Genomic DNA, 244391 nt, shown 5'->3' with positions numbered 1-244391 from the left:
ATGTCCTCCAAGTCCTCCCAAGGAGTGAGAAGTTCCAAGACACTGCAACCCAGATTTTGGTGTCTTCTTGAGAAATGAGCACTCAAGATTGATGGATTTTTTTGGTAACATCTGCAATATTTTCAAAAACATCAGCACTTAAAACAGATAGAATTGCTACGTCTTCCGATTATTAACCAGCCACCTACATAGCAGAAGGAAATGTCTTTCCTTTAGCCATAAGAATATAATTGCCCCAGTTGCCTTCTCAGCTTATGGGAGAAAGAGCTTTTTTTTTGGCGGCGGCACTCTGGTTGTGGAACGCCCTCTCCAAAAAATACTTGCATGGTACCTATCTTGTTATTATTTGGAGCATTTTGTATACACTTTTTGGATTTTTATAAAATAAGAAATAAAGAAGTTGGAAATAGTAGAGAAAAGGATAACCAAAACAATAAAAGGGATGGAGCAACACACACACCCCATGAGAAAAGCCTAAAATATACGGGGCTTTTTAGTTTAGAGAAGAGGCGAATGAGAGGTGATATGATACAGATACAGTAGAGTTATTTGCATGAAGGATTCATGGAGTGGAGAAAGTGGATAGAGGAAAGTTTTTCTCCCTCTCTTAAAATAGTAGAAATTGGGACCATCCAATGAAGTTGAATGCTGGAACACTAAGGGCAGATGAATCTTCTTCCCTTCTTCTCGCAGGGCACAGTTAAACTGTACAACTCGCTCTCACGAGAGGTAGCGATGGCCACCTTGGGATAGCCTTAAAAAGAGGATTACACAAATTCACGAAGAATAAGGCTGTCAACGACTACTGGCCGCGATGGCTATGTTTTACCTCCACTGGAGGCAGTATGTCCTTGAATGCCAGTTGCACGCAGGTCAAGGGGACTTCAAGACTTCTGGACTGGGCTGGACAGGATTCCGAGGTCGCAAGTTAAGCAGACTAAAACCTGAGCAGTGTTTACGGGCTGGAAATCGCAAGCTACCCTCTAGCTTCGCCTCCAGCCTATAATACAAGCACTGGACCACATGCCTAGTTTGTTCTTTGCTTCTTTCTCTCAGCCTCTGCCTGACCCCGAGCAACACTGGATTACATAATAAAGGTGCAACACTGGATGAAAAAATGAAGGTGCAGCAGTAGATTACGCAGGGACTGTGACACTAGTCCCACCACCAACATCCGTGCAATCCTCCAACCTGCAATATGGACACATCACACACCAATTCGAATTTGCACTGGCAGCGCTACAGAAACTCAAGAGCGCTTCACACGAAATAAACTTGATTTGGGAAGTGCGGGGACTTCCCTTTTGTTTCAGGTTGGATTCCCCGTTATTTTCGTTTTGTTTTCTTTCTCCTTCCTGCTCCTCTTCCCCCGCTTCCCGCTCTGGTTTATTCTATGAGAACGCGGCAACTTCCCATTCAGACAACGGAAGACGCACGGCTCTGCCTCCTAGCGTCGCGGGCCACGGTGCGGGGGAAACGTTGCGCTTCCGAGGGAATTGTGACTTGCGCAGGGACCCGTAGGGCAGTGGGCGGGCATGAGAGTGACTCGGTTGCCGGTGGCGCGTTGCTAGGAGACCAAGGGACTCGGAAGAGCGGCGGGCTTGAAGTTGCTCCTGGGGTTCCAGAGGGGCAATAGCATGTTAGCAGGCGGGGGGCGAGGCAGGAGGGGACCAGGTTGGTAGTGAAACCGGGGGGAAAGAATCGTCCATATATATATATTGCAGTGTTTGTGTGTGTGTGTGTGTGTGTGTGTGTGTGTGTGTGTGTAGCAATAACACACACACACACACACACACACACACACACACACATATGCTGTATACACATATATATATATTGCAGTGTGTGTGTGTGTGTGTGTGTGTAGCAATAATACACACACACACACACACACACATATACACACACACACACACACACACATATGCTGTATACACACATATATATACATCCATATATGCAGTGTGTGTGTGTGTGTGTGTTTGTGTACATATATAAATATATAATTTTAGTGTGTGTGTGTCTGCACATACACCTGCTTGGTGTTCAGAACTATGTAAAAAAAAGTCGTGGGGAAAAAAAGTCGTGGAAAAACAGACAGACAAGACAGGGTGTAAAAATGTTTGAATACATATGCTGGGTTGGCAGGTATAACGAATACGATAAGAGAAAAGGAGGATAAAGAATATAAGGAGGGTTGGAAAGTGTCTACTGAGTGTTTTTAAGAACCAGTATAAACAAATAAATAACCTAGCAGGTCTTTGAGTCAATCCAGCAGAACAGAAGTGAATAGAGTGGGTGAAAGAGTGAATGTGGAAAAGTTATGAAACAGGCAACCAAAATGTAAAACTTTTGAGAAGTTTGTGTTCATTGCTGTCAACATTTTAAAAACTTGTTTATATTTAATATTGTTTTGTTTAATTACTTTCCTGCTAGCAGATTTAGGGCAAAGTTACAACTAAGAAGATATGGAGATAGCAATCAGGCAGCACCTGTCAGATGCTGAGAGACATCAAGGTAAATGTTACTAACCATCTTTCTCTTTTTTAAAGATGTATAATGTTGACTCTTTCTTTTCCACATACTCAAATAGACTAGGTACTCTCCCCATAGATACAGATACTCCTAGATACAGATTGGGGCATTCCTAGGTAAATGTGCACAGGATTGCTGCTATCATTGTGTAATAAAACTCCATGTATAATACAATTCTTTCTGTTTACATAAAAAGCCACAGAGAGTGGGGGACGGAGGGAGAGAGAGAGATGTTAACCAGAAAGTTGATGGCTTGAGCCCACCTAGGGACAGCTGTGGGCAGGATTCCTGCATTCCAGGGGTTGGACTAGATGACCCTCGGTTCCCTTCCAACTCTATGATTCTATGATTCTGTTATTCTAACTCTGCTTTGCCCTATATAGCTTTATGTCTATTTATCTTACATATAGAATGCATACATATTTCAGAATATCCTGATATCATAGTATGCTGAAACCAATTTCAGGCATGCTTAGCTATGGTATACCCCCACTGGCCGCATAGAAATAGCAAGTCTTAAGAGTGGTATGTTATGGTTGCTCCTCATAGGGAACTGACACCAGTTTCCACAATCAAAAATATTTCTCTTTTGTTTTGGCTCATGTTTTGTGGTGGCTTGCATGTGGTGCGGTCTGAATGATTTGCCACACCTTAGACTATTGGTGACACCACAATAGATGGTGCATTGAAAGTCACGCCTGATCTGTGCAGCTGCATCTTATGCTGCAACTGGCAATTGATCCTTCTAGCCAGCATTGTCTACTCTGACTGGCAGCAACTGTCTCAGGCAAGCATCTTTCACAGACCTGCTTTCGGAAATATTTTAATAGGAGATGTGAGGAGTTGAAACTGGGACTTATTGCATGCAAATCATATGGGCTTTTTTTCAGCCAGAACTCAGTTCCAGCACATCTCAGGTGGGCGCCATTGCCATTATAAGAGAACAAGGGTTCATGATGAGTTCCAGCGCCTAATTTTCTAGGAAAATAGCACTGGTTCAAGTCAAGGCTTGTGGAAAACTGCTCAGAGAACTGCTTTATCACATTTATATTTTGCTGGAACTGACACGACAGAAAACATCAGATCAAAACAAATCCTAGTTAATGATCATGCAGATTTGCCCTGATACATATTGATAGTCCAAAACAGTTTACTGTGTTAGGATGCAATCCTATACATACTTACTTGGGAGTAAGTCCCACTGAACTTAATGAGACTGAGGAGTATAGGATTGTGTTTTGCTTGGCTATGTCTGATTGTTCACATTATGAAAATAAAACAGGTATTTGTTCGAAATGGTTATGTTATTTTCTGCCTAATTAAAATTTTATTTTCAAGATGTCGAAGCACTGAAGAGTGCTTACAAATTGATCAAATCAGCTAATGATGGCAAATCAGCCCTTGATGCCTTGGAGAGTTTCTCTTTTGACTTGTATGTCATGTGTGCAGAACAGGCTTATAAGGTAACAATATGCCCCTTTTGTAACAATACACCCTTTTTTACTTTATGAGGTGTTTGTTCATCTTAATTTAAAACTGAAATCTGTTTAATTTTAGATGGGTTTTCTGGACATGAGCGATGACTGTCTACGAATGTATTTTAAAGGAAAACCTCCAGTTAACCAGTTTTTGGGTAGAGCATATTTGTGCAAGAGCCAATTATATACCCCTGTGTCTACTGATAATTTGGTGAGCATGTACTGTGAGTTTGGGTGTTGATTTTAAGGCTGTTCTTTTGTTGTGATCAGGTGAAGGCAAAATTCCATGTTATACAGTAAACAGTATGACTTGCCTTCTAAGAAAAGATAAATCTTTGGAACCAGTTATTTTCCATCCCCCCTGCCCATGCACCCCATGAAAAGCCTTTCTGAAGGATACAGAAAATTATGTTGTTGGATAGGATGGGGTTTTTTAAATTAAAAAAAAACAGAGTTCATAGACATTACAAGTCATGCTAAGTCAGTAATAAAGGCTTTGAGTCATTCCCAGTTTTTTAATATATATATATATATATATTGTTTTGTTTTAGGAACAATTTGACAAATTCATTGTACATTTGCTGAAAGTAGTAGACTTTGCATTAGGTAACGCAAGGTAAGTCCTTTATATTTGGTTTCCATTTGGGGCATTCTTTCTGGGTTTCTCTGTTTCCATCATGCAATATTTCTGAACTATGGTTCTTGACTAGAACAATGATATCACAGTGCGGAAGATTGCATTGAATCATGGTAACACAGTTTTCAAAAATGCACCCCAAACAGTGATTAATATATTTGCTATTTTAGTTCAGAGCTGACGTGTTGCAGCAAAACAATGAAGATCATGTCTGTATTCAATCAAATGGGATCCATCCTCCCAAATTAAGATACCTTTACTAGTCCTTACTTTTATATTAAACATAATAGTCCATGACTGTAGGATACAAATGAGTAGCAAGGAGGATTTCAGTCACTTGAAAATTGCAGAAATTAGAAGCTTATGTGAAAATAAAGCTGCATAACGGCCACCGGCAACATTAAAACCTAGAGAGTAAACATTGGAAACTACAACTAATCCAGAATGCTGCAGCTAGACTGGTGGCTGGGAATGGCCGCCAAGACTATATAACACCGGTCCTGAAAGACCTACATTGGCTCCGAGTACGTTTCTGAGCACAATTCAAAGCGTTGGTGCTGACCTTTAAAGCCCTAAACAGCCTCGGCCCAGTATACCTGAAAGAGCGTCTCCACCCCCATTGTTCAGTCCAGATGCTGAGGTCCAGCTTTGAGGGCCTTCCAGCGGTTCCCTCACTGCGAGATGTGAAGTTACAGGGAACCAGGCAGAGCGGCCTTCTCAGTAGTGGTGCCTGCCCTGTGGAACGCCCTCCCACCAGATGTCAAAGAAATAAACAACTATCCAACTTTTAGAAGACATCTGAAGGCAGCCCTGTTCAGGGAAGCTTTTAATATTTGATGAATTACTGTATTTTAATAATTTGCTGGAAGCCGCCCAGCTTTATGTACATTTCAGGTCTGTCACACAGACCACCTTGCATGGGCCACTTGCCTCAGGTTGGCCACCCATTAAATAGACGATGCAGTGAAGTTGACAGCAAAAACTTGGTGGAGTAAAGAAGCCCCGAGTCCATTTCATCCCTGCACAATATTATAATGTGTACTCTATTTTATTCCAGGTACTATTTTTTGATACATAATGCTTCGGTTATATACTGGAGGATTGTAAGGCCGTTTCTTAAGCCTGGGTTCCGCCACTATCTTATTCCAAGCCTCTATCAGATTGTGCCTGCACTGAAACATCCCATTGAGCAAGACAAGGACTGGACTGCAGAACTGATGATGTAAGTTGAAGTTCGTTATTTCTTTCTTTCTGTATAAAATGCTTCTAAACCTCTCATTTGTATATAATACCAAGCTGGTATATATCAACATATGCAGATACAGTAAGAACATAAAATACCATTAAAACAATTCAAAACAATCGTAGAAATGAGGAAATTTAAACAACTGAATAGGCCCACTAGCATCAAAAGGTCCTCAAGTGACTCTTGAAAATTAGTAGCAAGGATTCTGGCTGAATTTATGCTGGAAGGGTATCCCACAGCATAGGAATTTAAAAACATTCATTTTTACCCAGGTGATTGATGGCTGAAAGATATCGTTCTTGGAAACTCTGGGATTCTTAGCTGCGAGAGTATCTGGTTGGTTTTGGAAGTTTGTTTTTCATTGCTCACATGCCAAGACGTCATAACCCACTGCGGCCCCCCCCCCATTAAATGACCACTCATGATAACATTCTTTGGTTTAAATTAGGCCACAACTTTATTGATTAAAGATATACATGGCTTAGGCTTAGGCTTTGGGTATAACCATTTCAACCAGCCCGCCTGCTGGTTGATTCTTCCAGGGGTCGAATCTGTGGCGAGGGAGTCCTATGGCATACATCAAATTGGGACTCCCCACAAAAATCGGCTTTGAGGAGAGCTATGGCCCTAGCCCCCACCTAGGTGTCCAGACAGCAGCACCTCCACCAGGATCCCTTTAATGGGATACCCCATTCCCTTGGAGGGGCAGGCAAAGCCTTAAAACCTCCCCTCCAACCATAACTTTTACCAATGCCTTACCCACTAATGTTGTAACTATAAGGTAGGCAAAAACTCCAGGTCAGCCAATTGGTCCAAAGAACAAATTCCTCCTGAGCACCAAATGCAGCAAAAAATTGTAATCCATTGTAAAGTCAGAAAACGAACACTACCTCCATGATGGGCTGGAGCCAGCCTTACTATAGCGAGGGTGGGAGAGAGATTCAAAGTGCCAGGTATGAGGCCCGGCACTCTTTAGATACTGTGGGAGTGGACCTGAGTGAAGTCCTCAAGGGAGTCAGTCAGGCCCACTCCCAGGAGTGCCTGCCCCTTGACCTAGCCGCTATTGGCCAATTTGCAGCCAGGCCCAATTCAAACACTCCAGCAATGTCTCTCATCAGTCGGGATCCCAGCTGGAGAGGGTGGGGGACTGGCAGAATGCCACCGTTCCTCAACGGCACCCACCATTAACATAATGCAGTATTTTAGACGTTTTAATTGTATGGTTGTAGCATGGTATGAGGCCCGGCACTCTTTAGATACTGTGGGAGTGGACCTGAGTGAAGTCCTCAAGGGAGTCAGTCAGGCCCGCTCCCAGGAGTGCCTGCCCCTTGACCTAGCCGCTATTGGCCAATTTGCAGCCAGGCCCAATTTGCAGCCATACAATTTTAATTGTATGGTTGTAGCATGGTATGAGGCCCGGCACTCTTTAGATACTGTGGGAGTGGACCTGAGTGAAGTCCTCAAGGGAGTCAGTCAGGCCCGCTCCCAGGAGTGCCTGCCCCTTGACCTAGCCGCTATTGGCCAATTTGCAGCCAGGCCCAATTCAAACACTCCAGCAATGTCTCTCATCAGTCGGGATCCCAGCTGGAGAGGGTGGGGGACCGGCAGAATGCCACCGTTCCTCAACGGCACCCACCATTAACATAATGCAGTATTTTAGACGTTTTAATTGTATGGTTGTAGCATTGGGGTGTTTGTGAAATAGAAATGTAATAAAGAACAAAATAAAGAACAAATAAGTATATTGATCATACTTTAATGCATGTTCATTTTGTGCGCCGAAGGACTACAAGCAGCTGAAGCTCCCCCCTCCTGCTTTTTGCTGATCCAGAAGTAGCCAGTCTTTGGCAAAATTACAGAATGGTCTTTCCTACTTTAATTTAGGGAAATCCTAGCAGTCCATCATATTGCAGGAGATCATGGTTCATTGTGTATTTGCAAACTTCAGATTGATTTCTGGCTTCTTTTCCTTCCTTCCATATGCCTAGATTGTAGCATAGCTTCCTTTTTCTCTTGACACACATATGCTTTGCCTTGGCAGAGATGCCAACTGCACACTGGAGCCTTTGTCCTTGTCAGTTTTCATTGAACTAAATGGATGAGACTTGTTGGTCTTTTATTGCCAATCAGATTACTGTCTCTTTCAAATGAAACTACTGGAGGACATGGTGTTGACTGATGGAAGGGAAAGAAAACTGATGGTATTTCTGAGATGATTGTAATGGCTCTTCATAGGCTCAAAACATTTCCTCTGGAGGAAAATAAAAGAAAAGAGAAATGGAACTGGCTAAAAAGTTCCAGCCAATCAATGCTGGCTCAGGTTTCTAAACTTAAGTCTGTCTGCATTCATCGGACTTTCACCCTTACTGTCAACATTGATTAAACAAAGGGTTTAATTTAAAATAGGCTGTTAATATAGTATTCTGCTGGAATAACTTTAGAATCAGCAAACAAATTGAAGTATTGAGGGAATTTGAGATGACAGGAGGAGTGCATCAAGACTGCTTCTTAGCTTCCTTGCTCAGTCCTTCTTCTCTCCCCCCCCCCTTTTTTTTGGGAGAATCATGTTAAGCACTTATTATTTGAGTGTAAGTTCATTTATCTAACCTATCAAAAGTGTCAGTTACCTAAAGGAAACTTAAGTTAGCAATTTGACCGATGCAGTGCTGGCAAAAAACAAACTGACAAAAAAAGTATTTTAAAGCTTCTTAGAACATACAAGGAAGGATAAAAAGTAAAATACATTTTACTGAAAAAAGAAAAAATATATCTTACAGAAAAGAGAAAAATACATTTTATAGGGCTGGAACTTTTGAACAACTGGTTGGTTGGATTAATCTATTTTAAAACATTTCGATTGAGTAAAAGCTGCCCCTGATTAACTGGGTAACATTTTTTTTTTAAAGTTCATCATTTTAAATAAGGAGCCCCGTCAAAACTGCTGATGGCAGGTGCTGTCTTACAAGAGGCTTTCATCCTACCCTATGCCTTTTCTAAGATGGTGATTGTATCATTTTGTAAGCTTGTATGCAGATGAAATCAACAAAAACTCATATGATTATCAATGCAAGAGTGCCTCAGATGGCTAGCAATTTGAAAAGGAGCCTGGAATGGAAGCTAAAGGTTACACTTGCAGCAGGTAAATCAGAATAGGCTGCTATGTCTGTGCATTCCTTTGGATGTAAGCACCTTAATAAACCAATGGTCTTTTGCAGCTTTCAAATGAGATATAGTGATTTTGTAACATTGCTCATTTATAAACACCTTGCACAATTGTGTTAACAATAAACATTATTTTGTTTCTGTTTCAGAGAGTTGCTTGAGTGTTTCCTGGATGCTTCCAGAATGCAAGAAGCTATAGATTTTTCGTCAACTGCAGCAGCGTTTATTAAAGAATATGTTCCAGGGAGATATAAACAAATATTTTCAATAATGGTAACTTCTGTTAATCAACATAGGAATCATATGGTTTCCTATTGTAGCGGTGGAGGGCATTTTTTCAGCCCAAGGGCTTCATTCTCTTTGGGGAAACCTCTGGGGACCACTTGCTGTAGCAGACCCACCACTTAATACCACCAATTAATAAGGCGGTGGATCCACTCCCACTAACTGCTCCCTATTAAATATAGTGCACCCACCTCAGAGTACACCCATTGCACAAATTTCTACAATTTACCACAGATTATCTAGTGGGGGACTTGTGTGAGGGGAAACGTAATGATTTAGAGTCTCAGGCAGGAGTCGAACAAACAAACAAGAAAAGTTTATTGGACGAAAGAGGTTTATGAAACAAAGTGGGTCAGGAAATTATTTCTTTCAGGTAGAAGATAAACCTGATTAGTTTAAGACAATGTGTTGAATGCTGTCACCTCCCCCCTCCATTTTTTTTAAACCGAAGGCCATTTCAGGTTACCCAACTTTCTAGAAAACTTTGTTCAATTCTACAACTAAAAGTAAACCAGCCTGGTAGAATTCTGTTGCAGTTTGTTCTGCGCTGTTGTACACCCCCTAGGAAAAATGACTAGCTAAATCTGATCACTGAGCATTATCAAATATGTATGCATTTGATGCCTAATGCGATTGGTGATTCCCCCCCGCCCCTTCTGTTCCATTTCTTTTCATCTTTTTGTTTCTTTCCACATGATCAATCTTGGGGTAATGGGGAATGGATCTTGCATAACATTTCATGAAATGAAAAATGTACTGGATTTCCCATGGATGTAATATTAATAAAGCCATAAGATAAAAGTAAATCAGGTCGTGCATTATACACTGCTCAAAGGTACCTTTGAGAAAAGCAACCTAGCAGTGGTATTAAACTACAAAAGCAATTGAAAAATGGCTAGTGAGCTACATCTCTCAGAAGTGCCACCAATCATTTCTGTAATAACCACATAATAAGTGAGCATTCCAGTACATCTGCAGTCCATGAGAAAGGGAAGTTGAAAATGATCTAATTAAGCAAAATGGATTGTTTAAGTTTGTTGCCATAAAGCTTCATTTTGGAATAGGCAAAATAAGCAGAAGAAAGATTGAATTAAAACTCTGTAGCATAGCAGATTATTCAGTAAGTTCACATTTGCACCTGTTGCTTAATGTTTAGTTGCTAGTGTCACAATCCAGAATTGAGGTCATTCGCCTTGCTCACTTTAGTGGAGAGAAGCATCCTACACTTTGGAAGCCCATCTGGAAGGGAGCTTTGTGTGCTAAGTGAAGCCTTTATAAATGTATAGGACTCAATGTTCAAACATAAGAAGTTTCTTCTGGATCAGTCCCACAGCCCATGGCCAACATGCCCCAACATGCATCACTTTACACTTTCTTACACTGCATTTGCCATTTTACTGCCCATTCTCCCAGTTTGGAGAAATCCTTTCAAAGCTCTTCACATGCCTTTTCATTTTAAGCACCCTGAACAGTTTGGTATCTTTAGCAAACTTGATTATCTCACAGTTAACCCTTAACTCTAAGTCATTTGTGAGGAAGTGAAAATGCACAGGTCCCAATGCTGATCCTTGGGGAATCCACTTTCTACATCCCTCTACTGAGACTTGTCCATTTATCCTACGGTCTGCTACCTGTTTCTCTCCTTTTCTTCCATGACTGCTAAGGTTGCTCAGCTCTTTGGTGAGACTAAGGATCCTGCTGCGGTGATGTCAGACATTAGCATTGTTTGCAAACTTAAACATGCAGGAAAATGTTGTGAAGGATTTTAATCTTTCTTGACTTGCTCCTTGCTTTAAATGCTGATATAACTTTTATAATTGCTTCTAGGTGCGTTACAAACTAATGGAAGCTTTAGATATAGAAGATGAAGTGGAAAGTTCTGCCAATCTGAACATTATTTATAAAATCCAAACAATCAAGTTGTAAGTATTAGTTAACGTAGATGAGAATCTCAATTGTTTAAACCAGAGCTTTCCAAACTTTTTATGCTGGTGGCACACTTTTGAGACATGCATCATTTCGTGACACAGTAATTCAGTTTTACTAGTAAACTGGAAGTTAAGCTAGCCCTTTTCCAGACCCAGGAGTAGCATGGGGAGTTTTCACATGACACACCTACACACTGATGTGTTGTGACACACAGTTTGGAAAGCTCTGGTTTAAACCATATGGGCAATATTCAGTGCACTCATTCCATCAGCACAGGAAATTTTGGATACACAGTGGAATTTTGCCTCCCTCTCTTTTTCCTGCTTTCTCCCTAAATCTCTTCTGGATTTCATCTCAACCTTCTAGAAAAGATCTGGGGAGAGGAGGTGGGGAGTTCAGCTTCTCAAATGGAAATCTTTATGCTAATGGAGCAAGTGCATTGGATACCACCCAAATTCTAGAGTTGGGCTGCAATCCAGAAAGCCATGAGTGGAAGAAAAACTGCTAGTGCAGTTCAACATAGAAGTATGGAACAGTTGCCTTGCAGGATTAACCCCATCCCTTTTTCTCTCTGTGAAATAGTTGCAGGCACATCCAGCAGCAGTGTCCTGGGTAGCTTGTTATTCAGGTGTTGGCCTGAATTGTTACTCCACTTAGATGAGCAGATGAATGACATGCTGCAGATCTGTCTTATAGAGGGTCAGTCATAAATGTTTGCTGAGATAGCTACTGTGATGATCCTCCATATAAGAATAAAGCACTCAGAGCCTTCCCTCCACACTCAGCTCTTCTGGTTTCCTGAATGGAATGGAATTTGGCATGCTCTTATGAAAAATGAGATTGCTTGGAGTGTAACTTTTGTTTGCCAAGGCCTATTGTCTTAGAAGACAGGTCAAATTGACTTTTGATTTATTTTAGGTAATTTTTTTAAAAAACAATACTGTACTGTATTCACAAATCCTGCTTGTGTTAGAGGGGGAAAGGTTGATTGTTTAATAGGTTTTGAGATGTTCTTCTGTTAGTAATCATTGCATTATAAAATAATTGCAGGCAGTTAGATAAAAATGAGATTCCTCAAGACGTTGATACTGAGTTGAAAACAATATACGGAATTTTGAAAGGATCTAGAAAGAAATTAAACCGTAAAGATAGGTAAGTTGCATGTGTTAGCAAAACTCTAGAAGCTCTTTTTAAAAACATAAGAATTTGCTATTTATCTTACATCCATGCCAAGAAGATAAGAGTTGACAAGAGTGTCTCCCATGCTGTATTAAAGCTCTCTTGGTCCAAAGATCTTTCGTAATTTGTCCTTGGGGCACAATCCCTCCCAGCACCAATGGTGATGAGGGTTTCATGCATCTCTCTCCCTCCTTGCCATATGCTAGCCATTACCCAGAGTGGAAGGCCTGTGTGCTTGTGTTTTCCTCCCTCCAGCCTTCCCTGTCCAACTCAAGTCCAACATTGGAGTTTACTTCAAGCTCAAACAAAGTCACAGCTGCAGTCCTCGGTTGGGAGGGAGAATTGAATATGGAAATAACAAGTACAGAGCTTCCCATGCGCATAACCATATGTGCATGGAGGGATCACAGTAGAACCCAATTGGGGACTCTGCTCCCATTATTTCGGAAAATGTTCAGTCTTCTTAAGTAATTCATTACATTTCCCTTTATGTTCATTCCACTGTATTTGGGGTGGGGGTTTGCTGTTTTATCCATGGCTCTCTTCTTAACCTCTTGTTTCATATTGCAGCATCCATTCACTCCTTTTTGAACAGCTGACTCTGGTAACTGGCTTGCTGGGCTACATGCCCCTTTTCTTCCTTTCTCAGTTAATTTGTTTGGAGGTGGGATTGTGCTTTTTAGAAATTTAAGAGATTTCCCTGGGCTGGGGATTTGATGCCAGATTTTAACGTACTGTCATTTTAGGTTTATAGTAATAAATAAGCAATAAGTGATTTCTTTGCCAACACTACTTCTATCCCAATTGGTTTTATTTTCTACTTTTCCAGAATTTCCTTGCTGCTGGAATTGGCTCGACTTTGCTTGAAACTAAATTGTATACCTATTGCATCTTTATGTTTAAGCGACCTGTTCAAATATAAGATTACCGTGAGTGTCAGGAAATTCTTTTTTGAATTACTTTGTTTTATCATTATTTTTTATTCTTGTATGAGTGTCAAGCTGAACAAAGAGGAAAAGATTCCAGTCCTAGAGCTATTATCAGAGACAATTAAAGTCATTGCTCCCTAAAGAACAATTAATTGCAAAAAGTAAGGAGAGAATATATTATTGGAAATAAATTAGTATTTTGCTGTATATCTACATATTTAAAATTGAGAAAGTTTTGCAAGGACTGGCTATCCTGTTTGACCCAGTGGGCCATTATCCTCAGCGGTGTTTGTGATGGAAGTCATGGGTTGTTTCCATCTAAGTTATGCTCTGAGTAGACCAAATTAATGGACTTGTTAATTTCAATGAGTCTACTCTGAACACGAGATGGTTGGACAGTGTTCTCAAAGCTACTAACATGAGTTTGACCAAACTGTGGGAGGCAGTGGAAGACAGGAGTGCCTGGCGTGCTCTGGTCCATGGGGTCACAAAGAGTCAGACATGACTAAATGACTAAACAACAACTCTGAACATAACTTAGCTGGATACATTCCAATGTGGTTAATTCTCACAACTCCTATTATACAAGATAATTCTATTTAGCCACAACAAATAGTATGTTCTTACCTCCCCGCAAAGCCCATGGTGCTGATATTATAGAGGGTGGAAAGGGGGACATCCACTTGCTCTTGTAGATTCTTAACCTATCCCCTTTGCCCTGTTTATATTAAATGTTAAGTATTGATACACCGATAATACATATCGGCACAGGGAGATGCCCACATCCTTGTTATCATACAACATCATCACAGATCAAAGGCTCTTTAAGATTGCAGGGATGTAGCAGCAGGTTAGATGGCAGTCTGAACTTATCTATCTGCACAATAGTCCAACCCAAGTGTCGTCTGCCACTCAACCCTCACCTTCCCTTGCCCTGCCCAGGTAAACAGCAACAATACCAGTGTCAGAAGGATGGCTTCGCCACAATGCATGTACTATAATTGTGTGTATAAGGCAGAAACAATTCCAACCGAAGATAACGCTTTGTGCATCTGATAAAGTAGATTCTAGTCCATGAAAAGATCATTTTGTTTTTAAGGTGCAACAAGCCTCTTTGTGGCATTTACTGCAGCAGACAAAGACAGCTGTGCTTCTAGAAGTCGCATGACACTGACGAGTGCTTGTAGCACCCTAAGTCTACAAGCACAAATGCGCAACACTGTATTGAAACATCTGACTGCATCAGAGATTAATCACAGGCATGTGCATTTCTGGGTGAAAAATATGCTTATATTAATAGGATCCAGCAAGAGAAATTGAATTGGACTGCTTGGAATGCGATTGTGAAGTCCAGAAACTTGGGCCTAGAATTGCAACTTATGCTAAAAGTGTTGTTGAGGTATGTTTGTTCCTTAATTGACACTGCTTTGTAGAGAAATCTCCCCCTTTCACATAGGATTTGAGTTTTTCCCCCTTTCCTTCTGTGTCATTTCCCCCAAATCATTAAACATAGTTACAGAGGAAAGATAGGGAAGTGTGCCCCGAGCTGGAGGGAAGAGAGTGGTCTGTTGGTCAATAACTGTTGTCATAGAAAATTGCAAGACAGATTTCTGTAACTCATGTGCTATGCCTCATAATCAATATATGACTACTGCAGGACAGTGCTGCCGGCTTTTATAACTCACCGGCTGTGAGGAGATTCATGCAGCCAATGCACTCTCAGCCTGTGAGGCACCCCTCCCCCAGGAGAGGCCACTGATTGGCCCATTTGAGATGCAGCAGCCGGCAGGAATTTAAGCCAGACGTCCTGGCGGCCAGGGGGGAAATCCCCTAATGGCCGCCTGACCCTGTGCACTCTGTTCTTACTGCCCGGGGATGGCGGCCGAGCGCGAGGGACCTAGACAGGCACCCACCCAGAAAGGGGTAAGCATCCACTACCAATAAGATGGTGCAAATTATGAATGGGAAAACAGTTTTTGTTCTTGGGAGATGCTATCAACATGCTGTCCAGACTTTCCTCTAGTCTGCAGGTTAAGTTCAGGAAACATTGTTTCTATAATCAATGCAAAGTGTATTTTTATACTTGTAGGCTCAGCTAAAAACAATACAGAAACTTGACCTAATTTTGAATCGTGCCATTCGACTGAAGGACCCTAACGTTATTCAGGCAGTATGTGCTACCCTGTGGAATACCTGCTTGCCATTACTGCAGCACAACTTGCAACAGCATGTCCGAAGACCATTGCTAGCTATTGCTGAAATCCTAGAGAAAATTGACAGGTAAATGGGTTTTGATATGTGTTGTTTGTTGTTTTATGGCAGGCTTCCTCAAACTCGGCCCTCCAGATGTTTTGAGACTACACTTCCCATCATCCCTGACCATTGGTCCTGTTAGCTGGGGATCATGGGAGTTGTAAGCCAAAAACATCTGGAGGGCCGAGTTTGAGGAAGCCTGTTTTATGGGATCTGATACCCTTTGTATGAACTTCTGGTGTATCAAGGAGCTGCTTTTTACTGAGTCAGACTATTGGCTTATCACAATTAGCTCTCCAGGCAGCAGTTTTTCCCAGTCTTTCTATAGAGATCCTTTTAACCAGATATCTGGCGCATATACAAACAACCCATGGCTTTACCACTGAGCTAAAGCTTCTCAGTGTTCTAGCCTTCCTATGTGACTATAATAACTCCACAGGTATTTCACTGTAAGATAATATTTTATGCTGTAGATTAAGTCATATACATGAATCCTTTGAAAATTGTTCTGTCGTTGCCCTTCAAGAGCCACTTATGATCATTATACATATTTATATGACTCTCTCTTTGCCAGACTTACTGCAAGTGGAAAAGGGAAAGGTTATTTCATCCAAATAAATCATTATTGCAATACAGATGCATCGCATAAGGAGAAAACACCTCTTCATAGTTTTATTGAATATGGTTATGTTTTCTAGCATGTTGATTTTGTTACGTTGCCAAGTTCATATGGAAATTGCCCGCATTGAAGAAAATGGAGACAGAATAGAGGCTGCCATGGAACATTTGCAGAAGGCAATTTATCTTGATAACAAGGGGCTGTATCATGAATACCTTAAAATGGCATTCAATCGGCTTAGCTTAAATACAATGTTATACCAGCCCCTGGAGCGTCTAGAAGACCAAGCAAGCTTGATGATTGAACAGGTAACTGCTGGTGAAGTTATTCAAGTATATCAGTAATAATATAATCTATCTATAAACTAGATACTCATGTCCCTCTCTGTGTGTATAAAACAAATAAAAAGCAGATGCAGATTTGACTGAGATAAGTAGCTGATCGTTCTTCATCACAAAGCAACCTATTGAAGATATTAAAATAAAGGGTTATGCCCAATGTATATTTTGGGAGATATATGCTAAATGAATAAATTTTGTTTGTATTTCCTCACTCTCATCAATTATTATAATTTTAACACTTTTTAGGATTTTCCAGAAATCCTAATTAACAGTAAAGAGCCATGATTACTTTATTTTATCCATTTGTATGATTTCACATAACATTAATGTACTCTGGGTGGCTTACAATAAATGAGAAAAATGCAATTGAAATGCAAAATAATATAGAAAATCATAATATCTGAAGCTACATAAGACACTAATGTAGTCTCTCTGGCATGAATCCCGGAGTGAGAATGGGTGTGAAGAGAGATAGTGTTTAAAAGAGACCCCAGAAAAAGCATACATAATAAATGTAGCAGTTGCATTTATAAAATAGGGGTTTGTGAGCCTCTGTCGAATTGCTAACTGAGGTGGTGAATGCCAAGAGGGGAGGTATCAGTATGCTGAGGAGAGTGCTAAAGTTTGCAGACACACACAAAAAAATTGTTTTAAAGTAACCCTAAGAGGAAATCCGCTCTCCTACCCACAAACAATTCTCTGAGGAGTGAGCATATCTGGTAGCCACAAAAATTTCAGTGTCAGCCGGAAAAGAAAACTGAGGGAAGGGACAATGGAACAATGTATTTTGGAGGAGCGGGTGGCTGACATCTCTCAGGGGGCAGGGATACACCGCCACATTTTATTGTTGCTCCTACCTGTGTAATAACAAATGATTTCCTTTGTTTAGGCTAAAAAAGGGACTCAGAAGGCTAGCGTGAGGAAAAAACGGTCTCTGTTGGTGAATGCTGGCCATGCACTCGCTCCCGAGGCATTTCAGATTGTCCTTGATAGTGAAAATGAAGTTAAAGGTATTATAATCTATCTGATGAAGCTTGTGTTGATGATATTTTGCCTAACCTAAGAATTGGATTTCAGCTGTCAAATATAGAGCCGGGAGGAGTAGAGTTTAATGAAATGTGTAAACTTTGTGGATTCTGCGTCTATAAGCGCTCCATTCATTGTAGTGGCTGTTTCCTACCCTTCCTACCCTTTATTCATGGCAGGTCCTCGCCTCTGGCAAGCAGAGTGTGTAACTAGCACAAGTTTCATTTTACGTGTTGCAGCTCAACTCACATTGAGAGGGTTTCTAGTGAACTTCAAAATGGAAATTCAGTAGCTCCTTCACTTTAGCAGTAAGAACAAAGTAGCTATATTTACCAGTTGACTACATTTCACACTGCTGGCCATGCTTCACCCCTATATAGAAAAAGACCTTTTTTGGCTTGCTATCCACAAATCCTACTTGGCTTCACCTTCTGCTGGGCTGGGGTGTGCATTCAATGTGATTATTATTTAATGTGAATGCTAGGGGGAGATACAAGGTAAAATTGCAGTGGATAATATGATGATACTCATACCATCTTAACAGGTGTGTTGTGTTGCATGAGGTAGTAGTTTCCCAAACCTGGGTCTCTGCTTTTGGGCTACAATTCCCATCATCCCTAAGCACTGGCCCTGCTAGCTCAGGATGATGAGAGTTATAGTCCGAAAACTGCTGGAAACCCAAGTAGTAGATAGATTGTCAGGACCAAAGAAACTTGAGTTCAAACTCTACTCAAACATGACCCTGGGCCAGTCACGCTCTTAGCCTAAATTATGTTCTTGTAAGTATAACAAGGGCAAAGGCCTAACCTTGAGCTGCTGGAAAAATGTGACTTTAATAGTCTTCACATCTCCATCTTCAGGGGAAATGTGCTTTACAACAATGTGAGGCAGTCCATTTGGGGTGACAAATCCCAGAGTGGTTGCCATTCTCCTGCCTCTAACCTCTCATTGATTGAACACATCAGCTCTAGTCCAGACTAAGGAAACTACATTTTAATTTTTCTACTCAGATATGAAAATATCTTAAGACTGACACCAGCCAAATTTGAATGTTGGATCAAGGCTGTTTTTTGAAATAATCCATATAAGCTGTTTTTAGTAATTCAGTCCTGAAGCGAAAACTGTGATCCCTCAGACAAAGTCTTGAGTGATCAAAAGCTTTCCAGTTAACATTTAATAGGCTTTTGACATAAATTATTAAAGATGAGCTTTAATTGAGGTAAACACCAGTTCCCAGTGAAATGTAGGTTCCCAAGACTTTCGGCATCACATAGCAGAACACTTACTGCCTTTCTAAACAACCAGCTTCCTTTAAAACATATAAGTTTAAGTGTTGTATATCTTATGGTGACCTGCCTGACTTCTTGCTCTTTCATAGATTCATAGAATTGTAGAGTTGGAAGGGACCCCAGGGGTCATCTTGTTGGACCCCCTTGCAATGCAGGATTCACAGCTGAAGAATCTCTGACAGATGGCCATCCATCCTCTCTTTCAAAATATCCAATGAAGAAAAGTCCATAGCCTTCTGAGGTAGTCTGTTCCACTGTCAAACAGCTCTTACCATCAGAAGGTTCTTCCTGATGTTTAGTTGGAATCTCCTTTCTTGTAATTTGGATCCACTGGTTTTGCTCCTACCATCTGGAACAGCAGAAAACAAGTGTGTTCCATCTTCCGTGTTATATAGCCCTTCAGATATTCAAAGATGGCTGTTGTATCCCCTCTCAATCTGCTCTTCTCCAGGCTAAACATATCCATATCTCTCAACCAGTCCTTATAAGGCTTGGTTTCCAGACCCTTGATCATCTTGGTCACTGTCCTCTGCACACATTCCAACTTATCAATATCCTTCTTAAATTGTGGTGCCCAGAACTGGAACAGTACTCCAGGTGTGGCCTGACCAAGGCAAAATAGAACCTCTTCATATTCAGTGCCAGACAGCCACTGTTAAGTAGATTTAAATCAAAAGTACATCAGTGTGAGATAATTTATTTGAATGAATCTTATTGAAAGCAGTGGGTCTTTTCCCTGTAAGGATGTTTGTTTTGTTTGGGTACATCCTGGTGCCATAAACAGGCCAGACTTTTGACTTGCTAGGATTTCTCTGTGCTCCCATTGAGTTGTTCACAATAATCAGCAAATACAGAGATACCTCGGGTTACATATGCTTCAGGTTACATACGCTTCAGGTTACAGACTCCGCTAACCCAGAAATAGTGCTTCAGGTTAAGAACTTTGCTTCAGGATAAGAACAGAAATTGGGCTCCGGCGGTGCGGCAGCAGCAGGAGGCCCCATTAGCTAAAGTGGTGCTTCAGGTTAAGAACAGTTTCAGCTTAAGAACAGACCTCCGGAACGAGTTAAGTACTTAACCCGAGGTACCACTGTAGAGATTATGGCTGTCTGAGAAGAAGTCAGTTTATAGTTAAAATTAGTTCCTGCCTCCTTAAGTTCCTTGCGCTACTTACTCAAGAAAAAAAAATCTGGAAATTTTCTGCCCCTAGTCGTCTCACAACCAAGGCCTTCTCTGTGAACATTCATATTTATGCTGGTGCAGGAGGAAAAACTTGGGATCTTTTGTAGAGCACCTGCGCCACCCCAAATATCCAGAGGGCTGTATATTTTACATTGGGAGAGGAATTCTGTGTTTCTGTGTGCAATGCAACATGCAGTTTCCCATGGCCACTGTAGGACTAGACACACTCTTGGTCTGATCCTGCAAGGTTTTTTTCACTCAGCATATGTATGCTAAGTAAAGTGTTCACATAGCATTATTTTCACTACTCCTCAAATAGCGGGAATTAGGCTTTAACTTTAATAAACAAACAAACAAATGCTTAGGCACTTTGCATAAAATATCAATTGAAAGGAGATGATAGGTATGTTTTGAAATTACAACTTCTGCAGTAAGAATGTGTACTTCTTAATATATGATATGATATGATATGATATAAGATAACGTGTGTCCATTGATGCAAAACATATTAAAATTTTCAAAGATTATCAGTAAGGGATACAATTCTATGTTCACTTGTCTGAGAATGAAGCTCAGTGACTGAAGTGGAATTTCTTCTCAGAAGGTGAGTGTAGGATTGTGTTAAAAGAGTTCTAGTAAATACTATCAGTTCCATGATGCCTCCTGGTCCATAAATATTTTAAAAATAAAAATTCTATGTTCATGTATTATTATTTAGAGTTATTGCTTGAGGGCCGTATTAAAGCTTTTTCTGTCATGATTATGTCAAGGACGATAATGGGATGTTATTTATTGCCAACCTTGTTATATTTGTAGGAAAGCCTTATGTAGTATGCTTATAAAACCATGACTACTTTGTCATTACGCTACTAAAATAATCCTTGTTTGACATATTGGTATTGCTGGAGTCATTTTATACCTGAGGGCTCAGTTCATTTTCCTGTTGTCTCTGTCAGTATAACTTCCTTTCTTTGTCAATTTTGGGGGGGATTATAACCACTTCCCCTCCTCTTTTCCTATTTGTCTGTCTTTTGTTAGTTTAAAACCCAGGGTTTCTTTGATTTAACACACTGCAGTGTCAGCTTCTATGGAAAAACAGTGTTAATGTTACATTAGCATTCATTATGTGGCTAGGATGTGTTATAAAATGTTTTCCCTCCAGGTTTATATTTCCTCAAGTCAACAGTAGCATATCGAAGACTTGAAGATGCTTTAATATCTTTCATAGGAATCTTTATCTTTCGGCCATTGGGGTCATGTCTGAACTGGTTTGCTGTTGTTGAATTAGTCAGATAGCATTTATAGTATGTTTATCCTGCAGTTGTTCATTCAGTGGCTAAATCATCCTAGTATTCAGATTTTGAAATTACTGTGGTAGTAATATCATGAGTATAGTTCCAACCTGTCTGCATTTTTCTCCTTTTCTATTAGTTGCTTCAAGTAAAAGTAAGGGTCCAATTGGCTATCTCTGTGCAAAAGCAGAGCATCACTCCAGAAATGTGGAGAAAGCAGATGGGCATTTGAAGAGAATAGGACGCGAAAATGATAAAGAGAGGTAACAATGAGAAATCTTTTTCTTTGATTTTTTTTATTGTAAAGTCTTTGAATTGGGGACTGGGTCTCTGCTTGCTACAGCCACCAGTCAATAATCAAATCAGGAAATGCTGTCTGTATCTGAATACACAGAACTCCTTCATTCTAATAAGGACAGACTATCCTGATTTGATTATTCTCATGCTTAATTCTCCCTTTGAAAACAGTAGTGCTTAGTTTGGGATGGATTGTGTTCAAATGTCATTGTGGCTAGGGGAACACTCTTCATCTTTTTTAGGACTAAGTTTCCGCATCCTATAAATGAGTATGTATTCCTGCATTTGTTTGTGCAGTCTTTTTTCCTAGGGCTTTTGTTGCTGTTGTTGAAAATTTATTTGGATCTTTTAATTCATGGGTAGGCAAACTCTGGCCCAATCGCCTTCTCAATCTGGCCCGCGGACAGTCCGGGAATCAGAGTGTTTTTACATGAGTAAAATGCGTCCTTTTATTTAAAATGCATCTCTGGGTTATTTGTGGGGCCTGCCTGGTGTTTTTACATTAGTAGAATTTGTGCTTTTATTTAAAATGCATCTCTGGGTTATTTGTGGGGCATAGGAATTTGTTCATTTCCCCCCCAAAAAAATATAGTCTGGCCCCCCACAAGGTCTGAGCTCCCTGCTGAAAAAGTTTGCTGACCTCTGTTTTCATTGGTGCAGAATCAGACTTTGGTCAGAAATCGCAAAAACAGCGCGGAAACAATGTGTGTGGGATGTGTGTCGGGCTGCGTGTAGATTCTGCCTCTTGTATGATGACAATCAAGCGAAGGTGTCAAAACGCAAGAAGTGTAAGTCAGTGTATTATGCATAATATTTTATCAGGTGGCATCAATAAAATGCAAATGTGTTTTTTTTCTTTTTTAAGCAGAAACCTGTTTCTGACCTGTTCAAGTCCTCAAAGGGGCATTTGGGCAACCTAGAGGGGCATTTGGTTTGGGCAAATCAGTTCCCACATTTGATATAACAGTGAGCCAGAATGAGCAGAATGGCTCACCTTTTTTTGGCTCAAGGTCCGAATGTAGATAATCTGGAAAGGGAATTATCACCTTCTCTCTGCTTATCAAATGGGCTTCTTCTACCCCAGAGCTGTGTCATTTTTAATTTAGTAATTAATTTTGCTGATGCTGTCAACATTAGTGGGGTCTTGGGTGTCGGGGGGGGGGTGTTTGAGGGCCAGATCAGCCCCTGGAATTGGGATGTGTGTGTTAGTGGCATCGGCAACAGAAATTTAGATATGGATAACATTATCTAGTGGTAAATAGATTTTGTGCTAGACTCTACCTGTAGACCTGCTGAAACCCACAGGGTCAGCCCTAGATCTACCAAATGTTCCTTGTCTCTCCCTCCCAACCAAAATAACCTCTTGGAAGTTCAGCTGCTCCCTTCACCTGCATGCTTTCTTTGGACCCTGCACCCTGAGCCGGAAGTATTTGCTCCTATGCCTCAGATACCAGAATTTGTCATTTCAGGTCATAGCAACCATATTGTAATCTGTATCTGTACTTAAATTGTACCCCAACAGCTACACAATGTAATGTAAGGATAGTGTATGTCTGCATGGTATTTCTAACGACCAAGAACTCAAAGGAAATTTAGATTGCATGGTTAATGGGGGGAAAACAAATTTAAAACTGGAAAGGAGGGCCTTATCATTTTAAAAGTTTACGTAAACACATGCCTGCATACAAAAGTTGTTAAAATAATGCACATTATTTCTTTTTCCTAGTATTCAAGAAAAAAGCAAGTATTATTATGGCAGACGAGGAACAGGAAGCAAGTGTGCAAAGAGAATTACCTTCACCCACCAAATGCTTCTCTTTAGAAAGAGATTTATTAAGAACTTTAGCAGAAGTAAGATTCATTAATGCAGAGGTTAGTAAATTGTACAGCGATCAAAATAATTATCTCTTTCTTTCTGCCCTTGGTTTCATATATGCAATGCTAATAAGGCAGTGATATCCACTTATGCAAGCTAGCTACTGATGGCTGCTTATTTACGAGAGAAAGGGCCATAAAAATGTTGTCTAATGCAAGTGCTTATGCTGTTTATCTCTTATATGAGTAGCGCTCTGAAATCCACACACTATTTAATTGGGTTTCTTGCACTTAAACTGTCACAGGGTTTCTTCTCATCATTACTCCCGCCTTCTCTGGAAACATGGAATGTCAGAATATGTATGTTGGTATGCTTAATGCAGGCTCAGCGATATTAATAATTTTTAGTGGGAATATTGGCTCCTCCACTAGTCTTCTGATGAGTATTGGTATATTGAAAGATTCTTTTTCAACTTTATGTAAGCAGTACCAATAGTATTATCATTGATTTGACCGTGAAAAAGAAATGCCTTTATTTATATCTTCTGTTTCATTTGTTTCAAAAGATTTATATTCCACTTAATTGTAATAAAACATCAAAGTGGTTTACAAAAAGAATAGCACAAAACGATTATCAGTAAAAAAAACAACAACGCATACCACACTGTTAAAAGCAGCTATTTAAAACATTTTAAAATAATTAAATTTATGATAAGGTAAAAACTAGATTAAAACTTATGTCAACAGTCTACATGTCTGGATAGGCTTGCCAACACAAAAATGCTTTTAGCAGACACCTTAAAGAGTACAAGGAAGGCACCTGCGTGATGTCAATCGGCAAGGGTTTCCAAAGTGTAGGTGCTACCACACTAAAAGATCCAGAGGATGGAATTTCTCTAAAAGTACAGGGTTAAAAGGATGCTACAACTACTAAATATTGTTCTTCAGAGTTTGATAATTTACCTTGTGGGATGCCGGGCCAATGGTGTGGGTTTATTCTCATCACATGATTGCAGGCAGGGGCGAAGAATTGTGGGAGGAAGGCACGCTCCCCTCAGTTTTTTCCTCCTGCATGACACAGCAGTACATTTCTCCCAGCTCTCCTCCTCAGTTAAGCTTTGTCTTTTTCCCCAGTGTGATGGATTATTGAAAGACGGATTGCTTGAGCTCACAAAACATGTAGAGAAACCTGCATATTAGTGTTCGGCTGGCATGCTCCCTTTCTTCCCTCTCCTGTAAGGAGAACAGCTGTAACTCAGGGGTAAAGCATCTACTTTGCCCAGGTTCAATCCCCTGAAAACGTGGAGCATAGGTGGCAACTCCCTGGGTGCCTGAGCACTCACAAAATTCCCCATGAAGGGGCCTGGCACCCACATATTTCGGTGCCAGGGCCATGCACACTGCATGGCACCCACAGCCCTGAGCACCCATGGTCACAGGGCCAAGCTGGCACTCCCACCCTGGAGAGCTTCTACTGGTCAGTGAAGACAATACTGAGCTAGATGGACCAGACACCTTTGCCCTCCAAGCCACAGCTACTTACGTTTTAGGTAAAGGTACCCCTGACCATTAGATCCAGTCGTGACCGACTCTGGGGTTGTAGCGCTCATCTCGCTTTACTGGCCGAGGGAGCCGGCATACAGCTTCCGGGTCATGTGGCCAGCATGACTAAGCCACTTCTGGCGAACCAGAGCAGCGCACGGAAATGCCGTTTACCTCCCTGCCAGAGTGGTACCTATTTATCTACTTGCACTTTGACGTGCTTTCGAACTGCTAGATTGGCAGGAGCAGGGACCGAGCGATGGGAGCTCACCCCATCGTGGGGATTCGAACCGCCAACCTTCTGATCGGCAAGTCCTAGGCTCTGTGGTTTAACCCACAGCGCCACCCATGTCCCCACTTATGTTTTAGAAGATGTATAATTTTGATGCTGCATATGCCATCAATGCCTTTTTTTCTGTTTTTCCTCTTGTGCCTCCTCTTTTAGGCTACTATTCAGTTATTAAGAACGGAAGGTGTCCAGCTGAATGATCCCGCCGTTGTCCCTGTAGATACGAGTTTGCACTCTGCAGGACATGCTATGCACAAAACACAAACTGGGCATGAATCAGAATGGAAGACATACAGGTGGTTTGATCTGAAGAACCTGCTTTTCTCATGCTCTCACTGCAATTAACCCTTAGAGCAGTTACATATGTATACTAATTTTTGAATTGTGAATGGGATCTTTAAGTGAATCTTAAGTGCTCATCTTTTTTGTGTGGTTGTCTAAACTCTGAAATGCAAAATTTGAATATTGGCCTCTAATGACATGTCTGTGTAGTCATTTTTCCACACCTGCATTTTTCACAGTAATTAATATTGGCAAGAATATACTTTGAGGGTAGCACATCTCTTAGCTTATTGGTGACACCCAAATCTGTCCAGTAAAAGTTGACTCTCCAGTAGATTTATCACAATTATATTAATAAGTACATCTATTAATCCCTGGGTTGTGGCTTTGAGCCCCATGTTGGGCAAAAAAACTCCACATTGCAGGGCTTTGGACTTGATGACCCTCCTGGTCCCTTCCAGCTCTACAATTCTATGATTCTATGAAACATAGCCATACTTGGAAACTTGCACTTCTCCAATTTTTGCGATGGATTTGTCCAGCCAAGTAATGTGTACAAAAATGCATATTGCATGCCCAGCCCCAGAGTCCCCCTCCCCACAGAGCTAACTACTAACTACTAGGGTATATGAATAAATGGACATCACAACTGTCTGGGATTAAAAAATATTAGGCGATCAGGGTCAGCTGGTTTTATATGCAGTGCCAAATAAATACTTGAAACAGAGACCCTTGAAACGGATCTCTCATGTTTAATTAAAAAAAGAGGCAAAGGCTTCAGTCCAACTTGGAAGCAAGAAGACATAAATTTGTTAAATAAGCATGACATACGATGCATGGGGCATGACAATATGAACTGCTGCTACTGGAAATGCTGCTTGAAGCTACATGGCTGCATATTTCAGCTTTCCAGAAAAGCAAGGCAGAGTGGTTCACTGATCTTTCATGTCCTGGAGGGACCCTGTCACTGTAGATAAGTTAGAGAGAATCCTGCAGCTGAAAAGCAGCAGGCCCACATTAAAATAATTAGAAATCTGTACGCGGTTTAAGAAAGCATTGCACCAAAGAAGTATCTAGTGGGAAATTATTCATCCTTAATTATTTTCATCTGCATTCCCTTTGACGATGGTTGTTCCGTCATTTTATTTCTCCTGCCAGCATACATACCTTGCTGCCTCACGGTTGTACTATCAAACTGTAAAAGCTGATACTTCATTAAGCTTGGGGCTCCAAAATTTTCAGACCAAATGCACAACTCCTCCTGGTCAGAATGGTTGGTAGAAACAAATGCAAAGGGACTATGGTCAAATATCTATTTTACTGCACATTAACTTGGGCCAGTTTAGACCAGACTTTCCTAGAATATGTAACGTTTAGGATGGGGGAATATGGTTTGATCAAGTTCTCATCTCTTCCCATTTTTGTAAAAGGCCAATGGGACTGGGCTTTGATAATCGCATCCTTGCCCCAATCTTGTTTCCTATTGAAAATCCACCAAGACTACTCTTTGCTCATTAGAGAAAACCTTTCTCATGTGGGGCAGAAGATAACTTCAGTTGTGGGTTGTGTGGATGGAGTGGACTTTTAGAAAGTTAAGGCAGCAGCTGGCAATATGGAGATCAGGATCTGGGAAAACCATAAGTTTCCACAACTCTGCCTTTTCAGTCCTTGGGAAGTCAGAATACTCTTTGTATTTCTATATGAAGGTTGTGTTGGTGATTGTGCAGGTATATATGAATATGTACATTTAAGAGGCATGAGTGTATTCATGACCCTGGGTTACTTTGCTCTTAGTAAAACAGAAAAGCAAAAAGAAGGTCTGAGGATTGAACTATAGATATTTTAATGGTAGCATTTGGAAATAATAGTGTTTGAGAGACTTGAGGGCTGGTACTCCTTAGTGTATGCATTTTGCTGTTTTATTCTGAGCAGGGGGAGCAATATAAAAATCCTTGCTTACTCTTAATTTCATAGCTCCTGGATTGACCGCTTGTCTCAGTATGCTATGGAAAACTTTCTACGGGCTGCCAAAATTGGAGAAGAGTTAAATGAAGCATGGATTGTACATAACACTGTAGTGTATGTCTTAAATCACAATAAACACCTTATTGCTGCAAAAAGACAAAGAGAACTTGTGGAATCCCTGCATACTCTTTTCAGTGCAGTTAGGAATATTGGACATTTTGGGTAAGTTCTAAAAGTTTGATGGGCTGTTTTATGCAGAATTATTTTACTAACGCCATAACTTTTATTTTTACCATGCTGTGCCTCAGCATCACTAAAATACATTGGTTTGGAAGGATTTTATTGTGGTAATTAGTAGCATGTTTCAGCTGATTTTCATACTTTATATGCTTTATCTATCCAAATCTCATCCATCTGAAATAGTGACTAAACACAGTTTTTATAAGTGACAGCAGAGTGGCCAATAGCAATGAAACTGTGCTGTGCATAGTCAAAAGGAAAATGTGTGCATGGATCATTTCCTTAATTCTGAATAGCTTGGCATTTAGACAGATTCTTTTAGGTGCATTCAGATTTAATGCATAGGGTTTATTGTAAATAGTTAACAATTAAAAGCAACCTGGTTTGAGTTTTTAAAAGTTTTTGTTGTTTTATTTTTTTAAATGAAGACAGGCTATGTGACATGGCTTGCAGGCCAGCTGAATTACAAATATAACTAGTATGTAAGCTATTATGAACAATTTACTGGTTTATAATTGTATTTCATTTTTTTCCTGTTGAAAAAAACTGGATGATGTTTTGTAACCAGTTCAGACTATTGGCATCCCTACTACATGTTAGTCAAGAGGGGGCTATGCAGTTCTGCCAGCAGGGATCACGCAAAGGTGTTGAATGTATGCTCTAGGCGTTCTACCCTGGCAGCCACCACGGTTTGCGAAATCCATTTTCCAGGCCACTGTCATCTTACAGCTTGTGGCAGCCATAGATATAGACCCCATGTAGAGGCAATGATTCTTACAACTGACACTTCCACATGGTCCCTGCTGAGTTGTGAAAGTGGTACACTCTCCCTCACATGGAGCTGCTGACAATACAAAAAAGGGCATTTCTTAGGAGGCAGTGCAGTCCTACATTCCAGGACTTGCACATATTTCACCCACAATATGTAGAGGGAAACAGTCTATTCCCCTTTTATTATGTCAGGACAGGAATATAGTGTCAGTGCTATTATCATACTGTACATAATCCTTCATTTTTCAAGCATTATTTGGAAAGGAGACTGGATGAGAGAGGTCCTCAGTCATACAACAACTAGCTAAAAGGAGATTGTTACAAACACTCTGTTATCACTCAGACATGGCAAGAAGTTGAATGGAGGACTTGTGAGTTTTAATTCTGATCCCAGGAAGATTGGGATGTATGAGAATTTTCCCCCATTTTGGTCACTGAGCTTATATTTCTTACTTAAATGTTAGCATATTTGTATATTCTTACCATAAATTTCAGGTATGTTATATAGAGCATATTCATTTTAATCTTCGCGTGTATTTTTATTTATTTACGTAGGTGGCGAAAAGTGCTTCCATATTCTGTTTGTAACAATATCTTTGTGGATGGTTTTCCGTCCTTCGTTTTGTTTCTTGTTCAGGAATACTACTATTTTGGTGACATTATGTAACGCTCTGGCTCGGGGGCTAATTCTTCCTTGGATCCCAAAGCCTATTTCCAAACCCGATGAAAAGAAAGTTCCAGAAGAAGGGCCCACCAAACGTAGAAAGACTGCTCCAAAAGTACCAACGTTATCTTCCGCGCCAGTGTTATCTGTGGATTCAGCTGGGATCCATGATATTAAAGCAGCCATAGAGGTGCACTTTTTTTCATCCCATTTGTCTTCTGTATGGAGGACAGGCTGTGTAGAGCTGGGCTGGCCAGCTTGTTAAGCCTGGTCGAGAAGGTGCTGTTTGTTTTGCTCTCAGATGTCCAGGGCCTTGGGTGTAAAATACTGTTAGAGAATATTTATTCATATTAGGAGCATGGAAAGCTGCATAAGAAAGTTAGATCATTAGTCCATCTAGTTGAGTATGACCTAAACCATGGGTGGGTAACCTCAGGCCTGGGATCTGAATGTGGCCCCCCAAGCCTCTCTGTCCATCCCTTGGGACACTCTGCACTCCTCACTGGCTCTGCTCTGTGCCCCCCCCCCCAATTCCTTTTTCCCCCTTTCTGAAATGTATCCTTGAACTGGCATAATGCTTCTTGTTTAACTGCATGGAGGATTAGTGCTTGAAACAGCAATGGGTTGATGTGGGTCAACAAATTGAAACTGAATCCCAAAGAGACAATGGCATTATGTGCTCCAAGTTCTTGAGTCCAGGAGGTGGGAAGACAGCTTGTTTTGGGTAGAGTTGCATTCTGCTTGAAAGAGCAGGTTTGCAGCTTCAGGATCCAACACGGTCACTTGAAGCTCAGCGATCCTTGGTGGCTAAGAGTGCCTATTTGTTTGGAGCTGCACAGAGGGGCTGGGTATAAATAATAAATTTTATTATTATTATTATTATTATTATTATTATTATTATTATTATTATTTATTACAGTGGAACCTCGTTTTTTGAGCATCTCGGAACCCAAACACCAAAAACCCAGAAGTGAATGCTTCCGTTTTCGAACGCGCCTCGGAAGTTGAACGGCTTCCGAGGTGCGTTTCTCCCTTTTCTCCATTGAAATGGCCGACTGCCCATTGCGCCTCGGTTGTCAAACATTTTGGAAGTCGAACGGTCTTCCGGAATGGATTACATTTGACAACCAAGGTTCCACTGTATTTCCAGCTCCAAATGGTTTGTCCCTTTGGGCCATAGCTCTGTGCTCTGGTAACTTCCAGATTAGAATACTGCAATGTGCTCTGTGTGGGCTGCTCTTGAAGATGACTTGGAAATTTCAGCTTGTCCAAGATTGCTTGCTGGCGTTGCCTCTAGAACTCACATGAATGCGTATTCTACAACAGCTTTTTGTTGGCTGCCAGTTTGTTTCTGGGTACAATTCAAGGTGCTCACACTAGGGTTTAAAGAATAATGGTGAGCTAGACAATGTCAGGAGCCCTTGAAACAAGTACAGCTACAGTACTACTGTCTACTCTGTCCCTTCATAGCAACAAGGCAGAGGGGAAGGAGGAGAGGGAAAGAGGCACAATTTTTAGCTGTCTTGCTTGCTGCTACTGCTGCTACCATTCCACCACCAAGGGGAGGGAGGGAAATGGAGGATGTGTTCTGGGGGTTGGTAGATTTGGAGAATGAGTAAAGTGTTGGAGATTTGTGGTGGGAACACCTGAGATTGGTCTGGGAATTTTGGGGAGGTTTCCTTATTTATCTAAAGGAGCGTCTCCACCCCCATCGTTCTGCCCGGACGCTGAGGTCCAGCGCCAAGGGCCTTCTGGCGGTTCCCTCATTGCAAGAAGTGAAGTTACAGGGAACCAGACAGAGGGCCTTCTTGGTAGTGGCGCCCGCCCTGTGGAACGCCCTCCTACCAGATGTCAAAGCGATAAACAACTACCTGACATTCAGAAGACATCTTAAGGCAGCCCTGTTCAGGGAAGTTTTTAATGTGTGATATTTTAGTGTTTTTTGGTTTCTATGGAAGCCGCCCAGAGTGGCTGGGGAAACCCAGCCAGATGGGCGGGGTACAAATAAATTATTATTATTATTATTATTATTATTATTATTATTATTATTATTACTATTATTATTATTATCCTTCCCACTTCCCTCCCCCAAGAAAACCCCTTGAAAGCTCTGCCATCTCTAATAAGCAAATATTATTTTAGCATTAACAGCAGGCATATTTAACTCAACAGTGGTGTGTTCAGTTCATAATTATGCATTGACTTTGATTTTTTATGTGCCTTGTCTCAAAGATCAAGGAACAATATTATGCTCTTTTTGTTTATGCGGTTCTATTGTGTGTGTTTTATGTATGCTGCCTTGACAACTTATAAAAGAAGGAATAGAAATATTATAAATAAATAAATAAGCAAGCAAGCAAGCAAGCAAGCCAAGATTATGAATCTCACCATTGATTTTTTGGGCGAAAATATACCAATTGTAGTAATCTCAGTTCAACAACTGGATAAAACAGAATATTTGTTAATTGTGTGCGTGCATTAACTTTTTCTTCTTTCACATTTGCAAAATATTCTTCTTCAGGTTTGTGAATTTGCTATGCATTTGCCAAATGGGAGTGTACCTGATGAGCCGGTGCCAGCTGCTATGCGTCAGCAGGTCATTGCTACTTGGGTGAAAGCCAAACAGCTAGTTCAGCATCAGATTGGGAAGTGGCTTGGAGTCGATGATGAGGTAGCAAGCCTAATTGTTTGAAAAAATAAAGGCCACTGTTGGGCACTTCTTTATAAATACTTTGTTTCAGAGACGGAATACGTAAAACGTTTTAAATGTGTTTTAAGCGCAATATACAGTGTCACACTAGATGGCCCCATTAGCTAAAGTGGTGCTTCAGGTTAAGAACAGTTTCAGGTTAAGAACGGACCTGGAGAACGAATTAAGTTCTTAACCTGAGGTACCACTGTAGAGTCATTACTGCAAAGAGAGCTCATTTCCTCTTTTCCCATTCTCATACAGGAAAGCAGGCAGTTAACCGGAAACACTTCTGCTCGTGGAAGTCAGGGCACCCTGTTTTTGCAGGTCTGCCCCCTTCTGCTGCAATCCTCTAAACTGCATCCCATTCTGTCCCAGCAAATCTTCGACTTTCAGCACCAGCTTGTCAGGAGGGGCAGGCAACTTAAGTAGATTGAGGGAACAAATCAGGTGCCCTCACTCGCCCAAGCAGCCATTCTTTACATTAAAGAAAAACCACCATTAGATACAACCCAAAGTCATTATAGAGTTATCCATATGGATTAGTAAGTAGCGTAAAGTATCGGTCCTTAACTATTCAATAATATGCCTTGTTTTCTGCAAACACCCTGAATATTGATGTCTCTTTCTATTCAGGGTAATGAAGAGGGGTTCAATCCCATGGCAAAAGTTTTTATTGGTTTGGAAATGTACTCATGCAATGGTTTGGGTCTCATGGAGTTTTCGCTTCCAAACCTCTCTCATGTACGTATGTTGTTCTTTTGACTGTATGTGTGCAATTACAGCTAGAAGCTTGCTTTAAGTGAGGCAAACGATGGCAAGCCGAGCCAAACCAAACCAAACCATGGTTTAGCTCACTCACATGAGCACAGCTGCAAACGCCATTTCTTCTCTGGGAACTCACGTAATTGTTCTTTTGACGGTATGTGTGTTCCTGCCAAGTCACCTTTTGGCTTACATGCAAGCCAACTCAACCTATAAATGTCCTGGACTAGCTCTGGCCAGGGCTGCTACCCCTTTGCTAGTGTTAAGAGGAGATTCAATTATTCTCTTTCTTCTGCCCAAGTGATCTAAAGTGTATGATTCTATCTACATTCTGATCCTCTTGAGAAACACTATGAAGGCTTTGTGCGCTAAAAAAACAGGCACTGAGAACATGGTTGCCTTTAGGATTTCAATTCCAATGCAAAGGAGATAGGTTTCTTTGAATTCTTCAAAGAGTTTTCCTTAATTTTATTTGCTCATGTATTATATCCCACTTCTACATGGCACTCTCAGTAGTTTGCCATCTCTGTTTCCAAATAAATCCATACTTGCGCAGCACTGCAACATCAGGTGCTCTCAGACCGTTCTGTACAACATCATGTAACATCTCATTCTGTGAAATATCTTAGACTGAAAATATTAGATGTTAGCATTGTGGACACAGGAAAATATTATCTGACTATCATTTGCAGTTGGTGAAAATGGCATTGGAGTGCAGTTGGTCAGACTCACTCGTGGAACTTCAGACAATGACAAGACTTGCACATTTTGCACATACCATCCATGATCATGAAATGGTTATGACTTGCTCTCAGAAGGCTTTGGAATTAGATGATAAAGCAGCATACAACACGGATGCAAAGAAAAAGGCAATGTAAGTAGATGCATGACTTACAAATCTCAACTTCTAAGAAACATTGGGTGGTATTCAGCTAAGTTTTATCCAGAGTAGACCTGTTAAAATTAATGGACCTAATTTCATCATGTTCATTAATTTCAGTGGATCCATTCTGAGTAAAACTTAATTGAATACCACCCCATTAATTATACTTAAACATGGGGTGGAATTCAACATTGTATTGTTACAATTTTTCCACCTGTGCATGTTTATTAGCTTACCAGGCAGAGTGATCTCCCCATCTCTCCCCCTATGCCCTGTTCTGGGGGTTCTCCCAGTCCTAAGCCCCATTGTGCAGGGTTTTCACTGGTGCAGAACCTGGTGCAGATGTAACAGAGCTGATCTCTTAACAGCAGTGAAAATATTTGGAACAGCACAGACCCTTCCAAGAGGAATTTCCCCATTCCATCTTTGCTTCGGTTAAGTAATATTTTGACACCATTAACTGTTAGTTAAAGCTACAAGGTTCCAAGTTCTCTTAACTAGGCTTTGAAGTTGGTATAAGATGCTTGTTATATTTAACCACATTGTTTGTGGTGGGATGATTGAAATTACTCTGGGGAAGAGGCCATGCAATCCTGCGTCCCATTACCTCTGTTAAGATATTTCCCGTTACATCTGTATGGGCCCTTCGGTGGTCATTCTCTTGCTCTTCAGTCTCTGCAGTATTGACTGTTGAATAGTGGTTTTGTGGATGAATTTATTTTATCTGCATCTTTCTCTTGAACTATATAGCTGTATATGAAATATTTTGTTCTCAAGCATTCCTTAGTTTGTGAAATACTCTGTAGGGTTTTCCATTCCATTCCCATATCTAATGAATGGAAATAGCATCCCATCTTTTATCAGTGTCTTTTAGCCAACTTTAACCCGAGAGTTTTCATGCTGTTGATAAATACAGTTCATTATGAATATTAGAACTGAAAGATAAATACGGCATAGCAGGGGTTGGGAAAATGCTTTTACATTTTCCTTCTGAATGTGTACAATAGAACTCTGCTGACCTCTAATGGATATAATAATTATTGCATTATACTATTTGCCCTAGGTTGTATCTGTCTATGTTCAGGATAGTCATAAGGGTAAAAGTAAATAGGGCCAAACTAAACATGGTATACAGTTGCATGTAACATTGACCCTTTTTTAAATAAATAAATAAAAAGAGAGAATCAACCACAGGAGGATGGAGTCTTAAGCAGAAAACCAGGAGGTAGAGAAGAAGTGCTTCTTTCTCCTTGGCCCATTTTTATGCTGAATCCTCCCAGTTTCCAATATTGGCAATTTGTACATGAATAATTTGTATATCTCAGCTGTCCAGATTATTTCTTGTAAATGATTTTTAGCATTTCAGCTTGATATGAGAAGCCTTCCCAAACTCCTATTCATTTTCATTCAGGTTTAACAGCATAGGTTGTTTTGAACTGCATATTATCCAAATGCCTTTTGCATGTCCTCTAGACTGTTTCAGTTTATCAGATTTGTTGTGGTATTTCTTTCTCTCAAAAATGGTACCCAAGGTGGTTTTCAACATTGAGATAATATCATGTAACATTATATTGTAACATTATATAGTAATGATACTATAAAAATACTGAAGAAGAGCTAAAACGGCCTCAGAACTGTGTGGAGGCATAACATTTTGTGTGGAGACTTTGATGTTAAAGGTGCAATCCCCCTCTTCGCAATGGATTTCCTTTAAATAAACCTTGCTCCAAACGCCATTGCTGTAGCAAGAGCCAGTCTCTCAAGTTGTAGAGTACATCCTGGAAACGAAAACATTCATACCAGGACAAAGAGCCTGCCGAGCCTAAATCGGCTGGCACTCAAGCTGGTACTATGGGCTTTTGCAGATGGTGCACAGAATGGCCATGTGCTGTTTCTGCCAAGGAAACGACCACGGACATTTATGCAAATGGACAGGAAATTTCCCTGTGAACTCAGATGCTTCAGATTTTGCCACAAGCAGAATACGATTGGCCAGATCACTGGTCATCCTGGATAAAATGAATACATTGGATTTGTATCAGGTTTCAGAACAATTTGTGAATGAAAGGATAAGCTTTGTTATCAAAATCTCTTGAGCTATTCAGGAATAACATCAGAACAAGGATCATGCAGATATTACTTAACTAACAAGTGGAACCTGGCCAGAACATAAGGAGTTACTGACACTGTGCAGCAGGCATGGCATGCCTCTCTCCTCTCTCTCCTACACAGAATGCCCCCCCAACCTACTACCCGGGGCACGTCCCCCCTCTCACCCACCTTAATCCATGCCTCAGAACCGAACTCCCGATCATCACTTTTCAACTGTAGTCTTTTATCTCTCTTTTCACAAAAAGAAGCAGATAAGGCAGACAAGGTAGAATGAATAATAATAATAATAATAATAATAATAATAATAATAATAATAAATTGTCCAGTAGCACTAAGTTTGTTCTGGGTATAAGCTTTCGTGTGCATGCAAACATCTTCAGACACAAAAGCTTATACCCAGAACAAACTTAGTTGGTCTCTAAGGTGCTACTGAACAAAAAAACAATTTTTTTTATTTATTTCGATTACGTCAGACCAACACAGCTATCTACCTGAAGGTAGAATGAGTTCCAGGTTTTTATTTATTTAGGTGGTATATGAGGTGGCTGTTGGTTTTTTTCTTCTTCCAATTTTAGCTTTCTGTTTAGCTTTTCTGTGTTGGAACAATATCTAGTGTTTATACAATTGAAGTGTGAACTTGTATGAAGTTCAGACAATCTGATTTTCAGAGCGTTCCACAGGTAGATGCTGCCCACCAAGGACACGAACATCCTTGTGCTGGCAGATGGTTTTAAAGCCTAGTTTTTGACCTATATTGTACGGTAATGTTAACTCCAGTTGGCAATGGCTTGTTTTTTACAGGAGCGATTATGCGGAGAGACAGGGAATGCTAAGCATTGCTGCTTGTACACAAGGGAAGAGTATGATGGAAAATTTGGCTGGGAAAAAACATATGCGTTTGGCGGCATCAAAACTCTTTGTTGAAAGTGCAAGGTATGTTGCACGTTTTGGACCATATTAAGTTTCCTTTCCTTTAAAATAACAAATGTATATACCCTATACATATGCAAAGCCCATGCAATGAAGAGTATTGACAAAATCAGAATTTTTACCCACGCAGAACATTCATATTCTCCTTATAGCACAGAGTTATAGAATTGTAGATTTGGAAGAGACCATGAAGGTTATCTAGTGCAGGAATCTTTTGCCCAACATGGGGCTCGAAACCCTGAAATTAAGAATCTCATGCTCTGCTGACTGAGCTATCTTAGCATGCTATTGATTTCTTCAAACATCATGGTACCCAGCTATGGCTTACTGGGTCTAGAGTGACCGACAGGAAATACACATCTATAAGGCCCCAAGACCCTTCACTTTCATTTGTTCAAAAAAGTAAAACAGTGAAATATGGAGCCACTGTTCTAAGGCTGCAGATGCCGAGGCGCTAAGGATGCTGCATCACTGTTGCTAAGCAACCAAGGACAGGAATGTTGACCAACATCACCTGGGACTTGGAAAGGGGCCAGGTCTCCCTAGATCTAGATCAAGGGAAGTAATAGTGCCACTGTATTCTGCTCTGGTCAGACCTCACCTGGAGTACTGTGTCCAGTTCTGGGCACCACAGTTCAAGAAGGACACTGACAAACTGGAACGTGTCCAGAGGAGGGCAACCAAAATGGTCAAAGGCCTGGAAACGATGCCTTATGAGGAACGGCTAAGGGAGCTGGGCATGTTTAGCCTGGAGAAGAGGAGGTTAAGGGGTGATATGATAGCCATGTTCAAATATATAAAAGGATGTCACATAGAGGAGGGAGAAAGGTTGTTTTCTGCTGCTCCAGAGAAGCGGACACGGAGCAATGGTTCCAAACTACAAGAAAAAAGATTCCACCTAAACATTAGGAAGAACTTCCTGACAGTAAGAGCTGTTCGACAGTGGAATTTGCTGCCAAGGAGTGTGGTGGAGTCTCCTTCTTTGGAGGTCTTTAAGCAGAGGCTTGACAACCATATGTCAGGAGTGCTCTGATGGTGTTTCCTGCTTGGCAGGGGGTTGGACTCGATGGCCCTTGTGGTCTCTTCCAACTCTATGATTCTATGATTCTCCCAGAGATCTAGCAGACATTTTTTTAAAGTTCTCAGCAGTATGGCTTACGCATTATAGAAACATTTTAGCGGAGGCTTGAAGTTACTAATTATTGTGCCACATGTTTTTTCAGTTCTTTTGACGAGTTGCTGCATGGGCAATAGATATATTTGCACTTTCCATTTTTGTGGGGGAGGGAAAGCAGCCATGGCTTCTCCCACTTGTTTGCTCTCCGGGCATGGCATCAAAGCATCTCACATTGCAACTTCCACACCCTGTGAAATTATTATATACTCTGATGTATTTAAATTGGCATCTCATAATGGGAAATGTGTTCAGGAGAGATATGAAAGTAGCTTGAAACTGGTTAAGGGTTAAATAGCTCCATTATTTGGATTTCAGTCTTAATGGAGCATTAGAAAAAATGTCATTTATGGAAATAACATCACCTTTATAGATAAATGGCTCTAATCTGTACCTCTGAGGTTAAAAATACTATGGACAGATGGTCTGAATATCTGCAGATAAAATTTATGTAAGGAAGTATCAGTGCAACATTTCCATTTTGATCAACAGACTGCATTTGGAAAAACAAAATACCAATTGGGGATAAGAAACATCTATAAAGTACTGTTAGGTTCTGTTAAGCAACACACCTCTGTTTAAAATTTAATGATAAACTGGATGCAATATTTAGGTCATCTAGTAAGTTCTGACATTTGGGAAAACATCTGGATATGTCGCATTATTTTTTCACCTTGTGCTAACCTGAGGGAAAACTGCTATGAAATGATGACCAGATGGTATATAATTCCTCAAAAATTATAATCATGGAGGATCCTCTCTATTGCAAATGTAACTGTGGTTATTTTTTTTAAAGTGTGGCAGTGGGAAATTATTTTCAACAAAACCACAGGAATCTGTTAAATAACTTGGAGTTCCATTCACAATTACACCATTTTTTTCTTTACAATGTGCAAAGATATGCTATCCATATATTTTTGAGTGGGAACAGATGCACATTTTCCATAGACTTTTTTTCATTTACAGAAAACATTTACAGAAAACTCTTGTTATGGAGTGAATCCCTTAATACTTTTAGGAAATGTGGTATCTTATCCTTACAAAAGGATACTGGGCTTGCTGTACTGTAATTGAATCAAATTTTTACTACATTTTGCAGCAGCCACCTGACTGTATTGTGTTTTCCACCTTCCTAGGTATGCAGGAGAAGCTGGGGATCTTGCTCTTGCTATGATAGCAGCTAGACACTTCTGGAATGGCTGCTTACCCTTCATTGGTTCCTCAGCAGATAGACAGCAGCTCAAGAAGCCCACTGAAATCATTATCAAGAGCATCAATAAAGCATCAGAAGCCAAAAATAAGCAGGTAATAAATAGCAGTACCTTCTATATCTAATACCTCTTATGGGAATGTTTTGCCTTCAGACAATTCAAAACGGAACGAGCGACTTAAAACTAAATCAGGGCTAGTTCACTCATATTGTTATGTGACATTTGCCAAGAGGGCCTGAATTTGCTGGTCGGGTCTTTAAAATAACTAACTAATCAACAGCCCTTCGCTTCCCCATTCTCTTGGCTTCTTAGCCCACGAACCGCCAAATCTCTCTTACATGTCCACAATCTACTGCCATTGAACACACACCTTATTCGAGCTGTTTTGCCAGCGCAGCCAAATAGACCTTCCTTCAAATAAGTTTGCTTTGTGAAAACTGTATTAAGATGTTCATGAACACTCCCCCCACCCCTACTTCATTATTTAGGAAATGGAGCATATGTTACACTTGCATCAGTGGCCTACAACAGACTTTCAAAGCAGTAGCTTCTCAGATGGGCATTCAGGTAAGTTCTCATCCTTTGATCATGAAGTTTGCTTGGTTTTTGTGAGGTGGCTGTATTGGCTTTGCAATCTCTAAAACATTGCTTTTAATCTGTTTCAAAGGTGCTGATGAGGATTTGACCTTAAGGACGTTCTTATATATATTACTGTTCCAAGTACATGCTGATAAACATGACTGGGAGGCAGGCCTCAAAGTCTTAGATGAAGCTACTCAGATGCTCCCTCGAACTAAGCACAGACTGTAAGCTGTTTGGATTGTTCTTAGGATGTGTTGGGGGTTGCTGGTGCTTGCTGTTGTTTCACAATCTAGAAATAGAGCTGATCCAAAAGATGGAGAGGGAGTGTGGAACTCTAGGAGGAAGTGTGGAAGAGGGGTAGAACCTTAATGGGAGAAGGAGAGTAGGTTGAAAGTGAAGCACACCCAAAATAGTTCTGCAGAGGTTCTGCTGGTGTGTATTGCACCTTGCTAACCACTGAACCACCCCACCGCCCTTCCTCTGGCAAGCAACAGTAGCACGCATTCCAGGAGGCTAATGTTGTGCTCTGCCCTACTCAGTGAATCGCCTCTGGTAGTATTTGCATAGTACAGGATGGTCTCAGGGCCCCCTCCCTTTCAAATTTTAAAGGTGAAGCTGCACTGTTTGGCTGAGCACCCACTGGCAGTGCAGCTGCCCCACATTTTGTGCTTTGTCTCTCGTGTTTTAAGATGACAACAGGCGGGAGTTGAACTTCCCTAGCAGTTGAAGGCAAAAATCACTGTTCAGATTTGAAGAAGCTACTGGGGTTCTGTTGTATACTGAGAAACCTCTTTTGACATTAAGCAGTGTGTAAACTAATTAATAATGGTGATGATTAGAATTAAGTGTTCATTATCAAGTCTCAAGAAGTAAACGCTGTGGGAGGAATTAAACGTGCTATATTGAACATTCATCAGCTCAAGCATTTCAGCTTGCTGGACGGAACGATTCCCACCCCCCATGCACCATTTTCACGGTTCCCCCAACACTCCCCTTCTGAGCCAGTTTAGAGAGGAGAGGAGAAGAAAGAAGCCCCATTGCATGAGTGGAAGTCCTTGTGCAAATCTTCCACTGCTGAGCATTAGATTGATCCCTCCCTTGTTAGAATACTGTCTCTTAAGTCTCATACATATTTATCCAGTATGCATTTTTCAGGCTGAACTCTGGGCTAAGATTAATTGCTGTAGATTGGTGGAGACAGAAGTACTTGTCACACATATATGTTGACTTCTGATTCCAAAATGCATCATAAAAGCCTTATGATATCACTTAAAAACAACTTATATAAAATCAGTGATGAGCATTGATTTTGTCAAATTCTTTTTCCTAGCCCAATATTTAAACAGATGGTAATGGTGAAGTCAAGACTTGGGCGTAACTATATAATGGAAATTCAGAAATTCAGAGATGAAAGTGAAGAGTACATGTCAGATATGTGGCATCGTCTGGCATCTGTGTCGTCCGATCTTGTGGGACAGTTGTCTTGCTACCAAAATGCAATTGAAGTTTTACAGGTCTGTATCTGCTTTCTTTTAAAATGTACTTTTAAAATATTACTGGTATGTGTTTCTAAATTGTGAAGATTGTAACAGCAGTATGGCAGGCAAAAATCAAACAGGTTAAGCCATTTCTAGTATGGAAATACAATTACAGGAAAAGTTTCTGCTGTTCACATTCCGTCAGCCATTTTATGTGTGTGGCCAATTTATTTTGGGGCTATCCACTCCAACTGCAAAAGAGGACATAAATTTGTATATAACACCAGTTTATGCAAATCTGTGTCCTCTTTTGTGAGTAGGTCATGGGCCCAATCTTTTATATATATACATATATATAATAATATATATATGTGTGTGTGTGTGTGTGTATATATATATATATATATATATATATATATATATATATATATATATTATATATACATATATATAATAATATATATACCTGTGGTGTGTTGCTTGAGACACTATGCATAAAAGTTTATTGTAGTATTCTTGTTGTCCTTATGCATTCTTTTCATAATGCAATTTCTGTTGTTCTGATTTGTTTTCTGCACCACTTTTTTTCACTGATTATGAGTTATCAGTAGATGTTTAAAATATTGCTTTGCTAGTATGTTTGCAAATGATGCTGTTGGTTAACTTGAGATGTTTGGATTCCTAACAGCTGGGGACATACAAGTTCCCTAGTTTGTCTGAGATCAGTGCATTCCTGGTTGCATATTTAAACTTATTCTTTTGGTCTGAAAGGAAATGAAACATATTTTTCAAGAACAACTGCTCTCTTTCCAACCGAACTCCCCTTGAGCAAATCTCTATTTTGCTGACTGGCAATAATGTATTTATTACTGCACTGGTTGCAAAATATGTCTGGGCGGCAAATAAGTTGTGAGCTAGGCACCAAGACAAGTATCAGAAGGAGGAGTGTGAGATGTGGAGCGCTTAGCCTAGGCAAGAGTGATTTTTACATTTTTGTATGTTTGCTTTGCTGTTATTGTTCAGTTTTAAATCAATTATTTGTATTCTCACATTGTGACCAATTGTGATGGCTTAATAGCTTTTAGAAATAAAGATTCATTCATTCATTATCAAGAACAACTAGGTTAAGAATGTATTCCCTGTTTTTATACAGAAAAAAGAATATTCATTAAAGAAAGTTGATAATCTAATAGCATTTGCAGAATGGCTGTACTCCAATCAATTTCCTCTTAGTGAAGCTATTAAACACCTGGACTGGGCAGTATATATATTACTGTATCTGAAACCTCTCCGAAAAAGCCCTGAAGAAGAAGGTATGTCTTTAAATAAATCTAAAATAATAAGTTATTTCAGAGTTTGCCTTTCCAGTGTATTCTGATATTTTAGTAACCTGTAGAACTTTCTCTTTGACCCTGAGGACATATTTTAGTTTAGGCTTCTGAACAGTACTTTTTATATTAAATTTATAGGTTTTAGCTTGCATGACTTCTCCTTTTAAAATGAAGATAAATACAAACTCTCTACCATGAATATCCTGTGTAGATCTGCAGACAGATCTAGAGAACTGCTACATTTTTTATTTTAAAATAATGGCAAATGAGATGTGTTTCTTCATCCTAGCGTCACTAGATTTAAAAAAACCCTACCTAGGTGAACATAATCCATGTTAAAATTGTGGCTAAATACAAACTTAACACTTCCACCCCAAGCCAGCTCTTCCCCATGCCCCCATTTGGCTTAATATCCTGATCATGATTTCTGAAGCTTGTTCACAAGTTTGTGACACTGGTCGCCTGGTAAAGGTATTGACCTAGTGTGGATTTTGGTCGTATGAAAGAACATGGTGACGTTTGCTTTATTGTTATTTCTGACCACAGATTCTAATGACCGAATTGCCATTGAGGATTTAAGAAGTATAAGGCAGATAGAAGCTTTGTTTAGAGCTCACACGGTAATGGCAGTCATTTCCGGACATAGTTCGCCTTTTCACGAGCAGCACTGTTTGATGGCATATGCTTTTGTGATGCGCATTTGGCAGGTAAGAAAATAATAAAAAGTATGGTGTGTTGGTGTACTGTGTCAATATGCCAGCTTTCCTATAAACTGTTGGCTGGCATTCCCCTCGATCACATAGATTGTATGAAAAGTAAGATTATTACAACAACTTTTGACTTTATTTTTCTATCCTTATTCTGTATAATTCTCAAAGAATGTTCATCCATATACAGTGATACCTTGGTTCTCAAACACCTTGGTACTCAAATGCCTTTGTTCTCAGACGCCGAAAACTCAGAAGTAAGTGTTCTGGTTTTCGAACACTTTTCAGAAGCGGAATGTCCAATGCAGCTGCCAGCTATTGTTTCCAGGGCACCTGCACCAATCAGAAGCTGCGCCTTGGTTTTTGAACATTTCGGAAGTCAAAATGACTTCTTGAATGGATTAAGTTAGAGAACCAAGGTGCCACTGTATGTGTAAATCATGGTGTTTTGATGTTGTATTTTTCCTTCAAGAATGTAATGAAAAGAAGTAAGATTATTACAATATAGGTTTTGATGAAAGTATATTGTATGTTTCCCATGCTCTCCTCTCTGCAGTATATTCCCCTCGTTCTCCATCCCTCATGGTTCAGTAGGTTGCTGCAGATATAGGGTGAGGGTTGAGTAAGACAAGAAACTCTTCTATGAATTTCTGTAAGTCAACCAGTTTTAGGATCAAGGCTATTAACTTGCATCTGTATAGGTTTGCTCTTTATAAAAGAAAAGGAGATTACTACCATCTGTAAACCTCTAAAACCTACCCAGTTGTCTTAATTCTTTCATTTTCTACATTTGGCTGTAAATAACTCCACCTTTTGTAGGTTTCCTTCCCTGACTAAAAACAAATGCAATTATTTTTGCTCAGGTGTCACTGGCAGCAGCGGGAACCTTTTTAAAGACAATGGGCAAAGTTTCGCCAACTCAGCAAACGAGTCCCAAATCGAAAGGCAAAAAAGATGCAAAACAAAACAAAGATGCAAAACAAGTAAGGCACTCTTCTATATAAAAACCATACTTTCCCTCCCAAAGAAAATGGTTTACTTCTTAACAGTAATTAATTATTAAGTAAGAATTCTGTAAATCTCTTTTTCTTTAACTCCCTATGCATCCTAATCCGATGAAACAGATTGCATGCCCAGGCGTTGTGACCCGCCTCCCCACCCCCTGTTAAATGACCACTCGTGACAACATACGTTTTTGGTTTAAATTAGGCCATGACTTCATTGATTACAGATGTAAATGGCATTGGCTCAGATGAAAGAGATAACCTATATCAACCAACCCGCCTGTTGGCTGAGTCTTCCCAGGAGTCAAACTGTTGGTGAGGGGGTCCTATGACATACATTAAATAGCTACTGCCCCACTGAGAATGCCTTTGAGGAGTGCTATGGTCCTAGCCGCCAACTGGGCATCTAGAAGGAGCACCTGCTACAGGAACCCTTTAATGGGATACCTCATTCCCTTAGAAGGGCAGGCAGAAGCTCACAACTTCCCCTCTAACCAATGACTAAATCTTAACGCCACATCCACAATAGTTGTGGCAATTGCTACGAGGTAGGCGAAACCCCCAGTTGACCTAAAGGACAAATTCCTCCCCGCTCCCAAATACGGTGACCAATCATAATCCATAGCCAGGTCATAAATACGCACTGCTCCATGATGGGTAGATAACAGCTTAATTATAGGGAGGGTAGGGGATCCAAAAGACAAAAATGCCAAGTTTGGGGTTGGCTTTCCTTAAATATTCTGGGAGTAGACCTGAGTGAAGTCCTATGATGGACTCAGTCAGACCCACCCCTAATGAGTACCCACCCCTTGGTCTGGCTGCTATTGGCCAATCTGCATCTGAACCCAATTCAACTTTTCCCCTGGCCTACTGAAGAGGATCTAACATCTCCCACTGCCCGGGGGACCCAGCTAAAAGTGGTTGGAGGTGCTGTGGGACATGACAATGCCATGCTACTAATGGCGGTTGACCTGTAGGATTCACAAGTGCCCATGTGAGCCCATGATCCAGATCTTTGTGAAATCCAGTGGGGTGAGACATGGCTTCAGATGCAGAACTGTATGTATGTATATAAGCTGTGTAAAACAATGAATATTGTATTAATATTATTATTCTATGGTGTAATAAAAATTTCCTTTCCCCCCTCTTTTTTCCAAAGCCTTCTGCTAATCAGACTTCACCAACAAGCCCTCCTAAAAAAGACAAATCTTCAAAAGATGCTAAACAGGTACATTTTCTTTTAATATATTTTAATGTTCAGTGGGGGGAGGGGGAATAGACTTCCTTAATGCAGAGTCTTGTTTTTCAGCCACAGTCGGCCAAAGACAAAGCAAAGAAGAAAGGGCCAAGTGAAGCCTTGCCCGCAAATGTGGAGGAGTGGGCTAGCTATGAATGTCCTGATGAAATTAGAGATGCCTTTAAACAGGACTCAAGTGGCTGTGCTATGAACAGGGAAACCATTTTGGCACCTGTGAGTAGCATTTCCAGATTTTGGTTTGTAGGGGCTACTATCTTATCTTCTTAGATCTGTATGAATTTGAAAGACTTGTTGGAGTCGGAGGGAACAGATTTGCTATGGCAACATATATTGGGTAGAGATGAGTGACCTAACTGAACACCACGGTGGATTCTGTTGGAGACATAACATCTGCCAAATGTTCAGTGCTGCATGTGACCAGCTTCTATTTCAAAGAAGGCAAAACCAGTTTTTCCTGAGCTTGATTCTAGAGAGGGGTTGTTTGCATGAGCAAACCACTTCCACAGGAATTGTATCACTCAGTTCCACATGCCCATAAAAAAAGAGATAGTATTTTCTGTGTATCCTGAGTTTTACCTGTGTATAAATGTCCTACGTATTTGGCTTTGTGATAAAACCATTTTTAATTGAATGTTGAAAGTTTCTTTTCATGCTGATTTTCAGGTTGCCACAGAGATGGCATATTTAGTGGTTCAAAAGGTAGGACAATGTGTCCGAAGTATACATTTGTGTGTAGCAACTCCCTGATATATATAATATGAGAACATTGTTTCATTGCCCTATTTTCAGAGTTAAAAATGCAGAATTGAGACAGAAGTATTGACAACTTTTCCATCATCCATTCTTTTAATTTTCAGACACGTACCTTATACTACCTAGACCTTTTAGTTAAGGAGCTACAGGCAATTTTATGTACTCACTTGACTGTTCCGGTTCTTCAACTGGCTGAGATCATTTCTCGTGATGTCGTAGAAAGCAAAAGTCTGTCAGATCTCTACCATCTTCGGTTTGTATCCATTATTCTGCAGTCACTGTAAAATATTTCACTTCCCTGCCATTCATAAATTCAAATCTGTTTTTGGTTGTGGTGTGTAAGTTAATCCCTTTCTGTACTTTATGATGTGCCACAAATTATGGATTTATGGTTCCAGAAGTTATTCCCACAAAGTTCCCTGCATGAGCTGAATCTCAGGGAGGTTGAATCTCACCCATTACTAGCAGAGCACAGTCATGACTACAACTCCCATCAGTCTTAGCCAATATAGTCTGTTGTCAAGGTTGATGAGAGCTGTCTTCTGTATGACCACTAGTTTCCCATGCCTGGTTGATCAGCAGAACAAGTGTGCTGGACCAGGATAATGTGTGTTCATATTGATGTAGGTAATCATACCTGGTCTGAAACACAGGGAGAGGCAAGTGCCCCCTTGCACCTTCTAAATGGCACCCCTAGTAAGCCTAAAAATTGCTTGTATGCATAATTGCTTGAGCATTAAAAATCTTAGACGTTAAACAAAAAATATAAGTCTAGGCAGTTTGAACTTTCATTGGCTGTGCTTTGTCATGTTTGTGACTGAAAATGAAAGTTTTAGCATTTATATTTTTATGTGGCCTACATTTCAGTGTTTCAGATTCCAAGCTTTTTACTATCAAAAACATAAAAGTAGGAGGGTGTGGGTGGGTTTGTGTGTATGTATATATATATATGCACACGCAAGTCTCCTTGAATTTGGGTTTTTTGTCTGATAGCACTGTTAGGACTCAGCTATACAGTTGCAAATAAAACGTTTGAAGTGTGTTTTAAGCGCAATATATAATGTGACACTAGATGGTGATAGTGAACCTTATGTAAAATTCAGTGTATTCAATGTATTTTTTAAAATGCTTAAAAAAAAACATTTTCAGAACTTGTGTATAGATTCCACCCCAGTCTAATTAACTTGCTATTTCAGAAGAAGTGATATCTGAGACTGTTAATGACAAGTATTTTCTCTTCATTAATACTCACAGCATGACTAGGAATCCTAGCCCTTCTTGCTCTTAGGCAAAGTGATCTTGTGGGGATTTATTTATAGGTGAGGAAGTGGGGAGTATTGCTTAACTCTCCACCACCACCCCCACTTTACTGACTTTCACCACTTGATGTAGCAAAGGGATCTGGGAACTCCAGCATGGAGCAAAATACTTCTCTTCCACCCATCATTTCTCCCCTTGGAATTCCACTCACTGCAGCCACTGTTTGTCTTGGAGACATGACAGCTGGGTTTTCCAGGCCTGCAGCGGCCTCTGAATATACAGTTTTTGCCTTTTTCTTGTCAACAGGTAATTTGTATTTTGTATGGATTGTGTCCTTTGTTTTCACAGACTCTCCAGGATATGTTTAGATTTAAAGTTGTGCCAAGCAGCATTTAATCATGAGAAGGCAGTGGGTGAAATGTACATTAATGAAATGGAACAAGGAAGGTATGATCTTCTGAAGCAAAGTGTGTAATCTGAAAAGTTCATCATGGATTCTATACGTACCTAACACCCCATTTCCAGTTGAGCAACTGGGACTATTTGCATGCAGCCTTTCAAAAAGCTTGAGATTCCACCAGTCAGCTATTTAATAGGGATGGGGAGCAGGGGTGCATGGGGATTGCATCCAGCTCCCCAGTCACCCTCCTTAGTGGCTGACTTTAACCTTTTTGAGAGGGTTCAATAGGTGGGTCCATCGTTCCCTGGATTTGGATGTATTACAGTGTAAACATAACAGTTGTTTCCTCTAAGAGCAGCAGCTTTTTGCACTGTGCTAGTATAACTGAACCTAAGTTACCGGTATTCTATGCCCATTAAAAAAATGATTAATGTGGCCCCGTGGACATCTCAGTAACGACTTTCCTCGTTGTTTTGCTTGTTATTGTTTGCAAAATCGTTCTCCCTTCTCCTTTCTCTGATTCAGGTTTAGACAAGAGATAGCATTTAAAAAGGAGAATGCCATACAGAACAAGCTGAAGGAAACCAGATTTGCGAGTTTAAAGCCAACTGATATTAGTAAAAAATTGTTTACTGCAAAAGATAAGGTAATTTACTTTCACTTTGCAAATAGATCAAAGTGAGAATGCATTTTGCTGCCTTTAAACTCTTTATGGCTTTTAGAAACAAGGTCAATTGAGTGAATGCCATGCAGTAAACTATGGCTTCCATTGTTAGCAGTATATCCCTTAATTGCTGCTGGGCCCAGTGGGCAAAAACGGGCGGCTCTTGTAGAGATGGAAGTTTAAGGCTTTTCTGAGTTTTTCCTTTTATTATTGACTCTTAAGAAAAAGTACATCTTCACGAAGGCATTTCCTAATGTAGCTGATTTGGTTAAAGGGGAGTAATTGGTGATGCACCACACATCTTTAACTAGAATCCTGTTGCTTTGTCCTCCACTGGACCAAAGATTCTATATCATTTTTATGCAGGAATTTTCCTTGATTCAGGTCTCTTGCTTAAGATCTGCCTCTCCAGCAGGTTGCTACAGGTGGCCTTCTCTCCATCAGTTATTTTTATTGAGTCAAAATGCCCAGCATCTTCACTATCCCCACCCGCCTCTGGGCCTATTGTCCTGTCTTGTGTTGGCTTCTTCCTCAGCTGTTCACTCACCTACCCCATAATTTGTTTCATTATTTTAGAACTGCATTTCCTATCACCATTCACCTCTTATTTCTGCCTCCTGTATTGCAGATTTTTGATCTTATGCACAGGCTTATAGCGGCTAACAGATTTAGGTTGAATCCTGACAAGACAGAAGTACAGTTTGGGGAGGCGGGGGCCGGGGATGGGGGACTCCCTGGTCCTGAATAGGGTAACTGTGCCCCTGAAGGACCAGGTGAGCAGCCTGGGAGTCATTTGGACTCGCAGCTGTCCATGGAGGCGCAGGTCAATTCTGTGTCCAGGACAGCTGTCTACCAGTGCCATCTGATACACAGGCTGAGACCCTACCTGCCCACCGACTGTCTCGCCAGAGTGGTGCATGCTCTAGTTATCTCCCAGTTGGACTACTGCAATACGCTCTACATGGGGCTACCTTTGAAGGTGACCTGGAAACTACAACTAATCCAGAATGCGGCAGCTAGACTGGTGGAGCAGCCACCAAGACCACATAACACCGGTTGAAAGACCTACATTGGCTCCCAGTATGTTTCCGAGCACAATTCAAAGTGTTGGTGCTGACCTTTAAAGCCCTAAATGGCCTCAGCCCAGTATACCTGAAGGAGCGTCTCCACCCCCATCATTCAGCCCGGACACTGAGGTCCAGCGCTGAGGGCCTTCTGGTGGTTCCCTCACTTCAAGAGGTGAGGTTACAGGTAACCAGACAGAGGGCCTTCTCGGTGGTGGCACCCGCCCTGTGGAATGCCCTCCCATCAGATGTCAAGGAAATAAACAACTATCTGACTTTTAGAAGACATCTGAAGGCAACCCTGTTTAGGGAAGTTTTAAGTGTTTGATGTTTTATCATGTTTTTAATAATCTGTTGGGAGCCGCCCAGAGTGGCTGGGGAAACCCAACCAGAAGGGCAGGGTATAAATAATAAAACAATAATAATAATAATAATTCTCATCAGGCTTTACAACAGATTTCAGATTTTTTTTTAAAGGAATTGGAATGCTAAGCAAAATCCCTTTCACCAATTTTAGAATTAAATGCTGACTAAAATGGAATTGCAAATCTAGGATCACTCTTTCTTTCTTTTTAAAAACAGATTTTGGAACTGAACCCTGTGACTGAAAAAGGATTAAGTGGGCTTTCTTTCCCCTACTTGTGGATAGACAAAGCTGAAGTCCTCATGCAATTAGGTTTATATCAGCCAGCAAGGCTTCTACTTGCAGAAGCACACCATGCAACTCAGGTAAGTTTGAAAATTGATCCCAAACTGGAATGTGATCCAGTCCACTATGCACTGGCATAGACATAAGATTCCCTCAGTGCTCCCTCCCAGCTTTCAAGTTGTCTTCTTTTGAACTATTTATTCAAATTTAATCTTAGAGAAGTCCTAGGGCTTCCTTCCAGGTAGCAATGGAAGGTTCTCTCAGTTTCTCATTTTTCAATTCTCCATATTTTGCAGCAATTTGCAAAAAAAAATAAAAGAAATTAGCATGAAAATTAAAGTCATTTTAATCTGAGTTTCTCCTAATAAACTCCTGTAGAAGATTAGGAGATGCGTTTTACACGTTCTCGATTTTGTTTGTTTTTAATTGTTCTAAATACGTAACACTGGGATGCCCTTGGGTCTTTGGTAAGACTGAACTTACAGTTTCATTTACTTGAAATAACATTTTTTCTAGGAAATGAATGACCTCTCTACTGTATCGCGGTGCCTTTATCTTCTAGCTGTGCTAGCTAACTTGGAACAAAAACATGGACAAGCTAAAGAACTGCTCGAGAAGGCACAATTGATAGGTGGGAATGAGAAATTTTGGCTGAATAGCACTTTGTGTCTCACAGATGCAATTTTAGGGGAAGATGAGGAAAGAAAAGACAAAATGGTAAGGAAATGTTCTGGATATTTACCTCACTTTGTCTTTTGTCACTGATGTTTGCTTCAGTTCTTCATGCGCCCTTCCCAAGAAACCTAGTTCAACCACAGGGATCTGTCCTACGTATTCTGCAATGAATGCAGATGCAAAGAATTCCTTCAACTTCTCTGCTGTCTCTTCCCCCCACCCTTTAACACACTTTTGACTCCCTTGTCATCCAAGGCTGAATCACCTCCTTAGCTGGTTTCCTTCTTCTAATGTATTTAAATATTTTTGGGTTAATTTTAATGTTTTTAGCAGTATGTTCATGAAATACATTTTTTTCCTCCTCCCTCATCCTCCTCTTCTTCTGCATCTTTTATTGTTAGCTTGCGTTTATTTTAAGTTCTGGTTCCCTTTTGTTCTCCTTATTTGGGTAAAGTCTCCCATTTTCTAAAAGGTACCTTCTTGCCTCTGACAGCTTGCTTGATTCTGTTAACTACCCTGACTTCTTCTTCTTCTTCTTCTTCTTTTTTTTTGCCTTGGTAATACCTTTTCTGATTTGCAGTATATATTCTAGTTGAGCTTCTACTAGTTTTTAATAACATTATCCCTTGGCCTTGGAGAGATTTGGCCTTCTTGACTTTTACTTTCGACTTCCTTTATAAGCAATGCCCTCCTTTTTTTAGAAGTCCCTGTGTTGAAGTCAAAAGTGACTGTATTGAGCTTCACATTGGCAATTTTCCACTAAGACATATATTCAGTGCTTTTTTTCCTATAAAAAAATGTTTAGGGGTACTCTCATTTTGACTCACGAAAATCACCATTTTATAGTTCAAATCGGGGGAAATAAATACAGTAAATGGGCAAAAGTACAAAGATTCACGAAATGTTTAGGGGTATGCGTACCCCCTGCATCCCCCCAGAAAAAAACACTGCATATATTGAACTTGATAGCACTATGAACACTGTTCCCAATCAGTGCAATGTGGAAACTTCTGGTTTTTTAAAACCGTCTTTTCTTATGTAGAGATCACAGTATCCTCCTTTTGTAGCTATATTTAATTAAGGTATACCTGGTGAGTCATATGCTCTTTGGTAAAACACAGCTTGTGTTTTCATTGAATGGATTTGCTCTGGATAGAATAAATACCTGGCCTAAAATGTTTTGAACAATTCTGCTTTCTCATAGCTACAGTCTGGCCATTTTCTGCAGAGAACTGTAAATGCATTGAGACCATTATTGCTGGGAAGACCCAACAGAGAAGCTGAGTTGGGTATTATAATTGCATTCCTTGAAGCCAGGTAATTCATTACAAGTTAAAACATTTATAATAACTTTTTATGTATGGTTTGTTAACTAACTAACAACGCAAACATATTCATGTTACCTCAGAAGTAAATCCCATTCAGTTCAATGAAACTTAGTCCTGGGTATATGATCCTATATACCCTTTCCAGAGAGTAATCCCCACTGAAATCTTCATGGGATTTACTTTTGCATAAATATGTTTAGGGTAATTTTTTAAACTCTCACTGTGCGTTTCTTAATGCAAACGCAGCATAATCCAAGCATAAATATAAAATTATGGTTTTCTCTTAGCATTAGTCATCGAAATCTAAAAACATGCAAAGAAAAAAGTGTATTAGTACAGCATACTTGATCAAATATTTAATACATTATTGAGATAGTTTACCCAATACTATTAATATACTCTTCTATGCAGGAAAGCATATATTCATGTAGAGTTTGGTCAAGACTACATCAATGCTAGTAGTCATCCTAATGACTTAGCAAGATTGTTGCTGGAGCCATATGATAAATTAATTCACATTGAGAAGGACTTCCTTTCTTACCGGTATAAAGATCGTAGTACTGAGGTTTTGCTGGTACGTGCAAATATTCACAGGTAAGTCCATAATAAAGGTAAAGGTAAAGGTACCCCTGCCCGTACGGGCCAGTCTTGACAGACTCTAGGGTTGTGCGCTCATCTCACTCTATAGGCCGGGACCCAGCGCTGTCCGCAGACACTTCCGGGTCACGTGGACAGCTTGACATGCTGCATCTGGCGAGCCAGCGCAGCACACGGAGCGCTGTTTACCTTCCCGCTGGTAAGCGGTCCCTATTTATCTACTTGCACCCGGGGGTGCTTTCGAACTGCTAGGTTGGCAGGCGCTGGGACCGAACGACGGGAGCGCACCCCGCGGCGGAGATTCGAACCGCCGACCATGCAATCGGCAAGTCCTAGGCGCTGAGGTTTTACCCACAGCACTACCTGCGTCCCTCCAAGTCCATAATAGTCCTTGATTATTTATTTGAATGTAAATAGGCAGAGACCCAAAGGACAATTTTAAGATAGCTCAAGAACTTACGGTCACAAAGTGGATTTCCTCCCTCTCTGCAACAGGTATCCATGCCACTTCTTGAACCACTTGCAACTACCTTCAGCTTCAAAGTTCTTTTGTCTTGCAGTATAGGAAAGAAGTGGCTTGCTGTTAAGAACACACACAAATCTAAAGCACTTTTGGCACATGCTGAGCAGATCTTTGGAAACTGGCCCGTGCATATTTTAAAAAAACCCACACGCTGATCACTTCAACTGCTGATTATTTCTGGCTTGCTTTTTCAACATTGAGTCTAAACAGTTACAAACAAAAATAGAACTTCTTTATTGCATCTGAATCAAATTGCACAAGCAGTGGCTGAAACACAACAAAATGTGCGTGAAGCCGACCCACATTAGCCTGGTTCACATGCGGTGGGAAGCCAAATCATGGCTAAGCATGCTTATGCAAATGTGCAGGTCCTCACAGTGGAAATTGTGACCTCTTTCCTCCTCCTCCAGTCCTGTTGCAGTTGCACTGTCAATTATATGCAAGCTGGGTTCATGGTTTGTCTCGCTCCAGACAAACCACCAGCTGTAATCAAGCCTTGTTCTTTGTTTACTACTCATGGTTTGCTTGAGAGAAGCAAACTACAGTTTTGCACCTAATGCTAAGGGTAGCCATAGCTTAGCTCAAGGTAGCCAGGCAGCAGCAGGTCCAGTGGAGGAAGAATGTGGCTGTGTTCACATGGAGCCTTGTTGTGACTTAGCAGTTTGCCGCCTAGGCCATGAGCAGAAACAATTCTTAAGCTTTGATGGGAAATACCTGCTGTATTCATATTATTTGCTGGATCACAAGCTGCATGTAGTAGTTCTAATATTTACCATTCCTTTTTGAATACAGTGGTACCTCTGGTTACAAACTTAATTTGTTCCGGAGGTCCATTCTTAACCTGAAATCGTTCTTAACCTGAGGTACCACTATAGGTAATGGGGCTTCCCGCTGCCGCTGCACAATTTCTGTTCTCATCCTGGGGCAAAGTTCTTAACCCAAGGTACTACTTCTGGGTTAGTGGAGTCTGTAACCCAAAGTGTCTGTAACCCGAGGTGTTTGTGATGCGAGGTACCACTGTAAATGGAAGTAATAGTAATCTTGATTGAAAGTAGTGATGGACAATATCCGGAAATGTGAAAGCACAGAAGTAACTTTTCCTTTGTGGACACTTTCAATCAACATCTTACGTTTGTGTGATTCCATTCATTCATGCACATACACACACACTTGGCATTTTTGAAAAATAAAATACTTGTATCATTTAATTGGTTGCCTTTAGTGAATGGTGGTTATCTCTTTGAACACAAAATCGGCACATGCTGCTAAAACTGCAGAAAAAAAAATTATCTGGTTATCTTTCTAAATAGATAAATTATCAAGGGCTAAATAGCGTTTTTGAATAATTTTTAATGTTGCTTTTTTCTTTTCTTTTTGACAGGATTCTCGGAAAACATGCAGTATACAAGGTAGACAAGCAGAGTCATTACCTTGATGCTTACAAGTTAGCTCAAGAAGCAGTATCACAAATGGAAGAGCTTTTTCGCTATATTAATAATGTGATTCCAGTTAATGAGGTAGGTAAGGTAGTTGTGTCTTAAAATCAGCTTGTAGTCTTACGCACATTTAATAAGGAGTAAGTCCCATTGAGCTCAGTGAAGTTCGTTTCTGAGTGGACATGTATAAGACTGCACTGCAAAATGTGGAGACTGTTGACAGTCAAATGAGAGCGTTCAAAGTCCCGTCCAAATCTGGTGAACATCTGAAAATACAGAGATAAACCAATGGAGGCAGTTACTCAGTGGTCATTATCTGCATTCCTTATTGCAACTTCAAATTGGGGACATTTCGGGTCATATTCAACTAAATTGTTGTGCTAGTGGAAGCCTGCTCAATGATTCCTGCTAACGCATCAGGACTTTGCTCCCTCTCCTGCCCCAGCGTGCTGCCCCTGCCCTCCCCAAATCTACTCCAGAGAGTTGGGAGAATACTAGAACAGCTACATTGAATACAAGCATTGGCAGGAAATTTGGACAGGTCTTTGTGGCTGTCAGCAGCCTTCACATTTGTAAATATTACATGCAGTAATAAGTGTCATTTTGAAAAGCCGCAAATGATCCTCCCTTCTCTATTCTTTTTTTCCTTCATTTATTTTCTTTAACAGATCTGTGTTTCCCACCCCAAGAGAGCAGTGGCCTTTTAATCTTCAGGGTGCAAGATTTTCACTTTTCTCGCTCTATCTCTGATGTGTTTCGTCTTGCCATCCACCACAGTCCTAGAATCCGGAATGTTCTTTTTAACTCAGCCTTATTTTTGTATTTCAGACTAAAAATATAAACACTCCCTTGATGAGAAAACTGGCTAGCATGAAGGTGACACTTACAGAGATCATTTTGGATATTTTTGTTCTCATCAATATTGAGAAAAAAAAGAAAGAGGCCAAAGCAGACGAGATTGAGCAGATTATCGAGGATTTTGTGAGGTTTACACCTGATGTTGCTTCTGTTGAGCAGGTTTGTGTGTCATTGCTTTCCTGTGGTTTGGGCTACAATCGTATATGCACTTATTTGGGAATAAGACAATGATAGGTCTTACTTCAGCATAGGATTGCGCTGTGACTTCTATCAAAGCAAACTTTAGAGAATCATAAGTACAGTGGTACCTTGGTTCTCAAACTTAATCCGTTCTGGAAGTCAGTTCCAAAACCAAAGCGTTCTGTGATGGGATGATGAGCTGCTTGTGCGTAAAATTTCTAGTCCCTCAGGGTTTGGCTAAGTCCACAAACCCCTGTCTGTAACGGAGCTCCATCAGCATGGCTCCGTCAGTCGCTGGCAGAATCCGACAGTGGGCGTTTACGGAATTTCTTCCAGCATAAAAGCTCCTTAACGGAAACACGCCTTCTGGACTCTCGGCGTGACAGTTTCCGGCGAGGAGTGGGTGTCCCTATAGGAGGTCCTGAAACCTCCCCACTGTTCTCGCTGGAATTGTCTCTGAGCCATCCCTCCGACTCACTTTCCCTTGGAGCTCTTTCTCTCCCCCTGCTGGTTCCCTCCTCAGCTGATAAGTCTCTCCCAACCTCTGGGAGCCCTTGCACCTCCGGTTCTTCCGATGACAGTTCCCTGACATCCACCTCCCCTCCAGGGCCCCCTTCACCCCCTCCCCTCCCTTCCTCTGCGGGAGGTGAGGGAGCAAAACCCCTGAAAGAACTTCCCTCATCTTCCAAAGTCTCGAACATTTTCCTCCACCGGTTGCTGTTTCAGGTTTCTAAGTACTCCTCCTCATCGGAGTCTATTCCTTCTTCCAACTCCGACCCCGTGAATCCTTCCAATTCCTCCTCCTCGTCGGTGGTGCCAAAGTACTCCCTCCGGAACCTCGCTACTGACTGAGGTTTCCTGGGGAACCTTTGATGGAACGTTTCGATCAAGACCTCGTCATTGACTTCCTCTGCCGTCACTCAGGTGTTTTCTGACTCCGGTTCCCCTTCCCACGCTACCAAATACTCCACCTGATTACCCTTCCACCTGGAGTCGAGGATTTCCGCCACATGGTTGCTGCTTTCCCTCTCTTCTAAGACTGGTCCCTGTGGGGAAACCCCTTCACTCCCCCCCCTATACTGTGACAGTAATGACCTGTGGAATACTGGGTGCAGTTTCATGTAGTTCGGTAACCGGAGTCTGAAAGCCACGGGGTTGACCTGTTGAATGACCTCAAATGGTCCCAATCTTTTGGGTCTCAATTTCTTGCAACCTCCCTTGAACGGCAACCCTTGGGTTGACAGCCACACCTGATCCCCCACCCTTATGGTTTCACCTTCCCTTCTGTTCTTGTCTGCCTGCCTCTTATATTCTTCTTTGGCCCTTTCTAAGTTGAGTTGGAGTTGACGATGTATTGCTTCCATTCTTCTACAAAATGTTCTGCGGCTGGGACGCTCCATCTCTCCCCTCCTCCCCCTGGAAATGCCCTGGGGTGGCACCCATAATTAGCCAAAAAGGGGCTCATCCCGGTGGACACATTCTCCGCATTATTGTAGGCAAATTCCGCCAGCGCCAACTTTTCCACCCAATCGTTCTCTCTGTCATTGACATAACACCTCAGGTATTGTTGGAGGATACCATTTGCTCTTTCCGCCTGCCCGTTGGTTTCAGGGTGCCGGGCAGTCGAAAAATTGACCTCTACGTGCAGTAAGCTCATGAGCTTCCTCCAGAACCTGGACGTGAATTGTTTGCCCCGGTCTGAGACCACCCTCAAGGGGGCGCCATGCAGTCTAAAAATATGTTCTACAAACAATTTAGCTGTCTCTTCCGCCGTGACTGCATGTGAGCAAGCTACAAAGTGGCCCATCTTAGTTAACAGGTCTACTACGACCAGTATGGCGGTTTTCCCCTTGGATTTCGGCAGATCAGTCATAAAATCTATCGATACCGCCTCCCATGGTCGTTCTGGCGTGGGCAACGGTTCTAATAACCCCGCCGGCGCCCGCCTTTCTCCCTTGGCTCGCTGGCATTGGTCACACCCTCTTACATACTCCCTTACATCTTCCCTCACCTTGGGCCACCAAAATTCCCTGGTAACCAACCACATGGTTTTGTGTTGCCCAAAATGCCCCACTGTGGGGCTGTCGTGCAGCTGTTTGAGTACTCTCCCTCTCAATTCCCCTTCGGGTATATATAGTGCCCCTTTGTAATACAATGCCCCGTTTCTTTCTTCAAAACCTCCGGGGTTTTCTCCCTCCCTCCTTAGACCTCGGAGCTTATTCTGGGCGTATTCATCATTCTCCGTCTCCTCTACCAGTTCCCTTTGCCCCACCAACGCCGCCCCACACACCCAGCGGTCCTCTGGAATGATATGTCTCTCTTCGGGTGCTCCTTCCCCCTCCAAATATTCCGGTTTGCGTGAGAGAGCGTCCGCCCTGACGTTTTCTGGACCTGGCACATAGCAAATTTCAAAATGAAATTTGGAGAACTCCTGGGCCCATCTCACTTGTTGTTGGTTGAGCACTCATGCCGTTCTCCAATACTCTAAATTCTTGTGGTCCGTGCACACTTGCACCTTATGTTGTGCACCAGTTAGTAGGTGTCTCCATTTCCGGAACGCTTCGTGAATGGCAAGTAGTTCTCGGTCATATACCGTGTAGTTCCTCTCGGATTTGTTTAGCTTACGCGAGAAGAAAGCACACGGTCTCCACTCCGACTTACTCTTCCCCGGCTGAAGAAGCACCGCCCCCACCGCCCGGTCTGACGCATCAGTCTCCACTCTCATTGGTTTTTGTAAATCCACATGCAGGAGTTGTTCTTCCGAAGCGAATGCCCTTTTCAATTCTTCGAATGCTTGCTCCGCCTCCGCCGTCCAAACAAATTTCTTCTTGCTGCTGAGACAGTCCGTAATGGGGGCCGTTAAGTGGGCAAAGTTCTTGATGAACTTGCGATAAAAGTTCCCAAACCCTAAGAATCTTTGCACATCCCTTTTCGTTTTCGGTGTCTTCCATTCCAGCACCGCCTGGACCTTGCCTGGATCCATGACTAATCCCTTGTCTGACAAGCGGTACCCCAGGAATTCCACCTCCTTGGTGTGAAACTGACACTTCTCCAATTTCACCCACAGCTGGTTTGCTTGCAGTCGGCTCAACACTTCCCTGACGTCCTTTACATGCTGCTCCTCATTCTCGGAATATACTAACACGTCATCTAGGAAGGCCACGCAATTCTTGTAGAGCAGAGGTCCCAGGACGTGGTTCATGAACGATTGAAAACATGCTGAGCCTGCTTGTAATCCGAAGGGCATAACGAGATATTCAAAAGCCCCTAAATGGGTGAACATGGTTGTTTTCCATTCATCCCCTTTCCTTATCCGTATCAGGTTGTATGCCCCCCTTAGGTCCAGTTTAGTAAAAATCTTTCCCTTCCTCACCCTGGTCAAAATGTCATCAATTCTGGGCATGGGGAAAGCCACTGGTTCCGACACTGCATTTAGGGCCCGAAAGTCCACTACAAGTCTTGGTTTATCCGTGTCTTTTTTGTCCACAAAGAACACTGGGCTGCCCCCCACCGCCCTGGACTCTCTGATGAAACCTCGCTTCAGGTTTTTATCAATAAACTCCCTTAACTCCTGCATTTCCCTGTCTGACATGGCATACAGCTTGCCCACTGGGAGCTGGGCCCCAGGGACTAGATTGATTTGGCAGTCAAAGGGCCTATGCGGTGGTAGTTTGTCTGCTTCCCTTTCGCTGAAGACATTGCTCAGGTCAGCGTATTGTTTGGGCACCTCCCCTTTGCCCATTACTTCCGTCCCTGCTAAAAGGGCCTTTGCCCCTTCCGGAGCCTTCCCCTCTTTGCAGTGTTCCAGGCAATGTGCTGACCCAAAGGAGACCACTCTTTGATGCCAGCCCACTAGCGGATCATGCAACGCTAGCCAGCTCATTCCCAAAATAATGGGAGCCCCTCCCAAGGTGGCAACATTGAACGCTATTCTTTCAGTGTGCCTGGCCACCCTCATTACCATTGGGACGGTCTGTAGGCTGACTTCTCCTCCCAACAGCTCCCTCCCATCGATCGTGGTCACCTGCAAGGGGTTACTTAAGGGGATTGTCTGTATCTGGTGTTCAGCTGCAAACTCCTTACTCATAAAATTACAGGAGCTGCCTGAGTCCAATAGCGCCTTTATCTTCAATGGGTGACCGTTTGGCAGCTCTAGTAACACCTCTATCACTAGGGCTGGTCTTGGAGGTTCCGGCGTGGGCACTTTTACTGCTCCTTGGCCTGGCTGCTGTGCCCTGAAGGTGGCAGCCAGGCGTTGGCTTTTACTTGCTCCAGCACTTCCTCCTCCTTTTCCCCAACAGCTCCCGCCATCCCTTGCCATTCCTTTCTTTGTGGACAGACTCTGGCAAAGTGACCTGGCTGCTGGCAGAGATAACATTTCTTGGCGTTCTTCCCCTCCTTCTTCCGCCCTTCACTGGGATTTGAAATTGCGCGCGCGCGTGCTGTTCCAATTTCCATCGGCTCTCCAGGCGGGAAAGTTGGCTCCGGAATCTCTGGAATGCGGAAATCCCTCCAACGCTCCCCTTTCCCTTCCCGCTTCTCCAAGGCTCTCGCCTCCTGGCGCGCTCCAATGGTCAGCGCCGATTTGGTCAGCTGATCCATAGACTCCGCCCTGGGCGCCCGGGAAAGTTCGTCTTTCACAGCCGAAGAAAGTCCCTCTTCAAAAAGCATTTGAATGGGTTCCGCTGCTAGATCCCACCCCAATTTATGTATCAACATGGTAAACTCAGTCCAGTACTCACGGACAGATCGGCTCCCCTGTTTACAAGCCATCAACTGTCTGCGCACCACTCCCTGCTCAATGTCACTGGAAAACATCAGGTCCATGGCGCGAAAAAACTTCCTCGCATCCTTCAGGACTTCATTATTCCCTGCCATCAGGGGTCTCACCCAGTCTCTTGCCCCCCCTTCGAGATGGCCAACCACAAACGCCACTCGCGATTCCTCGTCGGGAAAGTCGTCAAACTGTAGATTGAGAGCATACTGCATCTCTGTCCTGAAGGCTTGATAGTTCCTGGGATCCCCCCCAAACTTCTGCACCAATCCTGGCATCTTTCTAGCCAGTGGGGGCCCTTTTGCCTTTTCTGCATCCTGCGCCCTCCTCTCCTCGAGCCTCGCCGTTTGCAGCGCTAGCTGGACCTCCAACACCCGGTACCTTTCTTCCAGGCTTGGACCTGCTCCAGCTCCTCCCGCTTCTCCGGTTCCGGCTGGGTTACTCATGATGCCTCTCTGCACAAGCTGCTTTCAGGGACTGTCGGATTGCTGTGATGGGATGATGAGCTGCTTGTGCGTAAAATTTCTAGTCCCTCAGGGTTTGGCTAAGTCCACAAACCCCTGTCTGTAACGGAGCTCCATCAGCATGGCTCCGTCAGTCGCTGGCAGAATCCGACAGTGGGCGTTTACGGAATTTCTTCCAGCATAAAAGCTCCTTAACGGAAACACGCCTTCTGGACTCTCTGCGTGACAGTTTCCGGCGAGGAGTGGGTGTCCCTATAGGAGGTCCTGAAACCTCCCCACTGTTCTCGCTGGAATTGTCTCTGAGCCATCCCTCCGACTCACTTTCCCTTGGAGCTCTTTCTCTCCCCCTGCTGGTTCCCTCCTCAGCTGATAAGTCTCTCCCAACCTCTGGGAGCCCTTGCACCTCCGGTTCTTCCGATGACAGTTCCCTGACACGTTCCAATACCAAGGTGCGCTTTCCTATAGAAAGTAATGCAAAACAAATTAATCCATTCCAGACGTTTAAAAGCAACCCCTAAAACAACAATTTAACATGAATTTTACTATCTAACAATACCATGGATCCATAACATGAAAGCAATAATCATTGTACTGTACTTTAAAATAAATAAGACAGTATTGTAGATGATAAAATAAAAATTATTATTTTTTTCTTACCTGCGCTGATGATTGTCATTGTTTGGATGGGGGGGCTGTTATCCATTTCCACAGTCACACAATCAATCAGTAGCTGAGCTAGGTTCCATACAGTCACAAAAACAAATTAACCGAAAAAACTCAAAAACAAAAACGCAAAATAAATAGCAGAAACAAAAACGCCAAACTTAATCCGTACCGGAAGTCCGTTTGACTTCCTAAATGTTCGAAAACCAAGGCACAGCTTCTGATTGGTGCAGGTGCCCCGGAAACAATAGCCGACAGCCGCATCGGACGTTCAGCTTCCAAAAAACGTTTGAAAACCGGAACACTTACTTCCAGGTTTTTGGCGTTTGAGAACCAAGGTACCACTGTACTCCATTTCTGAAGCATTGGATCATTTTTGTTGTTCGTAATGTTACCAGTTTCCAGCATATTGGTTTTATTTCATGTTTTCTGAATTCTGACAGGCATGGTTAAAACTCAGCTGCACAATTGGCCATAATGCCCAGGCTCAGCTAACAAGCCTACAGAGTCTTTGTACTGGCTGTCCTGATTTCAGAGCCAAATACCTCTATCTCACTGGGAAGTGTTTGCGTTTAATGGCTGATCATACAAACCCCATCTTTACAGATGTTCACTGGAGTGAAAAGGCAGCGGTACGGCATATTTTTACTACATTTAATCAAAGCGTTAATGGAAGTGGGGAAATGAACAACTTCAGAAATCTGTTTTCGGCTTATTCCACATTTTTATTTGGTGTTTTATTGTGTCCTGTGTGGATTGTGTGCACGGGATTTTACAAATTGGAATAAGTTTTGGAATAAATGTGACAACCTGCGAATTAAAGGATCCATGTAGTTACTAGAGTGCCACATCAGACAAAGGAGGAGTTTGTGTGTGTGGTCAACATTGCATAGCGTATTAGGACTGGGCTTTGTGTATGTGTTCGCACATTTCATGCGTTACATTTTGACAATGCTTTGTTTGTTTAATTCTTTTGTGATGGACAGGAGGAACCTAAACCTGTCCTTGAGAAATCCCCCTCACCAGAATCAGAAGCAAAATGTGATGAAAGTGAAACACCAACTCCGGGTTTGCAACTTACCAAAAAACAGCTTGATGATTACAGGAGGAAAGCAAGTGAATTAAGGGTACATTTATGTGATAACCTAAGTACTTTATATATACATACATACACACACACACACACATATATATATAGTAAATTCTAAGTTTAGGACATGCCAGGTCAGTACTAAAAGACAGGCAGTGAGGGGAAAGTGTTTAGGACATTTCCACTTCACTGTAGAATATTTTTATAAGATAACACATAAAGTAGAATTTTAGTTAAGAAAGTAAATAGTAAAGAATTTGAAAAAGCTGTAAATAGTAAAGAATTTGAACAAGCTGTTCAGGAAAAAAACTAAAAATTTATTTGCTGCTAATTTTCCATTTTTTGTATTTGATTTCTTTGATTTCTTGGTATGTTGGTTTCTAAAAGTCTTTTGTAAAATGAGATGAAAATAAGAACTGGATCTTTTTCTCTCTTTTTTTGGAAAGTAATTTTTAAAAAGGAATATAAGCTCATATTGATCTAGCTGTTCTCATGTTAATCATTTTTAATTACTTTGCATCATCTTTTCATCACTTTCCTCATTTATAAAATGTTTTGTTCCTGGATTTTTGTTCCATGGATAAAGAGTCAGAAAAAGGAAGCCCAGCAGGAACATGTATTTGTTTTGAACTAAATGGAAAGCATAATCTAATAGAGCCCTAATAGGATGCTCTGAGGGACAAAATAGCATAACTGGGAGCCTAGTATGAAAGTCTCAATTTATGCCCATTTGTCCTCCCTAGAAACATTTAATCTTTTCCATTAGGAACTGTTATATGAGATCAGAATGTTCTATCTTCTTTGAAGTGATAAACTACAATTTATGTTGGATTTATGTAGTTTTAGCAATATTGAATACATAGGATTCTGATCTTTGCTATATAGAGGAAACAGACTTGGACCCAAAGATACCTGTTTCAGTCAACGGAGGTTTTGCTGCAGAGCATTAATGTTGCAATGAACAATAACATGATTGATATCCTGGCTGCTGCTAGCTTGGAAATGGTGGAGTGCTTTGGACGATTTGACTCCGTTTCAGCAAGCCAGTTTTTGGCCCTTTATCAGGTGAGACAACAGCTACTTCAATTAGCCCTTTAGTACCATAATCAGCCAAGTCAATCTTAAAAGTATTAAGAACATGTGAATTCAGACTGTGATATTACTAAATAAAATCATTTCTTTTATGTGATGGTTTCTATTCCCATGTGATGTAATTATTACTTTAAATATGTAGCAAACATAAATTAAGCCTTGTGCAAGCATAACACCTGCAAACGACTATCAGTGGTTCAGTGTTTTGGAACATGTATTTTGGGGGCTGTGCACCAGATCCAACCAAATGCCAGATCCTAAAATCAGGCTGACTCAAGTCAACCCAGGATTCAACCAAATTGGGGTGTGGCATCCCTGGATCACCCTGAAGTTGGGCTGGATCCATCTGGAGCAATCCAGGGCTGTCAAAAGGGAAGGGCAGCTTGGTGACGAGGAGAAGGAGGGAAAAGGAGACATTCAGATAGCCCCCAACCACATGATTAATTAGTGGAAAACATTCCTTCTTTCTTCCTAAAACTTTTGCTGAAGCCCTTTCCTATCAAAAATGACTAGCTGAAATCTCCAGTTTATGGCATTTACATAATTTAAGCAACTTTTCAATAAATGCTTTGTGCGTTTTATCTCTTCTTGTCGTCTCCTTAATCTGCCACCTTTCAGTCTCCCCTTAACTTCTGCCCATACTGGCCCTCCTTAGAGAGAAAGCAGATCAGTCAATGGTAGCCAGACACCCATTTTTTAATTTGTCCATCCTCATCCTTCAACCCTAGTGATGTTAATTTAGCTCAGCCAATCATAGCAGAAGCTTTATCACCACCAGTACTATCCCTTCCTTACACCAATAGCTCCTTAGTCAATATAAATATCATTTAACCAGGCGTGGGGGGGAAGCATTTCAGTGAAGCACATTTATGGAGAGATCATTCCACAGAAAGAAGCTGAATAGCTGAGAAAACGCATTCTTAGTATTTTGATGTCAGGGCTTCTTTACTGTGAATGTAAATAATCACCATATCGGGGCCACTTCGTTTCATGCTTTCTTGAAAGGGTTTTCATTAGAAATCTGTTTTAAAACATTTCCCAAACTAGACTTGTATTAAAATGTTGCAGAGCTGTTCAGCATCACTGATGATGAAAAACATCCTGCTAGCAGCTACACTGAACACCAGCAAATCACAGCTGGCAGCGATGCTGCATCTGCAGCACCACTTGCAACAAAAAGGAGATGTTACATGCAGTCTTCTAAAAAATGTGGAGCACAGGTTGGCTGCAATCTCAAAGGTAACTTGCTCAGTTAAAATAAAATTGCAATTTCTCATCCAGCTAGGGATCTATAGGACCTGAGAATGATCCCTAGCTGTAGTGGAACACCTGTTTGGAACATATATGATCAATTATTCTCTTGCCCTACAAATTGTGTGTGTGTGTGCTATATATATTGGAATATAAAGCAGGTAAGAGCATTAAAAGTTGGAGGGAAGAATTAAAAAGCAGTGATAGATTGTCTGAGCAAAATTTGTTAAAATTTTTGCAACTTGCTCTGTTTTTTGTAATGTACGTTTTCTAATGCACTGTAGTTCACAGATAGCGCTGCAGACTTCTATGTTATGACAACCTGGGCTCTCAGGGCTACTGCCCTACTGCAGCACCACCAGATGGTTAGGAGCAGGAGGGTACTGACTCGCTGGCGTATATATTACAAAAATATGGCTAATAAGAATTCTACAACCCAGCCATGCTATTACTTTGACACTTTGTCATGAAAAGATTAAAGTTATGTTTTAAACGGTCTGAAAATTTATTCACTGTTACCTTTTTTTGCATAGGCATGGGGAAATCTTTGTATTTCTCCACAACACTTTAACATCATGAATGAATTACCACCAAATTTTCATGTAATGATTCTCCAGCATTCAGAAGACAGGTATGAATATAGGTTCTCATGTTGGCACTCGTTTGCAATACAGTTGCAGTCAGTGGAGTGGCGGTGCTTACCTGGCCTCTAATCACCACCATTGTTGGGTTTACCAAGAGGGGGAGGGGTGATGCCAGGATGTTGTAAATGTACTAGCAGGAATGCCGGATTGGCTCTGCTGTTGCATTAACACCATGCTGGAACCGCCGCCATCTCACTCCTCTTCCTTCTCGCACACCAGAGCAGTAGCAGAGGTGATAATTTCAGGAAAGCAGTGGCCCACCAGCTGTTGCTGTTAGAGTGTCTGTTCCATATGCCATTGCTTTGGTGCAGGCATAAAATGTAACCATGACTGGTTAGTGCAAGTCATAGTTTGTTACTTCATCCTGTTTATGATCTCAAATATCTAATTTGGTTTAACTGGTCAAGCCTTGTTCTCTGAGGCTGTTGGTTGAAAGACACCAGCAAAGGCTGTTTGTCATCTAGCAAACAGGAGAAGCACGGTTAGCATAAATCAGCTTTTCTCAGCCTGGTACCATCCAGATGTTTGGGATTACAATTTCTATCATCTCTGACTGGAGCTCCTGGAAGTTGTTCAGCAAAACATCAGGGTGGCACCAGGTGGGAGAAGTCTGAGGTAAACCATGGATTCATGTTCTGGTTTGTAGCCAATCCTTCACCATAGCAGTGTTACCCAGATCTTACTCGTGTTTAAAGGAAAATACACAATGGTTACGTATTTCATTTTTATAGGGCCATGCTCTTTAGCTTCTGTTTCAGTAAAACATAGTGATTATAGTGTAAGCAAAGAGAAATAGCTGTGCCTGGCCTTTGTTAGAATCAAACCCACCACTGAACGTCTGTCTGTTGCGTCCCAAACTGCTTCTTGGCTGCCTCTGTGCACTCATATCATTTCAATATCGCTTTGCCAGTCCTGTGACATCTTTTCCTTCAGCGACTTCCGGCAGCTGCTGTGTACCAGCAGTTTTAACTATGTATGGTATATATGGTTGTCTCCTGCACTTCAGGTCCTTTCCCACTTTGAAAAGATGGGTTTGAAGAAAGGTGCATTTGTTATCGCATGTTTTGAAGATAAGGTGCTCTCTGTTGGATAACTACAGTTAACAGTGATAGTACTTGAGGATAGTATTTGTCTTCTGGCTTTCCACCATTACATTTTATTTATTTATTTGCATTCTTTCCATTTTTATTTCAAAGCCAGGAAGTTTGTCACAGTATTTCCGATCTATTATATTTAGCTATGAATGTGAAGAAAGAGGTTTTTAAAAACATGACAGAAACCATCCACCACCCATTCCACTTGAGCACCTTCTCCCAGTTTTAGTTGTTTCTGCTACTCTGGGTTCCTTGCCTTTCTCGAAGGAATTCTCCTTCCTTCCCCAGTAAATGCAGGGAAAGTAGAGTTAAGGATCTCAAAAATGTAGCACAGACTTTTTCAAACTACACACAGGTCCCACTATCAGACACTATCTGCGATTTCATACACCCAAACATAAAAATTATGACCAAACATTGCTACATACATGGCTGATTCAGAGTTTGCCCACTTCCTTGCTTGCTTGTGCAAAATGGTGGCAGCCATTTTGGGGAAGGAGCCATGGATAGAGGAACTGCGCAGAGGGATCGGACAAATCAGGGAGCAGGAGGGAGCAGACAAATCAGTTTATCCCTTTGTCTCTTCTTTCCTGTTTGGCTGCAGCCATTTTAGGAGGAAACCATGGCGGGAGGGGAGAGAGAGATCACAGATTAGAAATGTTCCCATAGGAAATAATAGGAATCATCAGCTCATTCTGTAAACACTCGCCTAACGAACAATTTGTGGGAATGCATTGTGTTCGGAAAGCGGGATATTCACATACATATAACCTGCTATCATTTGGAGTATTGAGGTAGTTAGGTACTTGCATCACATTCAGTTATAAATTTATGCTGGATAAGAAGGGAATAAGGCATTATCTGAGGGAAAACGGTCTTCTGAAAAATTTGATTTGTTTTCTTCACTAGATCTTACTTGTATGGCGCACTGCTTGAGAAAGTGAAATTGACCAATCCAAAGGAACAAAAGGACCACAAGGAAAAGGGTGGACAGCAGAAGGAAAAGAGTGGACAGCAAAAGGAGAAGAGCGGGCAGCAGAAGGAGAAGAGTGGGCAACAAAAGGGAAAAACTAATCAGCCAACTTGTAAGCATTCCTAAGAAGTGCAGATTCAATTATGGTTCTCTTTTGTTGGGCTGGACTGAAACTTCACACATGAATATTTGGGGCAAAAATGTCCTATTTTTGAGGGAACCAAATTATGCCCTTGAGAGCCCTCTTCCACTCAATTTTATTTGCTTTGTGATTGGCAGCAGCTCCAGCTCCACTTTTTAAAGTGCACCTTCTAGCTGGGAACAGTATTTTCAGCCAGCTGGAGGATCACGTCATGAGCATGATGAAGTCCCAATGCCACCTACCCATTCAGAGTGAGGACACTTGCTCTCCCCTCAGTTTCTTGCTGAAACATGGAAATATTTTTCATGGCTGCCAAAAAACCTTTAGCCCCAGGTAGTCTTGCGTAGAAATACAACTCATCCTGTGGAATTAAACCATTTGAATTCCCGGTGCAAGTGTTAAATGGGTGCCCACAGTGAAGGATTAGGATTGAGTCATCCCAGCTCCATGACTCATGTATCCCCAAGTTATCTTGGTTCACAAAGGTTATATCATCACCTAATTTATTTAACACTACTACCACTGCTGCAGTAATTCACGCTCTCTTGTGCCTGGATCCTTTCTGTATGCCTGGATATGGAAAATGAAGATGCATTGCATGTTTTAAAAAATTACAATGCATTGCAAGTGTCAAAATGTTTTTAATAGGCTTGTATTTTAATTTACATCAGTGCAGGCTAAAATTGTGCGATCCCAGGTGAATTCTAATACTTTGATGAATTTGCTGGAGAAGGTAAAGGTTTTGAAAGATGAAAGGATGAGGAGTCTTCGGAGACAAACATCACCAGAGAGAAGCCATGAAGACAAAAATGAGTTTCAAAAACTGCAAGAATCAGTCATCAAAGTAGAAACAGGAAGAAAAAGTACTGTAAGAACTGCACTTGTTCATATTGGTGTTTTCACACCTGATGTACTGAGATAGTAGAGTAATATTTAATAACTACTTTTTCCTCTTGTGAATACAGCGTAAGTTGTTGTCCATAATAATTTCACTAGTGTCAGCTAGTACCCAGGCAGATGAGCAGGGTATAAATAATAAAATTATTATTTTTATTAACCTTATGGCATTGGTTTTCAACTGGGGAGTCTGTTATGGATGTGGGGAGTGATTAACAAAATCAATCTGGGAATATCCCCTCAGTCACACAGTTTAGGACATTCCACACCTCTCCTCAGCAAAGTTTCTTTTCCTTTGAGAAAATTAAGGGGCTCATGTAAATGTAAACTAAGCTTTAATAATAATAGATAATAATAATGCAATATATTTTATTATAATGAATATAATAAAGAAATAATAAGTAAAATAACAATAATGAGAAACTAAATACAACAATATGAGGCAAGTCTGAGGCAAGAAAGAAAGAAAAGACAGTTGGTCCCTCTTATTTGAAACTTAACGGAACATAATGAAGGGAGGGGCTGATTCCAGAGCATGACACACAAGCCCCGCCCACCAGATACCAAACATTCTACTGATCAAATTAGGCTACAGGGTTTTTCTTACAGAATCAGAACTAGGGATGTCATCTGATTCTTCACACTGGTTCGGATCCCAGTTTGATGCTCTCATCACCTGCACCATTTTGCTTTAGTTCCCACTTTGCTATTTTTAACTACTCCGAATCTGGCCTTTTAGCTTTTAGAAAATAATGTTATTAATGACGTCCTAATGAATACTATTATAATGTTATTACAAAAATACGTGCATGGGACTCAATGAGACAGAAGTAAAAGTAAATACAAACTGGTTGAAAGGAAATCTGCAGAAATCCCCTGCAAGCAAGATTGCTTCATGAAGAGAGCAGTCAAGCAGACTACAGTCCAGTCCAGTGCCCAGTCTGCCTGTAGCGAATTCCACCACCATCTTTAGTCAGGACCCACCATTGGGTGACAGCCGGATCTAAATTCAGTCATAACGGCATCACTGCCTAAATCCTAGTATAAGACAAACAATTAAAAATTGAGTATCCAAAAGTATGTTTAGGCTAAAGATGGGTTCCTGGTCCCAAAAGGTTGATGACTACTATTCTAGTGGATGATTTTATAAATATTACAGCTATTGCACCAGTGTTTTCGTTAGGGAACACATTATCAAATAAAATAACACATACATAAAAATAAGGTGTAACGTTGTTTAAAGGTGATTGTTCAGTTTAGACCTGGGATAGTTTAAACATTACTAAATTTTCATGACTGTTCTATTTCTATTTGGCTATTCAGTTTTCCTTTCTGTCCTTGATATTCTTATGCCTTTTTAAAAATCAATCAATCAATCACTGTTTTACTTTATATCATAGGAAACAGAAAATGAAGATGAAGAACATTTTATATCAGAATTCCAGGCTATCATGAAAGACGTAGAAGAATATCTGAAACCTGTATTGTCACAATTTGATTTCTCTGAGCTGAGGTATTTTTTCAAATGTTTTCTCTTATTTGTTACATATCTTTAGGCACCAGGCAAAAACATTCCTCTTCTCCCAGGCCTTTGGCTAATTAAACAATCTCTGGCCTTTTAAACAGTGGGGGGTGGGTATTATTTTGTTTGTTATTATAGCATGTATTTTTGTGTTTTCATACTATAAACCACCGTGTCACCCTTGGATGAAGGGTGGTATATAAATTTAAGAAATAAATGTTGTTCCCAGCCTCTGAAGCAATTCTGATATAGTAAAGGAAGCTGACAAAAGCACAGTTGTTTTCATTCTGAACAAATAGAACTGCAAACAGGAATCTAAGAGGCCATTTTTAGTACCCCATTTTATAGACCATTACAAGAAAAACCTGTCAAACCTAATAAAAGAAATTTCTTATAGAAGTGCAGGAGCAAATCTGCACCGTAGGAGACTTCTGCTTCCTCTGAAAAGACACATGTCAGACAATCTTTGGAACCTGATTTCTTCAGGCATTGGCAGTGTCACAGTAAGGTATCTTTGTCCAGTAGCCACTACTGCCTGTGATGTGCTTGGTTCATCTTGGTCCCTGTAGCACCTGCTGCCTGGAGGTAGAAGCATCATCTGTAATTTTATACCAATTTATTCAGGTCATTGGAACCATCAGAACTATGCAAGTCTATGTTAACCTTAAGTAAAACTATGAGAATGCGTGTTTCTCTTGTATGATAAAGCCAGGTGAGTTCTGCTTTTCCTATTGCAGGTAACATGAAACAAACTGCAAGTATTTGATTCCTGTTACTGTTCTTTAAAAAATTACATGCTGTACAATATTTTTAAGGCCTGGTCTTTGTCTCCTCAGGCCAAGTCCAGCAGTCTCTCCAGCTGATTCAGGAAAAGGTAAAGGTGACTCAGGTAAAACTAAGGCAGGTGACTCAGGAAAAGGCAAAAAAGGTAGTCCAGGAAAAACTAAAGCAGATGGCTCAGGAAAAGGCAAAGCAAGTGAGGCAGGGAAAGCAAAAGCTAAAAATAAGGAGAAAGCCACTACAGCTCCAGGTATGTCTTAAGTTCTAAAGCATATATATAGTGTCAGATGATTTATCTTCTTGATAAATAGTTTGCTACAAAATTTCAAAGTATTAAGTATTGTATTCTCAGGTTTGCATAAGTTATCTATGATTTCTGTAATTATGCACTTTCAAAGGCAGATTGTTTTGTTTATATTTAACCATGATGACAAACCATTGCATGCTTGTGAATCCTCTTCCCATTTCCCAATAGTCCATGCATGTTGGGAGGACAATAGAAAGTTCCTTCCTGGTTTATGCAAACCATAGGCTGCTCACAAACCAGAAACCAGAAGCCCAAATAATGGTTTCATCCTATGGTTTGAGCAAATTACAGATTTCTACGTGTGGATGAGGCAATGAACTATGGTTTGCCTCAATCTAGGAACAGACACTTCTAATCGCCTCTCTTTGCATGTGCCAGAAGCAAGAGAGAAAGTGTGCAAACTCAAGACTCAGTTTATTGTGCTTGAATGTAGCCATTATATTTGGGTGTAGAAAGAAATGTTGACTTCTGATTAATTTATGGCACTGGCTACCTCCGAACCAAGAAGTCCTATATTCTGCATGATTTTCCCAGGGGCTTCCCAAATATGTGTGTGTGTGTGTGTGTGTGTGTGTGTGTGTGTGTGTTTTTAAAGACTTAATTTATCTCTTCATCTTAACTGGGGGTGAAAACAGAGTCAGTTTATCTGAGCAGAAGGAAAAAATGCTTCCCATTTAAGAACAGTTGTTATTCTTTTATTGAGACTTATTTTTCTTCCCCATTTTTCCTACATTCAGCTGGCATTGAAGATATAGGAGAATGCATAATACTACTGGTGGACAAATGTCTTTTGGAATTTCCTTTGGAGGGTCTGAGTATCTTTCAAGAAAAGACAATAAGTTCTGTGTCCAGAGACTTTTCTCTCCAAATGTTCTACAACCGCTTACATAAAGACGAATCAGGTACAGACAAATTTATATATATTTGAAAATATATTCTTAGATAGATAGATATAGACTTTGAACCCCTTTTTGATAATAGTTGGTATCACGATAATATATTTTACATTTCTGCTTAGGGAGCAGCCTTGTACCTCACCATTAACTGTCTCAGTGTCCCTTCCAGTTCTACAATTCTACAATTTTATGATTCTATTATTCTTATGTAGAGACTCCTGTGAAAAAGTATTGTGGTGTTTGAACCTGTGTATACAGTCAATGTTAGAATGCAAATGTTGGTTATCAGAAGCATTACTTGTAATAAGCCTTCAGACTATCTCTGTAATTCACATACATTGATGACCATGAGAAGTGTGTCAATCTCTGGAAAACACTGCAGGGATTGGGGAGAGGGTGTCATATCTTATTCTAAGGATGGTTGTGCTTTTAACATTTTCAGAAAATGAGTTCAAAAAGGATGGGAAAAAAGAATCAAGACCAAAAGGTGAACACAGAAGGAGTGTGAAAGTAGTAAGTATATATTTTTGACGATATCTGATGCATTTCTAAGCTGTATTATAATGTCCTGTTCAAGATCCCAAAACTCTGCAACTTTCTAATAGTTTAATTTTAACTTTAATATGCATATTAGTGAAGCAGTTGTATAATGCATTGTGTTTGCATGTATCCTTGTTTCATCTTGTTATACCTTTTGTTACAAAACGAGACATATAAACTTCACAATAATAATTCTTCTCATTGTTGATCATAAATTCCTGCTGCACTGCTGGAGAAACAGCACACGCCAATATTCCTTGCAAATACTTTTAGTAATAAAGTTGCCTTGAAAAAGGGATCAATAGTCTGTCCCAACCCAATAGGCAATATAGGCAGTTTTGGGTGTCAAAAATCTTGGGAAATTCTTCAAGGGCGAATATAATTATTCACTCCATCCTAGACCCTTTCAACCAGGAGTGGGGGACCTGTGGACTTCTAGATTCTGTTGGACTCAGAGACAGTCCTACCATTAGGCACACTGAGACAAACACCTCAGGCGGCAGATGCTGAGATAAGCACCAGGGTGAGATGCTGGGAAAAAGGGCTATGTGTGCTAGACAGCCTGATCTTCACCCCCTAAGCTAGACTTCTATCCTTGGGAGTGGCTGGGGAAACGCAGCCAGATGGGCGGGGTATTATTATTATTATTATTATTATTATTATTATTATTATTATTACCCATGACTGGTGCTGAAGTAAGATTCGGCTATCAGTCCAGTAGGTTCTAGAACATGTAATGGAGGAAGCACAATCTAGTCCTTCAGCTCAGGCATCCAAATGGTTGGCCAGCTCTAGTTGGTCTCCAGCTCCCATCACCCTTAGTCAGGGATGATAGGACTTGTTGTCCCACATCTCTAGAACCACAGATTGTCCACCACTGCTTTAGACAGCAAGGTCTGAGATATGGAGGCTGTTTGTGTTCTTCCTCCTTCACCTCCCCTATGCGTTCCTATTATTCCCAAGTCTTAATCTTCGGAAAGGGACTACAATAGGAGAAAACCATCAATAAAGTCCTAACAAGGTCTGGGGGCATATAATTAATTTCTACCTTGGACAGCAAAACAGCGTGAGCAATCCCTGTGCTTGAGAAGTAGTGTTGATCAGGAAATTTATTCATATTACTTCCCTACAATCACAACTGTGGCATGCACACTCTGCCATGATTTTTGTGGCAACTGGGATCTTCCACAAAAGTTATACGCAGTAGCATTTTCCATGTTATTATGACAAAAACAGTGTTATGCAGTATTGATGGATGCTACTTAGGATTCCAGCCCTGAGCATGCTTGCCAGAGGGTGAGTCCCAATGGAGCTTATTAGGCTTTCATTCTGAGAAAAGAAGAATTGTGCTGTGGGTGTTCTTTCATACTAAAGCTATGACTTTCTTATTCAACAGCCTAACCTTAACCGTGTTCTGCCACCCAACTGCCTTCCAATTGATATACATAATGTTAAATGTATCCTTTCAGAAGCTATTGATTAGCAAATGGAATACTTAAATCATGAGTTTTACATCCGAGCTGCCCATTTCCTTGAGCTCAGCAATCGAGCCACATCACTGCTACTGTCTGTGTCAATTACTGAATCGTCTTCAGAGCTAGGAAAGCTTGTAGGGCAATCAGACTGACTTCCCTGTGCCAACTACTACTACTACTGTTGTTGCTACTAAATTCTGCAGTATTGCAAGTGTCAAAGTGTATAGAAAGTGTCTAGCTTTCTGTTTGCTAACCTTTACAGTCGAGAGCAAATGGTGTGGAATTGGTGTGAGAGAGACCTTTGGACAGTAGAAAAGAATACTTGCTTTTTAGACAATACTTAAGCTGCAAAGATGGAAGGGAAGCGGTTTCATCATGTGAGAGGACTATGGAGGTTAAGCAGTAGCCTTGGGAAAGAGAGCTTGGATGCTACTGACTTAGGAAGGGCAAAGAGTTTGCTTAGGCACAAAAGTGGGAGCCTGGTAAGCAGAGGGAGGGAACTGCTGGTGGTGATTTCTTCAGGGAAGATATCAAAAGGTGACACATTAGGATTGGATGCTGAGGGTGCCACTGGCTTTATTTCTGGTTCCTGCACCCAATCGAAACTGGAGGCAGGGGGAGGAGTTGTATGTAGTTAATTATATTTAAATTTGACACCCTTCATTTGCATGTTCTTAATGGTATGTCTCAGATGTTGTGGATCCATACAATGATGTAACAGAAAGAGGTAAAGTTTGTATATTATAACTTGTTTGCCATTAAAATAGCTGTAGTAGAAATCAACCTAGAACTCTATTTTCTTTTTTTCAACATCAGTGAAACCATTTTCAAACACTGCGCACCTAATATGTAGGTTTAAAAGTGGTTACAGTTTATGGTTGAAAGAGAATGACCTGGTTTTATTTTATATATTAAAGAAAGTCACTTTTTAAAGGTCCTCTTTTTGCATGCAGAAAGCTCCATGTGATAACTGTAATATCTGAAAAAGTTGGTGTTGTAGTCTTGCGTTGAACAAATCATTCTGCTGCCATAGGCAAGTGAGCAGGCTGGCAGAGGAACGACAGATCACTCTGAGCCTACTCCTTCAGCATGCTTGGTTGGTGTGCTAGTTGTGGAAAGAGAAAAATCCTTCCTCTGCAACCAACATGGAAATAAAGCAGGCTAGCGGAGAAGAATCTAGACCCTCCTCTAATAGTCCACTGGGTAGAAGGCACTTAAAAGAAAAACTAAAAAAAACAAAACCGTACTCTCCTAAGTTGCTAGATGCCTGCATTTCCAGTCTTCCAGTCTTCTGTGGTCAGCATGAAAACACAGACTGCTGCCCTGTTAGCAGGCTAGTAACTTTTTTTGGTAGGCTACTAACCTTTCTAGGCTTATTTACGAAGCTACTGTAATACTCTTTTTAAAAGCTACAGCTGCTTAAAATTATACAGAGTGGGTGGGTGGGTGTGTAAGCACTGAAAAACCCTATGTTCCTAATGACAAAAAATTGTATGCTCAGAATCAGATAATCCTGCACAAAAATTTAAGACACTCCTAGAGAAATTTGAGCCGTTTACACTCCGTTGGGATGGAATTATGGGTAACACGCAATTTGCAAGGTATGTAAGTTGTTTCTCATTAATTTTGCACATTTTTTTTAGTACCTAAACAAATGCCTAATATGTTTGTTCATATGCTGCTAGTAAAGAAGTCAAAACAAGGCTGTTGCGGGGAGGGAACCCAGCCAAAATTTAGTCACTTTCACTTTAGTCACCCACTGATTGCAGTGTGTGGTTTAAGAAATTTTCCCATTGTAAAGAATGGGGCTTAAAGTTGCTCGACCTTTGTGACTTCTTAGTTTAGAAAAATGGTGAGTAAGGAGTGACCTGGGATAGGCGTGTAAAATTATGCCTGGTACGGAGACAGTGGATAGAGAGGCATTTTTTCTTCCTTTTTCATTATACCAGAACTCAGGAACATCCAATGGAGCTAAACGCTGGAAGCTTCAGGACAGACAAAAGAAAGCATTCTTTACACAGCGCATAGCTTAACTATGGAATTGACTCCCACAAGAGGCACTGGTGGCCACAAACTTGGATGACTTTAAAAGAAGATTAGTCAAACTCAGCCCATAGCTGCCAACCCTGATGGCTGTGTTTTAGCTCCACAGGCAGAAGCAGTCAGCTTCTGAATATCGGTTGCTGCAAACTGCAGGAGGGGAGAGAGGTTTCTTGCATTCCTCTTTCCATAAGCATTTGGTTGGCCATTGTGAGAATGGGATGCTGGATGTGGTGCCATTGGCTTGATCCAGCAGGCTCATCTTACCTTCTTAAGCCCGAACGTGTCAGTCCTTTACAATCAAAATAACCAAAGGAAGAAAGGAAACAGTGGACAGTGGACAGCTACTTTCAGAATTTAGAAAGCACGTGCACAGGCATGCCCTTATACACTTAATACGGATACTCTTCCTATCCGTAAAAATAGAATTCTAAACTATTTTCCTCTTCATGCACAGTTTGTACAGTAGCAGGGGGTAAGGTGGAGTGGGGTGGCAGCACTCACCTGACCGCCAGACAGCATCTTGCTGCTGCTTACTGGGAGATGGGGGATGCCAAGGTCAGTGCAGTGCAAGTGCCTCTCTGATGCTCCCAGTGGTGCATTTGCTCTGTGCTAACCTTGCCACTGCCTCCCTGCTACTCCTCTCTGCCTCCTGATAAACAGCAGCAATACAGCCAGCTCGAGGTCAAGTGAGTAGCCGTGCTCCACCACACCATCTGTTGCTGCTTTTCCAAGTACAGTCGTACCTTGGATCCCAAATGCCCTGGAACTCGGACATTTTGGCTCCCAAACACAGCAAACCTGGAAGTGATTGTCCCAGATTGTGAATGTTCTTTTGGAACCCGAACATCCGACTGGGTTTCCACTGCTTCTGATTGGCTGCAGGAGCTTCCTGCAGCCAATCAGGAGCCATGATTTGGTTTTCGAACATTTTGGAAGTCCAGCAGACTTCTGGAATAGATCCTGTTTGACTTCCAAGGTTACGACTGTATTCCTGGCACTAGGGCACATAGTTGATGAAAATTGATCATATTTCTTTAAATGTAATGTTTTCTAGAGCTGAGCTGAGCTACTTAAAGTAGCAGAACATCATGCTAATACAATTTAATAGCATACAGTGCAGACTAAAGTTTTGACTGTTCTTTTTTCCCTTCCCCTTTCAGTCAAGCAGACTGGGAATACTTACTGAACAACTGCAGTGCATTTATCTTCTCTGGACTGGCAAGATTTCTCTTATATACATTACTTGAAAGATTAGTTGCTATGAATATCCCAGGTGATTTTATGAAGCTGAAAAAGGCTGTTTGCTTTCCTTGCAGATCATAACAAAATTCTATTTACTCAGATTGAAATATGTGGTTTTATTATTACAAGTGTTAGATCAGCTTTCTGCAAAAGTTGTCATTCAAAGGTGATTTAATTTGTGGTCCCTGTGCAGATCGCATTATTAACACAAAAGCTGCTGTACGCATGGTTTCTTCTTACATAGTATAGGTAAAATCAGAAGCTTGGGCAAGGTAGAAGGCACCCAAATTGGTCCTCATCCCCTTGTCTACTTTTGTCTTTCTGGAACAGGTGCACCACTGATGTAGGAAGGAGGGAGGCACAGCATGGGCCTCTCTCATGTGGCTTGGCAATTTTAAGGTGTCAGAAAGGAGCCATTAGCTTCTCCCACAGCATGAGATTTACATCAGATGGGGTACTTACAACCCTGTATTGAGGGGGGTCATCCCTTGAGGCACACTTTCTTAATAATGGAGCAAATTTCTGTTCCATGGAGTGCTCTTGGGATGATGTGCCTTAACAACTGACTGTTCAACACTGCACAGTTTTATTACATCATGATGGCAGGACTAGCAAGACAAACATAACAGTGAATGGCTAAGACCTGAAACAAAATGTGGCCCTTTGCGGTGCTCCCATTCACTGTTCCAATGCGTCAGCCATGCTTCTTCAACATGCTACATTTTGTTCCACAGCCACCACGCCAGGTTTTCTGTTACCTACCCCTGGTTGATCAGCATTCCACAACCACTGAGCATGCTCAGTCCTTATTGACTGTTAGGCAGTTGTTCCCTTAAGGTCTTTTATCAAGGTTTTTAAAATACTTCTTGAAACATTGGGGTTCCCAATGTCCATCACTGCCTCCCTTGATTTCTGCCTAAATTCCACTGCCCCCATGTCACACACCATACCATTTTGGATAATTTCACAGGGGTCTGCAGTGAGAAATGTGGAATATTAAAGCCTTGTTAGACAAGCAATTTTCTGCTCATGTGTCTTTGGATTCAAAATGCTACTGAAATATAACATTCATATTATTGCTTCCCTTCCCACAGAGTGTCAGTTGGTGATACTTTCAGACCTCGTGCATTCAAAACCAAGTACTGCACGAGTGATAAACCTTGATGGGTTTAAAAGGTAAGATTGGCATAAATTTTAAAGTCATTCTATGCAAGGCAGTCCTATATATCCTCTACTCCAAAGTAAGTACCACTGAGTTCAATGGAACTTACTCCCAGGAAAGAGTGCATAGGATTGCAACCTAAATTCCTCATTCTTTGCTGTCAAGAATGGTCGCTCACCCAGTCCCAGGGTGGGCGATGATTGCAGCCCATCATGGCAGACTCTGGGCCCCAGAGAGCAATGCTATGCTAGGCAGCCAGCCCCCTGGCGTGACGGGTCTTTCCTGCCACACAGTTCAAACCGGCCAGTCCGGGTGGGTGTGGTAAGGGAGCAGACCAGAGTGGAGCAGGCTTTGCTCCTGTCTGCCCCCTAAAGGCCAGCTAAACCCGATCTCAGGACCACAGTCCCTATATGTTTTATGCCCTGCTTCTCTCCACCTGGCTTGGGGCGGGGCCTGACAGGCTCCATAAAGGAGTACTGCTGCTGCTGCTGCTGGGCAGAGAGGGCTCAGTTTTTGTTTTGTTTTTTAAATTGCTTTTATTTTTTATCTACGTCATTTTAAATTGTGATATTAATGCTGTCTTCTTAGTATTAGATTTTATGATTTATGTGGAAATTGTTTTCCATTTGGTTGTGTACCTTTTGATGTGTTTTATTTATTGTTTATGACTTTTGTTATGTTGGTAATTATGCAATTCTTGTCATGTTGTCAGCCGCCTTGAGCATTGTTTTAACTATGGGAAGGCGGCATACAAATAAAATGATGATGATGATGATTTTGTATTTAAATTGTTTTTAGTTATTTCTTGTAAGACACCCAGAGAACTCTATAAAGATACTGCAGAAAATAAATAAAATATTTAATGCCAGACATGCTGGTGAGAAAAAGATAAGAAAAAATGCAGTTTACTTTCTATTCTTGTGAACTGAATAAAATTTGAATGAAGGGGTTTTGTCTCTTTTGTTCAGGTCATTTAAGAATGTCTGTACCTGTAATTTTCATTCATTGCATTTCTTTTTTCTTTTCTTTTTTTTAGCTCTGTACGCCTCTCTCTGGAAAAGCCAACAGAGACAACAATCTTTCTGAGCCTTGCTGGAGTGCGTTCTGTCATAGCTAACCAATGGTATACGACCCTGGAAGAGAATGCGACAAAAATGGAAAGCTTATGTGAAAGTGTGTAATAGCAAACTTCATAAAACAGCTGAGCCTAATGCTTTTCTTCTCAATGGTGACGTTAGTGTCCATGCTTAGATGTGAACAAATGAAGCTTCTATACTCCGATGAAAATAGGGATGTCCTATTCCATCATCATCATTTTATTATTTATACCCTGCCCATCTTACTGGGTTACCCCAGCCACTCTAGGCAGCTTCCAACATATATAAAAACACAATAAAACATTTAAAAACTTCCCTATACAGGGCTGCCTTCAGATGTCTACTATAGGTTGCACTTATCTCCTTAGTTCGGGTCACATAACTCCATACTCTCTGACAACAATAGGGATATCCTACCATGCCCTCCAACATTTCTCCAATGAAAAGAGGGACATCCTAAGGAAAAGTGGGACATTCTGGGATCGGATCGGAAACCAGGACTGCTTCTGTAAATCCAGGACTGTCCCTGGAAAATAGGGGCATTTGGGGGTCTGTATTCATGAAAGGCCTAGAGCAGTGGGAACATGCTCCCAATCCAAATTTGTGCCTTGGGCTGATTTCCTATCAAAACTCCCGCAGCTGCTATTTGTCCCAAATAGTACTTATTGTTTGCAGCAAATAGCAGCTGAGGAACAACTTTTAGCAAGAAGGCAGTTCCGGACCTTGATGTGATAAGGAACACATTCCAATTGGGGCTTCAGTATTGCTTTTTCTTGGAAACAAATGTGACCAATTTAACCTCAGCTCTTAAATGTGTGCATAATCTGAAGTATAGCTTGGTCCACAGGGTTTCAGAAGGCCATTGATTTCAGCGGGCTTACATGCACCTAACTCTGGTTAAGACTGAGCTGTCATTTGCAAATGTAGAAGAAAGCTGCAGGTTCCACTTCCATGTTTTGTTTTGAGTGTGTTCAATTATAAAACTACTATGTTTCTTTGCAGATTTTATCAAAGTAGGCAAGACAACTGGACAGGCTGTTCATTTTCTTCAAAGGAGTAAGAGTGCTGTGGATGAACCTCCTAAAAGTAAGATTTAGAAGTTTTTAAAATAAAGTACACAGATTGAAGTGTGAACAGATCAAAATCTTCCACCATTTTCTTCTCACCATTTTCTTATTTGATTAAAATGCCATTATATTGTATATTACAAGCACCGGAACTGCTGAGCTTGCTGGTAGAAATGGTATCACTCTCATCTAAGCAATTTACTAACCTCATATTGAAAACACCAAGCAGGGTTTTTAAAAAGCACATATTGAAAGATGCATATATTTAAAAGAGTGTGTGTGAAAAAGAGAGAGTGAAATGTCTCCCATAAGGAAGGTATTGTTTTTCCCCAAAGGAGCATATATGTACATGGCTCCAGTGCTAAGAACAGTTGCTCCTCTGAATATTGGGTTTGTGCTGAACCATCAAAATAACCGAATTATATTTCTATACGCAGCTGTAATGCCAACGTTTTTCCTATTTACTTACTACAAAAAAGGACTCAAAGGTCCAAGCTAAATGTGACACAGGAGATCCAGAATTAGATTCTCTCACAGCTGAAAAGAAATTAATAGCAGACATAGGGGTCCCAAAGCAGTCCTTGACTGTGGCACCAGGGAAAGGGGGTTTAACGCCATCCCTGCTCTCTGTATTCCTAATTAAAATTGGCTCCCCAAACCTGTTATTTGCTGCACTGGGGGAAATGACTAGAGATACTTGTAACAGGAATGTTTACTTGTCACTGGTGATCAGAGGTTTCTGTAAGTTCAAGACAGGAAAGCCTTTTGCTGTCAAAGGTTGTTGGAAGCACATTTCCCCCCCTCAGAGAATTCTGAGCACTGTAGTTTGTTAAGAGTTGCCTATAACTGTTTCTCTATAAGGGGTAAACTACAGTGTCTTTAAAGTTATACTATGTATGTAGCTAATAACAGTTTCTCTCTGGCAGGTAGAAGAGACGGTTTCCCAACATTAGGATTAGCTACCCTTTGATAGTATCTAGCTTTATGGCATTTGTCAGAGCTGCCCGAGGTCCCAGCTCACAAAGGACCAACACCACTTCGTTGTTAAATACGAAAGTCTTTATTGAAGTTCAGTTTCACTTCCAGAGCCGCAGCGTGCAGCTCTACGTCTCAACATTTAGACCGCTGATGCTCCGTCTGAGTCTCCTCCCCCCATACACCAGTTTAAGACTCTAGCCTTACTCCACCTCTTCCTCTGTTCTTTCCGCCTCTGGTTCCGCCTGTCCGTTGGGGTCTCACCCTTTCTAGACTCTTCTGACGCTGAATCCCCTGAGCCTTCCCCCTCCCTCCGGCGGGCTTTAGGAGCTGGTTCCCCATCCGGGTCTCCTGCTGTCCCCCGCGCCTGTACATTTGAACTTGGCGCGCGCACCCAGCCAGCAACTTTCCTCCTGACCGTTTCACTGCTGCTGTCACTGCTTCCCCCTTCGGGGGGGCTAGCTGCAACTGACCTCCCCTCCGTTGGAGGCGTGGTCAGCCCTGACTCACCTTCTCTCCCCGCTGGAGGAGACGCTGGCCCTGACACATGTGACTCTTCCCCCCCACTACGCTCTGGTGGGGAAACTGGTCCTGATCCCCCGCTGCTGCTTCGGGGTTCCCCGCTGGCTCCTTGTTTCTTGTGCGTCCCCCCTGGGACCCCCCTTGCCCTGACCATCGGCGCCCCCTTCTGGGAATCTTCTGATTCGCTGGAGAAGCTCATGGAATCTCTCGGGCCACTGTCATACTCCCCTACGCTGCCCTCGGATTCTTCCCCTTCGCTCTCCATTTCCTCTCTCCCCTGTGCTCCTGCTCCTGAGCCCCTGACAGCATTTAATTCAGACAGTTCTTTAATGTTTAGCAAAGTTTCTGGTCACTAGGTTATGTGCTAATTTTAGATCTGATTACATGCAGTTCTTCGGGATTTCAGTGATTTCTGAACACTGGTACTGTATATGAAAAATGAATATATGGATAAGCAAGTGTATATTCATATATGGTAATGTATATATAGGTAAAGGTAAAGGTACCCCTGACTGTTAGGTCCAGTCATGGACGACTCTGGGGTTGTGCGCTCATCTCGCTCTATATAGTCCAGGACTAAAACTATGTTAAGAGTTCTCCTTCTCCACTATATGTAGCACCTGAACAGGCCTAAAGAGACAGGTATTTAAGCAAGTAGACATTAAAACTCTGGGCATAATTCAGCCAATGTTAAGCCCCTTTGAATCCATTTGATGTCAATAGGAAAGTTGGGTGCATGTTTAAATCTCTTCCATTAGAAGCGTCTGCTTAAAACTGCTTAACTTGAACAGGATCATGCTCCCGGTTTCTTTAAAATACCTCTATAGCTAAAAGAAAATTTTAATTATTTGTTCTGAACTGTGTTTCTAGCGGAGCTGGATGCCCCTGAGGACAAGAAAGAAGACCAGAGAGAAAGTCCCGGTGGGCTAGTGCATCCTGCCCCACAGCCATCAGCTCTTAATACCGTTTTATATGGGCTGCCTAATATGATGTTTGTGTGATTCACAACCAATTTCTTTATGAAATATGGAAAGTATGGAAATATGGAGCTCTAAATATGGTTAGATTGTGAAGTAAAACTATTTTTGCTGTAGTTTGATAAAAATAAGAGTTTATAAAAGTTTGAGCTGTGCTTAGTGGCTCTTTTGAATTTAAATATGCATTAAATGTTTTTTTGCTATTGAACGTTTCCGGTTTGCTCAGGACTTTTCACTGCAGATTTTGAGGCCTGTTTTCCTCCTTATGTGTACTCACAAGCTAAATTGCGTGTGTGACACTACTACATGCTGTACTATTAGCTGTACAAAAAGCACTATACTGACACCTAGTGATCACAACAGTGCATTTCAAAACAAGTTTAGTATGCTAACCTAGGAGGGAAAGCACCCGTTTGTTTCAGTTTTGTATGCTTCAGTAACCATTCGTACAACCATCTATATTGACAGTAGCAGACCAACTGTGTAAATATCATGTATGTGAGGTTACAAATAAAGTATGCTTTCTGGGTTTAGACGTGTGTGGTGGGTCATTTATCTGAGCAATCACTGCTCTCAAGTTTAAGGCTTTGTTTCTCAACCAAAAGGAAATAACACAAGGCCAGTTCTGGGGGAAATGTAGTGTGTCAGTCATTGTACTTTCAAAGATATGTCGCTGTTGGAAGCATTGCTTTGTATAGATGGATACATATACTTTTTCAGAAATGATGTATACTTTATAACTTACAAATAACATACACTCGATAAGCAGCAGCATTGCTCTGCTGTATTACTTGGGTGCTTCTGCAGTTCAGTGGAAGCATGCATGTTTGGATATACAAATAGCCTCAGATTTGAAGCTGAGCATCTGCAGTTAAAGGATCTCGGGCTGCAGGACTGGGAAAGACCTGGCTCAGAATCTAAAGTGTTTGGTCCAAGTTCTGCTGCCACTCAGGATGTGAACTAATCAATGGCGTTTCCATCATAGTCAAGGTCTTAAAGATATTGGTGAGATCTAGAAAGCCACTTTTGCTTACTCAAGAAGGGGGTGCTGAATTTCCATTGATTCTCCCCTGAAACTGCAGCACTCTCGCAATGTATCAAGCACCATTCTGAAGGGTCCCTGGCTGTCAGGTAGGAATGGATGGATCTGCCATTTTCACTTTCTCATTATTCCAGTCTTAAGTTTGTTCTCCACATTCCCCCATCACTCTGAAGTTTTGTTAATGTTTGTGTGGAATTTTACCTTCTTCTTTTTTTGCACAGCAATTCCCCCTAATATAATGCATTTCAAATGTTATTTTCATGAACATGTGCATTTTAATTCACACTTTACCCTAGTGTGTGCATTTTTGTACACATTACATGGCCAGAGTGCAGCATTACAAAATGTGGAGAATTGTGGGTTTTGAAGGATGGCTCGTATTTTGGTTCATGTGTTATATATGAAAGATTGAATTGGGTAGGTTCTCCTTTAAATTTGAACTGCATCTGATTTCTCCCCCATCTCTACTGTCAGGAATAGCTGCAGCAAAAAGGTAGACAAGCCTTGTTATATGACTGGAACTCCCCTCGGTCTTCTCTGGATCCAAGCCAATGTGCTGTTTTACTGGCAATCTTGTTCGTTATTTTTCTTGTAACGCTTTAAGAATATAAAACCACACATTGTGAACTGCAGTGATATCAGCCAAAGTTTTGAAATTAACTTTAAATCAGCATATATCTTAGAGACATTCTCCCATGGAAATTCTGCATTTTCTTTACTCTTCTGTTTCCTGGGGTTTAATAGGAAAAACAACATCAAGTGAAATTGCAAAAATCCATTTACCACTTAATCTCCCAAAAGTTCTGAATATTTCTTTCTTAGCAATCCAGGCATGCCTGTTCCCCACGATAAATTATTTGTGTTCATTTTAAAGGCATTAACATGTCACCGAAAAATAGTATTCTTGGCTCTCCTGCTATGCTAAAGTTAATTAGAAACTGATAAGGATTTGTGGCATAGTATTACCAAATCATGACATTTGTAGCATTACTTTTTAAAAGTTCATCCATGGATATAAATAAGTGCACTTTCACTTTTCCACAGACCCCCCCCCCCCCCAAGCCAGCTTATCAGAAAAGGGAAGTCCAATGAACTTCCGCTATAAAATAATGTAGCCTGGAAGCATGCATGCTTTTGCTCATCACTATGTTATCATTTCATTTTGATATTTTCCCTTGTTTCTATTTTCAAGTTAATTGAAATTTTTTGCAATGTAATGTTTTGGAAATAGCTTCAATCATTTGTAAAGGAACATTGTGGCTATCATCTGAAAAGGAAGAAGCCATGTTTCCTGGCAATGTTTCCTGTTCAAAATCTGCCCCCAAAATAAAAACCTGGAAAGGACCATAATTTAGAGGTACAGCTTATGGTTTGCATGCAGAAGGTCCCATAGTGAGTCCCCAGCATCTCCAGGAATGCCTGGAAAATACTGCTATCTAAAACCCTGGAGAGTTGGTGCCGCTCAGTGTAGACCATGGGTAGGCAAACTAAGGCCCGGGGGCTGGATCCGGACCAATCGCCTTCTAAATCCAGCCTGCGGGCGACCCAGAAATCAGTGTGTTTTTACATGAGTAGAATGTGTCCTTTTATTTATTTATTTGTGGGGCCTGCCTGGTGTTTTTACATGAGTAGAATGTAAGCTTTTATTTAAAGTGCATCTTGGGGGTATTTGTGGGGCATATGAATTTGTTCATATATTTTTTTCAAAATATGGTCCGGGCCCCCACAAGGTCTGAGGGACAGTGAACCGGCCCTCTGCTGAAAAAGTTTGCTGACCCCTGATGTAGACAATACTAACCTAGAGGGACCAGTAGTTTGACTATAGCAGCTCCTTGTGTTCCTATGAAGACAGGTGTTACTTCTTCATGCACAGCGGGACAATAGCAACTTCCAGAACTCTGAGCAATACACTTCCTTGAAAATGTAGGTGAGCCCAATAAAAATGTCCATGCTGCCAAGCAACATCACAGAATGAGAAGGTGTAAAAGAATATAAGTTTTTAGCAACAGGTTACAGACAGTACTCATCATCTGAGAGGTTTGTGTCTTGGCTGTTTATAGTGGTTTTTGTATTTATTTTTTTAAAACGCTACAGTGATGAAGAAAACAGGCATCAGGCAAGCAAAGATTAAGGATGATTGTCCGTCTGCCTAACATCAAGGTATAATGAGCTAATTTGAAAGGTTGCAAATGTTCGTTTTCTTTATGCAGCTGGTGCAAAATATTTAATCTTCCAAAGTGTTTTCCCCCAAAATGTTCCCATGTATAATAGATGCTTTGGCCTTGGCAACTACGTCAGCATCCTCTGTCAAAAAGATGGATGAGTAAGTCCAAAAATTTCTTCATGGCCTGACAGCCCTACTTTATCATAAAGCACTGATAAAGAGTAATGTCCAGATCCAGGAAACTACAGACTGAGAATCTTGACTTCTTGAGCACAGGATACTGGAAATGTTTGTCAGTAATACCATAGGGGAACTTGCAGAAATGCCTGGAATTTATATTTGGTGAAGGTAGTGTAGAAAGCACACATAGTATCAAACAATCTAGAAAATCTTGAATAGATAAAAAGGCCAGCTAAAAGGTACCCCACCACTACAACATCCAAGAGCCAAGTTTGTAATGTCTAGAAATGCACATTAAGATTTTTTTAAAAAAAATAATATGAATAATACTTCGCTATGCGTCCTGTTGTGACATAATTTTTGATGTAGTTACCAAATCCATAGAAAGCGCACACCCTCCTTTGTCTTGAGATGGGGCCAAAAGATCAATTTTGGGATCCCATCCTAGAAGGACTGGCACATCCATAATTGAGAAAGTTGCAGGTAGTAATGTCCAGGGTTGCAAAGGGGCCAAGAAGTACTGCCGCCATTGCAGGGGGGGGGGAGGCTGTGTAACACTTACACATGTTTAGCTCTCTGTATTACTTATTATTTGATTTTAGTTATCTGACAGCAGTCTTGTGACTACCTGGAAATGAGCCTATGGAGAAATGCTGCCCACCGATGATATATCTACTAGCCTTTTTATGGCTTCTCAGTAAGTACTTACCCTACACAGATGCTTACATTGATTGTGTCTTAGCCCAAAATGACATAGAATCATAGAATTGTAGAGTTGGGGGAGACCCCAAGGGTTATGTAGTCCAACCTTCTGCAATGCATGAATCTCCCCTAAAAGCATCCATAAGAACATAAGAATCGTGCTGAATCAGGACAAAGGTTCATCTGTTCCAGCGTCCTGTTCTCATGATGGTACACCAGATACCTGTGGGAAGCCTGCAGGTTGGACCTGAGTGCAATAGCAGTCTTTCCACTTCTGATACCCAGCAACTGGAATTCAAAGGCATGCTGCCTCTGACAGTGGAGGTAGGAGATTGTCATCATAGCTAGTAGCCTTGGTCTCATCTTCCATGAATCTCTTTTAAAGCCATCCAAGCTGATGGCCATCACTATGGAACCTGCTGTGCTGAAGTTCACTGGTGTCTCTGTAAAAGGAGCACTCAAGCGATGCTCCACTAGGACTGGGCGATGTTGGGTTTTCAACATGGCGGTGTATCGCCAGCCAAAATCGTGGTTTGGCGATAAACTGCAGTGTTGAAAAAAGCTGCATTGGCCCCAGCTGGCGAGGTGCTGGGGGAAACTGCTGCAACTCTCACCATGGGAGCTGAGGCGCTTTCACCCCAGCGCCTCGCAGGCTGAAGCCAATACATCTTGCCCCAACCTGCTGCTCACCTGGTGGCTGGAAAGGCTCCTGCCCCCAGCCGAGTGAGCCCCGAGTCCCCTGCCACTCGTGCACGACCAGCAGGGGACTCGGGGTTCCTTGGCCAGGCTCCACTGGGGGTGGGAGAGCGATGAGAGAGAGAGTGCAGTGGCAGTTTCACCAGCGGTATATCGCTGCTGAAACCACCGCTGCTTGAGTTCCTCTGCCTCCAGCTCCCAGTTAGTTTGTCCCTCAGCGCTCTGGGCGATGAAGGCAGAGGGACTCAAGAGCCGTGATGGTTTCACCAGCGATATACCATTGAGTGAAGCTGTCATCACGGTCCTCCCCCCCCCCATACCGGTCCTGGGCAATATATTAATATATCGCCCAGGTCTATGTTCAACATAGGAATGCTGAACATTCCTTTTGATTAGTCCACTAACATAAGTAGACCTGACACTGTGTCTATTGACTTGCAGTAAATGTACATGAAATCACTCGAATCATAACTCTATAAAGATGCAGTTCTATAACTACTTATCTGGGAGGAAGTAAGCCCAATTGAATTATGTCTAGACTTACTTCTGAATAGACAAGTAAAAGATTGAGCTGTAAATGTTTTCAAAATCATAGCCACCACATAAGGCTTTCCAAAATAACAACTTCTCAAACAATGCTTCTACTTAAGAGTCCCATGAATATTGTAAACCTACAAAAAAATAGAAACTTTTGCTAAGGTGCTCCAAATAATAGTTACAACAATTGTTAACATTGATTTCAGGTGAACAAGTGATTTGATAATCATCTTATTCTGAAAAATACCTTGAACGTAAATTTAAAGCCAACCATTTTGCAGGGTCATACGGGGAAGAAGTCAGAAATATGTCTTACAAGTAAGTATATTGCTCATAAAATTTAGCTTCATTTTAAAGAAATGAAGCTCTTTAAAATGTGCTACTATGTTTTAATTATCTATTAAACCTTTATTTATTCCTTTCTGTTAACACATATGCACACACACAACTCCACTAAGGACCGATGGATACATTCTAACAGAAACAGTATAAAAAATACGAGCTTTCCACTAGAAAGCCATTGGCAAAAACCCAAACAACAAGAATAAAAGCTTCCAGAAATATTTCATTCACACAGCAACACATTTTTTTCAAACCTGATGCATTGTGTCTATTCTCACAAGAAATATTAAACAGTTAGTGCTGTTCATGTATCAAAGCCTTTAAAATAACTTTCTGAATTATGTCTCAGCAACATAACAAATCACATTATCAATTAGCTTTTACAACAGTAATGGCATTTCATAATATATTTCGGCAGGAGAAAAAATGGCACTGCTTAAACCTATGTAACCTTTCAAAAAAGTGAATGAAGGGACCTGTGATTGAATTTTATTAATAATATTAAAGGACAAGAGCGTAATTTTGTGTGATGGGTAGTTTTCCGAGAAGATATTACAAAATTGCAGTGTTGTAAATGTGCCATACTGGAGTAACTTGCTGAGTGAAAATAAGAGAACTTTGCAAATTAGTATTTGTATCCTAACCTGATTGGTAAGAGCTTCCTTATTATGAAAAGATAGAAGTTTTTCAGGGCCAGTTTGGACATGGTGATAATTCAGTGGTGAAGTTCAGTGACCACCTGCTGTGGGCAGGAAGTGACATCCAATGCAGGACATGGAGTGTCTTCTATCAGCTTCAAGTGGTCCTGCTGTGACTTTGTCTGGAAGGGGAAAGGTTTGCTTCTTGTCTATGCTCTGATAGCCTACAGGCTGGATTACTACAATAACATATGGGGCTGCATTTGATGACGGTTCAGAAACTTCAGCTAGAACCAAACTCAGCAGCCGCCCAGCTAGGAAGGTGTGAACATATTACTCTGGTTCTAGCCTGACTGTGATAGCTGCCAATTTGTTTCCGGGCTCAATTCGAAGTGCTGGTTTTGACCTTCAAAACGCTGTATGACTCAGGTTTCTGAGCACATCTTACTATATGAACCTGTCTAGGCTACATTCATCATCTGGGTGCCATCACCAAAACAAGTGCAAAGCATAGTGAGCAGACAAGAGGCCTTCTCTGTGATGGCCCTTTATGTTTGGAACGCTCTCCCTGGGGAAGCCCGCCTGGCACCAACTGCACTATGATTTCAGCATCAGGTAAGAATGTTTTAATTTTTTCAGACATACAGACATCTTAAATGACTGTGTTGTTAATCTGATTTTTATTGTGTACTTTTAATCATAATTGTACTGATATTGTGCATTGTTTTAATATGTTTCCATGAAATTTTTAGTTCATTTTTAAAAATATATTGTAAACAACGTTGAGACTTCGTTTCATATAAAGCAATATAAAAAGGTAAAGGGACCCCTGACCATTAGGTCCAGTCGTGACCGACTCTGGGGTTGCGGCACTCATCTCGCTTTATTGGCCAAGGGAGCCGGCGTACAGCTTCCAGGTCATGTGGCCAGCATGACTAAGCCGCTTCTGGCGAACCAGAGCAGCGCACGGAAACGCTGTTTACCTTCCCTAATAAATCAGAGCAAGGGATTACCCCGCTTCTCTAGCAAAGGACATCATCACTCCTGCTGTGAAGGAAAAAAAAGTCATGTAGCTGCACTCCCTTGAGTTTACCCCTCCACTTAAATGTTTATCTTTTCTTTCAACAGAATAATTTGCCCCATGTATATTTAGCTTGCATGTTACTCTGCTTTATTTACATCAAAGGATGTCCTTTCTTACATCTGTGTAATTGACTTTCCGCCTCCGCCCCCTTCTTTTTTATATACCGGTATTACTGGCAGTGAGAATGTAAAATGGCCTCACCCACTGAAATAAATTTACAGTGGAGTTCTCCAGGCCTTTCCGATTCTTCATCAGTATGATTCAAGGGACGTGGCCTGCAGCTCTACTCAATCAAATACGGCTGTGATGGCATATATAATCTAACTGTTTGACATTTTTATTGCAATTCATTGAGACTAAAGAGAGATGACTACATTAATATCTTGATGCAGTTTAGTAATAGCTGGTATGAAACTGATGTGCCAAATTACCAAAGAGCCCTTAAATTCTCCTGCAGGCTTTAACTCTTTGTGACTAACACAGAGTGAGGTTTCAATGTGAATGCCATAAAAAAACCCAGCAAAACCTTTTTACCGAGAACTAAAATAAGCAGTAGTAGAGTTTTATTTTTTGGAAGGGGCATTATTTTCTGACTACTTAGAAATGTTGGCTTTTAAACATCTGGGGTTATAATTGCAGCAAGGATTCCCTGGAGAATTTATATTGTTAGCTTCTACATCCCCAAAGGATTTGGGAACAGGAGCATTGATCCATATATTAAGTTTTTTTATAATAAAAAATCAGCATAATTACACTCAAATTACAGTGGTACCTCGGGTTACATATGCTTCAGGTTACATACGCTTCAGGTTACAGACTCCGCTAACCCAGAAATAGTACCTCAGGTTAAGAACTTTGCTTCAGGATGAGAACAGAAATCGTGCTCCGGCAGCGCGGCAGCAGTGGCAGGCCCCATTAGCTAAAGTGGTACCTCAGGTTAAGAACAGTTTCAGGTTAAGAACGGACCTCTGGAACGAATTAAGTACTTAACCCGAGGTACCACCGTCCCCCTCTGTGCCAAAGTCCCCAAAAGGCAGTTCCAAAAAAATGGTTAGGCTCAGATTTTTGGTGGGTCTCCAGAGCTGCAAGACAAGCACTGAGAGTGCCTCTCTGCATTCCCCTGAGATTTAAAATTGGCATACGAATCATGGTATTATTAAATGTTGGTGCGGCATCCATTTCTTTTCTATTTCTGCAACAAATGCGGAAAAGTGTCCATAACATGCAATGGGGGAAAAGTTGATCAGCGCTAAGCTTATGTATTTAAGCCATAAAACCCAAAGTAGGCAAGTTCTAATGTCTTTACTCTCCAGGAAGTTTTTGTGGGCACAGCCTCAAACATAGGCTCTCTGTTCCCGAACTTTGGGAAGGGCCATAGCTCAGTAGTAAAGCATCTCCTTTGTACGCCAAGAGTCCTATGTTCAATCCCTCTCATTTCCAGGTAGAGCTGGAAATGTTCCCTGTCTGAAATTCTGGAGTGTCACTACTAGTCAGTGTAGAGACAATACAGAGTTACAATGGTCTGACTCAGTAAAAAGCAGCTTCCTATGTCCCAGTGTTCAAAAGTTAATAACTGGTTAGGGGTATCTCACCCATTGCTTTCACCTCTGCTTCTCAAGCCTTCTGCAGCTTCATTGAATGAAGGTTGTGCCAGTGTGTTACTCTCATATTGCCAGAGAATATCCACCTCAGCAAAGTTCATTGCTAAATGGCCTTGGTCCATTTCTAAATGGCCTTGGTCCATGTCATTGCAATAGGAAAGCCTGATCTCAGGGACAAAAATAGCATTTGGAGACCATTCAGATGGAATCTGGCAGCCTGGGAGAAAGGAAGCACCAGTTGCTAATACTTCCTCTCACCCTTTATCTGGGACAGCCAAAGTAGCCTGAGTCTTAGCCAAAATCTTGAAAGCAGAGTATTTGATAGAAAAGCTCAGTGCAAACTTCCAAGTGCAGAGTACTGCTAATAGCAATTACGTACGGTTCCTACAAAATGAGAGCACGATTTCCCTTGTAAACAAGCTGTGTGATGGATTACCATTGACATGTTCTTTAAAGACAAACACAAAGTAATTATCCTCTAATGTCATGGTAGATTTATAAGGAGGTCAGTTGGTTTGTCTAGGCTGCATCATTAAAATGAAATAACCGACTTGAGAAACAGAAAGAGGTTGTAGCTGCAGGATGCTAATTTAGCAAATTGTGCATAGTGCCACAAAATGTTCCTTGGTAAATCAGTGCAATTTCTGATCACCATCTTTGTCATGTGGCAGAAGTCTATCTCAAATACTCCATTACTGACTATATAAAGAGCTTTATCACATGACTAGGTGGTAATCAGAAATATTTAAAAAATTAGTAAGCTAATATCACTTGTGACTATTAGCACTACCATGCATGTATGGGGTGCTATCCCTGTATGAGCTCTTTTCCCACTGCACAACTTTTTAGCATGCTAAAGTCATAATATTAGGTCATCATCCAATTTTTGAAAAAGAATAAGGCACCTTACTGCTATAAATCTTATAATGTTTTTGTTTGCTTAGTATTAAAATACCATACTGTGGGAATATCTATCATACACAAAGTTTATTCCCTACGTTAAGAAATATAAATACCGTCAGTTATGCAGATCTGTGTTCAACCTTAAGTGAAACACACAAGCTACTGGTTAAGTAGAAGGCATAGGTGAATAGAATCATAGCAGTTCTTTACATTTGCAAAGCTGGAGACTGATTTTAGGCTGTGCACTGGGTTAAGAAAGTTAATAGAAACCAAATTATGTAGCATTACGTATCAGTTTCTTTGTTTCCAAGTTTGGTGATAGGCAATTCCCTTATATGAGTCAGGCCTACTATGTGTTTGTATGAGTATCCAGTTACTGCAGCTACTGAGGAACCATTGAATTGATTGCAAGGAATTGTGTGAATAGCGTACCCTCAAACATTTCTCTGGTGAAAATAGGGACGTCCCATTCCGTAATGATAATTTTACTGTTTATACCCCCCACATCTTATACATGTTGGAAGCTACCCACTTCCAACATGTATAAAAACATAATAAAACATTAAACTTAAAAAAAAAACCTTTCCTATACAGGATTGCCTTCAGATGGCTCTGGGGTCAGATAACTCCATACCGTCCAACATTTCTCCAGTGAAAATAGAGACATCCTAAGGAAAAGTGGGACATTCCAGGATCAAATCAGAAACTGGGACGGCTTCTCTAAATCTGGGATACCTCTGGAAAATAGGGACACTTGGAGGGTCTGGTGAATAGGTTCTTTCACTGATCAAGATCTAATTTTTCTCAAACTCATCAAAACAAGTGGACGTATATCAGAAACATCTTCACAGATATTTTCTTTTTAAAAATTATTACATGCTGCCTTTCATTTTACAAATGTTCAGGGGAACGAGCAATATTTTTTAAAATGCATTACAATAACACTCAGAAACAGGGCATAACAGAATGATAAAATCCATAGCTGGATTTTAGCTGCTTAGCTGGGTACAATAAAATCAGCTTCATACTTCATGCTGAAAAGCTTCACCAAATAAGTTGTTTTCATCAGAAGGATATCTATTGCACGGCAGAGAAACCTTCCTGAAAAAGGCACTCCACATTGCCCAATATCTGCTGGAAAATATTGCAAAAGGAATAAGGCCTGCACAAAGTTAAAGTTCTGCAAAGCCTTGTGGAAAATGGTAGCGGCAGCAGCTTTCAGAATGAGGGTGAACAGAAACCCCGCTCACATCAGACTGTGAACAGGAGATATTTTCAACAAATGAAAATGACCGCCCAGGTTTTTCCATACCCTTTGTGAAATTGGAGGTGGAGGAAGTTAGGAAGATGCCTTATGCCCATAGCTGTCAACATTTCCCTTTTTTAAAGGTAAATTCCCTTATTCCAAATGGGATTCCTCGCAAGAAAAGGGAAAGGTTGACAGCTATGCTTATGCCAAGTCAGACCATTGTTCCCTCTAGCTCAATATTGTCTACACCAGGGGTAGGCAACCTAAGGCCCGTGGGCTGGATCCGGCCCAATCGCCTTCTCAATCCGGCCCGCGGACGGTCTGGGAATCAGCGTGTTTTTACATGAGTAGAATATGTCCTTTTATTTAAAATGCATCTCTGGGTTATTTGTGGGGCATAAGAATTCGTTCATTTCCCCCCCTAAAAAATATATATATAGTCTGGCCCCCCACATGGTCTGAGGGACAGTGGACCGGGCCAAGGCTGAAAAAGGTTGCTGACCCCTGGTCTACACTGACTGGCAGCAGTTCTCCAGGACTTCAGGCATGAGTCTCTCATAACCCTACCTGGGGACGCAGAGTATGGAAGCAGAGGCTTTCTGCTTGCAAGCCAGATGTTGTGTCACTCAGCTATGGCTTGGAGTGGGGCCTGAAATTCTCTTCCAGGAGGGGGTGTTGGGGTGTGGGACTAAGTCACATTCACATGGCAGTTTATTCCTTTTCCCCTTCATTTCCTTAAGCATTAATTTCCACACAATGTAAAATCCACTGCTGGAAATAAAGAGAAATATAGCGCAAGTTTAGTGCTCATTTCCAGTAAAGCAGAAAAGAGTGCTGAACTTGCGCAATATTCTGCTATATTTACAGAAGTGGCTTTTACATCATGCAGAAGCTCAGCTATAATGTGGAAATAGGGAAACAACAAGTAAATGAAATAAACTGCTGTGCGGATGCAGCCATACAGTCCAAAGATAAGCATTTACTCCAAACTAAACACACACACAGGCCTTTCATTAAGTTTCAATAATTTTTAGTAGTTTGGTTAGTATTACTGGTAACAGTTTTAGGGTTAGCATCTTTTTCTTAGCTGATGGTTGCTTCGGGGTAGCTATTTCTGTTGTCCTGCTATGAGATATTTTTCTTTTATGTGGAAGTTATATAACGGAGAAGGTTGTTTGTTCATGTTGTCTGTGAAATGCAATTATGCATTTTAAATACTGTGTTTGTGATTTTGTAAGTTCTGTGAGCCACCTGGAGGCTTTGGTGTAGGCGATGCATGAATCAAATTGTTCTCATAATTCATAACAATTAATGATGATGTTCATCCATCAAGTGAAACAACGGAGGTACAATGTCTGCTTTGTTTCTATACGAACACTGTACTTAAGTGGACTTTTGTTCTCCAGTCTATAATATCCACAAGCCCTCTGAGCACTCATGTTTCGGCTTTCACCCCATGCAAGCCCTTGCTATTGTAATTCTAATAAGCGTCACAAGCAATTAATCTAATCACTCTACATATTCTCTAGAGGTAAAAGATAATTAAATATTAATCCTTGCTACAGCATCTTATGATTTCTTTTAGTTAATCACTCTTGCGACTGGCTGACCCGAGGGAGTATATCTGTAGAAGAAAATTATTCTTAACACAAGGGAAAATGTGTGTGTGCGTATGTGTGAGCTAGAGACAGACAGACAGATGTATTCCCCCACTCAAATATTGAACTGGCCACAAGAGGGCCCCCTTGCCTTCCCTATTGAGCTTAGAGTTTTGCTATATTGGTACACAGGGAGACAGGAAAGTGCCTTACACTTCGTACACACCATACATTTAAAGCTCATCCCCCTCCCCAAAGAATCCCAGGATTCTTTGCGGGAGGGGAATGTGCTTTAAACGTATGGTGCGTATACAGCCTTATACACAGGAGTCATTCCATGGGTCTGTAATGGCCAGTAGCAGCTCTCCAGGGTTTCAGGCGGGGGGGGTGTCTACACCCCACCTAGAGATGCCGGTGTTTGAATTTGAGACTTGCATGCAAAGCAGGTGCTCTAGAATGGGGCTGCAGTCCTTCCAAATGTGCTCTTAAACAGTTATGGGAAACGGGGAGAACAATCTCCCATTGGCTGCATCTTTCCTTGTGAATTAGTGGGTGTACTTTGATTACTCTGTCTACAGTGGTTTTTCTCAAAAGGTGTGGCAGGAGGATTCAAGGGCAATCAAAGAAACATTTAAACATATCAGTGTAGTGTAGTATAGTACAGAATGAAAATTAAAAAACCAGAAACAGTATCCACACCTCTCTTCAGTAGCACTGGCTATCCTTCTACAGTTCTCGTAACGTTGTGAATGGGGATTTTCAACTCTGACAAATACGAACGATCAGAAAAGATAAAGGCTTCTTTGCATTGATGAGGAGATGAGAGTTTGTCTCAAATTACACCTAATATATATATATATATATATATATATATATATATATATATATATATATAATTCTATTATTCTTAGAATTTAAGGCAATTCAGGGTTCTTCAAAGCGAGCTTGGTTCTGCTATCCTGGAAAATGCCATTTATTAACAGGAAACGGTGAGCATCGTCCGTGATATACCACTTTGCTCAATTATCCCTTGATGCAATTAACATTCTTGCCAGACTTTGTAAATTATGTGGCCTTCATGTCCTCTGCATGATCCATATATCCTGAACTAAAGAAAAAGAGCAAAGCAGGCACACCTTTCAATGGGGAGGAAATAACAGGGCATAATTGAGTTGTTGTGTGTGGCTCAAATTGCTGATGAAATTATTCTTAATCAGCTTGTGTTTGAGGGTGATCTTGAACACTGTTCGGTTTAAAGGCTGAATTGTTTGGAAAAGAATTCCAGGTGTTCAAATTATTTCAAAATTACATATGGTCAAAGTTTGGGAAATTGTTTATGGCACTGGGGAGAGCTGTGTGTGTGTGTGTGTGTGTGTGTGTGTGTACACAAACACAAACACACACACACTGTACGACACCGTTCTCTCATGATGCTACAGCATGGATGACAGAATCATTTGTAACCAGTTGTCGTTTCTGACTCAGCCATTACTGGCAGAAACCTGCTGAGCGATGATGTAGCTTTCCGAGCTACCTAACTTGATGAAATCATGGACTTTGGGGGATGAAAGGTAGAGAGATGGAGAAAGATGGGAACAGGCTCCAAATAACTTTTCAAAAACAAAATTGCCCCTGTTTTGATTAAGTAAAAACATATAATCCCCACACCATTTGACTCACTCTAGGTCCATGTAATTGCAAGAAGGAAATCCCATTAGTTGTTTTCCTAAAGCAGACAGATTGGGAGACTGGAGGTGGCCTGGGGAAACAACTGAGTTAACAAAATCTCCCAATGCCTTCATCTCCTTCCTGAGTGTTGAATCGCCTCACCAGTTTTTGAAGGATTGCTGATGACTTTGTAGGTTGCACTACTGGGGACTCCCCGCCCCCAAAGGCTCCTAGCCCTGGGATGGTGGGTCAATCTCCATTCTGATAGCAGTGGGGAAACAATGAACAGAGAGGGGTAGGCTTTATGTTAGGGAGGCAGAACCTCAGTTAAGTGTTTTTATTGATTTACTTGATTTAGATCCTGACTCAGCCATGAAACTCACCTTGGGTCAGGTCACTTATCACTGAGCCTAACCTAGCTCACGGGGTTGTTTGGGGTATAAATTGGGAGCATTCTGTTTCTCTGAGCACCTCGGAAGATGTGCAGAATGACAAAACACAGTATATGCAAAAATAAATACGGCATGTTTATGTTACATACAGAATTTCTTAAACCGTTACACCTCAGACTTTCCTCTCCTCTGAAAATATCAGTCCACCTCATTTGTAGATGAAGAAGGGAAACAAAATGCCAATCCAACAATTTCAAACAATTTCAGTGGAACAAGAAATACAGAAAATATGAAGAGTGATGTTAAGACTCTGGAGTAGTAAACTGTCTCCATGAACAATTCTTTGTTATTTTCTTAAGGTCCATAACACGGATGGTATATTCCAAATGTTATGTTAATGCTAAAGCATGCGCATTAGAATCATTTGAGGAAAAAGCACTAACAGCACAGTCTTATGTTTACCTACTTACAAGTTAGTCTCAGGTAAGTGTGCATATTATTGTAGCCTAAATGGATTCACAACGCTACTAGCTAATGAGCATGCTAAGCAATTGGCCTTGGCATTCTTGTTGGCTGCCATTTTGTGCAAATGAATGCTAACAATGGAATGGTTTACAGTGGGGACAGGGAACCAGTGGCCCTCCAGATGTTGTCGGATTTCATCTCTCATCAGCCTCAGTCAGTGTGGCCAGTAGTCAAGGATTGGGGAGGGGGAATCATAATCCAACATTATCTACAGAGCCACAAGTTCCCCATCCCCAGTTAGTAGTCCTGGCTCATCATCTTGAAGTGTTGCATTCACACTGGACAAACTTGATTTTCTGTGATGGTCAGCTGGGCAAAAGAATGGCAGCTGCTTTGCTCATCTTCACTTCTCCGGCTGAAGACAGTAAGAGGCGGTGCCGCTGTGGACATCTCTCCACCATTTTTGCTGTGTGTGAGCACTGCCCTTTCTGAAATCGGGTTCACGTTGGAGTCGGCAATATCTTGGCCACTGCATCGAAACAGTTGGATGAGACACTTCCGGAACTAGGAATGAAATCACAAATAATGTTTGTTGTGCTGAAATTATGTGAGGTGCCCTGGAAAGGCATTGCAGGGGTCTGGGCTAGATGGACCTTTCGGTCCCTTCCAGTTCTACAGTTCTTTGTTTCTATGCTGTGTGTTCAAAGAGAAGGGTACACATGCCTAAAATGAACCACTAAAACAGGTGTCAGCAAACTTTTTCAGCGGGGGGCCGGTCCACTGTCCCTCAGACCTTGTGGGGGGCTGGACTATATTGGGGGGGGTGAATGAATTCCTATGCCCCACAAATAACCCAGAGATGCATTTTAAATAAAAACACACATTCTACTCATGTAAAAACACCAGACAGGCCCCACAAATAACCCAGAGATGCATTTTAAATAAAAGGACGCATTCTACTCATGTAAAAACACACTGATTCCCGGACCATCCGTGGGCCGGATTTAGAAGACAATTAGGCCAGATCCGGCCCCCGGGGCTTAGTTTGCCTACCCATGCACTAAAACAACGTAACAGGCCAAGCCCCATCATCTGCTAAATCAGAGTATTCTTCCAGAAGGGGGAATGGCGGCCAATGTCGTGGACAGTCTTCATCCCACACTTTCTAAAACCCTGCAACTGATTTTAATAGAGTTACTCTGAAGTAAATATATTCTGGAATGCAAGCCAGAATCGATAGCACATATAACAAGCTGAATAAAAGATGTTATAAATCATGGGAGTGAAGCAATAATTTAACACGTAAGTGGACAGAAACAATTTGTTAAAACAGGAATGGAAAAAACAAACCAGAAATGTTCCCCATGGACTCGAAAACAATTTGGTTTAAATACCCAAAGAGGAGGTGTACAGTACCTGACTGTTCATAAAGGCATAGATAACTGGATTATACACCGTGGCCGTTTTCGAAAAGAAAGCTGGAATGGCAGAGAGGCGAGGGTCCAGTTTGATGGAAGGATAGGTGGTGACCAAGATTGAAAAGGCTGCGTAAGGAGACCAGCAAATTAAAAATGCAAGGATCATAATGACAACCATTTTGGTCACCTGTCTTTCAGGTTTCCTTGTAGAGCCCAGTCTGCCTTGAGTATCTGAAACCTTGAAAAGAGAGAGCGGGGGGAGATCTCGTCAAAAGCATGAGCAAAGTAAGGGCTTTCTACCTAAATGACATCTGCAAGCAGGGATACCAGTAGGATTTTTTAGACTCAGTTTATTTGTTTTCAGGGAGGACATATCTAAGCAAACTCCAAGTTCAGAGCATGTGTTTGAAACCCAAGAGTATTCTGCCTGTGCTCTCCTTGCCGCTGGAGAGTGTGGTAAACTCTGTGTTTTGAGCCTAGGCAGGCACCCAGCCAATTCTTTTGTTATTCACCCCATACATGTGGGTCATAGAGATTCATATATTTAATTCCCCCGCAGTTTTCAGGACTCTGAACATGTGTGACTCTCCTAATACGTCTACACTTGCAACTGTGTAGATGCTGTTGTTAAGATGAACCGAGCTGAAAGGAAGTGCACTGTTTGCAAAAGGGAGTGGCATAACATGAGATATTGCAGTACCACCACTCTTGGCATGATGGAAATGCCATCACCAGATCTGCACTACTCATAAACATCCCCCTGAACAGCACAAAGTGGGTCAGCTGCACAGGTGACGTCTTCAGATTTCTGCTGCTCAGCTGAGCATCTAGACATATTCAACCTGCTCCTGGCCTAGGAATCTGCACTAATCAAATCGCAGCCTAAGATGTGCACAATGTACATGACTAATTAAGATCCCAAAGTTTTTAAATTTGATCCATACAAAATCTAATCCTTTGACACAAAAGCCCACCGGTGCCAAAGCACTCCTTCAGAGGGATTCGTATCTCTTGCAAATGTTCTCACCTACCTTTCTAAGTTTCCGCATCAGTTTTCCATAGGATATCAAAATCACCAATAAGGGCAGGATAAAACAGGTGGTGAAGAATGTAATGATGAAAGTACGGTTGTTGTAGTCTCCAGAATACCTATAAAAACCACATGAGGTTTTTAGGTTTTGCTGGATTAGGGCTGATTAAACAAATGCCGCACCCCCGAGTTGCCTTACCAGTTGGGTTCACACGTAGTTCCAATCTTGCTGGTAGTGTAGCTGCTCCACCCCATTGTAGGAGGGATGGTCCAGATGAAGGAGAAAACCCACACAAAGGCTACTCCCAGAGCTGCATGCTTCCCCCTGAGGCGCACGTTTCCCAGGGGACGGCAAATCACAATGTAGCGCTCAAACGCAAGCAGAGCAAGGGACCAGAGGGCGACTATTCCTGCAACAAGAATGAGCTAAATTAGGGGGAAGAAGAAGTTGGTGTAACATATTGCAAGGATGGGGAACCTGTGGCTCTCTAAGCCCCAGCATCCTTGACCACTGGCCATGCTGGTGAGAGTTGGGAGTCCAACAACATTTAGAAAGCTACAGATTTCCCACTGGGTGGAGTGCTGGACTTTGACCAGGGAGTTCTGAGTTCAAATCCCCAATCAAATGGACATGTGAAGCTGCCTTGTACCAAGTCAGACCAGGAAGCAGTTCTCTAGGGTTTAAAGCAGAGGGGTTTTCTCTCTCCTTTCTAGAGAGACAAGGGACCACCTGCAGGTTGGTCCCTTAGGACAAATGAGGCACTGCTCCCACCACCTCAGTCTGCCATCAGCTACTCCCCACCTGCCTGCTTTCTTCAGTCCAGGGAGCGGCCAAATATTGTTTAGAATAAAAACAAAGGCAATGCATCTGATCTGAATTGGAGGCAGAGCGCTCAGAGAAATGGGATGCTTAGAATTCTGCATTCATGGAACTTTCCAGGATTAGAAGCAATTTGGCACAGTTCAGCCCATTTAAAATGCCATTAATTCCAAAGGGGGGAGTTGTCTGTGTTTTATGATGCTGCTGAAATAAAGGGGACATGAAGGAACTTAAGTTCAGTTGCATGATGATGACATATGTGAGGGGAGAGGTTGTTGGATGTTACAGGGAAAGCAGAAGTGGGCTGGGCTGCTTGCACTGGTCTGTAACATCCAATGGGAAACCTACACTGGGCACATGTACAAAAGGAGTCATTGCAGTGATGTGGTTAGAGTGTCGGGCTAGGACCTGGGAGACCAGGGTTCAGCTCCCCACTTGGCCATGAAGCTCACTGTGTGACCTCAGGCCAGTCCCTGCCTCCTAGATGAACCTACCTCACAGGGACATTGTGGGGATTAAATGAGGAGAGGAGATCCATGTACACCACCTCACGCTCCTTGGGGGGAAAGTGGGATATAAATGCAATCAGCCAATAGCTGTTAGATACAGAAACTCTGTGTGTTGTGCACTGATTAACCTTATGTTGCGAGAAGCACTGCCAACCACATGTCGCTCATGCACCCAGTTAGCAGAGCTTCCTTTCAGCATGTACAAGCTGCTCAGCATTTACAAGGAATCATTTTAGGAATGGTAGGAGAGGGGGTAGGTTGTGGTTTGGGAGGTACAGTAATATGCCACTGAAATGCTCCAGTGACAGTAGAGGAAGGCAGATGTTCCTGCTGAGCAAAACAGAGAAGTGATTGAAGAATAACTTTACCCCAGTCCAGTATCTTCTCCCTATAAGTCACACATCCTGCAGGAATTATAGCCTATGGCATTGGCTAGCCCAGCCTGTTGCAAGCCAAACTTCTCTTAACCCCTTCTACCGGCTCTTAAAATGTGCATTATAGAATATAGATGCTATATTCACATTGACTGTTTACCTCCTTGCTTTCTGTTAGGACCACTGCACTGTGGAAGAGTTCACTCTTTGCCAGCAGTCAGTGTTGCTATTGCTAGAAGATTCAGGGGGGGGGGAGAGAGACCTCCCATTGCCATTCCCCTGAGGGTGCTTCAAAAAGGATGTGATGATTGTCCTAGGAAAGCATTATTGCTCTTGACCTGCAGACAGAAATAGCTCGTCAGACGACCCTTTGCAAAGGCAATTTGCAGCACAGGTCCATGTGGAACAACCATCACCGAGACACAGTGTGCTGTTGTAAAGTGGGTAGTATATTAGATTTGGACTAGGGAATCCTGGGTTCAAGGCCCCCATACAACTCTGAAGTTCCCTCGGTGGCCTTAAGTTGCTAGTCCTCAACTTCATGGCATTACCGTGAGAAGAAACTGGAAATATATGTATCTATGTAAAATGGGACAGTCCCAAGTTTAATCCCAATGGGAACATAGGCAGTACTGGACCGGTGGTCTGACTCACTAAACAGGTAGCTTGCTATGTTTGTAATCCAGCATAATTGCCCTGAAGTAGCCATGTGGACGGCACAAAGATAGAACCAATTAACTGCTAGATTTCACCTAGGAGTGCTATTTGACAAGCTAGGTGCAAGTGTGTTCAGAGAATATGAAGATTGTGAGGATTCATTGGCTAGCAGAAGGAGCCCTCTTTGGGTGACCTGAGATGCAGAGTAATTGACCAATTAACCAGATGAAGCACCACACTTAATCAACGAAGAGCACTTTAATTGGTTAATAGCCCTGAGTTACAATACCGTTATTTTTCAGGGAGACACGCTTCAACATTATCACTTCAAATTATAAAAGGTCCCCCAGAAAGCATGTCTCATACCTCCCCCTTCACCCTGGAGTTTGGGTTCTGTAGCACACAGGATTTCTTCCAATATGTGCAAAGAGATAAATCCCTATTAGCAATCACAAAGGCGCTTTTGCTAAATCTCATAAATGGATAGCTGCTAGCAAACCTTGCTGTGTTATCTTCAGAATGAAAAGCTCAGTAACAGCAAGCGCAAAAGAACTCAGCAATCGTCCCAAGGTACAGCATGCCTGTGAGCCGGTCCCTTTTGCCTGCAGGCTGTAACGGTGCAGACCTATGCATACTTCCTTGGGGAAATAAGACTCAATGGGATTGACTTTGGAATAAGCATGCATAGGATTGCACTGTTATTTAAGTGCATCTGCAAGTGTAACTTACATCGAGGGCTGGAAGATCAGTAACCTTTTCACTTACCAAAGAAGGTGACCGCAAATCCTTCCAGCACACATGCCCAGTGGCCCATGAAAAAATAACCCTTCAGATTAGTCAAAAAGCTGATTGTGCCCCCAATCAAGGAGACCAGGAAATCGGCCACGGAGAGGTTCACGATGACATAGTTTAGAGGTTGCCTCAACTGCTTGAATTTCAGAGTCACCAGGATGACGGTAAAATTCTCGAAGAGGGACAGGGAAGTCACCAAGAACATCAGAGCAGAGAGAAGGTGGAAGTTCCAGGGTTCGATGAAGTCCAAAGGTTGCAAGAACGGATCCAAAGGTGAGGAACTTGCTGGGGGATCTAGCAGCAAGGATCCATTTTCAGGTTCTCCCATCAGACCATCCATTTTTGTCTTTCAACATAGAAGAACAAAGCGTGCCAGGGAATATCAGCACAACTAATCAATCACAGTCATCTTCCTAAAATGAAATTTCTTCTTTATAGTAGAAGGTTTGGTTTCTTTAAAAACAAAGGAACAACACTCTTGCAGTCTTGCAAACTAAAGTTCTGAATGGACAGGAGTTTGGTGCTTGTGGTGGGATCATGCCCAAGCAAAGGAGTCTCTGGCAAGCCATCTGGTCTCCTCCTTTTTTTCTCTTTGCAGCTGCCACCGTCTCCCTGCCAGCAAGATTAAAGGAGCAAAGGGCTTCCTTCTTGTGATTCTTCAGTGAGGCAGCCAACAGCAGTGCAGGGATGGCCCTGGCTGCAGCTGCTCTAGCAGGGGAGAGATGAGGAGGCTCAGGCAGGCATGCCTTGCCTGCTCTTGAGAATTAGAGAGAAGGAGCCTTCTCTTCATTAGCCAGGAAGGGGGAAAAACGCCTTCCTCGTGTTCTCTCACAGCTGTAATTGGAACAGAGTGGAGGTTTCTTTCTGCCAGATCTGCTGGAAAAGAGGATGACCAGACAGCATCACAAAGGCAATTGGATTGATACCTGGGCAGGTAGATAATGAGGCACAACGAACCTCTTTGGCACCATTAATGCAGCAACACTGAATGCCTACAACTAAATTGTGGCAATTACTGGCAAAATTTGATTTTTAAAGTATATCATTGCATAGAGGTGGCGGTGACATTACTTTTTGTAATGTCTGTTGCCTTTTCTTCCAGTAGTGCATTCCAACAATTTGTTTTAATAAAATGATTTCTGATTTCTAGAGGGAACAAATATGCTCCTCGCACCTTTCCATGATCATAACACCCCCACCCCCTTTTTATAGACTCATAGCATCAAAGCATTGTAGGGTTGGAAGGGAACTTAGGGTCATCTGGTCCACCCCCTGCATTGCTTGAATCTCAGTAGGGTGAAGGTGCCTGCCTGATATCAAAAGCCATACGACTGCTGCATTGTATGTAGTGTCTGCAAGCTTCTCTGGTTAGCAAATCGGCTCCAAAAGGCTGGTGATCCCTATAGTCAGAACTGATGGGAACTGAAAACTCGGAGCACTGTCCTACACAGAGGTGTAACCAGACTCCTTTTAGAGATGAGTAACTGCTGCATTTGAAATAATTGGATTGCAAGCAATGTAGATGGTAAAGTTGCCTGCTTGTAGTGGAGCTTGACTGGAGACAGCACAGCCCAGAAGAGGCAGAGAGAGGCAGCACTGAGGACCACCCACCATCTAAATTTTGCACCAGAGGCCTTTTGTATCCCAATCCATCTTCAGCTGGGGCCTTCTCTGTCTAGACTTTAAACTAGCCTCCCTGCAGCCATATGCCAGGCCCCCTCTTGGCCACTTTTAATTAGTCAATGGATAGATCAATTTTATTCAAGCACAGTTGTCCTAGCACTTTTAAACAACCTCACTGAACACAGTTTCTGAAAGCGAGGTACAGTATTGCTCTTTGGACAGGTAGCAGAAGAATCTACCTCTGAAACAACATGCCGCTTTCCCCAGCCATTTCAAACAATTTGGTCACAATTTATAGATCCCAGCAAATTCCAAAATAGTTCAGATCCTGTATGTTCATTTTGGCCCAGTCTATATCTTGTTGCCTGGTTGCGATCCTGGTGTAGTTTTCATGCCATAAAGAGAACACTTTTCAGGGTTTGGTCTGCAGGTTCTTTGAAAGGTTAACCTTTTCTGCAATCAACAGTGTTTCTCTGCAAATATTTGGTAAATTTAGGGCAGTTCCAACACACACATTTAAAGCACATGGTATCCCCCAAACAACCCTGGGAACCGTAACATGTTAAGGTCTTAATCTCATGGCCATGGGTACATTGGGGAAAATATTCCTGCATTGCAGGGGGTTGGACTAGATGACCCTCATGGTCCCTTCCAGTTCTACAATTCCATGATTCTATGTTCAGAATTATAGCTCTGTGAGGGGGAAATTACACTTCCGGGGTTCTGTTGGGGAAGTCATGTGCTTTAAATGTGCATTAGAAGTGCCTTTAAATGTATGGTGTGGGGATCTGTCTGTAGTCAACAAATCCATTGAGCCTGAGCTTATGGCTAAAGGGCAGCAGACTTAAGTGTGAATATCATCATTTTACCTAACACAGCTGCAGAACAAAAAGCAACTGGAGAGAACTGTGCGAAATGATATCCAGTGTCAGAATTGTATGTGGCAGTTTGAAAACATGAACTGAATTTACTAGTCCCTGGAGAGAGGTGCTAGAGGAAACAGGATATTAAATCAGCAAGATATGAGTTGCTGTTATTCTTGGATTTACTCCATGGAGCTAAAATTGAATAGATGAGAGTCTATTGGTCTCACAAGGTGATGGCCTCTAATGAGATGGGGTGCAAATTCATTCACAGAAGTGGCTATGACGTGTGGCCACAGATTCTGAAAAACCTCATGTGCCAATCAGCGTTACATTATGAAAGCCTTCGCTCTGCAGAGAACCTAAGACTCTAGGACTTGGGTGGAGGTGAAACCTGAGGAAAGCATTTGCTCACATTGTCAGTGAGTTTCCTCATTGGTTTTTGTTGTTGTTCAAACAATGGAGGAGGGTTGGGTGAGTAGACCTTTGACAGCAACGCCACTGCAGCTCTGCTACCCTTCATTTTATGATTTCTTCAGCCAACAGGTGGTAGTCAGTTTTGTGGTTCAGCTCAGCCTGTCCCCACCCCAACAGACAAATGAGCTCCCATGCTATAGCTGTAGGAGTGTAGCAATATCAAAGCAAGAGAACATTGACAACTGCAAGCCTTGCCAAAACTGAACCAGCATGGTTCTGCAAAGGTAAGTCCTATCAGAGTTATCTGAGAAGTAGAGGTGATCCAGCTTGAGACAGTTTTCTTGGACTTTCAAAAAGCTTCCAACAAAGTATCTCACCCAAAGACTCTTAACACTCATAGAATAGGCATCTAGTTGGCCATATGAGAATATATGCCTACATCCTAGGCACCCCCTACTGAGTTGCTTTAGGTTGCCTTTTAAACTTCTGACAATGGTCCTGATATAGCTTTGCTCTAATTCATTGTGAGAAATTAAAATAGCAGCCTTAGTGGTGGCTTTGGGGGGCACAGTTTAAATGTTCCACAATGCCCTGGTGTGATGTTATGTCATGGCATTGTGGGAAGTTAAAATGGTGGCTCCTTGAGTCAGCCACCTGCCACTGCCAGGAAAGCCCAAGGGGGCCTACCTGGGCCTCTTCTGAGTGAAGAAAAAGGATGTGTGAATCAGCTTCTGCCAACTGGTTGCTAAATGTGTTAACTGATCCCACTAAAAAGCACTGAAGGGAAGAAGTGATTCAGTCTGTGATGACAGATCTGCAGCAGCCCATTCACAGTCCTGATGTGATAAAGATGAATGCGTGAAACAATCTATTATTATTATTATTATTATTATTATTATTATTATTATTATTATTATATTTACCACCCGCCCTTTACCATAAGGTCCCAGGGTGTGCCACAAAATTTAAATACAACATTAAAAATAGTTTAAAACTTGGGAGACTCCTTTTTATATTGGACTACCTCTAAACTATCAACAAAAGTGCTTTCGCAGTTTCATAAGCTGCCATTATGAGATGGGAAAGGATGATAGGAGTGTGAGAAACGGTGTTTCATTACATAGGGGAAAGAAATGAAAAATGAAAGAGCAGTAAAGTTAGAAATCAGGTCAGGAAATTAGATCAAAAAGAGGAAAACAGCTAATCTTTGTTACAGTGTCTCTCATGTGGAAATCCAGCTTTCACCAATTTTCTGCCTAATCTGGAGAGAGAAATTTACATAAGGACTATGTCTGTCTGTCTGTCTGTCTGTCTGTCTGTCTGTCTGTCTGTTATATTAAGAGAGAAGGAGGGAAGCGTCCAGTTTTCCAGCTTTTTCACATTTGAAACCTAGTTTAAGATCTGTTTGCCGGGATTCTGACTAGCCAGTGTTTGATATTTCTTTGGGAGGAGTTAAGCTGGGAGATGGTATTTTGATATCTGCAGATCTGTCTTGGGTGTTTTGAATGGGACCAAACTCATTCCTGGAAAGGGGATGGAGCAGGGCTGTGCGTGTGTGTCTTTGTGTACAAAGATTCAGACTTGCTCTTTGAGACAGAGAGTGAGATATGCAAGTTACCTGAAGCACCCTGGGTACAAACTAACTCTCTCTGATGCAGTGGCGTAGCGTGGGGGGTGCAGGGGGGGCCGGCCGCACCGGGCGCAACATCTGGGGTTAGGGCAAATCCACGGGTTAGGGGGCACAAATTACTTGCCTTGCCCCGGGTGCTGACAACCCACGCTACGCCACTGCTCTGATGGGGATCTAGTTTGAAGCAGTAGGGATGCTGGTGTGTTGGGAGCACAAATAGGCTGCATTCCAGTTGTGCAAGTTATTGGGCAAATGTGAAGCTTTCACATGATACAGCAATGCTATTGGCAAGGTCTCATGATAACCTAATTTGTTCAACTTAATTATGAATCTGAACTGCTTGGTTCTGGCCTTTTTGGCTGACAACTGACCTCAGGTCCCAGCAAAACCCTAAAAAGTGGGCAAAGTTGATTGGTTTCCCACACACACAGGCACACCTAGGCCTAATAACCAATCTCCTTTTGCTGTCACATTCTCATACAATTTTCTTTTTGCCATCTTTTCTCTGTTCCCTAGGTGCAGCTTCTGAATAGGATCCACTTATTATCAGATAGAAGAAGATCTGCCTTTAGGAGGAAGAAACACATCCCTGATGCAGCCTGAAAAGGCTACACTACATGCAAGAGGCAAAGGCTACAAGAGAGAAGAAGCCAGCAAAATGTCATTGAATTTGCAGACAAGGTGTCTAATTTATTGATGGAAAAATTGGGAGGGAATATGTTCTAAAGGCTAGACAAGCCGTGAATTTAAGGCATCTGTCTTACAGTTACTTTTTGCTGAGAAGCGCGCTGTACATTTTATAGCTATATAAAAGGCAGGAATTCAAGAGCAGAACTTTTTTTTAACATGGCTAGGAATATCCATGGATGTCTGCCTGTCCTGTAGCCATTAAAGGTACAGCCTTTGTCAGGAAAAAATAGAACCGCTGTATGTTGGTTTAATAGCAGTCAGAACTTCAACCAGAGTTGAACATGGCATGAATGAGCCTTGGCTTGTGTCTGTCCCTTGTCTACTCCTACTCCAATACGACCACATGAGAAGATCATTTCAGTTATTCCTTATATCCTGCTTCTCCCACCAGAGGGAAGCCCAAAGTAGTAAACAGCAAACAACTTGCTTAACACAAAATATCATGTTGGAGGAAGTAGAGGGAACTTGAATGGGCCTCTCACTGGGACAGCCTAGAAGATGTTCCTCTGCTGGCTGGTGAATGTTCATGGCAGCTGAGGGGGAGCACCAGAAGTGATGGAAATAAGCAGTCCTACCCCTGGGTTCAAGCTTGTTGCTTCATTTGAACACAACAAACTGATGTCAGCTTTAGCTATGGTTTCTTTCAAACAAGCTGAACATTAAACTAAGACAAACTGCAGTTAGTTTTACATATGGCTTCTCCAAACAAGCCAACTTCAAACTGTGGCTTATGATGTTGGCTTATTCAGATAAACCATGAGTAGGCAAACTAAGGCCTGGGGGCCGGATCAGGCCCAATCGCCTTCTAAATCCAGCCCACAGATGGTCCAGGAATCTGTGTTTTTACACGAGTAGAATGTGTGCTTTTATTTAAAATGCATCTCTGGGTTATTTGTGGGGCATAGAAATTCGTTCATATTTTTTTTCCCCAAATATAGTCCGGCCCCCCACAAGGTCTAAGGGATAGTGGACCGGCTGAAAAAGTTTGCTGACCCCTAAGATAAGCCATAGTTAGAACTAACTACCATGCCTGTACCATAAGTACAAACTGCATTTAGTTATATGCAGAAGAAAATGCTTCCAATCTTCTTCTTACATCCACACTGGAGAGGGGAGAGACCAGGCTTGTGCCCAGAACACTGAGCTATGGTTTAGTTAGTGCATGGGTCATGATCTGTTTTCAGGTTGTTCATATGTCTTCTTACTACAGTGGTACCTCGGGTTAAGTACTTAATTCGTTCTGGAGGTCCGTTCTTAACCTGAAACTGTTCTTAACCTGAAGCACCACTTTAGCTAATGGGGGCCTCCTGCTGCCGCTGCGCCGCCAGAGCACAATTTCTGTTCTCATCTTGAAGCAAAGTTCTTAACCTGAGGTAATATTTCTGGGTTAGCGGAGTCTGTAACCTGAAGCGTATGTAACCCGAGGTACTACTGTGATGGCTCACTCTATGATTTTCAGTGGATTTCTGTATCACTTTCCTAACCACAAAGGCCCATTGTTTATTTGTTTATTTAAAAATGGAATTTTTTTTTTTGCTCTAGGTCAACAGAGCACTTTCATCCACTATTAATCCGATACACCTAAATTTCCTGATATGCACTTGAATCCCTCCCACAAAATACTGATAGTATTGAGCCACCAGAATAGAAAATTAATGTGGAGTGAGGGGGAAAGCCCAACTATAGAAATGACATAGCATTCAGCCCCCACCCCACCCCAAAAACCAACTACTGTGACTTTAATTCTAACAGCAACAACAAATTAGTTAGCAATCACCCCTGCTCTGCAAAGCAATTTGGTTGCACACTGATGTTTTCAGCGAGCAAAGCAATACAACTGCATTTTGTGATGTAGCAACTAGGCTGTCTTATGCCACTAGGTGTAATTGAATTACTTCTGGAAGATGACAAATTTACAGTGTATCAAATACTTTTGGCTCTGTGTCATAAAGCTAACCTTGTCCCCATTTGTTAATTGCCTCCTCATTTTCTGATGGACATTCTGATAAATGCAGGCCTCTGGCTCTCAGAAGTTGTTTTCATGTATTTGGGAGCCTTCACTGATGTCTCGCTTTGATGGCTCATTTGGTCTGTCAGGCTTGTGTATTCCTCAGTTTGTCTGCCGGAGAAATAACTTGTTTATTTTGTCCTTTAAAAAGTTCTTTTTTTCCTTATCTAAACCCACACACACAGTTAATACCACTTTATCAGACACAAGACTTTGTAAACCAAGAACAGCTTTAACTTTTAATATGTTTCTTTTTTTAAAAAAAAATGCAAACCTAGTTATTTATGCTGAGTTCATTTCATTTATAATCAACTTTGCAATGTATGTTTTTTCTGTGCAGAGTTTGTGGAGTTCAAGCCATGCTAAACCAAGCATTGTTAGGTGGTTTTGTATCTGTGCAAAGTTGCCTGATGCACACCTGGGGAGAGCCTTGGGCATGTTAACAGCTGGACAATGTGCTGCCATGGGAACCAAATAGGTAGCCAACTGCTTCTCAAGATAAAATCAGGCTGGGCAACAGTGGGCTTCATGCAGTCCTGGAGGCCTTCACGGCATGGCCTGTGCTGTTGTCCATGTTGCCATCTGCTGCTGAACTTGCACAACCTTCTTTGCTTGAGTGCCCCAACTCCCTGCCCAAGCATGGAGCAAGGAACACTTTGCAAGCCCTTTCCTGCCCTGTGTAAGATTGCAGCTTAATCCCAGGCAAGAAAGGGTTACTAAGGGCTGCATCCCTGCTTGTTTTGCTTGCCAGTTATGCCTAAGCCCCCCCTCATAGCCCCTTAGACCTTGCCAAACCTACCTACTCTTCCCTTAGACCTCCTTCTACTCCTTCCTCCAGCTCCTACTACTGACTCACACCAACAACGCCATTTCAGCCTCAGCAGTGGAGAGTGATGAGGGCAGACAACAGCAGAGTAAGACACCTGGTGGGCAGCTGGCCTGTCCTGACATTTCCTCTATGGGTCACCTCTAGGCCACTCACCCACCTGCCTGCCTCCATCTCTGTCTCCCTCCACCACTTCCTTCTCCTCATCCTCCAACAATGCTGCGATGGCCCAGCAGCTTTTAGAAGTCTATTGTCATGTTGTAACTCATAGCTCTACCTGTTGGCAGCCAAGCAAACTGCAGTGTGATGACAACCTTGCCCTTTTATTATATGTAAAGATAATCATACATTCTTTAAAAAAAATACAATCTTTTCTTGATTGTGGTATGAGTTTGGTGTTTTCCCTTCTATAGTACAGCTGCTGGGTGACCTTGGGCCAGTCTTTGAAGTCTCTCAACCCCACTCACCTCACAGAGTGTTTGTTGTGGGGGAGGAAGGGAAAGGAGAATGTTAGCCGCTTTGAGACTCCTTCGGGTAGTGATAAAGCGGGATATCAAATCCAAACTCTTCTTCTTCTTGTCCATCTATAACAAGTCTTTTAAAAAGTCATGTGCTTAGTAACATCTCCAAATCCTAATTATAGGATTATAGTTGCCAAGTTAATCATGTGAAAAGGATGCTTTCCACTTCCCTGATCTGATCAGATTATCATTTTTGAAGAAGACCCAGCAAGGTCAGCCTGGCCCTTTTGCTGACATCCTTTTGGCACCAGGTAAAAACTCACTTTTTTCTCTCCATGCCTTTGATAGACTGAGCTGAGTTTGTTTTATTATTAGTGTGCTGCGAAAGCTCCCTAACATTGTTTTTTATACGTTGTATGAATATGAATGTTTTATGTGATTCCCCCATGGTATAATGTATTATGTATATGTTTTTAAATGTTAGTCACCTCACCATCATCATATCCACACTGCAGTAACTCCTATTGATCTGTGCTTTTCCACAAATGTCCATGGCCATAATCTTGGACCTAAGAATCTAGGGCTGGATTCAACTAGCACCAGCAGGAACCAGGGCAATGAGTACTGCTAGTGCAATGAGGCTTTCCCCCATCCCTCCCCACATCCCCCCTGGGGCCCCCTAAAATGGTCCTGGGGGCTGAGGAAACCCCCAGCACACAGGAGATGGGATATTGTTTTATCTGGCAAGCTGAAATGCCTTGCTCTGGTGGAACAATCATAAAAGCACAATGTTGAACACTTCCCCTAGGTATATAATAAAGCATCCGCTTCCTACTGTTTGGCAGTGTAATGCAGATCAAGTCTTTACAGCATCAGAAGCTTTTCCTGCTCCCTCCACAGATGTGTAGCGATCATTTCTCGCTTGAAGGTTCATCAGGCAAGAACATGCACTGCTGAACGTTATTACAGACTCTGCTCTGTCTCCTAATAGGACAGATATTGAGGGCACTATGGTCATTTAAATAATCTATACTCTGGCTGTATTTGCACTTCCTTCTGTTATGAAACAGGGTCGCCTTTTACAGATGTGTGTTTCTGATTGCCATGTGATTATTCTATGGGACATTGCAAAATTTGGAGACTTGTGACTTTTGAAGGATGGTTGCATTTCAGTTTGTGTATTGTTTTGGAAACTGCGAATCGCCTCTAAATGCAAACTGAATCAAATTTCTTTCCCGTCCCTAGTTTTTAGCATCCCTTCTGAAAGCAATCTGACTCACCTTGCTCAGGTCATTTTAGGAGCAAAGGTGCTACATGCTATAGCAGGAATGAGTGGAAGTTGGTCTTTCCATTGCACTGAACGGTGCTCTTGAGAAGTGAGTTATATGAACTATAGTGGAAATGTTATTGTACCATGGAGCCCTCTTGTGGAGCAATTAAGTTCTGTCCTGAGCAAATCCTGCAGTTAATGTTCACCTAAGCCAGGGAGGGTGCTATCTGCATCCCTCCAAAGGTTGCTGAGCTACATTATTTTTGACCATATTAGATGGAGCTAATTGGAGTTGCAGTCCAACAACATCTGAAGGGCCACAGATTCCCCACCACGATATAGATTATCCGCTCCTTTCATGAACCAGTTTTTCAACTGCGTACATTTTTTTTCAAGTTTGGGAGGACCAGAGTTAAAAAGTAGGGGAAAACCAAACTAAACTGAAAAGCACTTCTCATTTGGCTGTATTGTCCTCTCAAAGCAAGTTCAAAATTGTCACCCAAGTCATACAGTTTACAGTTGCTGTCCACAGAAATATTGAACAAACGTCAGTGCTCCAGGTCAGCTGAAAAATCACTGGGTCCAGAGTGCATCCTGCATAATGTGTGGAGCCAGTTGTGTGTCAAGATGGACCAGCTGTGGTCATGACAACCATTGCATTGCCTGTATTAATAAGGCAGCCTTGGCAAGACTATTGAGACCCCCCAGATCAGGGTTTCCCAAACTTGGGTCTCCAGCTGTTTTTGGACCACAACTCCTATCATCCCTAGCTAGCAGGACCAGTGGTCAGGGATGATGGGAATTGTAGTCAGTAAGCAGCTGGACACCCAAGTTTGGGGAACCCTGCCCTAGATCCTCCAGCTCCCATTAGCATCAATGATCAGAGGTTGTGTACATTGTAATCCACAACATCTGGAGAAACTTTGGCCTGCCACCTTCTTTTCAGGAGGAGGCTCATTAATTAGATTTTCACCTTGCCTGCACATTCAGGAAGTCAGACAAAGCACCTCTCTGCAGCTCAGTGAGTGAGAATCAATAGATCCTATAAGCCAGCTCTCTATTTATTGGCAATTTGTTCCCGAAACCCCCACTATAGTTTATCAGTAAGAAAGGAACCTATTTAGAGCACTAATGACTTGCAGCAAAGCACATCCGTCTAATTAGAATGAGGACAAACTATGTCTTCATTTGGCTTACAAAAAGAACACTAACATATATCTTAAATTGTGGGTGGTCGGGGGGAGGGAGCATGGCATGTAGCCTTCTCTCATTAGAAGAGGGAGAGCGATTTGGAACGCAAACAGATTTGTCCCAATTTGACCTATGGGAGTTTTTGATCTACCAAGCTTAGCAAGCCATGCTCTTTTGCCACCACCCCCGCAATTTCCAGTCCCAGGCAAGCAGCAAGGAGGCAAGGGGAAAGTTATGTTTCTTAGGGGAATAAGCCGCCATATGTCGCTGATGGGATGTGAGATCAGGGCAATGGACCACAAATTGTGCAGCTTTGCCTCAATGAGAAAAAAAAAACAATAATGGGGCCGTGCATCACAGCTGCCTGGGGCCTTCAAAGAAGCCAAGTCTGTCACCTTCGGCATGTGAACATTCTGTTGCACTTGGGAAGGAAGAACGGCTGTAAGCGGTGGCAAGTAGAAGCACCCTATGCTAGACAGAGAAGCTGTCATAGCCATCTGACTCTGTAGGAGCATTCAAGGCAGGCACAAGCTTAGAGAGACTCAAGGTGGTCTCATGGAGAAGGGCAAAGAGCAAACTTCCAGCCGTTCAGGAACTAGAATGGCCCTGTGATTAGGCGACTGGACTAAGGACAGCATACATGTTATGTTTGCCAGAAGGTTTCCCACACAGGCTTAAATATTTTAGGCCCTAACATTTGGGAATATCAGCTAAAATAGAAAAAAGCACCCTAGATATACATCTATAGGGTCCATAGCAGGAATTCCCAAAATGTGGTCCATAGACCACCAGTGGTTTGCAAGCTTCATTCAGGGAGTGTGCCTTCTTTTCTGTCTTTTATCTGATACAAGTTAATGGGAGGCTAGACTCAAGAAGTTGGCCAGAGCCAATGACAGCAGGGACAGCTTATTCTAGCTTTGTCCCAGCCCTCTCTGCTGAATTCTACAAGGGCCACACTGAGACTAAGGAGGAGGAAACTGACAGGCAGTGCCACCCGCAGGAATGGTTGTAAGCAACAAGGCAAATGAATGGCAGAGGGCAGGTTGAGACTGGTGGGGCAGTGCCCCACCCACCCTCATGGAGCAGCCTCCACTGAAAGGAACCTCTTTGGCAGGGCCGACCCACCTATGAGGCAAGGTGAGGAGACTGCCTCAGGCGGCAGGACCCCCAGGGGCAGCAGATCCCAGTGTAGATCTCTATTTCCCCCTCTTGTTCCTTCACTCGTCCCTTCTTCCTTGGCAGGGAGGGGGCATCATTCTGTGCTTTGTCTCAGGCACCAAATGTCAGGTCAGTCCTACTCTTTGAATCCCTAACATTAGTAGAAATATACTGAGCAATTCTGCAGACTAAGATTAGGAGCAAGCACCTTTCGTTAGACTGGGAGTCTGTGTTATGTGACTAGCCAACAAGCACAGCAGAAACTTTGGCATTAAGGGAAAAGGTTCTTAGTCTTCATTTTTCAAGATGCCACTGCAGTGCATGAAGATATCCAGCAGGTGGCATTACTTGCACTCTAATATTGATTCCTATTGATTCTTTGCTGGTCAAAGGAGAGAGACCACAGCACTGCTGGTTTTCAGCTGTTGGGAGGGGGAAACATATAAGGTTGCAAACATCAGCAGCCTGGAGCGTTTACAGTAAAAAAGTAACCGTGCAATTCTATACATGTCTACTTCTAAGTCTCATTGAGTACAAGGCAAGTAAATGTTGGATTGTAACCTAAATATCTATGATTGTGGACTTCATATTTCCATCATATTTATTTGATCTTTGCATCCTTATTTCCTTATATTATATATATATATATATATATATATATATATCTCCTTATATAAAATAAATAATGACAACATCTTAAATATAAAACACTATTTTTCAGCCTACCAGCTACTTCTAGTGATATGTACAGGGCAAGATCTGGCAAATGTATTTCCAGGAGTCCATAAGCACAGAACTAAAAAAATTAAATATGTCTGAATGACCACAATGCACAGCTTAGAATCAATGTCTGAATTGTACAAAATCAGACAATGAAAGGACTGTTGGTACTAAATTCAATATACACAGAAGAATCTGATTAAGTTTACAATAATACAGATTATAAACTTCAGGATAGCAGAGCTGTATAGGAAAACAGAAACAAACAAAATGACAGAGCTGTAGACATCTTCAGAAGTGCTGAAGACAGCCAGTCACTTTGCCCATTTCCAAATATCATATTCACAAGCCTAGAATTAAAAAGGAAGGACTTCAACATAGTATGTATACACAATCTATATTCAGTGTGATCTTCAGGTGGAAGAACGTCTGCCTACAGTCATACAATTGCAGTAACTAGATAGTCCTAATCACTTAGAAAGTTTTTATATAGTTCTGATTGATTAGTACCACCCATGTTTTCTATGAGAAACACCTGGAAAGGCTAACTCTCCAATTACTGGTTAACTCTCCAATTACTGGTTAATATTTATTTATTTACTTACTTACTTACAGTATAATGCCAAAATTGGCTTATTGGTGGTTTCCAAAATACAAAAACTAGTTACACAAGCATTTAAATACAAACATCCAGAATTAAAATATGCAATAAAACAATCCCATTAAAACAACACAGCAGTTAAAACAGGAGGCTCAATTCAAGAGATCAAGGGAACACATGTAACAGGGGAACCTTCAAAAGCCAGGGGAATGCCAATACAGATGAGCCCTCTCGTATTTCAGCAGGGAGTGCAATTATTCCGTAATGACTGCATCTGTATAATTTCAAAGCATGTACAGTTTTAGCTCATTAAATGAAGATTTGCTAATAGTGTCCTGAATCTGTAGGCACTTGAGCACCTCTGCCTATAAGATAATATAAACTGTATAGTCTTTTAAGCTAGGCTGATATAATCATTCAGTAATAATTGATACATCAGTAATAATTGATAAAAATAAATGGTGCCTTCCAAAGTGTGGTGCAACATTGTAACCATAGAATATCTCTATTACAGACAACTCAAAAACTCTCCCCCTTCACAAGTGAAATTTTGGATAGCATTACTATACTGAAGATTGCTGCAACTGGGTCTGCTTTTGAACCAGGAATTTCAACCTTCACTTCTGTCACTTGTCCTCACAAAGCACATGAAGAAAGCAAACCGTACTCTTCTATTGAAATGGACAGTGCTATCACTAACCCCAGAAATTAAGGTCTCTTCTGCACCTAGGTGTACAAAATGGAATGATAATTAGGACGGTAAGCTTCAGGTCCCTGCAGCTTGATCTTGTCTATTGATTGAATTCCATTGATTGGGAATTGCCTAGCATTGCAATCCTAGCCATGTGGCCATGTGATCCACAAGCCATTTAAGCCATGTGATCCACAAGCCATTTAAGCCAAGATCCTCAGATGCGTAAACGCTTTAACAGATTTCTGGGTTGTCACAAAGAAAATCTTCAGACTTTGCAGTGATGCTGCACTTCTTTCATGAATCTCTCCCTAATGAAAGAAGTGCCAAAGGCAAACATATAATGCAAATATATAAAGGCTTTTTGCCCAGGCCACAGGGGCTGGAAAGAGAAGAGCCATATATTTCTTCGCAGAATACTTGGTGATGTTCACCAAGTCAAGCAAGTCAATAAACAGGACAAATACCTAATTAATGAGTAACAAGTGCTGTTGATGACAGATATAAATTATCTATTGCATTCCGAAAGGTGATAACAGCATGGAAAATCACAGGTGCCCAAGAGGGAAAAATTAATATATTGGATCGTGAGTTTTATTTTCATACTGTTTTTTTTAAGAAAACAATTTACATAAACTATTTGTAATGCCTGCCACTCCAGTTCCTATGAGAAGCAGGCCTGGTGCACTAAGAAATAGGTGGGTTTCTTAAAAATAAAATGGAAAAAAACAGAAGTAGCCTTGTTGGCCCATAGTTCCATGATTGTGTTAAGTTAGAATGATTGTCCACATCCATCTTAAGACAGTGACGAATGCAGTCTTCATCCATGCATGGCTCCAGCATCAGCCAACTCTCTGCCTCCCTTGTTTGTTTACCATCTAGTCTGGTGAGGCCTTCTGAGGAACCCAAAAGCTTGCCACACTGCACACTATTTTGTAGCATTTCTATATTGCCCTAATGCAGATTCTGGGGTTTGGCAGAGAGTTGGAAACCTTTTGGATGTTTCTGGGTGGTATTATTTCCTTGCAGTTCCTCGGTACGTGGTCACAGGTCAGTGGCACCAACTTGAAGAAAATATTGGGGTGGCAGGGCAGTCAAGGATGGTGACATGGAAGGGAGGTGGACAGGAAAGAAGAAGGGACAACAGAACAGAAACTTGACAGTAAGTGTGATTCTTTTTTTTTACAGTATTTTTGTTTTTGTTTTGATTGTAAATTGCCTTTGGACTTTTTTGTGGAAAGTGATGTGTGAATTGAAGAATAAACCCAAACCTTTAGAGCCTGCATTTCCTTCTAGCAGTAGCTGAGGAGTACATAGGGTGCCTTGCTTCCTTAACAAGGAGATGTATCAGCGCACCCCCCACCTCCCCCCAAAATCATGTTACCGCAGAGAAGAAAAGCGGTGGTATGTTGCCACATGCATGTATGTCATACTCTCCATTTGTCTAATAGGTGATTTGGGTGGGGGGGTGGGGGCTGGGCCTGAGATTCCAGCCGGGGCCAGTTTTTGCCAACCCTTAGGTACGCCTCCGTGTAGTAAATGGTAGCTTCTGTTTACTATACTATATTATACCACCCCACTCTCCAGAGTAATGCAAGGTTCCAGACACCCATTCAGGGTCCATGTTTCCTTTTGGAAAATGAGACACAGCGGAGATGGTGGTTCTTTTGTGATATATGGCTTATTTACAACCCGAGCATGCAATGGAGGGATGCCTAGCACCCATACGTCAAGAGGTTCTGGCTTCTCCCATAGCCACACAGCAGCCTTGGATTTAAGCAGACCCCAACCATTGCTCTCAAACCTTGCTGCTTACTAATGCAATTGCTTAACTCCCAATTCCCTATGCTAAGCTACTGCCCATATGACTTCTAACTCTGTCTTATTCTAAACCCCTGACTTTTATCTGCAGAGCGAGGGAGGGGCCCATTCAATTGCCTTTTCATGCTTAGTCCTTTGATCCTGTGTGTTGCCTTAATGGCTCATCTGCAGGCCATCACCTCAAAAGGTGAAGTAGCTTGATTCAATTAGCTTCTAACACATGTTGATTCCAGGGGGTTAAAGAGGTGTCTCATGCACAGCCAAATAATGCACAGGGGTCTTGATTAGATTCTAACACATGGGAGTCTAACACAGTTTTAGTACACAAGACTTAATTAAATTCCAGCACCTACTGGTCCCAGGAATTTAGGGAATGCCTAGCACCCACAAACTCATGGCAACATTGTAATGGTTTTGACATTTAAGGAAAACCTGTCGCCCTCTCTCAATATATCCTCCAAAAGGCACCTTCACTGGGATTATGCAATGGCTAATCGTATATAAATGTCATTGATTAATTGGTTAATCCGCTAAAAGATGAACTATTGAAGAGCTTAAACTAGTTGACAGACCAACTAAAACTATGGTTGCTGCTGGTTGGTCTTATATTTCTTTTACCTGATGTGACATAGAGGGCATTTTTAGCATTAGAAGAAGCACATGAATAGTTAAAAAGACACATACAGTTTATCTAAACCCAATCCACAAACCAGCCGAAACTGAAGTCACTGGGATTTAAATGTATACGAGTTGTGCTGTGTTCACTAGGAATGTTATTCCTGGCCAGAAGTATTTCCCCCAAGGCAATGCAACGCCAGCTGGAATCTGGTCCCTTGAATCTCACACTTGGGCGACACTTGGATCCGAGGGATGGGAAATTGTAGGTTTTGTAGGCGTGTCTTGCAGAGCCAGATCCCCCGGCAGCTTCCTACTGGCTGGACAGGGGAGGCTGCGAGGGAGGAGGCGGCGCGGGAGGGGAGATACATCTTTTTCCTGTCGTATCTCTGCCAACCGCTCCATTGAAAATGTAATATTCTCTCTCTCTCTCGCCAGCACCGTCTCAAGCTCCCGGGACCTCCTCGAAGCAGCCCAGCAGCAAGTCGGGGAATGAGATCACCCCACGCTTTCTTTTCTGAGAGAGAAAAGTCCCAGAACAGTCCCTGGGCGGGATTTGATCCCAAAGGGCTAAAGGAGGCGTGGGATCCTTTCACTTCGACCGGTCCCTCCTAAGGGAATAGAAAAGTGGATCTCGACAGAGACTCCATTAAAGCCAAGCGTAAGAAACTGTTAGGGACCTCAACCCGTAGAAAACGCACTTTTGAATGAACTTTGAGAAAGGCACATTTCCTTCTCAAGATTTCTCCCAAGCCCTCAGTATGTTGTTATCATCATCATCAACATTTCATTTGTTTTATTTCGTAAAATAAACCAACAGCCCTCAAAGCGGTTTACAGAACGGCAAAACAATAAAATCATTACAAATTTACAGCCATACTTTAAACCATGCAAACGTCATAGGAATTGCATTTCTTCTTCTTCATCAATAATTATAATAAATGTTGTTGTTTAACAACAAAAGTCGTTATTTAACAACAGCAACAACCATAAAATGTTGCTTTTATTATTAGTCTGAGAACTTGAACATTGCACAAAGCAAGCCACCGTGGTCGATGCAAAGCTGATCTCCGAAAGGCAAACATTTGGGGCTGCAGGTGCTCACTTTGGTGAGGTGGGTGGTGGAATGGAAGTCACTCTTCCGGAGCAAATCCCAGTAATGGCTTTTCAGAGTTGGCCTATTCACCTAACCATCTCCGTCTAATTCCCTATCCGATTGATGTGATGGTGTGGAGGAGTCCCCCTGAAATCGATAGGTTTCCGGCCCCCGACCCGAAGTTCCCTTCGGACCGCAGTATCGAAGAGGCCAGGAGCTGCCGTCGAGGACCCTCGACGGAGCTGCGCTTCGACTGGGCAGCGAGCATCCCAGAATACAAGAACCGGGAGAGAAGTCCGAGGCGGCTGGACAAGCAATGCCCTGGGATTTTTCCTGCCCCTCCAGATGTGGTTGTGTTGGGCGAGAGGTGAAGACTAGGAAACGGGCGATCTGGAGAACAGCAGACTTGAGCAGCAGATCAAAAGGCAACTTTCGAGATCGGATCTGCACAGAAGGCTTGCGTCTCCATTGATGCTGTTAATTCCCAGCGGGCACACAGACTCTCTTCTACGTCTGAGTGAGGGGAGGTGTACGTGTTTCCTTGCTTTTAGAGACAAAACCCACCCCTTTGGAACTGCAGATGTAACGGTTAATTGCGCTTGGGGAGAATGAGGGGTTTTTTTGTTGTTTTAAATCCAAATAAAATATTTTAATTAATGCTTCTGGGGCTACAGTTGTAAGAAAAGGATACTGGGGCAGAATCCGAGATTTGTTTCCAAGTACTGTAAATGATTGTCAGGAGACACCACTATCCTGGATACGCAACTTGGAAGTAAACTCCACTATGGGCACGAGTGCAAATTACATGGCACACACGCCATCGTGCAGCTAAGCCCTTTCCTGTTAAGATGCGTGTCTTGTATTTGCTGCGGGGGAAACGTGCAAACACGCATCCGAATAGCTGCAAACACGCATCCGAATTGGGTGTACAGTGATACCTCGGGTTAAGTACTTAATTTCTTCCGGAGGTCCGTCCTTAACCTGAAACTGTTCTTACCCTGAAGCACCACTTTAGCTAATGGGGCCTATTTCTGGGTTAGCGGAGTGTGTAACCTGAAGCGTATGTAACCCGAGGTACCACTGTATAGAATGGAGAACTAGCGTAGTGCCAACAAATCAGGATTTACTTCGTGGTCGTCTGAAAACAGGTTTTGACGCACAATCACACGGGTTCAGCTTTTTCCTTTCTTTCTGAAAAGGACCCTTTCACCATAAGAATCACTCTGGATTCCCCTTAAGAGTCATTTGCCAGGCTTCAAAATAATAGGGTTGAGGTACTATTTTGACAGATAAAAACACGAATTTAATAAGCAAGCTTCTTCAGAAACATTTCCCAACATTATTATACCACCTCGATTAAAAAGGAAAATTATCACTGAGAAGCAATAGACAGCATTCTAATCCTGACTACATTCCCTTTAAATGAGTTGCAACTTATTTATGTCAGACTTACTTTCCGGAATGGATGTTATCATTAAAAAGAAGAAGAAAAAAAGTAGCAATACATATTGGAGCTGAAATTCTGAAAGCCCGGTAGAGCGCGTTTAGAATTGACGCATGGAGCCGTTTCTTCCTCGTTTTAAATAAGAAAAATCCCTATTTAATTTTTTGAAAACTCAACATAAATTTTGTGTCAACCTTGCCAGCGTTTCAGGTACCTCGTAGGACTGGCGGCTGACTACTATCATGAATTATGTTCGGAAGGTTTTCTTGATCTTCGCCTTTCAAATGTTAAAAAATCAGGAATAGCCGAGGAAGGCACGATTCCTAGGCGGGTGCAGAAGGAGGTCATTTATGCCCGTCAAATCAAAGGCTCGGGCGAGCTGAGTGTTGGTCAGGGGCCAGTTTCCAAACCACCTTGCCAACCTCTCGGTCGCCTTAAAAAAGCAACTGTAAAGTCGGAAAGAGAAAAGGGGGAGGTGGGGGGGGGAGACAGGTCGGTGACAAGAGTCCACGATGTGATCAATAAGGACAAAAGGTCTTCTTTTAAAGGCCTTTTGCTAGATAAGATTGATACATATCAGAAGCGAGTTCAGGCAATAAAAGGAGGCGAGAGTCACGCACAGATAATCATCTACGCCGCGGATCTTAATAGAGCTAAAAGACTCGCGGGCCACACGCCTAAAGAGCCTTCCTTGCGGCTTATTCCACGCTTATTTATTGAGCTCCCGGGTGAGAAAACAGATAGGGAAGACAATTCTTGAGGGATAGGAAAAGATCAGCAAACGGCAAATTCAATCTCTCTTTCTCTCTTCAGCTCCTCTTCCGTTTAGACTCGGTTGGTTTACTGTAAAAAGCCCTGCTGGTTTGTGTTTTTTACGCAATGTTAGACAATCAAGGGATAGTTCCATTGTAAAAGTGACTTTGCCTGGTCGATTAAAAAAAAAAGTTCTTGCTGATCTGCACGATTACGAGAACATGAAATATGTACCTTTTTATATATATATATATATATATATATATTATATATATATATATATATATACTGTCGATTCCTTATAAAGGAAAAGAGGAGGGGGGGACCCTTAAGCCTAACTAAACTCCCGTTCAACGGGATTTATTTAGTCGTCGGAAAGATAAATCAGCGGGCAAATTTACAGCCATTTAAAGTACCTTGACTTTATAATAGAACCTTCATTTAATGTTGCTCTTTTTCTCCCCCGCAATCTTCTGATGTCTCTCCGCCGCGCGCCCTCCTCCCCCCGCCCCGCCCCTTCCAGCACACACTTCCATGACGCGCATGCAAAGCGGGCAGACCGGAATGCCCGTCCATTGGCCAATAACAGCGGCCTCGGAAGAGAGCGCGACCAATCCGAGAGCTCGGCTGGCAGGTGCCTGCGAGGTTATCAGCGCATCTTGTCCCGACTCCGGGACTCCAAGCGCTCGAGTCCATTTCACCGGGAGGGAAAACTCCTTGCTTTGGGAAGAACGAAATAAAAAAGCATTTATTTGATTTTTTTGGAAGGGGGGAGGGGAGCAGAAAAAAAGAGGAAAATATAAATATATACATATATATACTCCGGCACCAATTCCCGATCTTCGAGAGGACTTCCAAATTTGGGAGAATTCCCCCCACCCCCCAAAAAATTATTTCCTAAAATTAAAAGCTTGCAAAGAAGAAAACTGAGCCGCCGAGATTGGCGTTGTCGTGGCTGGTTTTTCCACCGAGGCTTTGCGGCCGGCCCGCCTTCCTTCTCCCTCCCCTTCTCGGCCGGAGAACTTCCCGCCGGGAGTTGCTGCGGCTGAAGCCGCCCTCCAGCGAAGGACCCGCGGCAGCCGAGCGCTCCCGCCGGCGCTTAGGAGAACCGGAGCAAAACTTTGCAGCGGCCTTGCGGGCGAATTCCCGCCAAAAACAGGAACGGAGGAGGAGGAGAAGGCGGCGAAGTCTGGTTTCTGCGGCTCCCTGGGAGTCGGCGAGGCGGCGGACTCCTGCCCGGCCCTCGGGGCCGCCTTCCCCTCTCCCGCTCGGCCTCGCCCGCCCCTTGATGCCCGCCAATGTTAGCCGTGGGGCAGATGGAGGCTAACCGCCCGCCGGGCGCCTTCGTGCTGAGCAGCGCCCCGCTGGCGGCGCTGCACAACATGGCCGAGATGAAGACGTCGCTCTTCCCCTACGCCCTGCAGAGCCCGGCCGGCTTCAAGGCGCCCTCGCTGGGCGGACTCAACGCGCAGATCCCGCTGGGGACCCCGCACGGCATCAGCGACATCCTGGGCAGGCCCGTGGCCGCCGCCGCCGCCGCCAGCAGCCTCCTCACGGGCCTGCCTCGCCTCAACGGGCTGGCCGGGGCCGCCGCGGCCGGGATGTACTTCAACCCGGCGGCCGTGTCCCGCTACCCGAAGCCCCTGGCCGAGCTGCCCGGCAGGCCGCCCATCTTCTGGCCCGGAGTCATGCAGGGGGCGCCCTGGAGGGACCCCCGGCTCGCCTGTCCCGGTAAGAAGGCGGGGGGGGGGGCGAGGAGCCGGGGCTGGGAGGGGGGAGGGGAGGATCTCTGCAGAAAAAGGAGATTGCTTTTAAACTTCCCCAATCCTGATACTTAGAGGTGCCAATGCCCGGCCCATCAAGCCCTGCGCTCATTAGGAGAGACCGGGTGGAACAGCACTTTGCACATGCTCGGAGGCGCCTCTTTTCTCGCTATCGCTTCGCAAGTTGCACGGCTGGGCTCTGGGCGCAGGCAACAGGTGCTAGGGCTCATTCCCAGGACACAAGGCGAGCAAATAGGTCCAGATGGATTGGTTTGCTGAGCCCTAGGCGGATGGGCAGAGCGAGGTGTGCTGGGGGGGGGCTCCATCTTTTCTGTCCGAGCGGCTCCAGGGCTCGGGTCCCAGATAAAGAGGCAGCGCGTTTCGCTTAGGGAAAGGGGGTGGCCCTTTGAAAGAGAGTGAGCCAGCGCCGTGATCTGCAACCTCAAAAAAGGTCGCTTCCAGTTGGCTGGTGTTTTGATGTCTGGAAATGAAAGCGGCAAGGATCGGTTTCCTGAAGGCCAGCCGAAACTCGCCAGGTCGCCTTCGGGAAACTGATGGAGCAGCTCGAGGGTCTTGCGCAGCCCCGATCGCAGCCTACACAACGAGCCGCTGGTTTTTGTTTTGTTTTAAACTCCCCCCCCCCCGACGTTGCATCTCCTGCAGGCTAGCTGGTGGCAAAGTTTTCCTGCTGGGCCCGAGCTCTGCGGCTGCTCTCGGGAAAGGGCGGGTTGGATTTGCGACGGCATTTCAGGTTGCTGGTCCGCATGAGATCCGCCGAGGAAGTTTCTGCCCGGCGCGCACAAAAGGCTTTGGGGTCCAGGAGTTGTTTTTTCCTCGGCGCTTGACGGGGCTCTTTCTCTCCCTCCGCTCCCTCGTCCCTCTCTCCAGCCCAGGCTGGGATGGTTTTGGACAAGGACGGCAAGAAGAAACACTCGCGGCCGACTTTCTCAGGGCAGCAAATCTTCGCTTTGGAGAAAACCTTCGAGCAAACCAAGTACTTGGCAGGACCCGAGAGAGCCCGCCTCGCCTACTCGCTGGGAATGACGGAGAGTCAAGTCAAGGTAAGGAGCCCTCCGTTGCCGGTCGCCTCGACGGTCAGCAGCATCTCGGGCGCCCGAGGCTCCGGTGGCAAAAAAAACATATTTGCGGTGCAATGTTAAGCATGTCTGCTCAGAAGCGTGACCCTTTTTCCTTGGCACTTTTACTCCCAGACAAGCAGGAATACGAATAAACAGGCCTGTACTGTATTCAACTCTTTCCCCTCAGAATAAGTCCCTCAGAACTCAAAGTGGGTAGGCTTACTTCTGAGTAGACACTTATAAGGTTGCACTGGGAAGAGTGCTGGCACCGAAGGGGAGCTGGTTTCAGAGGGACTAGCAGTCCCAGTCTGCGGCAAGTTTACTTAGAAGTAAATTCCTCCCAGTTCAGTGGGGCTTCACTCCCTAGCAAAGTGGCTGTGCCTCTATGAGCCTTCTCTTGGAGGTAAATAAATGAGTTCAGAATATGTGGGGTTAAGAACTGAAGTGCTAAGAAACAGCCCGTGGCTATTAGCCTTGTCGAGCCAGCTAAAGCTTGTTTCATTTTTTCTAACCGCATGATGTCACACAGCTTTACTGTTTACTGTATCTGATAGATTTAGTGTCTTCCCTCTACCAAAATAAAAATCTTAATAATTCTAATTATTTTTAAAAGTCGTAATTATGATAAGCCCAAAGACACTGAATTTAAACCTTGTGGCTCCTCAGCCCTAAGCATGTTCGCTTACAAATAAACTGGCATCAGCCGATCTGCGTCCTCTTTAAGGGATCTTCTGGAGTTATTCCGAAGGTCAGAGAGATGAGCAAGCTGATCCCAAATATGGCAGGAAATGCCACTATTCAATCCGTTTCCTTCCTAGAAAGAATGTATAAGGTTGCACTGAAAATTAATTTATTAAGGTTGTGGACGGATTATAAAATGTGTTTGCAAGGGATTGGGGGGGGTGTATTCTGCCGTCTTGTTGTCCTTCCCCCTTTAAAAAGGCAATACACTTTAAAAGCATAAGTTGTTTTTAATGTAGATTTGAAACAATATTTATAGCCAAGGCATTTCTCGCTCTTTAACACACGCACACACACACCGCTACTTTCCTCATCATTAGTTGAAATCTGATTCGATCATAATAGAGTGACTTTTGAATGAGAAACAGTGAACTCAGCCTGGCTTACTTCTGAGTAGACACGTGTAGGACTGCACTGCAAAATTGTTTAACATGGGGTGGATCATTCTTTGGTCAATGTGGGGGGGCTTACAAACTCATGATCTTATAAGTTTATGGAAAACGTGGGATTTTTAAAAAAGATTATCAGCAGATAGTTTTCTGATTTTATCACAAGGAATTCTGCATTTGGATTGAGAGGCAATTTTAGTTTTTAAAAGTGCATTGCATTCAGTGGATCTTACTCTGTTAGGATTGCCATCTTAGTTCCCATCATGGCTTTCAATGGGGTCCCAGTGTCTTATTTGAGCAGTTCATTTGTCAGCACTCAGTTTCCCATGAAATAACATCCTCAGATGCTGGTTTTCCTACTGTTCTTGAAGGCCAGTAATAAAACCTCAATATAACCAGACAAATGTCTCCTGTCAAGACCCCCCGTGCTTTTATGAGGCCTAAAAATTGGCTTTCTATACCATATTTCTGTACAGTTGAAGCTGGAACATGATGCACATTTACTCCTCAGTGGGTTTTGCAGGATTTGATCTACTTTCCCACAAGTAATACTCCCCCCCCCCTTTTTCATTCAAAAGTGGCTAGATTTAAATGCCTCTCAGAAATTTCTGGATTCAGGAGAGAGTCGCACCTTCCTTGTTAAGGCTTGATTTGGCTTACATGAAAGTAAGCCTTTTTGGGGTTTGGTGTCATTTACATCCCAGTATGTACGAAGGGAATGAAATCAGCTGCCCTAACAGCACAATCCACTGTACTAAGCAATAAGTCCCATTGAGTTCAGTGGGGTTTGCTTTTAGATAAGCAGGGAGGAGGCAGCTATCAAAAGGACATTGAGCATTACCGGTAACTTAGCTCAGAGCATGACTTAAAGAGAACCAGCTTGAAAGCCACCTGCCGCTGAAGTTGAGGTCTGGGATGAGAAATACAGGGGTGTGAATTAGGACTGGGGATGCTTTTGGGGCAGGGATCCAATAGGATGCAAAGTGATGGGATAGCATAAGATGCGGATGAGGACAGGATTCCGGAGATCTGTGTCTTTGGGAATGGTTAGCTACCAAGGTGGCTAGTGTGTGTACGTGTGCCCTGGTTTGCAGATGTGGATCGTGAGCTTAGTGCGGGGCGTTGAGCTGCATGCAGATAAAGAATATAGGATGGGTATAGATGCCTGCGTGTGCCTTCCTTTGGCCAAGCCAGAACAGAGTCTAATGAAATTGCCTACATTCAGCCAATATTTATTTACAGGATTTTTTACCCTCTATTCCACCAAAAAAACAAACAAACCCCCAACCCAAATCAATACTAAGTGGATTGCAACCCATAGGCTATCGAAAAGGCCGTGATGGAAAAGGAAAATAAGACTGAGTGGGAGTAGGGGAAAAGCAAGCTTCAGCACTAGTTCTGAGTTCCAAAGTTTGTACAGTTCTTTCTGGCAGGGAGAAAGGAAACCCCGCTCCCTGCAGCTGCTACTCTTCTGACCGACAGATGGGGCCACCATGCTCTTCCCTTCCCCAATGCAAGTGGGTTGGGATTCTAAGATTTTAGGAGTGAATGGGACATCTGGGTGGTCAAGGAGTTGCCCTCCAGGTTCCCTGGAAGTAAGCACCTAATGGGGCAACATCCCTGTGAAAAGTCATCTGGGAGTGACGGGGTTTACTTCCAAGTAGACGTGGTTTGGCTTCCTTAGCAAGTACTTCGTTAGTAATTCATCCCTGTTCCAATGTGTCTACTCTCACAACATGTTTGGTTCATTTTGTTCAGGAAGCCCAGAATACATTCTAAATAAGAAGGTGATGAGATGGTAGGCTAAGGGCTTTGCAGAATTTCATCCCAAGCACATGAAGGTGGAAGGAAGCTCCATTTCAATGAAAAAATCTTGTGTACACTCACATTATTTTGACAAGTAGCTTACATGAAACGTTAGGGCTTCCTTTTTGTAAAGTTCTGCTGATGAGCAACTGATTTATAGCCAAGGAATGATTTCCCCAGTAACCCTTCCTGCTTTGCCCAACCATGATTATTTAGAAGTCTCACTGACTTCAACAGTTATTATTAGTATTATTATTACATTTATATCTCAATTTTCCTCCCAACAAGCTTGAGGTGGCCTATATGCTCCCCCTATTTTATCCTCAAAATGACCCTGTGAGGTAGATTAGGATGAGAGAGTGTGACTGGTCAAGTAGGGGATCTGAATCTTGGCCTCCCAGATTCCATAAGATCGTAGCGTTATTGTTCCCCCCCCCCAACCTGAAATCGCAACTTTCTTCTGCCACCCTGACCTACTCACAGCTAAGGAGGTTTCAGGTTAAAGTGGGGTTTGTAACTGTGACTGTATAAACACAAAGGATTCACTCTGTTCCATGTGTAAGCCAAGGGCAGTTACTCTTTGAGCATCAGCATGGCCCAAGTGGGGACCAGGGCCTGTGCATTCTGAAGATTTATTTGATGGCGTTTATATTCCACCTTTTTCTCTAAGGAGTCCCAAGCCCCCCCTTCTCCCCCTCTTCATTCAATCCCCACAACAATCCAAGCTCGCCCAGTGAATTTAATGTCTGGTGGGGATTTTGAGCCCTGGTCTCTCAGGTCCTAGTCCGATACTCTAACCGCTGCGCCGCACTGCTTCTCGATAGGGTACCAGCGCGTGGTAGTCACCCCGATTGTTTCTCCTGCGGATCAGGGTTGGGGTGTTGTTGTTTTAAACCTTTGTGACTTGCGCCCTGGAGAGACGCGTGACCAAAGATGTGCGTGTGTTTTTGTCTTCCCCTCTTTCTGCCTCTTTCTCTCCCTCTCCGTCTCCGCGTCGCAGGTGTGGTTCCAGAACCGGAGGACGAAGTGGCGGAAGCGGCATGCGGCCGAGATGGCGTCGGCCAAGAAGAAGCACGACTCGGAGACGGAGAAGCTGAAGGAGAGCTCGGAGAACGAGGACGACGACGAGTACAACAAGCCTCTCGACCCCAACTCGGACGACGAGAAGATCACGCGGCTCCTCAAGAAGCACAAGGCGGCCGCGGCAGCCGCCGCCGCCGCCGCGGTGTCGTCGGGCCCGCTAGCCCTGCTCAGCCCCTGCAGCAACGCCTCGGAGCCGTCGTGACTGCGGCCGTGCCTTGCCTCGCCCGCCCCGCCGCCCCCTCTCGCCTGCCCGACCCTCCCGTCCTCTCCGGCCAAGCAGGGTAGCCGCCGACGCCGCCAGCCCCAGCCAGCCTCGGGACTGGCCGCCGCGACGTCTTGTACAGCCCGCCACGTATGGGGGGGAATAACGTGTGTGTATATATATTTCGGACAGAATTAAGTTATGGGAACCAAGGAGCAGCGCCCCTTTGCTCTCCGACGGGGCGCACTCTCCAAGCGCACAGCCGCGTCGCTCGCACAGGAAGGAAGGAAACCAAACACACACACACACAAAAACCGCAAGAAAAGCTTTCCAACTTTTATGGGTAACTCGACCCTGGTTTATTTTCCATTTCCAACCCAGCCACGTCCCCCCACCCCCCTCTTTTACCCCCATTCTGCATTTGGAAACAAAACAGCCGCCATGATGCCCAACCGACCCCTATTCCGATTAGCGTAAAAAAGGAAACTGCTGAGAGCAAATGGACTTTGGGGAAGGGGCAGCCAAATCATCTGACCTTAAAAGCAGGCGCCCCTGGAAAATGTAGCTCCATCCAAATAGAAAAAGACTTTGCTGCTCAGTTCAGCTGCGATCCTCAGCCTGCTTACTAGGAGGTAAGTCCCATTGAACTCAGTAGGGCTTACTTTTGAGTAAACGTTGTCATGCGGAGCGATTCTCTTCGACGGCAATCCTAAACGCACTCATACGAGGGAGGAAGCCCCATTGAACTCAATAGGACTTTACTCCTCAGGATCGTGCTGTAAAGGTTGCATGCAATTTTATGCAAACTGACTCTGGAGTAAGGGCCCCGAATAGGATCTAGTTCTGAGCAACGTGTAAGGGATTGCACTGTTATTTTGGAGTTAATGTGTTTAGGATTGTGCTGCTAAAGTGCTTAGGATTGGGTTATCTCCTGATGCAGCCTTCTTCCTTGACAGTCACCCACCCTGGGGCTTACTTCTGAGTAAAAATGGCTAAGATTGGGTGGAGCTGTGCATGAAGAACAGGCATATTTCCTTTAAAGTAGGTTCCACTGAGTTGAGTGGGATTCATTCTGTAGTAACCATGCTTAGGGTGGCAGCCTTAGTTTTCAGTGGAGCTTAGTTCCCAGTCACATCCCTATCCTACGCACACTTGGAAATACAGTTTCATTTTAAATCAGAGGAACTGACTGGGAAATAAATGAGCTTCTGATGGGGTGGAATTATTTGTACTCAGGACGGCTGCCTTTTTGTTGTTGTTAATACTTGCCACCCACAGCAACCCCCTTCTCCCCCTTCTGTGGTAGCTCTCCTGCTCCTAACAATCAAGATTTTGTTACTGTTTTGTATATGGGTCCCCGATTCCAACTCAGCCGCTTTGTATATAGGAAATTGCAGATTTTTTTGTGATGTATATTTCTAGTGTAAAAAAAAAAAAGCGGTTTTCTCGCCTCTTTTGTTTTGGGGTTTGGATGCTTTCGTTTATCTTCCCTTTCCTTTGAATTTCTTTTTTTCTTTTCTAAAGAGAATAAGGGAGAAAGAACTGCATTACTTGATTTTCGGTTGGCTCCAAACTCTTACAGTTGGAAAGACTTTGTATAAATCAATAAATTATTTAACAAGCCTCTCCTCTGGACAATTTCAGCCTTTGGGTGTGGTGGTATAACAACTTCCTTGGAGTTTTGTCTCTCTCTGTCCTCTTGTTTGGAACTAGTATATTCTTCACTTATTGTTTTATTAAGAGTTTTTTAAAAATCTGGTCAGTTTCTATATATGTATTCTACACAAGCAGAACCATACTTGACTTAGTAAAGGGCACTACCCCATAACAGAAGTCAGCTACAAAAACTAGAATACTATTTCCACTCCTGGACTGTTTTGAATAGGCAACAAGGATATTCAATTCAGAAGCAACTCCCACTTATTTTCAGTGGCACGTATTTCCAAGTCAGGCTGAGATACTGATTTATTTATCATTCACGGGAGTTTCACGATTGACTTCAGTGGGAACTGGATTGCATCCCAGGTGCAGTTGTAATCTGCGTGTTAAGTGGGGTTTGGTAGGCCTAAAATATATATAATAAAAATGCTTTTCTGGGAGCAAGATTGCAAAGGCATTGCTTTGCTACGGAAGGAAACATTTCCAGGCCAGAAAGGGACGGGTAATAATTTCAGGGCTAGCAACTTTTTCTACCAGGGCCTTTTACAGCTGTAGTGACAAGCAGAGATGCAGTCTCACTTCAGATGCTGGAAAAAGCTTTACCCACTGATAACGGCTTCAGTCTCTTAATTATCTGGTACAACAGGTGATGCTTCTATTGCACCATTCGTATTTTTTCTTAAAGCCACAGTGTCTTAAGCGATGTGCTCTCAGGAAGTATTGCCTGTCATTGTGGTGCTCTGGTTCAGAAGCTTCCTCCATGAAACTGAGTTACACAGCAACACAATCCATGTAGGGATTTCAGAGTGCCTGAGCTAGATTGCAGTAGATTATGCTCCCAAGTCTGTATTGGCCTGCTGAAAAAAGCTTCCTCTGTTGAATATCTGTGTGTTTTGCAGCTGTTAAAGACACAGGAGCCATTAAAAAAAGGTAGCCCCCCCTCCACTTGGTTCTTTAAATCAAATTTGAATACCTAAATGTGGTTGGGGTTACCCAGCACCCCCCTTTTGTAGGGGGTGCACCGGTAGTAGGAAACAACTAAAATTGCAGGGATCTGCAAATAGCGGCTGAAGGAAAGGGCATTTGCAGAAATGACTTGTAGATTGCACCCAGTACTCTTTGATGGCACCTCAGCTTCTGCTTTGCACAACTGCAGTTCACAAGTGAAACTTGCCATGCTGTAAAGGTTGCTGCCATTGGTTCCTCCAGCTAGTGTGCAAGGCCATGTGGAGAAAGTGTGCAGGTCTGTGGCAATCATACAGTGCTTCTAGTCAAATGGAAAACACAAGCAAGTGACCAAAAGTGGTTGAAATGTGAATGTGAACTGCTCTTTTTGCAGTGCTTCCTGCCAGTTTTGATGCAGTTGCTTGTAAATGTAAAGGTCAATACAGTGGTACCTCGGGTTAAATACGCTTCAGGTTACATACGCTTCAGGTTACAGACTCTGCTAACCCAGAAATAGTACCTCGGGTTAAGAACTTTGCTTCAGGATGAGAACAGAAATCGCATGGTGGTGGCGCAGCAGCAGCGGGAGTTCCCATTAGCTAAAGTGGTCCTTCAGGTTAAGAACAGTTTCAGGTTAAGAACGGACCTTCGGAACGAATTAAGTACATAACCAGAGGTACCACTGTACTTTGTACAGGCGCACAAATAGCACAGGAGAAGCAAAGCTAAAAGATGGTTTAAGTCTGCATTCCTACGCTTACTTACTTGGGAGTAGGTTTCACTGAACTCAATGGGGCTTCTCCTCGAGCAGACATGCACAGGAGTACAGAACCTTTATGGAAAGATCCAGGGTCTCAGCTTGTTTAGAAAAGCCTGAAGTTGCTCTGAAGGGCAGGAAGAGGTTAGTCCTGCTTTGGCAACTCAGAAAATAAAGTTTGGTCTTTCATTGTGAATGAACCTAAGTTCAAGTGAGCATATATAGAGTTGGAGTGTGAGGCTGGCAGGGCTGTCCATTCATTTATTTTAGGGAAGCAGGAATGGTCCAGAACCTCTTGAGCGTGTGATGCACAGTCTCAGTGATGGTGCCCACTAATAATAATCTAAATGCATAACAATGTGATGCTCCTTTCCCCAATTCCCCAATTCTGTTGCCTGAGTTAGTCATCTCGCCCTTCCTGCAGAAAGAGGATGCAGAACAAGATACTTTGGCAAAGTCAAACCCTGCCCTTCAACATGTTCAAAACTGCAAGTGCAAAAATGCAGCCTATTTTAAGAGTTATATTTTTATACCTCAGGATCGCTATAGTGTAATGTTATCAACCCAAGATGATCATCCGCTTTTTTCAAAGCAAGGAAATTTGTTCCTTTGGCCTATGTTTTGCAGACATAAGCACCTGTGAATATAATTTCACTTTCTTTGTTTTGGAAATTTTCATACTGCCAGGCAATCTTATTCTGGTGGCTTACAAAAAAAGAAATGAAAAAAGAATAAAACAATTTAAAATAGACAGGCAAGCAAAAGTAAAAATACTCAAGAGTAGCATAAATCAGTCTGCAGGTTTGTGTAAATAAAAAGCTCTTTGCCTGGCACCAAAAAGCTTGCCAGGTACAGCTCTTTCCCAGGTGAATGTTTCTGGGGAAATAATTCCACATCGGGGGAGCCACCACTAAGAAGACCCTCTCTCTGGTAGTCACTCACCTCTGATAGTGGAGGCACCACAAAGACCCACCGCTGAAGGCTTTAATATATTGGTAGGTGCATAAGATAGTACCTTGGTCCTAAGCCATGAAGGTCAAAAGCAGCATTTTTAATTGCTTGCAGTCTGAAACGTGGATCTTTCTCTCTGTGTGTTTGTCTCTCCCTTTAATGGCACCCCTACCAGTTGGTTGTGTTCTGCCCATAATAATAAACGATAGTAATAATAATAGTTATTCTCAAGACTAGGCTAAGCCCCACAAAGTTCTCCTCCAAGCCAGCTACTCTAGATGTCTATAACAGGGAAGGCTTTGCTGGAAGCCAGCCCGAAGTTTTCAACTAAAAGGTGGCAGTTTACCCTGAACACTCCTAGCTAAAATGTGGCCCTAAATTCTTAAGGAAAATGGAAGACTCCCCTCCCCTGCCTGCCCCTTTGTTCATGAGAGCCCTTTTGAGAATGGAGCCTCTGCATCCATTGAGGCTTTCTACAGCCAAGTTGTGAACCTCTTCAGGGTTGCAGGCATATAAATCAAGATTGCTTAACCCCAGTGAGGCTTCCGTTAAGACCCTGTAACCAGCCTGTGATATATGAGAAGGAAGGGGACAGATAATGTATTTTCCTCCCTGTGCATATTTATGAGTGAGGTGCAGATTTCATCTGTGTTAGTGGCTATGAATATGGACTCAGGAAGTGGCCATTATCCTGGTTTCACTGACAAGGGTATGATTCTCTCGAAGTCAAACAGAGTCTCAGACAAAAGGATCAGCCTCCCTGCTTAAGATTTTATAAACAAGATGAATGTCCTCCAGAATATTCAAGTTATTTAACTGGAAGCCCTTTTGTAGCCCCAGAATTATAGAATAAGTAAACTGATGGAACTTTGTGAAATCAGCACTGCACAGTGATCTGTGCATGGTGTGCTGGTCACACATTTCCATTCCTCATGCCCTTAATTCAGATGTGAAACCTCACACTGGCTAGAATATAAATTTTGATTTAAAACTGGTTCTCTTTCACTTTCCAAACCACTTTCACAATCTTCAGAAGTGATGTGTTCCAGACTTAATGCACGTTTACCTAGGAGTAAATCCCGCTGCGCTGAATGGGAAGGGGCACAGCTCAGTGATACAACCTCATATTTTGCACACAAAAGGTACCAGGTTAAATTTCACAGCATCTCCAGGTTGAGTGGGGGAGGGGGGGACCCTGTCTGAAACTCTGACAACCTCCTGTCAGTCATGTAGTGTAAGCATATCAAACTAGATGAACCAATGGACTGATTTTCCTGTGTTCCTATGGATAGGATGGAAGATGGAAGATGTTTTTCATGTAAACTGCAAAATTAGATTGCATGTAAAAGTATTTTTTAAACACTGGATCCTAGAGCTGATTCCAGGAATGAGAGATCAATCCTACAAAGACGTTGCACCCCTGACCAGAAAATCCTTTCAACCCAAATGTCTCCAAACTGATGGTGGATGCTGGCCTGCTCCCCTGATGAACTGGGAACTGATGAAGTGGGAAATGCAGTCTGCACATGCTAAGAAACACTTTTATATCACCCTGTGCGCAATACTGAGACCTTGCATTAACAATATATATTCAGTCCTAGGGTCCCAAAGCACTGACAAAACTGTGGGTAACCTACAACATGAGAAAGACATTACGATTTGGTTCCTAGGGTTGCTAGTACTCCAGTGACAGGAGCTAGTCCGAAAAACGCTTGACACTGAAGTAAGACTATTGACTTCAGCATCAAGAATGCAACAGAAACTTGTTGAATCAAGTTGTGGAATGCACCTTCGGGGTCCTAAACCTAAATACTCTTACACACACCTGTATACAAATTAAATCTATGTACACAACCACTGACTTGCCTAAATGTTCTTATATTGGGAACTTTCTTGTGAGTCCTCTTTAACTTAAATGGATCTGACAATTGCAAGCATCTGGTTCCCCTGCCCATCCAAAGGAGAAATATATATATGTATTGGAAGAATTACATATCCTTTGGAAGAGGGAGAGACGTCCACAGCTTTGGTTGCTGGAAATTAGACACTTGGTCAAAGCAGGAAACCAGAGTACAGCCTGCAGTTTAGAACTCTGAACTGGATTTTGCTAAAATAAGATCTAAGGATCTCTTCCCTATGATGTTTCTGTAGTTACCTCCAAAGGGCTGGGAGCCGCTGCCCCTTCTGGAAAAGCCATGCTATTGGCATTGGAGGCCGTGTGAGCGAGCGAAAGGATTCCCCTACACCCAGGGCCAATGAGCGCGCGCGCGGGGGGGGGGGCGTTTGGCGAGTCTAGCTCGGAGTTTGTCTCTCCCCTTCCCCTACCGGCACAGTTGGAACAGGCCAACCGAGGCACACGGCTCAAATGGGTTGTTCCAAGTGGGGGGAATTGGGGGTGGAAGAGGGAATGGAACGGTGGGAAGCAGAAAAAAACCCCACAAAAAACTTTCACCCGGATCCGAAAGCCTCAACCGGTTGCCCGGAGAGGATCGGTCGAGCCTCGGCTTGCCTACGGTGCAGGGAGGGGCACTTTCGCCAGCCTGCCATAATCGAAGGATGCTTCCCGCTCCGAAACAGGAGCATCCCCTTTTACGGTCCTGCTGTTAAAGCAGAAGGGAGGGACCCTAACTGAATGGTAGACTAGAGCCCAGGCTTTTTGCCTGCGCGAGCTCCCAGGGCCAGCTCAGCACCTGAGATCTCCTCTCCAAAAGGGCTCAGGTGGCAGGTGAGGGGATGGAATGGGATGGGGGAAAGAGACCCTGCCGGACAAACGGTGTAATAAGGCACATGAAAATGCTCTGGCACGGAAAAGCAGTGATGGTGGGGAAGCTGCACCTGTTGAATGACTGCTGTGCCAGAAAACTTTTTTTTTTTAATGAAGGCAATGGGATTGCAATGTTTATTTAAAACATTTATACCTCATCTTTCAGTTTGCCAGGATGGCTTCTAATAGCACAAGACACAGTATTAGGACATCTATTTTTAAAACACGCAAAATAGAATGCAAATAGGGGATTTACAATCACTTTTTTCCAATTTCTTTTTTTTTATTATTAAAGATTTTCTTGATTTACAAAAGTGTTTGCAATGAACTCTTGCAGCCCACAGCAGCTTACTAGGGCCGTCCACTCAGCTCCTTCCAAGGAAAAGCCGCCTCTACCTGGGATTGCTGCATACACACGATACCTTTAAAGCACATTCGAAACACATCCTCACCCGCAAAGAATTCTGGGTACTGTAGTTCGCCTTTCTTCGAGTTACAGTTCCCAGCAGCCCTTTACAAACTACAGCGCCCAGGGTTCTTTGGGAGGGCATAAGGGGGGGGGCTTGAAATGCACAGCGTGTTCGCAGCCAGCGTTCGCAGCTGGGAGTTCGTGTTTTTAAACGGGCGTGTAATTTAGGCGTTCGAAGCAAACCCTTAAAACCGGAGCTGCCAGACGAAGGAGGTGGGTGTGAATTGGCTGCTCTCTGGCAGGTTCCCGGGCTGCACAGAATTCTTCGGCAGTCGTCCATTTTCTTCAGCTACAGGACGCGCGAGCCAACTCCAGAATAACTTAACAGATTCAAGAGCCACAGAATAAGACAGGTGAGTCTGATCTATATCATCCCTTTTCGTGAGCAAACCAAAACGTGGCGGGCAGCCTGTCCAGTTATGGAGGCTGGCTTGGGGCGAACTAATTCACGAGTTTTGAAGGACCGTGATCTGTATCCAATGTCTCGTACTGAGCAATAGCGCACTTGAAAAGCAGAAAGTAAGACTCTAGGGAGGATAGCGACTGGCCTCCTCCTCCTCCTCAATGTATTCAGGCTGCAATCCTGGGAGCAGGCCCCGCTGAATTCAACAAGGCTTGCTTCCCATTAGACGTGATTAGCATTGCGCGGGTGCTTTAGGAAGTCTCTGACTGAAGCAGAAATTAATGCCAGCATCGCAGCTTTACAGTGCAAGCCTAAGTGGCTACGCAGTAGTAAGCCCTGCTGAGTTCAGTGGGATTCACTCCCAGGTAAGGAAATATAGGGTTGCAGGCTTAATTCCAGTTCAAATCAACGGGATACCCTTGTGACTTTTGCATATCTGTCTGATAAATCTCCGGTAAATCCGGATCACAATTCGGAATCCTATTTTAACACACTTCACTGCACGCGTTCTAGAAGGGCATGGGGCTGGGTTCCTAGCAAATAGGAAAGGCTCAGGCGATTAAGATCTTGAACGGCGACCGGAAATGTACTTACTCGTGAGTAAGGTTCATGGATCTAATTATTAACCGGGATCCTCAGTCGGATTCCGCCTATGCATTACGTGGACTTAGGTTCCACTAAACTGAGTGGAACTTTCTCCCAAGCAAGGGTGTATAGGATCGCAGCTTTTTCGTTTCACTGCATTTGGGAAAGAGAAGAAGACATCTTTACGTTCACACGTAATGCGAGGTCTCTTTGACAAGTGGCTTTTGGTGCCATTGTCCCAAAAGGCCAGTCTTTGATAAAGCAACTGCTTCTTGAGTCTTGGATGTTCCGGATTGAACAGTTCCTTTGCGCTCTCCTCCCCTGACGAGCCTAAATGCAGCTGCTTTATGTTTCACCAGCTCCTAGCCGGCAAGTTCGCAGGAGAAGGGCTGCTCATTCCTAGCCTGAATTGCATAAGCGGCGGTTTTAAAGAAAGAGACATAGAAAACTTTGTGCGAGGGTATAATTAATAATTTCCTACCCACACACCCTTTGGAAAACAACTGACATGGACATCGAATATGCCTGGTTTACACTGGGCTTACTCTGATTAACAGATGGTTCTCACGTACACGGACTCTCGTTGATTCCGCCGCCTGTGATTACTTTCAGCTGAATGTGAAAACTGACATGGAGCGCAGTATGGGCTAGATCCGGAGTCAGTCAGTTTGAACTCCGCTTCTGTTGAAATCAATGGAAGCCTTAACTCCCAGTTAGCTGGATTCAGTAGGACTGACTTCTGAGTAGACACGGTTAGGTTTGCAGCCTGCATTGAACTGAACTCTGGTCCCACTGAAATATATTGGGAAACATTAGATCTGCTACTGATTTCAACGGGATTCCTTTGGATCCAACCCCGATATGTTCGAGTTTACTTAGAGTGCAAATGTTTTCAGTGGTCTTTCCACCCTAGCAAATCAAGGATTGAGGCTTCGCATATTAATTCATACCGCTTGCTTCCCCCAACCCTTGGTTGAAGGGAAGATGGAGCGACTTAGGAAATTGTGTGTGTGTGTTGGCTTAGCCCCAGCTCTTATAAAAGGGTGAACTCCTTACTCGGGCGAAATCCCACGTAGATCCATAGTTCGCCTACTGCTCCCCTCCGGCCCTAAACGCTTCCGGAATAACAGAGGGGAAAGGGGAAGAAGAGGGCAGTAGATTTATGAGGATGTTTTACATTCTCCCGATGAACAGATCACGTAGGAAAAAGGAAAAAAAAAACATGAGTGACAGGTTGCTCTTGAATATGCTCGTTTTTGTTGTTTTTTTAAAGTTTATCTGCATTTGTTTTAAAAACGCGTGCCTCCCTCTGCTCGTGTGAAGCTAGATTTCTAGGACCAGGAGCGGAGCGAAGTTCGTTTTGCATGGGAACGAAGCTCGGCTCAGAATAGTGGCCAAATCACACTTGTTGGCGCGCCTAGTGATGCGATCTGTGCGGCGGGGAGGGGCGGGACTCAATGGGCTGACCCTGATGTAAATTACCCAGTTACCTCTTGACACCCCACTCGCTGGTTTAACCGTTTGGAGGCATCCCACGAAAGAAGCACGATCGTGCCTTTTCCTCGCCGAGAGCCAGGATCGGGCCCTCTTAGGTGACGTTCCTCCTTCACCTGCTCCTCCCTTTGAGAGTTTCAACCCAGTTCCCTTAATGATAAAGACAGAGAAATGCTAGAACTCTTGCAGGAGCCTTCTTAGGACCCAGAGTTTTTTTAAAAAGTCTTTTCCCTGGGCTTCGACTCGACCTTCCTCAACGTCAGAGAATGTCCGCGATTTAATTGGTTGGAAGGGTTGACCCCAATATCTTCTCAGAGAACTCGCTACCCTCTGCCCAGCTGACTTGTCCCGAAGTCCAGGCGGCCGTGTATTGGGACCTGCAATCGACGGGGTTTATCGATCCATCCGGATTGTATTGCGGGTGTTGGCGGACTTGGTTCGCTTATTCCATTTATAGACTACCATTTCCTTCAAGGAGCTCAAGATGGTGTAGCGCATGGGTCTTCCACCCCCCGCCAATTTTATATTCACAATAACCCCGTGAGGTAGGCTAGGCTGCAAGATAGTAACTGGCCCAAGGTCGTCCAGTGAGCTTCATCCCCAAGTGGAGATTTGAACCCTGGCCTCCTAGGTCCAGCACTCTAACCATCACACCACACTGGCTCTCAACAGACTATGCAAGGGCTGAGAATTAGTTTTATATATATATATATATATATATATATATATATATATATATATTGTATCCCAACGAAAATCAAAGCAAGCTCCCCGCAGGCTTCAGATGACTCAACCAGCTGCTTTCTAGACACGTGGTCTTGCAAGAAAGAAACCAGGCACTTGATCTTATGATGCTCCGGTGACCCTAATTTAAGTGGGAACCGCTTGGGAATGGGAAAGGGGAAGGGTTTTCTGCCGAGAACAGGATGATCTTAGGGATAGATACTCAGCAGGTGCCCAGGAATTCCGCAGGATCCTCCTTATGACACGTAGGGAATCTCACCCATTTTCTAAAAGAAGCGTTGTCCTGTAATCCTTTCCTAAAGCTGGGGCGGGAGAGCAGCGAGGAGGGACCATGATTAAAAATTGGCTTCTTCCTGTAACCTCTTAAAAGGACTGCCAGCTCTCCAAGCAACAGTTTCGCAGCACCCGCTAGGGATGTGTTCTCAGTAGGACGGACGGTGGGAATAACTCCCCAATCAGAGATGCAGCTTTAAATAGCTCCCCTGCTCCCAGGGCATTTAATATGGGCATGATCTTGATGGGATAGCCCAAGCCCCTTAACTAAATGCTTATTACGGACGCGGGTTGTTTTTGTTTTGCTCTTCTCTCCCGAGGACCTTACGTGCGTCGACTGAGAAGTCTTATCCTCTTCCAAGTTACTTCCGCGTAAAGGATTGCGCTGCGCGCCCCCCCAGTACTTAGGTTGACACCTTTCATAGGAGCCAACCACGAAGCCCCCACAATAAAATATATGACCCCCCCCCAATTTTTTGATAGGTATTCCCTTTCAAATGCTGTGCGTACTGTGTCATGTGATAGAGTATGCGGTGCGAGGCTTATCTGAGCCCCCACAATATTTCATTCAAGTTGGCACCCCAGACACCTTGTTTACCACGGCTTTGAAGCTGGCGAAGGCGTGTTCCGTTGATGAACATCACTAGGGCCTGCAGCCCGAGTTGAAACTGGTTTACTCGGGAGTAAGCTTCATTGAGTTCCCTGGAATTTGCGCCTAGATAAGTATTGCGCCTTATTTCCGTGCGTTTGGGTGTGAGAACAGCCTCCTCCAATGGGGTGTCCCCTAGACGTTTTGGGCTGCTCTCCTGACCACTGGACAGGCTGGCTGGGGAGTTTTAGTCGAAAATTTCCGATGGGCAGATTTTGTTTACACCAACAAAAAAGAAAGCTATGGATAAACATTGGAAATAACTGCTTCCGTTTTCTCTTGGCCCCAAACAAGGTCTCTCCCGCAATACCTCGTCAGAACCTAACCTTTCTGGAACATTTAAGTTTAGCCGGACAATCCGGTCTTGGCCCTGGAGCCCGCGGGGCGATGACCTGTGATCAGGGTATGTCTGAGCATGTACAGAAGCCCAGTCTCTCCCCTCGGCCATCGACACCCTTGGCGTTGGAGGTTGAGAGAGAGAGAGAGAGAGAGAGAGAGAGAGAGAGAGAGAGAGAGAGAGAGAGAGAGACGCTTGGACCCCAGACGTTTGGAAATGCAGCTTTGCGCTCTCCCCGCTTTTCCTGAACCATTTCTCTTGCAATAGCAGCGCCGATAGGAAGAGAGGCAAAACCCCAAGAGACACGCAGCCGTCTTCACCATGATCAGTTTTATTGCTTGAGAACCAGAATGCTCATTTCAAAGTGAACAGGCAAACATTACAAACTTTCTCCCAATCCCCGCGTAGTTTCTCTCCTCCAGCCTCACACGGGTCTGTACGGATACCAGATTTGGGGGGTGAGGAGAGAGCGTGTGCGCATCAGTGACAGTACCCAGCGATGGGGAGGTTACTCTGATTTTATCGGGGAGGGTTCCTCCTCCCTTGCTACGCGTGGGATTGATTTACACCCCCACACCCCCAAGGCAGCCTCCCGCAGCTCCCGCCATTGCCCGGTCCCTGAACTCGGTAGTGTTCTAAATTAAATCAATAAAGCCCTCCGCTTGTGTTTCATCAACAGGCTCGCTAATCGCCTTTTAATGCTTTATGGGGAGAGGTGTGAGCTGAGAGAAATTGGGGGGGGGGTTGCTGGGAAGAGCTCCAATCAGAGTGAAGATTTACAGACTCTTTGCCCCCCATCTCTCTCTCCCCCCCAATTTTCCCCCTCCCTTAGCCATACTCAAAAATTGCTACCTGACTGGGGCTGAACTGCCTTTTTTGGAACCTTCTTCTTATCTTCAGCTAGAATACTTGGCACCAGAATTTGCTGCATAAATATGTGACTACAGTTGGCAGATGATGAGTGACGTTTCTGGCTCTCTTCATATATAAGTACTGTATACACACACACACACACACACACACACACTGGTGAAAGAAGCCCTTTGGTTGGGCTGGCAACTGGGGGGAAGCCTGGCACTGGGCTTCATGGGGGTGGCAGGTGTCTCAAAGGACACCTCCAGGCTCCACCCCAAATCCCATGGTCTGCAACTCTGAGTAAGTAGGCGTAGGGCTGCTGTAAGGCCTACTCACACTTACTTCCAAGTAAACACACTCAGGATTGGGGTATTAAGTCTACTTTCAGATCAAAGTAAATGTGTTTCAGGATTGGGTATCAGTGGGGAGAGATACATTTTTTCCCTCCACCTGGATCCTAACAACACACCATTGTTTTTGGAAGTTAAAACCTACTTGGGGAAAACCCAGTGGGATTTACTGCCCCTTGACTAGTCTGGGCTGGTGGTGGGGAGGAGGAGGAGGAGGAGGAAAGGCTATTTTGTAGCAGGAAAGACAAACGGTTTGTAATTATAAATTATTATTTCTATATCTGTGTATATATATCTCTATACACACTCACATACAAATATATAAATATATACACTTATAGAAAGCAGCTGCTGTTGTGTGATTCAAAAAACCATGGAACATGGCAGTATAGTAAATAACATGAGAAAACAAAAAACAAAAAAGTCTATAAAAATGACCAGGACAGAACAAAAAACCCCACCCTGCAACCCTCCCCCCCCCACTTCAAAAAATCACAGGGACCATAAATCTTGGTTAACATACAATAATAACACACCAGGACTTCTATACAAGGCAAATGTACAAAATCCCAACCTTGCTTGAAGCTAGAGAAGGGTGATGAAAATTGTTTGTTTCTAAATGTTGAATATTATATATATTATATATAATTTCACATTGACAGACTTTTAAAAAAAGAAGGAAGCAGAGTGAAGTCTAAAACACAGTACATCGCGGCAAACTAGGTTTTTGTTTTTGTTTTGGCAACCAGATTGTGGCATAATATATGCATCTCCATATAAAAATAAAAAAAAAACAAAACAAAATCCACAATTGATGTCACAGGAATATTTACGAGAGGGTGAGGTATGAGAGGTTTCTCTCTCTTTTTTTACTTGGGCTCTAAAGCCCAGACTCCAAAGAAAATAGTGTATGATCAACAGCCTAAAATAAAAAATAACCATAACATTAAAAACAATAACGTGGCACGCTGGACTCCGGTGGATGAATAGAGCTGTCACGGTATAAGCGATGGGATGCATCTCAAGTCCTTCCTCTTCCTCCTCGCTACAAGGAGCTTTCTCGAAAGATCTTCTCGTTTCGGAGGCATCTTTTCCCTGTTTGCAGAATTGATTGGCAGCTGATTTTTTTTTCTATTTACTTTAACAGACTAAAAATTAAACAAGCAAATAAAATAAAAAAGGCCCCACCAAAAAATATGGGGGCCGGAAGGGAATAAATAATAATATTTTTTTAAAAAACCGCGAAAGCAAAGAGGGGAGAGAGGAAGGAGGTAAGGAAAAAAATCTAATGTGATATTTACCACCACTACATCACTGCACGACACAACACTTGTGCACATTGGCAATAGGTTTACCTGCCCCCGCGGCTATTCGGAAGGACAGGAACACGGGCTGGAAGGAGGGAGAGAAAAAAGAGGTTAGAAGGTGGAGCCCAAGCAGTCCTCGACGCCGCCTCCCGCCTCCCCGCGCCCCAAGCCAAGCAATATGGCCTCCGTCGTCGCAGGCACCCCGGCTTCCTCCTCCCCGATTCCCTCCCGCTTTTCTTCTCATGGGGAACACCGGCTGGGTCATCCTCCGCCTCCTGGAAGAGCCACGCGCGTCTTCCTTGGGCCCGCCCCGAGCTCGTGCGTCTTTTCCCGGGGAGTAACCGCAGTGCCTTACGCGCACCAAAGCAAGAGTTGACGCCTGTTTGAAGCCGCGGGCTCCAGGCCTCGGCAGCGAATCTCCCTGCAGTCGAAATCAAGCAGCCCGTCCCGTCGAACGCAGGCTTACTTTAGAGTAGGATCGGGCGGCTCTTTCGGAGCGAGCGCCCCGTTACCGGGCTGACCTGCAGCCCCCGACTTTTAACCAGGTTTACTCAGGTCCACTGATTGCCATAGTAATAGTAATCAATTGCCATTGATTATTTTCAGGTTTGTATGTAAAACTGGGGCGGCGCCCGCGGTCCCCCTCTCTCGCCAAGAACCTCATTTTTACATCGGATGACAAACTAAATATACTCTTTCTGGTTAGCTAAAAAACTTAGGTCCTTGTATATATATCCAAATATCAGTTCAAACACAGGGATGGATGGTCCTTGCCCAAAGGGGGCGATTCTTACACTCTGGGATATCTAGGCTACCCTCCTACACGCACCCGGAGTTCAGTGCGTTACCTCGGAGTACGTGCCTCTGAACGCATTGGCGCGTCCTTCTGTGTAGGATTGCGCTAGTGCAGGTCTTGCTAGCTGGAGGCTTAAGTAGCCATTAATGGGTTGACGTGTATGTCGAGAAGCAAGATCCGCCCAGGGAAAAGGGAAATCAGGCCTCAAGCTTCCTCCTGCTCTGTCCGTTTCTGAACGCACAGCCCACTCCAACGAAACCGAAGCGGCGTGGCTTTCGGATCCCTGACTCTGGCACCAGGGAAGCGAAGTCTCACCTTTGCTCGGAGCGCGCTTCCAAGGGCGCGTCAGGCTGCTTTTACGCACCTTTGGAGTCGGAAACTATCGGCTCTGCAGCAGCGCGATCAAGCGGACTGACTGCTAGGGATCGGGGCGTTGAGGGCTCGCGGTACTTGCTAACCTGCTGGTAGCGGTAGGTCCTCATTTTCGGATTTTAAAAGTGTGTCTAAGCGGGGAAGTGGCGCAGCGAGCATTTTTAAATAGTTTCCATACCCGGATCAGAAAATAAAAACGCAAGGGTCTTTCAGATCCGGGGTCCCCTTAACGCCAGGACACTGAACTTCACGCTCTTGATCTTGCCCCTCCCCTTTGAATCTCAACTCGCCCCAAGGCACAGAAAACTCCGAAAAACGGACGCCTGTCGCCGCGCTCTACTTCCTACACGTGGGTTTCAACTTCTGATCGTTTGGTAGCGCCTTCCAGGCTCCCCAGCTCCCGTTTTCTAACCCGAAACTACGCATGTTTGCTGGAAAAAACCAGCCCTATATTGATCCATGGGACTCCTTCCAAGCAAGAAGTCATCTCTCCTACAAAGAGCCCCCGCCGCTCCACCCACGCCCCCTTGGCCCGCCACGCGTTCATGCAGCTGTTCACAACGCTTACCTTGTGGTCCCCCATGCAGACATTTGGTCCAATATGGTCGTACACCACTTGCTTCTCATCGTTTTCTGACTAGGGTAAAAACATAAAAAGAAGCCCATAGTTCGGAGAGGCTTTGCACCGAGAATGCAAAGTCGCAGGTATGTAAATGCACACAGCAGCCGAGGGGAGCAGCTACACACATCGACATCCGGGAATAAGGGCCGTTAAAATCAATAGATCTCACTGACAAGGAAATGTATTCAGAGTCTGTGTACCGTTCTGCCCCCCACCCTTAAATGATACTACTTTAGGCACAGATGGGGAAAGCCAGCTGGGTGAATGCCAACTTCACATAGATGCAAAGAATTGCAAGATCTGTTCCTTGCCATTATTAACTCACTACACATGCCTGTCTAGGAACACAATAACTCTTACCCTGCTTAGGCAACAGGCCTAGACCCACTTACTCAAGAGTAAACCTCACAGAATTGGCTGAGACTTAATTCTCAGTAGACAGGTGGGACTGCACTGTTAAATCTTGAAATGCGAGTAAACTGCATTTGGAAAAATTTCAAAATGCAGCCACTGTAATTCTGATGTGTTTAGCCGGGAAGGTCTCCTTTTATTAGTTCGTCATTGCACTGCAAGCAATTCCGACTTTCTCATTCCATATCCCTGTTGTTGTGTTACTAGTACATAGCCAAAGCCCAGCACATTTAAATGCCACTTATTTCAGTGAGGACAATGAACGCAAGTTAACTCCCGTTAAAAAACAGGCCTTAAAAATGCTCAGCTTTGGCTTTATCAGGTCAGTAGTCGGAAACAAACCTTCAAGGATGCAGCCGCCAATAGTGTTCTAAAAGGGGTGTTAACGGATTGAAAGCTGTTCCTCAATTGCTACTGTGGGTCCAAATACTAAAGGGAGCACTTCTTTCAGTACCAACCTGCTCAAACAGAGCCAGGCAACCATCCTATGTGTTCAGTCTTTAGAGGTGCATCATGTCTTGAGTGGATGAAAAGTGAGGGCCTACTTTGTGATGGCACCCTGACTGTGGAATACCCCCCAGAGGAAGGTAAGCCTAGTGTCAACACTGTACTCTTTTCAGTGCCAAGTTAAAACCAGGCATTTTAGATTATTATATCTTTACTCGTTTGTTCTTTTTATTGTGGCTTTGTCTTCACAATGGGTTTTTTATTTTGGTAATTTTAAAGTTTGTTTGCCTGCTGCCCTGAAGTCTTTTTTGAACAAAGAATAGTATGTATGTTCGTGTGTATATAAAACCAAACTTTCTGGTTTACACTGGCCAATTAATTAACCAGTTAATTTTTTATTTAAAAAACCCCCTGTATTTTAATGCAGGGGACTTTGCTTCTGCATTAATGAAGACTGGTTTCTCTTAGCTAGCTACCGAAGGCTGTAATCTGACATACAACCAGTGGGATTCCCTACAGCAGGAACGGTGAACCTGTGGCCTGCCAGATGTTGTTGGACTCCAATTCCTATCAGCTTCAGTCAATGTGATTATGGGATGATGGAAGTTGTAGTCCAGCAACAGTTTCCTCCTTTCCTGTACTGTAATCTTTGGGTTGTAAGGCTGAAATCCTTACCTGCTTTCCTGGGAATAAACCCCATTGAACTTAATGGGACTTAGTTCTGAGCAGGCACGGGCAGACTCATGTTTTAACTCATAGACACCCCAGTTCCTAACCACATTTATGGAGCTGGAAATCACAACTCAATGCAACTTCTAGGCCGGTTTTAAATTGGGGGTGTTCTACACAATACTTCAGTTGACATCCATAGGCTACTCCCAAGCTGAAGGTACTTGTCAGTCTTCACAGTTCTTAAACTCCTATTTTTCAAATCCACAATTAAATGCCTTAATCGATTAGGGGCACTGATAAAGTGATTAATGCTTTCAGCTCTAATCCTATTACCAGATTTGGTATCAACCCTGTTTAGATCTAATTAGGGTCTTCTGTTGCACAGAATTGGAAACAGTGAGGAAAGGAAATTGATTTAACCCCCCACCCCACCCTACATGTGGTCTTTTATGAAATATATTTTCCCCTCCATCAGATATATCAATAGTAAACATAGTATGTTTGGGATTCCCTATGATTTCAGTGGAGCTGGCTTTCAACCAGATCTACTTAAGAATGAAAGCTGGAAACATCCGAATCAATGGGAGTCTTGCTATTTATTTAAATGGATTTTTGGATTTTTACATAAAAAACCGCCTCTCAAAATGAGAGGTGAATGAACAATATCCCCACCGCTTGATTTATTTCCACTCTGTTCTTCCCTGGCACTTTATTCCCTTTATCCTCCTCTCTTCAAACAAATAATGAAATCGACACAGCTTTTGCTACTGCATCGACTATTACATCGACCAACGCTGACCATCTTCTTTGTTTATCTAGCATAATGACCCTGCTAAAGCAATCACTTAAGAGGGAGGTAGAGAGACTGGCTCTGACTTGCAATTTCTCAGGCTGGTTAAACTGCGAGATAATTAAATCTGGAGCCCACACCCTTCTCCCCAGATCTTCCATACATACATACATGCAACCGCAGCTGTGCTTGCAAATAGTTTGCCATCCTCATTTATTTCTGATGAAAAAGTCAAGCTTTCCCTCATCTGTAATCAGTCAAGTTTGACTGGGCAAGAACTTTATATATATACAGCCGCATTTGGGACTATAAAGTTAAAACTGAATTATCTTTAATGCAGTAAGAAAACTTAAGGTCATATTTGCTTTCTAGCATGCTTGCCTGGGAATCTTTCTCTGTATCTATTCACACACACACACACACACACACACACACACACACACACACACCCTCCCTCCCTAACCTTCTGCATTGTATGCATGAACACTTTCCAATATTTCAAGTTCATAATGCCACCGCCATCGGAAGTGGAGATACATTCATCAAAAGCGACTTGATAATTTACAAAGGCAGCGTCAAATTGTGGATTTTCGAGTGCATAATCTTTAGACAGATAAACAAATTACAGCAGCGCACAAGCAGAAACACGCTCCACTCAGCTGAGCATTCATTACGCCATGCTCTCAGGCAGTTCTGTGACTCTCGAGCAGCGGGCAACCTTTGGTGTGTTAGGGCTCAGCAAGCATAAAATAACATGCTGGGGAGGTAACCGACCGTGGCATGATAAATGAGGTTGTGCTAAAGCTGTTTACAGCCCCATGTCTGTACAATCTGTAAGGAGCCTACTGCATGGAGTCTGGTGTTTTGGGCTCCCTGCTAATTTGGGCACGGCTAGAAGCTCTTGCCCTGTACAAACAAAGGAGCCCAAATCTGCAAGAGCTAAACTTGCTTTTTGGATGTGGTGGGGAGAAACACTGGGTGAGGCTCAACTAAGTTTTACTCAGACTCATTGAAAGCAATGGACCTATCTTAATCATGTTTGGTAATTTTAGGGGGGGTCTACTCTTAGCTGAATACCACCCATTGCTTCTACATTCATACGGCACTTTGAAAACTAGCAGAGTGCCTTACAATTTTGCTTGTCCCCATAAATCGACTGGGGATGTAGGTGACTATTATTCCCATTATACAGATAAGAGAACTGAGGCCAGGGGATAGTGACAACCCAGTGGCTTGTTCTGGCAGGACTCCTGTGCAATTAACAGCTATCTTACCCACCTTGCAGAAGTTTAGCAGGTGTAACTTTCACCAGATGCCCTGAAAATCTCAGTGTTAAAATTTCTTTTTTTTTTTTTTTTTTAAATAATTTTTATTACGTTTCTTTTCATAATTTTGACAATTCAATACAATACAGAAAAACCCAAATACAAGAAACAATTTTTGATTTTTTTAACAAAAAAGAAAACCATTGGACTTCCCCACACCTTCCAGATCTGCGTTCTTTGTAGTAGCAATATCAGCAATTTGTTACCTTATTTCAAACCTTGTTGGAACTTTCCATTATTATGTACCCATATTCAGTATATTGTATCTTAACTTTGTTACCTTTTAAAATAAACATAAAATGTTTGATTCACATTGACTTCTTTTCTCATTTGTCATTAATTTTACCATTTGCTTAATCATATTTGCTAAAGCGTAACCTTTCCAAAAACATGCACTGTCTTAAAGTTCATACAGCTTATAGTATTTTTGCAAATAGTCTTTAAATTTTTTCCAATCCGCCTCGACTGATTCTTCATCCAAATCTCGGATTCTGCCGGTCATTTCAGCTAGTTCCATATAGTCCATCAACTGCGTCTGCCATTCCTCCAACGTGGGTAAATCTTGTGTCTTCCAATTCTTTGCGATGAGTATTCTTGCTGCTGTGGTAGCATACATAAACAAAGTTCTATCTTTCTTTGACACTTTCTGGTCTACCATGCCCAGCAGGAAGGCCTCTGGTTTCTTGGGAAAGGTATACTTAAATACCTTTTTCAGTTCATTGTAAATCATTTCCCAGAAGGCCTTCACTTTTGGGCAGGTCCACCAGAGATGAAAAAATGTCCCTTCTGCCTCCTTACATTTCCAACATTTGTTATCAGACAGGTGATATATCTTAGCTAGCTTGACTGGGGTCATGTACCACCGGTATAACATTTTCATAATATTTTCTTTCAGGGCACTACATGCCGTGAATTTTATCCCGTTGTTCCATAACCTTTCCCAGTCTTCAAACATAATGTTATGTCCGACATCCTGTGCCCATTTTATCATGGCAGATTTAACTGTCTCATCCTGTGTATTCCACTTAAGCAGCAAGTTGTACATTCTCGATAATACCTTAGTTTTTGGTTCTAACAATTCTGTCTCCAATTTCGATTTTTCCACTTGGAAACCAACTTTTTTATCCAATTTAAAAACCTCTTGAATTTGAGCATAGTGTAACCAATCTCGCACCTTATTTTTTAGTTTATCCTTACTCTGCAGTTTCCAGTTGTCTCCAATTTTTTCGATTATTTCCCAATATTTCGGCCAATAGGCCTCCATATTGGGTCTTTTTCGAGCCTTGGCCTCCACTGGTGATAGCCACCTCGGGGTTTTACTCTCTAATAAGTCCTTATATTTCATCCAGACTGCAAAAATTGATTTTCTGACAATATGATTTTTGAACCGTTTATGAACCTTAACCTTGTCGTACCATAGATATGCATGCCAACCAAAAGCATTATCAAACCCTTCCAGATCCAGGACATCAGTGTTTTCTAACAAAAACCAATCTTTCAACCAGCAGAAGGCTGCAGATTCATAATATAACCTCAAGTCCGGCAGGGCAAACCCTCCTCTTTCTTTCGAGTCAGTTAGTATTTTAAACTTTATTCGAGGCTTTTTGCCCTGCCAGACAAACCCAGATATATCCTTCTGCCATTTTCCAAAACATTCCACTCTGTCCACGATCTGTAGGGTCTGAAACAAAAATAACATTTTCGGCAATACATTCATCTTTATAGCTGCTATTCGACCCAACAAGGAAAGTTTCAATCTTGACCAAATTTCTAAGTCCTTCTTAATTTCCGACCAACATTTTTCATAATTGTCTTTAAATAAGTTCAAATTTTTGGAAGACAAATAGATCCCTAGGTATTTCACCTTTTTAACCACATTTAATTCTGTTTCTCTCTGAAACCCCTCTGTTTCTGTAGATGTCAAGTTTTTGGCCAAAACCTTAGTCTTTTGTTTGTTCAACTTAAATCCTGCAACCCGACCAAACTCATGAATAAGTTCTAAAACTCTTTTTGTACTGGGTTCTGGCTCCTGTAATGTCAAAACTAAGTCATCTGCAAAAGCTTTCAGTTTATATTGTTTCACTCCGACCTCTATCCCTTGTACCAACCGGTCCTCCCTAATCATGTTCAATAGCACCTCCAGGACTGAAATGAATAAAAGAGGGGATAGAGGGCACCCTTGTCGTGTCCCTTTTTCAATTTTAAATTCCTCCGTCACCACATTGTTCACTATTAATTTAGCTTTCTGTTCTGAATAGATTGCTTCTATTCCATTTTCAAACCCCCGTCCCACTCCCATCCCTTCCAAATTTTTCTTCATAAACTTCCAAGATATATTATCAAATGCTTTCTCCGCATCAATGAAGATTAAAACCGCCCTTGTGTTCCTATTGGTTTGCAATAGTTCCAAAATGTCAATGATGTTTCTGGTATTTCCATATAAATGTCTACCAGGGAGAAAGCCAGCTTGGTCCTTGTGAATTACTTCATTTAAGACCTTTTTAAGTCTGCTTGCTAAAATGTCTGCAAATATTTTGTAATCCACATTCAGGAGTGAGATGGGACGGTAGTTCTTAAGCTGGGTCTTTTCAGATTCTAGCTTGGGTATCAATGTGATGAATGCTTCTTTCCACGTTTCCGGTGCCCTCTTCCCCTCCATGATCTGGTTGCATACCTCCATCAAAGGCTGTGTCAAGTAGTCCTTCAAAGTCTTGTAGTATTTGGAGGTAAGCCCATCCGGGCCTGGAGATTTGCCAAGTTGCATATTCTGAATGGCACCTTCAATTTCCTGTTGAGTTATTTTACAATTCAAGATTGATCTTTTATCTTGGGTTATTTTTGGTAGTCCATTTATCCTTAAAAATTGATCTATCTCCAACTCTTTCTGAGGCCCTTGTGCATAAAGTTCTTTGAAGTATCTGTGGAAGCACTTCCTGATTTCTTCTGGTTTCTGAACCATTCTTCCTTCAATCTCTAGATTTGTCACTGTATTTAACTTTTGTCTTTTTTTCAGCTGCCAAGCTAGCAGCTTTCCACATTTGTTTGCTGATTCAAACGATCTTTGCTTCATCTGTTTGATTTTCCATTCGATCTCTTGATTTATCAGTTTAGAGTATTGTGCTTGATGGAATTTGATTTCTCTCAGCACTTCCTTTGACTTGGGATTGGTTCTCAGTTTCTTCTCACCTTGATATATTTTCTCCAATATTTTATCCTTCTTTCCATTCCAGAGCTTTTTCTTGATTGTATTTTGTTGTATCAGGAACCCTCTCATAACGGCTTTACTTGCGTCCCAGATCATTCTTTTTTCAACTGTAGTGTTCAGGTTGATTTCAAAATAGTCCTTTAACGTTTTTTGGGCCTTTTTCACAATCTCTTGATCTCTTAATAAGGTGTCATTCATTCTCCATCTGAAGGAACCGGTTTGGGTAAGTCTAAGTTCTAGTTTCAAAGCATTGTGGTCGGAGCATGTTTTTGGGCAGATTTCCACCTTTCTAGTCTTGGGTGCCAGCCCTCTAGATGTCCAGATTTGGTCGATCCTTGTCCATGACAGGTGGGCCTCAGAGAAGAAAGTTCCTTCTTTACCTAGGGGGTCTTTTGTCCTCCATATATCAATCAGATCCAAATTGTCAATCAGTTCAAAGAAAGTTTTAGGCAGTCTGCCATCTGATGTTAAGTTTTGATTTTGAGACTTATCCATATGTGTAGATACCACTCCATTCATGTCTCCCATCATTATGATGTTGTTGTAGTCCATATAGTCCAACATGGTCTCATGCAGCTTCTTAAAAAATTCTGATTTCCCGTCATTTGGCGCATATATTCCTAATATCAAAATTTTTTCTCCTTGTGTCTGAATTTCAATCGCCAAGATTCTTCCTTGCTCATCTTTAAATACAAATTTTGGTGCCAGGCTCTCCTTGGCATATATCACCACGCCTCTTTTCTTAACCTTGTCTGATGAAATAAATTCTTGGCCTAGTCTTTTGTTAACTAAGACTTTTCTGTGAAGCCTGGTCACATGGGTTTCTTGTAAACAAATAATGTCCAATTGTTCTTTCTTCAATATGTGAAATATTTTCCTTCTTTTTTCCGGAGAATTTCCGCCATTTATATTCCAACTAAGTAGCTGCAGAGACATCCTGTACTGTTTTGTTACACCTAGAGTGGTGTATCTTCTGGTCCCGAGGGTGTAGGGCCTGCTCCGCCTCCAGGCGGAATCCCAGCTTGTGGTAGAGGACAAAGTGCTGCTGCTTCTTTTTGGAGATCTTCACCGTGATCGTGCAGGAACTTTTGTAAATCCTCTGGTGTTTTTATCTTTACCTTCTTCTGCTTATAAGTAAATGATAACCCTTGTGGAAACTCCCACCTATAACGAATTGTGTTGATTCTCAGCAGTCTTGCCAGTTCTGAATAAGTGGTTCTCAAGTCCAATAACTGTTTTGGGATGTCTCGGTAAATTTCCACCCTTTTATCTTGTATCACCAATGTATTTGCGAAATGTAGGCCTAATATTTTGTCTCTCTCTTCCCTTGATCTCAAAATTATCAAACAATCTCTGGGTCTGTCCTTCCTTACCAATCTTCCCAGCCGAAAAGCTGACACTATTTTAAAGTCAGTTTCTTCCTTAATGCCCCAGAATTTTGAAAATTCTGTTGTCAAAAATCCAATTAAATCTTCTTGTTCAATTTCTGGGATTGCTCTTAATCTGAGGTTATTCTCACGATTTTTCAATTCCACCATCGAGAGGTAGGCTTGTTGTTCACCAATTTGTTTATGCAAAGGTTTAACTTCACCTCTAACTTCCTCGACCTCTTTTCTAGCTGCCGTTGCAATTTGAACAGCTTCCCCAGCCAAATTACGGTTTTCTTGTGTAGCTCCTTGCAATTTTTCAATTGCTTGTGTATGCTGGGAAACCTGATCTGTCAATTTCTGGATCGAAGATGTAGCTTGGTCAATTTTTGATGATTGGTTGTCAACCTTTTGATTTAAAGCTGCCAACTGCTCCAAGATTTGTTTCAGAACTCCCTCAGATGCTCCTGCTGCCATATCTTCCTCTGCTGGAATTTTAGACTTTTCGGCTTCTGCCTTTTGTACGCCCAGCACAGCTGGAACTGATGATCTGCGTCCCTGAGTCAAAGTTGTTTGTACAAGCTGTGCCTGCTTTTTTTCCTTTTCCTTCTCCTTAGCTTCCTTGGCTTTGGCTGCTCTTGTCTTTCCTGTACCACTCATCAGTCAATGTTCAAGGTCAAATTGTTATTGTCCCATGGGAAAGACAGATCCAATTTAAAACAATCCAGTGAGAGAGAGTAAACATAAAAAGCTGTTCCCAGGCCTTATATTCCCAAAATCCTCTAGGGGGAGTACCACCAAAGTTTCAAAAAGAAGAAGGCAACTTTTCCGCCATTAAAGTCCCCTGTATGTTAAAAAACAGAAATGCAATAGTCCCAAATGGTAATAAACAAGTCCTGCAGAGTACTTTAAACTTTTAACAAAGTTTCAAAAAGGTGCCTACAATTTGTATCCAGTCCAGCTTGTTAAAGCTCAAAAGCTCAAGGGTATCCATACGTCTGTAAAAGTTTGTAACAATTTGTAACAGTTCCGCAGTTAAACAGTTTCCCCTCCAGCAGCCCGACGATTTGGAATTTAGCTTTGAATGATCTTACTGGGGAGGATCGCTCCAATTTTCCTTTTAAAAAATTGCTCACAAATAAGTCTATCTTTTCTCGTTAACAGTCACTTCTGAAAGTGCATGAAAGTCCCTCTTTAAAACATCCCTTTTCAGCCGCTTTTCGCTTCTCTGATCCCTTGCTTTGATCTTGTAAGCAGCTCCGGGAGGCGGACTTCCTTTTTAACGTCTCCCGGTTACAGCCAAAATTTTTTTCAAGAATTTACTGCCGAATTTAACGTCCTTACTCACGGGTTTGTTGTTTCAGTCGAATCTTTAAAGGAAGAAAGGTCGGCGCTCATCTGCAACAGCTGCGCGGCTTCACTCCCGCAGAAAGAGCGATGAACTCACAGCACCGCTACCCCTCTTTCACTCCGGAGCCCCTTACGGGGTTCCTTTCGCGATTTCGGGGTCGCTCCAGGTGCCCGCCGAGTCCCACGGCCACGAGCTCACTCTGCTCGTGGTTTTTCTTGATGGGTCGTCGCTGTGCCGCAGCGAAACGACCCTTTCCTGCGGAGCCCCTCTTCAGACTAGAAGAGGACCGCCATTACAGTTTCGCGCCGCCTCCGGAAGAGTTAAAATTTCTGCCTTGCCTGCAGGCATTTTGAAGGCACTGAAGCAGCACCAGAGTAAGGTTTCCACCGTACTTAATCTGACTTTGCAAAATTAGCTGCCAGTCGAAACCCCCCCCCCCCCCAGATTTGTGTTGCTGGGTTAAACTACCAGCTGTAGCTACACAGGAGAGCCACAGCACCTTTGTGACTCATGGCTGCCACATTAATCTGCAGATATCACATAGCATATCTTGGGAGTTCTCAGCTGTTAAATAAATGTAGCTTTTAGAGTACTGGTGTCTTCTAAATGCTTGGTCAGTGGATTGGGAGAAACAATCCTGCATATGCTTCCACTGAAAAATGTATTATTTTATTTTCAGCACATGTTTTAATTCACAATATTTATTTTGCTTAGTGGTCCAACAAGATAGGCCACCGTTGTTCTCACTCTACAGATGGGAGAATTTAGGCTGGAGGTGACACCCGAAGCTGCACAGTGAGTGACATGGGTGGGGTTTGATTCCAAAGTTTAAGTTATTATTTATTATATTTTTAAGGTCTTCGTCCAACCATTGTTCTCAGGGGGGGGGGGGTATCCAAAGAATAAAAAACATAATAGAACTATCTAACTCACCGTTCCAGTACAAAATACTAGCAATATAGAAATCACAGTGACAGCCAACCATCTCTTTAGTCTACAAAGGCCAGCTGGAAAAACATACGTCTTTAACTGTGAGAGTCAACAGTATGATGCAGCAGCAGCAAAAAAAAAGCTAATGCAATTCTAGGTTGTATCAATGGAAGTATACTGTTGAGATAAGGGAGGACATAGTACCACTGTATTCTGCCTTGGTCAGACCACATTTGGGAGTACTGTGTTCAGTTCTGGCCACTACGATTTAAGAAGGCTATTGGCAAGCTGGAACATGTGAAGAGGAGGGCGGCCAAGATGACAAAGGGTCTGGAAAGCAAGCCTTATGAGGAATGGTTGAGGGAGCAGGAGATTTTTTAGCTTGGAGAAGATTAAGAGTTGATACGACAGCCAACTTCAAATATCTGAAGGAATGTCACACAGAAGATGGAGCAAGCTTGATTCCTGCCGTCCCATACCCGAACCAGTGGATTCAAATGACAAGAAAGGAGATTCTGATTAAGCATTTGGAAGAACTTTCTGATTTTAAGAGCTGTTAAACCATGGGATGGGCTACATAGGAAAGTGATGGGTTCTCCTTCACTGGAAGCGTTTAAGCAGGTTGGAGGGCCAGTTGTCGGGGACTGTTTCCCGCGTCTGACACTGGAGGTGAAACATAGCCATCATGGCTAGTCATTGTTTGATATCGTTCTCCATGAATTTGTCTAATCCTCTTATATAGCGGAAGTGAGTTCCATAGTTTAACTATGTGAATAAGTACTTCCTTTTATCTGCCCTGAATCTTCCAACATTCACCCCATTGGATGTCTATGAGATTAGTGTTATGAGAGAGGGAGAAAAACTTTCCCATCCCCTTTTTTCCATGCCATGCATAAATTCTTATAAACTTTTAGCCTGTTACTGAGTGGGGAAAACATATCACCAATGGGAGGAAGTGCCATAATCGGGAACCTAAGATTGGGTAAGCATAATTGCTCCCCGTCTTGTTAGCTGGCCGTTGTGTATAGTTCGGCCAGGTTCCCAAGGATATGCCTTCATGTGTTTACAGCGGGAGCGAGGATGGAGGAGATGTGCCCAGAAAAGAATAATGGGAGGGCATCTGGGCTGTGCTCCTAGTCTTGTCAAATCAGGCCCATGAATGGGACGGTGAAATAAAGGAAATTTCCTGGAAGTCCCAATTCATTAGAATGCAGTGCAACCTCATTTGTTTGAATAGCCTAGGGGACGTTCAAAACATTTGGATAATATGTGGGAGTGCTATGTACATTGGATTGCACTGATGTGGAATTATATAGAGTGTGCACCATGAATGGATTCAGATAAGGAGACCTGGCTAACCCAAGATAAGTTAAGAACGTCCTAAATGACAAAAAGATTTAAAAGCAGGTAGGGCGGAGGAGCACGCCCTACTCTCTATCTTTTTAAAAATCTTGGGTCATCCCACCCCCACCCCCCGGAGCACAATCCCAGCGTTTGCGTTCTGTGGTTCTGTCCACATCCTTAGACACAGCTTGACCCCCTAACTAAACATGGTGACTTGCCACAGATCCTGTGGCAAATAACCTTGGAATAAGGAGCCAAATGCTTAGCAAACAACTAACAGCCCAATGGAAGTGACTTTTGTAAGCTATCTTGAAAAGTTCTGGATGGAGCATACAAGGTAGGTGAAATGATTAGTACATCAGTATCTGATAATCATTGGATTTTTGCTAAGGATGGCTGAGAATCCAAGGAGCGTAAGCTTGTATATCCAATGCTGCTGTTCCACTTGCACAGTGGGATTTTCACTGAACGCCCAGTTGTTCTGAGCTTTCAATAATAGATCCTGATCTCCAAAAATGAGGGCTGGAAACTTGTTCAAAAATGAAACCATATGCCACCATATTTTCTAGCAGGTTCGAGGCACTTTTCAATAGTCAAAAGCAGGGGTCAGCAACCTAAGGCCCATGGAAGCGGCCTGCGGAGGTCGTTTGACCAGCCCCCGAGCCCCCCCCCCGAACTGAGCTGCCCGCAAGACAAACCTTGCTGACCCCTGATCAAAAGAGTCCTACACTTTCAAGTCATCGCTTACCTTTAGAATCAGCTCTTTGGCAGAATGTGACATTAGGATCCTGTCACACCAAGCTGGGCATCTAGTGTTCATATACTGCATTCCCTGGCTACAATCTTCACTGTACGGATAGCTGTGGGGACAGGAAAACACCAAACTCAAATGTAACATCTGTTAGCAAAAACTCACAAGTTTTACCAGGCAAATTTATGTAACAAAAACAAATACAGGTGCTTTTTCTTTCCATGCTTACTTCTAATTTATTGCATCTCTCTCCCCCCCCCCCCAGTTTGTAATTGTATTGCATTGCAATTTGTTGAATTGTTTTATTTTTAAAACTTTATTTTGAAAGCCACCTTGGGAAGTTGATTAAACAAAATAGAAGTACTTTAAAATAAACAAATAGAAGTGCTTTTAAATAAATAAGCAGTACAACGAGATTGGGCTTATTTTTGTTTGTTTAGGGAATGATGTTATTTATTAAGTCACGTGCTTAGTACATTTGTGTGAAAAGTAAAAATACTGGAAAGATGCATTTTGAAAAACAGAACAATAAATAGATAAGTAATTTTTAAGAGTTGAAATCTATTCTGCTTATTGCTAGATTGGGGGAAAAATGGGATTATAGAGGTCTTCAAGATGAAGGTTTTAAAATAAGATTTGTGGGATTGAAACAAAATCCTTTCATGCTTGAAGAGAAACTTATTTACCATCCTACTTGGCGTGATATTATGAAACTGAGATGCATAGCTCTCCACCAAATGGGTTTACAAGCTACACTGCCATTAAAAAGATTAGCCGTGGCAAACAGCCAGCTAAAGTATACTGAATGTATTGGAACAAACCAGTGAACTCAGTACCTTTTCCACCTCATCAAACCTAACAAGACTCATTTTCAAAACATATTATGAGAATTCAATTTGCTGCTTCACTGCCATACAGAAGTACAGCTTATTTCTGAGTGTCCAGGGGAGGCGTTGATGATGTAATATTCTTGCGAGCAGAAGCTTTGTCTGCAATTTAAGGGCTGACTTCTGCAGGCAACCTATTAATGTAGCTCTCCTTTTAAGTTGTGCATGAACCTGACATAACAAAGACTACTTTTATATTAGAGAAGTTGTGCGAATCAATCATATTCTGTATTGTTCACCCCTTAATTTTCACAGTATTAACTCCCTGAGGTTGCAAGCGTTAAATCTTCACGCTGAGCACATACAGCTACCATGAAGGCCTAAACCAGTTTATATGTACATATATCCAGTATATATACCCAGTGCTATTCACATTTCCTTAAATGAGCACTGCTTTAGAGCAGAGACTCCCAGCACTTCAACCGGCTCTGACCACACACGGAAGTCTTATGGCCATTATTAATAGTAGACTTAAGAAATAAAAACACAGCCATGCTTGACTTTGACAAGCTGAAAGCAATGGTTTACATAGGCGTTTTTGGACTTCCTATTTCTGTGGCACTGTCCTGGACCTCTACGGCTTGGCAGCTTGTCCACACCCATTCTGATTAGCTCCATGGCTTGTTGGTCTCCAAAGATGCACACTTGCAACAGTCCTGACACATCCAGGGTAGCCATGGTTTTCTCATGGGTATTCTGGATAAATTGCTGCCCTCCAAAATTCGTAACTGGGAAATGGTGAGTTTTATGTGGTTCCCTAGTAGGGAAGAGGGATCATGGGTCCATGGTAGAACGCTTGCTTTGCATGAAGGTCTCAGATTCAACCCCTGAGATCTCCAGTTAAAATGACCAGATAGCAGGGGATATGATGTCAGGAGCTCGGCCTACACTTGAGTAGGACCCTGGCAGAGACACATGTCCGACTGGCATGTTCTCTCCCTCCTGGTCGATTGTTCGGGAGCTTCAAAAGCTTTCTTCAGCCTGAACATCACAGCGACCAATGCCAACCGACACCGGCACACTTAGGGATCCACAGAGTTTGCGCAGTTGCCTAACAGACCTCAGCAACTCAGCATTTTTGCTAATCTACTTTATTTACATATAAACACACACGGAGCACTGCAACATGGCTCCCCCTCTCTCTAGTATCAAGACAGCAAAGAGAAAAAGAACAAAGGACAATAGTCCCACTTCACAGAACACAGTAACACAAACATCCTGTCTCCATCACTTTCCACTCTGTGGAGTCAAAACACACACCGTCATGTGACAGACAAAAATCCCATGACTCCAATCATGGAGCAGGAATTCTAACATATGAAAGAGGTTTGCCTGAGATCCTGGAGAGCAGCTGCTAAAACTGGGCTAGCTGTACATCCAGTGTATTTTCACAAATTGTCCAATCTGCTATAAAACTTATTCCTATGTTTCTGTGTTTTGCTGATAACAGCCAAGGAAGCAATGAACAAGGTCTCTTACAAGAGAGTAAATTTTAGTGGTTGTGAGACAGCCAGGACGAGGAAGTCAGTTCCCCACCCTCCCCATCATGCCCATATCCTCCCTAGGGTCCTCCTACATATATCTTAGATATGTGTACACATAAAAGACTTCTTCCAGTATAAAACAAACACTTGGCTGCCTTTGCACATCATGGTAAACCATGGCTCCCATTTCAAGTGGGCGCAACAGACCATGATCTCTGGCCTAGTGTTACATATGAACTGGGGACTGTGGTTGGATTCACTGCAAGTAAATCATGATATGAAGCCAAGGTTTGTTATTGGCTTACCAATTGTGGTTTATCTGAAGAGAAACAAACCATGGCCTCAGGTTTAGAAGTAATGCTAAGCCAGGAGTTGCGGTTTGATACTCTGCTAGGTGAGGAGCAAAGTGGGAGAGATCTCTGCATTCATGGCAAACCATGGTTTACTGTGATGAGATGATCTGGTTCCACTTCAAGAGGTTCAAAGCAATAAGAATTCTGGAAGAGCCCAGGTTTGTAACAAATCTAGGCAAATATCTGAATGCTAGCATTTGGTACCATGGACAAACAAGACACCCAATTAAAGAAAACCGCTTCCTAACCAAAAGGTTCATTTCACAACTTGGCAACTCCCATTAGGGTACTTTCTGAGAAAAGCCAAATGACTTGGGCTTTATTGTTGTCTTGCACAAAAACTGCAGAACCTTTGAAGGTCCATATTGTGCTGTCAAATGCTAATTTTGAAATCCAGCATTCTACTGCTCTTCAGAGAGGAAGATGGCAAAAGAGCAACAAAAGAACCCCAAAAGAGCAAAAAGAGGAAGATGGCTGCATGACTAGCCCTTTTACAGGGTCTGCTAGGGTCATGCCCCTCTACCTGGTCACATACACGGGGAGGATGCTCCAGAACAGGTATGACAGGAAGTCCTCCCTGTCTGGAGCAACATTCCCCAGTGTGTCCACTCTAGGAAACAGGAAATGTTGTATTTGACTGCTTCAGTGAATGATATATCCCACAAAAACTACTGGAGATTTATGTAACTTGGAATTTGAAGATACAGTAGTATATCCCAATGGTGTATATCAAACGGGATGATACATTTTAAGCTTTATTTACTTGATGTACCAAAAGAATTCTGATTTCACTTTGAAGTACTTTTGCAGGGTCAACATCTGATGTAATGCCTGGTATAATGGACACACATCATGCACCCAGGATTCTGTGACTATAAGCAAATTGTCTGCTGTGCTTGAATTGCATTAAATGAATGAAGTCCAAATTGCTAACTCCAAAACAATTGGAGGAGCTGGAAAAAAAGAATAATGAGATATTCACCCTGATTCAAAGGAGATGCTACATTCTCTGCAATTTTTTCAAATCTTTTTGGACTCTGTGCACATCAGAGACCTTTGGAGTTTGGCCAAGACTGAAATGTACCTCCATTGAAATCACGGGATGGTTTGCTATTGAGTTCAGTGGAAGGTGACTTTCACCTATTGTCAACAATCCTGTGGCCAGTTACATGTGGATAACTTACTTTCAGAAGGAAACGATAGGTTTCTAACTTGGCCTGCAACCAAGTCATAATCTATTTTAGTTTAGTGCAACCCCTTGCCCCCCAAACAAAAGGGAAGACTTTTGTGTGCAGATTCTAAAGGGATTCTGTAATACTGTCACCTTCTAATCTTCCTAGGATCATGGATTGCCATGGACAGGATGCAGGGTATACATGCTATGCATTCTTCATAAGCGAGGTCTTGATTTTGTCTTAAGGTAACCAGGATGCTTGTTAATACGTCATTTGATAGGATTGTGCGGCAAATGTGGAAAAGAGCCATTTAAGAATAAGCATAGCTAGCTGTTCATAGCTAGACACCCAGTAAATATTTCCCATGGATTAAAGTACTAATTAATATTACTATATCTGCAGAGCCTCAAGTGCAAAAAATCCAAAGCAAAACAGTCTGTTGATGCAATCAGCTTAGTTCATTTGAAACATCTCTCTTAGGCAATGGCTATAATTAATGAGCCTTCATCATGTGCTCATCCTTTGCATCAGGTCAAGCTGTAAGATACACTTCTGTTGGAATTAAATTGACCAATCTGCACTGACCAAAATGCTAATATTTCTGATCCCCTGTTAGCTAACTGGCCACGATGTGTATTTCATTTGAGCAAAATCAGGAGGGCAAACAAGGCTTGCAAACATAAGAGTTAAAGTACAATGAGTTAAACAGCTGCCGCTTGCAAATAGTAGAACACCACCATGGTGACCAAGCTAACAATCAGAGTCAAAGGTCACAATAAAAGAGGTGTGTATGTGTGTGTCAGCCAGGCAATTTGGCAGCAAAGGGTAAGGAGGATAAATAGGTCCCGAATCATTGTTTCACATAGGGTTACATACGAAAACAACAACAACAAGGTAGAATTATTCCAAGTACAGTAGTCGTTTTTATAGGCCTGTATAGACCATTTGTTATGTTGCAGTGAGCCTGCACAATTGCCTCTTGCTGCATTAGTTATTACTAGTAATATGGATGCAATGGAATGTTTCCATTTAGGGAAAAGATGACTAAGAACTTCCTTTTTGCTGCGAGATGGCGGGCCTTTACCCTCTTCTTGGTACATAAAATCTGCTCATATCCACACCACAGACTCATGAATTGCCTGGGTGACGGTGTCAACCTCAATTAATGTTAATGTCAATAATGCCTTTCCTGGATCCTCTGAGGGCATGTTTAGTTAGTTGTAATGGCCATAAAGGTTGGAACAATAAATACCAACTATAGTATATTTAGCCTGCTTAGACAGGAATAACAGAAATTAGTATGGCAATATCTTCAACTTTGGGTCCACAAATGTTGCTGGCCTACAACTCCCATCATCTCTGACCACTGGCTACGCTGGCTGTGGATGATGGGAGTTGTAGTCCACAGCATCCAAAGCGCTACAGATTCTCCAGTCCTGTTCTAAGCGTACCAACACAGAAAATTAGGTTTACTTAACCCTTTTATGCTAGAAATAAGCACTTTACTAATCTAATATTGTGGCAAAAATGGATAGAGCCACTCTACAAGTCAACTTAACCATTCCTTGGCTGTTCATCATAGCCATTTTTTTAAAAACCTCTCCACCATTGCATCTGGAGTTATTGTAAGATTTCCTCCTACAGTGAGAGAGTTCTTGCAAAACCTGGACTCTGACAGTGCTGACAGGGGAAGTTTCCACACAGAGAAACCAAGGAGAAGAAAATAAAACAGCAGTTGTTTAATAACCTCATGCTATCACCGGTAACACGCGGAGACTAACTACAGCACCCAGGTTACGATAGCCCTATTCAGACACTCATAATGGGCCTTAAATAAACAGGCAAGGTGCTCTACATCTGCCCTTTCTTCCCCATTGGTCTTTGCATCTTCAAGGATGACTTGTCTACAGCAAGGAAGCATCCTGTACTTGTGGTGGTCTCTGTGCATTTTGGAACCCTGATTTTCCTTGGGGGTGCAGTTAAGAGTGCTTCTGCATGATGAATGTCTGAACAATGCTACTGAGAAAGGCAAATGTGTCCGTCCGTCCGTCTCTCCCCCCCCCCCAATCAGGAAAGAAAGGACACTGCCGTATTTCAGAATGACCTTGCTTTATGCTGCTCAGTGCAGTGCAGAGAAAAGAAGAAATGTGACGGAATAAAGCCCAAATTCTTTGGAAGGAGGGGACAATAGGAAAATAAGCCAGTTCTCTCTACAAAATAGGTCTACAGAATATACTTCTGCTAGGAAGCTAGCAGAAAATCCAGACGAAAAATGCCACAGCTATGAATGAGATTTGACCTGTCATTCTTGCTTAGATGTGTCAAAGCAAAGAAATTGTCAGCGTTGGGTGGGGGTGAGGGGGGTGGGGGTGTCTGCTGAAGGAAGGGGTTTATGTGGAATTCACAAAGAGAAGAGAAGATATCTAAGACACGAACATATGTCCAACCAGTAAATTACATGACAGCCTAATGCAATGACAAACAAGAACAGGTCACTTTTAAGAGAATGATTAATACACGAGATTACTGTGCATGCACACTTATCTGAAAGCAAACCTTGTAGCTGGGTGTGAACCCCTGGCAAGTCAGCTCCTATCTCTGCCATACAACAGCTACAAGAATAATTATAATAATTAATAGAGAGAGGTGATAAAGTTAACAATTGCCCACCTGTATCATGGCGAACCAAAATGTCCTTATTTCGTTTTTCACACCTACCACCTTTCCATAGTGATTACAGTCTACCAAAGACCTATTTTCAGCTTACCCTGAGCTTGCTGTTTGTTTAATGTCAGGGTGTCAGGTGACTGACAGAACCTACAGCGCTGAAAAGAATTAGAGTCAGTTTCTCGCCGCTAGTACAGCAGAAAACAAGAGTGTGTTTAAAATGAACAGGCCTCACCATTTGCTATATAAAAGACCTCCCCAACCCCTCCTCAGAGGTCCACCAGAGGGATGACTTTTCGGGTGTCAGTGCTCACCAATAAATCAGAAGTGGGCTGTGCTGGTCCTTGTGCCGGCAGGCATTCAATTGGGGCGGAGACAGGACTTGGCTAATAAACACATCTATCTTCTCTGTCAGTTAATGCCAACTCTTAGTGGCTTGGTTTGCATATACTGCTAAGCCATGCTTTATTAAGCCATGGTTTTTAAAACCATGGCTTAACTGCCCAGCAGCTTAACTATAGTTTGTTTACTGCCAACAAACCATGATCTTAAACCATGGTCTGCCATTGGTTTATGAAACTTGCTTTGCTTTAACTATGGATTATAGTGTTACGTGCAAACCCAGAACTCACCCTTAACCATGGTTGCCCACCCCAACCAAGAAGTTTACCAAGCTATAAAGTCATGAGTAACTAGAAAACATGCCAAATCTTGGAAAAACCTTGTTTGAATGTCTGTGGGACCAATCGCGGTTAACATTTGCTTTGTTAATAAAATCATGAGTTAAGAAAACCATAGCATAGTTAGTGTTATGTGTGAAGCAGGCCATCGAAAAAGAGAAAATATCATCCACACAGGTGGTTAAGTACCTCTTGAAGGTCAGAAACATACACATGGCTCCAGTAGACAACATCCAGTAATTAACATCACATCACATATTTTCACCATTAAGATAACAGCGAAAATATGGCCATGGGAGAATACTGGGGGCATGCTAAGCTTCACTCTCAGTTCATGTGGGTTAATCAATAGATGCTCAATAGACATCTCCTGTGTGCCCTTCTCAACTCAGTTCTGCCTGAGAATGTGACCAGGAGTCCTCTCTGCAGAAACCATTTAAAACCATTGTCCTTGAGAGCAAGTGCAGCACTAGGAGGTCTGTTCAGCTCTGTTTGCCTTGCTATGTAGTCTCTCATTTCTTTATGAAGAAGTAGAATCTACCAGGTGAGAGCTGGGAGGGTGACCAACTTTTGTGTGGCACAAGGGTTAAGACGCACCTCCGATAGAGGCTTTCTTCCACTTTTCCTCTCTGTTGTCTTTCTTTAGTGTGTTTGTTTTGTTTTCTCCTTTTTATATGTTTATTTATATTTGTTTGGCTCTTATTGTATTATATGTTGAAAAGTTTCCATTAAAAAAACTGAACAAAAAATGAAGAAGCAGAGTCTAGAGATCCCAGCGAAGTCTCAAAATAATGTGTAACTGTGGAAGGACTTGCCAGAAAGATGGCAAATTCATGTACGACATGAGCGGAAAGGCTAGAGCTTTGGGGGTTGTAAATCCTCTTGTTGCATCCTCAAATAAGGGCAATTTCCACAAGTGACCCTGAACTTCAATTTTGAATGTACATAAATCAAATTAAATATAACACAATTGATTAGAACATACATATACCTTAACAACGATGGCTTTCTCTTTCCTTCTATATCTTATTTAAGTGCATTGGCAACCTTTAAGAAAGATGCAATTTCATTTGAGAAACTTTTCTCAACTTGTGCTCCAATTTTGGGAGTGAAAACCAAGGTTCAAATGATCCAGGAACAGAATAACATCTGCGCTGGATGTGAAGAATCCTTAGGTAGATGCTAATCTTGATCCACATAGCACTAAGCAGTTGCAGAGTCTCCAACCAACAGTATATCTTCTTGCGATCAAACAGCAACATGCTGGAAAGTTCAGATACTATTTTGATGGTTTTCCTGATGCAAAAGTGGATGTTAACGGCCACTAGCACAGGGCTTACTTCATGTGTTAATTTAATTACTTGATTGTGTATTAATGACCAGAGGTTTTGCCTTAAGAGCTGTTGATGAGACAGCTACAAATTACATATAATTTCCAAATTACTGTTAGAAAGTAAAAAAAAACACACGAAAAAAGATGAACATTGTGGTTAGCCTAAAAAGCATGGTTTCAATGATAACTAAAAATTAAAAGACAAGAACTGACTTTTTGTTGTGGTTCCCCCCCCCCCATGAAGCTATAACTTTTTTCAAATTATGTCTCCCAAACCTAAAAAAAGTGAGCACTTTGTACAACATCTCTGGAATATGGACCACAGCAGTAAGAATGGATAGAGCCTGAAGTTAAGAGCTTTTGATGGTCATTGATTACAATACAGTTTATAATGTGCTTCACTTTTAAATTCTCCAGGAAGAATAACAATAACTAATAATAATAATAATAATAATAATAATAATAATACAACCCCTTTTTCCTCCTGAGAGCTAGAAACAGAAGAAAACTTTAAAAAATGTATTTCTTACATGCAGGCCTAGGGACCTGCAATTCTATCCCAACCCCAAATGAATCCTAGTATTCAAATGCAATGTTCAATAAGAACAGACATCTAGAAACGTACTTAATTTCTGCTTCCTGTTAGATAATGATTCTTGACTAAAGTTTTTTCATTGCTAAGAAGGGTTAAAGATGTCAGTAACTATTTCAGCAATCAACAGAACAAGAAAGAAAGCACAGTATAACAAAAACATCACTTTAGGATTCACAGGAAAAACAAACCAGTACAAATATGTAATAATTAATATTACTACTGGGAAGCACAACATATATACTGTAGTTATGGACACTGTTTTCAGGGGATTTACAGGGGGTGGCAGCTGTTTTCAAAATCAGAGCAAGACTGCTGCACATGAGTACAGAATTTTTTCTTGTAAGCATAGTGAAGATTCTAAGCAGAAATAGGAAAACAGATTAACTCTGCCGTTGCTCTGTGCAGACCTGTATCATGAGCTCCTATATTAGTACCTGAAAAACACAGACTCCCTTTCTGCCCTGATTTTTGTGGTGTTGGTCATTCTGCTAGTTTTGGGAAATAATATACATATTTTATAAAAAATAATTTGCACACCACCTTTTGGCCTTCAAAGGGCCCCTGGGGAAGTTCTAACATATTTTAAACTTTGAAATGCTGCATATGCAGCAATTGAGCCAAATTTTCATTGCAGTTGTATACATGTCTACTCAAAAGTAAGCCCTATTGTGCTCAACGGGACTTACTCTGAGCGAAGTGTCTAGAGGACTGTAGCCTTAAAACACTGTTGACTTTGCTGGGGAAAAGCTAAGCATGTGCTAAAGCCTGCTATCAAAACCAGCAGGTTTTAAAAGTGCTACGATTGTGCTTATTGCATTTGAAGGATTATAGTAAAAAGACCTTCTTTAAATTGCCTTAAACAACATATAAAACTTGAATCCTAAACGGCAGCTCCCAAACCAAGAAAACGACGAAGAAAAATTGCAAGTTGGTTTTTATGAATTAGTTTTGGGGAGGGGGAAACACCCCAAACCTTCTCAAAACACTACTCTACTTCCCTCTCCCATTGCTTGCCAAAAGTCTAGGCATGCCATCGTCTTTTTTTATTCAGGTCCCATCGTATTTACTGCCTCCTGTACCTAAACAAGTCATCTTGACTCTTCTTGTCAGACCACTGGCACTTCATCACAGCAGTGTCATGGCTCTCTGGCTCCAGGACCACCACTAACATGGGAAAGCCAAATTCATCACGAGGGTGTGCAGTGTTCAAAGCTGTCACGCCTGCCCTGACGGATGACTTCTTGAGGGTAAGTGATATGAATTTACAGCTTGTATCGCATTCTTGAAACCAAAACGCAAGTCAGGGAGAATGCAACTTTCTTCAGGGTACATTTTCTGCCGCAAAGAAATTTAAGAGCACTACCATTTCTGGATGGGGTGACTGAGAATTATCCAAGCATTCACCTCTTTCGCTCTGTTGGTTTATATACCTGCGATCATTTTGTCAGCTGCTTTGAGCATATTTACAAGTGCCTTACAAATGTTTCAAATAAATAATGCCCCTTCCATAGTTAATAAGGCAAACCCGTTTGCTGCTGAAACCATACTTTATCCATCTTTAATGGCCAACGGAGGTGATTACAATGTGTTAAGAAGCAACTCAGTCATTGACACATTCTCTTTTCAGTTTAGTATTTCATTTACTTAGCTGGCAAAAGGATGTAGACTGACAAGGAACCAAAATACCCATTGCTTTGAAGCCCATTGAATTCGATGGGTCATATTTCCAGGTAAGTGGGGTTAAGATTGCTGTCGCGATTCCTGCTCAGACCACCACAACAGAGGCTCTTATCTGAGAGGAAGGACGAGAGCTTCCTCATCCAGAGCAGCTGTATCTTGGGGGAGGGAATTACTGACATCTTTCAGCCTCTGTTCCCCTGACTTAACCCACCTCATGCCATCCTCCAGTTCCCCCTCCTTATCCATCTCAGTCTGGTACTCTATGCCTGAGCCTGGCGACGTCTCAGGACTCATGACAACTGCAGTCTTAATACATTGTGCACATTTGCCTTACGTAAGAAATGGATTTCAGTCACATTTCTTTCTTCTGCCCAGTAAAGGAAAGCCCTTAGAACAGGGATAGGCAACCTAAGGCTTGGGGGTCGGATGCGGCCCAATCGCCTTCTCAATCCGGCCTGCGGATGGTCCGGGAACCAGTGTGTTTTTACATGAGTAGAATGTGTCCTTTTATTTAAAATGCACCTCTGGGTTATTTGTGGGGCCAGCCTGGTGTTTTTACATGAGTAGAATGTGTGCTTTTATTTAAAATGCATCTCTGGGTTATTTGTGGGGCATAGGAATTCGTTCATTTCCCCTCAAAAAATATAGTCCGGCCCACCACATGGTCTGAGGGACGGTGAACCGGCCCACGGCTGAAAAAGGTTGCTGACCCCTGCCTTAGAACATGGTGGCTCTTCCGTGAACTTACAGGGCACTCGCCTTCCTTTGCATCCCAAAATGTACTTGGCACACTTGATTCTCTCGCTACACTTTGTTACGTAATCACTGTTTTATGGACTGTCCCCTGTTCGTGATTTATTCCTTGTTATATAGTTTGGACAGAGCCCTCTCACCCCCATAATGTGAACAAACTCTGCACACTCTTGCCTTCAATTCCAAAAAAGCTTATGGTGACAAAGATGCTTCTACATGACGGATTATTCTGAACTATGCACCCAAGCTTTTTGCAGTGTCCATTCAATGTGGTCCTCATCAAAACACCCTCCCACACCCTCCCACCTATTTACCATTTCTATGTTTCTGCTTTTATTTCTTGTTGTTTAGAAAAAGGATTAATGCAACTTTTCCTCTCAACTCCCCCAAACTCTGGAGTGGAGTCTGCATCTGATGAGCGAGTCTTCTCCTATTTGCAAGGGAGTGGGTGGCGCTGTGGTCTAAAGCACTGAGCCTCTTGGGCTTGCCGATCGGAAGGTTGGCAGTTCGAATCCCTGGTGTGGAGTGAACTCCTGTTGCTCTGTCCCCGCTTCTGCCAACCTAGCAGTTCGAAAGCATACCAGCACGAGTAGATAAATAGGTACCACTGTGGTGGGAAGATAAATGGTGTTTCTGTGTGCTCTGGCACTTGCCACCATGTCCCGTTGCACATGGTGCAGTTAAGTCATGCTGGCCACATGACCCGGAAAGCTTTCTGCGGACAAATGCCAGCTCCCTCGGCCTGAAGCGAGATGAGTATCGCACCCCACAGTCAAGCTTGACTGGACTTCACTGTCCAGGGGTCCTTTACTTTTTTTTATCTTCTCCTATTGGGAAGCTTTAAACAAAACAAAATAAGGTGCAAATCCCCCAGTCGGTATTATTTCTAAACAGCAGGTATTTGTTTTTGTCTCTTGAGATAAAACATGTACCTGCTTTCTTCCAACTTCATTTCTTCATTATTCTTAATGATATTTCTATGGGTGCCTTTTCACCACAAGCAGATGATGAGAACTAAGGAAGGACATAGGAAGAGGCTGCTGGATCAGACCAATGACTCATCTAGTCCATCATACTGCTCTCACAGTGGCCAACCAGATACCTGTGGGTAACCCACCAGTGAGACTCAAGCACAAGACCACTGTCCCCCCCTGAGGTTTCCAGCAACTGCATTCAGAAGCATTACTGCCTCCAATCTTGGCAGTGGTGTGTGTGTATGTTGGGGATTGGTATGGTAGGGACCGAGTAATGGGCCCCTAACATAGGGGAAGAATGGAGGGTTGAAGGCACGCAGAGCGGCAAGAATCCTAGCTTGGTGCTAATACAGGGCAAGTGGAGGTGGGGAAATCACAAGGACCAGGGGTCTGGGAAGGAGCAGAAGAATCAGAGCCTTGACATACGTGAAGCAGAGAGTGCATCTACAAGTTTATGCTTTGCGTGAGAGAGGCTGGCAGGAGATCCAGTGTGTGGAGGGCAGAAGCCCAGTGAAGAGGCCTTTCTCATATCACGAGTGTGAAAAGTATAAGGGTTTCATACGGGTATATGAATACTGAGCTTATTAAATGGAAAACAGCCTTGTGAAATTTATTAAGGTGCACATTTTCACTACTGGAAGTTAGGCCATGCTAACTTAAGAAATATCAAACCTGTTCTTTAGGAAAAGCAAAGTCCTCTTTTATGTAGATAGTATACACCTAAATATACAATGAGAGCTAATGCTATTTGGCATACATCTTCTCTTATACAAAGGCCCCGAAATAACACATTTGGGCTGAAATGCTTTGAGCTATTAATAACAATTCATCAGCATAATGCGATAACTTTCTTTTTGTTGCTTCCCTTAGCTGACTAATGATTATAACCACTCTTAACGCCTTTAGAGATGGTTTCTTGTGTGCACCAGCACATGAATCCTATGTTTTTGACTACTCCACAATGAACATCATTTTTAAAAACAACAACAACCGTGTAACAGAAAACACTTAAAAATATAAGCCTGTCATTCATACAAATAATGGATTGCCTAAGTTCTCTTGCAAAAATATCTATTATACGGAAATTGAGTTAGCTGTTCTCCAAAAACAAGTTACAGATAAAATCTCTATTTGGAAGTTAGGAAAAATTTGGAAGGGGGGGGGGGGATGTTGATAGGCAGAGATATATTCAACACAAGGTGTTTAAGGGTACATTGTTACTTTTATAATCTTAAAGAACTACCAGCCTATTACTACTTAAACTAAAACTGAAGTAAAATGATAATCCTAACATTAAATCCTCTATTAATGTGCAATTGGCTCTGAATTCTCATTAGACAAGAGTAATTACCCCAAACACTTTCACTTCATTGCAAGAGTTCCACAGTTCACACTTCAAGATTGGTGCAATATAGGATTTTTTTGCCCCCTTTAGGTAGGTATCATAGCAGAAACCTTTATTTCGGGGAAAATCACATGCCTGTAGTTCTATAACAGTTGAACATAAACATGAGAAAATCCATGCTGGTAAGCAAATTTAAAGAAAGGAGAGCTGTAAGACTTTTAGACGATTAACAGTATCCATATAAAACATTCTGGCCTTAATCCAGAGAAAACTGAAACTACAGGACTGGATACAGTTTCTTTTGCATTCCCAACAACACAAACTTTACAATGAATGGCATTCTAGTTCTCACTTACCAGATTTCCAAAGTGTGCTTAGAGTTAGGATGTTAATTAAATAAACCACTTGCATACATATCTTACCTGGGAGGAAACGAAATGTCCAGTTCATATAATTTGTCTTTAAAGACTGACAGCTCTTTGTCAAATTCCAAAAGCTAATGGGGGAAAAAAGAAACCAGAATTAAAACAAGTAAACAAATAAACCCTTGTTTTCTTCAAAAAAGGTAATTGTTGACTACATTTTAAGCTGCAATACTTACACCGCGATAGGTTTCAAGCTATTGTTAATGTTTTGCTTTATGATGCTGTTTTGTGATTTTATTATTTTATTGTACACTAATTTGGGGAATTGTCATGAAAAATGTAAATTTCAAAACAAAATAAATGAAGAAAGGAAAACATGATGCTGGATTAAAAGTATTGTGAACAGGTCTATTATTATTATTATTATTATTATTATTATTATTATTATTATTATTATTATTCTGAGAAAAAGAAACAGCAATGAGCATTAAAAACACACAATATGAATTTCTTGTGAATGCTCAGAAAGTGTTCAACTTTGGTATTATACTAGGGGCCCACCATGGGGGAATTTGCTCCTTTCAAAGATTAGCTCATTGTTAAAGAAGCACTAATTTTACTTTTTTGGAGGTAAAACTAATTAGCTTTTCAGAATATTAATATATAGCAAATTAAGATGCTAACCACTCAACAAAATATGCTCATATGGTGGTAATATTAGCTGCTGTACTCTTCTGCCTAGAAAAGAAGTTATGATAAAAACATAAAAACAAGAACCCAAACTGTCATCTTAAAATTTACCTGCAAAATAAAACCAAACCACAAGGCTATGCAGAACAGCCCCATTTGACCACAAAAGCAAGCAGTATTCCTATTCAGCTGTTCTGAGGCAGTCACAATATTATTTATGTATCGCTTGATACAACACATGATTATTTATAGAGTTGTGTTCCTAGGCAGCAGCAGTGAAGACACAATACTAGAGACAGATATTAAGCCAGCTTTAATGTACCAAAAGAAGCATATGAACCCCCTGGACAAAGTTTTCCCCCCTGCAGACTGCCACAAAGAAAGGAAGGGTGTAGCTTAACATTGTGCTCCGAAGCCAAAAAACAAACACCCTCTTCATAAAAGAACAATACTAGTAGTCTATATTTCAAAACAGGAGCTATCCTGATGGGCATAAAAAAATAATAATCTTCATCCGAGAACCAAGACCAGCATCGAGTCCGACGTGCAAATGAACCTATAGTGCTACCGATCCATTGCTGTAAATGCCACTTTCGGTTTTGACAAGCATGCCATCAAAAATAGCTCTCCTTATAGAGCCTGTGTGTTTACTCCCTGTTCATTAATCATGTCCCAACTCACAGCTGTGCTGATACCATTGTATGAATGGCAGAGGTTCCGAATGAAATTAGATTGTGTTCTTCTTTCCCCTCCGCTCTGTCATAAATCATTCCTGAAATGTGCAATTAGCAGCTACTTGTACACATTAATTATCTGTGTGAAAAGCAGATACCTGAACCACCTGCACAACTGATTAGCTACCCTCCCTGTGGCCCACCCATTTTGTCTACAATCTCTGCAGCGCCACCAACCACCTATCGAGGCGGATTTTTGTCGGTGTACGAATATGCGCCCACAGGAGCATGAAATGCCACTCCTTCTTTTCTTGCATAGCTCATGCCAATGAGAAAAAAACAGAGAAATGGTTTAAGATGCTTTATATTAAAAAAAAAACAACCCTCATTGCAAATGTATGCAAATTATAAGAACTTTAAGGCAAGCAATCTACATCCAAAAGCATTGTAAGAGTTGTCTAGTCCCTGAGGCGCCATAAAGGCCACGTGGACTTTGATCATGGGACTTTGGAATAAAACAAACAAGTCACTCTAGAAGATGATCACACAATGGTCTGGTTTACATGCACCAGCTCATGGATTAGCACAGAGACACGAGCCTCAAGCTCCTGAGGAGATTGCAAATGCTTTACTCCTCCCAACACACGGTTTCGTGTGTTGTTTGAACCTGGGTTCATGGCTTAGTTCAGGCTTCCTCAACCTAGGCCCTCCAGATGTTTTGAGACTACAATTCCCAGCATCCCTGACCACTGGTCCTGCTAGCTAGGGATTATGGGAGTTGTAGGCCAAAAACATCTGGAGGGCCGAGGTTGAGGAAGCCTGGCTTAGTTCTCCCCAGACTAGCCCCAAGCCAATACCAAGGTTTGTTCTTAGTTTACAGCTCTTGGTTACTCTGGAAATAGCTCAGCCATGCCATGCCTTAGGGTGGCACAGCAGCAAAATGACTGGGGAGGTGCAAAGCGGCCTCAATAGTAAATCTACTACAACTCTCTGGCACAATTTTGTTTAGGCAAGCCTACTCAGATATGTAGAATGTTTACTCTCTTTTCAGCTCATCGCTGATTTTAATGATTATGTGAATGTTCTAAATAGCTGATAATTTTGTTTTATTCCTTTCGTAGACTACTTTGAGTGTTTCTTTCTTTCTTACAATCAAGCAATATATAAATTGTGTGAAATAAATAATGTCCAACTTTGGACTTAGTGTGGTGTGCAAACCTGGCCATTATAAGAGTTGGGGTGAGCTGTGGGGACTGGACTCTTTCTCCTCACTCCGGCTCAAATTTCTCCCAACAACCTTAACCAGTGTTTCCACTTAACTAAGGTTTGAAACAAGTTTCCCTTGTTTCCCTCATTAGCTTTAACCATGGTTAATGTTAGTGCAGCTGTACAGTGGTACTTCGGGTTACAAACGCTTTGGGTGACCAACACTTCGGGTTACAAACTCCGCTAACCTGGCAGTAGTACCTCGGATTGAGAACTTTGCCCAGGATGAGAATGGAAATTGTACGCTGGCGGTGTGTTGGCAGCGGGAGGCCCCAATAGTGAAAGAACGGTTTCCGGTTAAGAACAGACCTCTGGAATTAATTAAGTTTGTAACCCGAGGTACCACTGTAGTACAAAACTGTAGTTAAGGCTGGCAGTGCAGGGAGACTCTTAGGAGAGGAGAGGCGCTGGAGACAGAGAGAGCATGCAGTCCCATCAGAGCAGCAGAACCAACAGTAGCCAGAAGTCTTAGATCTGCATCAAGTCCTCTGATTTCACAGCCCTTTCTTTGCATATGATACTCATTCTGCAAGTGTTCATTTGTGATTCATTCAACCATAGTACAGTAGATGAGCAGGTGCTACTCAATACATAGATAAATGCCTTGAGCTGATAGACAAAGCCCTGCAGATACTGCCTTGTTTTTGTCCAACAGTTTGTGAGCACTGCACAAGCCCAATGGGTGCATTTCAACAGAACACTGGATTTTGTCCCATAATATTCAGTTCATCTATGGAACTGGTGAAGTGCCAACATGGTGTTTACATATATAATACGACTAATCAATAGCATCTATTAGCAGTTGTTTGCTACTACATTCAATGCATCCTTTGTTAACAGAAATGAAGAGTGAAATCCTGTTTGTGTCTACTCAGATGTAAGTTCACTGGGTTCAATGAGACAAGTGGGTATAGGACTACAGCCTCATGGAAGTATGGTGCAAAACTGCCTTTCAATACAATTATGATGGAGGGGGGAAAAACACACTAGGCCGCAGTCCTAAGCCCACTTACCTGGGAGTAAACCCCATTAAATTCTTTGGAACTCCTGAGCAGACATGGCTTAATGTATGTTTACAAACTGACGGTTTTGAAGCATTTCTGTGAGAATTTTTTTTATCTAAGAAGCCAAGACAAAAGAACATTTTGAGAAAGGAGGGCTGCTTGTAAAATATAAAAATGCAAAAGACAGAATAAGCAAACAATGCTTCATAGAACACAATGGTAAAGAATACTCATTGAGAATTCCAGAGGCTGGGGGGAGCTAAATAGCTGCATTGTCTTCCTAGATGAATTCAAAATATCTACAGTGTGTACATCCAGTTTGCTTTGTTATGACAATATTCAGGATCTGACAGAAAGGCCAGGGCCTATATAAGGGTTAACGGTGGTTCAGACACTTAGCTCCCAGCTCTTTCCCCAGTAACAGCCGCAGACATTTCTGACATTTTTATGTACTGTGGGTGGTTGCTTGCTTAGTTATGTGCTGTGTATTGCAGAGGAGCTATTGATATTGTTGTGACACAGATGACAGATAACAGGAACACAATTGTGCTGGCAGCCTCCTGTAGCCTCTCCCAACTCTTTAAGGAGCAGGGACATCCTTACAGCTGCAATGCTGGGCTTTGTAAGCAAGCGCCAGCTGCTGGAGGGACACGATAGGCATTCTTACTGTTATTATTTTGGGCAGTTCTAGTACAGAGAGAGGAAAGCTCAGGCCCAGAGGCCAAAGTCTATCTGCCTGGCTCTTAGGACTCTCATTGAGCTGCTCTTCCTGCTCAGCCACACACCCCTCTCCAAATGCCAGCCGAGCGTGCGGCGGTGGTGACAAATTAAAATGTCATGTCTCGGATTGTTAGGAAAGGGATCAAACATAAAATGAACAGCATCGTGAGGTTGTATGAAATTTATGCCACTGCCATATTTGAAGTACTGCGTGTACTCCTTCTTGCCTGTTCTCAGTAAGCCAGGAGTCATCTGTACTTTAAGGACCGCTTCTCCCCATATGAACCGGCTCAGACCCTGCAACCATCATCCTAGGCCTTTCTTCGTAGGTCATCTCCGTGAGACGTCCGGGAGGTGGTAACATGAGAACGGGTCTTTTCTGCAGTGGCTCCCCACTTGCAGAATGCTCTTCCCAAGGAGGTTCGTCTAGTGCCTTCATTACATGTCTTTAGGTGCCAGGCAAAAACATTCCTCTTCTCTCAGGTCTTTGGCTAATTAAACAATCTATGTTCTCGAAGCTACCAACTTGAGTTTGAGCTACCAACTTGAGTTTGCGGGAGGCAGTGGAAGACAGGAGAGCCCGGCGTGCTCTGGTCCATGGGGTCACAAAGAGTCAGACACGACTAAACAACAACAACATGGCCTTTTAAACTGTTTGTGTGTATGTGTGTTTATTGTTTCTTGCCGTGTTATGTATTTTTGTGTTTTTTATATTCACTGTGTTGAAGCATATTATTTATGAGGGAAGGCTGAATTATTTTGAGTGCTTTAACTCAGGGGGGAAAAGACAACTAACAGCACAACCCTATGCATGTCTACTCACAAACAAGACCAACTGTGTTCAAGGAAAGTGTGCACTTAGTTTTTTTGGGGGGAGGTCCCCCCCTCCAAACACTAAGAACTATAAATTATTTAGCAGGTTATGTGTTTAAAAATTTGGTTGATCTTTTTCTCTATCGCTCACGACAGAGGTTTATATATAAGAAAACAAACTTATGCACAGTGTGGGGAAAGTTACCTTTTCCTCCCACTCATGAGATTTGAGAAATGAGCCACCCCGAGGAATTGATTGGCAGTAGGAAAAAAAGAAAAGAAAGACTTTCTTGCACAATGCCTAATTCATTTATGGAATTCACTGCCACAAGTTTCGGTGACGACGACCACTGGCTTAGATAATTTCAAAAGGGGATTAGACAAGTTTGCAGAGAACAAATCTCTCAATGGCTATCAGCTGTGATGGCTATAGGGTAACTCCTCATTCAGAAAGAGTATCCCTTTGTATAACATTTTTTTGGGGGGAGGGGGCAATATGGGAGGGCTGGTGCCTTCCTGTTCCACCCCTTGAATCCTTGCAACCAGAGCATTAGGCTGCTATTATTAATGTACAGGTACCGTAAAACCATTTTTAAAAGCCAGCTATGTGTTATGTTGCAATGGGGGGTGGGGGTGGGGAGCTGCTTTATCTCACCACAAATAGCAATTTTGAGCACAGGAATATGAGTTCATACATCACACACCACTTGGCCCTGGACTGTGCAATATTTTCCTCGCAGAAATCGCAAATGGCTTGCAGGTGAAAATCAATATAATGTTCTGTTTAGTTTACTCTTCGTAACGCCATTCTTGAGAAACAGCCCTTTCAAGCGTAATAAGGAGTCGGCGGCACTGGGACAACTTAAGCACATGCATTGCAAACTTAGTGATGTAGCTCCCATGTGATGCAGGAAACAGGAAGCAGGGTACACACATTCTGATACAGGGGTCAGCAACCTAAGGCCCATGGGCCGGAAGCAGCCTGTGGAGGGTCATTTCACCAGCCCCCAAATTGAGCTACCCGCTTATGCGCTGCGCTGTTTAGCGCAGTGCGGGGACTCACTTCTGCAGCGCCGGAAATCACGGGTGCACACGCGCAGATGCTGGAAATCACGGGTGCACACGCGATCTAGCCCACAGAGGGATCTCCGCGGGACCAATCCGGCCCAGGCAAGATAAACCTTGCTGACCCCTGTTCTAATACACGTTAATCCTATGGACTGTGACAGGCTAAGACACATCCAAAGTTGATCCACAGAAATCAAGAGTTAGCTATGAGTAAGTTAAGTTCATTGGTTTTAGTGGGTCTACTCTTGGTATAGATTAATTCAGCCTTTCTCAACCTGTGGGTCCCCAGATGTTGTTGGACTACAACTCCCATCGCCCATAGCTAGCAAGGCCAGAGCTCAGGGATGATGGGAGTTGTAGTCCAACAACATCTGGGGACCCACAGGTTGAAAACCGCTGGATTAATTGCATACAGCCCTACAAGTGTAGGTTTTAAGGTCAGTGGTCTTAATTCTATGACGTAGTGGGATGGCACATTAGTGTATGGAATTGTGCATCCTGTTGCACCAAGTGCCAAGGCATAACTTTGCAACTACTGTACAGACAGCAACAGCGGTTAGTGTAGTATCCTCAATGCCTCCGAAGGATGGATGTACTGCATGGGACAAATCACCGATGGCAGTCTGGTTGTCAGTAGCATGCATTATTTACTTGGACAAGACCTTTGTGTGCATTTGGAACCACAGATTGACTTGTGGGAGTCGTCTTTAAAACCTAAAGGAGGAGATGCAGAGCTTCTCTACAAAGGGTGCCTAAGGTTCCACTGGAGCAATGGACTTGTAGTTGTTCTTTTATGTTCCATGATTACCAGTGGTCCTTGGTGCACTGCTTACAGGTGGCTTCCTAGACCATGATGACAACAGGAGAAAAACATGTACAGACAGATGTTTCCACAACATGTTGAAGAAGCAATCCACTTCTCAGTTTTAAACAGAAAAAACCAGCTTGTCTCTTTAGCAGCTACAAGGAAAACTTAAAGAAACAACAGCCCTTGGCTGCTTGCAGATTTCTCTGTCATACAAGCACACAGCTTCACTGGATCATGGCCATGAAAGAAAAACACAGCAGTTGAATTTTAATCTCTCTGCAATGGTAAGAAAACATGGTTGCCCATAAAGAAGAAGTGTACCAAAACACAACCTTTATTGTACAAAAAGGTTAAAGACCCATGGGCTGAGAGCCCAATGGCTCTTGGTCGTATGGAGTCACACCAGCTAGTCTTTCCTTCATCACCTGTCATGCCAACAAGTTACAACTATCTTAGGGATGGAAAGTCTTTCTACTCTTATGAACCAAGGACAAGCTATGGGCCTACTGGAGTATTTGTCTAGAATATAAATGTACACAATGATTACATTTGCATTTGAAATTAACAATCTGACATTTCAAATAGCTGGAGAAAGAACACAGTCTGAATAGTTAAATAAGATGTGTAAATATTGCTTGCTTAGGCTCAAAGCAAAACAGCTACCCTGAAAGTGGGAGGCAGGGGGCGGAATCACTGTCCATAGGGACGCTAGTATAAGCTGCCTTGGCTAAAATCACAGAAGTATGAACCTTTTATAAGGGGGCAACTTAATTCAGTCATTGGAGTAGAACAACAGCAATTACTCATCAAGACCTACAGACCAAAGTCAGAGCATTGTTAGATCAGGAGGTGATATTAGCAGCATTTATCAAATCTATCTGCAGCAACCACCAGAGAATTCCCAGCTGCGGAAGGGAAATGAAGTTTCAGGAAGAACAAAAACACACTCAACACCACAACTACAAGAGAAGATCTGACAAAAAGTAGTCATAGAGATTTAAAACACTGGAACGTGGATCGAAGAATTCCCTTTTTGTCATTCTTGTGTGACTGAAATATATTAGTGAATGTGTATTTCTAGTACATATCTAGTACATTCTAGTGCCAGTATTTCAATGCCCCTACTCTAATGGATTTGCTATGCATTCATATAACCACAGCATATCAGACATTACCTTCAACAGAAGGAAGGGAGGAACAACCTGAAGTTTATTCTAAGTCCAGTCAGTGTTATATCTCTACATCACACCCCATACATCATACTCCTACTGGTGCCTTGTGACACCACCCAAGCAAATGACAGCTAGCATCACTAAAGGAAAACCTGAGCATGGTAAGCTGTGTTTAGAAAGGAGCTCCAATGCATCCATTATGAGTTGCAGAGGGCATTGGAAAAAATCCTATCTCCTTGTCTCAAAATTCTTTTCTATACAGTGCATTCTTTACTTAGATCCTATGGACTCACTACAGAAAATTATGTGATACGATACAGAAGTTCAACCTACGTTCTTCTCAAATCCTCTTCTATGTCCTCTCAACCCTTTGCTTTTGTGTCTTCACTGCAAACTAGTTAAGGCAGGGCTCACAGACTGACTGGCCAAGCCTGTTCTTACTTCCTAAACTAAAGATAAATTGAGTGTTAAAAACAAAAGCTACAGGAAGAGGGGGAAACCAATCAAATCTGAAGCTGCGGAAACAGAAGTCTCAAAATTCCTGTATTGCAGGCAGTTGGACTACATGATCCTTGGGGTCCCTTCCAATTCTATGAGTTTATGACAAAAATTAAGATGCAGAAGCATCCCAAGTTAAATCTTCCACTTTATGATAAAGAAGAATTGACCACCTACTTTTACCTGTGCTTCCACCGAACTGCATGGAGGTTCAGGCCCTTGAGATATGCTCTGCCCTGTGGCTTATTCCCTGAACGCGGGTGCTAGTTTGGTCACTGGATTTAGTTATTTATTTATATTTTTTCAAATAAAAGCAAAAGCAAAATGTCACAGATAAGTGCCTCCATATGAGCTTGTATGAGTGAGTTAGTCAGTACTATAAAATACACCTGGGATGTATTAACAGAAGTCCGGGGAAGGAGACTTGCATTCTACAGGGGACACCAAACTACCAGAGATTCCTCCAGCAGTGGGAGAAGTTCCAGGAACACTGGAAGCTAGCTGCCTTGTACCGAGTCAGACCATTGGTCTGTACCACTCAGTATTTATCTGCACCTAGGATGAGGAACCTGTAGCTCTCCAGATATTGTTGGGCTCCAATTGTCAGCAGCCTCAACCACCATGATTAATGGTCAGAGATGATGGGAGCTGTAGGCCAGCAACATCTGCAGGAACAGAGATTCCTCCCTCCTTAGCCTACACTGACTGGTAGCAGCTTTTCGGCATTCCAGACAAGGACCATTCCTAGATCTTACCAGGAGATGCTGGTGATCAGGCATGGCTTCTGTTGCATGGCACTGAGCTACAGCAATTGTATGAAGGAGGACCTGCATTCCGTCATCTGCCCTCTCTTCGTAAGATTCAAACCCACAGCCTTACCTTTACCAGCATGGCAATCTGACCTGTTGAGCTATTGGCCGAGGAAGGTAGCTTAGTCCTCCATTCCCACTATCTGCATTATGTGAGTTCCAAAATAATCTAGGGGCTCATCCATGCATGTTTTCCCTGGATTCAAGATTGTATAATAAGGGTGGCCACTGTGCTATAGTCCACAACACTTTGTGCCATGGACAGAAAGCAGAATTCCTCTGAAAAAAATGCTGGTTCCAAGCGCTGCATTCCTCTTTAAATTATTTGCTATAATCTCCTCACAGAACGGTTCTCATTTTAAGGAGACCAACACACTGATTGTTCTAATATTCCTTTGCATTTTACCACCCATTCACCCTTCCCCCCAAATCCTAGGCAACTGTGATGCTGAGCTATCAGTTCCTTTCCCTCGTCTTAATTTACCCCTTATACATCATATTCAAGATTTTATCTGGACAGGGGCTGGATGGCGTAGTGGATAAACCTCTGCCTTTTCACCTCTGGGATCAGGGTTCAAGTCAAACCCTGATGAAATGCGTTTGATCGCCCTAATCTAGTTCTTAGTGGGCAGTATTCCCATTATCTTTAAAAGGGTCAGAGCCAAGGCCATTGGGAAGAGTGCATTGTGCTATATCTTGTCTATTGATTAATACATTTTCAGTGATGCCATTTCCTTAACCTTCATGTGCACCCATTCACACACACGCTTATCAAAGCTTCGTAAAAGGTCTTTTGCTGATTGGAAACCTCTATCTTATCTCCTCTCTCATCTGTTCTTCTTGGGATTTACTTTGAAGCATTTTCTTAAAAAAAATATCAGATTTCTGCCACCTGTCCCCCCCCCTTTAAAAATTCTTGCTAGATTCTCTTAAAAAAGAAAGAAATGCTGAATACCAAATTATTTTAAATTTTGGAAATACATATACACACTTTGTAAACAGAAGTGCTTTGCACCTTATTATAGATAACTTTTCTTCTCTATATGAATTTATTAAACAAAGTTCCATAATCAAAGGGCAATTGGAAGTGTTCCCTTTAACGAAGTCCAGCTGTTAACCAGAATATATGCTTCAGGGAAAAATCTCTTTTATGAAATGTATCAAAATATTTTGGATCTGCTAGAAAATGTCACGATGATATATATGAATCCAGCCTTTTGTTTGGGATTAAGTCAACCAAAGGGGGAAGCTTGTAAATATAAGAATGCAAGTTTATTCTAAATTCGGCCCTCCACATATAATAATATTATCTCATCCAACCAGCAACATACATGTATACTGACTGGCTCGCTAAAAATGAACTCAGCTCAGTTTTTACCAAGAAGCCAGCAAGAATTATAAATGCCTTCAAAATAGGAAATTCAGCCCTTTTAGCTCCACCTTTCCAATCCTTTCTGTCTGAACTTTTCTCTCAGGTCATCCTGTGAGACCACAGCAATCCCAGGGCGGGGTTCAATTCTCTTTATTTTTATGACTCCTGCATCTTCTTTGTTGCCAACAGAAAATATTTTTCCAAGCAAATTTCAAAGAGTCACACTCTAAACCGAAGGGCAATCGGAACTGATAGGTGTACCACATGAATCAGGAGACAGAGGCGTAGATACAGCAAATGCTAAGAAAACTAATGACGAGAATAATGCTCAACAATCAGAAGCATACTCTTCTCTTGAATGATCGGCAAGCAGATCAAACACCATGTTCCAGATATGGTCAACAGTTAAAGCCAAAGATTAGAAAGGATTATGGGCCCATATGAGAAAGTCAGTCAAACTGTCAGACATACTTTCAGATAGGAAATAAGGGGAATTTAATATCAGGAATAAGCCATGGCTGCATTCTCTCAGGCTACTAGAGAGGGTGATGAAACTACTGGAAGGAGGAATAAAAGTCCCTTGTGCGGTGCTTCTCAGTTGGTTGTTAGGTGCTTGGGAACCACAGAGCAACGGGGCTTCGCAGGCACTGTCAAGTGGTGGTGCCTGCAAAGCCCCTTTTGACGAAGGTCTGTCTTTAACTGCCTGGTGCTTGATGCCAAATGTAGGACACGTAGGTATGGCTTGCTCAAAACTTGGCCTACCATGCTAAATGGGGAAGCCTGACAAGGCAGATTACGCTCACAAACTGGAGGTTCCTCACCCCTATTGTAAATCCATGCCCTGTGTTCTAAATGAATGTCAGTTGCAGAATGCACTGTACTTCTTCATTTGCTTATTTTTCCTGGGCTAAAGATGTGAATCACGTCATGCCCAGTGAAATACCACTTGACTCATATTTTGAAGGTTAATCTTAAATCGGGATGAGTCATGATCGAATCCCTTCAGTTCTGCTTTGTAATTGTTCCAAGATTCTAACATATCTTTGGTTACACCCTGGTTGAATTTCAGCAGGACTTTGGAATGCATTTTGCACATGTGGGCATGTCCAATTTCACTAAAACGCTGCACAACTGCCCTAATGCGCAGTTCCACAGGCAAAAACCATAAAAGAAAAATTGGTTTGTGTGTGTGAGTGCATTGTGGCAGCGGTAAAGTTCATTTAAAAAACAACTTTTTTAAAAAAAACAAATACAAAAGAACCATTTACTTGGTGGTTGTTGTTTTTTTTTTTTACTACAAACAGATAGAAGGAGGAGCACAAATCTCTTCTCACCTAGCTTGCAAAGCTCTGGAACTGTATCTCAATAACAGATTTGTATAGTTTGAGTTCTGTGCTGATAAGAATGATCAGACACAGTAGAACTTCAAAAACTGGGCTGGAATTGGATTCTGCAGTCACCCCTAATCTTAAAGTTATCAGCAGCTGAGGGCTCAGGAAACTGAGGCGCATGTTTGGATCACTACTCAGTAACTCTGACTTAAGGTGATGCCTTGTATGTGTGAAAGGGCTACCACAGACCACAACTGCAAAATATTTCCCCGTATCATCTCAAAGGTGTGGATACGCTTGTGGGAATCAGTCCCTGGTGCAATCTGCATTGGAGGAAAATGGATGCATGCATCCTTCTGGAGACCACAAGCATCAAACTCTGCTCTTTTCCAGTTCTAGCAAACTCTCTGGAGTGCAGCCTAGATACATAACCTACTTCCTGCTTCCCATGGTTTGTGCAGCTCCCAGTCATAGCATATATAAAGCTTTAATTTAGAATTAAAAGGAGCAGTTTCTAAACCTATGTATCTCAGCTGTGTTCTTTGTAGAGGGGTGTTAGAAACTCGTATAGTATAACAATCCAAGGATAAATTTGCCTCAGTTTACGTCTATTTCTTCCCAGTTTCTTTTGCTTACACAAGCTATATACAATGTAGAATTACTCTGGAGGGGCAACAAATTTCACCAGTTAGCCAGCGATTTAACTCCAAACACAGTTTTACTGCTTGTTTTCACGGGAAACTTGTATGAGGCTGCAATCCTAATCCTGCTTACTGTGGAGTAAACCCCACCGAATTAAGCAGGACTTGCTTTCGCTAAGTATAGTAAAGATTGCACTGTTAAATTACTGAGGCCCTAAGTATTTTTCTTTTTGTCTTACATTGTAATCCTATGCATGTCTACTCAGAAGTAGGTCCAACTCAGTTCAACAAGACTTATCCTTATGTAAGTGTATATAGCAGAACTTCCCAACGTGGTGCCCATGAGCACAATGGTGCCTCTTTGAGGTAATCCTCTGCTGCCTAAAAAGGTTCTAAGACCTCCCCACTCACTGCCACCTTGGCCAAGAGCTGCTAAGGGGGGGGGTTACCTTTTTCTCCCATGTAAGAATTAAGCTTTGGAAAAGGGTGGCACCCACCACTGGTTTCTGAGAGAGTATTTCTTTTAAAAGATTTTTCTTCTGGAATGTGATGTTAAAAAAAAGAAGAGATAATAGTGTATGGGCAATGATAAGGTAGCCTGCAGATAATGAATTATTTGTCAGTTGTTGTCTCATCTATACAAAGTCCAGTTTCTAAACCTATGAAAATAATTTCCAAGTTAGTACATTAGGGCCACGGTGCTAGCAAAATGGCATCTGATTAAAAATCCAAATGGCCCCATAGGCTTAAAAGGCTGGTGAACAGCAGCACATTATTGTCATGAGAAGAAAAAATAAAAATAAAAATACAGGATCAGCTCTAAAGAAAATGCAGCTCTGAATAGAAATCGTACAGTATTTCTGTTGAACTAGTTATTTGCATGTATTTCAAATTTTTCACAAGCGTGCTAGCCATTTCTACACCTTTTAAAATAATTTTTCTTCTGGATTACGATGTAAAAAAAGAAGAGATAACAGTGTATGGACAATGATAAAGTAGCCTGTTGATAATAAATATTTGTCAGGTGTTGTCACATCTGCACAAATTCCACTGTTGCTGAAGAGACACCACACTGATAAAAAAAAGGTGGCTCTGAAGAAAATCAATGGATCTTGAGCTCAAGCAGTTGCTATACACATAAGAAAACATCTCTATCCAACAGCCATATTGCTGTGAAAATTCCCAAGCCTTGCGTCGGTATAGCTAAGGAAAATTTAATCTTCCCAAATACTCATCAGGGCACTCCATCCTGCAGACCTGACAGCCCCACTTATAATTAATTATACAATTTCGATGGGAATATCGACTAAACAAAGCTATAAATCATAGAAAAAGTCAATAGGCATGGACACATTCAATCATGTCCCGACCAATGATTACTACTCTTAAAATACAATAATTATTTTCAGGAGCCAGCTTGAATTAAATTTCTGTCAGGCTGGTACAAGGCTGGTGGGTGATGAAGGATGCGATGGATTTTTTGGGTTGAATTTGGCCCAGGGACATTTATCCTTTTAGATAGGTAGTTTGTTTTTAGTGATCATGGTGCTGCGTGTTTAACTAGACCATGAAGATTAGATTATCTCCAATGGCTCATTATATCATTTATCTTTTTCTTCCATTCTTGATCTGGAAGATTTCCTGCTTCCCGGTGCGTAAATGAAACGGCAACAGATTTTGAAATATAATGTTCTAAAGTGGCCTGCCTGCCTGCCTGTGTCTTTGCAAGCAAACGTGAGAAGAGCCATGCATGGGGAATTAACCCAACCGAGGCTCAGAATGCTGCTGGAATGCCAAGAACTGCCATAAACAGGAATGATCATCTTTAGCACCATCCACCCCCTTTTCTTTTTTTAAAAAATGGTACTGAAATACTGCACAAATATAATTATAATCTTTCGAGTTGCTTTAAAAAATAAACTGAAACACACATATGATACATCAAAAGAGGAAAGCTGGGATTTTTTCATTGTTTATTTATGGCTGCTAGTATTTCTAGTGAGATAGCACTATGTTAAAAATTATGCGCTGAAGTATAGCTTTTACATAATGCCCATGAATTTCCCATACCTTCCATGCAGAGGGAATGATCTGTATAAGCAGACAGCCAATGCCCATTACTTTTTATATACTCATATATTTAGCAGGGACTATAAACTCAAGGTCTATGAGTCCCTCGGCACTCACAGTCCACTGTCCTAGGACTGTGCCCTTATGTATCTCCTCACCCATAATGGGGAGATCACACTAGCAGGTTCCTCATCTCCAGATACGACTGTCGACTTCTAAATAGGTAGAATGTTAAGAGCTCCATGGCAGGGGGCAGTTCAGAGGCTAGTATGTTGCTTCAGCTCTCTGCTTGCCTATCATCCTTCAGTGACAGATGTGCACATGCCTGAACAGGTAGGGTAAAAGGCCAAAGGTGTAACACACTGGAGGTGAAAGTACATTTAAAAGACTGGGCATTTCCTCCAGGCCGTATCTTGCTATTCCTATCATTTCCTGCACATCAAGGGTGACAAGCCTGTGGCCCTCAGATGTTGCTCGACTGTAGTTCCTATCACCCCTGTTGATTGGCCAAGCTGGCTGGGGTGATGGGAGATGAAGTCAAACATCTCAAGGATCATCTGCATCGTCCTGGAATAAGTCTATAAACCATCAAGTGTGCAGTGGTGAGGAATGGGATTCAATACGCCCCCAAATAATAAACAGCTCATGTAGCCAGGCTTTTCAAAAATGGATTGGAGGAGGAAACTGGACTAGCAAAGAAGTTTCCCTTCAGAGATATATGGTACCCACAGCATACACCGGTCTTCCCCAGCCTGATGCCCTTTGGTCTACAGCTCCCATCAGGTCCAGCTGGTCAGGGATGATGGGAACTGTAGTTCAAAACCGATGATGAAAGCTGACATATGCCATCACATGGAATACACATCTATTGCACAACATATATGCACCCTGCATATATTCTATTCTAAAGAAGCTCAGGTCAATTCCGGCTGGAGCAATTTCAGAGGAGCAATGCAAGGAGCTACTGCACTATTTCTAGATACAGTGGTGCCTCGCAAGACGAAATTAATTCGTTCCGCAAGTTTTTTCTTCTTGCGAGTTTTTCGTCTTGCGAAGCACGGTTTCCCATAGGAATGCATTGAAAATCAATTAATGCGTTCCTATGGAGACCGCTTGCCAGGCTGGCGGTGCGGAGAAGGGCTTTTCTCCCCACCGCAAGCCTTCAGGACAGGTCCGGGAACAGAGGGGAAGGCGCGCAGCGCTTCTCCTCTGTTCCCGGGGCTTGCGGTGGGAGGAGGGTTTTTCCTCCCCACCGCCAACATTCAGAACAGCATTCTGAATGTTGGCGGTGGGAAGGAAAACCCTCCTCCCACCGCCAGCCTTCGGGACAGCCATCCGAAGGCTGGCGCGGGGAGGAGGTCTCTCCGCCCCACCGCCAGCCTTCCGAGGAGCCTTCCGAAGGCTGGCGCGGGGAGGAGGTCTCTCCGCCCCACCGCCAGCCTTCCGAAGGCTCCTCCGAAGGCTGGTGGTGGGGCGGAGAGACCTCCTCCTGCTGCCAGCCTTCCGAGCAGCCTTCCAAAGGCTGGCGGCGGGAGGAGGTCTCTCCGCCCCACCGCCAGCCTTCGGAGGAGCCTTCCAAAGGCTGGTGCGGGGAGGAGGTCTCTCCGCCCCACCGCCAGCCTTCCGAGCAGCCTTCCGAAGGCTGGCGGTGGGGCGGAGAGACCTCCTCCCGCCGCCAGCCTTCCGAGCAGCCTTCCGAAGGCTGGCGGCGGGAGGAGGTCTCTCAGCCCCACCGCCAGCCTTCCGAGGAGCCTTCCGAAGGCTGGCGGCGGGAGGAGGTCTCTTCGCCCCACCGCCAGCCTTCGGAGGAGGTCCGAGGATAGTGGGGAAGACGCGCTGTGCTTCCCCGCTGTCCTGGAGATTTCCCTATGGGCTTTCGTCTTGCGAAGGAAGCCCATAGGGAAATTCGTCTTGCGAAGCGCATCGAAAAACGGAAAACCCTTTCGTCTAGCGGGTTTTTCGTCTTGCGAGGCGTTCGTCTTGCGGGGCACCACTGTATATAAAGTGTTGATGGGGTTCAATCTGCTTCGAAGAACCACCTTCTGATTTGGGAACCCCTCCCCCCAATTGCTGTGTAGTTACCCCAGTGAATCTGCACTTTCACTACCTTCAAAACCAATGCTGGACTGAACCACAGCACCAACAAAGCCCAGTAAACAGCTCCAAAATGTGATTATGTGTACAATAGTCATTCATGCTTGAAGACTGAAGGAGCCCTGATTCAATCAGTGTAAGAACAAGATAGGAATGGCATATGTATTAATATATGCAAAGATAAAACAGAAATCCTTTGGCATAATATTACTGTACAGTCGTACCTTGGAAGCCGAACACCTTGGCTCCCAAACGATCGAAACCCAGAAGTGCATGTTCCGGTTTTCGAATTATTTTCAGAAGCTGGATGTCCGGCGTGGCTTCCGATTGGCTGCAGGACGCTCCTGCAACCAATCGGAAGCTACGCTTTAATTTTTGAACAGTTCTGGGAGTCAAATGGACTCCCAGAACACATTCTGTTTGAAAACCAAGGTACCACTGTATAAAGAAATGGGAATTGACAAGGAGGATTGCATTCCTACGTGGTAAAAGGTATCCCTGTCTTCATATTGATAAAAAAATGAAATAAATGAACATCCCTAGCAGTACCTGATATTCCAAGAAATTAGTTTGTGCAGTAGATCTCCTTATTAGTCAGATTTACTGCTGCAAACATCAATACTATTGAGGTTTGTGGCTTACAATAAGCATTGTTAATTTACACCCGCCGGTGTTGGGGGCCACAAACGCAACAAGAAAGATCTGCAAATGTGAAAAACCTTTTCAAGGTGTCACTGTTCTTTGATTCTCCTATGGTTTCTGATAATAATAGGTTTTCCCCCCAAGTAGGAACAGGCTATGATTCTGTTACACTAATGAAAACATTCTGCTTCATGCTACCTTTAACACAATGTCAAATGAGAGACGAAATGAAGATAGTAAACATATATGAAGCTTGATGAGCATGTGTGTTTGTGTGTAGAACAGAATTAAATATTTTTAACCATTTGTTGCATCATGAATTTTCCTTCAAAACGGCCAATATATATTTGAGTCCTAGTACTTACTCTCAAAGGAATTCAGAGCTTTAACCTTGAGCACAATCAAGCTAAATCTGCAGCCCCATACCCACTGAACAGGGAGTTAAGTCCTACTGAACTCAATGGGACTTATTTCCTAAACCCTAAACTATGATTAATTTTCAACTGTGGTTTGTTGCCACAGCTTCATAAACCATGGTTGAAGATGGTCTCATTTCAACAAACCACAGTGAAAACTAACCAGAGTTTGTTGGGTTGGGATTATGATTGATTGAAAAGGGAAGAAAAAGCTTCCATGCTCCCCCACATAGCTATGCCAGAGGAAGGCGTGTGAGATACTGAAGTTGCCCTTTGTGGTGCTAGCCTAGGATTCAGTAACACATTCAAACTATCTCCGAGAATGAATGTACAGCAAGAACAGCCAGGGTGGTGCCACAGAGCTGCCTTCCTAACACTGGCAAGGCTACTGCTTACTACAGTTTTTCTCAAATTTGGGTCCCCAGCTGTGGTTGGACTACAACTCCCATTATCCCTAGCTAGCAGGACCAGGGGTCAGGGGTGATGGGAGTTGTAGTCCAGCTGGAGACTTAAAGTTTGAGAAACAGTGGCTTACCTGGACAGTGGGTGGGCAAGGGTGGCAGTGAGGTGGGGGTTGCACGAGTGCACCAGCAGGAGTCTTGGATTGCCTCTGCAGCACCCCCCATCACCACATCAGCTGTTCCTGGAACAAGTAACCTATGTACAAAATACACGGGTCTTTTGTCAAATCTAAAAAGAAAAGGTGCTTAAAATTTGGCAACTGTTGCTTTGAAATACTCAGCGGCAACCTGAAAAAAGATCCAGCATTTTAGGGGAGAAAAGCTTAGAACCTTAGGAACACAAACTCTACAAACATGACAAGGTAAGTTGTGATTTGTTGCTTGTAAAGTGTGGTGGTTTTGCTCATGTAATTTTACTCATTTGAAACTGTTTAGCTTGCTTGTCTTTGAAATGAATTTTAAAAGGTGAGCTTATTTCCTAGAAATGTAAAAATAAAAAACCAACAAATAAAATAAACTCATGTCAGAGACATTAATGTTTTCCATGCTACGCATAGTCATATTCCTTGGAGCGTCCAGGGTTCAAGAGCAGAGCGTTACATTTATAAAATGCAATTGTACAGCTGGAAACTCACCGCAGTGCCATTGTTATCTCTAAAAACATCTTGATTAAAATAGTCAAAGAGTTTCTTTTCTAATTGTAGCATAACCTGGAAAAGAAGAAGGAAGAGAGCTTGTAAAGTATTTTTAAAATCATAGTTTCACATGGGCATTAACAAGGGCATTCTCCCAAATTGTGTTTCTCAATCCATGTTTTCTTCACCATTAAATCAAGACTCCTTCTGACTTTTTGAAGCAAAACAAACAAACAAACAACAACAACCTCCCCCCCCGCACCAAAGCAAACATACAAAGCCTTAAGAACAATGTAGTTCAGAAACTAGGACTAATCCAGAATGTGGCAGCTACACTGGTGACTGGGAGCAGCCACTGGGACCATAAAACACTGGTCCTAAAGGATCTTCACTGCCTACCAGTACATTTCTGAGCACAATTCAAAGTATTGGTGCTGACCTTTAAACGGCCTCAGCCCAGTATACCTGAAGGAGCATCTCCACCCCCATCACTCAGCCCAAACACTGAGGTCCAGCACCGAGGGTCTTCTGGTGGTTCCCTCACTGCAAGACACTAAGTTACAGGGAACCAGGCAGAGGGCCTTCTCGGTAGTGGCGCCCTCCCTGTAGAACACCTTCCCTTCGGATGTCAAGGAGATAAAGACATCAGAAGGCAGCCCTGTATCAGGAAGTTTTTTAATGTTTGGCAATGTTTTTATATGTTTTTATATGTTCTGTAAGGCACCTCGAATGGCTGGGGAAACCTAGCCAGATGGGTGGAGTATAATTAATAAAATTATTACTATTATTTCTTAATAAGAGGAGGGTCAACATAATTTTAGGATACATAGGGCCCTTCTCACATTGTGCTTCCCCTCCCCATCCAAAACAACTGTTTGTTATGCAACTTCCCTCCATAAATTTGCTAGTCAGAAATTGGATGCAGGAAGCCTATATCCTTGGGACATCCCTAGGAGAAGGATTACAAATATTTTCATACATGCCACTATACTTGCACTGGGAGAAATGAATGTGAGAAGTAGTTCTTAGATGGGTGCTGGTTGGTTGGTTGGTTGGTTAGTTAGATATTAATTACAAGTTCTATACCAGCCACCAACTAAGTCTGGGCAGATATATATATATAGCAACTTCAAAGATCACAAGTGGGTTTCCCCCATGCTGATGGAAGGCTCTTTGATCTACTGGGGGCTACAGTTATTTGTTAAGTGAGCTGATATCCCCTCCCCCCTGTGGCCTCCACCCAATGCCTGCTCTCATGTGCCCCCCCAATGTGGTGGAGCTGCGGGGTAGGGGTGGGGTGCCCCCATTCCACTTACAGAAGCCTCCACTGGATCAAAAAGCCTTCCTTCAGGGTGAGGGACACCATTGGATACTACCTAAAATCAACCAACAACACCAAAAATCAGCAGCAGGTCAACTTAAACGCCAGCACAAGAAGCATAAATCAATATAAAACCCATGTAAAATCCAGCAAATGGGGTGGGGTGGGGGGTGGAGACATTACAGGTGTCCCTCGCTTATGAGGGGGTTACATTTCAGGCCCCTGCACGCATCACTGAAACTGCGTAAAGTGGGGAGCACCCCACTTTAATAGGGAGTGTGTGCAGGGAGGAGAAAGAGAGAAAGAGAGACTTGTGTGCCACCAGGGCTGCTGTCTGGAAGCCGCTCAGGGCTCCTGACCGGCTTGTCCCAAGCCTTCCCTCACTCAGGGCCACTGCCCTCCCACTGCAGTGAACAAGAGGCTGAGAGTGACTTCCGGGCAGTGGCCCTGAATGGGGGAAGGCGCACTGTTTCAATTGATTTGTTTATCTCACGGCATCCCACGTAAAAGCGGCCGCGTAGAAGCAGAATGTCTATAAGTGGGTGGGATGCCGGTACTATAAATCTAAAACTGCCCCACTATTACTATGATTACATTTATCTTCCACATTTTCCCCCCAGGAACTTGAGGTGCTGTACATGGTTCTTCTTCCGCCTTCCAATTTCCCCTCACAACAACTCTGTGAGGTAGGTTTGGCTAAGAGTCGGAGACTGGCCAAATGACACCCAGAGGGCTTCATGGCTGAGTGGGCCTTTGAATCCTAGAATCTCAGGATTCAATACTCTAATACTCTAATCCAGTGGTTCCCAAAGTGGGCAGAAGTTCCATTGCGCACGCAGGTCAGTTGTGTGAACAGAATAGCGGCACTGGATACAACCCCGTATATTCTGCTCTTGACATATTCGCCTTAGAAGTACAGAAGTCGTGTGCTCTGTCGCAGAAAATTGTCAAGTGATGTTTCAAAGTATGGAATCTTGACTCCTTGGGTTTTATTGGGATTCAACAAATATCAATAATTCAAGGCTGAGAACCCAGACTATTGAGGGAAGCCCAGTCACTGAATAATGTGGCTCCTCAATTGCCCAGAATTCAAAATTAGACAAACGTTTTTGTAACTAAATGGGCTTATTTATTCCACTGAAGTCAGCAAGTGTTTTTTGTTCCTTGGAATCTAGAATGTAGACTGGGTGGGGGATGTTCAGTTATATCTGTGCTCTCTTCAGTGTCAAGGACTGCATTTTGTTACCTACCTTTCGGTCATTATCGGATTCACGGAATATAAGCTTGACTACTTCATTAGTGTCGGCAGCCCGGACAGTCTGCATTGTAGCCTTTGCACAAAGTGTCTGTTAAAGGGAAGCATATACAAAGAGAGAGAGAAAAGAAACAAAGATTTGTTTGTTAAAAACATTTTTAATACGACACGACACAGAAGAATTCCACCTCCTTTGCAAAATGTTAGTTGAAGTTACAGAGTAACAGACAACTTTAATCTGAGTAGGTCCATTTATTGCAATATGTCTGTTCTGAATATGACTACTGTTGGCTCCCACCAAAGTCCCAATTTCAACACAGTCAAAAAAAAAAAAGGAGTAACCTTCTTTACTGCTCCTTTGCTCCCACAAAAAAATCAGATGATCATTTGTAAAATTCAAGAAGACAATTTATAGATAGGATAACACAGTTTCTGCATACAACCCCACAGACTTTAATTGTTCCCCTTAGGAGAACTTCATAATCTTTTATACTAGCATATTTATACCCCACCTATGTGAGAAATTTCACCAATCCTTTGCTTTGATTCTGAAAAGGCAGTTTGGAAGGCCAACCAGATTTGTAGGATAGAAAGTACCAAAATGGGAAGCTGGACCGCTCTCCTAAAGCAGGATGGATGTGTTTCAGGGAAGGGTACAATTCCTGCAAAAGCCCACAAAGGAAAATGCATGCATCCCTGTTTAGGATGTTACATTTTGAGTGCAGAAAGCATCTTCTGCCCAGTGCTCCCATGTTAACAACAGAAGCTGCCCTCAGATGCCACTTGGCTTTTGAGTTGGGAGTTCCTTAAGCGTCTTTAAAACTTGAGGAGGCTCAGGGTGACATGGGAGAATCACTGTCCTGATAATAAGTGCTCTGGGTATCCGCCGACCCACAACCATCTTAAGAGGAACAGGGGAACTTGCCTTCTACCAGGTCCAACTAATTGTCCATAACATTGCTTACTCTGATAGGCTCTCCAGGGTTTCAAGCACAGGTCCTTCCTTTCATCTGACAATTTTATCTGGAGATGGTAGAAACTGAACCTTCATGAAAAAATATGTGCTCTACCACTGAGACATGATTTCCCCGCAAACCGATACAGAAAACCCTGGTGTTTTTTTTATTATTATGGTGACTAGCCCTACTGATGTCTTTGGAATCCAAGAAAGGGAAGGAAGCAGCAACAGATCTGCCTCTTTTTACTCTTTTATCGCAACAAACTCCATGAATTTGGGATCTTAAAAATAAAAACCATTTCAGCTTTCCAAGTGCAGTATAAAAGAAATACACTTTTTTTTTCTTGGCGGTATGAATTTGAAAGCTAACTCTCTTTTTCCTTTGGCTCCACATAGGTACAACAAAGCAATCTGCAGGAACTTCTAGTCGCTTTCAGATTCTGAGTTCTTCCACCTAGAAACTATTGTGCTGTTACACTGGAGTAACCAATAGGAACCTGCACAGGCTAGATTTTAAAAGAGTCATGTCTTGGAAGAACGATGTCCTGCCTAGGTCAGACGTTTGAAAACAAGCTCCAAAGGTTTCTCAGTTAATGAGATTGTGTTATGGGGAACACAGGCAGAGAAGGGAAAGGTAAGGTAGAGAACACCAAGCCAATGGAGGCAGCCATTACTTTTTATTTTCTCCTCTTTAACCCCCAGCTAATCACTTTTTCCACACATCCTCACAATTTGCCTCATACCCCATTTTGTCTCTTTTGACAAGTAATTAACATTTTGCCATCTGTGTCTGTATGCAGTTACCAGTGAGGTAATCCCCCGCCAAGCCATTCCCAAAAGTGAGCCGCCGCCCCCCCCCACTCCCCACTTCTGATGCCGACCATTGAAATTCAAAGCACAAATTAGCTAATCAGGTCAAGCTCCCCCCAAAAAATAGCTCTTTGGACTCATGTGTCACAAATCAGTCTGGTCGCCTTTAAACAGCACACCAGATTAGAACAAGCACCCGAACAAACCAAAGCGGAAAACCCGCTGCTCTCCAAAGCTGGTTTTCTAAAGCCCTAACAAATCGCTCCATCTTTCACTCATTTAAACCTTCCAAATGAGGGTCAATGTGGTCCCCGAGCATCCAAATGCTAATGCGCTTAAGTGCATTTAAGCAGCTTTCCGTAGTGAATGGGCCGAAGAAGGGCTCCCAGAGACAAGGCAGAGTTACTGTCACTGCCGAAAAGTCATTGTAGCCACCCCCAGAGTGGTCGCAATTCAAGAAATTCATGATTTCTGTCTCTTAAAGGCATCTGCTTGGGAACATTCCCCCCCTCCCCACCCCCTGCCCCCAGGAACTGCTTTATATCTCGCAACTTCAGCCTTGCTCCAAAAGAATAATGGTGGTGGCAGCGATAATGATGATGATGATATAAAAATGTGAGACTCCTGAGGACCAATGTGAGAAAGAGCTCATGTTGCTTTCAAAAAGTTACCTTATTCACAAACAAGTGATTAGGCAAAGGTTCATTTCTTATACAATCTGGAGAATTCCTCCCCCCCCCCACTCCCCACTCCTTTCGCTTTCTACAAAGTCGTAGTCACCCAAGCAGAAAACTATCGGAAACGTGGTGGGGTTTTTTTAAAGGCAAGCCTGCTTCCTTATGAAGGGATTTTTTGTTGTTGTTGGTATTTAAAAAGAAGGGGGGAAAGTAAAACGCTATGAAAATACACTGCTCTTTTCAGTCTTCTACAGTCTCTTGAAGGGTACTTTTTTGGGGGAAAGAAGTGAGACAAAGAAATCAGAATAAAATACCAGGGCTTTCTCGTTTAATTGCAGACGGTTGCTTTTTCCTATAGAAAATTGCCATTTCTGCCTTCCAGAGGGACAGCAATGGGGATAAAGAGTCCATGTCTGAGCTTTATACGGCATGGGAAAAATAAGGAAAGGTGCCATAGAATAGAGAAGTCCAATCTTCATGGAAAAAGTTTGCATTGTTATAGAACACAGCAAGAAACAGATTTGCTGTGATAGCATACCTTTTCTTTGATAGGAATGTGAATTTGAATTGTTCTGATGCTGAAAAGTTTAGAACTACTTTTTTTTTTGTCCTAATCATAATGGGTACGGTTCCAATTTAAAGCCAACAGCAAAAATCTGCAGCTAATGTCTGGGCATGTCCAAACAACCTGGCAGGTCTGGATGACGCCATCATATCCTGCACTGAAATATTAACAATGGATCTGCAGACTAGGCTCTGAGCCGGGAGAGGGAGATCATCTGAAGAGGGGCACAAGCTCAAGAACTTCTAAAAATTTCAAAATGCATGGAAGTCCCATGGCGTTGGTGATGTGTGGTAGTGTCTGAACTGGACTGCTGTATATTGCATTCACTACTTGGTAGTGTCTTCCATTTGCATCTCTGGGATTTGTTTCCACTTGGGCAGTATAGAAATGAATAATAATAATAATAATAATAATAATAATAATAATAATGCCACTTTAAATCACAGTTAAAAAGCAACTACACAACATGATGGGGAACAGAGTAAAAAAGCAAGATTGCTTCACATCTCTTTGATTTCTACTGTGCTGTTGGAAGTGAAGTCATGGTTTGGCTTAAGGCTCTTACGTAACAAACCTTGGTCACAGCTTGTGGTTTGTTTGAAGAAAGACAAAGCATGAGCCCAGCTTTGGGCTTCATCAGTGCCTGAGAAAGAGAGAGGGACTACCGGGAGCCCATGTAAGCCACTCTGAGATGTCAAAGGGAGAATGAGGTTTATTTATTTATATAGCCCTATTAACGTGTGTGGTGTTTTACTGAGTACCAGAGGGCAGCCCTCTACACAGATGAAACAAACCATGATCTCTGGCTTAGTGTTACATCCAAACATAGACTGTAGTTTGTTTTGCTCTGTAAATTGTTCTTCACTTACTGATCATAATGCTAAGCCAGAGATCATGTTTCTTCCTCTCTCTGCGCTAGCAAGGAGCAGATGGACACATTCATGGTAAACCATTAGCTATTTATTTGTCTGTTAACAGTATTTTTAGATTGCCTTTCATCTATAATTCCAGACTTGGGTTAACTATGGTTTACCATTATGAGTGAACTGGGCTGGTATATAATTCAACAAAGGGAGACAATTTAGGAAAGGGAAAGAAGGATTAAGAATATGCTTTATTTTACTTCGGTAGTTATAATATGCTTCAGAGAGTTGTGCCAAAGAGTGTAATAATCAAATATTGCACTGACTCTTTCTGTTGGCACTAAATAAATAAATACAGTTTTCAAACAGGTCATTTCATTTTGTGTCTCTAAATAAACCTTATTTACTTACGATATATACAGATGATATTAGTATTTTTACTTGATCAGGGGATATCCAACAAAGTCATACTCAGAATATACCCATAAAAATCAGCGGACTTGTTACTTAACTTTACTTATTTCAGTCTACTGTGTGCATTACTTCTGTGAATAATATCCAACGGGCAATTTGTGTGACAAGGCTTCTGGTTTCTCCTCTCCTGTTTGCCCCCCAAATCTGCTGTGGAGGTACCCCAACCCCTGCAAAACAGATTTTGGGAGTGTGGAGGAGGAAGGAGAAGCCTCACTGCATGAGCAGATGCCTGGTTGCACTATGTTATTTCTCGCTATATAACTGCAGTTCTATTTTAAATATAATTGCAGTTTCCATACTTATAGCATTGCCATCTTTGGTATTTTGTTCCACCAGGAATACATCCTAGCTTGCCCACATTTTTCATGCATGATATTTAAATTTACCTACAAAAAAATAAAGTTGAAAAGGGAAAATGTTTTTTAATTGTCTGAACCAGGGGTCAGCAAACCTTTCCAGCAGGGGGCCGGTCCACTGTCCCTCAGACCTTGTGTGGGGCTGGACTATATTTTGAAAAAAAATATGAACGAAATCCTATGCCCTACAAATAACCCAGAGATGCATTTTAAATAAAAGGATACATTCTACTCATGTAAAAACACACTGATTCCCGGACCACCCGCGGGCTGGATTTAGAAGGCAATTGGGCCGGATCCAGCCCCCGGGCTTTGAACTAAAGATGGGTTCTAAAGCATTAGAAAGTTTACTGGGTGTTAATACTGCAGTACTACTTACAACTATTACAGTTAGGAACAACTGGGGTACCTGAAGTTTAAGAATCCTATTGGTCAAGACTGGCAAACAACACAAAAAAACAGGATGTCTGTGTCTAGATATATTAAAGTGGCATTTCCCCTGGTAGATTGCTCTTCTCTCTCTCCATGTTCTTTAGCCCATGTGGTGGTTCATGTATTGCAAATCTCACAGCTAATGAAAGCATTTCTGCCTTTCTAGCCAATGACCTGTGAGATGTTCAGAATTAGGCATGCACATTCATACCTCTCTTTTTATTTTAAATAAATCTTTCTGTAAAATCAATTTAAAGACATTTAAAAAACCCCAAAGGTGCACTCCTCTGTTGTCTCCCGGGACGGATGGATGCCAACCAACCAACATGCATGTTCTAGCACTGCTATGGAAGCATTTGTTTAAGAAAGCAGCCAGGGAACTTGGTGAGTATGTGGTGGCGGCAAGGCATTGAGAGCACAGAGCGGTCTATGCCATGGGGTCTAACTCATGCCCTCTAAACCAGCCTTCTGTCCTCATGTATGGTGGATGACACTGTCCCATCACCAGTGCTGAAGTAAGATACATCTACCTGTAGGTGGAATGCCAAGCGGCCAGAGGATGGGGACCTCGTCCTTCACCTCAGGCAGAAAGATGCTTTGTGGTTAGGAAAGGAGTACAGTGGTACCTCGGGTTACAGACGCTTCAGGTTACAGACTCCGCTAACCCAGAAATAGTATCTCAGGTTAAGAACTTTGCTTCAGGATGAGAACAGAAATTGTGCTCTGGCGGTGCGGTGGCAGCGGGAGGCCCCATTAGCTAAAGTGGTACCTCAGGTTAAGAACAGTTTCAGGTTAAGAACAGACCTCCAGAACGAATTAAGTTCTTAACCCGAGGTACCACTGTATTTTGATATTAAAGCTGTCAATTTTTTTGCATTTTTGATGATTATACAATGTACCCTCCTGCCCTCAGAGTTATCCCAGGGCAATTACCACCCATCCCCAACATTATGCAAAAAATAGACTACAATTTAGTAGGTTCCTATATATCTTCTGAAAGATCCCACGGCCCCTGTTTTGTAGGATCAACCAGATAGGTGCAAAAAGCAAGGGATAAATGCAGAGGGCAGAAACTCTGTGCGCAGGAGGATAGGGTTTAGTAAAATACACAACTTTTCACAGTTTGATAGTGACAATGTGCCTTTCTCCCTCATCATTTGAGAGAGGTACAATGCACCTTTCACTGATGAAAGGAGGAAAGGGGAGGAAGTAGACACAAAATGTTGACAACTGCTAGCTGGAGACCGAATAGGCTAAAACAGCTTTAGAGAAATCGACCCCAGCAGGTTGCAGAGCGTTCCCTGCACCATGTTTTAACAATAACAGCTAGTGAAGTGCTATTCTTTCCTCTATATTTTTGAGAGATGCTAAATGCGTTTGCCACTTGATCAGACTCCAAGAAGCCACAAATCTCAGGGCACCCCCCCAACATTCAGTGGTGACAGAAATGCTCTGTTCCACTGCAGGAACACATTTTGTGTGCTCCTCTGTTCGAAGTCATACATGCTATTTTAACTCATCTGCTTCCTTCATTCTCTCCAGGCCAGGAGGACAAATTGCCCACAGTGGCTCCCTTTCAGAAGCAGCGCAGCGCGCAAAGAATCGTGACTGAGCAGAAACACAAGGAACAGGCACATAAAAATTCATCACTTTGGCCTCTTGACCTCTTACCACTGGGCTTGGCACACCATGTCTCAAAAAGTAGCACCAGGGGAGAACTAAGCAGGCCGGCTGAGTGAAATTACTGACAAAAATATATCTTGGACACAGGAAAAGCCCACCAGATGCTTCATTGTCTTTGCGGAGAAGTGGTACTAGGAGGGGGGGAGGGGGGGTTTTCTCTGCCACATGGCATATTGGGTGGAATAAGTAGTGTCATTGTTTCAGAAGCAGCTCTGTCACTTTACTGACTGCAGTACAAAGAGGTGTAAAGCAAGATTTAATCCTGACTTTTTAGCTAGCAGATTAAAACCAATCGTGCCAGATGTCCACAAGACTGTTTAACATACAGAAAGCTTCCACCCACCCACCCCACCCCACCCTGCAAGGAGCAAAGGGGTCTAATGCCATCTTCTTTATTTCACTTACTTTCACCGAAGAAGAAAGCATGCTGTAATGGGCTTTAAGATGGGCTTTAATTTTTTCCTTCTCCTTCAAAGCACCGGACCATCAAAAACAACCACGCAGACAAAAACAATATATATATGTGGTCAAAGTTAAGGCAGGCAAACGAAGTTAATCAATGATGCATATTGAGGCAGAATTGAGGCAGGCTGCATGCCAAAAGAGCATTAGGGGAAACTAGTGCTGGAGCAACTTACAACCTCCTCTTCGCGGATTAAGGGCAGGTCTGTACTTTATGTATCCTGCAGTGATAGCATAACAGTGGAAGCACTAGAGAACCTCTCCCCCATCAAATTCCCTGGCATCAGCATCAAGCTTTGGGTTTCTTCTTAAGGTGCCTGCCTGTCTGTCTAGGAGGGTGTGCATGTGCATTTGCATGTATTTACAAGATTGACTCATGCAAATTCCACTTGATCTCAAGAGGACAGCAGTAGACCGTACCTGGATAAGCAGCAAACTGGCAAACTTTGGCGCAACACTCCCTTTGCTTCCTTTGGAGCTTTGCTGTGCTCCTTTCCTCTGCTCCCCACTCTAAACCTAGCTAGAAAGCAACAGCAGATGCATCATTAGTATCAATGACAGAGGAATGGAAGCGATGGCAGCAAAGGGGAAAACACTGAAGGCAGGGAAAGATGGCTGTCTGATTTACAGTTTGGCTGCTTGGGTATGGTGGTGGCTGACGGCAAGGATCACAGGGCCTGCAACACGTCTTTGTACACTACAACCCAGAGACTCTGGGGAGCACAGGAAGGGCTGACTTAAACAAGGAAACTCAGATTCCAAGGATTATAGTGTTAGGAGAAGCCTCAAAGGCCATCTAGTTCAACCTCTTGTTGATGCAGAAAATCTACTGCTATGGCGTCCCTAATAGGTACCTATCCAGCCTCTGCTTAAAAATCCCTAACAAAGAACAGCCCATTGGCTTTTGAGTCAGTTTGTGTTACTACCAGGGAGCTTCTATCAACATCCTGAAGTTTGGTTAAAAGCCCTGTTCTTGTGCAGGCGCCGGCCATTTTGCACAGGGGTTCCATTCCTGGCCCCGTGATCAGCGGGAGAATGCATAAGCCCACTGTCCTGCTCCTTTCTGGGTCCAAAAGAACCCAAGGGTCAGCGGTCACATGTCAATTACACACATGCAAAATGGCCGCCGCCTGTAGTTTAAGAACATAAGAACCACCGGCCGGATCAGGCCAAGGGCCCATCAAATCTAACTTCCTGTTCTCACAGCGGCCTGTGGGAAACCCGCAAGCAAGAACAGAGTGCCAGAGCACTCTCCCCTCCTGTGGTTTCCAGCAACTGGTACTCAGAATGATACTTCCACTGACCATGGAGGGAGAGCATAGCCTTAATCGTGGCTAGTAGCTGTTGACAGCCACAACCTCGATGTATTTTGAAGTAATCTGTGTTAGTGGCCATCACTGCCTCCTGTGGAAGCAAGTTCCATAGTTAATGCAGGAATCTCAACTGAAGCATCCATCACAAATGGCCACCCGACCTCTGCTTATAAACCTCCAAGGAAGGAGAGTCCATAACCTCCTGAGGTAGACCGTTCCACTGTCAAACAGCTCTTACTGTCAGAAAGTTTTTCCGTATGTTTAGTTCGAATCTCCTTTCTTGTAACTTGAAGCCCTTGGTTCTCCTCCAGAGCAGGAGAAAACCAGCTTGCTCCCTCTTCCATGTGACAGCCCTTGAGATATTTGAAGGTGGCTATCATAGCTCATCTCAGTCTCCTCTTTTCCAGGCTAAATATATCCAGCTCTTTCAACTGTTCCCCATAAGGCTGGGCTTCCAGACCTTTTATCATCTTGGTCGCCCTTCTCTGCACACGTTCCAGCTTGCCAACATCCTTCTTAAATTGTGGTGCTCAGCTTTGGACATAGTATTCCAGGTGTGGTCTGACCATCTTTGCCATGGTCCTCTGGACATATTCCAGATTGTCCTGGCAACCCTTCTTGGGTCCATATTGCTCTCTCTGCCAGGGCAGATTTTGTCCTCCCTAGCACTGTTTCTTCAAGCGCAGCCCTTAGCTCCCTGCCCCACCTCACAGGAGTGAGCTCACTTATATGGTAAAAAGTTAAAAAATGCCATTTGACAACACAGTTGGCATGACTCAGTCTCCAAGGGGCTGAAATGATGGGCTGATTTTCCCTGACATTCCAGTCACTTAATCTTGCTCTCATGGGAAAACCCTTGAGAAGAACCTGCCACTATGTGCATAACCACGTCTAGGTTTCATCTCTTGGTCATGCTGGAGAGTGACACAAGTACTGCTTTTAAAAACATAGATAAGGTAAGAGCATAGACATGGTACACACATCTTCAGAATACAAATGAAGCAATAGCCCTAAACAGCAATAACAGCATTTATAGTTTCATATTAGTGTCATATGACATAGAGAAATAATGATGCTGTTATATTTTCAGAGTCTCTTTGGCCCTGAACTGCCACTTATAATCCATGGGAATTCAATTACACTTATATACTTTGAAAATCAATCTCTGAATGCTTTGCAGTGTTCCATTATAAACCTCATTTATGTTACAAATATTTAGTCTCATTTGAAAATATTTTATTAGATAGTCCCTTGGTCCATTAAGATTTTTTTTTTTTTAAAAAACAACTTTTGAAAACTGTACCATACTAAAGATTGCAAATCAATGAGATGTTATTTTGTATCTTTTCCTTTTCCTTCTCTATACTGAAAAATATTTTTTTTTACTTAAAACAAATAATATCTGAACTGCTTTGACATCCAGAAAAAAAGAGGGAGATGGCTTATTTTAACAACATGCGGGCAACATGCAACTCTACAGGTACATAGGGATTGGCTGAATTTATATAAATTCCAACACCTATTCATTTTAAAACAATCACATCTGTAGTACACATTGTTGCAGAATGTCAGGAGTGGGTGCTGGGAGCAGGTCAGCAATAACTCACACAGCTTCAGTGAAGTTAACTCTTTATTCACAGAAACAAGGCAACTCAGGAGGCCAGGCCTAGAAAGCTTAGCAACGCTTCCCAGTAGATCTTGCCCCTATGAGGCAGTTGTGATGACTGAAGGTCCCTGCCTTCCCACAGAAGCCTAAGCCTCCTCTTTCCCCAGGTCCTTCCCAAGCAATCTGAGACTCGGTCAATGTGTCTGTCTCTGCTCCGCCCCCTTCACACATCTTCTGGTCCTGGGAGATCTGCAGGGAGGGGGAGACAGCCTGGTCTGACTCATCTCTGCCTCTTGGACCCTCTCCTCTCAAGTCTCCCCTTCTGGAGATACACAGCATACTCCCATGCCATTTTCCTCCATTAAACCAAAGCCCCATAACAAGTCCGCCCTTGGGTAGCAAAATCTAGTTTTGATCATCTGCAGTCACAAATTCATTAGAGTTTAGCCAAGCCACTGTTGCATTCTGGGAAGTACCGTATTTTTCGCTCTATAACACGCACCCGACCATAACACGCGCGTAGTTTTTAGAGAAGGAAAATGCGTAGGCATGCCACCCGTAGGCATTCCCTCCATAACACGCACAGACATTTCCCCTTACTTTTTAGGAGGAAAAAAGTGAGTGTTATGGTGCAAAAAATACGGTACTCATAAGACATTGTGGGTTGCACGCCCTCTGCCTTCATGATAAGGAGAAAACAAGTGAGTAGGCAGTACAATGTACATTTGTGGCATCCCCCGATGACCTGAGCAGCAAATTCCATTATTTCTGGGCGGCTGATACTACACTAAAATTGCTACCTAGTCCACCAGTAGTAGCCAGTGTGGTGGGGAGGAGCTGCCTTCCTGAAACTCCCACTGGGCTTAAAGTTCTCACCATAATGGGACAACAAAACAGATCTTCAGGTTAAGTCCTCTCATATGGGGTCAATAACAGAGATCTACTTACAAGGCTACCACAACAATTCCTGAAATAATGTATGTGATATTCTTTGAGCATGTAAAAAGTATTATTTATTTCTTACCGTGGATTTCATTAACACAGCAGTAGCTTCTGGTCTAACTCTCCAAGTTGTGCTGCCCCTCTCTCACATTATGTATTGTATTAAAAAGTGTATTGTTTCAACATTTTGATGTTTGCCACCTTGGGCTCCTTTGGGAGGAACAACAGGGTAAACGAAATAATAAACAAACAAACAATATGGCCACATTCGGACAATCATATCACAGCAAAATACGTTATTATAGGCACAAGCCATAATGCATTTCACAAGAGTCTGGAAAAAAGCCAGATGTTTTTGGTTAATTATAGTTTCCTGTTACGTCCAAAACCAGGAAACTATGGCTGATGGCTTCTGAATAAGCTAGGATATGAAGCTATTGTTTAAACTTGACTTAATATCCTGGCCTCTCTGGAAGCCATTCAACACAGCTTCCCAGTTTGGATGTAATGGGAAATTAAGAGTTAGAAACCCGGCCTGCTTGCTCACTTCAATGAAAGGAGCAAAGTAGCTGCATGTGAGGGAATGGGGCCCTTTCATATCTCAGCTAATTAAGTCAATATATGATTGTCCACCTGTGGCTATAATGTCCCATGATTTATACTATTGGAGGTCTTCCTTTCACATTGTTTCTTCAGGCTTGCACCCCAGCAGTCCAGCTACAAAATGACTTACTAGTGCCTGAGCTTCAGTCAAGAACTGCAGGAATTCGCTATCACTAGAATCTTTCCCTCAACACTTATTTCTACCCAAATGTGTGCAACTTTTAACACCACATAACTCTCCCCCGATTTCTGAACTGCACCAAGCAACCTTCTGGTGGGTGGGCTCCAAGATACATTTTACCAATTTTTCATGCCCATCCCTCTAAATGTGACCCTGCTCCTAGGCTTTTATCTCTTTGACAACTTCACGCAGGAAAACATGCAGCTCCTCTGATAGCATGAAATTGGAAACAATGGCCTGTGGAAACAAAAGCAGAGGATGGAGAGGCAAGATACAGGCTGGGCCCTGCCTGCTCCCCCCCCCCCCTTAAAGCCACAAACAGATGTTTATAAGACCCGATCCCTGAGAAAGCTGAAAGGAAAAGCCTTGTAAAAGAAATGGACCTTAAAGACAATGGATGGAAGAATCTGGAATAAAAGGCTAGATGAGGCTAGATGGGATTTCAACAGATAAATCTCTCAAATAAAAGCAAGTTGCCACCATGAATTTCAATTGCAGTTTCCCTTCCTCATTTAAAAAACAAAACAAAACACACATTCTGAATCTCAAGCCAAGGATTCCTTCAGACTCTCCATGTATTGCACAAGTCTGATGTCCCTCTTTTTTTTTTGTAGAGAGACACACTATAAAAATCAATTTAACCCTACTGGCAAAGAGTGACTTCAAGTTTCAAATTCACTTTGATTTATTGAAACCGCTCTGTTCAGTCCTGAAACAGGAGCCAAAGCTCCTAAGTTCTGGAAAGAGGCTTAGAGCACCAACAGAAAAGGTTATGCTCAGAGAATCTTGATTGGAAAAGGACCTAATACTAGCTGCTGGTCCCAATTATGTTCAGTTTATTTTGCTTTTCATGTGCATTATTTTGGGCTGGGGGAAAAAAAGGGGACCATGTGAAGAATCTACGAAGCGCCGTCATCATGAATCAAGCCATAGGTTCTTTTTCACAAAAGGCGATATGCACCATTTGCAAATGGAACAAAGTGCGGAGTGAAGTTTTTGCTTTTGTGATTAAACCTCTCTTCCTCTTTCTTGCAGAGCCTGCTATCCAAAAAGCCCAGCACTATGCATCAGTGCACAAAATTCATGTATTCATCACAGGGGGGAGAAATCCTTGAAAAATTAGCACAAAGGAGGATGCATAACTTAAAGCCTGCTATGGGTAGCCCTCACTTGAACCCTTTCACATTTACATAGTTTTCTTATTGACACACAATATAAATTGCGGGGGGGGGGGGAGAGACTAAAATAAGCGTTTTGTCAACTATTATCAGCTTAGAATGCCTATTTCATTTAAGCAGCAACTCTCATCAAAGCAATATGAGGCACAAATATTACTTTGGGGGACAAACAAATTAGAAACTGGAAATATCTTTTAAGAATGCCTGTTCCTGGACATGTTTCTCTGAACTATTTATCATGCTTAAACTTACTGGTCGGGTCATTGTGAAAATTCACCTTAACAAAAGATGCTGAATCTATTGAATATGTCTGCAAACTCACATATTTCCTGTAGCTTTGTCCAGTTCTGAGCAAATGCTCCTGCCTGATAAAACTTCCACACCACAACAAGGAAAAGAGGCAACACCTTTCGTATGCTAGTGAGGCTGGCTGGGTTTGGCGAACTAGAGGCAGATTTCTGAAAACATTTTCTCCTAAAGTATTATTTACATGGCTACCATCTTTACAAAGTTTGGTTTTAAGAAAGTGTGATTCCTTAACCATAAATAATTTTCTATTTTTTTTTTTTAAAATATTTTTATTTTTCCATATAAACACAATACAACAAACATAAACATACAAGAACAAAAACAAAACAAAAAACATGTATCATTTCATATCCTAATTTCATGTCCTATCTTCCCCGACTTCCTCATGCCTCCCCTTTCTGTATTCCAAATTCTTATCGATTGTTCAGCAAATCTTCCCTTATTTTAATTTAAATTTAGACTATTCTTCCTTATTTTCCTTGTCTTAACCATTACTAATAGTAACCATTTACTTTCCAGTCCAACATCATTCTAACTTTCATTAACTTTGTAATATTTCTTTAAATAGTCCTTGAATTTTTTCCATTCTTCTTGCGCTGCTTCTCTTCCCTGGTTTCGGATTCTGCTCGTCATTTCTGCCAAGCCCATATAGTCTATCACCTTCAACTGCCATTCTTCCAGTGTGGGTAGTTCTTGCGTCTTCCAGTACTTCGCAATGAGTATTCTAGCTGCTGTTGTAGCATACATAAAGAAAGTTATATCCGTCTTTAACACCCCTTGGCCGACAATACCCAAGAGAAAGGCCTCTGGTTTCTTGGGGAAAGTATATTTAAATACCTTTTTAAGTTCATTATAGATCATTTCCCAGAATGCCTTAATCTTCGGGCAAGTCCACCAAAGATGAAAAAATGTACCTTCAATTTCTTTACATTTCCAACATTTGTTGTCAGGCACATGGTAAATCTTTGCAAGCTTGACTGGGGTTATGTACCACCTATATATCATTTTCATAATGTTTTCTCTTAAGGCATTACATGCCGTAAATTTTATCCCGGTGGTCCACAACTTTTCCCAATCAGCAAACAAGATATTATGACCAATGTCCTGAGCCCATTTAATCATAACCGATTTAACCGGTTATGCGCCTTCCGGTTAGCGCCGGCGCTTAATGGCGGATCTCAACCGGAGCTCCGGGAGAGATCTGCTTCGTGGGTTCGGGTCCTGTCAGCTACGGCGAAGCGGGGACCCCTAAAAATCACAGGCGCGTTGCCTGTGAACTGGAGACTCGGCGGGCACCTTTGCGCCCCCCCGACGCTGCGAAATAGCCTTTTTAAAGGCTCCGGAGGAGCGGAGGGGTCTTGGAGCGGTGCTGAGAGTCGTCTTCACCCAGCCTGCGAAGCGAAGCCGCGTCGCCATTAGCGGAGAGCGCTGACTTCTTCCCGGGAAATTGGATTAAAAGAACAACTATCCGTGAGTAGGATTGACTGCTAAAGTAGAAATTGGACTCTAAAATTAAGAAATTGGGTACCGAGACGGATAAGCACTAAAAAGGAAGTCTGCTTTCCGTTCTGTAGCAAGATCAAAGCGAAAGGCACTCCAGCTGTAACTGCTTGAGAGGAAACTTGCGGGATTTAAGAAATCCACCACCAAAGCAAAGAACTCCCCCCCCCGAAGGCAGGAGGGGGGGGAAAGAAGATTTTAAAAGTGTTTCCCTGCCAATTCAAAAGAATTGGATTAAGTATCGCTGCTCTTTAACCTGGGATCGGACTGCCGGAGAAAAGGAACCGGCTAAGGACTGTTGCTATAAGAAGATAAAAAATATCTCAAATTGACTTTGGTTACTTCCAATCTGAAACACTGTTTCTGCGGTATTACAAAGTTACTTATAGGACACTATTGACTGGGATCCCCTTGAAAAAGGAAAGAAAAATTGAAAGGGACTAGGAAACTTTTATTCCTTCTTTTTTGAAGAGTGTGGGATTACTTTGAGAAGCATAGAACTGACTCTACGCCCCCTAGAGGACCTACAAATTGTTTCAGCAACAAGTGGAGTTTAAAATTTGAGAACTTTGTTTGTGAGTTTCAAAGTCTGGGAATGACCTTGACTAAAAGACTTTGTTATGGCAGATGGTAAAGAGAAAGGGGAGTTACAAGAAACAACCTTGAGATCTGGCAGACAATACAAAATTGACACTTACATGCAAAGAAGGGCTTCTGTAACAGGAGCCTCTGGAACTATAGTGGCTGCAAAGCCAAAAGTGAAAGCAATGTCTACAGAAGAATCATTTGCTAAGGTATTGGAGAAGATAAATGACTCTTTGGAGGAACTAAAAAAGCAAGGTGCGGAGACTAAATTGCAAGTTGCTGAAACTAAAGTACAAGTTGCTGAAACAAATAAAAAAATTGAAGAAATCTCTGGGAAAATTGACCTAAATACTAAAAGTATAACTGACCTAGGGAATAAAGTGAACTCAAATGCAGAAGCAATTGGGAAATTATTGGAAGATTCATCTATAACACGAAAGATAGCCGAAGAAGCTAAGGAAATTGCAACTGCTGCGGAGGAAAAATTTCCACCAGTTTATAAGAAATTGGATGAATATGAACTGGCACTCTCTATGCAAGATATGCAACGCAAGGAGAGGAACCTGAGGATCAGACTTGTGCCGGAAAAGGAAGGAGAGAACTTGGTGGATGATCTGACAAAAGAATTTTCTGATTTTTGGAAGCAGGAGCTGAAGAAAGAAGATTTTAAGATAGAAAGTGCATTTAGATTGGGAATAAGACAGAAGAGAAATCGACCCAGAGATTGTCTTATTACCTTAAGATCAAAGGAGGAGCGAGATAAAATATTGAACCTGCACTACCAAACAGCCCTTCGAATTGAAGACTCTTTTATTGAGATCTTTAAAGACATCCCTAAGAGTATCTTGGACGCAAGAGGACATTATAAGGACCTGGTGACACTGCTGAAGAAGAACTACATACCATTCAGGTGGGAATTTCCCCAAGGCTTGTCTTTTAAATATAAGGGAAAGAAGAGAAGAATAAAGACTGTAAGTGATAAAGACAAGTTCTTGGGAGAACACGAAGAAGACCTACAGAAAGAGACTTTTCCAGGACAAGGGCATCCATCACTGGACACGAACACGGTACTACCGACAGACGAGGAACAAAAACAGGGAGCTGTAGGAGGAAGGAGTAAATAATCCCATCATGGCTCTGCAACTTCTAACCTGGAATTGTAATGGCTTAAATATTCCCAGGAAGAGAAAAAGTATATTTCATGCCTTAAAGAAAGACCAATTGGACTTGATTTGCCTACAAGAGACCCACGTGACAAGAGCACACAGAAAATTATTAATAAATAAAAGACTGGGACAGGAATTTATATCTTCAGACAGAGTAAAAAAGAGAGGAGTGGTGATCTATGCAAAAGAAAAATTGCAACCGAAACAAATCTTTAAAGACGATCAAGGAAGATATTTGGCAATTGAAATTCAATCTCAAGGAGAGAAGTATTTGATAGTGGGAATCTATGCACCAAACGAAGGGAAAGCTGAATTTTTTAAGAAGTTGCATGAAATTTTGATGGACCATATGGATTACAACTTAATTTTGATGGGAGATATGAATGGAGTGGTTTCAACAAATATGGACAAGGCACAAAGACAGGTAATAACAAAAGATGGAAGACTACCAAAGACTTTTTTTGAAATGACTGACAATATGGACTTGATTGATATTTGGAGAACAAAACACCCATTAGAAAGAGAGGGAACCTTCTTTTCTGAAGCCAAAATGACATGGACAAGGATTGACCAAATCTGGGTGACTAGCAGTATGGCTCCGAATATAAAAAAAGTAGAAATCTGCCCAAAAACTTTCTCCGACCATAATGCTGTAAAGATGGTGATGAGGCAAACAACAACTGGTTCCTTCAGATGGAGAATGAATGACACCTTATTTAGAGACGAGGAGATCTGCAAGAAGGCCCAAAAAACCTTGAAAGACTATTTTGAAATCAACTTAAGGTCTGAAGTAGAAAAAAGAATAGTATGGGACGCAAGCAAAGCCGTGATGAGAGGGTTTTTGATTCAGCAAAATACTTTAAAGAAGAGAAAGCAAAATGAGAAAAAGGAGAGAATTTTGGAAAAGATAAAAGAAGGGGAAAAACAATTAAGATCGAAGCCAAAATCCCAAGAGATTCTAAGAGAAATCAAATTTCATCAAACACAATATATGGAACTGATGAATCAAGAATTAGAGTGGAAAATTAAACAAATGAGACAAAAGACTTTTGAATCTGCTGATAAATGTGGCAAGTTACTGGCTTGGCAAATAAAGAAGAGACAAAAACTCAATACAGTAACAAATATAGAAGTGGAAGGAAAAAACATAAGCAACCCAGCGGAAATTAGGAATTGTTTTCAGAACTACTTTAGACAACTTTACACACAAGGGCCGCAAAAAGAAATGGACATACAACAGTTCCTCGAGGAAAATGGGCTGAAAAAGGTTTCGCATGAAAGTAAGATAATATTGAACCAGGAGATATCAGCACAAGAAATAGAAGATGCCATTCAAGGCATGACGCTGGGCAAATCCCCTGGACCGGATGGACTGACTTCCAAATATTACAAAGTTTTGAAGGAAGGGTTGATACAACCTTTGAAGGAAGTCTGCAATGAGATTATGGAGGGGAAAAGGGCACCTGATACGTGGAGAGAGGCCTACATTACACTTATACCAAAGACAGAGACTGAAAAGACCCAACTTAAAAACTACCGACCCATCTCGTTATTGAATGTGGATTACAAAATCTTTGCTGATATTTTGGCAAAAAGACTGAAGAGAGTTTTGATGGAGGAGATTCACGGGGACCAAGCGGGCTTTCTCCCAAAAAGGCACTTGTCGAACAATGTAAGGAATATAATTGACATTTTGGAAAAGCTGGAAGTGAACATAAACACTAAAGCTGTTTTGATATTTGTGGATGCCGAGAAAGCCTTTGACAACATTTCTTGGAGTTTTATGTTGAAGAACCTCCGGGGGATGGGGGTAGGCCAAGGGTTTGAAAATGGTATAGGTGCAATATACTCTGAACAGAAAGCCAAACTAATTGTAAATAATGTGGTTACAGAAGAGTTCAAGATTGAAAAAGGGACACGTCAGGGGTGCCCTATCTCCCCATTACTTTTTATATCGGTCCTGGAGGTTTTGCTTAATATGATTAGGAGGGACCAGTTGGTTAAAGGGATTCAGGTCGGAGCTAAACAATATAAACTGAGAGCATTCGCAGATGACTTAGTACTTACATTGCAAGAGCCAGAAGCTAGCACGAAAAGAGTTTTGGAAATAATTCAAGAGTTTGGTCAAATGGCAGGATTTAAATTGAATAAGTCTAAGACAAAGGTTTTGGAGAAAAATTTGACACAGATAGAAAAGGAAAGGTTCCAGAATGAGACAGGGTTGACTGTGGTTAAAAAAGTGAAATATTTGGGTATAAATATGACAGCTAAAAATGTGAATTTGTTTAAAGATAATTATGAAAAAATTTGGAGAGAAGTGAAAAAAGATTTGGAGATTTGGTCCAACTTGAAGCTTTCCTTGTTAGGCCGTATTGCAGCTATAAAGATGAATGTATTGCCAAGAATGTTGTTTTTGTTCCAAGCATTGCAAATAATTGATAAAATGGATTGTTTCAAGAGGTGGCAAAAAGACATATCTAAATTTGTCTGGCAGGGCAAAAAGCCCAGAATTAAATTTAAGATACTAACGGATTCAAAGGAAAGAGGGGGGTTCGCCCTGCCAGACTTTAAACTTTACTACGAAGCGGCAGCTTTTTGCTGGCTGAAAGAATGGCTACTTCTTGAAAACACAGACATTTTGGATTTGGAAGGTTTTAATAACATTTTTGGGTGGCATGCATATTTGTGGTATGACAAGGTTAAAGCACATAAAAGTTTTAAAAATCATATTGTCAGAAAAGCACTACTAAATGTCTGGGACAGATATAAAGACTTGCTGGAAAATAAGACTCCAAGGTGGCTGTCGCCAATGGAAGCTAAGGCAGTTAAAAAGTTAAATATGGAGTCCAAGTGGCCAAGATACTGGGAAATTTTGGAAAAGGAAAGGGACAAATTGAGATTGCAGAGTTTTGAGAAATTAAAAGGGAAGGTGAGAGACTGGTTCCACTACCATCAAATAAATGAAGCGTTTAAACTGGACAGTAAAATTGGCTTCCAGGTGGAAAAATCAAAACTGGAGACAGAACTGTTAGAACCCAGTACTAAGAATTTGTCCAAAATGTACAATCTGCTGCTGAAATGGAATACACAACATAAATAATTTTCTATAGTGCATACAGAAATAATAATCTAGAAGTGTGTGTGTGTGTGTGTGTGTGTGTGTGTGTGTGTGTATACACAAATGCCTGCCAAAACCTATCAGTAGCCAGGCACATATAAAGAAACAGATGTCTCCATATAATGTACCTGTAGCTTCGGAAGGTCAGTGTGTGGGCCAGTTTGTGGTGGGACTGTAGTTAAATGGCAGAGAATCTGCACTGCATACAAAAGGCCTGTAGCTCGAGCCCTGACATTGCCAGTTAAAAGGATCAAGTGATGAAAAAGTCCTCTACCTAAGACCCTGGAGAGTGACTGTCATTGTGACAGTAGACAATACAGAACAAAAATTAACAGGTAAGAACATAGGAGCCTGGCTGGATCAGGCCAATGGCGCATCTAGTCCAGCCTCCTGTTCTCACAGTGGCCAACCAGATTGCCCACTACATAATTAACATGTATACATTATGGGTTTAAATAGCCAATTAATTAAATCTATATCCTGCCCTTCCTCTCAAAGGAGCCCAGGAACACTTCTATATTTTAAAACCACAATTTTTTTTTTAAAACCCCACATATTTAAAATATCTAAAAATTGTTAAAGGTATCTAAAAACAATAAAATACCCAAAACAAAATTTGAGAACAGATATAACCAAATCTTTTCTGTGGAAAGGCCTGGTGAAACAAGAAAAGTTTTCAGTGGGCATCTAAAAGAGTACAATGATTGTGCCCATCTAATGTTGAAGCTTGTTTTAAAGAAGCTTTGCCCATTTAAGAAACCCAAAGGTTGAGGAAGAGAGAGAGAAGATGGTTCAGTCAGCCCCCCACAATGAAGTTTAGAAAACAACTCTGATTTCTATTCCCCATCTCAATCACACCATTGCTTCCCCACTCCCGGCTTTGGATAGTGGATACCTCTGCAGTAGAGTCTGCCTATTTTCCATCTATTGATTGTCTACAACACAATTCAATAGTATTATAACGTAACCTATTTTGATGACCTGTATTGCATGTTTGTGCATCTTTTTACTGAAAAGAGGTAAGTGGGAAAGTAACCAGGAAAGGTAATTTCTAATGGTCACGAGGCTGGCTGATGTCTTTCTAGGGATCAAAGGGGAAAAGAGAACAAGAGGGGCAAAGGAAGAGATCTGTTCCAAAGGGATAAGGGAAGAGCTCAGAGATATCAGGACAGTTGTGTAGTGGGTGGGTCTGTCAATGTGCCTATATCTAATTGTACACACACGTACACCCTGTGTTGGACATCCATCCACTACGAAAGAGGATTGACTGTATATATGGGTGCAAGCAGGTACACTCTTCATTATATACTTGTTGTTTAGTCACTTTAGTCGTGTCTGACTCTTCATGACCCCATGGACCAGAGCACGCCAGGCACTCCTGATGTTGTTAGGCTATAACTCCCATGACCATCAACTGGGGCTGGTGGGAGTTGGGTCCAACATAATCTGAATGGCCCTACATTGGCTGTCCCTGGCCTACATACTAAGATGAAATGGAAAACAGATCTAGGGGTATTTTTATGTATCTAAATTTTGAGAATAAGGAAAAAGGATGACCAGAACTACTAGGATACTAGTTTTCTCAAGCTCCAAATCCACTTGTCAATAGAAGCCAGTAGAAATTAATAGGAAATAATAAAAGACAAGCTGGGAGAGGTCAATAGAAGGAAATGAATGGATTCAGCTGGGATTTCCATGAGGGTCATTACCTCGTACTTCCTAGAGGAAGACACCATAAAAGCAAATGATCGTTTCCAAGAACTGTATTGGCCTACCCCCTGGGTTGTTAGGGGAGCACAAGAAAAATCTATTACTGATTGTTGAGAATAACACCAGACTGTATAGGTCAAAAATTGACTGACATCACTCTGTACAAGCAGTATTGAGACACAACAAAGAATCTGTTGTGCTTCTAAGCTTATGGTGCATTTCAATGCAGTAAATGAAAAGCCACTATTATGAGGAGATGTTTATGTCAGTATCTAAAACAAATCTTCTTTTTCCTTGAATAATGCTGTCCTAAACTGTTAAGTGTTGCTCCGATAAACAACATGTGATAAAGATCCTATAATCCCTGCTTGCAGGACCCACTCTTTAACTCATTAACATGCTGATGAGTCCAGTACAACATTTATCAAAGCGTTCTCGCTTAGATGTTATGACTTCCGTTAAGAAGTTGCATATGGGTTTCATGTGTTATTATACCATACTACAGTTTATTTCTAGGAGCAACAAATAGGCTGGAAAAAGAGGGCACACTTCCTCTAGTTTTGTAGCGTTATCTTCTTTCCAATTCAATTAATATTTTCTATTTTTACCGGCTGTGTCAAGGTATGTCCCCTGCTGTGGAAAATTATGATTCGGACAGTTTTAAGCCATTCAAACAACCTGGGGGACCACAGTAGGTACGCTGAAAGCTTCCCCTTCCAAACATGGATGTTTGCTTATGGGGAACTGGGGTGGGCACATACCAGTCGGTTGGGGGTGGATGAGTTACAAGAGGAGGGTGCAGCCTTGTCATGTAAGCCAAAATATGATTTTGAATGGACAATCAATATATTTCAACATATTGGAGGAGGGGACTCTAATCAGGTGCCCTGTGTGCTGCCCAGGTGCTAAATGGCTTCTACCTCCCTTCTTATGGCTCTGTCTCTTTAAACTGGGCAGTTCTTCAGATAAGACACTTCTTTCCTAGAGAGGACTGCCAGCCCTTCAAATACAAACTATATTTTGTAAAGCAGGATGCACAGCCAACCCTACTGTGGGCTTCTGAGGAACTGTGGTGGTCATGTCCATAAGCAGAAAGTTCAAAGGTCACAGCAGATGCAAAATATAGATGGTCTTTCCCCCCTCACTGCAGCTTTACTGTGTTTTGTCCAGTGGCTTTTCTTCAAGAGGCAGCAAAACAACCCAGGTCTTCATGTAATTGTTTTGAGCTCTGTAAAGTTTTATATTCCAATTTCTAGGTTAGTGAGAAGTAGCTGCCGGGAGACAAGGCCTGTTTGCTAACAGAGCAGTCTCATTATACCGCTGAGCTCAGAATATGCTGAATGAGCTTGAGATTTATTTATTTTTAGAAAAAGCCCTACACCATTAAAGAGCTAGGACTGAAAGATAATTTCATCTGAAGGTCTGAATTACGATGTTATGTGTCAGCGTGATCTTTCGTCTCTACAGTTTCCTTCCAAAAAGCTGTTTTACTGGTGAAGGTGGACAAAATCCATAATTTTTCTTTACTGGAAAGGACAGTTCAATAACTTGCTGATGGATAGGTATGCAACAGTGGAAACAGGCAATTAAAAGAAAGAAATTATATAAAATTTATAGTAGATTAGGAGCAGTAGGGGATAGAACAACCCAGGAAGTAAAACTGATGGGGGGGGGAAGGGGTGAGAGGGAAGTGAAACAGTCTTAAATATTGATACCCATTTGAAAACAATGGGATGAATAAGCTGTTTCGCAATTAAGAAAAATGCACCACACTTGGCGCTAATAAAAGTACGGTGAACCATCATGCTTTAGATAGACCCATAATGAAGTAGCTGCTCTCGCTACAGAGACAATCAGGTATTTATTGCCCCTTTAGTGTATTTGAATCACCATGCTGGGTAGCAGTAACTTACTCTACCACACAGGAAAGTTGTAAACCAAACCAAGGAATCAACAGGTCCAATTACACCAGGGAATGACTGTCAAATGTGTCACAATGGACATCTAAATCAAGTAAAACACATATTCAGCTCTTGCCAGTATAAAAATAACTGTCTGGAAGTCCTCCAGGGTTAAAGTGATCCCACACTACAGAGGCTACATCCCAGTCAGATAAACACCTCAGACGCTGCTGCATCAGCTCAGCCAGGTATCACATGACAACGGTAGCTAATGGCTAGCCTTCATCCACATTCAGAAGCTACCCCTTTGGTGTGGGTCCCAGCCACAGGCAACTGGCAGCAATGTGACAGAAGTCATAGAAACCAGACCCGGTATGTGACATGTCAAGTGAGCCTACACTTAAAATGTGTGAAGCCATTACCATAGATACGCCGCCACAGATTTCTCAATTCGTGCCTGCCACCTGTTGTCAGGGAGAAACTTGGGGAGATGACAGCGCCGAACAATCGGACAATTGAGTAACTGTTGTCAGTGTGCTGAACAAAAAGCAGCTCGCCTGCTTCCAGCAACCCCCCTGTCCAGTCATTTCTAAGCATGACAGCACTCTGGTCTATAAACATTGCACCCGGAAGACAGTTCCCCTAATTTCAGTGGGCCTTATCCACAGGGAGTGGGGCAGGGTGTAAGAATTCCTGATATCATAACCAACAGCCAAGTGTGCCTTTTTCTTTGGAGAAATTCTAAAACACATGCCGCGCTGAAAAACATGCTTTGTGCATTTTCCTAAGAAGAAGAAAAAGCAACGGTTTACACCTGCTGCTTCCCCAGATCACTCTTGATGAAGTCAGGCATGCCTTTTAAGGGCTCTTTTCACAAAACCTACGTTCTTTTTCAAATATGCCTGGTGAGGAATATATGTAAGTATATAGTTGAGACCAATAATAACAATGAGGAGGATAATAAAACAAACCCAATGGCAGTAACACAGAAGGGGGAAAAAAAAGCTTCTGAAAAGCCATCTATCACAATCGCTGTCATCTAGGTGATGAATGGCAGGTGTGGCGGCAGCACCCAGCTCTACCCCGGATGGTGCCGAGACGATCGCTACTGGTACTGCTCTCACTCTTTGTCACCCCGTGCCAGCTGAGTCCCCAGCTGCCAGTTGCCACCATGCAAGGCATAAAACATACCCTTGGAACAATTGCAGCGGCACAGAGCACATCGGCTGCATTATTAATTAGTTTAATGACGCTCAGCCCTATTAGAAAGCACGCAGTAATTGTGTTTAATTTGTGTACACTTTTAATTACAGCCACAAACGATGCCAGAAGTTATCGTTCATATTCTGTTCTGCTCCATAACCAGGTTTGTATTAAATTTGCATCTGAAGCAGGGGAGGAACTGCATGCTATTTCCTGCTGAGAGGAAAGTCTCTCTCTCTCTCTCTCTCTCTCTCTCTCTCTCTCTGTTTCCTAAATGGTGTCATCTTTCACATCTTGATGGTGAACAAAACCCCACATGCCTACTGATAACTGTGTCCTCCTTTCCTGTAGCCACAAATTAAAAGCAGGTTTGTGACCACATGTGGCTAGGCCCCTCTAGGGCCCTGCCGCAAGCCTGCTCAAGAACGAGTCCATTCAAGCCCACTCTCCCTTCCTTGATAGAGATAGAAACAAAGGCATCATTTAATTTAGTATTGCAAAGAGGATATGGCTCATTGGCCCGTCGTTGTTTTGAAGATGGATTTAATTAACCTCCAATGAATCTTGCCAGTAAGTGTGAGAGCATCAGAGTGGAACTGGATGTGTCAAAAAAGCAGCTGAAGAGATGGGTAATCAGCATCGCTGAGTCCAGTTCTACCTATCAAAATGTGTTCTCCTTAATAATAGTAGTAGTAATAATTACATAACAATAATGAACTTTACAAAGAGGAGAGACAAGTTTGCACAAGGATTGTACACACTTCCTATGGATCTTGATTGAATAAATTTAAATAGTCAACAGAAAGTACAGGAAGGAACAAGAAAAATATAAAAACCCTTATTACATACGTGCTGTGCACATGGACAAGTGATTTGCCACCGGCAGAAAACAAACAACTACAATAAAAATGCTGTTAAGTAAACATACAGTCCCTTGGGAAGGCGATCAAGCTTGGCGACAATATGAAACTCATCACAACGTCCACAGCCATAATTTATAATGAACATTTAGCAGGTGCCTCAGATGGACAGATATAATTTGCCTTCATTAATAAAGCCGTCCTTACCAGAGGTGATGTTTATACCTTTTAATCTAACAAACCTTCATCACATTATCATTGCACTTGAGGTCATGTTTGCAACACAGAACTCTATGAATTAAGACCACACCAAACCGTTACAACCACAGGGTGAAGTCAGGCTGCTCTACTGTGATTTGAAAGGGCTGCTTAAGACTTCTTGTGTCGAATGCCCCATGATCAGCACATATCAGTACCAGCAGAGGTGGGGTAATAGCAGAGGTGCTTTTCTTCCCTTTGTTGGCAAAGCGTATGCTTCCAGGAGACTAAATCAGAAAAAAACTCCAACTTCATTAAATGGCATTGGTAGCATACAATCACATGTGCCACTGGAATTATATTACCAGTGATAATCAGAGATGCTGGTTGGAAACTTTATCCCATAAAGAAGTAGAGATGTTGTGACACTGATTACAGTGAAAACCTCTGCATGTTACTCAGAAGTTACCGGTAAGTCCCACTTAATTCAACTCCCAAGGAAGCGTACCTAAGATGACACTGTGCCTAATGGCCGTAGGTAATTACAGACTTTGTGGCACTCCCAGCCTTAGTTGTAAGTTTCGTTATACTCCTTTTCTGCCAGTGGTGCTAACAACTACAGTAAGTTGTGACGACCAGTAACAGTTCATTTGCTGGTGCTGACCACAGTCCCAGAGTAGGCCCTATAATGGGCTCTAACTTGTCTTTGAGTGAACTCATCAGGTGTTTTCCTCCACCTGTGTTCCTCTTCCAGCTTGTTTCATTGCCCCCAGCTCAAATGCACAGCAAGGAGCCACACAAGCACTTGTGCGCTCTGAAGACAGCATTTTGTGACCATCATGTCAACTGCTCAAGTTTTCTGTCCATTCCTGAAAGCAACGGGCTTAGTTCAGACTAATACCAGTCACCTTGTGCTGTTCTTTTGGGGGTGGGGGTAGGCAGAAGCAATCCAACCTCCCACCCCCTAGGCAATCTGAAGCAGCTCAGCTCCAAGACATCTGCTATGGGCGAGAACTATGCTTCAGAGAAGCCATTTTGTGCCAGTGCTGAGTTATCAGACTCCTCATTACCACTGGAATGACTTCATCTTATTTCTTTAGAATGGGCACAACATAAAGGGTGTTCTTAGGGAAGATCATGGGGTGGGTGGGGACACAAGCAAATAGTTTTCTGCTGCCCTTTTGCACAGGATCCAAAGAGTTGTCGCAACAGTTCTTCTCTTTAGTGCAAGGACTCACCTTGACTTTACTCGGTAGGTAAGATGGGCTTGGGGAGCAGTTGATATGTGGGCAGGGGGTTCTAGTGGGAATTCAAGATCTCTTGCTATGCATTTTTGCCTGCTATGGAGTAAACTTACATACAAAGTCTGTAGGACAGTCATTAAGTGGTTTCTCCTCAGTGACAAACCAACTCAAGAATAACATTGAGGTCCGTCCCCCCCACCAGGATGGGTTTTGCTTTGCTTCGGCAAAAATGGAAGGAAACTCCACTGTGTTCTACATCACTGGTCATTATTTGAGGTGCAAAGAGCACATCAATGAGAGGAGGAAGGAAAGAGGGGACACAAACTACCTTAGAGGGTGGGGGAAGGCAGCTAGAAAATGAAAATGGAAAGCAACAACAAGTGTCATGGAGTAGCTGCTGAGAATAAATGAATAGGGAACTTTCCCATCGGACGTGCCATTTTAATAGAAGGCCCCTCTTTCAACTGCTTACAGATGGATAATAGGATATAAGTAATTTTGGCCTGGCTGACCACAAGTACCAGTCAGGCCTCCATTAATTTACCATTTCTGCTGGAAGGGAGACCACCTCAGGAGAGCTTGGTGACAACATTAGTATCCACACGGCTGTGCCTTTTGTTCAGTGTGAAAGGCTGTTTGAATAGGGGTCAACTGTAGTCAATTCTCTCTGTTTACCACAATTAATTGTTCTGTGCTGGAGGCTAAACAAATCCCAGAAAATACTTCTGCTCCAGAAACATGCAACAAAGGTGGGGTTTTTTGTTTTTGTTTTAAATGACACTGGCACAAGATGCCAGACAACAGAGAGCTGGAAATGCAGTATTTCATCCTGTACAATATAGGGTGCCTATGTGAACCCCTTTTAAAAAGGACCATAAAGTTTAAGTTTTAAATCCATGTTGCCACTTTTCTTTCAAAAAAACACATTGAAACTGATCCACACTATTTTAAAAAATAAGTAATTAAAAATAAATAAACTTCTGCAAATTGACGCTGCATGATTTGTTGCTGCAAAGCCCCAGTGTAGAAGAATGTATGAGCAAAAGTGCAGGCGGTAGTTGCTTTATAAGGTTGCCCTTACCACGACTCTTAAGAACTCATACCATAAACATGTACAGCATATGCCAGGTTACACATTAAAGCTGCAATCTTATGCAGTCCCAATTTTGAAATGCGTATCACAACTTTGGGGCTTACTTCTGCATAACTATGCACAGGATTGGGCTGCACATGTGTAAACACTTAAGCATGAGGTGGTGGGGACTGATACCCTGTAAGTCAACTTCTTCATTTAAGTGTCCATTGCAGGGAGTCATGGTAAGTAGAGCCAAAGGATACACTGAGTCCAGGAAGCAGGCGTGAGGGCTCAGACATGGTCCTAGAGTCCTCCCTCCTCATTCCCAAAGCCTAGTTAGTGCTTTCCCAGCTTTAGGAAGAAGGTAGGACAGCTCTAGGACCCTGCCAGAGATTGCATCTCCTTCCCAAAGCCCAGCGCCTTGCTTATCCGGCTGTGGGAAGGCAGCATGAGGGCTGAGGTGTGTCAAATTTTAGCCTCCTCCCACATGACAAGGCAGTGTGCGGATTGCGGGTTCCATGTCAAAGTACTCTTGTGGCCCACTTGGTATGAAAAGTTGCCCTAAACATCCCACTGTTGAGCAGACAGGTCAGATATCAAACTTTGACACCTTGGCATGATACAGGAGACTGTGGCCGTCCTAACATAGATCATCGGCTTTTCTTTAATTTGCCACACTTGGATCAAAGGCATTAATGATACTCAGAAAGGCATTAGATCACTTCATCTTTGCTGCATAGCAAGACTGGATGACATTTCCATTTGTAGATTAATATGACATTTTCAACTATGAAGCTTAACAACAACTTATTTTATTGAATTACTGCAGAAATAAATTAGCATACTGATATAATAGTTTATTATGGTTCTGCATATGAAAAAACAACAACCCCACAGTGACATTAATCTATCAAATTGCTGAAGGATAAATAGTTTTGAATTGTTGACTGTATGAAACATGATACTGACCAGATTTAATCAAAAGCGGTGGGAAACAGAGCATGTCTACCTATCTGTATTTCCTTCAGAAACAATTTGTGCTGCCTCATGCGCAACACAGATGGTATCTGCCTAGGATCATAGAAGCATTATGGTCCAAAGTAGTTAGGTAGGTAAAGTGAAGGAAGAGCCAGTAGCTCAGTTGGTTAGAACATGAGGATGATAATGCCAAGGTTGCAAGTGGGATGTGGTTTAGGCTTTCACCCAATGAAAGAAATCTAAGTTGAAAACAGTATGAGGTTTATCTGACAAAGTCATCAGTCATATTTGCATAAATACTCATATGTCTTCAATCAATAGTTCCCTCTCAGCTAACAGCCCCTTTTCCTTGCCAACCTGACACCTCCAAGAGGCCAGGAGGTGAGGATGAGCAATGGCGCCAGCATATCAGCTTTCTGAACAGCTAAGTCTGTGACTCCTTTCCCTCATCAATGTAGCCTGACAAACAGCAGGTGCCCATTTGGAAGTGTGCAGTGGGCAAGTTGGGGGAGGGGGAGAGAAGGGAACATCCCTTTTAAAAATGCATTCAATTAGATTGGGTGCACTTTATAAAATCTTGGAAGGTCTTTAATTAATCTTTTAGTTATTTTGTAGCCGGGTCAGAAAATCCATCATCAGTTGATTGGCATTTCATGTAACAAAACGTTTGCCAAGAAATAAATGAGATTTCCCGACTTTTGGGAGTCACATTTGCCCTCTGTATGCTTTTTGAATAATAGGTAATTAAACGGATGGTGATCCCCCACCCTCCCCAACCAATTACATTGATGCAAATTGATAATTCAACATAAACATCTAATTAAGTCTATTTGAAATGTCATTTGTAACCCAATTCATGTTAGACCACCCCAAATTGATACAGACAAAGTAGGGCGCTCCAAAAAAATAGAATGGGGAGAAAGAAATAAGAGTGAAGGTACCTCTTCAAGGATGGGTGGACGATGGGAAGGGAAGAGAATATGGTACCCTAGAGGTTGTCACCTGATCTGGCAGGTTGCCCCTGAGGAGTCAAATGTGGTAGGAAGAAAAACCTTTAGAGCAGGGATGAGGAACCTGTGGCCCTCTAGATATTATTGGACTACAACTCCCATCATCCTTGACCATTGGCTATGCTGGCTGGGGCTGATGGGAATTAAGACAGGCTCTCTCTATCCCTGGTTTAGAATCTTCTCTTAGGGAGCTCCTGTAAGTCCCTCTGCTCTTGGGGCTCCACATCCTATCTTTCCCCGATAGTTAGTCATCTGAAGCAGCATTTCAACTGACCCCACAGCTTTCTTACCTTCTCTCAAAATGAAGTCATAATGTAGCTTCCATACTGTGCCTGTAATGTTGGATTGTTTACATCATGCTGGTCAGCCAAATCACGAGAGAGATTTCACTTTAGTCTCAGCAGCTTTGAGGGAGGGAGGAAAACTAGAATGGGAAGTCCAGACAGCTATGTTCCAGCATAGCAGTGCAATGAAGAAAGCCCCACTGCACTAGCAAAAGTCCTTGCTCAGGCTTCTGCTAGTGTGATGCATTAGCTGAACTGTGCCCCAAGAGTCTGAATTTGTATAAGGCAACTTCTTATGTTCGTGGCCACTTTGAGTTGGATGCCTTTAAGAGCATGGCTATTAACAATTACCAGATTATTAAAAATGACTAGGTCCTAGCTTTGGTTCTGCTGTCCTACTTAACGGTACCACTTTCATAATGCCATGGGATTTCATAGATGCAATTATGTCCTTGCATAGTTAGGTAGAAGAAAATCTGACGACAATTGCTATTTTTATTATGCATTTCAGTGCAGGAATGCCTTTTTTTATTTCTTATGGTGAATCAGAAAAGCGGTTTCAAAGGAAGTTGCTTGGTCTGAGTAACGGGTGGGACAGTTTTAAAGAGAGGAAGCAATACTCCGTTCCCCACCCCCCACCCCACCCCAAAGCAGCAGAATGGAAAAGAAAACTCAGGAAGCCAGCTAAAAACATGCCTTGTCTCCATCCGTAGGACAAGGAGTTAACCTGATCATCTCGGCCACAGTGGAAGACCACTGGCAGAAAGTCTGATTAGCAATTCCTAAGAGAAGAGACCTGCCCACTCCATGGAAAAGTTGCTGTTTCCTGCTTCATTGCCTGAAGCACTATAGAAAGAAAGGCCAACCCCCTATAGGTCAAACCCCACCCTCATGCCAGGCAAATCAATCAAGGACAGCTGCTCTAAAAAACGCAGGGGAAAGGGCACCTCTGCATGTTAAAAGCACAAAATGACAGCCAGCCCTGGACACCAATGTGTAGGCAGCCTTACAAATTTACAGACAGGGGTTGTGACCCTTCCACTGACACTTCCATACATTCATGTGAATTAAGGGGGAAAGGAATGATTTATGGGACTAATTCCACTGCCAAATTTACTGTAGGGAACTATCTTGAAAACAGCTGCAAAGGTTTGCAGGTTGGGCCCTGGGTTCTGATTAACGAAATGCAGCAAGAAGCAATAAAATGCAGAACTCTAATCAGCCAAAATATTTATTTTTTTTAAAAAAAACTTTGTGTGGTCTATTAACGGGCATGAAAGAGGGTGGAGATAAGCTGTGTCCTCTTTCTCTTTCTCTCTGTGATTGACAGAACAGAACTCCTTGCCTGCTGAAACAGAGACGCTGCACATTTAATTTGCTCAATGTTGGTGAATCTATTTTCATTTGGCTTCCTATGAAACAGCTGACAATCTTTCTGCAGTATAAATGATACATGCAGATCTTCCCAATCAGAACCTGCAGTTCGGCTTTAACAAATGGGAGACGTTGCAGAGCTAGGAGTTCTCTAGTTGAATTCAAGGGATTCCCCAAAATACAAGCACTGCAGTAGCCAATATGGTTCCCCTCCACATGTTGTGGACTACAACTCCTGTATTATTCTCAACCACTAGCTATACTGGCTGGGACCGATGGGAACTGTAGTCTAAAACACCTGGAAGGAACTGTGCTGGCTGCTCCTGAACTAGGACAACCACTGTTAAGACAGCACTTATCAACTGAGCACCACCTGACAGCATTTCGATTCAGATCTTCATCTGAAGTTTAAATGAAAGGGCTATTGAGGAGTAAGAAGTGATATACAGGTAACTTGAAACTTAGGCACATTTAACTTGTGTGCATTCAGAGCCGAAGCTGCTTGGGTGGAAAAAAGACATTGGCAATCCTACCAGCCATTGAACTCAGTATGTTTTGACTGCACATGAATTTGGCTTTAGGTGCGATCCCTGCAATGTAACCCTGGTGTAAGTTGAGAGTTGCCTGCATCTCATAGGATCAGCATTTAAGTTTTGTGGAGAAGTTGTCTGGCTGTAGCAAAAGCAACGTACAAGAGACCTGGGGTATCTGCCTTCTGAAAGACCCATTCCAATTAGGGAAGCTGTCGTGTTGCCCCGCCACCGCCCAAAAATGTTGCTGCTGCTGTACAACTTGTGTTCAAACGATGCAGAAGCAAACGGAGGTTGCGTCACAGCAGTGCATACTTAAGGGTTCTGCCCTTAATCCACGAACTGGTACAAACAAGGAAAGCTGCTATGCCCCCACTAGTGCAAACACAGCTGGAGCAGCTACGATTAAAAGAATAATGAGCTAAAACCTCCATCTACATTATCTGAACTGTGACAGAGTAGATACCAATTAACAGTGGGCTAGAGGATCCAGCCATTGATTAGGTGTGCAGGGTAGCAAAGCAATGAAGTGATGTTTATTCTTTTAGTCTGTTAATGTAGTTAGGGAAGACTGGTGATTTACCAGAAAGCTTTTAGCTCCAAGTTAAACTTTGGTGGCTTATTGCTACAGCAACACACTGGCCACTAGAGCTAACAATCTGGCAGATGTTTCCATTACAAAGGGTGTCCCCCCCCCCCCCGGCCAGGGAAATTATTCCCATGTCAATTAGAGCTACATCAAGTCCTTGCCAGGAATCACCAGTGAGAAAACAACAGGTGGATATATATTTTTAAACTGCTGTTTGACCCTTGACAAAACTTTGTATGTTGCTTTGAGTGCTGCGCTGCAGCTTACAGATGTTTAAAATAAAGATGGTTTTCTCTGTGTTGTGCAGAGATGCATCTTGGTAGGTATTTGACACCCCACAAAGATGCCTGCCCCATGCAATATTATGTATTTGGGTTGTAGCAGTTCCCTACAGTGCACAAGAAGTGGGAGTGAAACCCAGAGAGTTAGGTGAGATGGGAAAAAGCCCAGATGAAAGATTGTAATACCTGAACTGCAGCTGGTTCAGGAGACATTTCTTTAATCAAATGCTACATTTGAAAAGGGCTTTAACAGTCTCCTTGTGGAAGCCAAGTTAAGTCCCCCCTCCCCTCACTCTAATCTCAGATCTAGGAACAAGCCCATCCACAAACCATTGCTTAGGATGAGCTTTGGGGCTGCTCCACTGGATCTGGCTTTCTGCTGTTGATCCACAGCCCACAGCAGCCTCCAAATAAGTAGGGTTCCCCCTAGGAACAGCTACCGCCATGGATCTTCCTCTTCCTCTCTGTGAATGGTGCTAGCTGGCCAAACCTCCTGGCTCCTTAGCAGGCTGTTGTTCTTCAGGTGAGAACAACAGGGAAGGATAAAGGTGGGATCCACCTGTGAACTAGCGGCAGTCCTACTGCTGCTACCTGTCTCCTCTCCACAGCCTCCAAATGAATAGGCTAGCTACCCCCTTAAGCTAACCTTCCAAAGAGCAAGCAGGTACGATCACATACTTAGCACCCCATGAGTGGGCTTCTAGCAAAATTCTAGCCTTGAGTATTAGATGCAGCAGCTACAAATGACTTGGTAGGACAAACAGTTGAATGTTTCCTTTCCCTGACTGCTTAAAATCTCCTATCTTTTGATAGTAATATATATATAATGCTAAAAAGCTTAATGATGTTACAATACACAAAGCAAGTATAATTTAGATGACTAGGTATTCTTCCAATTGTTTAGCACAGAAATGAGAAACTTTTTCACCCCAAGGGCCACATTCCCTATTGAATGAGCTTCCAGGGGCCACATGCCAGTGGTGAGCAGAGCCAGAAAAAAATGTGGAGAGAGAAGCAATTGTGAAGTTTAACTCTGCGCAACAGGTTAGTTTTCACACACATCTGCACACTCCTTTCTATTCCCCCCCCCCCAAGTAAAGCAAGAGCCTGGTTGGAGTTCAAGGGCTCATTCCAGCCAGACAAAAACAGTCAAGGAAGCTGCAAAGGGATGTGGCCTGGAGAGAGACAAGAGTCCCAAGGGCCAGAGAGAGAGGTCCGGGGGCCACATTTGTCTTCCAGGCCTGAGGATACCCAACCTTCATATCACATAAGAATGCACTTAGTTCTCCTGGTGAATTTCTAAGGATGCATTCTAGTCTTTGCAGCCCTCTAGAATGGATTTGGATGCCCAATTCGCATTTGACCCATGTACAGAACACTCACCCACAAGTGTTGCTGTATTTATTTCAAAGAGGCAGATCTGCAGACACATTCATTTGCCGTCTTCATGGAGATATTGCAGTGCACATGTATGCGTGCTCTGCACATACCTCAGTGATTGTGCAAGGCTCTATCTAGACCATCATGACAAAGATCCCGTTACACATTTTATAATTTTTGATTCATTTTCAGTTTGACAAGGCACATTTTGTGACCTATAAGTGCATTTCTCCTTGACCACCTATGGCTCTCTCTCGTGGATTGTGGAATTTCATAGCAAAAACGGTCTGTCTAATGCTTTGGAGAAGTCTTTTCCCTCCTGCACCTCAAACCCTGAATGATGATTTATTGCTTCTTAATTACAATTTAATATGGCCAATAAGGTGCCAGCTGATTTATGTTACTCTGTATGAGCATAAGAAAATCTATTTTTGAAACAACCCATATATCTTCTCTTTCAGTAGCCCTGCTGAGAATGTCTTTGGAATATACTGCCTTGTGTTGCTGTTTAGGTAGGCAGATATAATAGTTCAATGCATCAAATTTGGCGCTTGGATCTTCTTGTATTACCTAAACATTTGGCAGAATCATTTCACAAGGAAATATTTCCAAATGGGTGGGACAAAGAGGTGCAGAAGGAGGGAAAGTCTTTTACAGCTACTTACATTCACGAGAGAAGAAAGAGCTAATTTATAGGTTACCTTCAAAGCTTGGATACTATGACAAAGCAGCATTCGTCAGTTGGCTCCAGTGTCAAATCAGTAACATACGGGGACACTCACATTACTTTAACAATCTTTGTACACAACAGTTCAGCTGTATAAATCAACCAGTGTACACTCTTTCACACCAACTAACACCTGAACATGTGTAGAGATGCCTTGTAGCTGTATTCAGTGCAACGTATGAATAAGCCTACAGGTAGGCTGAATAATATAGTGGCTCCATCAGGTCCTTCGACACCACCTTTGCCCCAATGAAATCTGGTTTAGCCATGTTACAATCGTCATGGCAGCCCTATTAATGCACTAAAAGGAACACACATGGGCTTAAAAGTGGAGAGAGCAAAAGCACATCCTGGCATCATAGCACACCTCCCCCATCCCAGGGAAGACTTCTGCAGGTAAAGAAGTCATCATAGGAAAATCCCCCTCTGTGCACATGTTTCATGCCTCTTATTTTGTAGTTGGAGGTAAATTATTAGTATTTTTCCCAGCACAGTAACTCAGCATTTAACTATATGCATTCATGGATAAAGTCCTAGCTACAGGGGAAAGTACTGGGCTTGGCTTCCTACAGGCAGACTCTTTCTTTCCTTCCTTCTTTCTTTCTTTCTTTCTTTCTTTCTTTCTTTCTTTCTTTCTCTCCCTTCCCATTTGGATTGTGTGAACATATGCCAACAGCATATAGAAGTGATACCACCACTCCTTTCTTCCACAAATAAAGGGGGGGGGAGAGGAAAGGAAAGGTGGAGTGGCTTTTCCAAGAAGCACAGTCACCTGCCAGACTGGGAAGGGATACTTGTTCCTGGCAAGCAGGCAAGTGAGTTCATTGACTCCTCCCCATTTGGATTCCCAGGAAACTTTAAGGACCCTTCCTTCTGGAACTCTCTATAAACAAAGTTAACACTAATCACAGAGTTAAGTTACATGATGACAATGCAGGTTCTCTTATTAAGACATTGCAAAGGGTGTGCAATTATTCTTCTATAGCTTGGTACCGTTGACACGTGTAAAAGTTTGATTCATGCACAAGTTGCACTCTTTGTCTCTAACCTTAGATGTATGGTCGCAGCATAACATTCATTAATGTTCATAAAGCACTCTGGAAATGAAAATAGCCACATCAGGATTAGAGAAGGTTATTAGGAGGATTTCCCATTATAAGAAACTTGTTGTGCGATTCTCAAGCTGCCTATGATTTATCGCAGGGAGGGAAAAAAGGAAGGGATGAGAGGTTTGTTCTTTTTAAGACAAATACACCCATTTTAAACCGAAAATCTGAGCTGAAATTTCTGTGGAATGAAATTTGGGGGAAAGCTGTGTGGGAAACGGCAAATTCAGGAATGTCATTACTAAGGAAAATGTGAACTGTGAACCTGAAAGGTCTTTAGTTCAAATCCCACCTCAGCCACAAATTCACTAGCTGACTAATGTATCGATATCAAACTACACACAGTTCAGTTCTGACCCAATTATAGTTATCTCCAGTCTCCAGAGCTGTGCCAGAATGCTGTGGTCTTCGGAGCCCTGGCTGAGTGACAGCAAATTCACTACCCAAAACATCTATGCTGGACTTCATGGGTGGATTGGTAGCGTTGCAACAGCAATTAAGGAAATCCAGATGGAACATTTTTGATGGCTGTGACCAACTTGGTCTACTGAGCATTTTTCTGCAAGCCTAAAAGCCAGTTAACTTTCTTAAGCAATTTTTTAAAAAACTGAAGAATTTTCAGTGGGGTCCAGATGTAAAGAAGAAAAGGAGGTCCTACCTCTACCACTGACTTTGCATCCAGTCGAAAGTTGAAATCTCCAAAGACAAAATATGAAACTCTCTCAAACCGCTGATCTATAATTCTGAAAAGGCACAACAGAGGGGGAAAAGAATTAAATGCAGTACGCGCAGCTGTATGTGAAAGAAAGGAATCTGTAAAGTACCTTCACTTTAAAAACAATACCCAGAATTGTAACTGCAAAGAGATTACATGTGCATGCTCACGGTTCTGTCACTGAAACCCTGCCAAGTTTCCCTGGTGGGAAGAGGGTCTTCAAGGTGGCACTGGGCAAGAGCACAAGTTCCTTAGAAGAACTAAGGTAGACTGACAGGGAGAGGAAGACTTGAGGATTGTGGGATTCACTCAGTGGGATCCAACCAAAAACCCACTCCCGGCCACACCAAGCTTTCTTCATTTCAGCATTATTTAATTTAGGGTGGTGGTGGAGTGCATGTCATTCCATTGTTGATATTGTTAAAACAATCCAGAATCAGAAATCCTTGTTGATCTACTGAAATTCAGCCAGTGATCTACCAATACAGCCAGATCTAGCTTTTGCACACCCTTGATCTAGGATGCCTGGAGCCAACCTGGAGGGGCTTCTCTGCCACTTAAATAAAACATTGATGAGCAGGTGCTCATGTTTGGATGTGTCTGCATGCGACCAGATGAGTTTACCTTTTTCGTTGCTAGATTAGGCAACAAAAAGTGTAAAGTCTAGCCACTGATGTGGACAGTGTCTCTCGTCACTTAGCCTCAGCCCTCCTATCAAAAATACAGTGGTACCTCTGGTTACGAACTTAATTCGTTCTGGAGGTCTGTTCTTAAGCTGAAACTGTTCTTATCCTGAGGCGTGCTTTCGCTAATGGGGCCTCTGGCGCACAATTTCCATTCGCATCCTGGGGCAAAGTTCACAACCAGGAGCAGCTACTTCCGGGTTAGCGGAGCTTGTAACCTGAAGCGTTCATAACCAGAAGCATTCGTAACCAGAGGTATCATTGTAGAAGCACCGACTGTATCAGGCAAGGCAAACAGCTGATCATAAATAAACCAGCTTCTTGCAGGTGCTGATTGAAGTCCATTATTGTGAACAAATTTGGAAGTATAGGCTGTCACAAAATGTTGCAGTGTCGAGTGCTCCTGTTCAGAGTTCCATCCATGCTATACTACTGCTACTACTATTAGTAATAGTAGCAATATTACTACTAGTATAACTAGTATTAACCTCCCCCCCCCCAGTATATTCCTTAGGAATGAACCTCAGATTGAAGCAGGCAAATTTGAAAAGAGATTTATGAGATTTTTTGAGGTGAAAAATATTATGATGCTATAGCTTTGGAGTGATGGGGAATATTGTTTCTATGACAATTTTGATACTTTAAGACAAAGTTAAACATGGACTATAGGAATAGTTTTGCTCCCGGGAAAACTACCTGTTGCAAAAAACAGGAAATCCTGAAGGCATGAAATAAATACATCGAACTGACCTACTGCTTAGTAAAATAATTTGTGTTAAGCAATTTTCTAGAGGGTGGGTGGGGGACATCAGAATATGCTGCCAGATTAACTCGATCTGCAGCCTTGCTTTGAGTGATCTCAGAGAGATGAATGGGTTTGAAGCAGCAGCATATGAAAAGCATGTACTCCTTTAGGTTTTAGCAGTTAACAACTATAAATCCCGACAGCTCATCAAATATCAAATATATTCAGGAGGGTGTTCCCCTCCCCAACTGACCAGGAGAGCTTTAGAAGTTGCTTCATTGTAATCCTGCATTACAATTTCCTTTTGAACATGCCATGAATCAAAATTTCCTATAAAAGGTTGCAATTAATCACCCAATGGAGTGATAAATTTCAATGGTGTAAAAAAGGAAGCAGCCAAGTCATGTCACCAGCATTAATTTAATGTTTCACAGTGGGAGGATCTGATTCTATTTCACATAGTTCTTATCTGATGTCCGCATTGCATTACCAAAAATACTGTAATTTATCTGCAAGACTTACAACCCAATCCGATGACGCTACCACAACCGATCAAGTTAAAGGAGCCCACCACTAGAATAAGGCCACCATTTGCTGCTCCATCTCTTTGGGCTGGTCTGACTGCTAGGCAGAATAGATAATGCTGCTGAACCCATGCTGAATATAAGGCAGCTTCCTTTGCCTCTGTATCCTGAAACCCAGGAGAACATGCTCACTTCCTCCCAAGTTTCCAAGCACTTCCACTTCATCAATCAGTTCCTCCCTATTGGTGTGGATCAGGTCCAAGATAGATGATCCCCTTATTGGTTCTTCCATCTTCTGGGAAATGAAATTGTCAGTGAGGCAATGGAGGAATTTGTCAGACATTACACTCTTGGCAGAGTTTGAGTCCCAACAGATACCAGGGAAGTCGAAGTCCCCCAGGGTTATTATTTCTCTCTGTTTTGAATGTTTGGTAATCTGATCTAGTAAGGCATCATCCACATCTTCCATCTGGCTTGGTGGTCTATAGCAGACACCCATAGTAAGGTCACTGTTGTTCCTTTCTCCTACAATTTTTACCCATATACTATCCATCTGCTTTTCATGCTCCAGGTCATAGATTTCTTCACAAGTGTACACATCCTTTATATGTAATGCTACTATATTTGAGTTACTTATGATATCAGCAATCAGACTGAGTGACCTAATGCCCTCCAGGGAACAATGACTATTAAGATTTTAACTGAACATGCAGGAAGAATAGTCAAAAATCACTATTAGAAAATGTCATTGGACTGTTTCAGCTGCAACACACCAAACCATGGTTTGTGAACAAGCTTGAAGACCCCCATGTCCATAGTACCTTGCTATGCTTCCGTCCCCTCCTTCTCTCCATACTGCCTCAGTTTCCTCCCTTTGTTCTTGAATTGAGGAAAAACTATGTTGCTTATAAACCTGGCTGATTAGGTGACATGCAAATCACAGCTTGCTTGTTTGAGTGAGTGAAATGAGAAACAGTGGTTTGCTTTAAAGCAGGAAGGGAAGCCAGAAACAGTTGATCATGAGGGGAAGAAGAATGGAGAAGTGGTTGAGCCTGAGGGTACTTCTGGCCTTGTTGATGTAGAACCAACTCAAGGGTTTGGCATTATGTCTGAATCAGCCCACGGCCAGAAAAAGTGTAATTCTGCAGTTTAGTCTTGACATTCCACGTTTCTAAATGTATCCGTCATATCCAACATATGCTTTGTGAAGTGTTTCCATAGGTAAATATTCCAGCGGGGGTGGGGGCAGGAAGGAAAGCAACCATCTATCACAATTATGATTCACTTGCTTGCTGTTGTTAGATCTGTGACGGTGCCTTTCCTTCTTGTTCAGCAATGATTCACATGCCACATTAAGTACTCTTACTCAGTTCAATATCTGCAGCAACGGCTGTAGCAAATATAAAAATCCATACTCAAAACTGACTAACTTATGAACCATAAAACTGCAATATGAATTCCTGACTTTGACCCTCAGTAAATTACAAGTACTGCCTGAGCTCAGCATAACTGAGAGACAGTCTCCCATACTATGCCCCATCCACAAATTTCCCTCCACAACTTGCTTTTCTAAAAAAGAAAAATTTGAATGAAAGCTGAAGTGGAGGGCACGCAAATGTTAAGAGGTTGTAGGCAGCTGACCAGTTTATTCCATTATTTATACTAACATGGACATAAATGGAATTTCAGAGTCACAATGCACTGATGGAGTTCATTTCATGACAAGGGCCTCTTCAGTTATTACCTGTAAAGAGGGGAAATGAGTAGCAAGGGGCTGCGCTTTCAGTATCACTAAAAGCTTGTGTAGGCAACTAACACGTGGTCGCTTTTGCAACGGGGAGTTTCATTTGCTCATGGAGTCTTCTTGTGTGAGGTAGAATGCTGATCTTCCCGGGTTCTAAATCACTCAGGGAACTCCATGAATACAGCAGTCTCCCCGCTGCAGAAGTGAAAATGCAAGTACTGCAACAATAGGGGGCAAGGGGAAAAGTGCAGCCCTGCAATCCCTTGATACTCGCTTTCCCGCTTTAAAGTAAGCGCTGAAAAAGGATAATAATGAATACAGTACTTTCAAGGCACAGGGAAGAGGGGGGGAGGGAACCTTTCAAATTTATCTCAACGGATGAGACATCATAAAGCGTGATTGAAAAGGAGATTATGCTGATGTTGCCGGTAAAGAAATGGAAGAATTTCTAAATCATTACTCTAAATGGAACAAATCAATAAGCCCTTTAAACACAGATATGCATAATTTCTACTTAAAACTGAACACTACATTCATTAGACTGGAATCCCATGCTTCCTCCAAGGTGATTAGGTCGGCGTTATCTCAAATTAATCTCAGCATCCCGTTGAGGAGGATTAGGGGAAACATAAGAACATACAAAGAGCGCCCAGACCAAAAGATCATTTAGGCCAGCATCCTGTAATCACAGTGGCCAACTAGATGCCTGCGAGCAAGACGTAACTGCAAGGACAGTCTTCCCACTTATGCTCTCCAACATCTGGCATTCAGAAGCGTATGTCCTTTGATATGCACACCAGACATTGGCAGCCATCTCCTCCATGAATGGATCTAATCCTCACTGAAAGCTGTCTAAGTTGGTAGCCATCACTACACCTTGTGGTAAGGAGACAGTGGCCACCCAGAAGCTTCATACCAGAGTGGGCTACTGAAACTGTACCTCTGTGGCCCACATTTTAGCACTCTCATTGTGGCGCTTAATGAAAGCGGAGTCTGGTTTCCAATGGAATTCCAGTTTTCAGGACTCACTTGTGATGAACTGCTTTGTTCAAGTGGGAAGAATATACACAGGGTAATCAATCACTGCTTTGGGGTTGCATTCATAATCTTACTTTTCAAAGTCTTATCTTTTTAAAAAAATATTATTCAGACCCACTATCGCAGTCGCACATTCACTCAAGTCTGATATGCCTTAAGGTTTGTCAAGTTACCTGGAAACAATTCACCAAGGCTGTAGAAGAAAGGCAGAGCAGAATCATATCAGGATTTGCGTATGTTTCTGTCTGTTTAGAGCTGGTACATGTCTGAATACATTCTGCAGAACAACAATGAATGGATGGATGGATGGTAAGAAGGTAGAGTAGAGTTTTTTCGGGGGGGGGGGGGAGAGAGATGGCTACTATTGTTCCAAGGGAGGCCAATATTTTTCCTGGTGTCTTAAGTGATTAAAGTTTCACATTAATAATTGATACTTTAGGGCTTTCCTTAACAACAACAACAACCTTTCTAAGCAATTATTATTATTATTATTATTATTATTATTATTATTATTATTATTATATTTATTAATGTCAGAGGAATCTGGTTATTTAAAAGAAGAAGTAAGAAAGAAGATGCAGCAACTTTAGACAGCCAGCATTTTACTATTTTGCCTTCAGTACTGACAAGCTGGGGGATGGGAAAACATTTGAATTCATAAAAATGCAAGCCTTCTTATTCACACTTCCAGAAGCAATACATGAATTAAAGCACAGCTATCCTTCAAAATTTGCATTTCTTTGATTTTTATGGAAGTTTAGTATCAGATATGGGTACAACAAATGCACATATATGGAAAGTATGCATCTAACATAAAAAGTATTACATGGGGGGGGGGAGAGAATGATTTCAAAAATCTGTGTATCAGACAAAACGTATGCAAAAAAGTGTCTATTAGGAGAAATGTGTGCTAAAATGCTAATGATTTTTCTGAAGGACTTTTGAAAACATAAATCACAAGCCAGTGTAGAAAATGTGGTAAACTGAAATTAACACTGAAAAACTGATAGAAAACTAAATTGACAGATTCAGTTTATGAATCTACTTATACCACAATCCAATGCATGTTTACATAGAAGTAAATCTCAGTGCATTACTCCCTAATGAATACATTTAGGACTGAGGTCTGACTTACGGTATTAATTTAGTACAACTTTTCTGACTAATTTTCAGTACATTAAAGGCATGCCTACCTATTTCTTCATATGCAAAAAAGGTGAAATGTAATCTTTAAAGTAATTAAACTTTATTCCATAAATGCCACTCAAAATTTGCAGCAAGGTAGTTTAAGGTCCTTAGGATTTTTTCTGGCTTCTGCAATATGTATTTTATGCCCCCAAGTTCATTTCAGCGTTCCAAGGGAATAATAAGACAAGGAGAGATGCAGCTGGCTTTCGCCACTTATTCCCTCAGATACTGCAACCGAGATGGACAGGATTTTGGGGAGGGGTGATGGAAGAAGGAAGCAGTTGCGTATCAGCTCTGTGTGTGTGTGTTGGGGAGCTGCTGAACATGATTCAGTGTGACAAGAGGCACAGTGATCTGGCTAAACCATTTCTCAGCGCACTTTGTAAGGAGGATCAGCTGCATTATTCCTTTAATAGCCATGTCTAATGCAATAGGCTAGTGGGTTTTGTCCCGAGTCAAGGTATCAGCTGCAGGTCAGAAGGTAACATTCTGTTTACAAGATTATTTCCTAAAGCACTTATCTCGCCTTCGGTGTGAAAAGTTGACTTTTCTGTTTGTAAGGGGGCCAAAAGAATTGAGGGAATGGGAAAAATTAGCTACACTGGGCTGGAGCTGAATGGCATTAAGTGGGAGGTCTGAGAAGGGCCTGCTGTGGCTCTCAGCAGGATACCTTATTACCCACGTCATCGCAGTTCATTCAGGCAAGCAGTAACAGTGTCACCAACATTCCCACACAAAGACAAAGTTCTTCACACAGTCTATAAACATGCTTCCCCTGGCCGATTCATCCTAGCTTGACACCAATGAAAAGGGGGTTCTTCTCTCACTCTTTTTTTTTTTAATGAATAACAAAACAAAACAAAACAAAAATCCCAACCTCAGGCCAAACAGGATGAATGGAAGGAGAAAAAAAGAAAGAAGCAGCATTGTCACATATCTAGGGAAGAAACAATTTGGAGGTCAACATTATTTAATTCGCACAGACATGGAAATTGTACGGAAAACTTGGGAGGCTAAAGATTAATATTTTATCTACTCTCATGTTTATATGTCTACTTTTCCGAGAGCTGGCAATTCCCACCATGGGTGTGCTTTGTGTACCAATGAAGGCAGTGACATTAAACAGTGTTGCAGGGTAATTTGATGCTAACAATGAAAGAGGAATACACACACACACACACACACACACACACACTCTGAAAGGACACACAGGGAAATAATAATAATGAACAAATATTTAGTACGAAATTCAAGCACACAAGCAAAGCCATTGCGAACTCAGCAGCGACGCAGAGAAGAGTTTAAACTCTTTCCAAAACATATTTAAAGGGAGCTTTGTAATGTTCTGAAAGTCCCATACTGCATATTAAATCTACTAAGGCAGCTGACATAAAAATGTACCATGACATCTATAAAGTTTTTTTTTTTTAGAAGAGCATGGCAATTATTTAACTTTTTTTAAAATAATAATAATAATGAAATAAATGCTTTTAAGACAAGAAATACTGTAGCTCTGACAAGAGGCCAAACAACACGACCAATGAATTGTATCACTTTGGTGTTAGTGTTTGGTGGTATTTTTGTTGTTGTCGTACTTTCAAGTTAATCTAAACTTTGAAGCCAGAGTCTATTTCAATTTGAATCTAGTAAAAGAATAAAGCTGCAGTAGGTCTCAACATGCAAGCCCAAACAATTCTTTTCACATTATGTATCCTCCCTGAAAGGTTTAGAAAGCAGTTGAGATAAGTAGAGACAATAGGAGTGTTTGCATACATGAAGGATGCTAAATCCCCCCCCCTTTCGAAATGACAAGAAAAGGATCTCAATGTGGTTCCAGAATGAAGGTCACAGAAAGGTTATCGGATAGAGGATATTGGATTTTTTATTTGCTCTTTATAGAAAGTATAGTTAGGAAGCGTTTTTCAGCTCCAAAGGAAAGAGAATGTTTGGATTAAGAGACACTAGACTTATATTGCTGAATATAAGGACAAATAAGATGATTAAATGCTTACAGGAATTTATCACCATGCATGAACTCACACTCTTGAGAAACCCTCTTCTAAGTGCCCACCACAAGGGCCACCACAAGCTCAACTTTATCATATTCTGTTGTGATGGAACAGCTAGGGAGCTCTCTTCCCCCAGGGGGAGTGTTTGGCTCAGTCCTTGGCCCCTTTGCCAAGACGAAGCGAAGGCATGTGGAATGGCAAAAGTTTCAAAACAGTGCTCCATACTGATAGTTTTACTGATAGATCTGTAATGTGCCTGGTCTAAAGTACCTGTTCTCGATAAGGAAATATTATCCAAAAATAATGAGATAACATTTAAGTGAAATTCTCATGGGTGGGATGCAGGACTGCCTTACTTTCATGGTAATCAAATGATGCTTGTGAGTGTCCTGTCTTTCAGTCTACAAACCATCTATCTAGTTACTCTGCAGCCTTTCTGGGTGCTTGTATTTCTTGAAAAACCCAATGAAATCCTCTGCTGGGCTTTCCTGTAAGCATGGGGAAATGCGGAGGGTGCCTACCATATGCCAGACAACTGTCTTTTTTGTTTTTTACTTTTAAAGAAATCACTGTGCATATTTTTAAGGTAAAAAAAGGACTTCCCTCAGCTACAAAGCGTTGTATCCTGTGTAGTTCTACACAAACATTCCATCAGCACAAATATTTCTCTTGTGCAAAGCAATGTTATCCCTCTCTCCTCTGCCCGTGCACCCCCTTAAATTTCGTTCTAGGGGGTTTCCCCAACCCTCTGGAGCAGATCTGAGGAGGGAACACAGTGTGAAAAGAGGGTGAAAACGTCTGTTTGACAAGCAGACTCCTTATGCTGATGGGACATGTAACTAGCCTACCACCCAAAATGGTTGAGGGCTCCAATCTCAGGAGCTCAGTATCTAGTCTCCATGGCTTCCTGTTGAAGATTCTGAAGAAGACATCATGAGGTAAGTTTGGATCAGGAAAGCAGGCAGCTGAGGAGGCTGCAGAGCACGAGAAACATTTAATGGAATAAACAAAACCACACATGGGCCACATTCACCTCAGCCACCTTGCAATGACAATGTAAACCCAACTCTCACCCATCAAAAGTCACCCCTCTCTCTCTCTTGGCAGAAAGATGGGTGCCTTTTTCACAGTGACAGAAGGTTGGAGGACAGGTTTCGGCATAGCACTACTCTAGTAATGATTAGGAATAAATAAGGGCCTGGAAGTAAAAAACCACAGGTACCGGCCCTAGTCTAGTGCTAAGAGTGTGTGTTTGAAACCCCGAAGAGCTTCTACAGAACAGAGTAGACATTACCGAGCTACAAGGACCAATGGCCTGTCTCAGTGTAGGGCAGATTGGCACGTCTGTAGATGGAAGGAAGTGCCGTATTTTTCGCTCTATAAGACGCACTTTTTCCCTCCTAAAAAGTAAGAGAAAATGTGTGTGCGTCTTATGGAGTGAATGCAGGCTGCACGGCTAAGCCAGAAGCCAGTACAGGGAGAGGGAGCGCTGCACAGCACTCCCTCTCGCTGTTCTAGCTTAGCTGTGCAAAGCCTCCGCAGGGCGGGGTGCCTTCATCCTCTGCCTGGGAGAGGCTTCAGCGGCTATCCCAGAAGCCAGAACAGCAAGAGGCTATCCCAGAAGCCAGATCCCTCTTGCTGTTCTGGCTTCTGGGATTCAGAATATTTTTTTTCTTGTTTTCCTCTCCCCAAAACTAGGTGCGTCCTATCGTCTGGTGCGTCCTATGGAGCAAAAAATACAGTACTTCTTTGCACAGCAGGCATGGCTTTAAAAGGGTATCAGACAAGTTCATGGAGGGTAACACTTTCATTGGTTACTAGTCACCATGGCGTGCCTAACCCTGGAAGACCACTTGTTGGTAACAGCAGTAAAAATCTGGTTTGTCACTGTGAGAAAAAACAGGGTTCTGGATTAGGTAAGTTTTTGGCCTGTCCTACCAGGGCTCTTCTCGTGTTCTATAGTTCTTGGAATTTCTTAGAAGAACCTTGCCCTGTACTTCTGAGCATGGCTTGCAGAACACATCTAGAAAGGACTGTCTAGAAACAACCCTTCCTTAAAGGGGAAACATAATTGATGACAATCTAAGAGCAAATGAAAAAGGTCTAATGAAAGTGCTTTCACTGACACGTCTGAAATGTTGTAACACTGACATTAAAAAGCTCAACTTTATCATATTCTTGAACCTCTTGCTTTTTTAGAAAAAAAAATATAATAACCAAAACCTATTAATAATACAAAAAAACATTTCAAAAGGTCAAATAGCAAACAACAAGATGAAAGGTGTTGTCAAGAGGCTTAGGTAATCATCTTAATACTCAGGGCATTTGCCAGCACCGTTTAACTAATATGCGAGTTCACTTTTAATTTCAATATAGTGCCACAGGAACAACAACAAAAAAGCTATATTTTTTAAATTAATTACCATGTCAGCAGATATTAAGATGGCAAGAAAGACCACATCAATAATATATATGTAATTCAGGGAAAGGATTACAAGAAGAGCTATAAAAATCAATTTTTAGAGCTCGAAAACTGGCTCACTTTAGTTGGAACGATATTTCCCTTCTATTGACAAAACCATGATCTTATCTGACACTGACATTCACCTAATGCAATGTTAGATATGTATAATGATATAAGCACTTGTCAATTCTGCTACAATAAAACACAGCTCTACTCCTATTGAAATGGGCAAGGCTGCTGTGAGAACTGTTTTCCTTCGAGAAAGAATGCTTTTAGTTAGGACGGATAATATGTCCACTCTGTCCCATTTTTGCATTCATCTGCGATTTTTTTATTTAAAGAAACCGTACAAAGATTTGTAATTCAATACAAATTTTACATCAATGTTTGTACTTCTAAACTTATCCTAAAATACATATTTTGGTATTGTATTCGTGTGGAATCTGAAGATAATTATGCCCCGATCCACATATTAGCATGGAACCAACATGTGCAGTTCACAGATTTGTAGGGAAGCGGTTCATTCATAAGAATGATCCTATGACTCATAAGTCTAAATCTTTGTGCTAAGACTGTCCTGTGGAACCAAACTAACAGCTCTGGTGGGAGTAACTAGATAAGCAGGGTAAAACTATGGGGTGGGGTTTTTTGGTCAGTTAGTTACTATTCAAAACTCCATGAAGCATAATTGTAGTGTATTTATCTCAGTGTTATATACCTCATGCCAAGTTCAAGAAGAAGAAATCAAAGAAGTTCAGCAATAGGATGATAATCACACCCTCGATTAACTGTCTGGTGCTTCACATTTTCTTACATGGAGATTGT

The 244391-nt window shown here is 42.3% G+C and overlaps 4 protein-coding genes and 1 long non-coding RNA gene across 18 annotated transcripts in view; 3 read left to right on the top strand and 2 right to left on the bottom strand.

Annotated features, from left to right (window-relative positions):
- Positions 1-1548: 1548 nt before the first annotated feature.
- On the top strand, positions 1549-83980 carry CFAP46 (cilia and flagella associated protein 46). 2 transcript variants are annotated; one of them, XM_083616810.1, is made up of 61 exons: positions 1549-1674; positions 2440-2517; positions 3874-3998; positions 4093-4224; positions 4565-4629; positions 5708-5872; positions 9208-9331; positions 11171-11265; positions 12323-12424; positions 13281-13380; positions 14681-14779; positions 15470-15660; positions 16332-16560; positions 17483-17603; positions 21522-21645; positions 22340-22467; positions 23406-23551; positions 25482-25621; positions 27582-27794; positions 29221-29437; positions 31769-31918; positions 32573-32680; positions 33394-33575; positions 36498-36629; positions 38937-39105; positions 39500-39578; positions 39679-39817; positions 40924-41107; positions 42225-42384; positions 42949-43109; positions 43973-44092; positions 45273-45341; positions 45423-45584; positions 46229-46377; positions 47733-47831; positions 48310-48430; positions 50095-50241; positions 50678-50878; positions 52041-52153; positions 52576-52758; positions 54666-54801; positions 55549-55737; positions 62103-62291; positions 62646-62786; positions 63635-63814; positions 64910-65080; positions 65626-65723; positions 67740-67915; positions 68617-68813; positions 70243-70355; positions 71201-71394; positions 72189-72353; positions 72790-72860; positions 74284-74344; positions 75054-75089; positions 75864-75963; positions 77566-77678; positions 78742-78823; positions 79846-79982; positions 80909-80992; positions 83341-83980. In XM_083616810.1, the coding sequence occupies exons 2-61, from the start codon at positions 2469-2471 to the stop codon at positions 83469-83471; spliced, it is 8157 nt and encodes a 2718-aa protein (XP_083472936.1). In that variant the 5' UTR covers positions 1549-1674; positions 2440-2468; the 3' UTR covers positions 83472-83980. The 2 variants fall into 2 exon arrangements, with proteins under 2 accessions (XP_083472936.1, XP_083472937.1); XM_083616811.1 differs by having other exon boundaries at positions 1567-1678.
- Positions 83981-98357: 14377 nt separating this feature from the next.
- On the bottom strand, positions 98358-105055 carry LOC310763964 (vertebrate ancient opsin-like). Of its 2 annotated transcripts, none has more exons than XM_083617057.1 (5): positions 104282-105055; positions 101356-101566; positions 101158-101275; positions 100125-100364; positions 98358-99272 (listed from the first exon to the last, which is right to left on the bottom strand). In XM_083617057.1, the coding sequence occupies exons 1-5, from the start codon at positions 104646-104648 to the stop codon at positions 99042-99044; spliced, it is 1167 nt and encodes a 388-aa protein (XP_083473183.1). In that variant the 5' UTR covers positions 104649-105055; the 3' UTR covers positions 98358-99041. The 2 variants fall into 2 exon arrangements, with proteins under 2 accessions (XP_083473183.1, XP_083473184.1); XM_083617058.1 differs by having other exon boundaries at positions 100314-100364.
- On the top strand, positions 100322-118576 carry LOC310763993. Of its 3 annotated transcripts, XR_014548946.1 has the most exons (6): positions 100322-100411; positions 104457-104581; positions 107334-107495; positions 109358-109524; positions 114079-114202; positions 118281-118576. It is a non-coding gene; the product is annotated as an uncharacterized lncRNA (long non-coding RNA). The 3 variants fall into 3 exon arrangements; XR_014548947.1 differs by lacking the exons at positions 114079-114202; positions 118281-118576 and having other exon boundaries at positions 107341-107495; positions 109358-110449; XR_014548948.1 differs by lacking the exons at positions 114079-114202; positions 118281-118576 and having other exon boundaries at positions 109358-110449.
- A 6221-nt stretch (positions 118577-124797) lies between these two features.
- On the top strand, positions 124798-132887 carry NKX6-2 (NK6 homeobox 2). 2 transcript variants are annotated; one of them, XM_083617066.1, is made up of 3 exons: positions 124798-125917; positions 126843-127010; positions 130965-132887. In XM_083617066.1, exons 1-3 carry the CDS (start codon positions 125485-125487, stop codon positions 131330-131332), a joined length of 969 nt encoding a protein of 322 aa, XP_083473192.1. In that variant the 5' UTR covers positions 124798-125484; the 3' UTR covers positions 131333-132887. The 2 variants fall into 2 exon arrangements, with proteins under 2 accessions (XP_083473192.1, XP_083473193.1); XM_083617067.1 differs by having other exon boundaries at positions 124809-125917; positions 126838-127010.
- Positions 132888-143594: 10707 nt separating this feature from the next.
- The window catches only part of INPP5A (inositol polyphosphate-5-phosphatase A), a 253172-nt gene continuing 152375 nt past the window's right edge, over positions 143595-244391 (bottom strand). For 3 of the 9 annotated variants that reach the window (XM_083617006.1, XM_083617010.1, XM_083617003.1), the window contains exons 9-17: positions 233115-233199; positions 196221-196316; positions 194966-195025; positions 193650-193724; positions 174523-174596; positions 160172-160283; positions 147528-147596; positions 145840-145876; positions 143595-145579 (exon numbers count right to left, since the gene is read on the bottom strand). In XM_083617006.1, coding sequence (XP_083473132.1) covers positions 145530-145579; positions 145840-145876; positions 147528-147596; positions 160172-160283; positions 174523-174596; positions 193650-193724; positions 194966-195025; positions 196221-196316; positions 233115-233199 — 658 coding nt within the window. In that variant the 3' untranslated portion in view covers positions 143595-145529. Of the gene's footprint in view, positions 145580-145785; positions 145877-147527; positions 147597-160171; positions 160284-174522; positions 174597-193649; positions 193725-194965; positions 195026-196220; positions 196317-233114; positions 233200-244391 lie in introns of all 9 variants that reach the window. The other 6 variants (XM_083617009.1, XM_083617011.1, XM_083617005.1 and 3 more) reach the window with 3 other exon arrangements.

This window comes from Podarcis filfolensis, assembly GCF_964270895.1.
Source record: "Podarcis filfolensis genome assembly, chromosome: 5".
In the NCBI taxonomy this organism is placed as follows: domain Eukaryota; kingdom Metazoa; phylum Chordata; class Lepidosauria; order Squamata; family Lacertidae; genus Podarcis; species Podarcis filfolensis.
The sequence above is the reverse complement of the archived record's forward strand: the minus strand, read 5'-3'. Positions and strand labels throughout refer to the sequence as shown.

Coding starts and splice junctions, on each gene's coding strand:
- CFAP46 (XM_083616810.1), top strand. CDS start 2,469: ATGGAGATAGCAATCAGGCAGCACCTGTCAGATGCTGAGAGACATCAA. Junction 42,385..42,948: donor AAAAAGCCCTGAAGAAGAAG/GTATGTCTTTAA, acceptor TTCTGACCACAG/ATTCTAATGACCGAATTGCC. Junction 50,242..50,677: donor AAGCACACCATGCAACTCAG/GTAAGTTTGAAA, acceptor CATTTTTTCTAG/GAAATGAATGACCTCTCTAC.
- LOC310763964 (XM_083617057.1), bottom strand. CDS start 104,648: ATGGATGGTCTGATGGGAGAACCTGAAAATGGATCCTTGCTGCTAGAT. Junction 101,567..104,281: donor ATTTGCGGTCACCTTCTTTG/GTAAGTGAAAAG, acceptor TTCTTGTTGCAG/GAATAGTCGCCCTCTGGTCC. Junction 99,273..100,124: donor ATGCCTTTATGAACAGTCAG/GTACTGTACACC, acceptor TTTCATTCCTAG/TTCCGGAAGTGTCTCATCCA.
- NKX6-2 (XM_083617066.1), top strand. CDS start 125,485: ATGTTAGCCGTGGGGCAGATGGAGGCTAACCGCCCGCCGGGCGCCTTC. Junction 125,918..126,842: donor CCCCCGGCTCGCCTGTCCCG/GTAAGAAGGCGG, acceptor TCTCCAGCCCAG/GCTGGGATGGTTTTGGACAA. Junction 127,011..130,964: donor TGACGGAGAGTCAAGTCAAG/GTAAGGAGCCCT, acceptor TCCGCGTCGCAG/GTGTGGTTCCAGAACCGGAG.